The sequence below is a fragment of the Condylostylus longicornis genome, unplaced genomic scaffold (genome assembly GCF_029603195.1).
Source record: "Condylostylus longicornis isolate FDR11 unplaced genomic scaffold, ASM2960319v2 ptg000048l, whole genome shotgun sequence".
Taxonomy (NCBI): domain Eukaryota; kingdom Metazoa; phylum Arthropoda; class Insecta; order Diptera; family Dolichopodidae; genus Condylostylus; species Condylostylus longicornis.
This window is the reverse complement of record NW_026578017.1, coordinates 11,004,161-11,267,299: the sequence shown is the minus strand read 5'-3', so window position 1 is coordinate 11,267,299 and position 263,139 is coordinate 11,004,161. Positions and strand designations below refer to the sequence as shown.

The window sequence follows — 263,139 nt, the reverse complement described above, 5'->3', positions numbered from 1 at the left end:
AGATGCGAGAAAAATTTTTAAAACTAAAGAAAGTATCGAGAAATTTTCAAGAACTTAAACATTTTCATAAATACTAAAACACTCAAGATCAACTTAATGTTAAATAAAACCCAAAAATGCGTTATTATTTACTGTAACGCGACAATAGTACCAGGAGATATAATATGCTTCAAGTTGATATATGATGATTATTTTAGAATTTATTTCCGATCGGTGTAACATTATTTGCCGACTAGTTTTTGATTACCTTCTATAGCCCTATTTCTTATTTTTATTCAAAGATCGATTTTTTCATTCGATTTAAGGTTAATGAAAAAATTTCAAATCATCAAGATCTTTTACAATTCTTAAACATTTAAAACGATTTTTACACTCATTTCTAAATTAGACTCTTAGAGAAGGAGCGATTCAAATCTTTCCTCTTTGAAAATCAGACTCTGTTTCCGAAATCATTACAAACAAAACGACATTTACATAAATTACATAAATTAATTAAAAATTTGTCTTTAAATTGAACTCTTCCATCTCAATCAAATTTTACACCAATTTCTTTAAAATTTAAACGGTACACAAATTATTTTACACTATGCGTCTTTTTTTTTTGCAATAAAAAGATTTTAAAAGTCATGAAACTACTTAAAAGCTTTTTGTATATACATTGAACAACAATTAAAGTGTAAAATTGTACATTCAACATAAAGAAAACAAAAAAAAAAATAAAAACAACAAAACCAAAAAATACCAAAACCTAATAACACAACAAAAAACCATAAAATTTGAAAAGGAAATAAAAAATAAAATGTAATGGTCGAAAAGGAAACCAAACTCGGTAAAGCTGGAGCAATTTAAGAATGAATAGAAAATTTTATTAGAGTTCGTGCGCAAGGCAAATGCTAAGATAAAAAATAAGAAAAAAAATTTTGTTTTTTTTTTACTTCGCCCACACTTTATTGCAACTTTCTCTATTCATTTCGGTAAACTGAAAAACTGAAAAAAAAAACAAACATGAAATAAAAGCATAGCAGAGTCAAGCTCACAAATTTATAACAAAGCTATGCTAATAGCATCCTTAAAAAAGCACAAAAAATCTACCTACCTACATACAAAATATTTAACAAAAAAAGAAAGAGAAAATCAAATAAAAGAAAAACCAAAATGCAATCATAGTTCAAGTAAACATTCTTTCACATAACGGATACGAACGTAAGTATGAATGTAGTTTATGACGTCAGTCAGTTTTCGTTATTATAAAAGGATATTTTTCATTTTTTTATTTTCGACTTTTATAAATAGAAATTTTTAAGTTGCCAATATACAAACATAAAACTTAAGAGTTTTTTAAGCAACTTAATAATGATGCCCTGCGAGCAACATCAAAAATAAAAATTTAATAAGTATTTGAATTTTATTTTTTTTTTTCAAAAAGTCCTTATATAATATTAAGGAGTAATAATAAAATAACTGGATTAACGCCTTATTGAGTGCAATTAAAACTTTTTTAAGAATTTTTTTTTCCTGTTTTTGTCTTTTTATTCGCGTTTTTTTTGCAATTCTTTTTTTCTTCAAATTTTTTGTAACTGTTCTTTTTTTCCTCAACTTTGATTTTATTATTATGATTATTTTTTTTATTTATACCAACACTCAAATGATATAGCTTTGAACTCGTGACTCTTATGCCACCTGTTGATTACACGTACATATACAAAGGATTCATTTTTTTATTTAACATTTTTTTTTACATTCGTGTATAGTCAAATTGAAATCTTCAAACGGAAAAAAAGAAAGAGATCATGGGGTTGAAATTTAAATATGTGTGGTTCTTTTTTTTTAATATTAAATAAATATTTTTATTAAACGAATTTAAAAATAAAATTTAATTTCGTTCAATAGATTTATGAATTATAATTATGTAGTAAGAAAAAATAAAACTCGAATTCCGTCTTAAGAAACACATGCTTGAATGAATGCTGAACAATTTCTCAAAATAAAATTATTTATGGCACTTTCTTATATAACACGCATATTTTATCTTCACTTCTGTATATACATATATGTATATTCCTTATAATTAATTTTATAAATTTTTGTCAGTGCATTCCTCACCAAATCTATCAATTTTAGAATAGAGCCTTGTCAATATAATGTTTTTCTTAAATTTTAAATATTCACCTACTATAAATTGGCTTGATTGATTGAACGAAAATTATAAATTAAGCATTTCATGAATTATTTTTTAGCATGCCACAAAACCATATTGGTCCAATTTTTATAATGCCTTTCTCGAAATCTCTTATACTATCATATGAAAAAACATTATGACGTAATTTTATGGCAATTTTCTTATGTTTAATAACACATTTATTATAAATAAATTGAAACTATACAATAACGAGAAAAAATAGAGTTGACAATCAGTGATACCCGCACAAATTTGTTATCCTATGTGCGAATAAATATGCCATAACTGAATTTGGGACAAACTATGACTTTACGTTGCCGTATTACCATATTAATTTATGCAAAATTTCAGTACTATGTGTTTTTCAAAATACTGTGTGCGCGAAACTACTATTGAAGTTGTATGGCAGCGGCCAGAACGAGCCAAGCTATTTCAATGACTTTTATCAAACATATTGGCCCTACTAATATATTCGCTTGTGTGAAATTTCAATACCGTAGCTTTTATAGTTTCTGAGATATAGCAAAATAAAATTTGAAGTTGTATGGCAGCTACCCGAACCGGTACCCCGATCATGTCCAATTTAAATTGTGTTCTGGCACTAACTACAATAAATCATTTGTGAAAATTTGGTGAACTTAGCTCATTTAGTTTTTGAGTTATCGTTGGGACGGACGAACGGGCAGACGGATAGACGGACAGACAAAGCTAAATCAACTCAGAATTTGACGCTGATCAAAAACATACACTTGAGTCTATATCTAAGACCGTTATTTCTTAGCGTTACAAACGGTAAGGCAAATTTGGTATACCCTTCGAACATACATTCGTACGGGTATAAAAATATTATATTCTAATTAATTCTAACCAAATTTGCTTTAAAATCATCAACCTCTTCAAAGATTAATAAAATTATTGAAAAAATTCAATTTGTTGATCTTTAGAGCAGACATAAATCAAATATTTCCATACGCCAAAGAGGAAAAAGTACTCAAATCTTTATAGTGACCACAAAAATTGCCTTCCGTGCAAGTTATTAAAATTTCCTTAATTTTCAATATTACATTCAATATTACATTAAATTAATTACACTCAATATTACATTAAATTAATTTATAACACCCAAATTCAGTTCGTAGCAAAAGACATAATTTTTAATTTTGAACTCTTAGAAACAGTAAGTGTAAAATTGTTCTTAAATAACCATAAAATTCATTTATAATTTATTTTAGTAAAGTGCAATCCTTTCTTATTTTTAAAATTTAAAATTTGGCATTCCAGAAACTTGAAAATTTTCTTAATTTAACAAGCTTAAAAATATCTTAATCACTAGTTTAAGGATAGTATAATTTACCATAGTAGACCATAGTTTTAAAAAAACCAAAAATATATTTTGCCCCGAAATATACTCTTAAAACCACTCCATTTTTAATTTGGTTTTGAAAGGAAAATAAAAAAAATTTCATTTTAATTAAAAATCTTCTGCCACTTTATTTTCTCCGCTAAATATAGTTAATCAAAATTTAATAAAATTTGGAAAATATTAAGCAAAAGGAAAATTTGTGGTGGTGTAATGCGGGTGGTAAAAAAATGAACGGAAAAGAATATTCATTTCATTCACTTCACATCAATTACCAATTTTCATCTTTTAATACCATAATTTATTTTATATTTACAATTAACGGTACATTAGTCTATAATTTTAAGTACATAACGGTACATAATGAATATATGGAGAATAATTATTATAAAAACTGTATCTATTTTTCGTATATATAGTTTTAAAAGAGTCCCACTGTTCTTAGTAATTTTTTAATGATTCCATGGAGTTTTAAAATGATACTTTAGTTATAGAAACAAAAAAAGAAAATAAAAATACAAGAAAACAAAAGAAAATGAAATTTTTTTTCTTCTTCTTTTCAACTAAAATTCATCCTCATTATTTATAATTTTCTTATTTTATTATTATTTTGCCTTTTGAAATTATGTCTCCTCTTTGTATCCTTATATTGGCGACATTCATTTTTTGTCTCGGTTATGTCTTTTTTTTTCTCATTTTTTTGTTGTACATATTTTGTTTTCTATAGGGTTTTTTATTTTTGTTTATCATCATATTAATCCTTATCAAAACACAAATATTACACCCCTAACAGTATGCGACTGAAATTGTATAATTGAATTTTTTACGTCTCTATTTAAGATGACAAACCCGCTTGCGGAAATGCACACAATATTGGCTACCCTTCCCTTTTTTTCCATCTTTGTTTTCAAAACATCCAAAATACACCTGACAAAATTCACAATATTACTGGAACGAAAACAGAATTGAAAATTCTAATTAAAGGCAGGCAATACATCGTCTATACGCAGAACATTTTAAATGTACAAAACCAATTGAAAACCAAAATAAAAAACCAAACAAATTATATTATAATTTAAATTTAAAATATACTGAAACTGCTGTAAATATTCAAGGTAGCATCATGTGCATAGCCCGAGCATTTAGTGAACGTACACTAGCTGGAGCATAAAATATACCCTATATGTACTTAGAAATCCACATTAGCAATAATCATTGATAAAGTTGGTGATTTAAAAAATAATGCCTCATTTTAAGACCTTCATAATTCAAAAGTTTTAACTTTTTTTTTTAAATTTGTCGTTAAAAATTAATATTGAAAAAAAATAAAAGAAAAGGTATAATAACTTTTTAAATACCATAGTCAAATCTTTGCTGAATATAGAAAAAAAATATTAATATTTAAAGTGGTTTTTCAGGGAATTCTTTTGTATGGTCTTCCAGTATGGAGTTCAGCTGCGAAGACGAATTTAATGTTGCTTCAAAGGAAGCAAAATAAAATTTTGAAATTAATTCTAAATAAACCTTTTTATTTTTCGACTCGAAGATTGCACGAAATGGCCAAAACACATTCTGTGTTCGAGCAAATTGATAAATTGATAATTGTCTACCTTCCAGGAGTCGTGTTACAATTCTGGCAATCCTTTAATAAGAGAATTAGTAGAATAGTAATGTTAGACAAATATAGGGTTAATTAATAGATATAAGTAATTTAAAAATTTAGTTTTAAAATAATCTAGGTTTTATATATAGGAAAAAATGTAGGGTATAAGTCTTTATTTTTAAGTATTTTATCTTAAAATTTTCAAAAGGTTTTTTCTTGCTGTTTTCCTTTAAATTAAAATTAATAAAAAATCTTATAAATAAATAAATAAATAAATACCATAGTTTACTAGTGCGGGTGCAATATTAGTGCAAAAGTTACGAGAGAAATGTTATGACAAAAAAAAATGAAAAACAAAAAAATATTTAAAAAAAGTTCTCATCCTGTACTTTCTACGTATTAAGTTTTCTATGTATTAAGTTTTGTGTATAGGTAAGATGAGAATACATATATGTAAAGAATATGTATGTGTTTGTTTGTACATATTCGCTATATAGGGTGACCAAGCTTACACAATTCTAAAAAGAACAAAAAACTTGCAATGGTCGACATAGTAGCACATTTTGCTTCACCGAGAAGCGTTCTCATTTAATACCAAACCATACATTAAAGAAGTGTTACTACAAGAGTAAAATTTTATGGTGGTGATTTAAGGTAAGTTATTATATAATTTTTTATATTAATATTTTACTCATAATAAAATTATTTCTATACTTTGAAGGTAAATTTTCTTCCATAAAAATGAATTATTTATTAAAGTATTGAACCTGCTAAATAAACGACAATAATTTGGAATTTGCAGAGAAACCGGTTTAAGATAATGGTCAACTCTAATCACAATTTTGTCATTTTAAACTTTTGCCTGTAAGTATTTTCATACAGGGTTTTACAGGTATTTGCTGAAACTGTATTAATAAGGTTTTTCGATTGAAAGATCGATAAGGTGCGTCGATTGAAATTGAGGAAAATAACTAGTTACCAGCAATTTATGGCATAATATAAAAAACAAACAATTTCAAGAAGCTAGGATAAGAAGCTAGGATAAGAAACTTATCCTTTTAAACATAAACAATTTTTACATTTTAGGATAGAAAAGAAATAATGAAATATACAAAAACAAGTCCCTGACAAGTATTATGTAGACAAGTGGTTAAAACCAAAAGTATTTCCGGTAAATGCGGAACAAATGGTTACCCTTGTGTATACATAATAATAATATATATAATATAAAAATGATCATTTTTTCCTTTTATATTTCATAACTTTATATTTGATGCTTTTTTCTTTCTCTTCATTTTTGCTTATTATAAAACTCTTTTGATATAATATGAGCTCATTAAAATCCATAGTAACTATATTATATACTAGCTATATATAGGTTGCAATAGAATCTTTTACAATATTTCAAATATCAATTTTATGAATAGAAAATGTATGGATGGGCCACGATATGATATGATAAAAATTGTAGCAAAAATTCTTTTTTCATTTGTGCACCCGCATTCTGTCATCTATATAGTCACTCTGTTGAAATTCTAAAGTCATTTTAGAATGAGGAAAAATATATAAACTTTTTTTTTGTTGTTTTTGTTCTCTATTTTTTCCATTCATTTTTTTTCTCTTATTCATCAAATAAAAGTCTTTTTTTTTTTGCACTATTATGTTCTGTTACAAAATATATGTATGTATATGAGTATGTCATAGTAAAATCTATTCATAACTTTGAGTATCGCATATTTTCGGCTATTGTCATTGACGTTTGACTAAACGTAACATTATACACATACTTCTAAACATATTTAACTGTAATTATGATTTTTTTCATACACAAAGACGTAAATGAATAACGAAGAGAGAAAGAAATTATTTTTTAATCAAGTCCGAAACTTTATGAAAAACTAACTAGTTATTTAAATGGGAAAAAACTTAAAGTTTAAATTAAAAATTGGTTATTTTTATCTCTTTGATTTCATCATTTTTCAAAAATAACTTTTCTTTTCAACTTTCAATTGCATATTGAATGTTATTTCAATGTCAGTGTTTCCATAAAGATCAAAGATATTTTTTTTAAGAAAAAGTTTTTTAAATTACGTTTGTATAGAAATTTTTCTAAAATAAGTTTAAATTAAGTATTGAACGGAAGCAACTTTTTCATTTCTTATGGGATAAGAGCAAAACAGTCATTATCTTATGCCGTTTTAAAATATTCTAAAACCTCAATCAATTTTTTACCAAGTAAATTTTTTTAGTAGTTTCTGAAATTATCCGTAGCTATACCAATAGCATTTTCTATTTTATTTTAAATTAAGTGCATTTTAACAATATTTCCTTAACTAAGGTCTTTTAACATTTTAAATAAGAAGTTTTTGTATTGACAAGATTTTTATAACATAATTATACTGCAAAAAACATACTGGAAATATTTTGTACTAATATGAGCGTATATTTTACACATTATTTTATCGAAAATAAAAAATTTAACATGTAAATTAGTAAATCATGTGATTCTTACTTACATGTTACTTAGTTCACCTTTTCTAATGCATTAGATAAGATTAAACATAAATTATAATAAAATTTTAAGTTTATAATAAGTCCACAAGACATTATTTTCACAAGCATGTACAAGTAAACAAAAGTTAGACTTTCACAATTTTCTCAATCTCAAATCACAATCACAAATTGCTCAATCAATTTACATCAACTTTTTTCTTTAACATTTTGAACTAATGTGTGGGAAATTAAAATATTATTTAACAGAGTAATATTAACAAAAATTTCAAATCAATTTTTGTTTTTTTGTTGTTCACAGATAGGGGAACTCATCCTATATTAAATTTTTAAATATTAGTTGATATTAACTCGTTGATTACAAACAGCGTCTCAGATCTTTTATATTTATGCAGCAAATCGGCTACTTTTTAAAGAAAAAATTCTTTATTTATTACTCTATACCTCACTAAACTGATAGTTCCTAACAAATTTACTAAAATGATAAAACAATATCTTAAATGACTAAAATAATAAAATCACAATTAATGAAATTAATTATGGAACTTGATTTAGTATTGAACAACATTTGATAACATTTTAAAATATTTACAAATTAATAAGTTCATGCATTAAATATAAATTTCGTGTTAAGAAAATGTTTTCTTTTTCTTTTCGAATTTTACACGCCTATAATCAAATTCAATTTTTTTGCTTAAAAGTTTTATATTGTCGCGATCGTGTGTTGATCCTATAATATTTGATGCTTGATATTATTATTTATTTGTTTATTTTTCAGTGACAATTTTACTTTATTCTTCTAATGAAATCAATGTAGAACAGAATTTCGTTTCCCAAAAATATTAACGTAAACATAAACTTACAAAAATTTTTGCAATGCACATTACAACCCCAAAATATATGCAATTTTAACAACGAAAAATTCCATTATCAATTTACAGAAACTTTTTATATAGTTAGCAGCTAACTAGCTTATTATTTTTTGAAAATGTTAAAATATAAATTAGAAATTGAATCAAAATTAAATATTTTTTGTATTTACAATTCATCATGATGACATTATACTTATCTGAAGTCAAGCTTATGGCAACATTATTCGTGATGTACAGCCGAATAAAATACTATAATTCGAAATAGAGATGACCTCAAAAATACATTAATGGTTAAAAATTTAATTTTATAGTTTTGGCATGAGAATGAGGCATTTTCTAAAATGATTAATCAATTTTTAGGCAATTAAAAGTTTCTTTTTAAAGTAATTCTACATTGTGAATGATACATACATAATTATAGCTTGCAACAAAACAAAATTAAACTGCTTTACTAAATATTTAATGCTTTGGTTTAAATTTCGATATTTTTTTTTAAATTCTTGAATAGCACTGAATAATTTACTAAGATTCTATTGTTGACAATATAATATAATGGAATAGTAAATATAGTGGTTCCTCCGATGCAATAGAAATATACTTTCCCTAAACTTAATTGAAAAAATTTATTTTTAAATTAGATTCAAAAATTAATTTTCAAATATCTGAAAAATTAATTTCTTAAATTTATTTACGTTGTTTCCCTTACATTTTTCTTAATTATTTTATAGAATTTAATCAATTCAATTTAAAAATTAGAATTATTTTTTAAAAAAATACCACAATAATTTAAAAAGTTTTTATTAAATCTTATAAATTCTATCACACATATGTAGTGTACTCCCACTTATGATTGATTATTTTTTACACACAAACAATTTGTTTCTATATAAAAAGTTTGTTTTCGCAAACCTAACCTAATTCCGGTGGTGAAAAATATACGATAAAAAAATAATTATTAAAATATTTTTTAATCAAATTCTTATAAAATTCTTTTATATAACCATATAAATTTCATTTCTTAAAGATTCTTCTATATATATAGGTACGTATACATATATATATATATATATTTTCCCCGTGATATTAATTAAGTCATAATTAATTTCTACCTTCATTTTTATAAACTTCATAAAAAAGAACAACTTTTTTGTATATAAGACTTGTTTAGTTAATAAATATATAGCCAGTAGTATATTTTATGAAGTACATAAATCTTAAATAATTTTTTTTACATAATAATTTATATTTATTCTCTAGCTATACAAATAAATTGTTATTCTAGAAATCTTACTTGTTTTTTGTATTTAAGCAAAATGTTATAACTGCTACTATGTATACGTGTTCAATCCAAAACAACAAAATATGAATAAAAGTACAATAATGAAATGAGGCGGTAGACCTTGGTAAGCTCAAACTTATTTTTTCAATGGCAAAAACACCTGTTACATTTTTAATATGTATATAGTAGTAATAATTTTTCAAAAAAAAAAAACGCAAATAAAATGAAAATAAGAAAAGCAAAAAAAAAAATGTTCGTATACACATAAAAATAAAAATAATGTTAACATTTATAGGAAAATACCGAAGGATACGATAATAATAATAAAAAAGAAAAGAAAACAATGAATGCGCACTTATACTACAGCATTAAAAGAATATATAAAACAAATATAAATATAAGTGTTATATATATACGTATATGAAGAAACTTTGCACATATACATAAATAAGAATTTTAACAGTATATTCATATATCACATATTATACATCTGTTATACATATATATATATATATTGTGTAAAAAGCAAATTTAAAAACCATAATACAATATAAAAAGCTTTCTTTAATTATATTTTCAGATCTAATATAATTTTATAACTAATTTCCCAGGATATTTAATTGCTTTTATATATACTACGAGGGTCACTATTTATATTTCGGGTCTAGCAATAAAAAACAAACATTTATCATTGGAAATGGTTTTATTGTTTTTCAAAATATTCCCCATGAAGATCAATACACTTTTGCATGCGCTGAAACCAATTTTCGTAGCACTTTTTCCACTCCGATTGAGACACCTCCAAAACATGGTTTTTGAACGCATCGACTGCTTCTTCAGGTGTTGAAAATCGTTGTCCACGCATTTTTTTTTTGATGTGAGGGAATAAGAAGAAGTCATTGGGTGCTAAATCAGGACTGTACGGCGGATGACCCATCAATTCGACATTTTGAGTGCTCAAATAGTCCATTGTTTCAGCTGATTTGTGAGAGCTTGCATTGTCATGATGAAGAATGATTCGCAGGCGCTTGTTTGTTTTCCTTATTTCTTCGAAAACTTTCGGCAAACAGATGGTGGTGTACCATTCAGAATTGACCGTCCTACGTTCCACTAAAGGTACTGTGGCCACATGACCGGTTATACCAAAAAAAAACGCGATCATTTGCTTCGATGTGCTTCTTCCACGAACAACTTTTGTTGGATTTGGCTCGTCTTGGAACACCCATACGGTCGATTGCTGTTTCGTTTGGGCTCATATGCATAGATCCATGATTCATCACCTGTGACTATCTTATAAACGTCTTTTGACGCACCGCGATTGAATTTTTTCAACATTTCTTTGCTCCAATCGACACGAGCCTTCTTTTGTGCAATCGTCAAATTTTTTGGGATCCATCGACAACACACCTTTTTCACGGCAAGATGTTCATGCAATATCTTATGTACGCTGGTGGAACTAATGCCCAAGGATGTCTCAATCTCACAGTATGTCACATGCCGGTCCATCATTATCATTTCGAGCACAGCATCGATGGTTTCCGGCAAAACGACCGAAATTGGCCGACCTTCACGAAATTCATCCTGGAGCGAACGGCGTCCGAAACCAAACTCTTGGTACCAGCGATTTACAGTGGTTTTTGATGGTGCTTCATCACCAAAAGTCGAAACAAGTTGATCGAGACACTCTTGTCTCGATAATCCGCGCCGAAAATCGTAAAAAATCATCGCACGAAAATTTTCACGGGACAATTCCATTTTTTGACCGAGATGAATTTTTCAAGTCACTGTAAACAAAACAATTCGCGCTCGAATGACAAAACGTTCTGAGTGAAGTTGTCCTAAAAAATGTCAAACTTTCCAATGGAAGTGTCGGATTGCACCTGGCAGCACTAGTATTGCCAGGACCCGAAATATAAATAGTGACCCTCGTACCATATAGTTAATGTTATACCGGAAAAACCTCTTTGTATATAGTATCTATTATGTAAACATCGCATTTCAATGCATTTACATTACGTATTTGTATATGCCAACACATAATATGTATGTAATATAACAAATAAAATATTTAATACGGGTGAAGTATTTAATTATGGTAACTAATATATTTTTGATAGATTAAATCTCTAGTATTCAGAAAAAGGGGGATACCCTTAATACAACTTTTAATAAAATTATTTATTCGAATCTCAAACTCTACAAGTTATACCACACCAAAAACCAATTTCTCGTGGTGAAACTATGAGCATTTTTAAAATTTTGCAAACGTAAAAAGGCAGTGGTTTGCTTCCCTTGCGCGCCTAATATTTCCTTATATTTGCCTTATATTTGACGCCTTATATTTCCGGAACCACAAGCATTTCCAAATTTCTAAAAACGCACAAAGCTAACGGTAAATTCCATGACATTAAAAAATATAATTATTTTTCTTAATTCACACAATTAAACCTTAAAATCTAGCATTATGTGAACCACACTTTATATTAATTTTTGCTTTATTTCAAAGACTGCATATATATTCATCCTAAATATATGCAATCCTAGAAATATCTTTGTATATGAATGAAAATAATTTTAATAGTGTGATAGGTATACATAGACTGTATTTAAAAGCAGATTTTTCACTTGTTGAAAGAAAAAGTGCTACAATACAAACCATTGGTTGGACCAAACCTTACTAAAATTATTATTTTAATGTTGCAACTATACATTTATGCGCAATTATGTGGTAATTCAATTATAAAATCGTTTTAATTATTTAGACCGAAAGAAATCCACGATCCGGGTTTGATCAACTGTATTTGATATCGGAATTTTCATTTTCTTTATCAAATTTCTTATGTTTTCAAAATGTATTTCTCATTTGTTCTTAATAGATTTTATAAAAATCTTACTTGTATCAAACAAATGATGGTCATTTTCAAATTAATGCCAAATTTTTATAACAGTCCCAAATTTCTAATATAAATATAAAAGTAATTATTTTTTTGAATGAAGGTAAGAGCAATCAATACGATTGTCTTCTGCAAACTCTTTAGGTTACCTACGTATATATGTATAACATGTTCAAATAAAATTTTTTACCACTATGTGATTAAGAAATTTGTCCAACAATCGACTTAAAGCAAGTGTGTTTGCAATAGTCTAGTATAAACAATAGTTTTTTTTTATTAATAAGAGAAATTTTTTTGTAAATATCGATTTAATGAAATATTTTCTAATCAGAACAAGTAGGATTATGAAAATTTTAAGTCGCACATTGAACATAAAATTCAAATATTTTTTTAAGCAAATAAAAGAGAACTTGGTATCTCTTAAATTAAGGTATATAAAGAATTTAATTAGGAAATTTTTAAATTGTGCGTTTAATCATCAGAAGAAATTTCATGTCGTAAATGCTTTAATAATGTTTTCATTTTAAAAATTTCAAATTATTTTAATTGACATTTTACAAATCCAAGAACAAGGGATGAAAACATAAAATAAATTTTTAATAATTTCTACGGTAACAGGGAGGTAAACACATTTTCATCTGATGAAAATGAGACAATGGTAAGAGTAGATAGACATTTATTCATTTTAAACTAGTTTCAATGATTTTAAAGTATAGTCTCACAAGATTTTCAGGATGATTTTGCTATAAATTTTCTAAAAGTTTTTAATAATAAATAGTTACCTTTCCAAATATCCCGCAATTTTTTTAAAACTTTAATTAAATTGTAAACTATATGCAAAAACATATAATATAACATTAAATATAATTCGATAGTAAGTAATAAAGTTTTATAGTCACTTTCGTTGCCAAAAATCAAGAGCCCTTCAAATCCAAAAAAATATTTAAACTGTTCTGGAAAACATTAGTTACGTAAAGATATTCGGTTAATAAACTCAATGTATGTGTTATAATGCTTAAACTACTCATAAACCAATACAATAGAAATTATTATAAAAATACCTAAAATATTAAATTTATTTTAAAATTATACAAAATTTTAAGTTTATTTTTTTTAAACGTTTCCTTAAAGTCATTCTTTTCATACTTATGTATGCCATTGTCTGTCGAGGACAATTTTTGCAATGTTATTTTAAGCCCATTAATTTATCATTTCATACTATGTATACAACATACTTAATGACCTTGAAACATATTTCATATACAATCGGGTACATAAAAGACCCTTATATAATAAATTTTATTTTAATATTTTATTTGAACACGCATTGTGATTACAAGTTGAAAAAAAAATTATATTTTTTTTAAATCTTCAAAAATCCCCAGCCTTTTAAAATCTATTTACATACAATATAAAAATGACTTTAATAAATAACGTTATTTTCGAATAATACCGACAAATTAAAGTTAAAAAAAAAATAATAATAAATTTTTGGATTTGTTAAAAAACTTTATAATTTACCACAAAATTAAATAACAAAAAAACCATCTTTTATTATGTTTTTTTTTCATTTTTAGAAATTTCCCTTCAAATTTACTAATTCAATGCCTACAATATTACATACAAATGTACATATTTCAAATTATATGAATTTTCTATAAGAAAATAAAAAAAAACAGAGACCGAAGCATGAAAATGCTTTAATGTGGTTGTCATTTTTTCACTCAAAACACAAAAATAATAAATTTTTTTTTTTTTGTTTGTGTTCAATGTCTTCCCAGAGGCTTCCAAGAGAAAAGGAACAATATGATATTTCAGGATTAAAAATAAGAATAAAGAATTTTTGGTTTTGTTTTTCTGTTTTTTATTTTTAAGGAAAATTGTTGCCCTTATTTAACATTGCTTTATACCATAGACATAATAATATGTATGACAGCAAACAAATGTATATGTCAATAATAATAATATGCATTTAAAACTTTTATGTGTCTACGTATGTGTGCATGACAATTCAAATTTAAAAGTTTTCCATTTATTTTCAATACTAACTTTCAAAATATGCTTTGGCATAAATTTAATTTCTATTTCGTTTTTTTTTGTTGCGTCTATTCCATAATAACTTTATCAAACGATTAAAATTCTCATTTCCATATTCTCTTGCTCTTATATTTATCATACTTTGTTTGTACCTTTTGAATATCTTTAATCCGAAAATAGAAAATTCACCTCCGTTTTGAAAATTACAAAAGAATTTCAGATATATACAAACATTTATATATCTACGTCTTTATATGTGTGTTTCTTGTGTATTTATAAGATTCCATATACGTTCTGCAAAAGGACTCTATTTCTGTATATCACTTAAGTTAAAGAACACGATTTTATTACTTTTATTGGAATTCTTTAGTGAACAAAAAGAAAAAAGTTCATTGGTTCACCTTTTTTATTCTTTTTATTTATTTTACTCTTCTTTCATTCATTTCAAACAAATTTGCTTATTTGTTTTACTCTTGTCGTTCATCCGTTTGTTTAGAAATTTTGTACATTCTTTGAGGTAGAAAGTTGAAATTTAGTATGAAATGAATCTTTTAATAAACTATTTCTTCAAAAGAAATTGTTTACTACAATTTATTGTCAATTACCTTTTCGAAAAGTCACAAGCATTTTTGAAATCTTTCAAACGCAAAAAATGTTAATTATTTAAGTAAATTTTTTCTAGATATTAACAATTGTATGGAATAAGTTTTATTATAAAATTTGAAAATTATTTTTCTTTTAGACGTTAAATGGTTTATAAAAATTAACAAATTGTTTGTATTATCAGAAACAGAAATGTTTGCTACCACCTTGCCTTTCAATATCAACAACAAACTAAATGTCTTTCAAAATATTCAACATTAAAATTCGCGAATTTTCCTTACTTTACCAAAATTCATTAAGAAAATTAAATTATTTATACTCAATTAACTAATTAGTCGTCAGATTCGAACGTTATGTTAATACTTTTTTCTTACATAACTTAGTAAGAAAAAGCTACTTTAATACATCCTAAAACTATGCAATAATAATGACATATTTTAAAATAAAAAAAATAATTTAAACACAATTTATAATTTTTTTTATGAAGGTGTTTTCATTGTTCCAAGCAAATGTGCTACTTTAAAAACCACTGTTTTAATTCGAAATATATTTTATTCTCTTGCTTATTTTTCGGTTGACTTTAGGTATAACTATAAGAATTCCTTTACAATATTGCCTTTTACAGTTAGTTATATTCATCTGAAGATACATACATATTGCATGCAGATAAAATAAAAAAAAATTACAAAAGAATTTTCCAGATCGAAAAATACAAGAAGCAGCATATTTTGTAGTAAAAAATTAACAAAAAATAAAAAGAACAAAAATTATAACAATGAACAAAAAAAAATAAGAACAACAACAATAACAATGACAACGACGTGAAAATAAAGTGTAATTGCAAAAATATTTTTCTCATCAATAAAATTCCATCACATCTTATGAAGTAAGAACGTGTCATTTATCAAGTTTTCTTTTATATAACAATATTAAGAGTTCTTTAATTTTTAGTATATTATACAGCAAGATGGGGGGAATTTGTTCTCATAATATTTGTTCACCCGTATACAAACATATGTACTTTTAGATCCTTATTTTTGCCAAGAATAAGAAGTTTCCCTTCAACAATTTTTTTTGCATTAGGGAATTATTCTTTCATACGAACATTTTACTATAACACAATATTAAAATGTTCGTGTGAACTATATTTACTAAATTGCATATAATTTTTTTTAATTCAAGATCAACGGATCAACAACGTAAAAGGGCTACACAATGTGTTATTTTAGAATTTCATGTGGCATTCATTAAACTTGCTTCCAAGTAAAATTAACAACTTATACACAACATTGCATGTGCTATTTAGCTTAACAATATTATCTTTTGTGTTTAAAGTTGAAGGTAATGAACAATTTCAGATGTCAATAGTATAAACCTTGATTAAAATTTAAGGTTATAATTTCATTAATATCAGAATTTGTACTGATTATGTTTATTCAATTAAATTATTAAATTTCAAAAGATAAATGATAAAAATCTATCCGGCATGAATTTGAACCCAATGGTCAATATTTCTTGAAATTGAATTTGCTATAGCCGTATGCATAGTTTTCCACTCTTTATGCATTTTTACGTTTTTTTTTACAAAAATTAATTTTAAAATTATTTATGAAATGATTTTCTTCCTAACATTCTAACAAAAGTAAAAATTCTAATAAATAAAGTTTTTTTTTGAACTTTTATTTTATGCATTATTTAAAGATACAAAGTATCCTTAAAAACTTTCATACTTTCTTAATAATTTATATTTTATTATTAAAAAAACATTTTTTTTATATAAAATTCTTAAACATTTTTCTTTTTAAAACACTTAATTAAAAAAGTTTTAAATATTTATTTTTTTTTCACAAGTACGTTCGAAATTACTTTAAATTCGTACTAAATACATTAAAATGTTTTTTTTTCATTTTATACACTATTAAATTAATTGATTATTATTATTTAAATTATTTAAAATAGCTATTTAATTTTGAAAATACTTTTTTCTTTCGTTTCTTAATAAATAGTTAATATTCATTTTGTGTATTTTAATATAATATTTTAATAATTTTAATTGTATATAATAATATAATATGATTTGGATCAGAGTTTAAAAAAAAACAGCCCTACTATATATAGCCTATTACAATATACTGGATTTAATTTCTAAAAAAATTTTTTAGATAAAAAATTTACAATTAAACTTTTTATTTAATTTGAAAGATTATTTTCTTATTTTGTGGGGAATTTCATATGTTCATGAAATATTTGTTATTATATAATATATAAAATATGTTCATTCATTGTAAGTTTTTGTAAATATGTATACGAAATATTTTCAAAATTAGGTAGATAATATTATTTTAATTGTTACCTTATTTATATTTTGGCATATTAAAAAAAAATCCTTAAAGCTATTATTATTATTATTAAAATGTATGTATATATGTTTGTATAATTATTTATATGATATTATTTAAAACTGAAACAGAACATTATATTTACTTTAAGAACATTACGGATTAATGGCAATTTTCAAAATAATAGGTAAATTAATAATTACAGTAAAAATTGAGAATAATTTAATGAAAGTATTAAAAATTTGAAATTGACGTTCGTTGTATAAAAAATACATATACGTATACAATATAAAAATTGAGGGTCAAGTTAATAAAAAAGTGTTGTGAATTACAAAATTTTATGTTACTTTTCCTTTAAAAATTTTTAAAAACGTACTAAATCACCAAATAGAAACTACATGATTAAGGAATGATATTAAAACTTCTAAGTGGCTTTTAAGAGAGACTTTAATTTTTAAAGTTGAACTGTGCCGGAGAGTGCAATTGTACTCTTTAACTGATTTAAATATAATACAATCATAATCTTTTAATTTTTGAACACAAAACTCTCTAAACACATTCTTTCTGAAAAAAAAGGTTTAATTGAACTATTTAATTGGTAATAAACTATGCACTCTAGGAACCAATATTTTTTAATAAAAAGCTACATTTAAATTCGGTTCTTGCATGCAAATGTAAAATATTTTATACTTATATTTTATACTTAACTTTTATACTTATATTTTATAGATATTTTACTTTAATTCAGATTTTATTCCAAATTAAAACTTTATCAAAATAATTCACAATGTTTACAATATTTTTATTTAATTCGATTCATATGAAATTTTAAATTCACTTTATTTTCGTATAATTAATACTTTGTTGATTTTTTTTTAATTACACGAGCATTAAAAAATACTCCTTTGTCAACGAAACCCTCAAAATAGAAAAAAAACCTTACATTGATTTTTTTTTGTTTAAATTAAGCTAATTAGTGAAATAATTCGAGACTTTTCTTCCAAATTAAATCATATTTCCAGAAAAAAAAAGTTAAATCGTACATTAAAAATAATAATTATAAAATAAAATTTTTCACAATAATTAAAATATACCTTTTGTAACAATGAAAAGCATTCAATTTCAAAAGCAAAAAAAATAATATTAACAATTAAATTTTGACATGAAATAATTTTGAGTATAAAATACCCACGTAAAAAAATGGGATGTAGGTGTTACAAATGTTTTGTGTTTTGTGTTTTAAATTTTTTTGAGAATTTTTATTATTAAATATATATTTTTTTTGAAAATATTTACTTGTATGCCAAAAATGTTACAGATCAACCTTAATTATCGAGTTAATTTCATTTTAAATGAATAAATTTCAATCAAAGAAAAATAAAATATTTCCGAATAAAATGAATTTTACATTGAAATTTAAGATAATGAGCAATAAATTCATTTCTCTATAAATATTATATGTTAATCAATTATACATCCATTAATTAAGTTTTATATCAAAAATTTTAAAATAAACTGAATGTTAAATTAATTATTTTAGAGCAGAATTTTTATTTCAAACTACAACCCTAATATTTATTTTCATGTAGAAAATATTGTAATAGAATTATTAAACTTTATACGTTTAGGTTGACATACGCTCATTATATTCTATTTAAAATTAATCCCAAAAGTTTTAGAAAATCCTTTTCAGTGCAACTTTATATTTTAAGAAGAATTTAATAATGACTTATTTCAGGAAAATTTAATAAAATATTACTATAAATAGAACATCAGAAACCCACTTTAAATATCTGAAATAACTTTTTCAACACAGATTCAAGCATTATTTATTAGGACATAACATTGAAAACAATCTTCAATTAAATTAAAAATTTTAAAGAGTCAAACAAGATATTTCTAAATTTCATACGCAATTGCCATATTACAAAAATTTAATTTTCAATTGTAACTTCAAACTTAAATTATTCTCAATTATAATATTTTCTCGTTTTCATTTATTTTTTTAATTAATTGGTTCTTTTATTATAATTTCTTATAAAAATATTTTTTCAATAATACTTATGAAGTCTATTTAGAAGACTTTATGAATCTTTTATATTCTTAAAACTTTTACCATTAATATCTTAATATTACAAATTATAATTTTTAAAATATTTTAACACAGAAAATTTTATTCAAAGTACTCATTTTTTCAATACGTAATAGATGCACTCAAATGGAGTTTTTAATAAAATCCTTTTTTATGGTATTACTCATCCGAAAACTTTTTTTTTACGTTATCCTTTTTAGTTAAAAAAGTTTCATTTCCTTTCTTTTTCTTTCGTATGAAAAGAATTGATTATAAGGAAACGGACCCTTAAATGATTCCAAATTCTAACATTTCAATTAACATGTTGTGTTCCATTAAGTGTTAAAGTTACGCGGGTATAAAAAGATTAGAGAAATTGAAAAAAACCTTTAATAAATGGATTTTCTTTAGATAATTCACTATTCTAATAATGTAGATCTTAAGAACTAAAAACAGATATGAAAATATTGCCAAAGAAGTCATTCAATTCCTTATTAAAATAATATTTTAATTTTAAAAAATCAGTCATTTTTTTAACTTTCAAAATATATTAAAAAATAAGTCTCAGACAGAAAGATTTTGATCAAAAAATTAAATGAACATTCGGTCCTATTCCATTCCCTTAATCCTTTTCGAAGATTATAAAAGTGGAGAGAGGTAAATTAATTTTTCAACTTGGAAAAAAAGCGACAACATTCAGCTAAAAATTCGAAGTAGTTTTCTATATTTTTTGAATTTTTAGGAAATTGTTAACATTAGAATAGAAAAAACAACACTGTTTTGATTTTGTATTTTTTTAACATTCTGAAAATTTGATGACTTTGAACGAAACATTCTGTATATAGGTTATACGAGTACATATAAAAAACGGGTACTTAAAAATAAATTTAATATAATATATATATTATATAATTATGTATGTATAGTTATATTTAAATTTATAATTTATATAAAAATTTATCTTTTATTTTTTATATAATCATAAAAATTATCATTTTATCTATTATAATGATAATATTCAGCATCACCTAATCTAACTAAACCAAAGAAACTTTTCGATGTACCTAATATGGCACTATGATCCTTATACATATCTTTTAAATGTATTGTATCACCTTTAATTAAATAAATAACACCACTTGTATAACAAGTATTCGCCTTTTCTATATTATCATTTGGTATTGTTAAAGAGCATTGTATAAATGGTTTTCCATTATGATAAATCCAATAACCATTACGTTCCTTATTGTTATGATAGAATATTTGCGCATATATATAATATATTCCTGGTACTTGAACTGTTACAATACCATTTTGAACGGATGGTAATAATCCTTGTTGATGTTGTATATTTGATGTTGTTGATTCCATTTGTATATTTTCAGCATCAATTCTAGATGATAGATGTTGATGATGATGATGATGATGGTGTTTTTGATTATTTAAATTTATAAGTTGATTTTTTGATGACCATGGTGATATTGTTGGTAAATATATACTATTCTCAAAATCTCGTTGATGATTTAATAAAACTTCATCATCTGAAATATAAATTAAAATTAAATAAATATGTAAAGGCAAATTTTTCAATAATAAACACATTCACAATAATTTTATATCGAAACGTAAGAAATTCCCCAAATAATTTTGTAATTTAAAACTATTAAATTTTAAAGAAACTTTTAAGGAAAAATTAAGTCACAAATTATAGGTGTTTCTTAAATATTTGTTACTATATTAATACAATGCATCAAACTATGAACTTTCTATGGATCTATTTATGTTACATATTTTGTTAATCGTTGTTTCAACATTTTCAATTACAAATGAGATCATTGTAAATTTATCATCCAGCATTCTATGCTACTCACTAATTTTTCACTCAGTTCTTTTTTATTCAGGATATTTTATTATTCTCTAACTCCGTTTTATTTCATACTCATGAATTACAAATATTTTAACTTTTTGTAACAAACTTTAAAGATTCTAATACATTCGATATTGTGCTCCATTATAGGTTTAATGGTTCTACTAATTTCATATTTTATTTTAGCTGTGGGTTTTATTTCAAACAGATCCCTTTTTGAAATTTGTGCTTATATAAAATTTTATATTCTGAACATAACTAAAGAACGCTTACAATTTTGATGTTACAATAAATTTACTCAAACTACTTAAATTTACCTCGTTCAACTTCTGATTTTCAAAATTACGCAAAATTGTGAACTCAAGCTAGTCAAATAACAATAAATAATTTTTATTCTAAAATCGAAAAATAAAACAAAGTTCTGATCTAAATCCTTAATAGTATATAAATAAGGAGTGGCCGTTAAACAATAAAACATAATAAATAATATATACCTCACCTTAAATTATAAAAGTATTTTCAAAATACATAAATTTTTTTCTAAACCCATGTCTCAGGTATGAAAAGAAGGATGAAATGAACTAAAGGATAAGAATAAATGAATTTCAAATTAAGTTTTTTTTCTATATAACAAGTTGTTGATCTTTTGAAAGTATATATTCTACTGCATATTTTATATTATGTTTTCTAACCTACAAGATTATATAAAAAAGATAACATGTAGGTACTTAACAAAAATATACGTATAGCTATATAATTTATTTCTATGTACCTACTTCTTATATTATAATGCTTGTTTTTTATAATGAAAACTATGAGGCAGCATAATTTTTGTATAAGGAATATAAATAAATATAAACCATAACAAAGTAGGAAGAGGATTATTTATAAAGAGTCACCGTAACAAGGATAACCTCACTATTGTACCCAAATGTGAGTAATTTTTTTTTACATTTACATATAAAAGAGGAAGAATCATGCTAATGTTATTTACTATGTTGAATTTTTTGTAAACTATTTAATGATATGGGAGTAAATTAAATTTAATTATACTGATTTGCAAGAGCTAGCATTTGCATATGTCTCTTGAAACATGAAAAAAAACCATAGTACAAATTCATGCATTTTCGAATTAAAAATTTTTCTATTTTATATAAACGCACAATTTTTGAGCACAGAAGGCATGATCATCCTTACCAATATAAAAATGGCGATAAAATTTTAAAAAATTTTCTTTCAAAAGCAGAAATATTAAAAAAAAATAATAAGCTGAAAACTTTATGTATTTCTATAAGAGCATAAGTTAGTTAAAAATTATCAAATTATCATTTAAGTATCAATCTTGATTAGGATCATCACATACATAAGTAGCATGATAAAAATATCACATGAATCTTATCTACACTCACAACTCAGACAAATTTAAGAAGTCCTTGAAAAAATTGTGAATTCTATTAATAATGTTTCTACAAACCAGGGGAAATAAGCACAAATCTTTAATGTACCCCTTATTTTATGCAAAAATATGGAATCAGTGAACTTAATGCTTATTGCATTTTTATCAACTCATGCTCTCCTAAAGTTATGCAATATTTTCCAATTTCGGTTAGGATACAGAAAAATAAATTGATATTAGTACTTTTGCACTAAGAACTTAAAATATTTCTCACCAATAATTCATACAAAAGGAGTACCTAAATGTCTGTAGTTTTAAATTTTAAATAATTAAGGTGAAAATTTATGTCTTGTGTAACTAGCACCGGCAAAGATGAATTTAATGAAATTAATATACACTTATATTATGTAATGTTATTTTTCGAATTTTGAAGCTAAAACCATAGCCTTAAGAGAAATTTAAATCCTAAAAGAAATATTAATTATGTTAATTTAAAAATAATTCGTAAATCATTATGGGGTTCATTAAGAAATTGTTTTATAATAAAGGTTATTTTACCAATGAATTAATATCATTATATAAAAAATTGTTCTCATGTTCTTAATAAAATTCAAATAATAAGTATACTAAAAAAAATGAAAATTAGAATATTTCTTTGTTAAATCATAAAATTAATTAAGGAAATATTTTTTATAACATTATACAAAGTTGCGAATAAATTGTAAAATAATTGCAATTAAGCAAATTATCAAATGAATAGGAAAAGGTGTTAAGAGAGGACTATTTAGCCATATAAAATTACAACAAACTTAACTTTATTGAAAAAAATATCAGAAATATTAATGTTTTCTTGTATACTTCTTATTATGAGAAGGGAATCACTAAATCGGGCTTATGACTTGTATCAATCATTTTGTGTTAACAATAATAATACATAGTTAAATTTAAACGAAAAATATCACCATCATTCAATAAGTGATTCGTTTCTCAATTCTTTCATGCGTACTTACAATAGTTTTAAAAAAATAATCTCGTAAAAAACGATAATAGTATAGCTACAAAATTTCATTACTAAATTCTCATATTTTATTTAATAACTGCAACTTTCATAACACGTAAAATTTACTATATTAATATTAGTATTAAGATAGCTTATAATCTAAAATGACACGGTCGAAACGAACACTAAATTCCAGTACATTTCATGTATAATAATTTTTTTTTCAAGGATAATACATTTATTCCAATTTATACAATTCGGCCTAAAATTAAAAAAAATTCTGATGTTCATTAGTCCTTAAAAAACTAATTAAACAAACAACACTTTTTTCCCTTTTCTTTTTAAAATTATTGGAGTAATTAAAATAAAACAGTTTTTTTTTGTTATACTTAAAACTCACTTTTTGCGTAATATCCGTAATTTTACATTTGTAAAAAAGAATTTGTGCGTTTACATAAATTTCAAAAAATAAAAATTTTTTGTAATTTTATAATGCTAACGATTCCATAAAATATTTCGAAAACAAAATAAAATCAAGGAAAAAAAACTCATTAAGCACTTCTTAAATCATTGAACCTTGAATTATAATCAAAAATTAACAATTTCTAAGAAATTATTCAATAAGTCTAGGATCAAAAGAGAATAATTTCATACTTTTGTGAAAACACAAAAAAAATCCATTTTGAATAGAGATGAGCAAAATAAAAACAAAAAAAAAAGAGAAATGAGATTTTCAAAGAATCTTTTCTTATTGTATAGAAACATAATAAAATGCGAGGGATTCTGAAGAATCCTTGAACTTGTTTATATCTTTTAAATAAGGCATATGAAAAAACGCTGCCCGAGGGCCACATAGAACATCTAAATACTACATTTCCAGCCCACACACACTTTTCAACAAAATGTTTGCCAAAACAAAGTTAATAAATTTAAGAAAATTGATTTTTGCTCGCGTACAATATTACACAGTATTACAAAAAATTCTATATAATTATGACAAACACACAAAAACATAACAAATAATTTGCCAAATTTGGACGTATGTTTCCGATGGCAAATGATAATTTGAAAATTATAATAACCTTATGAATACATTTTTGCATATTTACAGAAAATACATTGATCTTGAATTATGCGTAACATCAAATATAAATGTTCAACCGCATTTTATAAATTTTTTGTATATTTAAAGACTTACCACCCACAATTCAATAGAAAATTTGGCCCGTAATATAACAAGAGTTTGAAATGCCTTTTTTAAATTTCCCTTATTTTCTGTTTCGATTTTTACAAAAATCATTTACTGACCACCACATACAAAAATATGAATTAACAAATAATATTTTTTTTTACCTTTGTTGGAAATTTCTCTGATGGGTAAACGATTCAAATTAAAATGAGCAGCAATTATATTTAGATTTTTCCTTTCCTGATGGTATGTATATAATTTTCCTAAAATAATAAAAAAAAATTACTTAAATTAAATGTGTAAAAAAAATTACAATCGAACTTGAAAAACATAAAAGATATTTAAACAAAATTTCAAATAGTTTCCGAAAAAGCACTTTGAAAAATATTCCAACTCCTCGATTAAAATATAAACACTTTTAAGGAGAAAATAAACCAATTTAAGTAGAGACTATTAAATTAAAATTAAACAAGAACATTTTTTGTCAAAGTATTTTTTCTAACTTCACATAATAAATGAGAACGTTTTAAATTATAAACAATATATTTTTGACGCACAATTTATTGGAAGCCTCGAATAGGAAAAAATAATCTCACATGTATCGGGGGAGTCACAAGTTTTGATTACAATAAGGTTAACTCTCTTTTACATCTAATTACAATTGGGAAAATAAATTTAATAGGGGTTTGATTCTGAATACTGAGTTCTGGGGGAACATGAGTATTCGGCATTTTTTCAAACAAATTTGTGTAACAACATTTATAATCAATTAAAATTTAAGAGTTGAATGCTTGTCACTCATAAGTCACTTTGTATAACATCTCCAATTTATTGTATGTAACATATATGTAATACATCTACTATTAAAGCATATACCATATAGTTTTAGTTATAGTAGTATACATACAATATTTTTTTTTAAATTTAGAAAAAGTCACGTCATTATCCTTTACTTACCTGTCCTATAACGATGATTCTGATTTAATATATTTTCTTCTCCATTTTTAATTTTTATATATTTTCTTTTATTTTTCTGTAATACGATATTATCTGTTCCTCCTGATGTTGTTGATGGTGTTGTTGCTTGTTTATTGATATCATCATTTTCAACAAGAGTATGCATTCTCTTTTTATGGGTATTGTAAGGATATAATACATAATCATGGTATTGATGATCCTGATGTTGTTGTTGATGATGATGTTGATTATGATTGTTGTGTTGTTTATTTTTTCCAGATATTGATAATATTTTTGATTTATGTTTTACTTGAGGGTCTTGTGCTTTAATATTTAATAAATTTAAATCATCCATTTTCTTATGATGATGTTTAATACTACTTTCAATATTTTCTTCGTTAATTGCTTTCAAATCTTTTAAATGGAATTTTGATAATGGACTGAAAATTATTTAAATAGAAAATAAATTAAATGTTACATATACGTACATATTTAATTATGTTTTCTGTAATTGTACCAAAGGTACAAAACTTACACTTCATCATCAGCATTATCATTTTTATCAAATTTCAATTCCAATTTCGCTCCAACTTTTTTAGTATCTTTATTGTGTTCTTTATTGTGTTCTTGAGAATCATTTCTGTTATTTACAATTCCCGAATGTTCATCTTTTTGCTCAGTTTTTAAACCATTGAGGTGAGAAACCGATCGCGTTCGTCTAAAAAAATATTATAAAATAGATTAAAAAGATTTTATGTTAGGTTGGTGAAAGGATTCAGTGAAATTAAACCAATTTCAAGTCATTTAAAGTCATTAAAATTTTGTTGCTTGGTTATTGTTTTACTATACATTTGTGTATTTTGAAAACATTGCCAATGTGTATTGCAATAATAAGAAAGCAAGGAATACGAAAATAACCCAAACCATTATATTTAAGGTTTTGCATTTAAGAGGAAGCTTTGTTAACAAAACCCATTGATGCAGATTTAAAGATTATGCGTCTTACGGTTGAATATTATTACAGTTACGCAGTCTCGCAGTTTTCACGATATGGGTTTTTCAATGGCACGACATTTTCTTTCAAAACATAAAAATTTTATTAAAGTACTATAGCCCACAAACCGTTTAGATTTGAGATCTATTTCGAAATATCTCCATTCGATCTTACCCTTTACAGAATCTTCATATATATGGAAATTCGTTATAAATTTTTTGTAAGTACAAATGTGCTATCTAACTAAAATTCTTTAATCATCTTTTACAATACTTTAGAATGATTAAAATTTTTATAAATTAAACAAAATTTTCAACTCATCTACAAAATATTACTTTATATAATAAATATTACTAACTTACCGCTTTTTAGCTACAATAAATTTTTCATAATCATCAAATAATTTATCACCATTATCTTCATCAAGATGTCCACTATCACTATCATCATCATCTTCTTCATCATCATCATAAGTTAAATCATCGTCATCATCATCATCATCGTCATCATCATAGTTACCACTTCCAGTTTCTAAATCATCATCTTCTTTTGAATGATTTTTATTTGTGCTGTGTTTTGCATCATCATAATCATGTGAATCGAATTCTAATTGACTTAATAATTGACCTTCATCTTCATCTGAATCATTATCGTCATCAGGGTCATCTATTAAATCATCATGATTTGCATACTGAAAAATAAAAAACAAAAAAAAAATACACTAATCATGTCAATTCACCTATAATTGTTCAGTTATGCTAAATGTGAATTTATAACTTAAAAATATCACTATCAAATTGGTTACTCAAAAAACAAAATGGCGTCAGATAGAAAATTGTATGAAATTTACAAATGGGATAATATTAAAAGAAATTGCTATATTTACTGATTCAAATTAAAATTGTTTTAATATTACTATTGACAATCCTTCAAAGGAAAACCTGATTTTCGAGTACAGAAAACATAAAGAGTATCGGATTTTTAAAGAAATTTTTTTCGCACAATAACACCTCATCATGTATATCAGTTGTTCCTTTTGTAACATTTACATATATTGTATCCCCGAAAAGTAGCAATACTAAGTCAACAATGGAATAAACATACCGACTCAAAAAAGTAATTACGTAAGTTTTAAATAAATTAGACGAATTAGAAAGCATTTTATTAAAAATATTTTCTACTCGCATATGGAGAAATTGAGGCAATAATTGAAGACTAAATTTTCATATATCGAAAATTTGGATTGATTGTAAAAATTACAATACAAATGTCATCGAAGTGCAAATAGTTATTAATATCATGAGAATAGTAATTTAATATTTTGTATAATACGAGGCTAACATAATATATTACATGTCAATCGTTTAAATACTAGATTATTTTTACTTGTTTTATTACAAGCTTCCAATAATAAGCGCATTACAACCCAAATTAAAGTCGAAAACTCGAATATAAAGAAAATTCATACTTTTAAATTTTATATTAACTCTGCCTCTGTTCTCCAGATTTTTTCTATCACAAAACCTCCGAAGTAACACCAATGAACAACAATATCTGCACTATGGTGATATATACCACTATGATATACAATATGCGAATATCTAATAAAAAATTCATCATTTTTATAAGAAAGCAAAATTCGCAAATCCAAAATTATTTATTCAAGGTCATATTAAGGTCGTAATTTAACAAAAAAATGAAATTATCCAAATTATTAATAATTTATAGCAATTTTTTTATAAATTAAATTTTTTTTTATTTAAAATTTTTAAAATATTTCAAAATATATTTCAATTAAATTTATAATATCGGAAAAACCAATAATTCCTATAAATCCATCTGTTGATCGTCTAATAAAAAGATGAAAAAAAAATATATAAATGAAATGTCGAATACATGTGTGAAGTTGCGCCAACGTAATTCAACTTTTTGTTTTTCCTCTTTAAATTAAAAAAAAATATATATTTTCAATTTCCATAAATACATACATAAATATGTGTTTCATTCATATACATGCATATATAAATTCCCAGTCTTAAAATTTTTGAAGAGAATAAGAAATATTCCGCCGTAAATGCTTTTTAATACGCACATCAAAGAGCGGCCACTTATTTGAAAAGAAAAAATCAAATATGATTTAAATGTTTGGCACACGACATAAAGGCATATTAAATTTTGTCAAATTAATCCTAAGGCGACGATATGTGATATAATAACATATAACATATATACGCGCATATGTACCTGAAAACAAAAAAATTTCATAAAAATAAAATAACATACAGAGGCCGCACGAAATTAGCAACAAAAACATCAATATAAGAAAAATTTTAATACATAAGAAGGCGTCAAAATGCCTTCTTTTAATGATTTTCTTACATATTTTGTTAACCTCCTGTATTCTTCTTTGGAGCCAGACAAAAAAAATTCAAAAAATTGCAACCATTTTGCAAATTAGCTAAAGAATGAAAGGCTATTGAGGTGTAGTTTTTGAAAATTTTTTATTGACGCATCTTTAATCAATTTTTATTTATTTTTCCTTCAAAATATTTTTAGGCTTTGTGGTGGTGGCAAAACAAAAATGCATTTTTCTTCAATCAGACAAAAAAAAAACTTAATTGATTAGACTACGAGTATATGCAATTATATACAAAAATTGAAATGCCGTCAAATATTCTGCCGCGTTTAAGACTATGTTTAGATGCTTCAAAATAAAATAATACATGTATGTATGTAGGTACGTTGGTATGTAAGAAATTACACAAATTGCAAAAATTTTGCGGCGAAAATTAAACAAAATTCTGAAAAACAAATTAAATAAAAAAAAAGAATTGGTAAATTAGTACGTTTTTTCACACATATGCACAAAGCAAACAAAAATACTCGTATATTTATATGTATGTACATATGATTTGCTAAAAACACCACTCTTTCAGAAATTTATGATTGAAAATAAAATATAAATATTTGAAAAATAAAAAACCAATTTTATTTTTAAAGAAAAATTTAAAATCGTCATTTTTCGTTAGTATAGGGTAGTTCGGGTTTATATCGCATTCAGTGGACGAATTATTTTTGAATTTTATAATCCAATTTGGCTAATTGGACAAATTATTCCTAGTATTTTCGTTAAAATAAAATCGCAACTAATATAAAGCTCGTTCCAGAGATTATAAGCTATTAAAGCTCATTCCAAAGATTAAACTATTAATTCAGCTCATAAGAATTCAGCTGTCGATACTGATAGATTGTATGTATACATACTTATACATACTTAGTTTTACTGCTGTAACAAGGTGGTAGATGTTTAAGCCAAATTAACACCAAATTAAAGTTGGGATTATCCGTATTTAGATAAACATTCAAAGTTTGATCCAGTTTGGACAAAAAAAACTGCTTTTAAAAGTAATTTAATATTGGAAAAGCATATACCGGATTCTGATTAAGTTGAAGTAAAAAAATTGACATGAACACTTGAACTCGATAAGTTCAAATTTATTTTTATTCTTTCGAATTTTTTAAAAAATCACTTAAAATATTTGAAATTAATAATTTTATTTAAATGCCCAAAAATTTAGAGCAAGAAGCGCTGTTTTTTTTTAAATCATTAAAAATTTTTACTCATATAATTAATTGACTTCATTGGAACCTTCAAAACAAAATACTATTCTTTCCACAGACTTCATGTTTAATAAGACATAATCAGATATTTTTCTTTAAAACCTTACCTAAATATTATAATACCATGTATATTTTGTATAAGAAAATTAAATGAAAAATTTTATAATAAAATAAACAAGCGAGAAAAAAATTGTTAGTTTTATTCTATATAGAAAACTAAAATTCAATTCGATTTATGTACCATTGTTGCATATCCACGTTACACATAATTTGTATAATATTGATTATCAATTATTATAGTTTAATGTTGCTTTAATAAAGTCATAACTCAAAAGTAAAGAGAAATTAGCTCTGGTTGTGAAAAGAAAGTTATAAGATATAAACCACGATTTACAACGTTTGTTTCTCAATTTATTTTTGAAAAATTTGTGTGAATTCAATTCAATGTTATTCATGGAAAACCTCTTTGACCACAGAGAACCATTTCGTAGAGGAACTCTCTTTCATTTCCAGTAATTAAAGTTATGGAGTACTAAATACTAACATTTAAAGCAAAGTATTCAAAATTCAATATAGTTGTAAAAAAATCTTAAAATTTTTTTCATCCAAAAATAAATTAACCAAAGATTAACACAGTATGAGAACATATAAATTTAATGCTAAACTATTTTGACTAACATTTACATTTTATACAAGTCATTAAGTACAATTCCGTATCATAATATAGAATACAGTTTAATAATTGCGTAGCGCGTTTTAATCATATTTGAGTTGCCTTAACCGCGCCATATAAAATTTGCTATTGTGATTGCAATTTTAAATTGTGACGTAATTTTTGTTTATTATGATAATATTCTTAATATGAATTAACAATGAAATTTTAAAAATTTTCTTTTTATAGCGTAATTAATTGAAATTTTCCAGTTGATGAATAAATTTTCGCTACCTATTACATACATACATACATGCATATTAAAAATTTACGAATTCATTATTTATAGATTTTTATTATTCTCTGTCATTAATATTATTTTGATGTATTGTTATTTATTTATTTTTTTTTCAGTATAAATTATTTATGTCTGCCCCATTAAAATTATAATCTGAATAAAGAATAATTTTTGTTATTAAGATTAAAAAAAATTATGTATAACTACATACATACATATGTGATTATAGTAAATTTTGCAAAACAATACATTCAGGCTCAAAAATTCACAATAGCAATCACAATGTATACATACTTAAATGTACATATGAACGTATAAGACTGCCTCATGTCCATTGTGAATTTTTGATATGCAATATCAAATATGTACTTAATAATATTGCTTTCTAAAACGATTTAATAATAACTGTCTTGAAAAGTATTTTCAAAAATTACCGAGTTTTAAAAGACACCACAATATGGACATGTTAAATCAATTTTCAAGTAAGTTCAAATAAAATAAGAAAAGCAAATATTTTGTATAAATCAACTTGATACTGCCGCCAATCATTAAGATATAAATATTAAGGAAGATCTATTGGGTTTTAGAATTGCTATGCATATTTGAAATTAAACTAAATCAGGTATTTGCGTAGGTCGCTAGTAAATTTAGTTGGGCAAAAATTTCTTTGTAGAAATAAGTTAATAGTAATCTAAACCTAATATCTACCTTCTATATACATATAATATTTAAGTATTCTCATTTTTTGCAAAATGCTGGCCATAACATACATTTATGCTATATATATTTGGTTTGTTTATGAAAAATGCCCACTGGCACGAAAGAAAAAATCAAATGAATTTTCTAAGCTAAAAATAAAATTATATGTATTTTTCTAATTCCATGTTTATTACCATTAAAGAATATTTCAGTCTAGCTATATATTAAAATATACAGCAAAATATATCCTTGAGAAATTAATACGATAATTCTTGTTCGGTTTTTATGTGTGTTGGAAAAAAAAATTTAAAAGCAAATTACCTGCAACTAAGAAACTTAAAATTCCTCTATTTTATCTTTATAACTTCTATTTTTATCTTTGTAAACAAGTTAAAACAATAGTCAAACTTAAGGATATTGTAACTGTTATACAAACAATCTAATAATACGGTTTTATCATGCACAGCAATTCTTTTAAAGGAATAGATTGATTATATTCTTAAAAAGTTTATGAGTAAAAAAATATTAAATTATATAATCTTTCTGAGCCCTTGAGTCAACATAGAGTAATTTCTCTCAATTAAAGTTCTTCTTGAAACGCCATTTGATAACCTAATTTTAGATATTGCAGCATAGCCATTATATACTAAATTTAGTTCGGGAAAATTATTTATCCGAAAATATTTAATACGAGCAGCACATGATTACCTTGGGTACATGATTGGGAGCCCGATTTCCCTTAAAACTCTTTCGGTTCTGCTTTATAGTAACTCAAACTGCTATATACCGGGAGATTCAGTAATCAATGCATGATGGAAAATGGATAAAATTTTTGTTCGAATTCTCTCACAAAATTTGTACCCTATCAAAGGAAAAATCAATGTGATTTCGTTAATTTTTTTTTAATAATTTTTAGATTAAAGCATTACCAGATCTGTATTATATACTTTTTTATTTAAAAATTCTGAGAAAAAATTAGTTATGAAATATAGTTTAAATATCCTTGCTAATATTCTCTCTGATTCAATCTTAATAACTGTTACATTAAAGGCAACAATTTTTCTACTTATTCTTATTTTTCCTATAAAAGTTTTAAACTCAACTCAGCCTTGAATTTATGTAATTACTATTTAAGTTAGGTACTCAATTACAATTACTGTAGAAAGCATCCCTAATATAGTTTTACTGAATAAATTGCTAATCCTTTTTTAATAACTTTTATTTATATATTTAATTATTTTTCTTCAATATAAAGAAAATAATTACTATTTGTTCTTTTAGAATAAATAAGTATGCGGCTGTCGATTTTTTAATAAGTAAAATGAATTCTTATGGAATAATTTTTATGATCGCTTTGGAATCTATAATGATTTACATCATTTGCAGTAGAACATATAGTACTTTTCTGGAATAAAAAAAATTAATCTATAAAATATTATTGAAATAATTCTAAATATTTTTATTATTCATAATCATGAAAACTCAATTTATTTTATTATTGATTGGTTTATTCAAATTATATACGCGTGTATGTTATTCCTACATATCTGTGTATATAGGCTAGCCACTATCCTTATATTGGAAAGAATGAAATTTAAGGAAATATTAAGGAAACTGCATTAAAGAACTGACTATGAAAATTTATTTTCAGTAAAATCATTTTTTGAATGTAATCTAATAAAATTTTTCTTTCGACTATATTATTTTTAAATACACAAATATATTTATGATGCATCATACAATTTTAGAGACAAATTGTTAAGCTTAAAATAAAAATTAAATTGGACAATATAATCATTTACAAAATTAGATTTTAAGAAATTGAACTGAGTCTAAAGTTAATTGAACATCCAAAAGGCTCAAAGAAAATTTAACCTTGTATTTCTTAAAAATAATAATTCGTATAAAAAGCTTTACATATATACATATGTATGTCACATATACTTTTCATTAAAATAATGTTAAATTTCAAAATATGATTATAGAAATTTCATTTTCCAAGAATATTGTGTAGGCAGAATATAATATATTTATTTATCCTTTAAATATGATTTTTATTTTCCTAATAATTGCAATATTTCAAAAGAAAATGTAACCATTTTTTTTATATATTTTTAAGAGATTTTCTCAGAAAGGTCAAATCTAAATCAACAAAATGAGCAAATACATAATATTATCAATTAAGACAGTCTTTGGTCAAGCGATTATCTTAATAATAAATGAAAAATTCCAGTAAAATTTTACAAATAACCTAAGGCAGGGTTATTTTAATAAATATGTTAAGTGATGCGAAATTGTTTTTCAAATTTTTTTTATATATTGGAGATGATTTTAATACTCAAGCAGCATAAAAAAAAATTTTAAATATTTTGCAAATAAAAGAAAAATTCTATCAAAATCATATTACTGATAAACTAGAACACTTTTGAAAATTGAGCATATTTGTTTTAATTTATTAAATCCCTTCAGCTGTAATGAATAAAAGAAAAATAGTATTTTCGAGGTTTTTCTAAATTATTTCGAAATATGTAGAATTTTCCTAATAAGCTATTTTGGAATTACTGAAAAAAATTATTGCGGGAACATGTTATATAAGGCCATTGATAACTTTAAAGAGAATATTTTGACACAATATTGTTTTTACTTGAAAAGCTCTTTGTAGCTGAATATCAAATTTATTACTTCTCAAATGTCATTTTGAATACATCATATAAAAACAGTTGGTTAGCCCAACCAACCAAAAACAAAAATCTAAATTCTATGCGATTTAAGCTTTGTACGATAAATATATATAAGCTTTATATATTATATTTACGTGTCAACACCCTTAAGTTTTCTGGGATCGCTCTTATTTAAACTGCAAATATTCTATACATATTATTCTTTCTTATTTTTTATTAATAGAAAATTATCTGTTTGAACTTTTTTCGCTTGTTTTAACATCATGACCTAATAATTTATCATAAATTTAGAGAAAAGTTTAAAAAATGTATACCATAATTAAAATAAACAATACAATAAATCAACTTTAAAATATTGTAATCAATTAAAACATATAATTATTTACAATTCTACAAAATATCGATTAATAAAAGAGAATAAGAGGCCAAAAGAAATTCATTTTCATTTAAAATCAATAAAAGTGCCAAAAATATTCGACAATTGTTTTTTGTTTCTTTTTTATTTTTCTTCCTTTTCCTGTGTTGAACAAAAAATATGTGTACATATTCGAATATGAAAAAAAAGTGAAAATATTACAAATTCTCCTCCATAAAATCTGAGGGAACTTTTCATCAATTCGATCAACCTACGCGTTCATTTGTAAAGCATCTGGGCAATTTATTTATGTTTTCACATCATTATATTTTTTCTGCTTTAATTTTTATAAAGAAGATTTTCATTTTTTAAAAATTGAAAGAAGAAACGAGAAGGCATTCAAATGAAATCAAATAAAAAAATATGATCAGAAACCAAATTAAAGAAAAGAAAATTTTGTTACAGTGAGTATAGGCCCACAACGACAAGTGAAAACTTATATACATAATATGTATATGTATACTTTTATACAAAAATATTGGAAGAAAGAAATTTAATTGGTTTCTCTCATATTACAAAAATGTTTTTACATTTTTAATTTGTTTTTCAAAAAAATAGAAAAATTTGAGTATTTAGACGATTGTTTTTTAAAAATCAGCTGGCATTAATGTCAAATTAAGGACCCTAATAGTTGAATCCCGAGATATTTTCAAAATTGATCATAATTATGCAAGATCTTATACATTTTTATTGTGTTCCTAAAAGTTTTAACTCTAGTCGTAATGCAAAGTTAATTTTAGATAAAGCAATGCTCGTATGTATGTAAAGAAAATATTTTATCGGTCTGTCACTTGTTCACTCGTTTATCACAATTTCGGCTGATTTCAACCGACTTCATAATGACCACAGAAAGGAACCGAAACTACCATTTTTCCTACATCTTTTTGAAAATTTTGTGTATAACTGATGAAAATTTTAAAATTTGAAAAATTTTTTAAAAACCGGCAACGAAAAAGAAATTAAAGTAAAATCTCAAACTTAACAAAAAATCTCAGAGAGTTTTGCAGCTTTTTTACTCAAAAATGTAATTTTTTGAGTAGCAAACTCAACCTATATTGTACAAGTAACATTATTTTTATCATTCATTCTCCGATTTACTTGCAAAGGCAACAATTTATTATAATTTATCTTATAGAATGGTGTTATAAATTTAATAAAATGGAAAAAATATAATATTTTATTAAAAATTAATTTAAACGAAATTGTCTCACAATTTTAATTAAATTAAATTAGAAATTTAATTTTCAATTTTGGTATACAAATATTTGTATGAAAACTAAATATAAGTACTTATACGAATACATACATTTATCTATACTATATAGACATTGTTTCTATATGCAAATAAATATGTAAGTATATATGTATAAATAGATGACATAAATAAGAAAAAATTAATATATGACATTTAATTTACTATTTGAAATGTAGGAAATATATGAATTTCTTTTTTGCTTAAATAAAATGTAGGTAAATAAATAATAATGTTCATATTTATAATAATAATATTTTTAGAGATCTTCATAAATATATGTATGTGTATATATGTATGTAATAGTAAAAGAAATGAATGATTTCAATTAAGTTGTCTTGATGAATCACTTCATAACTGTCAAAATGAATTATTAATCTAGATATCATATACCATCATGTATACATAAATATATATATACATACATTATAATAAATTTCTTCATATAAATTTTACAATCATACCATATACATATAGTACTTAATAAAGTACAAAGAAGTATCTTTAGTAAAAATTCCAAAATAACAAAAATAAATAAGTACCCGTTTTTTTTTTCCTTTCATATCCCATTAAAATAGCGCCACTATTTTTTTATAAATTTTATTGTTAGCAATAGATTCAAATAATTTTAAATTACTTTAACAAACTGAACAGTTCATTCGTTTAATTTAGTGTATAGATGCCATACGACGAGTTCATTTTAGTGATCATTTTTTATAAAATAATTTTAATTTTTTAACAAAATTTTATAATATAAAAGTATAAAGTAAAAGAAAATTTAAATATTCAAAACCCCAAAATAAATTTAAAAAAAATTATAAATGGCAAAATTTAGAGAAAACGCGCATGCAAACAGATTAGATTTGCAAATTTTTTAAAATTTTTAATTAATTAATACTAAATTCTCACGATAAACATTTGCGTGTATATGCAAGGAGGTCGATTAAAAAAAAAACAAAACTATCAAAATTTTTATTAGTTTATAATTTGAGAAAACCGATTAACCTCATTCGAGGGAAAAAAATCAAAATTTATATTGCAACATTGTAATCAAATTAACTAAAAATGCTCTTTTAAGTGTATATAAACTTTTGTTGCGTATTTAAGATCCAAAAATTTTTATACTATATTTCATTCCACTTCTTTATCAATTAAATCTTAAAATAGATTTTAATGCACTTTATGTAAATTTTTTCATGGGAACATGTGCACATTATATAAAAATATAATCAAAATATTGACTGCATACAATGTAGTAGGTACGTATAAGTACCAATAAATTAAAGAATTCAATCAAAACAAACACAGTAATCAAAAATATATTCAAAACCTAAAAAAAAAAATAAATTTGTTTATTGTGCATTGCAAGTCCAGTATGGTAAAAAATGCAATATTGAATTTATTTCCCAAAATTTTTGATTTTTAGAATTTTTTAAATCAAGTTCTTCTTAAAAACCATGATTTGGCCTAACTTTATTTATTAATCACTTTTAAAAATTTCTAATGTATATTAATGTAAGGCAGACCAATGTAAGGCAATCCTAAGCTCAAATTTAATCAAAATGAGAGCTCGCCTATTTTTGTCTTTAAACATGTTTTTAATTTTCAATCTCCTTGAAGCATTTTTTTTTAAATTTTCTTCTATGCAAATGTATTGCTAAAATCTATAATTTAAAATGATACACAAAATTACTAAGATTTTATAATAATTTTCGTATAGAGTCTCCATAATTCATAACACAAACTCACGAAATTTGAGCATAAATGCGTAAATACATAATATCAAAACATGTCCAAGAACTTTACAATTTTTTATGTAAAATTCAAAAATTCTTGATATGAAAAGAATAAATTCATAATTCAAAACTAAAACCGATTTATAATAGTCTTCCAAACCGTTCAGTACCCCAAAACAATATTCCGAATATAAAAAAAAATGTTTATCATGCTGTGTTTCCAATTTATTTTACTTATATTTATTTACTCTTTTGCATTCTAAATTAAATAGATTTTTCAATAGAATTCAGTCGGTATTTTTCCTGTAGCCGATTTAAATTAAAATTTTATTTTAAAACATTACAAAATCTAGATGAAATAAATTTCGAAATTAAATAAATATCGCTGTTTTATTTAAACTCTTTCTTTTCTCATATACGCTCTGTTATATTACTAAATCATCCTGTATGTTCACTTCCTTTGCACTCAAAACTTTGTACGCAGAAAAAAAAAGAAAACAATCATTAAATTTAATCAAAATGTTTTTATTGAAATTTTCACATCAGCCTAGTAATTTCGAAATTTTACTTTTCAATTTGTTGAAATTTCTTTTTATACTTTTAATTTTTTTTTTCTGTTTTCAGTCTTGAAATTCAATTGAAATTGAAAATGAAACTATGAAATCGTTGTTTAAATTAATAAAAAAAAGTGTAAATGAAGTGTGAAAAATTACATTTAATATCTTCATATACTCATTTTAGATTACTTTATTATTATCGCAATACCATCTTATACAGCTTTGTATGAATTTATGCCATTTATACAGACCTACCTATAAGAAATAAGAATATTTAATTTAATTTTTAAGATTCAATCTCCCCTTTTCATTTTTCTTTTTAATTTTGCGTCTTTACATGCCTTACACTGCTGCTTTTTTTTTAGTTTCTATAATAAGAATGTTAAATAATTTCTTTTGTACGTGGCCGATAATTTATAAAGCTGTAAATAAACAAGTACATGCATATGCATGTATGACCGCCGCTCAACTAACTTATGTCATCTTAATGTAAATGTTCATTTAATTCTATTACTTTTTTTTTCATATGTCAAATTGTTCACTTTGTATAGAAAAAAAAAACATTAAAAAAATTTTCAATAGTAATTTAAGGGCAATATATAAATTTATTTATTTAAAGTACAATACAGTCTCGATATTTTAAACGCAACAAATTAGAAATTCAAAAAAAAAATTCTGCTAAAGGTCTACCAAAAAGATTTTAAAATAAAGAACGATTAACCCACCGAAATATTGGACAGACCCACCATTTATTGTAGGTTGTCAAAATATAGACTCATATTTCATTCTAAACGGATCTCAAAATGAAAAAAAAAATTCACATAGCTTTGGATTATCCAAAATCGTGCCTTTGTTAATGCTTTAAATTGCAAAATCCAATTTTTTATGAAATTTATTTAGCTTTCTAACTGTTGAAGATATGGAGATCCAGCAAAATCACAACGAGCCTATGTGAATTTTATTGTAGCCACGTCAACCTAACCTTACTTCATAATAATAAATATTCCTATTCCGCTTCACATTTACTCTGAATTTCGTTCCCCTACAACAATAATTTATCCGAGAGTCTATTCCCATTTATGATTCAATTTTTCGATTAAAACTCTCTTTATTCGAGTAAAACTTATTTTACTGTGTTCTTACATGTTTTTTTCAAAAAATATTTTAAACATACACATTATACTTATATAAAAAAAAAGCAAATGGAACACAAAATAATATCCGACAATAAAAAGTGCAAGTTTCAAGTGAGTCTAAGTTTCCAAATCAAATAAAATTTTCTGATTCAGAAATACAAGTGTATGTAAATTTGTGCATCATGATTTACACATTGTTCCTCATTTGTAACAAAAAAAAAACTAATATTTTTTCATCTCAAAATGCCTATATGCTCCTATAATATATGAACAAATTTTGATTCAATATGATAATGTTCTATATAAAGTAAAATTACAGCTATCACCGCGCATTTTTTCATATAAAGGGAACACAAGACAAGAGAGATAAAATATAAAGTAAAAAAAAAATTTAAGTCAGTTGAGTTCACATTTTATTTAAAAGCGTTGGTGGTACTTCTTCTGACAAAATTATTAAAGAATTTAATTTTATTCAGACAATAAGAAATTGTGTCTTTTTAATAAAATAAAAACAAAGAAAAAACAACAATTTCAATGAGTACATAATGTGAGAGTATAAAGGAAATCATAAATCTGTTTCATTTTGCGACCACAGCGTTCCTGCACACTGATAACAAGTGGGTTTATTTAAAAACGTAAAAAAAAGACGATTGGACAAAAAACAGAAAACTAAATCAATTCAATAAAAAAAATTTAATAACACTCTATGAAAACAAAAGCAACAAAAAGTCAAAGTTTAAATAAAAAACAAAAAATATTAAAATAATTCACTTGAAAAATTGGCAGACGACCAGACGTCAACTTGAGTGTAAAAGAAATCCTTTTAATCTATAAAAGTAAAAAGACAAAAAAATACGAAAAAGAAATTGATAGAAAAGATAAACAAGATAAAAAAAGGCAAGAAGATATAATATGACAATTTTGAAAGATGAAAACAAATGAAGTGTGTAAAGTGTTAAATTATATTTTGACATAAATCAAAATGTCATTACTTTTACAGATATGGGTACATAGACTCGCACATCCAAATAAACATACCTACACAATTATATGGAAATGATGGTCAATAATATTTTGAATGAAATTCGATACCCCACTAACTATTAAAATTAACATTATTATTTTTACACTCGAATAAATATTTTGCTAAATGTTAATTTTAAATACTTTACTTGTAACATAATTTTATGTATGTACATACTTATACATGTAAGTCATATATGTATACATACATATGTATATAAAATGGATGAATGCATATTTGAATTGCTGTTTTGTGTTTTTTTTTTTTGTTTCTGCAGAAATGAAATATGATACTTTTTATGCTTCTTATTAAAATTAATTAAACCAAGACCTACCACATAAAACAATGTTATAATAAATTTTAGCATAGAAAACAACGTTTTAATAATTCAATTCAGTTAATAAACCGCGTTTTGTTCGGTATATGCAAAAATTATGTATAAACAAACAATGATTATGCAATCTAAGCGCATAATCGTTGAAATTAGAGTTAAAAAAAATGAATTAATTAAATAATTTGGTTTTAAATCAGTTTGCTTGTTTTTTTGGTGGTGATGACTAAATGATTTAGCTACTGCCTTTAAGATAATGTTGGTATTGAAAATTAAGTAATTAGAAATTTTTTCCAAATTAATTTTAAAGTAAATATTTGCCTATATTCTTATTAAATCTATGCTTTATCATTATCAGAACGTTGAACACCAATCTATTACTGATGAGCAAATCTAAAGGAACTATGAAGTTGTATTAGTAAAATTCATAATATAATTAGTGGAATAAAAAAAATACTTACGCTGAGTCCTAATACATTAAAACAGCGAACAGTTAATAATCGCCATTTTTTTTTTGTTGAAGCTTCATAACTAGGTATAACGAAAAAACAAATTTATAGCTAATTGCATAATTTCTTTCAATTTGGAAATAACAACTGAAATATATGAGGGAGTTAACGTAATTTTTATTTTATTCATTGGCTAGTATTTTAGATTTGTGCACCGGTGGAACTCCAGGTAAGCTTTTTTTCTATGTTTAACGGCCAGCATGGGTCTCACCCGTGAAAACAGAAAATATTCTGGGTTCATTAGTTCTGGTATTGTACGTTTTAATTGGAATATTAAGAATAATTTCCATAATTTAAACGATTCCTTTAAAAAAAATCATTCAACATAATTTCGTTGCCAAATTATTTAGAAAAGGATTTTTCCAGAATAAGGCTTACAATTAAATTCAACAATTTTGGAATTGAATAATGACAACAATTATTACAATTTATAATTATTTTATTTAGAACAGTACAACTGCCGAAAATATAAATAAAACAAAGCGAGAAAATACAAACAGACATACATACTTAAATAAAAGTCGCTATACAACAATGCAATTTTAACGAGTCGAAAAAAATCTGTTACTGACTCAAATTTATTATAAAATTCCGAAGACGTCAGGTAGACCTCACATGAGATTATTTTACTTGTTACCACAAAATTAAACATAAATTCTTTAATCATTTTCACATCATGGTCCTAAAATCTAAACAATTTATTTGATAAAATAAAAAGTGGTGTAAACTCATTATATAAATTATTATAAACAATTTTTTTTCAGACTTAGATAATTAGATAAACATTACATAATCTTAAAAATAATCGCGCCACCTTGAAAAGTTGAATGAACTTCTAAAACTAATCATAAATAACTTTTGAACGTAAATTTGTAAACAAAGACTTTTGAAGTTTTACCTAAACGCTATAATGTTATCAAAACATTATCAAAAGAAAAATATAAACAAAAAAAATAAATCCCGCCACAGAATTTATTTTTATTTAAAACTCATTATTACTTTACATTTTAGATCTAAAAGTGCATTATAAAATATTCATTCCATTTGTATTAGCTCTAAAGTTACAAAGTAATGTGAAAGTTTTATAATATTGGCATTCATTACTTTCAGTTAGGCCTTAACTGAATATCATAATAAATTTTTTTATTTTTTTTTTGTAGGTTATTGATAGTAAATTATACTTATAAATAACTAATACTTCCCGAAGTTGGAAAATCAATAAAATCGGATAAAATCAATTCTTTGTTTAGTAGCACGTTTTCCTTTAACAATTTGAAAGAAATAGGCAACACGCTTTTATTTAAAAAATAGTGTTTCATTGAAATTGCTTTTATAAGATACATATCATATATTATTGCATACTTTTAGGAAATTAAAAATTATAAAGTGCATTAATGTACTAATTAAAAACTATGCGGCTTATTAACGGTCAGACAGTATGTATTTCTTTTTTAATTGTGATGGAAATGTGCTCAAGTTAGTGAAAAAATTCTACAAAATGAAATAGCAAAATTTATATATTCTTTGAATATTTAAAATGGTGTATAATCAATAACGTACATTAATATTTTTAATAGTTACATTATTATGATAGTTACATTATTATAATAAATTCCAGAACCCTATCTGAATTGGATGTGATCAAAGCAGTGGTTCGGTTAACTAAAACTATTGAAATTATAGTTCTGAAATTTCACGCTAATAAATTTGTTAATATGGCCATTATTTTCAGTACAGTCTTTAAAATTGTATGGGTTCATACGGTAATTTTTTATTTATGTATAAAATAGCATTACCTACACATACTACATATAGCACGACCTATAAAAAAAACAAGAAGCCACATTGAACAGTGTGGCAAGTATCCACATTTAACACTATTCATTTGAACGGGTATTACAGAGTGTAATTATATATTTTAATTTTAATTTGAAAGGGTATCATTATAAAAATGTTTTCTACTAATAATTTCGTAGTTTTCAAATAATCGGAAAATGCTAATAATAAAAAGAAAATCTTACTATTATAAATATTTTAAAGGAATAAAATCTTTTATACCTAACAAAGCATACTTTTGAAAATTAACACTTGCTTAAGCATACACATACAATGTATAGTTACTTGTTTCTGCAGCATCCTATATTAGATTTATTTAATGTTTTATAGCATATAAAAACATAATATTCTTTAACTTTATAACTATAACGTATTTGATCTATATTTATATAACTGAACTTACATTATTTTCAAATTCATTCAATTCATCCAAATAATCAAGACCCAATCGCTTATGCATATTATCAACAAATTTATTTAATGAATCGATTCGCCTTTGGAGTTGTGTGACTCGTATTGAATTCCATATCTGTAAAAGAAAAAAAATAGAAATTAGAATAAACCTTAGGATGGTATAAGGTTACATTTATTAATTGTGTAGGTATATAAATATCAAAATACATATATACATATAGTAAATAAATAAATTTTAAGTAAATACATATACATAAATGTACACACATATTTGCATATAATGCTTAAGATTTACAAAGTTAAAATAAGAAAGAATCTAGTAAGAAATTAAAATTGTACGAAAAAAAAATTAAAAAATTTTAATTAGGAAACATCTTGTTAAAAACAAGACATAAGAAGGTGAAAAAAACATATGATAAGAAAATAGACATTGTATGTATACATATGTTTGTATACATATGTATGTATAGACACAAACAAGAAATTATTTAAGCAATCATTTTACCAGAAGCGGAACTAGATAGAACGAAGTGAAAGTAAACGCGCCCTTAGTTGTTGACAAAAAAAACACTTTAAATTCATTCATATAAGAGCAACCACATTTCATTGAAAAGGAAATTTATACTTTTGAATTACAAATCAATAGTTTTTCATTATTTTTCAATAAATTTTAGATTTTCAACATTTTTCAGTTGTCGAAATGGTTTTGACGCCGTAAGTACAATATGTATACAGCATATGTATGCATATGCTTTACTTTCGTTTAAATATAGCCTTTAACTTGCAACAAATAATAGCACTTTACTATAAAAGAATACCAGTAATTGTTACTTAACAAATTGATAAGCAGTCAGGGATTATTGCTTCTCGTTTTGAGAAAATTTAAATAGTGATACTTGTAAAAAAATTAAGGAAAGTATCAGTGAAAGAATTTTCTCAATGAGCAAGTATTGAAAAATTTCTTCAAATAAGAGTGTACTGCAATTATTTTAATAACACAAACTTTCGTTTTTAAAATTGTTCTGCTTTCCTTCGAAATTCACAAATGAACATTTAATGATCCGGAATATTAAATACGTTAAGCAAAATTCAAGTGTTTCGAATTTTAAATTTTCTTTATTTAAAGCCAAAATAAATATTTAAATACTTAATATTAAATAATAACGAAAACTTACAAAATCTAAGATTTATTCAAGTTTTTACAATCATACCTAAGTATATAAGTAGCTTAATTTTTATATACAAAGAAATACCATATTTTAGCGTAATTAAACCGAAATGAATCAAACACACAATACATACTTATGTACGTAACTACATTCACAAGCAAATATTAATGCAATTAATACAAAAATTTTGTATATACATACGAGTACGTTGTATGTACATAAACATATAATATAAACAAAAAAATAAATTAATGCTAGACGCTTGAATGTCGACGATTTGTAAAAAAAAAAATTTCTTTTGAAATCTTCAAATCAATGTTGGCACTCAATTGGCTCTTTCAATTGTAATTTTTTCTGACACTTTGCTAAATAATGTAAGTAATTTTTTTTGTTAAGTATGTATGTATGTATATAAGAATGTATGTAAATTTCGAAATATCTACAGAAGTGATGAAAATTTTTTTATTTTCTTTTCTTTTTTTACAATTCATTTAAAGGTCATTTAGTGCAAAATAGCAAAAAATCAAAAATTGAATCATAGAAATTTGTGGGTTACGTTCACTTCGCAAAAAAAATATAAAATGTTCATCAACATTCTGCAAAAATTAATGATATTGACACAGGTGCATAGAGTCCGAGATTAATTTGATGCTCTCACTCCCAAACTCAAAATAAGTTGATTTTCAGCCGTGAGTTTTGTTTTGCAAAAATCTTCTAACTAATTTACAATGATCTTTCTATATTAATATATATGTACATATATGTATAAACAGGAAAATGTATAGGAAATGATAATATCAAAGAATTTTTACAATACTTTAAAAGCAAAAAATTAAAACGTTACATGAAAAGACTAAACTAAATAAGATGAAGGTGTAAATTATAATAAAAAAAAGACAATATTTGCTCTTAACTATAACAATCTAGTTATCTAATTGTTAACATTAATAAACTTTAGCTGTTATGATCCACAGGTAAATGGATTACTATGCCTAATCTAGAGAAATTCTAATTTATATCTTAAATGTATAAAAATATTCTAGAAAAAAACAACTTATTACAAATTTTAAATAAATATTGTTTTAAAGTCCAACATTCCATTCTGTCATAAAAATAAACTTTAAGACTGAAATTTTTTTATCTTTATCTAAGATTTTAATATAAATAAAATTTTTCTGTACACTGATAAAATAAATTCAACCATTTTTATCAAATTATAAATTTAACTTGCATTAGCGCGATCATCTTAATTAAATTTATTCTTATTTTACAAACCCCGTCATGTAAAAAATATTTTGTAAAGAAATAAAGTTTACAGATTGCATATTTAAAATATAAAAATACCAAATTAAATGCCGGTCTACTATGAGAATCAATGAGAAGCAAAATTAAAAATTAAATATTTAGACAAGCGATGAACTCAGTAACGAGCCTATAAATTTACCGCAACTCTTCTACTAATATCGTAACAGAAATTCTCACATTTCAATTACATAAGTTATAATTACTTTAATTTAAAAAATAATTATTACATTTCTGATACTTCAATTTAATTTAAAAAATAATTTAAAATTTAAGAATTGAATAATGCAAAATAACTCCATAAGTTATTTTGCATTATCTCAGAAATTATTGGAGCTATAGTATATAAATTTCCTCAAAACAAGTGTATTATTAGGGCTGTTAAAATCGTTAAAATTTCTTGATTCCTTATGGTAGCTGCCATGAAACTTCAATAGTAGTCATATCTTAGAAAATATTGAAAACACTGTACTGAAATTTTGCATTAATTAAAATTGTAATACGGCAATTTAAAGTCATAATCTGTCCCATAGTCAGCTATAGCATATTTACTTGCACATAGGATAACAAATTCGTACGGATATCACAGAGTTGACACGGTCAACTATATTTTTTCTTGTTTTTTATTAGTTTTTACTCAAATTTTTGCTAATGCATTCAGCCGTTTATAAGAACCGTCAATTTTATTAAATTGTAATCTTTATAAATTCACAAATAAATTAATCCCACCAAAAATATTTTCATATGGAATGTTGCCAAGACGGAATCACATAACTTGCAATGTTTAAATTCAAATTTGATGTAGAGACAATATTCTAACTCTATCCGCCATAACTCTGCACATTACTACTAATACAATTTTGTTTTCTTGTACTTATAAAAAATTCAACTAATTATAAGAAACTCAATATTTAAAACAAAAGGTGTCGTTTTATTGTTTTAACCCTTACACATATTTAGGCAACAAATGATTTTAACTTTTAAATTAGAAATCATGCTTTATAATCTAAGTAATCTAAATAATGTACTACATAATTTTTTTTTGTTTTCTTTCATGCCTCATTTAAGTTCTTTGTTTTTATAGAATGGGTACCCTTTATTAAACAAATGGGTACTTATCTTCAAACAAATATGTAAGTATGCATATACCAATTTTATGATGCATTTAAACTTAATTATACTCAGTGATTCCAAAATTAAAATGTTGTACCTTAAAAATTTTTTTAGGATGAAAATACAAACACAAAATACATACAATAATATCAACATAATATTCATGTATTATACAATTTTATATTATGTAACACGATTATTTTCCCTGAATGTGGGATGTTAATGTTCTAGAATGTGGAATGAAAATAATTACTACTAATAACGAAAAAATAATATTATACGTTCTTTATAACATTTTTTTTTCCCATTGAGTTCCCTCATAAGGTTATAATAATGTACGTCATACCACCTATGTACATGTACGTTACATATGTATATTAAACATATCATATACAACAATGTACAGTGTATAGTATAAAATGCGTATGACATGCATGCATAATGATATGAAAATTTTTATATAAAAAATTTTTCAAATTATTTGTGCTGGAATATTTGGAATTTCTTTGAGTTAATTTTGAATTTAAATTTAATGTTGAATTTTTTGATATAAGTAATAAAGAAACTTAATAAAAGGTTTAAGATGTTAAATTTATATTAAAATGTTATAAGTATAACAATATATATACATACTTGAAACTTTGTATTTTGATAAACGTGTGATTATACGTTGTACGCTCATACAATATTTTGTACGTGGATAGTCATAAACTTTTACAATACCAACAAAAATAATTGTACTTGTCCTTTACGTTGGAGTTTTTTAAAATTTATAAAATCAAAGAAAATAAAGGTTATTAAATTATTATACTACATTTTCTAAACATATACATACAAAAAACAAGCGTAACACCCCGTGACAACATATAAAACTCCAAAACATTACAGATAATTTTCCAAATTTAACGGTTGGTATAATATTTTTGTTGTTTGGAGCCTGTAACGGATTTCCTCACACTTGTTGATCCTTGGTTGTAATATAGCATAATTTTAATTTCATCACAGAATATAACATCGTTGCAGTAACGTTCTGGTTCATCCTTATAAGTTTCGGCAAAACAAATATTATACCAACCGTTAAATTTGAAAATTATCTGTCACACTTGTTTTTTAAAGATGGTCATATAGACAAGCAACAATATCTAGACATTTTAAAAACGAACCTGGTAAACAAAGTCAAAAAATTTGGTCTTGTTGGTTATTATAAATTTTATCGGTATAACCGCCTCCAGCATAAATCTTATTTGGTAAGAAACTGTTTGCTTCATGACTGTCCAAAATTGTTCGAAACACTTCCCAAAAGTCCAGACCTCAATCCAATTGAGAATTTTTGGGCCCACTTGAAGTGACCTTATAAAACATATAATAGAAGAATTGTCCAAAATTTCGAATTAAATTGATATGGAAAAATTGACTACTTGTATGAAACGATGACTTTGGGCTGTTCCAAATCTACGGGCTATCACGTAAAGTATTAAATTTAACAATTGTAGCTGCATTTTATTTTTTTGCGTAATATTAGATTAAAAAAACTAATTTTGAAAAGACTTTATTTACATTTTGTATATACATACATATACATATACGAATGTAAGTATATTGTCCCTCTAGATTTTTGAATATTTCAAATTTTGAAACTGACATGAATAATTAAGAACCTTGGCCACATCCGCAATATACAATTAATAATATTTAATAATATAAAAAAAATGATCGGATACTCACAAACAAATTTTAGGCCAAATCCAAATTTTATTGACATATTTTTGCCCAACAATTTGAAATTACAAGAAAATGAAACCCATATGTTCCCAAAAATATATTTTTATCATAACCTACTTTATAAGAAAACAGAATATTTAATTTTTTTTTCTTTTTCTATAAATTTATTTTAGATATACATAGTATTAACCTAATACATTTGAGCAAACGATTTCCAAAAACTAATTTATAATTCCCTCAGAAATGGTGTTTTGATAATTTTTTCGAAATATTATAATTATTATATGACACTAATTACACTATTTTTTTAAGTTATTGCTTTTACCATAAAAAACTTTATATTTACTATCGAATTCGTGCTTTGTAAGATAAAACCATTTATAGAACAAAAACCGAAAAAAAATTTTGTTTGCGATTCATTTAAACTAAATTTTGTGCTAAATAAGAAAAGTACATTGTCTTAATTATCTCTTAAGGGAATTTAAGCAAGAAAAAATATTAAAATTACAAAATATCAAAACTATTTAAAGAAATTCAACTTGACACTACTTAACAATTGAATTATGAGGCTGAGCTAGTTAGCTAAATTTTTTATTTTGCTTTTAATATAAATAAAAATATTCAAAAACAAAAATTCTTTTAGTTTATTAAAAGCAATTGACCTGATGATAATTTTAATAAAAAAAAATTATTTTCTTTGATAATTCTCATCTATTTTGATGAGATAAAATAAAATAATTTTTTATGTCTTACAGCCCAATTTCAATTTGTCCTGCTGAGATTTTATTCTTAAAAATAATTTTCATAAGAAAAAAATTTTATGTGATCAACATATAATCGACTGCACAAAATTATAAAAAAAAATCTTTATTCCCTTATTTCAAATTTAAAGAAAAGCAGTAACCCTCCAAAATTTCTTAAATTCTCTGCAGTTCGATTTCTATTACCTTAGAATTAAGGTAATAGAAATTTAAATTAAGTCCCTTAAATTAAGTCCTATCCGATTTTCTGTTCATTAATTTTTTTTGAATGATTAAATATATAAAATTGGCTTGTCGTAAAACTGCAGCTTCTGGCATATACCAAAAGTTTATCAATTCTCCCATCTGTCAAATGAAAGAATATATAAAAATTTATGCAGCCTGTATATAAAATAGAGATACAGAAGTGTATGTTATGTCAGACAAATATATAGACCGATGTTAATTTAATAATAATTTTTTATATTCCTCTACAGCATGGGGCGAAATACATTTCCATTGAGAACATAACATGTGAAGTTTGTTACGAATACAATACCTCCTTCATTACTTATATGTAATGAGACCGAAAGAAGGAAATTTTGAATTCTATTATGGGAATCAGATCCGTTGAGAATATTTTCTTTTTTTTGTTTTTGAAACAATTATGTAAATTGAAATAAATTTAAATTATTTGAGTGAAATTAAAAATTAAGTAAAACTATTTCATCTTAAGTTTAGTTTTCGTATAATTACAAGTACAAGCAAATATGTACATACGTATGTATGTATAACGTAAGTAAATTTTAATTACTATTTGTGTGAGAGAAAATAAATTTTTTTTGGATTTCGAATGACTTTTTGATAGAAATCTTACAATACTTTCTAATCTAATAAGTACCCGTAAAATTAAGTGTATTCTTAAGAGAAAAGAAGTCAACTTCTTCCCACATATATAAAAACAAAAATTTTCTCTAAGTTGTTATAAATTTAATTCTCATTTGAAAAGAAATGTCTATTTAATTAAGTACAATCATAAATTTTACATTTTTAAAACAATATAAGTACTAAATAAGATTAAATTTTGAAGAAGTAAGCAACACCATACAAATATAAGTTAAGTAATGTTAATAACAACATTAATTACACTGACTTGAAAATTTACCTTTAGTGAAATTTTAATTTGTTCAAATTACAATGCAAAAATTTTATTTTTAGAATTTTTTTAATTTTATTTTGTTTTCATTCGTTTTAGAATGTGTGTTTTATCCTAAGTATTTATATTAAAAAAATTTCTGAATAGAAAAAGAGTAATTCAGATTAAAAGTTACACTCTTTTAATTTCTATATACACAAAATAAATAATATGGCGTGACTATACGACTTTGAATTAGTTCAATTGCAGGCTTATACCTCTAATTGAGACTCTTTAAACCTACAACCTATATAGTCATCTAAACATATTGTCTACATATGCTTAACAATATTTCACTTTAAAGACAAGATCTTAAATTCAACGCATTCGATGAAAGAAAACAACAAATAGTTACCATTAATTTGCAAACTTATATTCGAATACAAGCCAGTTTTAAGACTTTGTACCAAAAATATAAATACATAGGTATATACATGATTGTACATACAAGGTACCCAAAAATGCAAATTTGTGAGTAATTAATAGAATTTTTTTAAAATTTTATAAATTGATTTTATATGATAATTTTTGTATTTGACATTATTAAACGCATTTATCCACCAATCTTTTAAAATCTTGTTTTTATTATATTTTATAATTAATAACCATAGATTTAATTATATTTTAATAAAGACGAATTTTTTTTTTAATTTATCATTTCTTCTAAAATACCATAACCAAAAAAATAATATCTTATTTATATCAGTAATAAATTTCATTGAAATTATACGTTTGAGTTACAAATTCTCGACCTCAATTAATTTTTCAAGCAAATTTATTACTCTTTTATTAATCAAAAAACAAAAGCAAAACTTAAGAGCAGGCATAAAAAAATTTTTTTTAAACAAAACTGGACTTATTTGTACTTGATCTATAATAAATTTAGATCTTTCATTACTCTCTTCTATTTTTATTAAGTTAAAAATAAATAAAGCAAGTTTTTGTAATGATTTTTAGTCCTATTAAATTTCTTAGCATATAGTTTTAATAATAAAGTATACAAGGTGGCTGAATTAAATTTTTACAAAAATTATAGGTATACAGAAAATGTTAATTTTAAACGTAAAATTTAAAACAAAATTAATCTTGTATGTATACAGTGGATTCTCTTTACAACGAACTCTTCTATAACTACAGCGAAACTTTCTATTTATCGAATATAATGCAACATTTGTTCATCATAAATTTTCGCATTGTATACTTACTAAAGTATTTGGGTAAAATTATTTTTCGATCATAAAAATATCAGCTATCACCCTGTAGCTTTTGTAACAAGAGCTTTTTCTTTTTATTTTTCTTAAAATACCATTTAAATTCCTTCTCACTTAATAAATTTCCAAAAAAACTCAAATAAAATACAAATCCACTTGAAACATCAAAAAATAAACATTAATCAAAATAGGAAAAAGAAATCTAAAAAATTAAATTTTATTAATTTTGACCTCATAAAGTTTTTAAAATTACAATAAAAATTGTAAAAATTTAAAATTTCAATAAAAGTTTACTTAAGTATGGTATTGAAATAAATACACATACATTTATACACTTCTTATATTCAAGTGTAATTTTAATGTTTCAAACAACGTATACAAAAACCCTTTATTAGAAATAACAAAAAAAGCATATAATAGAGCAATAGAATAGAAACTAAATAACTTAGTTAAAGTTTTAGTAATTATTAAGAGAAAATTTATTCACACACAACATTCTCTGGTATAAAAATTAATTTTGTGAAAGATTGAACAATTTACTAACTTATAAGCTTGACCAATAACAAATTTCTTAAAGTGAATAATCAACTAAATTTCAAATCCAATCATAAAAATTCAAAGCTCGAATACTTAATTTATGTAGTTTCAATCTTTTATGATTCGTATTTAAATCATAATCATTTCAATCCAAATATTCACAATAGTTTTTGCAATAAAATCTTATGTAAATTTTAAATGTATACACAAACTCTTATTCTATAAACTAAATGTTAAATTTAACATATGAATTGTTAACAATATAACGTGTATGAACATGAATTAGTACAAATATGTAGTATATGATTTTAATAAAAATTATGCATTTTATGTTTACATGATTTACTGCAATCGCAAATTGGTATATTTATATTCTAGTTCGGTTCTGGAGCATTCATTTCTTAATCACCAAAATTTTATTGTAGTTGCAAATGTGAAATTGGTATGCTTGCTTAACATTTACTCATATTTCAAAAGCAAATATTCCAATAACACTTAGCTATCACTTTATAACGATGCTCAAAGACATTTGATTTCAAAAACTTGCAACCACAATCCATGGACAATGCATAAGTATATACAATGCAAACGCATAATGCATGAAATTTATAATTACATAATAAAGATTAATTTGACAACATTCCCCTCTATTATGAACATCGGTATCGGCCGATATTTTATCGGCAGTTCTAATCGGTTTTAAGTTTCTTCTGTATTATGAACCGATACCGATAAAAATATTTCAACCGATTAAAAGAAGCTTTTTCATACAAATTTTTGTTTTTGTAAATTGGAGAAAAAGTTTTTTTTTTCTAATGACATTTGTTTTCTTTCAAAAGTTATTTTCAAAAAATTTTTAAAACTATTTTGAATTTGGTTTTGATGTGCTAAAAAGTTGTTGTAAGCAAATTATTTTCTGTTAAATTTGTAAAATAAAAATATACATATATCGGGAAAATGTCGCGTGCATTATATTTTGAAAGTGAAGAAACGGTAGTAAGTGAAGAAACGCAAGCTATTCAAAGACGACATATAAGAGATTCAACTAATCCATTGGATTTAGACAACAAAATGTATGTTTATGTACCTATTTTATTTTATTATTTATATAATATGTACACATTTTTTAGGTTTATCCAGAATTTCAGATTATCATTCCTTGCCAGGTTTAAGTCCTCTTCCATTTTTTCTACTAACCGCGCAATTTGTTTTTTGTTGCTTACGATTTTACTCCTAAATAAAATATATGAATAACATTTTGAAAGAAAATAATTTAGAAAAAATGCTTACATTTTAAAAAAGCAATTAATTACACCAGTTTCCTTGATAAAATGAAGATTTTACAAAAAAAAAAATCTGTCGTCTAAAAATTTGTACCCGCTTTTAAATCGGTGAAAATCCGACAATTTATCGTTTTCATAATACCAGCTAATATGTTTCCTATACAGGAAAAAAAGCTTCCCCGACTCCGATAAAATTTACCGATAAACAATGTTGGTAATACAAACACAAAATTTTGCCGATAAATTATCGTTTATCGGCCGATACCGATATACATAATAGAGGGGATTTAAAACGTCTTTATAAGTTCTCTTTTATTTACAATAATAAAATATAGAATAGTTGACAAATAAATGTAGATATATTTTTTTATTTAACTTTCTTGTGATAAAATCTTAAATTTATTTAATACTCAAATTCTATAACTACATATACTTATTTATGTAAATAAAAATACAAGTAAAACATCTCTTATGGTAGTTGCCAGTAGTCATATTAAAAGCATTCAACTTTTATGAAATTACACGCATATATTTTTGTTTATGCTACACCATATAACGTCCATTATCACTTCATTCACACTTTCATAAAATAGATACAATAGAAACTCATTACTTACAAAATATTGTAATTTGAATACGAGTATTGCGACTAAATTGATTTATTTTTCCCTTAAAACGTAAATTATTTTTCATAAATTATTTTACATTCCTCATAATTTCCACTAAATGATAATATATAAATAACACCCTTCACGACATTACCATGCATAATGCAATAATATATTTAAAATGTTAGATATAATGTATAAGAACTTTTACTACTACACTTATACAGTGGATTCTCTGTGTAAAAAATTCGAAAAGGTCAATAAAATTTGTTAGAAATACACGGTTTTCGTAAAACAGAGACTCTACTTATATATTATGAATCCCCTCTATTATGAACATCGGTATCGGCCGATATATTATCGGCAGTTCTCATCGGTTTTGGGTTTCTTCTGTATTATGAACCGATACCGATAAAAATATTTCAACCGATTAAAAGAAGCTTTTTCATACAAATTTTTGTTTTTGTAAATTGGAGAAAATGTTTTTTTTTCTAATGACATTTGTTTTCTTTCAAAAGTTATTTTCAAAAAATTTTTAAAACTATTTTGAATTTGGTTTTGATGTGCTAAAAAGTTGTTGTAAGAAAATTATTTTCTGTTAAATTTGTAAAATAAAAGTATACATATATCGGGAAAATGTCACGTGCATTATATTTTGAAAGTGAAGAAACGCAAGCTATTCAAAGACGACATATAAGAGATTCAACTAATCCATTGGATTTAGACAACAAAATGTATGTTTATGTACCTATTTTATTTTATTATTTATATAATATGTACACATTTTTTAGGTTTATCCAGAATTTCAGATTATCATTCCTTGCCAGGTTTAAGTCCTCTTCCATTTTTTCTACTAACCGCGCAATTTGTTTTTTGTTGCTTACGATTTTACTCCTAAATAAAATTTATGAATAACATTTTGAAAGAAAATAATTTAGAAAAAATGCTTACATTTTAAAAAAGCAATTAATTACACCAGTTTCCTTGATAAAATGAAGATTTTACAAAAAAAAAATCTGTCGTCTAAAAATTTGTACCCGCTTTTAAATCGGTGAAAACCCGACAATTTATCGTTTTCATAATACCAGCTAATACGTTTCCTATACAGGGAAAAAAAGCTTTCCCGACTCCGATAAAATTTACCGATAAACAATGTTGGTAATACAAACACAAAATTTTGCCGATAAATTATCGTTTATCGGCCGATACAGATATACATAATAGAGGGGAATATTAATTTTCTAAGAAGTTTGCGTTCATAATGTACATATGTAGACAATAAAATATTCTTTTTATAACATATACCGATATTTGAACCAAAACACGCTTATTTTAGAAAAGCTTACAGCTCTTAATTTTTGGTAAAATTCTATTAGTTCATTGAAATAAATGTTAATTATACATAGATTCAACTGTATTTATTTTAGAAAAGGGTAAAAATGAGCACTTAGTAACTCATATTTCTGCAAATTATTACAAATATGGAGTATCTACTTACAAAGCTAAAACTGTCAAAGAATAATTTTTATAATTTCTTTGGTTCTTTTATGATCTGTTTTTTTCTCTCTTTTTTTTGTTTTAGAAGTCCTGCTGTGACTTTTCAATTTTAAAATTTCTATTAAAGTGTTATACATTGAGTACATTCACCATCTCCTTCCATAAGCATATTTCACTTTTTATACTATTCAACAGAAAAAAAAAACAATTGAAAATATGATTGACATCCGGGAGGGTTAAAAGTGAAATCATAAATTTTAAAGAAATTAAAAAAACGCAAAATGAAATGAAAAATAAAATTTAATTTTTAAAAACGCATATTATTTGATTTGTAATAATAATATTCGAAAAAAAAAGAATTGAAACGAATGACAGAATAAACGCGATTGCGCTACAATTATAGTGCATAGTCATCTTTTGGGAATTGGGTACATGTATAAATACTCCACACAGGGTTTTCCAAATAAATTTAATCTAGTGTTAGTAGAAGCGTTATCAAATCAAGAATGAAAACAATTTTTTTTTTTTTTTGAAAATTGTGTCTGAAAATATTTCAAAAATTTTTCGAACTTTTGAACGTTCCGAAATTTTATTTTCCCATAAAATTGCCGAAAATTAAATTAGTAATCATAAAAATATTTCAAACTCTCAATTAAACACTGCATCTAAAAGACATTCAAATGTTACTGAACGACCCTGCATTCAATGTACGAAATAGCATCATATTAATAATTTTAATTGTTAAACTTTATTGTGTGTAACTGATGGATTCGGAAAGCACAACGTGATGTTCTTACCCAACATTAATCAACATAATAAATCACATAAAAAGAGAAAACACAAATATAATGATATATTTTTTAATATACATGATTAATAGAAATATTTTATAAGTATTTAAAAATATTTAAAAAGTTAAACGAAACTGACATGCAAAAGAATAATACCAAAATTATTTAAATTGGTGACGCACTCTAATGGAGCACTGAACACATCCCATACATTTTCAAAAATAAAGAAAAATTTTTTATCTTCCCCTTTCTATCTTCTTTACATATAAATGCTCTTTTATACAAAAATGTTAAAAAATATCATAAAGGATATAATTATCCTTTAGAACTCCTTTCAATTTAATTCATTTGCATAAAAACTGAATTCCATTTAAGGTTAAAACATTACAGAAATTACAATAATAATAGCAAATAATTAAGTATCATATTTTAAGTTTAAGTAATAAAATGATAAAAGCGTTATTTATTACAATCGTGCGGTCCTTTTTCTTTGATTTTCATAATTAAGTAGTATTTAGGGTAAAAAACAAAGCATTTTGTTCGGAAATAATTACATTGTTAGATATTCAAATTAAGTACTCAAACCTATCCCACTAGAATACCATCTTAAATCTGATTAACTTGCCAATATTTTTGAAAAATTTCGTACAGGCATCGTTATGCAAATATTCAAATACAGAATTAGCCTAATGTATTAATTATTAAAATTCACTAATAAGTACAAAGTCTATAAAATCTGCAACTGACGAAAAATTCTAAAACATTCAGTCACTTTCATTTTTATTTCTTTTGAAATTTATAATACCCTTTCAAAAGTTAAAATTTAAGTATATGTAAAAAAGTAAAGTAAACACACATACATAAGTGATATGTAAAATATTTAGAAGAAAATTGATTTATTGCGAGTACATCTGCATAAGTAATTGCATTTACTTGTGATGCAAATTAAATAATGGAATAATATTAAAATATATATTCTTAATGCTAAAAGTAACTCATGTTTTGTCAAAATTAAATGCAACGGAAGTAACACACCCCCAAAATTATACAATAATTGCTATGAGCATGCTTTGTAATAACCGCCAAAGTACATAAAGAAAACCAGATAATAGGGGCATTATAATTTTACCCTTTCATTAATACACATATACATATATATATATATATATATATATATATATATATATATATACAGAATTTTATATGGACTTGCAAAAAGATTTTGTTACGTAAAATATGTTTTCTAAAGTATTCTTTAAATGTATTTTATATAGAGCACAGGTTTTACTACAATTTTTGTAATTTTTACGTTAACAAATTTTTATTTCTTTTTTATTGATTCATATGGTCGATTTTGTAATGCTAAATATTATCAATTAATATTAGTGCCGTTGAATTCTACAGCTTGTAATATGTTAACACAAAAACTACGAACAAAGTAATGACAAACCATTGTACATATTTAATTTTTATTCGGAATATCAAGAGAAAAACCTCACATAATCTTTATGAAAAACCTCACATAATCACAGAAAATTAAAAAGAAAATATATTCCAATATTTAAAAAAAAATTATCGATAGCACTGATTTTGTAATGGAAAGCGCAAGACATTGAACTTCTTAAATAAATATACAGTTGCTAAAAGTTACTCATCCTCCTAACTCTTAAGTATGCCGCTGCCTACTACAAGTTGTCAAAACATTTGGAAAACCTTGTATATTTTAATAGACAACATTTAGTCATATATATAAATCTAATTCCGAATTATTAAACCTTTTCATAAACGTATTATATCGCGGTATATGGTAATTTTTCGCTATATATAGCGATATTAAGATGAGAGAATCGTGTGTATTGTTTTAATTTTATAGAATACTTAAAAATATATTGCACATTCATCATATTGTATTTTTGCAATATTGCGTTTTGCAGTTATATGTTTATAAAAATCTCTATTATTATTATATAAGCACATCCTTTGAAAATCAAAACAAAAACTAATACTTTTATGTCGGCATAAATCTGAGAATATACGGAAATTTTCTTGAATTTAAAAAAAAATGTGCATATCACCATTATCCAATTTTATCACATTTGTAATGGAATTTTTTCCATTTAAGTATTTAACTACTTTTAATAGATCAATCGATCGATTATTTATACAGAAGAATAAACAAAATCTATTATTCTTCATTATAATTTTCTTATTATATAACAATAAAATAATGAAATCATAAAATTTTTGATTACTTTACGCAATAATTGTAAAATTATCTTTCAAAATCTTTAATAAATAAATGCCAGTTAAAGCTAAATAATAATACACAAAACTATCAATTAATCATCTAAAGCTCACAAAAAAAAACATTTTTTTCAAACAAAAAGATAAATCTAACAATTTATTATAGATTTAAAATTGAAAACATCCCATTAAAATAACAAAATAAAGCATCTATTTTTCTAGTCACGTGTCAGTTCATTTTGCTCTATTATTTAAATATTAATGAATTCACCTATTGTTAATATACACATGTATGTACATAATACATGTACATATGTACCTAATATATATATATTAAATAGTTATAACTTGAACAAAATATTGATGGCGCATTGAATGAATCATCTGAAATTTTTCAATAAAAGTTCTTATTCAGTAAAAAAAAAAACCAGGAAATGTAATTATAATCGCTGCACATTTTATCTTACACATACTTATGTATATGCATCAGCATATTAAATATGGTGTTACTTCTAATGACAATAATAATAATTTATAACAGCATAAAAGCATTAATTATCTTAAAATTTTAAATCAATCAATTCATTTATACCCTCAAAACATCAACCAAAATATGCCATTATAAAATCAATTTCTACTATAAATTTTGTGTATGCACATACATAACGTACGAGTACATATAATAGTTTCAAACGTTTACACAATAAATTTTTATTTTGTATGAAAATTCATCGAAAATTATAAATATTCTTATAAATCTAGTATACAGAGTGTATAAAAGTAAGCCGATATTGCTCATAAGCTCTAAGTCGGCTCTAAGTGTCATAAGAATGAACACGGTAAACAGAAATATTCAAGTTTTTCATTTTTGGTTCCTACTCGAGTATTTCGAGGACCTCTTAAATTGTTCATGAAAAGTGTCCCTTCAAGATTTCAATCCTATATACTGTTGAGGTATTTCTAGAAAAAAAGAATGATATGGAATTCATATGAATTCTAATATAAAAGCTATTAAGTAGTAGGGGAAATTAAAATCTGATGGTAAAATGATTTTGGGAACTGTATTTCTTAAAATTTGAAACATCCTTAGATGCTTTATACTGAAAATTTAAAAAAAGATGGTGACATACTCGTACGAAGAAGTAACTTAAAAAATAGCACATAATGTGCTTTTCGTGAAATGGTCGCGATGATCGTATCACCGAATAAATTTTCAAACGTTAATGTGTTGTTATTTTTAGCACATTTCCAAAAAAAATTCGTGGACCCGTTTGCAAAACTTCCAAACCCTTGAAGATAGAAAGCTTTTCATTCTGACAAATTCTGCAAATGTACAAAAGTAGTGGTGGTCTTCTTTTATCACGGCATACTATATTTGAATTTTTAAACAACAAAGTGCACTCTAAAACTCACCGTTATCACTAATAAGAAGTTCATTTTGTTAGAAAAAAATTCCCCCCCCCCCTCAAATTTTTGCTTCTCGAAATTTGTAAAATTTGAATTTTTGGCACCTTATATTTCCTGAAACAAAACTTTTTTTAAATTTCTATGAACGCAGAAAGCTAACGGAAAATTTCATGCCATTAAAAAATATAATGATTTTTCTTAACTCACGCAATTAATCGTTTAAATCGAGCATTATTTTAACACCTTTTTAAATTTATTTTTGCTTTATTTCAAAGACTGCATAAATCGTTCATTCTAAATGTATGCAATCCTTGAAAAGGTTTGGAATATGAATGAAAGTAGCTTTAATATTGTAGTGTAGTAGGTGCATGGATTGAAAGTATGCTTTTCAGCAAAGTAAGTTTTAAGACCCAAGAATCCGAGAAGAATCAAATTAAAATCAAAAGTTTTGAACACTCTGTATAATTAATTGAATTACAATACAATGGTAACAATATTAGCGTACGCTGCCACTACATACATTAATATTTTTATACATGTACATTTATAACAACGATCTTTATTATTAAATACACGATTGAAAAATTATAAACTAATACAAACTACATCAATTTATATAATATTTTAATTGACAATAAATTATTACATAAGAAAGTTATTGTATAACAAAAATAGACTTTTAAATAGGAAGAAAAAAATCAAATCAGTAAAATTAAAAAATCGACAAAATCATAATAGCAATGGAACTATAAACATATCTACATATATGAAATAATAGCTATACATAAATGACTTCAAATAATCGATTTTATAGAAACAAACGCAAAAAGTTTACTCATTGCTAGATTGATATCTAATTTTCTATGAAAATAAAGTTTTTCATCAATATTTTTACATACACGAATACAATCATGAGCTTTTAAAACATGCAAAATTAATTTTAAATAAATTATAAATTTTTTGTTCCTAGAACACCTTTTTCCGCCGCAAATATACTTTGATCATTTAAACTCAATAACTATCACAGTTGTTTGTATGAATTCTTAAACAATAAATACATACATATTTACATATAAAATGCACTTCATATATAAATTCAGTTCGAACCAATAGTTTGTAAAGTAACACTCTTCCTTTGAATAAGTAAAAATGTTTTAAGCGTGTAGAAAGGAACTTACTACCCATTTCAATTACTTCCATTGCAATTATTTCAAATTATTGCATACATTTAGGATGGAGAGAAAAAATGGTCGAATTGGACGGTGTGAGTTAACATAATTCAATACATTTTTTGGTGGAATGTCATTGACCTTTAGCTTTCTGCTCTTATGGAAATTTGAAAATAAAATAAAGGTAAGTATGCTCCTTGATACTTAATCTGGTAGTTACAAAAATTTTTCGAAAAAATTAAAACAAATTTCTGAATCCACATAAGTACACATAACATGTATATGTACGTATATAGATAAATATTTACTTAGAGTACTTTCAATTTTGAAGATAAATACCAACAAATTAATGAATTTTAATGATACAAATTAATGGATCAAAACATGGCGTGATGCTTTTGATCCAAAACATCGCTAATGAAAATAGATTGAATGTTCTTTGTAGAACAAAAAATATTAAACCATAAATACAACGTAAGTAATGAAATCAAACAAGTATAGTATGTGCCATACATATTTATCACACATAGAAAGTTTGATATCAAACTATTACAGACAAGGTTAAGTTTTCTACTTTTCTGAACTTTTTAAATAAATAATGTCTGTATGTATAATGTAATTTAATTTGGTTTAAATATCCTAAAACTTACACAGAGAATAATTTAATTTTATCGCTCACAATTCTTCAGATATGCACATCTACACATATGCACGTATGTATAAATTAAATACATAAATTTTATTTCCCATAGGAAAACATTAAATATAATCAATCAATAATACTTAAAAGAAAAAAAGAATTATTCAACCGTTTCTGTCCAATTGTATATTATGACGTCCATTTTCTAATTTTAAATTCTTCTTTAAAATAGAAATTAGAAAATATTTAAATAGACAATCAATTAAATTCTTTCAAAAATAATTTTCACTTTAAATTTTTATTTAAGAAATCGCTTTCAATTATAGAACATTACGCTCATACTGTTAACTACGATATAAGCAAGGTACGAGTAGATATAAAAATCTAAACATAGTTAGACTAGAGAGACATATAGAACATTTTGAATATCATGCTATAAGTATAGTCAGGGAAAAAATAATCTGTGTATAAGTGCAGAAAATATGCGAAGGAAAAATTTCAATGTTAACATTTTGCACAATTTTTTACTACATTTTCTAAAGAAATTTGATATTATATTCAATGCAATTTTCCTGTAATAGTAACATCGAGCTTTACATAAAATTTTTTATTTATTATTAAACTATAAAGACTAAGTTTAGTATTAAAAAATATCTTAAAATTCTACTCATAATTTTTCGAAAAAAGTAAAATACACGAATCATAGCTTCATATTATATAATTGTAATATGTAACAATAAAATATGGTAAAATTAAACCTCCTTCAATTAAAAAAAAAGTGTAAGTGTACGCAAAACGCTGAATGTGTAATTTGTCATTTTTTCGCTTCAGCATAAAAATAAATTATTCTGACCGATAATAAAATTATCATCGTGTTACAAAAAAGTTACAGTGAAATCTTATATCAGTAAACCACTGGAAAATTTTATTTTCTACTCTAGAGCATAAATTATTTGCAAAAGATTTTGATTTAGAGTTTTCTTTTAACATGTTACAAACAATTAGTTAGTCTGTTACGGTTATTTGCATTCAACTTAAGACATTAATTTTTGTAATTAAGAGAAATTGTTACACGCAAATTTCGTCCATCAAACGACTATTTATCTTTTTATATACTTTTATGAAGTACGTCAAATTCTTGATATTTAAACTTATAGAATGTTATTTGGTCCTACATATATAAAAGAATTAGAATAATGAAAATTTCTATTGTATACGCTAAAACTCTTAACTGCTATTGGGTATCATATAGTTACGTATAACTTGCGTTAGACTTGTTTTATTAATTCGGCATTTTCATGTCAAATTTTGCTTTAATTTTCATAGTACCCTGCTTTATTAGAACCAAATATCTTCTTGAAATCATTCCTACATGTTTAAATTAAAATGGATGATAAACTTTCAAGTTTTAAAAAAATGTATAATACTTATAAAAAAAGTTCTTTGGCGCCATTCAATTTCCAAAGAAAATACGAATTTCTATAACAAGTTTGCATACATCATTCATTTTCCTAACTTCTTAGCCATCATAAATAAATATTTATGTATATAAATATTGTTGAAACATGTGCAAGTTCCTTAAAACTAATTTATATCTGACTGCAATAAATAACCTCAATGTGTCAACAATTTATTAACAATGTCAAAAAAGAAAAGTTTTTGCACTTTAATATCGTAATTTGTTAAAGTAATTTGTTAAATCTTTCATTAAAATTTATAATATTACGATTTGGTATTCGTTCTTGCGGTATAGGTTGAAGGAAGTGTGTATATGATCAAAAACATTTAAACACGTGTCTTCAGCTACTTCTGTACTTTAATGTTAGTACGCATATTAAGTATACATTTTTGTAAAGACAAAAACCAATTTTTAATGATATAAGATGTATAAAATTTTAATAACAAAATTAAAGATTAATTTTTCAAATTCATGAATTTGGTTGTAAAAAATCCAGTGTCATTTACTTTTTTATGTATTTGCAACAAACAACTAATAATATACATATTATGTAAGTATAATGCAAGACAATTAAATGTGCAACATTGAAGTACCGTTAGCGAGAAAAATAACGTTACAAATTATTTTATCCATATTAAAATTTTTTCCCTAACATAACGAAAGTTGCGAAGAAAACTTTTTGTCTAATTTACTTCTCATTAGAATTTTTCTGAAGAAAACATATCCAATGTACTGATTTAAAAAAACTTAAGTAACATATACATACAAATGTATACATATAATCCAATAATTCGAAAAATATTCTTAAAGATCATATTATGTACCTACTTAGCTACGTGTGTTAGAGAAAATCAATTTTCCATATTATTGACATTTTTGTTTTCCGTCACTTTACTCTCCTACTACAAAAGCCAACAATATAACAGAGAAAATAATAATTATCTGAGATGTTTTAAGTTTAAAAAAACAAAAAAAAATAAAAGTATAACAATAATAACCGCAACCGCACTTTAAGTATAGATTGTGGTTCTACAAAATGTACAAATATTTCTGTAATTGAAGACAGTTTCAAAGAAAATAATTATATTGAATAATTTTCATTTCATCTCATTATGTTTTAACAATTTTTAATTATCTTTTCAAGAATTAAAACTAAACAAAGAAAATTGAAATACTTTAGAACTAGGATACTCTAATTTAAAGCACACAACAATATTGTATATTATAATTGCTTTTCAAGATTATAATGCAGAAGGAAGAGACAAATAAAGCAAAATAGAAAAGAAAAGAAAAGAAATTTCTAAAGAATTAATACACAATATAGTTGCATGACATACATACATAAATAACATATATATACCATATTTCTACATACATAATTTTTCTGCAAAATTATATACAAGAATTTTTAATTTTAGAAAAAAAAACAAATGGAAAACTCTTAAACTTTAAGAAAATGAGAAACAAAAACAACACGATAATAGAAGAATTTTCATTTTAACAGCTTAAAAGAGAAGAAAAATTAATATTTTTTTTATTTTACCTTTAAAACAAAAATAAAACAATTGCACTAAAACACAATCATCAGTGTTGAATTTAGAAAAGTGAAAAACAGAGAAGTTATATTTTCTTTAAGAGCAACTACCGAACAGTGTAAGCTACTCAAAACATTGCAAAAATTTTCTGTACAAACAAAATGCTTCCATTGTCGTGAAAATTTAAAAAAAAAACTTAATGAACTACAAATAAGGCGTTGAAGTATAAACAAAAATACTTAAAACACTTTGAATTACTATACACAACAGTTTATTATTCATTAAAAAAAATAAAAACTGAATTAAATATTAAATAAAAATAGTTCTTTAAATTTCTAAAAAAGTTACTTATATAAGACCTATGAATTTGTAGACGTGTCATGCATATACAAAAAATTTAACATTATTTAAAATAAGAAAAAGAAGAAACAAAAAAGTCAAATTAATCTAGACTTCTCAACGGGAACATTAATTTTAATTTATTTTGTCTAGATGGGTAGATACAGACAATTTAATGAAAGTAATACTGTTGACCAGATCAGACAGCCTTTAAGTCTTATTATTACATACTACCCAGAACTAGAGAAATTCTTTCAGACCAACAACATGCACGAGGCCATCAATCTGCCAAAACGATATGTTCCACAGGTTGTGGACTATAAGGAAAAATGGATCAAGAATATGCCAGAGCAATTAGAGCTCAAGTGGAACACGGATGGTTCCAAAACTTATAACGATGTAGGATCTGAAATTTTAGGTATCAAGCCGCATTTTAAAATATTCAGAAGCCTGACAGAGACGTCATTACGATAACACTATTCACATAAAGATTCCAGTTAATTATCTTTCTAGAATAATCCAAAGAAACTTCGCGTATCTAAAAAAATGGATCCTTCATTTAAAAAATGAAGAACAACCCAAATATTTCAACCACCTCCTTTGTAAAGTATAAAATATTGATTTAAACCAAAATTCTACCCTTTTCCTTTTTTTTTTCTAGCATCACCTTGTACGATGCCGCACACAATCTGCAACAAATCCACCAGAACATTTTTAATTTCAAACTACTAAAAACTCTTGAAATTAAAAATAAATAATTTTAATTATAATTTTTCTTGTTTTCTACACTAATATTAATTATTGCCTATTTTAAATAACGGTGATTTTAATTTATACTATTTCCAATTATAACATATTTGTCGAATAAAACAAGGTTCCAATAAAACAATAAACTTTTTTATTTTTTTTTTATTTGATTATCAAATATTGTAAAATAAAAATAATTTCTGTTGCATACTAAATGCAATACTAATGTATACATATGTAAATTAAATTTTTAACCTCATTTATTTAAAAATGAATTCCGTTCAATCTAATTAAATATACGCCTTACAAAAATTCATTTCGTCGCGCTTAATAGACGCGTGTAGTGTATATGTACACACATATTCTAAACATTTCATATTATTTATGTTACAGTGTTTAATAAAAAGAGGAAATCAATATAATATCAATATTATTAATTTTATTTGAAGCCTCCAAATTAATTTTATAATGATCAAAGAGATTGCCATATCACCAATCTATTTCCTTTTCCTTTTACCCACTTACATATTTTTTGTTGATAACATGATTTTCGTTGGCGCATTAAATATTTACTTTTTGTGTTGTGTACCGTTTACCCATTTGAATGTACACAAATATAAGTAGGTATGTCTATACATATGTGTGTATATAAAAAAATAAATAAAATATTTTTTTTCATTAGAACTTGTCATCTTATTAGCTTTTCGAATTTTCTTTTACAATACGTACTTATGTATATAAAAATCATAATTTTAAAAATTAAATAAAAAAACTGGTTTTAAAAAGAGTCATGATTAAAAGAGACAGACATTAACCCTTTTCGTTACCGAAATACGAATTAATTAAAATTAAATATTTTCCTCGTTATTAACTCAAAGGAAATTTAGAGTCAATAGCGAAAACTCATTGATGTTATCTATAAAGGACAAATTTGCTTTAAATCAAACCGACGAATGAATTGTAGGAAAAATTTTTTTCCAATTTAAGAAATTTTTACAATATCAAACATTTTATCTACATTAATTCAAAATTACAACATTCTCTAGAAGTAATAATAACCTTAACTTACAATATAAATAATTTCAAAAAATAAAAATCTAAAAGGGCTTTCTAACCCGAATGGGTTTAAAAAAATCTTTAAACCTTTCAAATAGCCCTAAAAAATTAATAATATTCTTAAAATTCTAATCCGGTTAATATGCAGGACCGGTTAATTTAAATTAAATAGATATACTTAACGATATTTTTATATAATGTATCGCATCGCATAAAAAATGTTTAAAGAAATATCGACATATAAAAAGCCGATTTTTATTGGACACCAATTAGAAGTCTTTGAATTTTTAATTGGGAATGACACTTGGTTAATCTTTGTTTTTATAAAATAAGAAAGAAGAACAATATTTCAAATAATCTACAAAATTGTATAAATTATTCCTATACATTTAATTTTCTAATCACTATAAAATGGGACTATTAAAGTATAAAATTCGCCCATTTGTTCAAAATAAGTCTAACATTAATATTAAAAGTATAAAAGTTTCCATAAAACTACTATAACTCTACAAGCGTAATACTTACCGTGAAACCAAATAAACTGGCGATTATTATAAACAGAAAAACTGATAATCCAATAACAATAACGTTTCGTTTCCGATTACCCACATATTCTGTAACCGATGGTGAGGTTATAAAAGGCTTAAGGGTTTCAGCCTTCATATTTCTTCTTTATTGTTTATTCTAAAAAAAAAAATTGATATTTTATTTATTTTTTACATACACTTTTTTTTCGATTATTTTCAATTTTTCATTTATAAATTCTTTTTTTATTTATATAAAATTTTTTTTATTCACTTATATTTTTTCACATGAATTTCGTGCTTTTTTTTCTCTTTTTTTTTCAATTAACTATTTTTTTTATTCATAATCGTTGGTTATAAAAATTTTTAATGTCTTATTCGATATTTGTCTGCTTTTATTCCATTAATTTTTTATAAAAATGTATGTATGTAAATAAATGTGTACATATAGTTATATTTGTTTATTAATTTTTTTTTGTTTGTGGTAATATCAATTTTGGAATTCATCAAAATACCAAAAAAAAAAGGAAAAATTAAACATCAAAAATGAGATTAAAATCTTCTTATTCACAAACAAACTTACAATTTAACGATAATAAAATATTTTTTTAACAACATTTACAAATAAAAAGAGAATCGAATGAAATAAATAAAATAATAAATTTTACTTATGTTAACATTAATTTAACATCGAATTCTTTAATCGATTATTTTAACATCAAATAAAAAAAAATATATAACACATAATTTCAATTTTAACAAATAAAAAGAGAAGATTTTCTCATCATAGCTCATTTCCCATGTAACATTTTATTTTTATGCAGATACGCTAAATAGGCGTTAACTGCTGTTGATTAAATATTACTAAATTTACAGTAGTCTATGCGAATTCTATGAGAATAAAATTGAAATAAGTGACTTATGATTAACGAACAACTTGTAATAACAACATGGATACAAGAATATAAAAATCTTTTTTCAAAACTATCTGCAGTAACTCTTTTTTCCGTTTTGTCACCGACTTTCAATTTAATATATGTAGTAAGAGAACACTTTGTTAAAAAGAAGAAAACTAGAGGAGAAAGCAATATTCTGAGCAATGACTTGCAAATAAATAAAACTAGCATATCATTTCTGAAGCTCTTCTACATTTTTTTCTGCTTTCATAATACTTTTATTATTTTTTTTCATTCAATATTTTGCAATTCATGTTATTCAACCTTTTGTGAAAAATCTTAAGTTAATTTGCATTTTTCTTACATAATTTACCGAATACTGAAGTAATATTTTAAAGCGACATTTTGTGACATAAACGATTTATTATAAAACAATTAAAATTTAATATTATTTAAAATAAATTACTTATATATAAATTATAATCGCAATTATTTATTAACTACAATAATAAATACTTAATTTAAATGCAATTATTCATTAAATTTTCTCAAAGATATTGTTGCTTATTAGAGCTTTCTCAATGAAAACGGACCAAAACATTTCAGAAAATTTAAAAATGAAGATATTCAAAGATAATGCTTTATTGACCCATAAAAAATTTAATTCTGTTTTAGTTTTTCCTTTTTTAAAAAGGTAATTAAAAATTTTGATCCAACCTTAACAAAAGTAAAAACCAAACTTTAACATTTACAAATCTTAATTATATTTTTAATAGCAAACTTTTGATTGAATAAAAAATAGTTCCTGAATAAAACAAAATATTAATTTTAGTATTAAGTCAACTAATTTCTAGTTCTATATCAAAATTGGAACACCATATAAAGTTGACATAATTAAATTTAATTAATAATCTTATCAACTGGCAACTAAATCGATTCAAATTAGGTGAAAATTAAAAATATAAAATCAATTAATTAATATTCAAAATGGCTTTTATCCATTATAAAATAATGATATACGTTATACTTAATATACAAATAAATGTAAACTATAAATGTATACATATGTAGTAGCTTTATAAGAAGAAATTAACATTTAATTAACAAACCTGTCTCATAAAATATTTTAAACAAAAAAAATAAAAAATAAAAATTGAAAGAAAGCATAAATTTGCAATATTATTGTTTTATCCAATTATTCAAATTATTATTATTTAATATTATATTGCATAAATATTTACGTAATTAATTTAATAATATATTATGATTAAATCTAACAAAACCCAAAATGCTGTGATAAAACTTATATATACATATATGTATGGGTCTATATAAACATTATGTTTTTTTTGAAATTTTAATTTCTTAAAACAAAATTAAATATTCAAATCATATAACTAAAAAAATAAGTTTTTGTTTTTAATTTATGACAATTAATCTTTCAAAAAGAATTGAAAACAGGATTAAATAATATAAACACATAATAATTTATGTCTGTATTGGTTCATAAATATTTATATATATATATGTATATATAAGTCTATACATGAATCTACTATACTGTACTGTACCTGTCCTATACACCAAGCCCTCTTTGAACGTGAGTTATTTTTATTTCAAATAATTCTAAAATATCAAAACACAAAAAAATCACAAAATATAAGCACCACAAATTCGAATAAAGAAAGAGTAATAAATCATTCAAAATTAATTAAGTAGATATTGAAGTTGCATACTGGTGTAAAGTTGCTTGAAAAATTAATACATACGAATTAAAGCGAATTGAAAGACAAAAAAAGTACAATTACAAATTAACAGAACTAAGTATAACGAATGAACAAAAATGTTACATGGGATAATTTTACTATTAAAACAAAATTTAATTTCTTGTTATAATTCAAATAATATGTTTACATTGTATGTTCGTGATTTCTTATCAAAATAATGTTGCAATGTTTAGAAATAGAAAATGCGGTAACAAAATACTGACAACAACAATAATAACAATTAAAACAATAAAAATTATTTCGTACAAAATATGAAGTATTTTTGGTATTATTGAATCGAATTAGGAAAAAATTAAAAAAAAAAATTACTGTGCTTTCAAAAATATAGCAGATCAAAAGATCAATTTTAATTAGATTATTTAAGACTCTTCCTTTTAATATTTGTACAAATTTTTAAATGGGACATCGGCCCATAAATTACACACGTTATGTATATTTTTAAAATTTTTGCTCTTATATACTATGTACATACGTTATGTAGGTATAGTTTGTAACTTAAGTATAGATTATGACTTAATGTTTTGAAAATGGGTACATTAATAATTTTCTTGTAGTGTTGAGAAGTATATATAAAATTATTTAATAAAAATCTTCTAAATATTAGAATTTACTAGAATTTCCGAAACATCACATTGATGTCTTGCAAATTAATCTGTATGAAAAGATATAAGTAGTCACAGATAGTCTTCTCATATCTATAAAAAAAATGTTATAAAATACAAACAAGAGATTTGAAGTTACATTAACAATGATCCTCAAATGGAAACTATTACAGTTATCGAGATAACCAAATTCTGAAAATATCTGAACCACCTGCTATAAAACTCTTCATGGAACCATATTGCACTCTCGTATATTTTGAAAGAAATTAACTTTTAACATTTTAAATTCACAAAAAACTCATAATTAAGTTTGAGCTCTAAACCACCTCAAGGTGCGAGGGTATTTTACAACTTTGACTGGGTGTATACAAAATTTTCAATTACAATCTTATTAAGATTAGACTGCAATATTATATTTTATTAATTTAATATTGTACTAGCAACATATATTTACAACATTATGATATTTCAAATATTTAGCATTCTAATATTTTGAAAACACAATTTTTAAATTTTATTATTAAAATTAATTTTTATAAATTATTTATATGTATTTAATCTTTTTTGTTTTTTGTTTTTTCTTAACAAAGATCAAAGAGATTTTCTGAATGTTAGAATTTAAATATTAAAAATTTAATTAATTAAACATTTAATGCATAATTTCAATTAGATACGATGCTGACACCTTGTTTATTTTAATTTTCAATTAGATTTTGATATGTATGTCAACTATATAACATTTATAAATAACATTAAAATATATTTTTATATTTTCAATGCATTTTTCAAAACCACACAAAATTCTAATATTATTCCTTCTTGAAATAAATTGTTCTATTTTCTATAAATTATATAAATATTTTTTGTACGTTATCGTATTCAAAATGAAATTACTTTTAATTAAATTTTCCTTTCAAACAAGTTTATTTATTTTTAAATTTTAATTTAAACGAACCGATAAAAAACTTTAAATGAAAATTTCATCCGAACGTTTTAATGATCCACGAACGACTGAAATAATTCAATTCAAATTTCAATAATTTTTCATAACAAAAACGAAAAAAAAAATACTGTTGTTTGTGGCTGTTGAAAAACGCGATTTAACGATTTCGCCGCAATTTGTACATCTGATCAGATCAAAACAACAATAAGAACAATAAGAAAAAAAAAATTACGATACAAAACACAATTTTACTAAAAAGTTGTGATTAGTGTGCTGTGTGACTATGAATCTCCTTTCATTTCTTTTCAACAAAATTTTAAAAGTAAACCAACATACGAACAACGTAATACAAACAACACAATTTATTTTTATCTAACTGATTCAAAGCGTATTAGTTTGTTTTGTAGTATCAGTTTTTTCCCTAACAAATTATAAGAATGTCCTATACAATACTGTATAATGTCGAACTAAATATTCATATTCAACAAAATTTGTATAACAAACAATACATAAGTTATGTTTATAATTTATTAGCGCATATTTTATGCTCTTTCATTCCTGTTTATGGTTTTTTATAAAAAAAAAAAAACTTTTTAGAGAATTTTAAAGAACAAAACAACATTAAATGAGGGAACATTTACAAAAATTAGTATAAAAGAATATTTATTTTTTACTCTGTATTATATGTACATAATATGATAATGTATAGCAGGGCTGTCGCTGGTTACAAAATTTAATACGTTTTTTAAATTTATATTGAATTTGGGGATTGTTGTCTATATAAACACATTGAACTCTTTCGTTTACCAAAATCTTATTTCCATGTTCTTGATTAATAAAACAATCAAATAAAAAATAGTCCTCTAATTTATTCGATTTTTTTTGTGCAAAGTTGATTGCAAGAAACAAAATTAAGAACTTTAATTATCTTACAAATTTTCCCCTAATACATATTACAATCGTGCATACTTCTATAACTAGGTTTTAAAGATATGAAAGAAGCAGAACCCATAATTGCCTTCTTTATATAGAACAACTAGTCTAGAGCTGAACTGCAATCTTTAGCAAACTAACCGAAATTAAGTTATTATTAAAACAATTTAAATTACAGAAAGAATATACCTCCGCACATTTATTGAAAGTTTACAACTAGTTTTTTTCTTTTGTTCGAATGGATCTCCAATCTGTTATACGTATATATTGTATAGCAATACTCTAAAATGTAATAATATTTACAGAAAACAATTTTTCATAAATTTTCTGAAAATTTCAGTTTCTTAGGCGTTAATGTTGTTCTCTATTTATTGATCATAAATTTTACAAATTAACGTACAGCCCTGCTTTAAAAGGTATTCCATTTATGTTCGTTTTAATTTATCAAAGTTTTTAAGAAAAGCAAAAAAAGACAACTAAAAGAAGAAAAAGAGAAAAATTCATTAAAAATGGTTAGAAGAAATTTGTTGACTCGAATTCGCTTCACAATGAATGAACACAAAAATTATTGTTTGTCGTTGTTGAAAAGTATCTTGCTGCGCGCGATTCTATTCAAAATTTCGCTTTGTTTAGAATCAAATTTTTTATGTTGTTTCCTTTTTTTTTTTATTTTTCACATTCTTTTCCTTCTTTACTTTGTCATTGTTTTTATAGCTTTCTTCTTCTTGAAAGTTATTCTTTTTAGTTTCTTATTCTTTTCTTTCAATTTTCTTTTCAATATTCCCCATCATCATTATTTTTTTTTCTAAACTATCATAGGTGTATGTTTTACTGCTATTATTATCAACTAGATTCTTTTTAAAATTTTTTTTTTTTTTTAAAAAAAAGAACTCTCAAGTAAACTGCAGCAACTCTAAAATACACCGACTTTAATCACTCAACAAAACACCAACTAATGTTATAGATTGCCTGACTTCCTTGTTTTGTTTTTTATTTTTATATTTGGTTTTTCTTTTTCCTTTAGAAGACCACCAAACAAATTCGTAAATAAAACTAGATTTTCATATTTTTACTTTTAAAAATGCCACATTATAATATACAATATACCAAACAACCAACATCTACCGACCGAATTTTATAACTGAAAATTATTACTAATGGATACATTTTAAAACATAATTTTCAGTTCAGATTTTTTTCTTATTTTTTTTGTTTTACTATTGTTTTTTTTTCCTTTTAGTTTTTCGGTGGTCAAATGAATATTGCGCTCTATATTATTGCAAACAACACTAGGTATGTTTATATAACTTCACTCAATGCTATTCTTGATTTTGATTTAGGAATAAAAATTATATGTACATACGTATGTATATGCAGATCAAGATAAACCTACGAAGATATTCTAACATAATATATGTATATATATCAAGTATATTATAGGTATGCTTTCACATAAATACATAATTTTGCCACATACTAAACGCTCTACATATATTATAAATAAATGGTGTATATTCATATACAACACGTACAGTGTAGTATAGTGTACTCGTTTTGTGCATGCACTTTACACAAATAATAATTATCATAATGGTACTATGTATGCACGTACTATATAAATGAAACAAAAATAAGAGAAGAGAAAAATGTTTTTATAAAAAATTCAAAGGCATACAAAACAACAACACAACACAACATAACATAAAAAAGATATACAGGACAGTATGATGTGTGGCGACGACAGACGCATTATCATAAAATCAGAATAAGAAAGAAAAAGATACCGAAAGAAAAAACAAAAATAAAACTAGCAAAAATCAAAAAAAAAATTAAAAGAAAAAAAAAACAAATTCTCTTTCAACATTATAAATAATAATAAAAATAAGAAAAAAAACGAAATTGCAACAAAACAACATCAACAACATAAGAGAGAGAAGCACAAGCATAAAAAGAATTACATTTCATCTTGAGATATTTAATTCCATCCAGCATAAAGTTGTCATATGTGCAGTTTAATTCTCATTGTGTTTGTTTGTTTGATTGTGATTAGGTACTTTTTCGTTCTTAATAATTTTAGGTTTCCCATTTTTTTTTGTTTTTTTTCGTGTTTTTAGTTGCTGCTGTCTATAGAAATCTGTAACGAAAAATTGAAAATGAAAAGAGAATGCATAAAAAAAATATTATAAATATGTAATAATAAAAATCAGCAACGGGAGCAGAAAACAAGCAAAGCAAAAAGAAAAACAAAAATAAATACAACAAGATTGCACTACAAAAGAAGCAAATTTGACATTATACTGACTGAATTAAAATGATATGATGAGGTTTTTTGTCTTGTCCACATTATTATTAAAATAAAGTTTTCAGAAAATGAATAACTTTAATGCTTCAGGTCGTCCTTTTTTTAAGCATGTAGTTAAATTATACAAGGTGATTCGGTCGACAAACACTTGTCAATAAATTTCTGTATTTTTTTTTTACAGCAAAGTTAATGTTGATTTGGTTTGCGTGACGATGATTTCGAAAAAAATTGAATTGAATTCGTAACTGTGTAAAAGTTTCGTGAAATTAACGAATTGTACATTTTGATTGCCTTGAGTTGATTACGCATTACTAAATGAATAAAATCAAATTAATAATTTTTACTTACGCGGTATAGCCATGCAAGAATCTTGTGAGCTTTTATTGTATAAATTCATATACATGCATACATACATATGTATTTTGTCTTAACGTATATCTTATGTTAACGTAAAATTCAACACTTTTTAATTTTAAAAAACAAAAACTAGATTTCGAGATTTAAACAAACTATTGGAATAAAGCTAATTTTATTATCATATTTTTTATTTCAAAATTAGAAATTATTTTATGATTTTCAAAAAAAATGAACGGCGAGAATCGCACAAAATATTGACGCACCTCTATATAATTCTTAACTTTTGAGAAATAGAAGATAACCTTGTTTGAAACATGTTGTAAAAAGTTATTAAATTGTATCTTAAATATGTACATAGTCATGTATAGTTTTGTACGTATGTGTGTATAATAAAGATTGATGCATTGATATAATACGGTTGAATCTTCTGATTTTGTTTTAGTTTGTTTTTTTCTTCATTATCATCGGTGCTACTGAAAATTGATAAAAATAAAACAATAGTAAAATCTAAAACTGAAATGAACCAAGTGGTTTTACAAAAATAAGAGAAAAAATAAAACATTTATTTTATACAGCGAATATACATACACATGCATGCGTATCCCTACAAAATTAACCACATGTATATAATAAATAATTATATATACAATAAAAGACTATCATTCTCGTATATTACGTAAATAAAAATTATTGAATCTTTTGAATATCGCAATAGTTACCCTTCAAGCCACGAACATAATATGAGTATCGCATGTTATAAATTTACCACTTCGTTGGCAACTGCATATTAATATAGATCTTTGTTTGTCAAAAATCTTAGGCTTATCAAATATTAATTTCCTACAGCACTTATTGATCGAATTCTTTTCGATTTGGATTCAATTGAAGCTGCAGTTCGATTGAATCTCTATACAACTCAACAAATAATATAAACACAGAAACATTCATATAAGGACGATCTTCCAAAAAAATTTGCTGCGATTGCATAGTTTGTACAAATTTGCTAATACCTCTGAAATTATAAAAACTACCTTGTTAACCTGTTAACTTTGCATATTGCTTAACTTTTCAGTATCGTCACTATTCTGATAAAAAATTGGTTTTGAACTTGTTCTGCAAAAAAGTTTAAGATTGTGTAATAGTTGTAATTGTCTTAAAAAAGAATTTTGTCTTCCTAAAACTCATTGAAAATACAGTGTTCAAATTTCACCCGAATAAATGTTGTAACAAAGAGCCACCATTTTAAAGAAAAAACAGTATAAGCAGTTATATACTTATGAACCCTTTTGTTAGCAGTTTTATAGCTCTTGAATACGGTCAACTTTATCCTTTCTTAATGTTTTAGTTTTAACCATATACCTAAATATATGAATACATATGTATGCGCGCATGTAAATGATAAATTACGATAATAATAATGAAGGTTTTGGTTTGGATGCTCCACAATTCTTATAATGAATCTCTATTTGAATTCCAATACAAAAGGAATCAAAATTATATACGAATAATGGCATCATTAACATTGGAATATGAATCGTAAAAACAAAATGTTATACAATTTCAATAAAAAAATAATTAGAAAATCACAACTTTAAATGTCAAAATTTGAGAGTTTTATAAAATGCTATGAAACACACATCAATTTATATATTTTTAAAATGGCTATTAATATTTATTGTTAGGATTAACAAGAGCCATTTCTATATTCTACTAGACGATAAATCTTCGCAAAGATATATTCTCGGCGAACATTGTTTTCGATTTTTTACAACCATTCAAATAAGCAATTTATACAAATTACAAGTACAAACGCTAAACTAAAGCAAAATATTTTCTCATTTCTGTAAAAATTATAAAATTTTATTTTTGAAAAATCATAAACTTGTAAATAGATATAGACACACATACATAGGAATACCTATTAGGTACGTAATTATAAAATTAACTTTGAAAGGATAAAGAGGCCATTCATCTCTATAAAGATCATATGAATATAAATCAAATGTATCCAAAATTATTATAGATATTATCTAAATATTAAACGAAAAAATATTCAAGATATTCAATTAATTAAATTAATTAATGAAAAAATTAAAAAGATGACCTAATTTTCTAATATAATCAGACTCATTTCTAGACTTACTAAATCAGTTGATGCTATAAACTCAAAGAGTTATTGGAATTGTTTTTTTAAGAATGTATTAAAATAGAAAATCATTACTCTTACTCCTATATAATATTGTCACAAGAATTATTAAATATTCGAACCTCAATAAATTTTTAAAGTAAATCAGCATTTGTATTTCTTACATTTATAGGTTTGTATCCAAAACAGCTGAAAAAATAAACATAATAACAAGTAAAATCGTTTCAAGTCAGTGTAAACCGACCCTGCACTTTGACAATCTGAGTTAAAAAATTTGTTTTTGAAATACCTAGAATTTACTTTTATTGCTAAATGGCAATTACTCGAACCTATCCACTTAATAGAAACTTCACGGATATTATGTCTGATCTATAACTGGACACAAAACTGCAAGTTTCATGAGTCTAGCTTTAATATTTTTCCTAATTTGTTTAAAATTAACTTCCGGAGTTGTATGGCAATTGTCTGAACCACTGCAACGATTCCATTAAAATTTTAGAATATAACAATTTTTAAAATATTTAGAATTGGAAACACCTTCACAAAATTTAATATTAATATCTCTATTAGTTTTTGAATTATTGGTCCAATTACAATAGCAGCCGTCGTAGGCACAAAAGAAAAAACTTGTGAAAGTTTGGTGTCAATTTCATTATTCGTTTTCGAATAAGCGATCTGACGGGCGGATGGTAAATGCGGCCTTAAAATATTTTGCAATTATAAAACTAAAATCCAAATCTTTAATATTGAAAAAAATTAAATTTAATAAAAATTTACAAAAAAAAATTCATCAATCTTTAAATTTACAAATATGTACGTATTATTAATAAAAATATTTTTGCAAAAAAAACAAGTAAAATAAAGAAAACCAACAAAATTTTAGCGTTCTTTGAAAATTCATTTGAAATTCGCTTTCATTTTGGGTCCAAAAATAAAAGATATTGCCATCATTAAAAACAAAATTATTTTTTTTTTTTTCCATTTTTTTTTAAGTTATCTTAATCAATTAAGAATTAACCGACTATTCCTAACCATTTGTTGGCAAATTTAAGTAAAAAAAAAAAAAAAATAATGATAAATTAATAAATTTTTATTTTCTTCGATAAAATTTTCCTAAATTAAGAAAGAATTTCGCGGGATCGAGATATTCTTTTAAGATAATGTTAAAAAAATATATATTGATTGCGAAAAATAAGCACAAGGACATAGAAGTCAAACAAAATATTTACGAATGGGCGTTCCTTCATAACATTCCTTTTAAGTGTATATATAACACTTTGAACGTATAACGCTCTATATGTGAGTTCTCTCAACTCAACCAGATAGCAGATAATAGATAGCATATTTTTGTATATAGACAACAAACTTCATTAATATTGAAGTTCAGACTCCTATATAATAGGATTTGTTTACAAAATATTTAGATAGGATTACATATACAAAAAAGAAACTATCGATTAAAGCAAAATCCGACTTGACCTTGGAGTGTTATATTTCATTTTTTTACTGAGAATATTTTACGTATATGAGTTTCATATACGCGCAATATCGCAAACTACTACTCTAAAATACGATCGAATAATGAAAAATTTCAATGGAGTTCCATGGAACGCGCTTTATAAATAAGCAAAGCATAGATAGCTCTGAAAAATTGCGAGAACACACACTCTCTTATACTCTTAGCCTTAATTTAAAAAAAAAAAAATTTTTTGTTAAAGAATCCAAGAAATTGATTTTGCAGTCGTAGGAAAATGCTACACATACGAGTATGTATGGTTATTTCTTGCAAAATATCAACTACACAAAAAATAGCGAACGAAATTGCATGAATGACCTAATTAATATACATACATATTAATATATCTATTCCCACATTTCCAGTTTAAAAATATAAATGAGATCCAATTGTTTTATGTTGAATTTTAACAGTGTTTATGGCAAATATTAATTTATTTAGTTTTTTTTAGCGTAACTCTTATCGCTGAAAAAAACCAAAATTTCGAATTTACATTTTCTTATTGAATATTTTTATCTGCTCATTAATAAAAAATAAAACTTTACTATCGCGAAATTTTTTATTTTGCAAATTTATACCCACATAAGTTCATATGCACAAAATCAATTTAATGATGATCATATAACAAAAATTTTCAAAGGAAAAAATGAAAAAAGCGAATAAAGTAACACAAAACAGAGATTCAATACAAATATACGTACTTTAAACAAAGCAAACGAAAAAAGTTAAAATTTCACAAAAATTGGCTTTTTCAATTTGCAAAAGTCTGTTTTTGGAAGCAAAAATAAAACGAAATAAAAACAAACAAGATCGAAGATAAAAAACATATTTTTCAAGAAAATCATCGTACACATATACCAATTAAATCAAGATTATTATAGACGGTTAACGTACGTATATAAAGAAATTGAAGACTGAAGATGATTGCCGGTTTCTTTTTAAAAACATAATAACATTTCCATTTCAATATTATGAAAAAATAATTTAAAATCGCTAGTCACAATGAAAAGTTTTCAAAAGCTCTCAATATTATTAATAAGGTATTCAGGTTGTAATATTCGGGCGATATTAATGAAATATTTCAGAACTTAAAATATTGAAATACCGCAGCTCTTATTATTACATAACAGCAATATTTTATTGCACCTGTATCAACATACGCATACATATGTGTATATATAAATACATTTTCCAATAACTCACTCACTTATGAGAATGAATGTTTTTTTTTACAAATGCTACATCATAAAGTAAATACTGCTAATTATTCCTATAGCTTTTGTAATATTTTGAGTAAATATTCTTCGTATACCCATATAACAATAAAAATTCAATTTTATATTTTCCTCGAAGCTACTACGCTACCAGGAAAAGCGTTATACCCTTTGATTTTTTATTTTAATTGCATTTAAAATTTTCTTTATATTCTTTATACACGAATTAATCATTCAACTGCAATAAATTAAAATCGTTTTAATGTGGGTAATTATAGAATTTTGATTTTAACTGCAACTAAACGAGGAGAAAATTAATTAAATAAATTAATTATATATAATAAAATTGAAATTTGTATTAAATATAATCCTTTAAAATGACATAAAACTATTAAAATTAGGGCAAGCGAAAATATTCTGCTATAATTCGGGACAATAAGAACAAGAAGAAAGATTAGAACAAGATTTTGTTATATTAGGCTTTTCATAGGATTAATCGAGAAGCCTGTATAGTACGGGAATAACTTCAGTTTTAGCACATATTGTAGATTTCTTGTTTAGATAGACTAATGTACTAGGTGCGTAGACATGCATTCAAATAAAAAACATAGCATACGTTAAGCTTATCATAATACGCAGATAAATTCCTACAACATTTGAAGCTCTAATGTGAGTTGCAATGTGGTTAAATTGAATGTTCGACACAAACAAAAATCAAATTTTTTTGTAATTTTTCAGAATCATTACTCATTAGCCACTTCCTTTAACATTGTCAGACCAAATTTTATATTTGACGTTTGTTTCTTGACCCTTTTAGAGTACAACGTCATATGTACACATATTTTCGTTAGAAATTTCGTTTCGTTAGAATCATATTTAACGACAACCCAAGTTTTATCCAAAAAAATTTTAATCAGGTTTTCAATTCTGTTTTACACTCGATTTTATTTAAAGAAAATTTATTGAATCAACTTTTTTTATAAATATGAATTTTTTACGAAAAAATAATGGTGACTTCAGTTCAATAAAATCTAAAGTCGAAGAAATTATTTAAAATAAAATAAACCATGTTTACAACGAAGTTTCAAAAAAATACAACGCCTAATATGGCTGTGAAAATATAAAAATCATAAAAAAATTAATTTTTATAGTGCAATTGTTACAAATCAATTATGTCTTAAAAAAATTATGGAAAAAGAAATTTATCTCGCCACAGGACATTAAAACATTAAAATACCCTAATCAAAAAATTGGACATCTCACAATAAACTAGACCAACTAGTATTGTTATATTGTTTCCTCTCTAATTTTGATCGGCAATTTGATTTTGAATAAAACTTGAAAGAGAGCATAAAAATAATAAAACCAGCCCGTTTAAAACATAAATGACAATAATACGTCTATAGTTTTATATATTATTTATATGTATGTATGTATGTATGCATATTAAATTAACATTTAAAACAGATATATGTAAGACTATCTTGTCTTAATGGACATGTTAACCTTTTCAGATTAACTTTGTGTTACATTTACACTTACATACGTTAAGTAAAAAGTTTGACTTATTATGGTAAGATTCATATGGATATGCACATACAATTTAGGTATGTAAATATGTATAAGGTAACATGAATTTATCATATCATAATAATAACTTCTTGTACTATAATATGTCGAGTACTTCGTACGTATACATACCCACATTCGGTCAAATAATTAACCAAGAGCTACATAATTGAAAACCCTCGTCAAAGACATTGTCCAAACTCTTCTTTTCTTTTTTCAGTGAAGTGATTTTATTAACGATCTCACCAAATTTTCAATAAATCTTTCGGTATTTTTCGTTTTTTCTTTCGAAATCTCGAATTGCTTATTTTAAATACACATTTACAATAACAATGTCGTATTAAGAAGACACAAATGGGAACTGCAGTAGATTCATAAAAACATAAGAAATATACACATCCTTATGTATTATGTAGGTATGTATGTACATATATGTATACATATGTATGCATGGATGCACTTTTAAAAAAATATTTTGATATTCCGATTAGATGTTCACTTAAGTTGATTATATATTTTGGGTCCCATTTTGGAGGTGATTTAATAAATTTCGACGAATAAATTCTCGATTCTTTTTGGTATAATGCGCTACATGTATGTTATATACTTATGCATATTATAGATATTATGTACGCATGCATGCACAATTATAATTTTGAAGATGTTGTACATATGTAGGTACATATGTTTACATATTGTATTATGTATGAATTACAAATATGGAAAAAAGACTATAAGCACTTACGCGAATTCAAAAGGCGTCAATATGAACATTTTTTTCTATTTATGTACATTCATACATATGTATTTATATATGAATAATCGAATACATGACATAAGTATCGTCTTTTTCTTCTCTTCTATTCATTCATTATTTATTTTAGAGTTCATTTTTTACAACTTTTATATTGTTATTGATCATGCGTGATCAAATTTTATTCTATAAAACCTGATTAATAATTTGGCTTTAAATTCATTGAATGAATGGCTAAAATGACAAAAATTTTGTTTTTTATAATAACATTATCAATTATCCCATATATATAAGTACATATTTATATATGTATGGGTTTATTTGTACATTTTTTATTTTGTTTTTGCGAGACATCCAAAAGTTCACTTTTTAATATGGTAAGAAATAATAATGAAGACGATCAAAAAAAAAATCGGAAAATAAAATATGAAACCATTTAACAATAATTGAACTTGAACTTTGGAAAATATTAAAATAATGATGGTAATATTGATGATGATAACTTTGTTTTTATAGTATTTGCTAACTGTTTACAAAATAATTTCATTCAATCCGTGCTACTCATACTTTTCTGTTTCCAAACTTTTAATATTGTACTTTGAAATTCAAACTAATGTCGTAACTAAATATGAAAATTCCGATTACAAATATTATTGGTATATTAAAGCCGAAATACATTGACATACTTAGTTACTTAGATACACCGATATACTTAATATACTAAGGAATCAAACAGACAATTTCGCAATCACTACTTGAATGCAAAATCGTTGCGCGCACATCTAACCAACGAAACTATTGCGTTAATTCAAATCGAATGTATTAAATAAAAATTGCAATCAGCTTTTAAAAAAATTACTGTTTGATTGCTTAATTGCATTAGCATACAGCTGGATGCAATGTTTGAATGTAAATGAATGTATGCAATACAAATAAGCAATCAAACAGTTGCAAAACTAAAAATTGCATATCTATCTGAGTCCTTGCATTTATATCAAAAAAATCTGATACACATCCAAGTTCAATAAATGCATAAATACGTAAAAATTAAATATTGTTGAGATTAAAAAAAAAGGCTACCTATATGTGTATTACGGCACATACCTACCTACAGTCGAAAGTCTTTATGTTTTATAATAAAAAATATGGTAACAATGTGCTATACGGGCTAACAATAAAAATAAATTTACAAAAAAAAAAATCAATGATATTATTTTGTACTCGTAATAATTATTTTTGAAAAAAAAAAAAATCTACAATGAGGCAGGCATAATGACGTTACAATCAATTTTTAGAAATATTGCGAATTTTAAATTTATTTGTTTATCTTCAAATTTCTCACATTTTACTTTTGCTTTTAATTTAAAGAAATATGTAGGTACATGTGTGTGTATGTATGTAATAAAGCGAATTTGAAAAATTTAAAAGTGAAAAAAAGATCATAAATATTTTTCACCCGCGTACTTACGTTTTAAAAAATTTAAAGTGATTAAATGGTTTTTTGAAGTGCACATTTAGTTTAAAATTTTTAATGCACACAATATGATTTTAAAAGAACAATAAGTAAATTAGAATAATAATAAAATATTAATTGAAATATTTGTGATTTGATTTGGAAATCAAGGCCGAAATTACTTTTTTTAATGTAAAAAATTTTAAATTGTATATTATTTCCCCCACCCCCCAAAAATTTATATAGTGATACCTAGATAATTCTTAAAAGCAAAAGAAGATTTAAATAGAATTCAAATTTTTGATTATAAGTCCAATGTAAGTTTATGTATGTATGTACTCTCATAATGTAAAATTTAAAATGCACTAACAGTATTTATAGTATGATATACTTTACAAATTCAATGATTTCAATTTTAAAACGAAAAAAGGCGACTAATAAAATGAAATATTGTCGGCTGTGTCTAATTTTCTCCATTCGCCACCAACACGAATTCGAGAAATTTGAAAATGAAACCTTAATTAAAGTGCGAACACAATATGTATTTGCAACAATTTTACAACCGTACGATAATATCACTGAATTAGTAGGTACCAAATTGATGCATTTAAAGAAATTTTGAATGAAAATCATTTAAGTTTAGAAGGAAAAAGTACGATTATGTACGAATTTTATTCCAGAAATTTTTTTAAAAATATTTACGCAAATTTTTGTAAATAAATAATGTTTCTTGTGACTTAATTTAATTTGAACTGTCGTGCAATTAGATTAACAATTATAGCTAAACGATTTAACAATTCACGCATTCGCTATTATCCTTTTCATGCCATTATTGAAATATGCCCAAAATTTACTTTATAATAAATCACGCAAAATGGAAAGTACATTTTCCAACAACCATTTTCACCTACTTGTATTGTAAAATTTTTGGCATTTAATAATTTTTTGCCGCTTGCGCACGTTTTTATAAGCATTTTTAGTTATTGAATTTTTTCCCTTTGCGTAAATTATATAAATTTAAACAAACTACATAGGAACCTATTTTGTAAAACAAACCTATTTTTTATTGTTTATTTAATTTACGAGAAGTTATGAAATTTTTATTATAAATTAAATGTGGAGCACTGCTAAAATATGTGCTTGTAATTATACCCGTACGAACGTATGTTCGAAGGGTATACTAAATTTGCCTTACCGTTTGTAACGCTAAGAAATAACGTTATTAGAGATAGACTCAAGTGTATGTTTTTGATGAGCGTCAAATTCTGAGTTGATTTAACTTTCTCTGTCCGTCCGTCCGAACGATAACTCAAAAACTAATTGAGCTAAGTTCACCAAATTTTCACAAATGATTTATTGTAGTAAGTGCCAGAACCCTATTTATACAACTTCAAAATTTATTTGGCTATATCTCAGAAACTATAAAAGCTGTGATATTGAGATTTCACACAAGTGAATATATTAGTAGGGCCGATGTGCTTGATAAAATTCGCTAAAATTTCTTGGCTCTTTCTGGTAGCTGCCATACAACTTCAATAGTAGTTTGGCACAACCAGTATTTTGAAAAACACATAGTACTGAAATTTTGCATAAATTAATATGGTAATACGGCAACTTAAAATCATAGTCTGCCCCATAGTTAGTTATGGCACATTAGTTATTCGCACATAGGATAACAAATTCGTACGGGTATCACAGAGTTGACAAGGTCAACTCTACTTTTTTTCTCGTATTTTACCTAAATTTGTTGTTTCAAAAATAATTTTATAATATACAGTTATTGTGCACGAAGAATAAATTTATGTGTTTGAAAATAATAAAATCATACATGAACTATACGGGGTGGTGTACAACAGGTGTTAAAGCTGTATAGTATAGTGATTTTCACGAGAGTTTTCTGAAATCTAGTAAATTTTGTAAGAAACTACAATTTTTGTCTTATTTTAGTAATTAATTTGTTATTTTAGTAATTACGCATTTCTAGTTGCATATATACATATGTATATAGGTACCTATAATTACTTTTATTTTCATAACAATTCTATATTTTTTTAAAATTCTATGTTATATCAATTCTATATTATAAAATATAAGACAACAGCATAATAATATATAAAGAAGAGTAAATAAGAAACAAATCCAAAAAAAAATCATCTTTTATAATTAAAAAATTTTGAAATGCAAACGGTGTACGTATCATCATCTAAACTCCCTCAGTAACATATGTATGTGAATTGAATGTCACTACATATTATATAATAACATATTATCAAATTGAAAAAAATAAACAGAATAAAATATTTTAAACATAAAACAATTATTACAGCATTGTATTACACACTAAACGCGCAAATACCCACTTTACGCATTTTTATTTCATTCTGCTTATTTTTTATTTCACTCGTCTACACTAAATACTGTTGAACGTGAAACAATTATTCAATATGGAAGAAAATAAAAAAAAAATAAAAGAGTAGAATGTCACGCATAAAAAAATTTTATTTTTCTTTCTTTATAGAAAAATTTAAAATTAACACTTTAAATTTGTTTGATATTTTATGTATTTTTAGGTATACATATTATGATATACGTATATGTAAGTACATGCACACTTACATGGAGTTTTGAAAAATTATGCATATATTTTATAATTTTTAAAGTCAAGCATATAATATTAGAGTTGTAAAAAAGTAACATGCAGCTAGAAGAACAAGCAATTTCTATCCCTTCCACGACAACCAGTATTACGCACTTGGGGTACCCTAACAATCAGTATCAACTAGAAATCATACTAAATATTGTCAATTCATTATGAAAATTGAAGACATAAATAAAATATGGATTACATCGGCCCAAAAACTGATAAGATGCCCATCTAGAGAGGTATTTTTAATTGTAACCTAGAGTAAAATAAAATACACATAACGTATTAGTGATCTTAACAACGCTTACTATAATTTATTGGACTATTTGCAGTATTTGAAATATATATATAAATTGTAGCTTACTACAGAAATGAGTGTTAATGTAAGAATACATATAACATTGTAAAACTTTAAAAGCATTTAGAAAAAAAAAATTTAAAACATTGAACTGTTCTATTACTATCGGTTAGTGGAATAGTTCCAAATAGACCACAAATTAGACATACATTTATATGTAAATAAATTTAAAAAAAAAATATGTAATTATAAATATGAAATTCCTAAATATTTTCAAATAATGTTGAATTTAGATTGAAAATTTTTCCTATAAGCCTAAATTTTTTTTTCTTAAAAGTTACTTTAAATTCATGGGAAAAAAATTAATTACAAATTGATTACGTAACAAAACTCATTAAATATAAAAGTCATATTACTCCCATATTTTTAAAAATTTTCAAAGTTTAATAAAATCTTTTAGTTAAAAAGAAGTAGATTTATTATGCATATATAAAATAAAAGTAAATAATTCAAAAATTATTCAAAATTTTCCATTCGCTGTATACGAGTATAATATACTTTCTATGATCATACATATTATGCGACCAGAAAAATTTCCATGAGTAATTAAATTAAAAGGTTCTCTGCTCCTTTTATAGTATGCAAATGATAAATTCCATGAAATTTTCCAGTATTTCATGAAATTAAATGCAAGCATATAAATATAACAATACAATATGATTTAAGAACCTATCGTTTCCTATATTGCATATAAAAACGTTTCTAGACAGTTCAATAGAATCAATAAAATACAGAAAATATGTTTCTCACAATTTTTAAATTATAAGTAATACACCTACAAATTCGTTATACAATAAGCTTCTATTATTATATTATACAAACAATTAATTACACCTCATACGTACCAAACATATGAATTAAAAATCAATTCACGTTTATTAAACCTTTTTATCGCCTAATAACTTACAAAAAAAAGGTTAAATATTATTTTTGTAATTTGGTAATAAAATATAGTAATGCTTAATTTTACAAGTTCTATTTGGTTATTTTACAATTAAAGCAACAAATACCTACCATAATTGTAACTTTAAAATTTAAGTCTATAAAAAAGAAACGTGAGTTATAAAACTTTAAGTGATCACATGGGCTTTACGATTGTATGCATTTTTGAATGTGTTCCTATCTCTAGTTGTAAATAATTCTTACACAAACACCTTATTAAACATACTTAACAGGAAACATTAAAAATTAAGGCTATTAAATTAAAAATGTTATAGGTGCTTTAAAATGTGAAAGAGAAACTAATTTTTCATTTAGTGAGTTTTATAGAAATAAGATTCTACATTAAAATAAAAATATTAAAATATTAATAAAATTCCAATTTATTGAAAACTGAAATTTTTTTGTGTAAAACTTACACTTTTTTATACCAGTACGAACATATGTTCAAAGGGTATACTAAACTTGCCCTACCGTTTGTTACGCTAAGCAATGGTGGTCTTAGATATATACTCAAGTGTATATTTTAGATCAGCGTCGAATTTTGAGTCGATTTAGCTTTATCTGTTCGTCCGTCCGTCCGTCCGTCGCAACGATAACTCAAAAACTAATTGAGCTAAGTTCACCAAATTTTCACAAATGATTAATTATGGTAAATGCCAGAACCCTATTTAATGGATGGTATGATCGGGGTACAGCCAGAACCCTATGGATATGATCGGGGTACTGGTTCGGGTAGCTGCCATACAACTTCAAAATTTATTTGACTATATCTCAGAAGCTATAAAAGTTGTGGTATTGAAATTTCACACAAGAGAATAAATGAGTTTCGCCAATGTGTTTGATAAAATTCGTTGAAATTGCTTGACTCTTTCTGATAGCTGCCATACGACTTCAATAGTAGTTTGGCCATATTTTAGAAAATATTGAAAGCACAGTACTGAAATTTTGCATAAATTAATATGGTAATACGGCAACTTAAAGTCATAGTCTGTCCCATAATCAGTTATGGCATATTTATTTGCATATAGGAAAGCAAATCCGTACGGGTATCACATAGTTGATACGGTCAACTCTACTTTTTCTCGTTTGAATATAATTTTGTATAATTTTTATGAATATGTGTCTATGTACACATGTGCAAGTATGTTATTTCTAATATTACTTTTTACTCATACGTTTATTTGTAGTCTCAATATTCACTTATAGGCGACCATAAACAAACTATTCATAGGACAATATAATATTAATAGGATCAAGGCAAATTGAAAAAAATTTTCATTACATATATAATTGCTCTCAAATCTTAATGTAGTATACGTATATTAAAAGCCCTCTACAAGACACTTCATAGCTAAATATTAATATGACTATATAAGCAAATATGTATGTACTAAGTATAACAAATTTTTAATTTGTTTACAATACAAAATGGCTCACATTTATGAAGAAAATTTTTTTTCAAAAATTTATTATATACTCTAAACAAACTGTATCTAGAGTGGTATGTATGAATAATACATTTCTCTAATACTTTTTAAGTATATTATATTCTTATTCTAGATAACAACTTTAACCTTCACCCAGAATTTCGGCTAATGTTGATCGCTTGAATGATAAATTTCCAATGATTTTTTAATAAATTTCTTAAAATATCTTTTAAAATGTAACCTTGATCGAGATATCGCGAAAAAAAATACATACCTACTCTATCTCAATATTAAATTAAATAATAAATGTTGAATAAAGAACTTAAGTCCTAAGCAGCCTTTAAAAACGAATTATTAAAATAAACACATAATAATTATTAACATTTTTTAATTCATCATATGGCAATGAATACTACACACCATCAGCTACATAATATCCAATTAATGAATAATAATAACCAGCAGCTACTATATAGATATTAAACAATAATAAATATGCGCGCCTCGTCATCCGATACTCATAATATACAATATAATCAAATGTCTTCAATTGATTTATTAGAAATTTTAATTAATTTAATTCGCATAATAATCGAATTTATATATTAGCGATATAAGCACAACCAAAATACAAATATTTTAGATTAAAATTATTGTGTGTGTTTATACTATGTACATATGTATTATATATGAGAATTATACACATACTTATGATTGAGATTGCCAATCCTACGAGAATTAAACCTTCATAAATAAAATTGTAGAATAAGAAAAATCAGTACCAAATAAAATTAATTAGGAATGTGATCTTTAAATGTTTCGTAACTAAATTAATTTTATGGGTATCATAAGAAAGATTTTTCTGAGAGCTACAAGATGGTAGTCAATTTTCTCGAAAAGTTTATTATATAAATGTTAAATATAATCAAAAATTAAAATTGGACAGCTAATTTTTAAATCCTGCAGTTAGACATTGCAAAAAAGATTATGATTCAGTTTACTTATCGAAATAATTTTAACAATGTTCATTAGTATTCGTGTTAAACGTGTTATCGAATTTAAAAATTCTACTTATACAATATTTTTATTTATTACCGTTCCTATTTATTTATAAAGTTCAATAACTAAAATTACATAACGCAAACGCATAAATACAATTTTGTTGACTTTTACTAAAAGCTCATTCATATAATTCACATTCATATTAAAATTTACTTTTTCATCAACTAATTCTTTTTTAAGCCACACTTTCGATCTTCTTCTATCATATGGCAAGCTTTCCTAATAATACAGTACAAATTTTTCAATTAAATTTAACGCCGGAAAATCATATGATGATATAATCCGGCCGGCGTAGCAAACAATTATTTTTTATTTTGTTTTGTAAATTTCTTTTAAAATTTTAATGGTCTTGTCTGTCTTACAATTCTCAACTAAACGTGTAATATAGCACAACTATACGCAAGTTACACTATAAATGGCTACATGTATCTAAAAGAATGATGTGTTGCGCAAAAGAAAAAAAAACGATCTGTAACTATGAAAGTCATGTACACATTCTATTTGGTTGTTGTTTCACTTATTTTTGCAGTTCCATCATATCAAATTAATCCGACTGAAGAGATAATTGGTATTAATTTCATTGCCTTGCGCTCGCTATACATAAGTAATTAATTATAGTTACGAGTATGTATAGTCTAATAGAATCTATATGTGTACAAATTTATATGATGTCGGAACTGCTAGTTGATGAACGTCTACATATTAGGCATACGTACTTATACATTAATTCTATATAAAATACTTAAAATTGCCTTAATTATGACATACTACTTGACTTTGACGTTGAATATAAGCCTATAGCTTAATATGTATAATAAACAGATGTGTATGCGAATACGCGTTTTTTATAAGAAAAACTCAAAAATAGTTTTGACTTGTGTGTGTAGTTGTGAAAATTTGATTTATATTATGTACTTGTACTTAATTTTAAATAACCTTAGGTACTTTTTATAATTAGACAGAGTATTGAAAATTTAGAGCATTTAATTTTACAAAAAATTAAAAATGGAATTCTCATAATGAAAGTTTCTAATCTAGATCTTTGTAAAAATTTTATTTCACTAGAACAAAATTTTCATGTATTGTGAAAATTTAAGTAATCAACCAATTACCACGATCAAAGTTTTGCAAAAAAAAAAACAGAAACAGGAAATTATTTGTCCCCTGGTAAATCTTCATAATTAAGTTTTAAATCGTCAGAATTCACTTATCAGCGCTGGTTCAAAACGATTCCTTCGCCGATTTTTGAAATAATTTTTCTAGGAAAAATTCTTATCCTATTTTTTTTTTGTACATATATGACAGTGACAATCCAAATCAACTTGCATAATAGCAATGCTCAACTTAAGAAAGTAAGACTTAACATAAATTACTATATATTCTATAATTAACTTTCAAGCTAAATATTTTGAAAGATGCTATAAACAAAGAGGTTAAAGGTTCCATACTCGTATAAACAATTTTTCAAGAAATTTTAGGAAAAAGAAAATTTTATAGTGATCAGATTGGGCCCTATGTTGAATTGAATAATTTTTATGGGAGTTGATACGAAATTGTTCATATTTATTGTCTTTGCTATTGTAAACTTGTATTGAAACACAAATGAGTTAACTGCAAAACATTTTTTTTCGGTAATTTAAAAAAAATCTACAGTATACGTAAGTACTGAATAGTATATGTGTGTGTGTATGTGTACAAGCATTTAGTGAAATAATTCCTCAATTCAAACTTGTACATAACTTTCTCTCATATTGCCTTATAAACAAAAGCTTAGATCATTATTGTATTTATTCGAATATTGTCTAATAATCAATTACAAATAATACGTTATGTATATATTCATATATGTACATATACATATTTAATACAATAAAATTAACAATAAGAGAAATAAAAATTTGAAATCATAATGATAGTAATTGTAACAATGGTATAATTAAAATTAATGAATTAACGATCGCACATTATGATTCTTCATACGATTATATAAAAATTAATTATATTATTATATTATTTATTATGACACTGACCATCATATAAATTTAGTAATATAATAGTGGCTCGATATATCTTTAGGCGTTTACGTGATTTTATATGAATTGATTTTGAAATGAAACAAAACAAAATAATTAAAGCTTAAGAAAAAAAATTCACCAAAATAGAAAATCGAAAATTCGTTATTCGCATTTAATCCAAATAATCCCAGTATACATACCAACATATCCATTTGTATACGACCAATAATATTATTGTATAAATCAATGAATGATGAATATTATCATTATATAAAAATAAAAAAAAAAGAGAAAACTTTATAAAAAATTAAAAAGAACAAATAAATTGTTCCGAAATAAAAACGCTTTTCTCTCTATTAATTTTAACATTATATACGTTACTGTCTTACTGTAATTAAACAAACTTCAATGTCAAGATCAATGTTATATAAACATGTATAACAATTATACTAGCACTGTAACTATAATTTAGAAATTAAAACTTTTATACATAGCAAAGTTTGTTGAAATAAAAAACTATCTAAAATAAATTTTGGTTTTTGGATTTATATACTTTTGTAGCGTGCAGAATACAGATGATGATTCGCATGAAAATCGAGTCTATAAGGAAGGGTTACATTTAAACCAAATTACTCTTAATGTTACGATCTTAAAATTACATATTATAATTCAAATCTTTAAATTTGTTTACCTTTTGGTATTTTGTATTTTGCAAATTCTATATTAGTATGCTAATTATACATGCTAAGATTTTATTCGAATTTTTAATTTGAATGAATTATGCGTAATAAATACTTAATTTAATATGTTACCGTAAAGAGGCCTACGTAATCATATTTCGGCTTATATTTATAAACATTATTTTTTTCTTTTTTTGATTATACAATGTATATTTGTAAATATTTTACTTACATAAAAGAAACATAATATTTTTTACATACAAATATACGAGTTCTAGCTTGTATGTGACGAATATCGTGAGTCAATTGCTAAAACAATTGCTAAACACACCATAAGCTCATTTGATTGTCTTGTTTATTTTCATTTTAATTCTAAAAATTTTGTTTTTTAAGTGTTTTCATGGATCATTAAATTTCTTTTTTAATATCGGTTATTGACACTACATAAACTTTAAAAAAAAATTATTTTTATTTTTTTAATTTCATTCATTAATTGTTGTTTATAAGAATTACATTTGTACGAAAAGTTTTGTAAACATTTTTTTGAAAAAATAAAATTTGTAGGCTTAAATATTATTTGAATGTACGTATATTAAGTAGGTATACTCATATGTATACACAAAAATTGTCTCATTATTATGACATACATATTTAACTTCTTTATAAAAGAACAATAATACTAAAGGAAACAAAAGATGAATGAAAAGAAAATTTATTGTAAACATGGCTAAGCAAAATAGATTTTCGACATAATAAAATTAATAGCAATTCATATCAACTTATTAAACTAAGGTTCCCAAATGCAACACATCATTATTATGAATTGAATGAAATTTAATTTTGTCGCATTAGAAAGAGTTTCATTTTTAGAACGACTTATCAATTCAGGAAAACTTATATACTATAATAAACTTACGCAATAAATATATAAAATAACAAGTAAAAACGTTTCAGTCGGTATAAACCCTGCACCTTTCGTTATTGTATAGCAATTACTCGAACCTGTGATTCTATAGAAATTTCACTAATATGTCTGACTTATAATTGGACACACAACTGCCAAGTTCCATAAATGTGACTTTATAATTTTTCCAAATATTTAAAATTAGCTTTCGGTGTTGTATGGCAAGTACCTGAACCTGTAAAGTAATTCCACTAAAACTTCACAAATATATTTGACCTATAATTGGACACATGACTGCCAAGTTTCATGAATCTGACTTTATTATTTTTCCAAATATTTAGAACAAGCTTTTGAAGTTGTATGGGAGCTACTCGAACATGTCAAGCAATTTCACCAAAACTTCAGAAATATATCTGACCTATAACTCGACACATAACTATCAAGTTTCATGAATCTGACTTTATTATTTTTCCGAATATAAAAAATTTGCTTTTGGAGTTGTATGGCAGCTACCCGAACCGGTTCAGCTATCCCATTAAAATTTTTAGAGCATGTGTAGAATATAATTGGACACATGTATGCAAAATTTTATATTTATACCTTAACAGTTTTTGAAATATTTAAAATAAACTCTTTGAGTTGTATGGCAGCTACCCGAACCCGTTGTCCGAATTAGTCTAATTACAATAGGGTTCGTCCTTGGCACAAAAAAAACTTGTGAAAGTTTGGTGTCGATTGCATTATTCGTTTTTGAGTTATCGTGTGATCGGACGGACGGACGGACATGTCTAAATCGACGCAGAATTTTACGCTAAGCAAGAATATACATATATATATGTCCATACCTCAGATGACTCCTTCAAGTAGTTACAAACTCCATACCAAAGTTAACAGACTTGCATTTATAGTAAGTTCCTTCACGAGACAAAAATTAAAAAATGAATCAGTTCAACTTAATTAAATATAATAAGCATGAGGCTGATTTTAAAATAATGCAATTTAATTAAAAAAATGTTCTTATTAAAAAAAGTTATTTTTAGTACAGCGTCAAAGTACATGTATATCTATTAAAAATAATAAAAATTGACAATCTACAAAAACTTGCTGTTTGAGACATTGAAATCTGCTTTTCAGTATAAATAATAAACATAATAACGTACACTACTTAATAAAATTTTGGGAAAATTTATATACATACATTATGTAAGTAAATGTAAGGGGCCCCAAACCGCACTGTCACCCCCTAGTGGTGGGCCCCGATAATGGCGGAGGATAAATGGGTGATTGAAACGATCAAAGTTACGTTCGTGTCGTGGTCATGTATCGCGGCGAGCCTCTGGCTTTGTGAGTTTCAGCCCTATATCTATACGTCAGCTGACGACAGGCGTCCCAAGTCAGGGTGGAACAGCATATGCCGATGACTGCGTGGCTAAGGGGGAGCTTAGTCGTTAGTATGCGGACTCTGGATACCAGGCGCCCTCTAGTTTAAACAAACCTTCCCATGGTATGCCGGGCCCTGCCATGGGTGACTATACTTTCCCGCGCTAATCGTGGGAACAAAATGGAGAACATAAACAATAACAACAACAACAAGAACAACAATAACAACAGTGACAATTACAACAACAACAACAATACTAAGGACAACATTAATACAAACACAGGTACTGCTCAAGTGTTTGCGGAACCAGAGCTTCTCTCGACTGACGCAGAGGAGGAACTCCTTCTCACGCCAGTAGTGGAAAAGGCGGCACATCTATTTCGTAAAATAAAACCAATTTTAAAGATGGTTTCCTTTTAAGTCGAGGATAATTTATTATCAATTTGAATGTTTAATATTCGCATTTATACTTGGGTTTATTTTTATAACCAATACGTATTAGCACATAGTATTTTTGATTAAGAATAAATGTTATCTGTATTATATATATCTGCTTTACTGAAATTATTTACCACACATTATGTTTTATTCAATATTTTATATTGTAATTTAATACCTACTTAAGTTATTGAATCTTCAAAAAATATTATAAAAATATTCTTAATAAAAAATAAAGATTATTTATCAATGATTTTATTCAACCAAAAAAAAATTATACTTTTATACACATATATTCACGTACATATATGTATAAGTACATATGCACATCCGCAGATTCTAAGATATTACAAAAAATACAAATAGAATGATAAATTAAGAAAAAATTATCAAAACTAATAATAAATAACAAGCAATAATATTGTGTAATAGAAATAAAAACTAAAAAAAAATCTACCTTAAAATTAAATCTAATAAATATCTTTTGAAAGACCCCAGTTTAATATTAAATAAAAAGTTAAACCGAAAAGGTAAACTATATCAAAATAAAAAAAATCTGATATGCTCAGCACATAACCGACCGCAATGTGTATTGTCTAGTTAAGCGAAAGTCTTACAGAATCTGTTAAATACTTCTTTCCAATTTTTAGAACATTAGTAAGCTTATAGTTAACATACCTAGAAAAAGTTAAATTCGGCTCTTAAAAGAGTTTCGCTTTGTGCTACCCGAATTTCCTGTTCCCGAGGCCTGATATATCCCAAAAGTTGATCTTGAAAACTTACATATAAAATTTCATAAAAATCGGTTCAGCCGAACTTGAGATACACGCGTAAACACACAGAACGAAAATTGTTCTTTCTGGTTGCTAAAAATAGTTTATTTACAGTAACCTACCATGCAAAATTTGTTGCCATCACATAATCTACCTATTGTATACACAATGCGGTCGGTAATAAGTTTTAAAATATAGTTGTTACAAACTACAAATATTAGTACAAATATATATATATATACATATTTATATATACCTTGATACATAAACCTACATACATATATGACAAATTTTACACCTCATTAGGATATGATCATCATTATATTATTTGTAGTTTGAATTTGAATATAAATACCTGATTGGAGCAAATGTGTGTATGTAAAATTATAGCCATACATACATACATGTAAACGTAACATACATAAATAAACAAGCAAATAAATAACAATATAAATATAAAAATCAGCTTCAATATGTACATATGTATAAATTTCAGATTACTAAATAAAAATGTAAATTAACACTTTCTTCCTTTGAGGAAACTTGTGTTTATTGGTATATGTATACATAGTATGTATTGTTTGAAGTTGAATGTATGGATGTACATGAATGCCTTAAGGTTTAGGTTATGAACATTTTGTAATACATAAATACATTTTCATTTAAGCATTTATTGTATATAAATATACATATATTACAACGCAGTTAGAAAAGACTCATACATTTATATATGTAATTACAAATCTATATTAAATATAAATATATACATATGTATACGAGTATAGATCTAAATAATGGAAAATATAATATAGGGATTCTAGAACCTAGGAGACATTTACAATTCATTTCATGAAATAGAAAAGCAATTCATTTCATTTTCTCGAATTTCACTTTTCCAGAAAGTTTGTTAATTACAAGCAGAAAGTATAGAAGTCAAATATTTAATTTCGAGAATGTAGACCTTAATTTTATTTTTTTTAAATTTTATAAAAATAATTAAAACGAATTGAAATTTTCTTAGAAATTGAGTTACGATAATTATTTAAAATCCAGCTCAATCATACTTCAATTCGAAGTAATCATTTTAGGTGCGACATTTTGACATTTTTATGCTTCAATAGATTAAAAGGGCTAATTTTTGTTTCAAAGATACCAACACCGGAAAATACGTTACCGAAAACTAAATTTTTGCCCCATCTCTAAAATAAATAAACGTGATTTTATCTTTTGATGGTAGCGATAATAATGAAACAATTTTAAGGTACCCAATGCCCTTCACCAATAAGCAGTTATGCACTTCTAATTAATTTGATTGAATATCACGTTATGATTTTTTACTTAAAATTTTATGTGAAAAAGTTCGAATTTTTTATTAGATTTTGAAATTTTTTTAATTTTTGTATTTGATGTATAACATTAGAAAGTACATCAATTAGCTTGGCAACATTTTAAGTTTTGTTCATAATTTATAGTCTCATTTTGCATCTCATTTTTTCACACACTGGCAAATCAGAATGCTCTTGTTAAAATTACACAATCCAAAATGAGCGGTATCAAAGCTCCCTTTTTCAACTGGTCAGAATAAAACAGAATAGCTTAATTGTGTTTGAATTTTGTATATCTTTAGAAAAAAAGCAACTTTCTTCTCACCGGGTAATTAAATTATGTGATATACAGAATGAGGGCTCAATTTTATTAATTTTTGAAACTACTTGTAACACATAACTGTCTGTAATGATAATTAAATATACCTACATATCCATTTTCATACTTAAGCTTGTTTAAAACATTGTTTTAAACAAGCAAAATTATTAATACTAAATACAAAAGAAAATAATTTGAAAATGGTCAAGTTTTCATTGTTAGTTTTTTACTAGAAAATCCTCACATACAATGTTTAATTTCATTCTCCTTGTTTTTTATATAGGATATTTATATTTATTTAGGGTTTTCTAGCTAATTAAAAAAGATAAAAATTCTAAAGAGAGAGAAACAAGACAGATAAAGGTAATGAATATATTAAGGTAAACCAAACAACTACCTACTTGTATTATTGTTACACAGTCTTTTACTATGAGAACCCAACAAACAAAAAGGTAAAAACAAGCAAAAAGATTTAATCGGGTCAACAATATGGTGCTGAAACTAACATTTCCCAAGAGTTAGAATTAAACTAAGAATAGTACCTTCTGACAGTTTCTTAGAAAGATGATCTTATTACTACACTTTTGAATTGTCCAGTTCCAATTGTTCAGATTATATAGAAACTACTCGTACCGCTGGTTAACATTAATAGGGTTTGTGCCTAACTGCTTTAAGCGATTTATGAATATTTGATTCCATTTTTATTTAAAACTGTTTTAAAATTGTCGCTGAGAGAGACGGACAGAAGGCTAAATCGAATTTCAATTTGACACTGATAACAAAAATGTTGACACTTTTATCTTAAAATTTATTAATACAAAGTAATCTATTTATTATCTGTAGAAACTGCTAAAATTTCAGACTCCTACAATTTACCATTTAAAAATAAACTGTATTACATACATAGGTATTTGAATAATTTTAGACACTAGTAACCGATTGATTTCAACCAAACTTTTATGTATATAAAAATTTCAGGTTTGGATGTAGAAATTTTGGAAAAAAACCGGAGCAACAGGAGACAGAATTAAACTAATAAGCTCAAGTTTGTGAAAAAATAATTAAAAGTACAAAATTATTCAATAATTTTGTACCCAAGTAGCAAAGTTCTTAAAAATTACTTTCTTAGAGTAAGTCGATCAAGCCCTCAGTATCTTATCAATGATAATCTAACTTACATATTATAATGTGTTGAACTTATATATGCTTATATGTTTTTAATGAAAAATACGTATAATTTTTAATTTAAAAAGATATAACATGATTTTTGCTTTCAAACAAACATAGCATCTAACTAAACCAACCATAGCATTATATTAACAAAGTTCAATAGCTTTTTACTCTACATAATTATCCTCACAAAAAATCAACACGTGCTTAAAAAAATACTTTTGTACATACCCATGTACTTGTAAATTTAAATAATTTACTTTCAATTTCAAAATGTATTTCATTTGGAATTTCAAGAATCCGTAGTTACTTTTACACCTAAAAGAATTTTTTAGTTTTCTCAGTTTAATAGGTATGTATGTGCATCCATTTCTGAATCCATGTCCTACCTACACGGTTATTTTGATAAAAAGGTTCATAATAATTATGTATAAGTATATGTTGTTCATTTTAAATTTGTACATTATATGCATACACAACTACCCGTACTTTAACTTATGTGATAAACGTAAATACATAATTATGTATATGTTTGTCTCGACTCTTGTTATCTTTAAAAATTTTTACTTTTTTGGGACAGTTTCATTATTCTTATGAATACAAACGCGTATAACTGAATTAGATACGCGTATGTATATACTTATATTCAAAAATATCTACATACATTCTATTTAGCCGCATAAAATATTTGTACATAGATGAAATAAATAATATCAATGAATTTGTTTCAAATGTTTGTTAGCCAGTTGCGTTGAAGCTGAGAAAAACAAAAATCTTGATTTTTATTTATCTGTGTTTTTACTTATATGTAGGTATATTCTTTCTAAAGAATTTCGATTTTTTAAAATTTTTATGTGGGCGCCAATTATATTATGGTCTGACTTATAATTTCTTTAGATAAGTTTGTAGTGCAATAACCTTCTTTTGAATGAAATTATGTATTTTACTTTAATAATAGTTATAACTATTTACATCTTAAATAGGTGAATAATATAGATCTACATAAATCCACGTTAATATCAAGTACATACCTACATACATGTGTATATTCCAATTTATCTTACATTATTTCAATTTAATTGGCATTTAAGAAGCAGTACAAATTATTTATATTCAAAACGAGATTTTATAGCCCTTACAAAAATTAGCCCATAAGTAGTTTGATATCAAAAATTGAGAATTTTATGATATGTACCTGAACTAGGTGTACCCGCATTGCTATAAGGTAAAACGCATCCATGGTGATATATTACGGGCATCAAGATTCTGGAACTTAACTAAAGGATTACAAAATCATAAGCATGCGGATGAAAGTATGTACATATGTACATATATGCAAATGTACATGTTCTCCTTAAATTAGGTTGATAACCACATTTGATTTTAAATATTTTAAACTCGGTCTGCGGAAGTGTTTCAAATATCATCAAAATTTGTGTGAATATTCATAAACCTATTCTATGTATAAAAGAAACAAAATTCGAATTTATTTTCCAGAATTATTGTTTCAAGTTCTTATTTATTATAAAATTAGGTTGTGCGCTAGGAAGTCTTCAAATATGTGATGAGTTCTCGTTATAATAAGTAAGCTTCCAAGTAAATTGAGAAATGTAATAAAAAAAGTACATACATACCTAGATAATATTCATTTCCATTTCTGATCTACAAAAATTTTAATGTTGAAAAATTTAATAGACTTTTTGACTTTACTTTCATTAAACAGATCCCTACTCCATAACGCTAATATTCATCCTATATAAGGTTGTAAATAAGATAAGCTTTTAAATTTTACCAAGCACAATTTTTTTTTTAATTTATTGTTTTCAATTTTATTACATATTAAATACACACTACCTAATTGTTATATTTTATTAATACTTACGTAAAAACAAAAATTATTATTAAACGCCTATGCATATTAAAATTTTCTATCAATAGAAAATAATTTTAAAAGTTGCATTTTATATCCACAATTTTAGATTTTCAATTGGAAAAAAAAAACTATGTTGCTTTTAGATTTTATAAATATTAAAATTAATAAGCCAACTTGAATTTAAAATGTACTACGATATATTATGATAAATTTTCTACCTAAAAATTTAAAAAGTTTTTTGATCTTGGTTATTTAATGAAAAATTCACCATTTCTTTTTTGTTTAAATTTTCATTCACAATGTTTATAAAATTGCATCAACTTGAATGGCGCGTCATAATTCGTAATTTGTATTAACCTGCTTCTTAATTAATTAGCAACATTAACTTGAAATAAAATATTTTCCTTTCGTAAAAGAGTCAACTTATAATGATATCAAATTGAAGACGCAAAAATTTTTATGTTTAAATAATTCCAAACATAGTTTACCTGCAATGGGAAACGTCATTTAAAAAGTATTCAAATAAAAATGTAATTCTTTAAGTTTACTTTAAATTAAATGTACAATTTTTTTATGAAATTGTTAAAGGGGAATTTTTTAAACAAAGGAAAATTATTTAGAAAAAGTGAAATAATTACGTCTCTGTAAAAGCATATGGATTATGGAGTATGTACACTGTACTTACTACTTTAAGTGTTTTACTACTGCCATTAAATATATCTACTACCACTCTTTTCATTCAAATGTCAATATTGGAAATGTCAAAGACGTAGCTATACTTCTTTAAAAATCATCTATCGTACAAGTCACAAGAAGTCTGTCAAAGAAATTGGCACTAGTTTTTTTATAGGTTTTCTTTTTTTTTTAATTTAAGTAAAATGATTAGAATAAATTCAAAAATCTATTTAATATTTTTAATTAAATTAATATCTTATTCAAATTTCGTGGTGTGTGATGAAATTCTGGGCTGTGGAGGATTTATTAAAAGCCATGCCGACATAGATTTTTCAAAAGTTGAAATAAAATTGTAAGTAAAAGAATGGCAAAAAAAAATGTAACGCAAAATTTTGCAATACGTGTCTATAACAAAACTCTCAAAATTTTCTATTTAAATTTACATATGTAAATCAGTAAAAAAATTTATTTAATTTATTTAATTTATTTAATTTTTAGGTTAACAAAACAAGGCAGCTTAAAAGACAAGACTGATTGTTCTCCATCAAATGGGTATTATTTTCTTCCAGTTTACGACAAGGGAGAATACTTGTTAGAAATTTCCCCGCCACCTGGCTGGAGCTTTGAACCGGAGCGAGTTGTTCTAAACTTTGATGGGAAAAACGATATATGCAGCCAAGGTATTACAACTACCGTTATTATATTCAACAGCTTCTAATTGTTTTTGTTTTAGGAAAAGACGTTAATTTTGTGTTTAAAGGCTTTGGAATTACAGGAAAAGTAGCAATTTATGGACAATCAATCGGAGGCGCAAGGGATGTAAATGTTGAACTTCGATCGGAAGATGGAAGTGATGTTCGAAAAACAAAAACTGACCTTAATGGTGTATTTTCATTTACACCCATAATCCCCGGAAAATATATCGTTAAGGCTTCCCATAATTCGTGGTACTTTTCAAAATCTGAACATACAGTAGTTGTAAAAAGCGGAAACACAGAGCTACCCGAAAACTCTTTGATAGTCAGTGGATTCAATGTTCAAGGCCGTTTTGATAATATAGGTCAAGCGAGCAAAAATATTAAAATGGTTTTAACTGAACAAAAGACCGGAAAAGTGAGTAAATTGCAACAAATTTTGCAAAGAAAACTTAATATTTCTTTTTTTATGTAGCAAATTGATAGAGTTGAGATAGAAAAAAACGGTGAATATGCTTTCAAAAATGTTAAACCGGGGTCATATAAAGTCGTGCCATTTGTGACCGATAAACAGTTAACAATAACATTTGCTCCGGAAAACTTAGAATTTAAAGTTGAAAAAGACGATTTGATTTTGAAAAAAAGTTTTGAAGTGAGTACAGGCATAAAAATGATATTATTTTTTTATAAATTAATTTTTTTATATTGATCGTAGATTTCTGGATTCCGAGTTTTCGGAAAAGTTTTATATTCTGCTAACGGTAAAGGGGTTCCTGCAGCTGCAATTAAATTGAAGGGTGAAACTATTGCTAACACTGATTCAAATGGAAATTTCGTGTTAAGCAAAATACCAGAAGGAAACTACAAATTAGAGATCCAAGCTGAAAACTTAGAATTTACTGAAAAAATATCTAAAATATCAATTGAAAACCCCAATTTAGGTGACTTTATAGTTTCTAGTTTCAAGGTCTGTGGGGAAGTCAAATCCGATAATTCCTATGCAGTTGAAATAAGTAAATCAGACTCGACTTATCGCACAACAACGGCTACAGAAAATAATAAATGGTGTGCATATTTAGCTCCAGGAAAATATTCTGTTGAAGTTATAACTTCTGAGGAAGATAAGGCAAATGGAATAAAGCAAGTTGTATTAAAAATATATCTTTGATTTATACTGACTTTAAGATTTCAGATTTTTCCCTGTGGAACACAAATTTGAAGTGAGCAATGCGCCTTTATTATCTGGTATAGTATTTTCGCAATTGAGAGCAACATTGATTGGAGAAATAAAGTGTTTAAAAGATAGTTCAGACACCTGTAGGAATATTGAAGTAACTTTGCATGCGTTGGACCCCATAGGAAAGCCTACAGGTCAAATTGCAAAAGCCATTAGCAAAGGTACATATTTTCAGTGTTCTATACCTTAATTAGTATTAAATTTTAATTGTACACTTCTAGAAGGGAAATACGAATTTCTAAAAGTTCTACCTGGACCGTATGAGGTTACTATTCCTCAAACGAATTTATGTTTTGAAAGTAATAAGGTTTTAGTTAATATAGCGTCTGCTATGGAAACTGCACCCCATTTTATTCACAAAGGCTATGAAATCTCGATTATATCTAGTCATAAAGCTACTGTAAGTAATTTATTGAATTTTTTTTACCGTATCGAAGTAATTTAATTGCAAAGTATATTAAATATTCTTGCAGTTGAAATATAAATGGAAGCCTCTGTCAGAAAAAGAAAAATCTTTTGCAGACTCCATTAAGATTATGTCTGGAGTAAACACGTTTTGCGTTCCTAGATCTGGAGAATATAGTTTCACGTTAGAAGGATGCCATACCTATCTCTCCGATATTCCGACCAGTTTTACAACAAATGACAAAAATCCAGTTGTATTAACTGCTGTAGCACATAAAATAGGGATAAGAGTGTTATCACCAGAGTCAAACATTGTTTCATTAAAACTTCAAATAGAAACGTCAACTGGAAAAGAAATTGTAACACCTATTTCAGAATCCCACAAAGTTGATGGTTACCATTCTTATCGCTACGATATGTTCTTGAAACCAGAAGAACAAATTATTATTACACCACAAAGTAATCTGATGCTGTTTAAACCCGAAATGAAGGAAATTGTGGGTGGCAATGACTGTATAGATGTGGCATTTAATTTTATTGCTGTAAAAGGTTTAATTATTGAGGGAAAAATTGATCCACCGATATCGGATGCCAAAATTACTTTAAATTTCCCGCAAAATCCTGAAATATATCCGCAAGAAACTATTTCATCTGCTAAAGGAACATTTAAGTTTAACCCAATTGATGAAACATTGGAATATGAATTGAGAGCAGAAAAAGAATCATATGTTTTTAAGGAATATAATAAACAACTAAATGTATTTAAAGCGCATAAGCTATGTGATGTTATAGTAAGTGTTAAAGATGACAGTGGAAATAAGTTGAATGGTGTTCTTTTATCATTATCTGGAGCTGAAAGCTATCGAAAGAATATGGTGACAAGTGACGACGGTACAATTAAATTTCACTCTTTGTCTCCATCTCAATATTTTTTAAGACCTATGATGAAAGAATATAAGTTCGAACCTAATTCAAAAATGATTGATATTAAGGATGGTGAAACTGTTAGAGTTGAATTGATGTATGTGAGCTGAATTATAAATAATATAAAAGTTTAATTTTTTAATAAATGCTTTCTTTTTTTCAGTGGTAAACGTGTTGCTTATTCAGTATTTGGAATTGTAACATCATTAAACGGAGAGCCGTTCCCTAATGTGCATTTAGAGGCTATATCTGATGAAAAATGTATGCACCATCAAGAAGAGTCCTCAACAGAACAAAGTGGGCAATACAGAATTCGGGGTCTTCAACCTGGTTGTACATATACAATTCGACCAAAAATTGGAGAAGCTAACAAGATTGTCGAAAGGTCTATACCCGAGAGTCGGACAGTGAAAATTGGATCTTTTGATTCTCATGATATTAATTTAATTGCGATTAGTCCAATTAACTTTGTTGATGTAACTGCCCGAATAATGGCTTCTTCTAATGATCTATATAAGTCTTTACGTATTCAATTATATCGAAAGGGAAATGCCGATAATCCAATTTATTCACAAAAAGTAGAAAGTCCTATAAACGTAAAAGCGCGATTCAATCCAGGTATTATGGTATTTTTTCCAAGAATTCCTTTGGATGGAAAAACTTACTTTGTTGAGTTAAAAACTACTTTATCAGAAAGAATTTATAAATTTACCTTACCTTCAGAACAATTTATTGCAAACAAAAGTTCTATTTACGTAGAATTAAATTTTGAACCTGAAATACGTACTACAGAAGGTGATTTAAATCAAAATTCAATTTCAGCTTTGCTTTTAGTTGGCCTTGTAGCAATTGCATTTTTCAAACAAGACTTAGCTATGGATCTTTTAAATTTTGTATGGGTACGAATAAATAATTTAGTACAAGACTTATTGCAAAAATCAAATAATAAAAAGAAGGAAACCAAAAGTACTGATAATACAATAAATTATAAAGAAATTGAACAAATTGCTGAAGGTATTAATTCGATTAAAAAGAAAAAAGTTAAAAAAATTTAAGTTTAGATTTTGCATTTAGTAAATTTTTTGTGGTTGAAGTTAATTTAATTATTGTTTAAAAATAAGTTGAAAGTAAATATTTTGTTGAGATTTTTCAATTACTAAAGTAGTCATGCAATTGTGTTTGTAAAAGTAAATTACAAAAAATAAGACATTTTAAATATTCAAGAAATAATAAATATTATATATTTATTTAAAATATTTTGGGGTATTGTTTATTATATTTCATTAAGAGTAATTACGTGTATGTGAAATAATTCTTTATTTAACCATTCTAAAATTTTTCACATCAGTGGAAATTTCAGTAATAAAAAAAAGAATTAATGTAAATCCATAATCTTAGATCCAGTAATTATTTTCTTTGGAAATAATCATTTTATTGTTTTAATAAAAAATAAAATAAATAACTTATTTTCTACTTAAATAAATATAAATATAACTTAAAAAAGTATAAACTAAACTATAAATAAGTGCTTTTCTTCTATAAATAAACACAATTCTTTTTTGAAATTTTAATTTTTAAAAATTTCCGATGACTTAGTTTTAAATGGTGAAAGTATTTGTAAATTTACATTCTCCCAAACTAGAAACGCATTATCACTTTCTATTAAGAAAGTGCAACATGATAAAAACAAAATATGCTTTTTTATCACTCAAATTGCAACATCAGCAATATAAATAAAATAAATAAATAAATAAATAAATAAAATCTAGGAGCAAGCAGCCAGGTATTTAATCACACAAAAGGCGTGAATAAAATTTAATTAGCACATTATATTTATTCATGTCTAGCAGGTATTACTCGTAGTTTTGATCTAGATCTATTGAATAACGTTTCTGCGATAATATTTTTGTTTTTCACACCTTTATTTGAAATTGAATACAATTTAACTTCCGGTTGGTTTTTCTTTACATGATCTATACTGTTTTTGGAAATATCTTTGTTTTGTTTATCGTTTTCATCACGTTTTTCATTACTACCATCTGATTCTAGTGTACTACTTTCGATTTCATTATTTTTATTTTCATTTTCATCTTCTGAATTTGACACCTCGTCATTCCTATCGGTATTATGAAGATCAAGAGTGTTAATATTTTCTTCATTAGAATCTTCGTATTCTTTTTCAGGTATATGCTGTTCAATAAATCTACATTCATTATGTACTCTTCCACAATCATCGAATGTTCGAATTTCATTTGAATTTTTTAAGTATTTTGTAAAGATTCCTCTACCAAATACTCTAAATACAAGATTTGTTATAGGTGTTCTTTTAGATTTAAATTCCCATTCACATACGAAACGTCTGCGACATGCATCTGAATCAACTCCCAAAAATGTGAAAAATATTGTCGATATTCTGATTAAAATAATTTTAAATTTTATTAAAAAAATTATTAATTGTAAATAAATATTTATCTTACTGCTCTTCAGATTCTAGCTGACGCGATTCACGTGACTGCCGTTTCCATTTTTTATCGGAAGCAAAATGTTCCGTACCTGATATCGATGATGGAGAAGTATCTAGAAATGATGACGAGGGAAAACTTTCTATTCCATGATCATGATGATGATCAAAAGAATAACTTGGTGAAAAGCTAGGTGAGTATGGAATATGATCATGACTGGACCATAACGGCCTGATATTTTTACAAAAAAAAAAAATATACAAATAAACATATTTTGGTAAATAACGTTCTAAACTTTTTGGTTCTAAACAAATAAATTTAATTCGTACAGCAAAAATAGTTCAACAAATTATGTACATACATACATGCTTATGCTACTTTGATTTATTAATTTATTTAACTTACCCATGACTAAATGGAATCACCGGTCCTTCATGAATTATTTCTTTTGGACAAGATTTATTAGCAAAAATATATCTGGCACCCCAAACTATAGCTGTTCCAACAATAAATGCAATTATCACCGCTTTAACTTTTAACCAATATAATATTGCGAGTGCATGGAAGCCAAATCCATACCCTAAAATTAAATCGAATATAAATTTAGAATTTTGTTTTTATAAGTTCATGTATAAAGTTTGATGCTAATTATTAATTTACTGATTTTTAATAATCTAACTTACAAATTATGTAAGGGATAAGATGCTTATATTTATAATAATATAACTTTTTTTTTCTAGCAATACTTGTGCTATCATTGTTCGCTTCAATAAAACAAATAACACAACAAAATATTAAAAGTATTTGAAATATAATTTTCATTATATCCAATTAAAATCAGTTGCTAGTAATCTTACTTAAAACAATTTCTAAATAAAACTATTGCAATTTTCATTTAGTGCATTATTTATATACCATTGAAATACTTGATAGGAAATTGTAAATTATAAAAAAAGTAAAAATGAAATTTTCTAACACTTTTGGCATATGTGATAATTACTAAATAAAAAGTATAAGAAAAGTATTACATGTGTAACATATTTATTTATAACTTTATGTTATTACAAAATTTTTAATGTATGTAGATACTTTTCAAAATTTGATGTGATTGCTAACGATGATATTAAAATTCCCATAACTAATTTTTGAAAATTTTCAAAAAACCATAGAAAATTTCAAATATTGTTAACTTTTTCTGTTAAATAGTATTTATAAACTTTTCTGGAATTAAAATATTCAAAATTTTCCAAAATCATGTTTCATCAATGAAGATAAACGTACCAAACGGACCCAACCAATTCCCAAAAGGTTTTTTTGCTTTTCGTTGCAATTGTTTAATTTCTTCAAATTCGTCTTGCGCATTAATGCAACTCATGTAAAAAATTATAATTAATACACTTAAAATATATTTTCTCATGATTCTTAATTAAAATTAAAATATTGTACGAAATTCTTTTTTAAAAACAAAATTCTAAATTTTTTAATTCTATATAAAAATTTTTATCAGTTAAATTTGAACACTTTCACTTTCTTCCAATTTTAATAACGTAAAAATTTATAAAAAGAAATGTCTAATTCTGTTGTCTGCCTTCTAATTCGATGAGGAATACATTACTAACAGTGTACAATTCTTATTCAATGGTATTTATAAGATTAAAAATATTCACTTAACTTACAAAAAAAAGTGTTAATTAAAATTAAATCGATTTTTTTTTGGTGATCAACGCATTGTGTGCCTTTTTTTTTGGAAATTTGTTACACTTTTATATTTTTATTTAAATATTCATTGTCAATGGACTGTAAATAAAAGAGTTTTTTTTTTTATTTTCTTATTCGTTCAGTTAAAAAAAATTGATTTTTCTAAAGTAAATTTGTAAAATTAAATAAAGTATCGAGGAAAAATTTACAATACAGTAATTACATTATAAAAGCAAAAAATAGAACTGTTATAGAGCTGTTCAAAAAAGTCTCTATTGTAAACGCTGCATCCTGTGTTGTTGCTCTAATTCTTATATGATAAGGTAATTTGCTTATCATATAAGGACTAGACCTCGGTTAGGCAAATTTTTGTATTATAGATTGTCGTGTCTTAGAAGTCAGGTTGCCCTAACAAGAAATTTTAGTTTCAGGCCAATTATTCGTCCATCAATCTATTTACTCTTATATGCTCCGTGCCCCATAATAGAAAGTTTTTTTCTTCAATTATTAACAAAATTTCCATTATTAACATAAACAAGCGTGGATCGTCGAATTAACTGTAATCGCTAACTAGAATTTTTTAAGTACTTTTCCTGTTGTTGGGGAACACAAATGAATTTCCAATTTCAACAGTTTGCCGATCGAGTTTATTTTACGAGAATATATGAATTTCAAGTTTCGTCATCGAATTTTTTCGATATTGGCAACTCCGTCGAGCTTTGTTTATTTGACCGATTACATTTCCAATATTACATGTACATGTATTCCATTTGCATATAGTCGATATAAGGTTTTTAGTCAATTTGAGTTATTTCTTATTAGTTACATTTCTGTTATTTTATTTGTAGATATGAAATATTTTAGTTTTTGAAAGTTAAAGTTTCAGTTATTAAGAATTGGATATATTATTTGTAAAGATCATATTAATTAAAATGGGTCCATGTCAAAAATTAACAAAATTAGTTTTATTACCTGATGAATTAGGTTAAAATCAAGCTCATCTCAATAGCAATATTAAATTAAAAAAGAAGTTTTAGAAGTTAGATTTTTTTCTCAATATTTAGATTAATAAGATCAGAATGTGTACTATTGAAAATTTTTATAAAACACAATAAATTTTTACTTATCTTAAAATTACATATAAATTAAAAATAAAAAATACCCATGAAAGGATGAAATAATCCACCTAAACGAGTTTTTAGACGTCTTCCAACCTCAACAACCATATCACTTATTTCATCACTTCCATTTTCTGTAGAACTTTTTGCTGTAGAAATTTTTGTTATGTTCGTGTTTCCTGTAACCGAAATAATTAAAATGCATAGACTAATTAAACACGTAATTGAAAAATTAAATTTCGCCATTTCGTAACAGAAATTTTTTTATATCCTTTGGCTTTATTTGTATTTCTTTTTATATTTTAATCAAGCACACACTCAAACTAATTTTTTTATTAAGTAAAATTTTGAATTTTTTAATTTAAATTCTTTTATATGGTTCACTGTTAAATTATCCACTATTAAATGATTTATATTTTCTAAATGTTTTTCTTTATATACAACTTTCAAATCAAAAGTTAATAAAGAAAATAACGACACGATAATTAAAATTTAAGAGTTTTTGTTTATTTAATTGATTAAAAGTTAATTTTTCAATTTCAAAATACCAAAAAATTTTACTCTACTATAGCTGCTATTATTATTAAAAACACCATCAAATAAATTTTTCGAGGAAAAAGAAAACTTATAAAATGAATAAAAAAAAATTATAACAACTTTACGACAAAAATTTCACTTTAAATTTTCATCAATTTACGCATGATATCTCGGGTCTAGGTATATATAGGATTTAATTAAACTATTCTTGTGTGACTGACTGTGTTATTACATAATTGATTAATACAATCAATATATGTATTTGGGCTTGTGTTAGGTGAAATATTTTTTATTTGAAATCAAAAGTGATTTAGAAACGATTGAATAAGCAATTACTCATTCTCCTGTTGAATCAAAACAAATCTCAGACATTTTCTTTAAAATACAATAATACATACATTTTATTGTACATTTTATTGTTAATATTACTGATTTGAGAATAATTTTCTTTTTTGTTTAAAAAGAAAGATAATTTCATATACGTATATGTATGTAGGAAAACAGTAAAGCACATTTGTGATCTAAACCAACAATTGATGAAATACTAAGACCATTTGTATCAAGGTTGTCTTTATTATACAGCATTACAGCAATTGTAAGTAAGTGAAAATTATTTGTCTTAATTTAAATTCGTTTAGTTATAAAAGGACTTATATGCTCTTTGGCATTCCATTATTTCTATAATAATTACATTATTTCTGTAACAAAACGAGAAAAAATAGAGTTGACTGTGTCAGACTGAGACAAACTGTGACTTTAAGTTGTTGTATTACCATATTAATTTATGCAAAATTTCAGTTCTGTGTTTTCAATATTTTCTAGGATATGGCCATACTACGATTCAAGTTGTGTGGCAGCTACTAATATATTCGCTTGTGTGAAATTTCAACACTACAGCTTTTATAGTTTCTGAGATATACTCAAATAAATTTTGAACTTAGTCCCCGATCATACTCTAATAGGGTTCTGGTATTTCCTATGGTAAATCATTTGTGTAAATTTGGTGAACTTAGTTCAATTAATTTTTGAGTTATCGTCGAGACGGATGTATGGACGGGCGGATGAACAGACGGACAGACAAAGCTAAATCGACTCAGAATTCGACGCTAATCAAAAACATATGCTTGAGTCTGTATCTCAGAGCATTATTTCTTGGCGTTGATTTCTCTCAGCCACTTCCCTCACAGACTTAGAAATATCATTTCTTGTTACACAAATCTTCTCCCGTTATAAAAAAATTTTCATTCCTCTTCTTCGTAATTTAAAATGTACATGCTTAGGCCAGTAAATGATTACCCTTTTTTTATTAGTCTTGTTATTTACACTTATTTATTATAGTATTGTTTTTTTACGTTCTACAGACAGGTCTACTTAAATATATATATACTTACTTATACAGAAAAACTGGGTAGAGAACTATTGAAAATTTATAAAAATTAATAACTGTCCTATAAATATTAGTTTTTTTATTGCATTATTCTGTCCTCAGTAGGTGTATTTTTATGTAAATTCAAATCCAGGAATAAATCCTAAAATTTATTTAATGAAGTAAAAAAATTAATTAATTTTATTAATTTAATGAAATTTTCATTTATATTTAATTTGTTTTCACATAAGATTTTCAAATTAGATTCTAATAAAATTATAAGAGACTATTACGGAGAATAGTAAGATTAAATATGGAACGCAAATAAAAGAAAATACTCTGTAAAAATAAAAATATCGCATGGGTTATAGTTTTCTACGAGTATTATTTAAATTTAAAAACAAAAATTTCGTGTTGCAAATACAATTAAAAATTTATCATTTCATGAAAATGGAACAAACTGAAAGACTTCTTGAATTGTGGACAAAATTACTTTTCATTACTCCCCGCACGTGGAGCAGATCAAAATTAATACTTTTCTAATTTCTATTATTATTTTTGCTATTTTTTTTTTTCATAACATACACATAAAAAAGAAAGGCACAAAAACAAATTTATGATTGTGAAAAATGCAATTACGTTTTAATTTTCGTTATACCGTTAAATACTTCAACATATTTGAACTTACACTACAACTACGCAATTAAAAGAGCGACAGTTCATATGCATATTGCTATACCAAAATTTTCAAATACAAAACTGCACCTATTTTTTTAGCCCTTTAATACAAACTAATGAAATACCAATTATAAGTAATTGCTGCAAGCCATTAGCTGTGGTTTGTATTGTGTGTACGTGTATTTGGAATTAAATACACTTGAAAATTGCGAAATAAATGACAAAACCTGAAAAACTTTCTTTGCTCTAATAGATTTTTTGTTTAACGTCAAAAAACAGTAAAATTAAAAGGAAGACAAAAATTTTGTAACTACAAAACCACAAATTTAGTTTGATAACGGAAGAACGATTAACAAAGCAGAAGTGAAAATGAAAAACAAAAAAATCAAAGGAGAATCAATGTGCAACAAAAATTTTCGAATTAAATTAAGTTTTGTAACCAAATATTAATTTTAACGTTGTAAACTCGCTTCTTTGAGACTATTGAAAAGGATTAATCTTACAGATTTGGAATAATTGTTAATTGAAGAGGTAAGTTGACAAAGGGATTAACTTACATTTGGATTCTGACACTTTTTTCATTAACAAATTGTAAAACTGTTAATTTTTTTGTTACTTGTCTTGTAGCGACGCGAATAAATAAAATAATAGATGCCGACGACACTGTCAATCTCATTTTCTATTAAGTTTCTAGCTATAAAAGTAACCACAGTTGAAAATATACGAAATTTAATGATGCTCTATCCGAAAAGATCGATTTTCGTCAAAATGTTAGTTAACCCCTTTGTCCACTTACCTCTTCAATTATCTTTCCAATTTAACGTTTTATATGTATTTATTGTGCAAAGTACAAAATTATTTTTTTCTAATTCAAAGGAAATTTTATGAACATCTGGTTTAAGATAAAGCACAAAAAAGAATTTCTAAATTCCTCTTTCATTGTGTTTCATATAAATTTGTGAAGTATTTTTCTGTTAAAAAAAAATTATGAAGTTCGCAGCATGTAAACCTGCATAATTTGATGTGTCATTTTTGTATTTTGTGACGGATTTATGACATTTAAATTTTGACGGCCGGTTCTATATAGTATATACAACATAAAGTAAAGCAAATTATAAATTAGAAAAAGTAAATAAAAGATTTTGAAATAAATATAACATTTATTATAAATTATATACATATTCAAATAGCATTAAGTTTCAAAAATGAGCAAGGGTAATAAACTTTATAAAATTTATTAGTTATATGAATAATATATTGCCCATACTTTTTTAGACAAGGAGAATAATTTACCCAAAGCAAATTCCGACCCCCATTGTCCAGTTACAAGGAAAGGTATTATTATTTGTTTTTAACAGATATAATATACAATAATATTCAAATGCTTTATATTAAATGTGTTAATAATTTTAGGTTATTTGACAAATTTGCTCACTGGTGAACCAATTGAAATCAAAGAAAGTGATGGGGTATATAAATATAAAACATCATACTTATATATTTCTATATAAAATATATTTTTCATGGCTCAAATGCTAACATGTAAATAATTTTTACTCTTTTTATTAGCTTGGAAGATGCAGAATTGTAACTGAGTTTGAGAAAATTAAAAGAATCGGTGAAGGCACTTATGGAGTAGTATGTAAGATTGATTTGGCTTTAAGTTTGAAATTTGTTTTAAACGTAGGTACATATTTTATTTTTAGATTACGCTCGTGATACCAAGACTAATGAATTTGTGGCTTTAAAAAAGGTAAGAATGAATCAAGAAAAAGATGGTATTCCGATCAGCAGTTTGAGAGAAATACAAATATTAATGAGTTGCGATCATATTAATGTAGTAAAATTAAGAGAAGTTGTAGTTGGAAAAAGTCTTGAAAGGTAACAAAAAATTAGAATTTATTGTATTCAAAATTAGAATTATATTGTATTCAAAAAATAATTTTTTAGTATATTTTTATCAATGGAATATTGTGAACAGGATTTGGCATCATTGCTAGATAACATGCCAAATCCATTTTCAGAATCTGAGGTCAAATGTATCGTAATTCAAGTACTAAAAGGGCTTAAATATTTACACTCCAGATTTATTATTCATCGTGATTTGAAAGTTTCAAATCTTTTATTGACTGACAAAGGATCTGTTAAAATTGGTTAGTTAACTAACTTCAAAATAACTAATTTTGCTAATAATGCTTGCAATTAAAATTTTAGCTGATTTTGGACTTGCAAGATTTTTCGGAATACCAACAAAGCCTATGACACCGCAGGTTGTAACCCTTTGGTATCGATCACCGGAACTACTTTTAGGTAGTCTTCATCAGACTACTGCCATCGATATGTGGGCTTTAGGTTGTATATTTGGGGAACTTTTGAGTCACAAGCCACTGTTACCAGGAAACACTGAAGTTGAACAATTGGAAATGATAATTGACCTGTTAGGAACCCCATCAGAAGCTATTTGGCCAGAATATCCTTCACTACCGGCTTTGAAAAGTTTCACTTTAAAAAATCAACCCTATAACAATTTAAAAACTAAATTTCCTTGGTTGTCGGCGGCAGGTTTAAGGCTTTTGAATTTTTTGTTTATGTATGATCCGAAAAAAAGGGCTACCGCAGATGAGTGCTTACAGAGTTCTTACTTTAAAGAAGCTCCTTTGCGTAAGACTACGATATATATTAAATGCAATTGAAAAAAATTTGTTTTTTGTTATAGCTTGTGACCCAAAATTGATGCCGTCGTTTCCACAACATCGAAACATGAAACAGGATAGTCCTCAACAAAATCAAAGTGCAAGTTCAAAAAATGTACCCTCAGGTGTTTCTGATAATTTATCAGATTTACTTGGTAGTTTAATAAAAAAGAGAAGAGTTGATTAGTATAATTTTACTTTTTAATTTTGTGTACCTATTTTATTTACAAAATAAAGATAACTTCAATTTACAAATACTTTCTATCCATTGGAGTTTTCTTTGCTTTCTTATCTCTTGCTCTAGGATACCATCTATGTTTTGTTGTGTATGTTAAATTCATTAACTCCTGTCTAGCTACTTTTGGTTGTTTGTTTTTAAATGCACTCATTGCGGTATTTAATGTATCTTCTTTAATCAATGAACCGGAATCTATAACCTCTTCCGGTGGAATTGGTTTTGTGAACTCATACGGAAAATCTTGATCTGGATGCCATGCTACAAACATTTTTCTGCTTTTTATGGCTGCCATTTGCTCTACAAGCCTTAATCCACCAACGGCATTGTACTTAATTGATAAATTAATTGCATTGGTTGAAAATTTTCTTAATAAAGTTAATTTTGCAGAGGAAAACATTTTAATATATAAAAATATTAAAAATAATTCTTCCTTCTGAATATAAAAATATGTAAGTAAATATATGAGAATGACATTGCTGTCAAAAAAAAAAAAATAAATAAAATAAGAAAAAATATGACATTAAAAGCGGGTCATTAGGGCTGCCCATTTTGAATAATTGCTACAATTATACTTTAAAATGCCAAAAAGTACTTTAATTTTATTTTATTTTACTTTAATTTTATTTAAAAAGTACTTTAATTTTGTGTTTTTAATATTATTTTTTTAATTTTGCATTAGAATACTTTGATGGAGTGGGTATGCAATATGAAAATTTATTCGCCTATAAGAAACATCGAAGACAATTTTTTTCCTATATCAGAACGGAGCATTCCTCAAAAGCATTGGAAAAAGTCTTAAGTTAAAAAAGGCGACCTCAGGCGACGATATGTATAATGTCAATTGCAAACGTGATACAATATATCAGTGGCAAGGCAAAGTTAATAAATTAGAATAAGATGAAAACGCAGTATGTACCAAATATTCTAGTAAAAATGTCTTTTGTGAAACAATTTTAGACTTTCATCTGTTTTTTTTTTTTTTATAATTTTAGTTTTGTTTTTTCATATGTATCTATATTATATTTTAATTCTAGAAAGCTTCATCATTCTTCAAATATTTTTCAATTGAGAAACTATTTATTGTAAATTATGTTACTATACACATTTGTTTAAACACGTAATTTATTTTAACGCGACATAACACAGCGTAACACAAAGCTAAATAACGTAAAAAAATTTAAAACAAATAACGTAACGCAAATTAACGTAACGTAAGATTAATACAATATAATAGATGCTTTTTTTTTGTATTGGGAACCACAGAGACTTTTTATCGTATTTTAAATTATGTAATTATATACAATGTCTCAACGAAATCAAAAACTTTAAATATTCTCTCATTTCACTTTAATATACGTATAATTTATATAAGAAATTCATTTTATTGCCCATAATGAATATCTCCCAAACCATTACGTTACATAATATTGTCTAATATAAGGATCATTGTTGATATCCATGAATCTATAAACTCAAATAGACGAAAATATTTACGCAATTATTGAACTTTATATATGGAAATAAAAATGAAATTTTCCCTATTTTATAAAAGATATTAAAACAATTTATAATATTATTCTTTTTCATTTATAATACCTTTATATAGACATACGAGTAGAATCTGTGGTAGAAAAATCATTAAATAAAACTCATATTTCTATAATATGGGCAAATATTTTAAATATTTAAAATATAAGAACCTACCATATATACAATAAAAATACACACACACATACAATATTTATAATAAGGTACACATTTATGTATATAATAATTGAAGCAATTACTCTTTATTTTTTTTTTAGTTTAGTTTACATTTTTATTTTATTATATTCTTAATAATAATTATACAATTGTAAGTACATTTTAAGGTAAAAATGAGCAGAAATAGTATAAAAGAAAAAATTTCATATACTTATATAATACACATAAAATTATTTATATATATATATACATAAACATATGTACATATTGTATAGAGTAAGTATAGTAGTACCACAAAAAAAAATAATAAAAACAAAGAATTAAAAAAAAAATAAAAACTTAAATATTATGTAAGTGTATAGTTTTTATTTTTAATTACAATTTTATTTTATTTTTTAACTATAAATGCAATACATACATATACATACAAACATATGTTATATATCTTATTTATTTTTTATTAAATGTAGAGTTTTGGTTATTTTTTTGCTTTTTTTGTTTTTTTTTTATTATCATTTATAGGTACAAGTACAATATGGTTGTAGGCATTTAAAATCCTATTTCCTTCCTTATAAAATCATTTTACATTTTAATCTTATATAAATAAAGAATAATTGATATATGTAGAAAACAAAATAAGATAAAAACATGCAATATATATATATACATATACATATTATTAAATATAATATAAAAAATGAATATAATAAAAAAAATTAATTTGTTATTTTATTTTTTTATTTTTTCATTCATTTTGATTTTCTTATGAATTTTTCTATATTAACAATATACTATAATAAAAACGAGAATTTTTTTTTTAAATATGAAAACAAAATCTCTCTATATACTTTTATAGCTGAATATGTATGTATGTACGTATGTAGACTTGATGTTCTTATTTTAATTTTTTAATTTTTGTGTAGTTTCTTTCTGTTTTTTATTCATTCTCCTTCTTTTTTTTTTTTGTATTTGAAACTTTTTTTTTTATATTATAAAATTTCAATTAAAATTTTATGGTTCTTAACTTTAATGTAATTTACTTTTTTGTAAAATCCATATTTCTTGTCATGAATAGAGATTCATCATAGGGATCCTTAACGGGAAAATCTCTTAAACGTATTGGATATGTTAACTGATTACCTCTATCCCATGAATAAAGTTCCTATAAAAAATAGAAATATTAAAAAAAATTAATTAACTAATATAATATTATTTTGTATATATATAGGGTGTTTCAGTAAAGATTACAATATTATATATCATTGTTTTTAGGGCATTAAAAATGTGTAAAATTTTTGTTTGGAACTAGTTGTCAAAGTTTGAGAAGGTGGCCCAAAATTTTGTAACAAGAAAAATTAAAGTTTCTAAAACTTGCGTATAAAATTGTGGGGATGAAAAAAATTGCTGGTTTTCCAAATGCTTGATATTCCGAAAATCCATAAAATACAAGATAAAATAATATGTTGCCTTCCACACCTTTACTATAGCCTTTTCAAAAACTGTTTATTTAAAGCCTTTATTTTTTCCAGAAGGGATTTTGCAAGCAAAAAATCTTGGGCAATTAAAAATTTCGTAAAATTTCATTAAAATCCCTGTATTTTGGAAATCGTTGACTTTTGACAATTAGTTCTAAACAAAAATTTTACCCATTTTCAATTCCCTTAACAACTATATATAATATTGTATTCCTTACTGAATCACCCTGTTTATAGAAAATAATAAGTAAGTATATCAATTTGTAAATATATATTTATATTATTTGTTCTCTATGTTAATAAAACAAGTGCTTATATATTAAACGATATTAAAAAAAACAAATTATTTATTATTTAAAATATTTTTAATAAAAATATAAGTAGAATATTGTCCTATAGAACATAAAATGTATAAGTATGCTAGAGATTTAGGTCGCTAATATATGTATATAATTAACTGAAGACTTGCATATAAAAACACGCGCATAATATAAAATTAATATTTAAAATGCACAATATGGAATAGTTTAAAAATAACATCAAATAAATTGTGAGTCTTACATATATACATACGTATAAAATATGTAATAAATTTGTAGTAAATTGCCAGTTTATTAAAAACTAAGTTATTGTTACATAAGTTAAATGTTTTGTTTTTGAATTTTAAAATTAAAATTTGTATTTTATTTAAAACTTTAGCGATAAGGATTTTGTGATTTTTGAAATAGAATTTTTTAAGTACCATTTTTACCGACCGCATTTTAGTATACAATAAGTGTGGTCATATGATGATACCAAATTTTCATAACGAGTTTTGGTTTGAAAAATCGATTCTCCGTTGTACGGAAAAGCAAATAAACTGTTTTTGTAGAGATGCCGATCTTTCAGTCTGCCGGTCTGTCGGTTAGTGTGTGCACTGATGAACTCAAGTTCGGCTAAACTGATTTTGATAAAGTTTTATACATGAGTTTTTTTCGTCTAAGTTGCAGATTAATCAACTTTTCGATTTTTCTGACCTCGGCAACTGGATATTTTTGCGGGCCGATTTTACATTTTTATGCATATATGAGAAATAAGCGTGTAAAATTTTTGGGAGTATCTGGACTATGAAATTGAACTAGGAGCCGATTTTTTTTATCATATCTACGGAACTTATTGGCGCAGTTGCTTGAACTTCGATATTTGTGTTCTTGTTGTTACTGAAATTAACTGGCGAACGTTTCAACAAATTTCGATAGCACAAAACGAAGCTCTACTAAGAGTCAAATTTACATTTTCCCAGGTACATATGTTAACTAAAAAGCCTATACTAACTTCCTTAAAATTGGAAAGAATTGTTTAAAATTCATTTTGATAATCTTCTAAAATAATACACATTGGTTATGTGCTGGTCACATCAGATTTTTTTCCTTTTGATAATAATTCGATAACATTATAGCGTTTAGATAAAGTCAAGCGTTCAAAAGTTATTTATGATTAATTTTAGAAATTCATTCAACTTTTCCAGGTGGCGAGATTATTCGAATTTCTAGAATTGATAGAATTTAAATTTTCGACCACTTATTTCTTTAGAAAGCATATATGAATAAGTCTTCTTATTAAAAAAAAAAATTATTAACTTAATCGTTTGATCTAGCTATCTGATTCGATCATCGATTAAGTTAATGATTCTTTCAATTCCTTTTCTCCTTCTAAACTTAGGCAATGATTGTTTTGAGTATTTTAAGTCTTATTGAAATGTCTTTGAATAAAAAAGAGCCGAATTTTTCATTTATTTTTCATGGTTTCACCAAAAAAGTATCTTGAATTCGGTGTGACATGGTAATTTAGCAAGTATTATAGGTTTATTAAAACCTGGTCATTATTAACTCCTTTTTTTTTTTTTTACAAAAATCCCAATGTAATGTATTTTAACAAAAGACCCATAGAATGTTTCTCACCAAAAATCGAAAAAGTTTGGTATGTGTTCCTCAATTCAGGAAAGGAAAATAGTTACTAAATGTTACGCTGTAACAAATAGAATTTATTTTCATTGAATTTTTTCATGAAATACCTGGCATGTTCAGAGTTTTCTTCTCCAATTTCATGAATCTATATGATTAAAAAAATTAATTTAGAGTCCTTTTTGAATTTAAAAATATTTCCAAACTTCTTATGCGAAATTTTTAAAGACAACAATTCTTTAATTTAAAAAAACTCTTTAATTTTTGTTTTTTAAAATTCAAAGACATCCGAAATTCATTTTTGTAAATTGAAATACGTTCCATTCCAAAAAAAACTCCTTTTTTTTAGATTTTTTTTTATGCATCAATAAAATTTATTTGAAGATTGCTAATTTTAAGTTAAAATTTTGTTACCATTTTTTTTATTCTTTAGGTGTCCTTATCTTAAGGACTAAATTTTTATGAAACAATTTCGAAAAGACCAGAAAATTTTTGTTATTTTTTCATTTTTTTTTTGTTTCAGTTTTCTTGTTTTATATTGTGAGAGAAAGCTCACTTTGTTTTTGAAGATGAAAATAAAAAAAAAGGATAAAGGCAAATAAACATTATAATAATCAACATTTTCATTTAGATATACACAAGCATCATAAAATTGCAAGAAACAAAACATCAAATCGTTAAAAATCCTTCAATAAAAAATATCCTTTTTTTTTCCATTTCTGGTTTATCTACATATGTGATGGTCATATGACAATTTCTGTTTTTATTTCATTTATGGTATTTTTTATTTTTATATTCGAAACCATTTTTATTTTTTTTTTACTATATTGATAAGAATCAATGAAAATTTTAAGATTATTGATAAAAATATTGTATACGATTATATATGGGATTATGAGCATGCAGTATAGGTATGTAAATTTGTAGAGTTAATATGGGTACCCAGTGTTCCATAATTGCTATTAAAGATTGTAACGTATATCGCCGGTATTATGAAAGAGTCATGAAACTGATTTTTTGACAGTTTTGAGTTATATATACAAAAAAATTCAGAATTTTCTACACTATCTTTATAAAAAAACCACATAACTCTAACGTTAGTATTTTCGGTAAAATAATGTCATAAATTTTACACGTAACTGCAAATTGACATTATTGTGTATATTTTCAAATGCGTTTTTCTCGAAACACAAAAAAAGCAGTTTCGTAACTCTTCCATAATACGGACTATGTGTAAAGGAAAGTCATTTAGATTAGAACGATTATACAAATAATTATTATAGATTCGAAAAGTTGTGGAGTTGAATAATGGCTATTAAGTCACTATATAATACGGCGTTAATACGTCAGTTGCATACAGTGTAACTGTATGCAACTGTGTAACTGTGACTGATATGGGACTAGCACGCTTATGATGCGGTTTTCGGTAGAAGCAATATTATATTAACTCGTATTGCATATAAATGCAGAGCTAAACAATTAAGACTATCCTCAAAGTTGAATAATAGATCGTCACTTTGCATCTGTGCCTTTTTTGGCAATTTAAATCATTAGCTTCCGTAGCAAAAAGTTAAATATATTTTTAATTAATTCTCTTCTAGAGTTAGTATAGAAATATTCTCAATTTCCAACGTAGAGTACTCATATGCACAAATTTTTTTTTCTTTTATTAAACACAAAATTTTTTTGATGCGTTGCACACTTAATTGCTGCGCACTTGAAATGGGTAAAAAATATATTATGATACTCAATCATTTGTAAAATGTTGCTATGTTGAAAATGTTGAGCAAATCGGCACAATGTAGCAAATATGCATATTTACTGCAAAATCGAGCTTAAGTTGTTTTATTTATTCACAAGCACAATTTTAATTTTTAATATTATTCATTGAAACGCAACAGCACGAAAAATTTATTTAAAGATTTACGAAAAAGAAAATTTTGTAAGACGAAATTTCGCATTCTCTAACGATTTAGAAAATCTTATACTGAACACCTAGTGCACAAATACAGTCTAATAGCATCAATCAAATCCATAAACTTTGAATGAGCAACTTGAAAAGAAAATCTTTATATTGAGTTGCCATACAGAGAGTGCGATATGAAAAAAAAATTCGGTCACTTTACAAATTGCAAATATGGTTCAGTTGTTGTCTTTTTTATTATTGTTTAAATTTTTTTTCTACTTTTATATTTTTTTCGTTATCTTCCACTTGTGTGTGAAAATAGTAATTGCGGCCATTTCAACAAAAAAAGGATAATGCTTTTTCTTATTTTGTTTTTGTTTTAAGGGTAAATATTTAAAGCGTATCATATAATTATTAAAACTAGATGACTCTTACAGATGACTCTAACAATAACTATAACAGAAATGAAAAACAAAAAAAAAGGATATTTTTTTTATCTCTACTTTAAGAATTAAGGATTTAAATATTAAATTTTGCGATATTTTCCTTTCTTGTATAGCAATTTTTTTTTTATTCATTTTTTTTGTGTCGAAAAATTTAAAGGTCTTGCGTTATCTAAGATGTTCTTTAAAAAATGTGTTATCATAAGAGAGTCATTAAGTTATCAGGACAATTCCACTAAAAAGAAATCTGAAATATGTCCCTGGAAACAAGGGTATTCTTACTTTTTAAAATTTATGAGATTTCTTGTTTAAAGAAAATGAAAACATTATTTTGCACGCTATCTTTACGTACAGATAAATAGAAGTTTATAAAGAAGTTTGAGTTTTGTATTAAATTGTCATACTGTTTTGTGTCACTATTTCTCCGAAAATTAATTTTAGTTATTTCTCAAAACATTTTAATCTTTAACTTTAATGTTATCCTCTTGTACTCCATTCCCTTAAATATAATTTAAATAGATAAAATATTTATAAATTCAATTGAAAATATTTTTTGCTGTCATTAGTGTTTAAGATTAAGATATTATGGGAATCATTTCAATATTAAAAATATTTTTTATATAAATTAAAGAATTTATAGGTTGGCTAGGTCGTGAGGGTACCGACGGATCTCTCCTACTGTAGAGACCTTAAACTACAATGCCCTTATCGCGGCCTGGCTGTCCGTAAAGATATTAATTACTTGAGGCTATACAGTTAATTTTCAATGTACACACTTCATACACAGATAAATCAAGAATTGAATTTGAAGAAAAAATTTAAGTTTAATACGAAACTATAGTGCGTATGCATAACATATATATATATATACAAAACTATGCGTACTATGCCATTAAAGTTTAAACTTATAATTTAATTTTCAATGTATCACCATTGCAAAAATGCTAATCCTGTTTGTATTTCTGTTTATAATTGAAACAGCTAAAAAATCTTTCGATTACGGTTTAATTATTGATATACACATTGCACACATATTCATATGCATACTGGGTGTCTTGTATCATAATGTAAAGGAAACTCGGTTGTTAAGTTGAAGATTTTCGTAACAGAAGAGAGACACCATTTTGAATGATTGTTCTAAATTTTTCCAAGTTACGGAAGGAAAGAATTTGGTATAAAATATAACATTTGCAGTGGTCTGCTTTTATTCATAACTCCTAAACCACATCAAGCACCATGATGATTTCATTATTAAATTGAAGCTCACTTTACAAGGTTGGCAGCTGTGCTAAAATTGGAGAAAGTTCTAATGTTACGTCATCTTGAAAATTAACGTTTTTTAAAAATGAAAAATTAAAATTTCTAGCTTTTCGAAATTTAAATTCATGTTACTCCGAAATCTGAACAGAATATAACTAATGTATATATTCATGAGAAAGCCCTTATTCTGAGATTTTTAAATCATACTTAATAACGCGTCTGTCTTTTACTGGCATGGAATTATGCTTAAAATTTTAAAAAGTAAAAAAATCATTCGAGAGCCTCTTGTAATTTATTTTAAGCCTCTTGTAAATCCGAACCTGTGGAGCTGTGAGCATCGTCTCTATACAAAAGTTTTGTCTACTTATGAAGGCCTATGCAGTGGTATATAGGAGTGCATCTTGATACGAAACACCCAGTATATACACGTATTTTATGCAAATCTTTCATTGCTTATTCAAAAATCTAAAAACTCCTTTGCATTTTCTGCTCATTTCAAATACAACTTTTAATTTTCCATCAAAGAGCATTGTTTATTTGTTCACATTTGTTATCATTAATTTAAATAATTTTGTTTTGATATTCAACTGAAAAATTAAAGCAATATTTTGGGAATACTATAATAGATACACAAATATAAACTTACCATTTGATTACGATTATATCCAACAGTTGTTGCAAAACGGAATGGTGTTGTAAAGGGTAAATTAACTCCTAAAAGTTTACCCGATATTAAATCAACGCCAATGCTAATACTTGTTTTTGTTTCGGTGACTGAATCAATTGCATATAGAACACTACAAATGATAAACATTTCACCAAATTTATGATGATCCAATGTTATATTCCAGCTATATTGTATTTGTAATGTTTCAGCATTCAACTAAATATTGCAATAATGATGATTAAGTAAAATAACCAATTTTAAATAGCAATTTTGTATATTAGAAGGATTTTACATTTTTTGTTTGTATTTTGCAAATTTCATATAAAATTAATTGATGTACACAAAATATTCATATTGTTCGTTTGTTCATATAGGCAGCAATTCCATCATGATTGAAAATGATTTTTGAAAATATAAAAAAATTAACAAAAAAAAAAAAAGAAAATTAAAATTAATTAAACCAGTTCAATATTGTTTTATAATTTAATTTTAATTTAACATTCATTTAAAATGGAAAATGAGATTTTAATTTAAATAAAATATAATTACAATTGGCATCGTTAATGTTTTATAGTGGGTACACACACACACATACAATATTTGATTTATTTGCATTTTAAATATAAATTAAATATAATTTCCATTAAATTTTAGAGTTGAATTGCTTACATGGAACACTTGCATTCAATAAATTCAACGCAATGTCATATTGTGATATAAAGTTGTACCGCAGTGAATAATTCTGCTTATAAGTCTAAATTTAAATATTTATTTTAAACAAAAAATGTTTAATGTTCGAAAATGTAGATAATTTTGTAGACATTCAAATTTCATTATAGAAAAGGATGCATTTGGGATTGATAATATACTATAAATACTGCAGGAGTCGAAAAACACTTTTAATAAAAATTTAAAAATTTTTGTAGTATAGAATTAAAATTTTTTACATTTCTTATAAAACTATAGAAATAGCCGTTTGAAAATGCTATATCTATGGGGTCATAAGCTCTAAGTCAGACACGTTGTATATAAACGGACTAAGTGAAAAGGGAAATCCTAGATTTCTTTTCGAAGTAACACATGAGTAATGTGGGTACTTCTAATTCGAAATCATGAGTCGATTTACTTCTTCGCCTTGTATTTAATTCATATGGCAATATTTAGGATTGTATAAATCGCCGATTTGCTTCAATAATCTTAATATTAAATATTATAGGTGTGGATTTCATTTTAAATGTTTAAAAAACAAGTTACAAGTCAGTTTTTTTTTTACATAAGTCTATTTTAAATCACAATAAATTCTAATCATGCTTAATCTTAATATTAACAGATTATGTTATATTGCGTTAATCTCAATCGCCATCATAATACGATTACTTCACTTAAAATAAAAAGAGGAGTATGCACATATGTACGATAAAATAATTTTTTAATAGATCAAACATATTGGTATTTCAAAATAAAATTACTCCTTAATTAAAATGTAATACATGATTATTATAACTAAATGCCCCTGAATTTATGCAATTTTTTCATGTTGTGCTTTGTAAAATTTGTTGCAATCTGTTGAAATCTATTGAAGAATTTATTAAAATTTGCATAGCTATAAGCAAAACAAATTCTTAAAACAGAAAATTTTAAATTCTTAAAATTATTTAAGAATTAATATTCAAATTAAATTAGAAAAATATTGATGGAAGCCCGTAACGAACTCTCTAGTTTTAATAATAATTAAAATCAGTTCCAAAAACTGTGTTTTTAGTATAGAGTCATTAATATTTTAGAAATTGAAATAAACACTTCAGAAAATACCTACATAATTGTTATTTCTAAATAATTGAAATTTTTAATTCTAATATAATTCTAATACAATATAATTTTATATCTTAAAAGGATATTCTGGAATCCAATAAAATATTTAGAATATTCAATTTATATATTAGTAATAATTGTTGATTGTTCACATATACAATTTATTAAGTTTTCATTATCTCGGAATTTAAATTGCATATTTACCATTTAACATATACAAATACACATAAATACATGTTTGTACAGTCAATATAAACGTAAATAACTTTGTTATAATTCTGTATTTGTATATATATTCTGAAACAATTATCTCTTTCAATATTATAAAAATTATTATGTAGTTTTATTTAAAAAAATAATAATAATAATTCTGTATGATGAAAGAAATATTTGTACATAATTAAAATGCATTCTTAATTCAAGTGAAAATTTCATATAAAAATTTTTTCAAAAGAATTTTCCAAAGGATTTCGAGATTTATAAATCCTTCCGTATCCGTTCCATATTTAAGTCAAAGGAATTATGATCGTCTATATTATATAAAATGTAATTATCGTATTAAATTTAAGTTTCTTTGTAAAAAATAATCTACATACATACTTTAAGGACAATAGAATTTTATTTTATTAAAAAGTAAATTATGAACGGATATCTGACTATTATAGTTGCCAATTATTACAAATAATTAAATTTATGATAATAATCATAAATGTTATTGGTCAAATTAACTTGATATACTCTTCCTAATTTGTTGTTAATTTTCAATAATTTTCAATAGTCGATGATAATCTATACGGTAATAATTTATTAAAGGACATAAGACAAACGTATATAAGAAAGCTTATCTATAAAATCCACATAGAGTATACAGTATGCAAATATAATAATTGAATTCTTGTAGGTATTGTGTGTATATTTACAGATTGTATATAATATCTATATAGTTTCCAATTGAAACTTACATAATATTATGTAAATAGAATTATGTTTTAAATTTAAGTTAATTTTAATTTTATTAGAAATTTTATTTACTATAAGGATTATAATTGTTTTCTTTTAAAATATAAGTAAATATTTGCGATAATTGATTTTAATCTGTTTATAGGTCTAGCATATTTGCATTGGATATTGTCAATAAATATTGATTATGATATTAAATTATTTTTACGATTAAATTTCATTACGATAAAGAGATAATAATATTATGTTTATTATGAATTAATAATAAATTATTCATATACCTGTGTAGAAAAATAAGATAATTAAATAATAAGGGGGCAACTAAATAAATGCGACTTTTGAATTAATTGGATGAATATGGAAGGGTTACCTTAAAGGACAACAAAGAGTGACTTTCATATTATAAAATCTGCGTTAATTTTGGCGCAATATCGCTCTCAATATTGATTAAGAAAACAATTTTGTCGAACTATTCCATCTCATATGTTTTACAAAACCGTATTCAATAAGTAACAAAAAGAGCCCTTCGAAAAAAAAATCGCAATACTTTTCGTAAACTTTTAGAAATCATAATGTAATATTGCGAAATTTTTATAGTCTAACTCATTAGTTTTACATTTTCCAGGGATAAACTTCTCGATTTTTCTATTTTCTGATAAAATTTTCCCAATTTAAATTTCAAGTTCGTTCCATTATGCCACAATCTTCTGCTTAGTTCTCACACTGCAGCCTTTAAGTAAAAATTATAAAGTTTGGAGGTTGTTTTGAGCCAACTTGAAAACCATTTGTCTTACAATATGAAAACTAATTATGTTTTAATTTGAAATTATTTTTTTGTTGTAGAATTGCATAATATGTATATTATAAATGCTGACCTTGAAACACTTAAAAGGCTAAATCATGAGCCGGTAAACTCTTTGATACCCGTACGAATAAATGACTTTAAATGTCGAAGATTATTGACATACGGTTTCATACAACCTCTGCTATTTTTTAAATCTAACCTAATAGAGTTTATATACAAAGTTTACATAGAATCTAAAAGAATCAACAAATACGTTTGTTCAAAATTTCAGCTTTGTAGTTTAAATAGTTTCTGAGCTAATAATATATATTGCTTGGGAAAATTTTCAAAACTATACTCTGAATAATCTCTTTTCAAGTTGTATGGCAGTTACCAGAAGGAGTCAAGAAAGACTTCAGTCTCAGACAAATATTTTTTAGTATTACCAACGGTAAGGATAATTCATTTTACCATTCGAGCATACGTTCGTACCAGTATAATAAAATGAAATACAAAATGTTCGATTTCGATTGAATTTTAAAAAACTTATTTTTGAATTTCTCCTTAGTAAATTTCTGTAATTTTATAATTGCGAAATGATTGTAAATATTGAGAGTGTAAAGCTTTAAAATCCTATGATTTATGAATTTTAATGGAAGTTAAGTTTTGTGACATGTTTGTCGTGTAATTTTTCAGTTAAATAATTGATAATTTCATAAAATATCTAAATGGCCTAAGTCATTGGTATATTGATTACCCAGTAATATGAATTATTAAGCAAATCTTTATGGATAAATTTTAGGTACTATCCTTACTAAGCTCAATTTATACCAAAATACATAATACAAAAGTACAACAACTAAATATTTATAAAAAGTCCATTATTTCTTATTTTGTCTTTAAAATAAAATTTTCTTTAACATGCACTTTTAACCAGACTATAAATAATTGAATCTTTACACTCTAGAAAATCTTTTGACCCATATGTACAAGTCTTTTATTTTTTTAAAAATCTTTTAACTTGAATTTATTTGCTTTTTTCTTTAATTTAGTAATGAAGAAAACTTCTGTAAGTGAATTTTGTTTTTTATTTATTGTATGTATAAATGTATGTATTTAAAATAATGTTTGAATGAAATTTATAAACACTTAAATAACACTTAAGTTATATTTCAAGATTTAGTTATGATTTTAAAAAATCGTTTATGAGAAGAACGTTTTGCCAGCATACCAGCAATTGCTATGTTACTCTAAATAGTTATTATACGCCTGAAAATTTTAATATCAAAAAATATACCAGAGTCCCATTCAACTTCGTACGGCTCATGTAAATTTAAAACACGTACTAATAAATGTATTTAATTTTCAACATAATTACTAAAAAAATTTTTCAATTTATTTATAGAAACAGAAAAATAATAACTCCACTTTATAATTACTCTAGTAGATAATAATTCTAGATATTGAAATTAGTGTACGTGGCAAATTCAAATCATAAAATTCGTGTGATGCACTTAAAATTAAGGTGCTATCGCCTTTCGACTTAATTACACATTGCATTCCTATTTGCATTGAATTATAGAGATCTTTGGAGTACTCAAGAATTATTTCACTCCACGTTTCTGGCAGCTTTAATATTAAGGCAGCATTTATTGGAAGACTATATCTGCTTTTTTTTTCTAATTTTTTTCATAAATTTTCGATCATGTCAAGATCTGGGGTGTTCGGTTTTTGTATAATTCTATGTGTTCCTTACCATAGGAACTGTCATAATATTGAGATAAATTTTTTCAACAGAAGAAAAGTAAAAATAAAAACATAGACAGCCTGTGACTTTTGTCTTTCAATCAGAATGTTATATTTTCTTTCACGCTGACAACTATCTGTAGATTCAACAAATTTTGACTTTTCACTGAGCAAAATAAAATTCCAATCGTTTTGTGTCTAATTTTAGTTGTGTATGCAGTTATGAATGAAAATTTAACAAATCTTTAAATGATTTTCAGCGAGGCTTCGCGATAAGGAATGAAAAGGAAATGTACGATCCTTGTTTTACCTACTTGCCTGGTCGTATAACAGCTTACTTCCCACAGATCTCTGGTGAAATTATTTGTAACTACTTATTCTTATTTTATTGCATAAATTATATACAACCAAATATTGTACTCAAACCATGACTGCATTTAGTCATTAATTTTAAAATTTATTTATCTTCATAGATCCTAGCATTAAAAATTTTATTCCCATTACAATTTTAACTAAAATAGCTTGAATTTTTTGAAATGAAAATTACAAAATTAACTAATAATTGTGGGAGCATAAAATCTAAATTGCATATTTTTCGGCGTAGTTCATTAAAATTTTACTACAAATATGCAAAAAAAATAAAAAGCTATGTAAATCATTCCAACGACAACAGAAATCATTTTATCTTATAATATTCAAAAAAAATTCAGGTCAGCTCATCCCACAGTATTAAGAGATTAATTTTTTTATTTTTATAATTAAAACTAATCTTTATTTTAATTCCTGCCAACATTCATTTACAAAACCATCATATTTCCATGTAGCTATTTAGATTTTAAATTTTTTTTTGTAATACAAAACTTTCATTATAATAATTTTCATGTATGTATATAGGCACATATGTATGTATTTATTTCCTCTAATGCAACACACACATATGAGTATGTAAACAGTGTCACTGAGAGACTTAAACATTTAATATAAGAAAGAAAAAATAAAAACAACAAAAAAAATTACTCTATTTAATTGTATTCAGACATTTTGAATGAATCTTCTTATTTAGCAAATTAAAATAAAAAAAACTGAAAATCATAATGAGTACAAAATATGAATGGAAGTAGAAATAAAATCTAGAAACAAACTATCTATGATGACACATGAAAACTATGAAAATTTCTAAGACTCAAATCCTTTCATGGACAATTTTCATATAAACATTTTCTTTTTATTTATTTTAACATTATTGTTGTTCATCTTGTATTTTCAAATCCCCTGTTATTTTACAATAAAATTTTAGTATAAAAGATGTGTTCGTATGTGTTCATATATAAAATATATTTGAAAAATTTTTCCTTCCCTTTTAGCACATTTGTAGTAAAATTGCACAAAAATGTAGTTATTAGTTTCTCTTCGTTCGTTCGTCTCTTTACGCATCTCTTTATCTAAGAACTTCTGTACATTCTATAAGATGAAGGGTTGAAATTTTAACAACCACAAGCATTTAGTTCAGAAAACGTAGAAAAATAGTGACTTTTTTACAAAAGAACAATATAGGTGGGAAAGGATGACCAAACAGCTTTTAAAGTTGATCATTTGACCCTTTTTTCAAATTTTTGAGTAGAAATTAACGAAAAGTTTATTTAATTGAAATAAAAATATTATTCTTTGCTTTCATTCTATTCATTGTCCCTCAAAATTTGTAAAATTCTAAAATTTTTTATTTTCGGCTTCTTAATTATAAAAAATTTAAGCTGCATCAAATTTCAATAAAAGCAAAAAGTAGACTACCAATCTTCCGATTAAAAAATATAATCACACATTTACCGTAATTACTCATTTAAGTTAATTAAATTTGAACATTAGTGCTACGTTTTATTTTTATTGTAACCCTAAAAGTACTCTTATACTCAGTTTTTTGGGAAGTCACAATGAAGACTTCCATTGTTCAGAAGAAATATGCTAATTTACAAATCATTGGTTTAATCCTCATTTATTTCATTTATACTATACGCTTAAAAAATAAAAAATTATCCTTAAGCTAATTTGAGATTTGATTTTTTCTTCTTCTTCTTATTTTATTATTATGTTTTTTTATTATTTTATAATACGGAACAAAATATTTTCTAGTTAAATGTTCTTGGATGTATGAGAGATGGGAAGATTCAAAAAACAAAAAAAGAACCTCTGACAGGATTTAATATAACTTTTTTTTAAATAATTTTCAAAAAGAATAAAAAGAAGGAAAAAAAAGTAGAAAAAGGATTTAGTATTATTTTTATTTTCATGTATTTAATGTTAATTTTCCTTTTTTTTTTAATTTTTTTGGTCTTTTGTACAAATTCATATAGCTACATATTTTTTATATAATAATGCTTATTACAATCATAATCTTGAAGAAAGATTATGTGAAATATAAAAAATATAAAAATAATAAAAAAAACTATAACACTATATAGAAATTGAAAAGAAGACAATAGTTCTACGAGTATATACATATTATGTAGATCACACAGCTGAGGACTTTCGAGTACATAACATTTATTCAAATACAAATATTATGCATGTCCTTTTATATACAATATTTAGATAAGAACATATTAAATAATATTAAGTTTAAAAAAAAAATGGAAAGAATTAAATGAAAGGAAATTTATAGTTAATCGTACTTGAACACTCTTAGACCTTTCAGGATATGCAATCATAAAAATTGGTATTATACACTGGAATATTAGAGTTGTTCAAAAATTAAAAAAATTGTTGTATATCTAAATGTTTGTGGTTTTTTTTGTGATAGAAAAAATTCAACGATAGTAAATTCAAAAAATCTAAGAGTTTTGTTTAGTGTCAAAACTATGACCTATGCATAACAGCCATGCTATGGTCGAAATATATTATGGTATTAGATCAGATTTTAGGGAGTGGGAGTCAATAAGAAATATAGTTCGGCTGTGATATAGTCGGACTACGATATAGCCCGCTCTTGTTTCTACAAAAAGAGAAAGAATTAAAATATAAATGCACAATATGAATTTCTAATTCTGTGCGAATTTTTTCTAAACTTTAAGATTTGATGGTAAAAAATGTCTATTTTTCAATTACCATAAAAATTCCCTACAAAATTGAAAACAAGTAAACTCGGCATTAGAAGATTTAAAACATTTGTAAAATCGCGTTACTAAATCTCGATGACAAATTCATTGAAATAAGATTTATTATTTTTAGAAAAAATTTGATTTTTCGAAAAAAAATCAGGAAATTCGCGATTGATAGTAATTCTATTACACAAATTATGCTTGTACAAATATATATGCATAATCGAAATTCTTCGGCTCTCTATATTACTACTGGAGAAATAAATTTACAATACCACTCAATTATTACAATATATATATATATTTATATAATGGATATAGAAACTACATGTTATTACCTAATACAAGGATAATGTTTAAGTACTCAAGTTAAATCAAACCAAGTAAGGAACATACACCGGTATAAAGCCATGGAAGCAAAATCACTTTAAAATCCAAAGAGAATAATGAATAAAAAAAACAAAATAAGCAAGAGTATAATATTTTTTTTTTTTTGTGCTGTTCGTTCGTATCTTTGTAATTTTATCCCTTAAGTGCAAATTCTCGGTTGCTGATGTGTGTAATCGACATAAAATGTCACAAAATGTTACATTAGATTACAAAAATGTGCAATATAAAATGCAAAGATTGACATTTTTTTCTTTCACTTGCTTTTATTTTCTATGGAATTTGTTAAAATAATAGAAAAATACCCGTTAACGAAGTGAATTGTAAATTATTAAAAAGCAGGAGAAAGAAAGAGACAGAAAGAAATAGAAAAATATTTTACACATATAAAATGGAATAAAAAATTTAAAATGGATAGGATGCAGTCATAGAATAAGATTTCTGTATTTAATGTTATCCTTTGTTTTCTTTTATATTTTTTAGTTTATACGCGTTTCAGGAAGAAAATGAAAAAAGGAAAAACAAAAGAAATGTGCATTCTGAGAACTAGATTAAGCGGTTTTTACTATTTATGTCACTAATTTAGGGTTTAATGTAAATTTATATGTTTTTTTTAACATAACATTTTGAGTACATACAAAAGAATGTTTATTTTTGTTGACATTTTTTTAACAAATAAGAAACAAGTAGAATTTATTTTGTTCTTGAACTCATAACAAATAATAAAGCTGAAATATTATATAATAAGATTATAGTTAGCATGAGTTTATATAGAAACTTCTACCTCCATATAGAGTCGGTTTATATCGAAAGAAGTTTGTTTCTATTAAAGCACAATTTAAAGTTCAAGAAATATTTATTGAGTTTTAAGAGCGCGGCATTTTAAATTTTCTTTTGTATTATGCTATATGCATGAAAGGCTTTGTAGTTATCGTAGTGTATAAAAATTTTAAAGAAAATTGCCGAAAATTTATAATTATTTTATTGGAAAATTGGAAATTTTCTTCGATTAATCTGATAAATTCCGGCAGTAACCATAAAATTTTAACAAAGACTAACAGTTTCTGTTGTATGTAGAAATTAAAAAATTTTGGTAATATATTTAAATCAAAGACCTTCTGCTTTTAAGAGTTGTGCCACACATGACTTCTCATTCTCTAGGGGAAAGTGCTATCAACTGCGTTAAAGATTTATGTAGAAAATATTAGCGATTCTTTATGTGTATATACAAATTTATAATCATGTTATTGGTGCCATAAGTGCCACCAATAAATTTATGAATCTAATTGAGCAAGATTAAATCAATGAATTTTTTAAATTTTCTTTGATTGTTTTGAGTTTATTTATTATTTAAATGTTTTTTTTTTTGACTAGTAAATTCACGATAACGTACACACATACTTTCTTCCAGGACATAAAAAATTTTTCTGTATTTGAGGTTATTGTTTTCAGATACAGTTAGATTTGTAATGCAATTAGAAGAACGGCAATGTGGGTAGTGTATTGTCATTAAAAGAACGGTAATGTGGTTTCCATATTGTAAAAAACAAAGTCTAAAAATCGTATTGAAATCCGAAATTAAATACAATGACGATGCCTTTCTTAATATGAGCAGCCTATTGCTAATTTTTAAAAGTCAGAAACTATCGTTATGCCTATTTGAATATTAACTTGGGTGTTTCGCAGAAAAAAGCAAGATAATGTCGAAAACGCATTCCATACAATTCGGTAGGCTTGATATTGTAAAATTTTTTTAAAACACAATATTTACACCACCATTTACGTATAAAACATATGTACAAGTTGCATAATTCTAAATAAATTTAGTGTTTGAATAATAATTACATAAAATAAATGCAATGAAACAGCTAATAAAAATGTTTGATTTAGGAGACAAAATATCATTTCAATTTTATTTTACTTCCAATTTACGTTTTGTAAAACGGAAGATAGAACTAAGCCAGTATGTGGAACATAGATAAAATAATGTTTGAGATTGTTAACAGTCAAAATATTCACAACCTTGTATTTTCTGTTTTGTGCTTTTTATTTGTTTTTTATTTGTCTGTTTGAATGTTACATGTACAAATGGCTTTCGTGCATTCTATTATACATTTTTTAAGTAAGTTCTAAATGAAAAAAATTATTAAAAAAATGTTCTATATTTTTATTAAAAAAATTTTTTTCTGTTGCAATTACCACTTCCGGCATTGAAAAATATAGAATTAAAAAATATTTCCCTAGATTAATAATCTCAAGATTTCTTGTTCTACATTTTTATCCCCCTATAGATTTTATTCGTTCTTCCAAAAAATTAATTTTATTTTTCGCTTATTTTATTCTGAATATGGAATTGAGTAAAACTGTGCTTAGCCCCCTTTCACAATTATTTAATTTTTATTCATTTAAATAAATAATATTTGTATAAAATATCAAAAATTAATTATGAAAAGAATTCCAAATATGTTAAGTACATATAAAAATATTTCGATAAATAAATTATTCAGTAGTTTAAGGTTATCCTTTTGTAATCTCATTTAAATAAAATTAATTTTATACAAAAAACAAAATATGTACATAAATACGAGTAACTTTTCATCATATGGGTTTATTTTGAATAAAGTAACTTGAATTATGTTTAATATTTAAAAAATACTTTTACCACACCATAATCTTACAAAGAATTTTTTGTGTACGGATGTTCTATGTATGGATTTTCAACATGCATAATAAATTTTTGTATAAAATTTTGTAGTAAAATATTTATTTTGCTGTTCTGTATAAGAGGCAAATAGAGTGGTTCTTTATGTTAGTTGGGCAGAATTTAAAGTTATATGCTAATACTGCGTAGATTGTAGATTATACAGAAGAGATAAGAGAACAGTGATAAGAGAAGAGAACAGTGTACTGCGAATAACGTTTAAGCATCTGTTGTTGGTGCTGTAAATGGTTGCATGATGTAAATTTAAAGAACTAACAATTAGCATGAAGAATTCAAATTATATCATGTTTTTGGCCAGCACATGAGACACAGACATCCCACACTTTTTGAGGGAAAAAACGTGTTTCTATACCCATAAGGATTTTCTAACTATGTAATAAAAGTATATAATTTAAATATTAATCATGCCAACAACAGGAGCATCGTATTGAAGGCAGTAACGCCACCATTGAGACAAATACATATTTATCTTGACCTTTTTTTCTAAAGTTTTAAAAACAAAAAATTGATTGGAAACCTCAGTACGTGATTAGTTTATAAAACAATATATTAAACTACTTCTTCTAATAACATAAAGGAAGTCATCACTTAATTTTTACTGGTTTGAGCTTTTGTATAAAATCTGAGAATCGCCGGTTTAGAAATTGAAAGTAAATTAATATTGCATTGTTGAAATTGGTCTAAAAGATATTTTCCCTAGTTCTATTTTCAAACCGGAAAAACAAAATTGTTATCCACCCTAATGTATGAACATACATAAAAAAAATTTCCCTTATTTATTTTTTTGTATTAATTAATTATGCAAATAAGTGAATATTTGAGTAGGAACGTATGTGTTCATAAATTGTTTATGTATTATGTACATAATGTATAAAAATATTCTTTATATGTATACAAGCATTCTAAATTCTATTAAAGCAATTAAAATTTATTAATTACCTTGGCAACAATTGTATTATTAGAATCATCTGCGCTATATATGACCCATAAACCGGAAGCATCAACATTAAAATCCATGAAATTTCTTTGTGTGGTATAAAGGGTATTATTAACCTTATATCCTAAATGTGGCATCTCTTGTGCTACACAAATGAAAGAGAAGAAAAATTTCAATATTTATAGGTTAAATATATTCAAATTTAATATTTATAATTTTATGTAAATGCATTACATATAGGTATACGAGTGTAATATAAAATATGTTCACATAAAAAACAAATTTTAGACCTAATAGTTGTAATACATATTTACAATTTTCAATTTGATTAGGTATGGTTATGTCAATATTATAAATATTGTGGAATTATATTAATTGATTAAGAAGGTCTTTGAATTTAATTTCTAAAATTTAAATGTTTCGTTGCAGGCACTTGTGCTAATAAATTTTATTCTGTCCGTCTGACTTTCTTTTCTTTCGTTTGTAAATTGAAGTATTTGTCTTTTTAAGAAGTCTAAGAAAAATTTAAAATCGAATGAATAGAAGACCTTTGTATATAAACACAAAAGGCACATAATATCATGAATAAAATTGAAATGCAAACGTCACGATATACATATATCAGGATCATACACATTGTACGATCACAAAAAGAATACTGAAATACTAGAGTTATGTGAAATTCAAAGTGTAATCAATTGGGCCGGCAGAAGAATAAAAGAATGGAACCAACACAATACAAAATATAATCAGATAACTAGATTTTTGAATAATTTGTATTGAATTCAAACGTTTCTGTTTCATTTGTCAGAAAAATGCGTTCAGGTCGCTTTCAAAATACAAGATTCATCTTGGAAATAAAACTAAGAAAATTTTAAAATTGTTCGACCATAATATTGCGAGTGCCTAAGAATATGGAAATTTCATAAAAACTTGTGAAACCACATCCTATATTTCTACCAAAAAGAATAAATTGCAAAGTATTTAAAATTTTTTTATCCTTTAGAAAATCGACACAAACTTTTTGGTGGTTCCAAAACTGGTGTCAAGTATTATGTAAAATAAATAAAACATGAAAGAAATTTTGATAATTAATCCTCTTACTTGCTACAATTTTTTGTTTTTCTAAATCATATCTTGCAACATAATTCGTATCCAATTGATGAAAGTAGAAACTTCGATTATATACAACATGAGCATTACCCTAAAACAAAGGAAAAAAAAAATAAAAAAACAATAAAAAAATTCATTTATAATTCCTTTTATAAATTTTATCTTTTTTGTATTTAAAAAAAAAAACCAACTTTTATGTGGTTTGTTTGCTTGCTTTTCCATACCATTTTATACTTACCACAAATCCTTCTCTGATTTCATAATGCTTGAAAGATGTGTTCAGTTTAAATTGATTTCTGTCATTGTATTGATACAGACGATTATTATAATTTTGTCTTGTTACATATATTAATTCTTGTTTCTTATTTACATTACTATCAACGCCATCTTTTAACCATGCACCATAAATTTCATCTGTGAATTTATTATAAACTGGTTTACCAACAGCAGTAAGTTGACATCCTGTATATGATAATAAAAAGAATACACAGATATGATTAATGAACTTTTATTTCCAATTTATAAAAGGATGATTGATTTTTAATAATTCTGGTGAATATTTGAGTATATAAAAAAATTTCAATGAAAATTTAAGAATTTATTTTAAACTGTACGAATAATTTTTTTTTCTCAAACTGTATACGAAAAAATCTGAGTTCAAGAAGAGTTAGGATTTTTCTCAACTACATCAGACAATTATTTTGAATTTAGAGTAAGTTCTAAAAATGATAGAAAATATTCTGAGAATAAATATAAAAGTAAACGAGTGGATCACTTATCAACTCTGCGATTTCCTTACGGGTGTTTCTAAAAGCTATATGAAAGCCGACAATTTCTCCTGCTAAAATTTTGGTATAGAATGTCAAAATATTAGCTATAAAATTTCCCATTTAAAAGAACTAATAGAACTATAACTAAATTACTGACACTGTTTCAAGACTCCCGTTTATAAAATTTATTAACTTTATGCTTTACAGGCTGTATGACGCGATTAAAATTTTCTTAAGTATTGCATGACACTCGGAACTCGGGCTTCTATTGCCATCAAAACCAAAATAAGTAGGACTTTTCCCGTAATTACTATGAACAATTTATGATAAAGAAAATTTGAAAAATGACTTTGAATACTCATTCCTACCGGTACAGAAACATATTCATTATTAGAACCCTTATAAGAGAAACAATCGTTTTTAGTCCAAATTCCAAAAAAGGCTTTAAATTCAAGTTAATAAAGATTCTTAAAACTTTATTAAGCCGAGTGTAGTTATTAGCAGTAATTTGTTAATTACAATAAATTTGCAATTTCTATAAGAAAACGGTAATTGCCGCTTGGTCATTTATGGTCTATTTTCAGGGTTTGAGCTGTTTAATAAATTACTTTATAAACAAGTAGTATGTTGCATAAAATAAAAAAATTCTTTTGACTATGAAGTTTTTAAATTTAAGGAAATAATGAAAATTAATGAATTTTATTTTAATCTTTATCTAAAATTAATTTAATTCAGAACACGTTTTTTTTATATTTACTCATAAAAATTATTATTACAATATTGGACAGGACCAATACACTTTTTAATTACAAAATATATTGATAGCATAGCATAGAGAAGACTACATATATTTGAAAATATAATTAATTATTAAATAACATAGACCTTCTATCAAGTCTTCATTACTGTCTTTGTAATATAAACAAGGCATTATAAAATCATTAATATTTTTTAAAGAAACTTTATCAAGCGTAGACAATATTTTCTTCATTATAATTACAAAATAATACTGAGAATTTCTTTTATAATTTAAGATTTTAATATGATTAAAATTACACTCAATCTATATATATACGAAAAAGAATCCTTTAAAACGTTTTTACACGCGTAGACACACAGACACACACACTTTAATACAAATATCCTTTATTATGAATCTTTGATAATAAACTTTTCATTTTATTGAAAATACTTAAGAAATTAATCTGAATATTGATCTCATTCTCTCTTTTTCTCTCTTTCTAAAAAAAAATATGCAAAGCATACAACTTTTAAGGACAAAAATCTTTTTTTTTTTAAATTTTAATTTATAACCCCATTTAAAATTAAAGAAGACAAGAAAAAAACAACACAGAAAAGAGAGATCATAAAACAAAAAAAACTTACCATGATCTGGTTTTGGCCATCCAGGATAACTGTAATTACCAGTCTGTTGTATATAGAAATTGGTTCTAATCTCATCTTTGCACTCAAATTCACTGTTAAATGTATAAGAGAATGATTAAAATAATAAAAAGAGCGAAGGAAAATATGAAATAAATTAATAAATTAAAAGAGTTTAAAGCAAAAAATAAAAAAAAAAAGCAGAGAAAATGTTGTAGAAGAAGAGAGGGACGAAAAAGAGAAATTCGTAATAATTAAATGCAAAAACAAAGTTTCATTTTGTTTCTCTTTTTTTTTTATTTTTAATTTGAATGAAGAATGGAGAGGAAAATATTTTTTTTTTATGTAAGGATTTATAGCTTTTTCACTATTTCCTTTCTATCCTTGTCCTCTTTTCTTCTTCTTTTCGTTTTTTTTTTTTGTTTTTTTAAGTTTTTCATTTATATTTTGTAATTTTTAAAAGTCATTAAAAGAATACTGAAAATTACCTTGGTTCAGCGCATTTTTCACATACAACTGCTGGCGGACAAAATACTTCTGGCGGACGACGCCCAAATACTTTTAAACTTGGCATTGTTGGTAGAGCGTTATTTGGGTTTTTCTCTGTAAATTGATATAGAAATAAAATAAAAAAGAAAATAATGTCAAATAAAGAAAAGGGAACATTTAAAAGGAAAATATAATTTTTCTTTTCTTAGAAAGTATACAAGAATAATAATAAATTTATATTTTGATATTTTGAGAAAATTAGAAGCAATTTCACACAGCTGATCAAAATATTTGCTTAATAAAAGTGAAGAAGAAACTAGTTTGGTTTATAAGATTGCTAAAGTTGTGTTTTCGAATCGATTTCTCTAAATTAAATAAAACATTTAATGTGAAAGCTTTAATTATTAAATTTAGATACAATAACATTTATTTGTATATATTTAATTTGGCCCCTGAACATAATCGACAAAATGAGCACGGTTATACCTTAAATATTTTGTAAATAAATTATTAACCAGAATTATAGAGAAATACACATAATTGGGCGAAGACTTTAATGACAGTATTATAAAATAAAACTTGGTTAATTATATTTTGTTAACCCTAGTAAAATCAATTACATTTTGCGAGCAGCCCAGTTGCATGCAAATTTGCCATTTGGCGTCTTAATTTCACAACTGATATCAGAACCAAAATATAATCTAATTTTGTTTAAAAAATACTAAGGAACAGTGCACCGCGACCACGCATAGGGATCTACTGTGCCCCACCCCCGCTGAGTGCAGGTGCATGACCCTATAGCACTCGATCCCTGATGTATTGGAGAACCGCACGGAGAACCGCAACTCCGCCGCCGTGAAAGCAAAATCCCCTAGTATTCCTTTTCTCCTGCCTGCGAGAGCAACCCACTCTCCCAGGGAATTGTACTGGAGCGTCTCCTTCTTCCCCATAAAATCTGCGAGTGTCTTGCCTTTCCAAACCCAGGCTGCTCAGGTACCTGCTAAGTTTTTTAATTGATATTCTCAGCCTCTTTATGTTTGGTAACTAAAGCGTTATATAGACTGGTTTTATATATATAAAGTATTAATGTTACTGCATCTCACGGACAAAATAGTTAAATGCTATATTTTAAGGAATAATACTGTAAATATAAAGCCTGAAGCGTTTTACTATAATCTTAATTAAAATCTGTTTAAAATTTATCAAAACCCAATAACCCATTTTTTTTGCCAATTTTAATTAGTGATAAAAATGAAATGCTAAAGGGTCAATCTTTACCTTACTAGCACACTAATTTAAAAAATATTAAAAGTTGTTGAAGCCATAACCAGAGAAACCCTACTAATCAATTTTACGAAGTTGCAAATCAGGATATTTGCCTCACTTACCAGGATCGGCAGACAATTTGACCAGTACTGTGTAATCTCTTTAATTTTTCTTTTTAATTTTAAATAAAAGGGGCAACTTTATTAAAAATGAAATAGAATACATTTAGACAATATATATACTTTTGTATATGTACGTTTGTACAGCTATTTTAAACAAAAAATTATAAGGTGAAAAATTTTAATAAAAAACAAAACAAAAAACTTACTTATAACTTCAAATGATGCAATTGTTGAATTAAGTTCATTCTTTGCAACACAAAAGTAACGACCAAAGTCATCTGAGTATAAATTATTTATGGACAATCGCATTGTAACTTTATATCTAGTTTGAATACACCCAGAAATAAAAGAATTTTCGTATATTTTATTTCATGTAATGTTAGAGTACTTAAAATTCAATTGTTGTAAAATTTAAAACTTGTAAGTTGTAATGTGATATCAATGTTAAATACATACATACATACATTTGCTTTTCAATAAACACTTACACTTGATTTAAAATTGTACAACATTTTCACTTATAAGCATTCTTGTATATGCCTGTGTATAAAAGAAGTATTTCATGTTCTGTTCTGTACTTACCCATCTGTATGAGTTGCTGTTTGATATTTTTCACCAGGTAAAAGAATTTTACCATCTGATACACGTTCCCAATAACGTACAGCTTCTGGAAAAGCTTCAACCTGAGAAACAAAAAAAAAACAATTGTGAAAACTAAGATAATAGAAGACTATAACAGTATACTGTTGCTATGAGCTACATAGTGTTGGTATGTTTTTATGAAAATCTTTTATCATGTTAGTAAAAATTTATATTGTATTATTTTTTTTTTTGTTTTCGTCTTTCAATGAACTGTAGATTTTCGAGTTCATTTTCCATTTTTGTATTTTTGATTTTGTTCTAAAGAAAAAAAACTAAGTGGAAGTTTAATTCGTATGTAAGCTTGTAAGGTAAGCTATTGTATACCTGGAGAATGCAAAAATAATTACAACGACGGATTGTATGAATTTTTTAATAGAGATAATTGAGTTTTTGGTGAGTATCTTATTACTTTTTTTCCCATATTTTGTAAAAAAAGTTACGAATAAAACAAAGTCTAAAATTTTCGACTGTAATCATTGGTGTAAATACTAAAGAAACTTAAATAATCACATTCGGATCAGTACCTAATTCGTTATCACTTAAATTGGTTTGTCACTTGAGAGATGGTAATTAAAGTATAATGATCGAATGTTGAGTGTGTCCGATTAATAAGGATCTAAATGACAAAAACTATAATGGTTAAGCTGTTGTTTTAAATCTAAAATTAAGTTGCTTACGAGTGAGAAATGCAATATTTTTTTGTAAAACACGAAGCGGTGTAGAATTTCGAAAACAACGTTTTAACACAAAAATAAGTTAGTTCAGAAATTTCATGTTAGTTCATGTCGTAGTTATTCTTCCCTTTAAATTTTAAAGTGTTTAGTATATAGCTACAGCATTTTCATACACCGCGTCATAATTATACAATTTTGGCGTTACAATTAATTACCAAGTGCTCATTGTTTTTTCAGTTAACATAATATTTTTTTATACGGACTTAGTAGGGGATGTATTAAATTTGGTATGTAGCTTGTAATCACTTGAAAGAATTGACTGCAATGTGAAAATGTATGTATATTCTTGCTCAGCGTCAAATTCTGTGTTGATTTAGACATACCTGATGTCCTTGTATACAATTGTTCGCACGATAACTTAAAAACGAATAGGCAAAGTACTACCAAACTTTCAGCAATTATTTCTTCTCTTCCATGGGCGTATGCTATTGCAATTGTAGAAATTCGAACAACGGTAACGGTAGTACAGGTAATGGACACATTTGGAAGCCATGTCTCCAATTACAATTCAGATATATCCTATAAATTTTAGTGGAATGGCATGACAGGTTCGGTTAGCTGCCACACAATCTTCAACACTAATATTCAAATATTTCTAAAACTGATTGAGATAACTCCATAAAATTTGGTAAGAAAGCACTAAATTATAGTTTTTACCTCCAAAAATTCTCTTTGACTGATTCACGAGACTTTGATTCAATAATTAAATTGCCATTGTAAACCAGCAATATGAAACTGAAGGCTTTTGAAAATTTATATAGAAAAACTAAAAACTCATGTCCAGAATTTTAATTATAATTATTTTTTGCAATAAAAAATTCGTAAATTCGAAATAGACTACCATTTTAATTTCGTTTTCTTTAATATTCTCGACTTATTGATTGACAAATTGTTCTGAAATCATATACGTTCCACGTACACAACTATACATATACATTTATTTGGTCTTGATACAAAATATTTTCCGTTATATCAAAAGCATCCTTTAATTCAAGTTGACATTTAAAATATTAGATTGACCTATAAACAAAAATAGTGTACAATTTTAGCATTTGAAAAGGAAAAACAAAAAAAGTCTAAGGATTCTCTATTGTTGGTTAAATTTCACTGAGAAACTTTTGGCAACATTTCTTACTAGTAGTGAACTCTCAAAAAGAAAACAAAGAAAAATTTCAATAAAATATTTTAAACTTTTAAAATATTTTTAAGTAAGACTAAGACGAAAGAAAAAATTTTGTTGGCAAAATTTTGAATTTCACATTTTGGTAACAAAGTTATTGAAAAGGTAAAAAAGTTGATGCTTTTTACAAGTTTCCATTTTATAAAAAGGAGAAGGTTTGTTATTCTTTAATAATATTAAACTTTTGTTTTGTTTTTTAATTGGAAAGTCAGAATATTGGAAGCGATAAATTTAACTTGTTCTCTTATCTTGTTTTGTTCTCTTAACTGTTCTGTATGGTGGGCAATTTGTGTAAAAGTTCTGTTTTATTAATGGGCTTTTGATGTGAATTTAGTAATCCAGTCAACTTGAGCTAAGACTGACCATTATTCGTACTACTATAGTTATTTTCGACGTAACTATTTTTTTTAATTCAATTTTATTAAAAACTTAAATTCCTTTAAGAAAATTTACAATTTGAATATATGAAAGGAATCTCACAGCCACAACATATTAGAATACCACAACCAACATCATATGTATAGTTGTTGGTTAAATAATCTGAACAAAACAAATAATTTATTTAATTTGCAAGAAAATTAATGTTCCATGATAAACAAAAAAAAAAATAAGTTGATTAAAATTGAAGGCATTCAAACTTTGTTTTTTTCAAATGCTTTATAAAACTCGTATATTTTGTGTAATACATCAAAATTACACAATTAATTAAAAATTTTGTATTCCATAAATTAAAAATTTTAATTTTAATCAAAAATTACTGAGGCCGAAATTGAATGAGTTTTCTTAATTGATGGTCATCAGAATAAAAATTTTTATAATTTTTCCAAAACAAATTAAAAGTTAAAAAATTACAAAGTATGAAAGTAGTATTTTTAAGGATAATATCTATATGGCAGATGGTTCAAAGTTTAAAGGAATTATCTTTTATTTTGAATAAGCAGAAATAAGAAACAAATAAAGTTGAATCAAACCAATGGTTTGTAAGGAAGCACTTTTCCCTTGAACAAGTGATAGCTGCTTTTAAAAATAGTCCACGATGTATACTTTTTGATGGCACGGAATTTACCGTTATCTTTCCGCTTTTATAGAAATTTGGAAAAGATTATTTATTATTTATTATTATTTGGAATTATTTAGTGTCTATAAGTGTCGGTCATTTCGTTTTTTTTTTTAACATTTAATTGTGTTGTGCAACGGTAGAAGCAGCATACTCGCTACCTGTGCTTTCAAAATTTGAAAAAGGATTGTAGTTTCGTTACAACAAATAATAAAAAAAATTTTATTTCTAGGAATTTAAGGGCTGAAACTTTTAGTAGAGTGGGGGGGGGGCGGTAAATAGTAAAAAATTTTTTTTCACGGAAACAAGTTTGTCTATAAAATGTCCGCTTTCCATTTCAAAGGGAGTAGAAGTTTTACAAGAAGACAAACGGACAAACTGACGGAAGGATAGACAGAGGGCCCGATTGAAAATAATAAACACTTTTGTTTATTTAGTGAAACCGCTATCACAAAATCAAAATTATGCTATAGCCAAATTAAATCAGACAAAAACTAGATTCAACTCTATTTGAATTCTGCGTTGTTTATTCTTGTTTCAAAGACAAACGTTCGGAAAATACCACAAAAATAAGAAGTTTTTTCCTTTAAATGGAATCGTTGTATAGAATTAATTTAAATATACTATGAAAAAAAATCTAAATATTTTGTTCTCATTCATGATATTATGAAAATTCATTCATTTAAAAAAAAAGAGGACGATGAACTTCAATCTTCCCTAGTTGCGATTATTTTTCTCTTAATGTTGGGCAATTTTGATAAATTGACGCATTACGTCAATCTAAATTTACATCAACAGAGTGGGGCAATAATTTTAATTATATTAGATTTTAAAGTATAAAATATAGAACAAAATTGTTTTCTTATTGTAAACGAATATTTTAAACTATAATATACATATGTATGTATATAAAATATTGAAGATTCTTATTAAAAATAAAGCGACAAATTTTCCATGAAAAAAAGTCTATAGGTGACTTTTATATCCCCTAAATAAAACTTAACATCTAATTGTACATTATCAGAACCATCTAAATAATATGAATTTGCAGTAAATAATATTGCATACATTGCGGCGACATGTTTTGTTTCTTAGTATTATTAAAAGAATTTCTCTAATATTGGAAAATTTAATTTAAATAGAGAATGATGGTAGAATGAGATTTATATGTAGTTGAACCGTTGTTGTTTTATAATTTTTAAAATGTGGTAAAAGAATTAAAGCTACATAAGATGACTGCATTTAGAGTTCTTGAAAAAATTTATAACTGATCTAAAATAAAAGATATTTGAAAATAAATTGTTAAATTTATATTAAAATATTAAAGATTACATTTAGTAATGGGCGATGGTCTTCATGTTTCTCTTGTAGAATTGAACTTGTCTTCGAAAAATTTAATTATTTCTCCATTGAAATGATGAAAAAATAATTCTTTTTTTTTAAATTCTTGTAATTTCTTAGTTTTTACATGATTTGAAAATTTTGTAGCCTGCGTAATACTTTCATCATTTCTATTCCTAAGTTTTATGGATTTTCGTAAAAATTTTTAAATTTCAATTCGTATACATATGTATGTAATTCTTTATTAAAGTTGAAAAATTGGAAGCTTTAAGTTTTTATTTTCTTGAACTTTTTGAAATTTATTTATTAGGAATTCAATAATTTTATTAAATTAGAAATTAGCAATTGTTTTCCTCATAATTTTCAGCTAGAATTCTTTCATAAATTTCTTGTTTAAAATTTCAATATAAAATGAAAAAAAAGGATCATAAAAATTTTCCACTAAAATTAAAATTTTGTAAAAAATAAAATGTCAAAATTTTAATTTTCAATTGAAATTTTTTTTTTAAAGGCCTACTACGTATGTATATTTAAGTACATAATATGCACAAGCTTTCAAAAAAATTGTGAAATCAAATAAAAACTTATTAGATTTGTAATTAATTTATTAAACATGTATGTATGTGCACTATGTGCCTATTGCATATTAAAATTATTTCCCATATTTTATTGAGAAAAATTATTTTTGACATAATTTGAAATGAGAAGAAAAATAAAAATTTGAGGTTCAAATTTCCAATTTTTTTGATTACAACATGAATCCACATTCTATAATTTCAACTCCATCCACATTCGCAATCATTTTATTGACAATATACGATGGTTAATACACGGTTAATTAATTGTTAAGTTTTCAAATGCGTCCTGTCTTTAATGGGAAGAAGTTACAATTGCCCTTTAAACAGAAGTAAGCACAAGAGAGAGCTTAGGCGAAAAGGGACGGTCTAGTGGAAAATTTCACTTACGGTCGACCTTAAGTAGTATCAAGAGCTTGAAAGACCGTAAAAGTGTTTTGGTGAAAGAAGATGGTCACATTTCTGCTTCTGATAGCTATCAAACCAAATCAGCTAGCGTGGAAACGAGCAGTTATACTGAGCCGTGAAAAAGAAAAAATATTGGAGTTTTAAGAGTTTTCCAGATGTTTCAACCATTGAAAACAATGCAGACTTGACAGAAAGCTGCTCTTCAGTAGCTGAAGATAGCGTAATAACTCCAGACCAAATTACTTACGTGAATGTTTACAATGCGCTGAGGATTTTGGATGGCCTAAAGCCAAAGCGGCTATCCTTTGCTATACCCCTATTTGAAATAACAATTTAGGAAGTTTCTTAATATTACTTAATTTTTCTTGAAAGAAAACTTGCAATATTGTCAACTAAACCTTTTATCTTCTAATTTTTAAGATGTCAAAATTCCTTAATTTTGAACATTAATAAAATTTTCAAAAGAAAGCAAAAGTGCTTTTCCAAGAAAGCAGAAGTGATTAAATTTTTTTTAAATCTTAAATTATTTGAGTGAAAATTTTCATTAATAATGAACACGTTTTTACATTGTGTGCCAAGTAAAATAAATTTTTAATTTACTTTTAAACTTTAACCTGAAACAAACTCTAAAAATACAATGCTAAATTTAATTTTCCTTTAAAACAATTTAACAACCTAAGGTCATTTTTACGAACATAATTAAGAAGAATTTGTTGTTTAAACTTCATTATAAGACTATTAATGGTAACTTGATAACCCTTAATGTTATTTTATTCTTTAAAATACTTTAATATAAGCGAATTGGACACTTAAATAGCACAATTTTTAGCACAAAATAGTGAAATTTTTTCATTGTTTAAGATTAAAGCTATGAAAAAAAATTTCAGAAAAGTTCTTTTATTCTTTAAGTTTTGTTGTTGATTATATCAACTTATTATACAATAAAGGATTAAGGATTAAAGAATAAAATAATTGTTGTTGCCTTTACAAAAAAAAACACATACAAAACTTTCTTTATTTGTTTTCTTCGTGATGGTACAGAAAATTTTTACAAATATGGGAAGCAACTGTCACATAACCACAATGAAATCAAATCATGATCATATAAATATGTTTCTCCATTTTTATGTTCTAGCTTTATTTTTGGTTAACATTTTTGGAAAAAAAAACGAAAGAAATACTCTAGACATATAAAGGATTTGTGTATAATGTAATTATATTTCGATTTTTCCAAAGAATTCTAAAATATATATGAACATATTCAAATAATTTCGTCGACAGGATGCTACTCATACGAGTACATTTGAAATGATTTGAAATTTGAGTAATGTACATTTGAATTACAATAGAATGAAAAGGACAATAAAGTAAATGAATTCAATTGACAAAATCGTACTTGGAATATCCTTGAAAATAGACGAAATAAGATTTTCAGACTATTGGCTATTAAAAAATTTTAATATTTGTTAAATAAATCGAGTGTATATGGTATAGACTGAAAAAGTTTTCAAACCCTTGGAAGCCATAAAGTAGGTATTCTTACTTTTAATTGTGATTGTAGAAAAATATCACACATATATTTGATCAATAAAAGAAGATCTTGTGAGGCGTGACAACCCAGGATTTTTGATCTTTCAACTTGTTTTATCATTACAATTTTATAAATTTCGTCTTTTTGGAGTGCAATAGACCATATAACATTTAGAATATATTGGAAATTATAAACGGATACACAGATTTTTCTCCACGTTACCGTTCATTACATGAAATTTTAATCTAGACCTATAAAAAAATTTTATAAGTTTTTGCTTAAAATATTTTTTACAGTATTAGTAGCCACCATAGTGGATTTCATGTACTAGAGTTGAAGATAAAACTTCATATATAAACCTTTTTGCTGATCATTCATGTGGCTTCGTGAATTTATAGAAAATATTACTTCTGTTTGTAATTTATGAAGGCAGCGAGAAGCTATAGGAAGATAACAGGAAGCGAAAATATAATTTTTTTTTCAACGTAATGTTTACATTACGATTTAATGAATGGTTGTTAGTATGGATTGAAGAGTGTTAGATAAAAAAAAATAGCAAAACACCTTGTATAACCTGAATTTTACATTTTTAGATTGTTTGTGTGTACATAAACATTTAAAATACAAAAGAATATGTTTTGCTATATTTTGCATTTAAAATATAAGTAGAATATTAAATTAAAAAAAAAAACTTGTTAAAAAAGATTTTAATTAAAATCTATGTTAATTTTTTTGTTAAGGGTTTCTTTTGTTTTCCATGTTCCATATACATGTGAAAAATTGTACACTTTGAAGGTCAACTCATTCAATTGAATTTTAAAACAGTTTATGAACTTTTTACTAATTATTATTTTCAAAATTAATTAGGTTGAGCTTATTATACAGAAAAAAATTGGCATAACAGAACTAACCATTCATTTTAAAATATAATTGAAATAAAATAACAAGTGACTTAGTATGCAATTACTTTTGCTAAGTACGTAAACAAGTGTGCTAGATTTTAGTAAACTTAGAGTTTTCTACTGTTATTGAAATTTATTACTTCACATAGAAATTTTTAAAATTTTTATAATCAATGAAAAGCCTTAGGAGGCTTGTTTTTTTTTTGAAAAAAAATTTTAATCTAATTTCCATTTTCATACTTCAAATTTCAATTTCTGTCATTATATCAAAAAATTTAATATTAAAAGAATTTTGTTTCAATTATAAAAAAGAAATGAAAAACTCACCAATTACCGGAGAATTTTCCGAAGCTGTTTGCATCAATAATGAATCTGAATTTCGTGGAAATTTCAAGTCGTACTCAAATATTTCTGAACAGTATAATAAAACTTATTCTTTGAATTTTGCAAATTATAAACGTAATACAAAATCAAATATTAAATTCTGTGACAAATACGAATCATTAAATGAATTAGAAAATATTAATCATTGTCATACTCAAAATGAGTGCATTGAATCTGAACCAGCATCTGAAGAAAATACCAATAAAAAATCTAAAGAAATGAGATCGATTAATGATGAAAGAAAAACTGGTTTATTAGAATTTTTAAAATGGAAAAATCGTGAATTACCAATTGATTGGAGTGAAACCAGAATTAATTTTAAACGTTATCCAAGAGAAGTATATTTAAATCGTTCGAAACCATTTTTACCCAAATAATTATGATATACAATATTGTAATCAGCAAATTTTAATTTTGATTTTCATAGAAGAATAACAGTTTATTTATTCAGCGAATTTTTAAATAAATTTCCAGAACTTGTTCCATTTATTAGAAAATGATATTCTATGAACCAACGCACTGAAAATGGTTGTTTACTAATGATTCAGTACGGTGCTTAGGAGCACAATAATTTCCTTTTTGTGTTCTTTTCAACAACTTTATTAATCCGTCGCATGAAGCGCTTACAATTTTATTTCTATTCGAAATTATCAAAATAATTTTTCGCGGTTTTTTTTTTCTTAAATAGCTCAAACAACTGTTCCAAGTAAACTTGAAAAATAAACAGCAACCTAAAAGTATGCAAATTTCTTTTTTTTTTAATAAAATTCCTATTCTTCCTCATATTCACACACACACACATAATAAATTTCAACATTTTTTATGTGTATGTAATGAAGTAATAAAAAAAACTTCAAAATCGAGATTTTATTTCATTATTATTTGTTTATCCATACTTATTTTATCATCACAGTTTCCTGAACTTTGAATTGGAATACATACATACATACATACGTTACGTATTACAATATAATGAAAAAAATTTAGGCATTTCTATAAAAGTTTTTATTAGGTAAGAATAAAATTTAACACGTATTTATTATTTTACATCTGATTCCATTAGAAAAATTAATTTCAAAATTTCGTGATAAAAATCTCACATATTATCCAAAAAAATTTGAATTACAAATTTGGAAACAAAAAAAAAATTGTTTTTATTTTTATTGGTTGTGCTCTCTCTTTAACCGTATACGAGTATTATACAAGTTTTTAAGGATCTCTTAAAGGTATTCTTATATCATTATATACATACATGGGAACTTAAACTAGATAAAATAAACCAAAAACCAACGTACACTGTAAAAAATTAAAGTTAAATTTTTGAAGTTTTGATTCAAACTTTTTAAATTTAAAATGGCGTTTTAAAACTATTTTGGCTTAAAAAATAAACCACAAAAGATTAAATTCTGCAATTATGAACGGTAGTGGTTTAAAATTCAAAACTTGTTGTGTTTTGAAAATTATTTACTTATTCGAAATGCAATTTCAAAACAAAATTCTTGGGTTTTAAAATTAAACTTTGTTTGTTTAAAAATTTCCACTTTGACCTACGCAGGTTTACTTTTAGCTGAAACTGTTAGGTTTATAATTTATATTTAAACAATACAATTAAAACTTTGCATACTAAACAGTTTAAATTTTAAATTTTTGAATTTACACTTTAAATTTCTGAATTTAGATTTTAAATTCTTCAGTAATAAGCTACTGGAATATAATTAAAACTACTTTGGTTAACATAAAATGCAGGAACTTTTTGGTTAAAATTTGGACTAAATTTTTTACAGTGTACACATATTATTTGTATATTCAAAAACTTTATAAGAGATAATTATAGAATTATTTTATACGGAGTAATAAATGTGAAAAATTAATTAAAGAATATTTGGAATTTAGAAATTTTGAAAACAAATTTTTTGGGATAATAAACACATTTACTAATTAGGTTCGACAAGATGGACTTATGACTTTAAAACTTTTCTGAAGTTTTGTTAATATTTTACTAATGGAGGAAAAAATTACTTGTGAAATAATAAACTGGTTTTATTTAAATATAGAATAATTAAAATTAGAATACTTTAGAAAAGTTTTATTTCTGTATGGTTAACAATTGGAAATGAATGGAACAATGGAAAAAATTATTAAGGCGGAGAATCGTATTTCGAGAAAATTAATTGCAAAATATTATTTATATATTTTTATTTCTAAATTTAGAACTATATTTGAAATTTGTTAATCAATTTTTAACACAACATTATAAGTAGGTTGTAGATTCTTAAGCGAACCAAGTGGGGCAAGAGGATATCCTACGAGCCATTGCAGCCATTCGCGAGTTATTGTAGCCTCCCCACACTCCCGCCTATAATATCACCGTTCTATGTGTAAACATTATGAATAAAGCTATATTAAAAGGTAATTCAAATGTTGACTAAAATTAACAAGTAGCAAATTCGACTAAGGGAATTTTTATTTGTATAAGCAATAGTGTAAAAATCGGCTGTAAAATTTCATATGAATATTAATTTTTCCAACTTCAACTAACAAGCTAGTTTAATAATACTAATTTTGTTGAAGCGCCGTTACGTTAGGTTTTGAGAGTAGATGACACATACTGCAACAAGAATATAAAAAATATTAAGGAATATTTACTATTACCAGAACCCTGTATTGGGGAGAGGTACTTGCTTCAATGACAGACGTTTCCCATTTGCAATTCTAATATGCGTGCAATAAAAAAAGCACTTTCATATCATTAGCGCTTTCTGTTCTTCTCACTCGCTTTAACAACAGGTGGATGGACATGGCTAGATCGACTTAGAATTCCATCCCGAGGAAGAACATTATATTGTTCTAACAAACGGAATATCATATACAGATGAATAGAAAGAAAAAAATTTCTGACATTGAGATAAATTTGTAATAAAAGTTAGATGAATCGTTCATATCAAAAATTTATTCAGAAAATAAAAGTTAAAACTCAACACTGAACGAATTCAAATTACTGTGCAAGAATTGGCATTATTAATAGTTTTCCACGGATACAAAGTGGATAAAGATTTAAAACAAATTTTGATTTTAAATCCTTTTCAATTTTAGGCAGGTATTGAGTATAGAAGTTTCAGGCGTTTTTAGTCCATAAAAACCTCCCAAAATTGTATTCTTTAAAATTATTATTTAAGGAACTTAAATTCGAATGGAATAGCAAAATTTGACATTTTCCAGTACGACATTAATAAAATTATTTACCCCAATTTCATATTAAGAATCCTTCATTATAATTAAACAATTTCGTTTAAATCTAATTACTTTCATGGCATTTTTTTTTTGTTATACATAATGAATTTCCTTATATTTTTTCGGAAAATATAAATAATCCCAAAAGTTATTCACTTATCACAAAAGTGCTATTCTCGACTTTTTAAATTGCCAATTAAAGAGATTATAGTATAATTACTACACGCTATAATTATTTTATAAGTAATGGAATAAAAACAAGCAAAAAAAACCAAAATAATAATAAAAAAAAAAAAAATTACCTCATTAAAGGATCTTGTTTTTTTTTGCTATAACGTATTTAATAACGTAGTGAACTTAATAAACTTAAGTAAGGAAAAAAAAATGGAAATGAAGAAACGATTTACCTAATAAGAAATTTTACCAGGATCTAAAATTCATATACCAGCTACAAACACACACCCATTATACGTTTATCTTCTAAACACATACAAAATAATGATTTTTTTTTGCACTTCTTAAGAAGGTATTAATTTATAATAAGATAGAATATGATAAGACGTCGTAGTAATAAGAGAGTAAAGGATATTTTTGTTTTTCTTTTGCATATTAGAATAGTCATATACATAATGTACATATGTATGTACGTAATGTACCATAGTAAGAAATTTGTGAGTCTGTATTTGCTTTCACATATTATAAGAAAAATGACATTTTTTTAATGAAAATTTTTTTTTCTCTTTTCTCATATTTAAGAAATCTGATTTAAAATTTAAAATATTGTAGAGAAGCATAGTACAATTAGGTATTTAAGTGTAAAAGAAAGGTTATAGGTACTTACAATATATACAGATGCACACATTATATAAAATATTTATTTAAAAAAAAATTTAAATTTAAAATGCTGCATGCTGATAACTGCTTCGTTCACACAAATAATAATACTATAATATTTTCTATACATTTGAAATTCTTTCAACGATTTTTTTTTATGAAAAAATTTATTAAAATTTAAATATTTTTTTAGCTCAGAAGAGTTATATAACATGGTATAGGGAAAATTACCAATTCCAGCTGTTTTTTCTTTTAATATTTTCAATAAAATTTAATATTCTATTTTACATTTTAAAATCTATGTGTATTCCACTCACAACATTTCACCGACACTTAAGAAAAACTGATGTTTTTGCAATTTCAGATTATAAATCTTAATTTCATACGAGCTTGTATTTATAGGAATTGATTTTGCAGTATTTAATCATGTGCCTGACTTTAAAAAATTAGGGAAAAATAAATTAAGAAAAAAATTATTGAAATTTCCAGCCCATTTTTAAACGGGATTTTGAGAACAAATAACCCAGGTTGTCACGGGAATAGTCTTTATGAGGTCTTTGTTTCCTGGAAGTTTTTTTATCCGTTCGATAAATCCGGTAATTATCGGTAAAATATATTTTATTGTATTGCTCTTGTTTGCATACACCATTTACTTTTGATACATTGAAACTCTAGATTCTTTTTATCATTAAAAGTAGAGTTCCTTTACTGTAATGTTGATTTCCCTTTCTTTTTACATTTTCCTTTATAAATTCCAATTAGTAAATTGATAATAATGGACGAGTTATAAATATAATTAGTTTGAGGAAAAGAAAAACGTATATTAAAAAAAAATATGTTCTCTAACAAATAATTCGGTTGGCAAGGGTTCTATTAAATTAGCATAATGGTAAAACAATAATTCTCGATAATAATTTGTGCTTTTTTAAACAAACAACTTTGTAAATTGATGCGTACATTTTAAATTGTATTGCATTTTTCAAGTTGTTCTTTCATCTAATTAAGCAATTTTCTTCTAAAATGCAACCACGAAATCATATTTTTTTTATAATTGTACAAGTTTGTAAATTGTAATTCTAAAGAAAATTTTAATTTTAAAGATCTATGAATTTTTATATTCTCCCCTTTATATTTTTGTTTTTTATAACTCACAAGTCTCCTTTGTAAATGAATTGCAAAATTTTGGAGCACAAAATCGAATTTATTGAAAAAAAAGGGGATACGAGAATGGGGCAATGGCAAAACGATATTTAAATTTAAGAGAACATTAATATACTTTTAATTTTCTTATAAAACATTTATTATTGTATGAGGCAGAATAAAGACGCTCAAATTAAATGAGTCTTTTAAAACAAAATGTCAAAGATAGATGAAAAGCATAAAATGTATAAAAATATTAAGGAATTGGAAAACCGTAATTTTCTTATCGCACGTTTTTTTAATTATTAAAATTGAAAATTTAAATTTTTAAAGTAATTTGTGCTCACATTAAATAAAAAAAATTAAAATAATTATGTACAATAATTTTAAGTCAATTAAAGAATTAAAAAATTCTGTGAAAATTTTCATATTGACACTCATACACACATATAACATACATTAACTAAGAATAATCCATAGTCCTAAAAAAAATTAAGAATTTTCTTGGTGTTCTACAATTTTTAGTCAAACATCTTTTCCATGTACGCTCAACTCACGGTCAAATTGATTTCGGAAGTTATGCCCTTTTCACATTTAGGATGAAATAACATTCCAACTTTTTCTAATTTTAGCATATTTAGATAGGTTGAAGACATCTTTCGAAAATGAGGAATTATATAAGGATAACACATTCTACAAAAAAAGCATAAAGAAGAGAAATCAAATTTCGCTTCTACGTATAATACAATTATAACTAATTTTTTTTGAATTTGAAGTAATTTCGAAAGTAAATAGCTTTCATTTTAAAAATCAAAATACGCAATTTAACTTTCAGAATTAGTAAAACTTTAATTTTCTTGATTTAATGGATAACAAGCATGCAACATAAGTAAAATAAACTCGAGTAATTGGCAAAAATCAGAATAATAAATTAACCTTTAGATAATTTTACGTTTAAATTTCAATGAGAGGAAAATTTTCGTCAAATTTCTTATTAAACAAGCAACTAGATCCAAACTCATTTAATCCACCATTAAAATATTCCACGATATATATACTTAATATGTGTTCCGCGCCAAAATTCTAAATTTTTCTAAATCCAAAACGTACCAATGGCAATTTCATTAGCAACAAATTCTAGTAATAATTAAAATATCAATAAAATTAAATTAAAATTTACAACAATAACGCCATTCAATGAAATATCAATTTCATTTTAATTTTACATCATTATCTTAAATTTTTTCCTTACAAGTAGAAAAGGATACAAAAGAAAAATATTTGGAAAAGGAATAAAACTTTTTATTATTTTTCTTCAATAAAATTTTCTTTTTTTTTTCCTCCCACCCCTTTATTTCCTTTAATCAATAATAAAAAATTACTCTAGAAATGAAAACTTTTAAGCCGCACAAACACACAACATTGAAAAAAGAAAAATATTTGTTTTTTTTTGCAAAATAACAATAACAATAATAAGAAGAACAACAGTAATAAAAAAAAAACAAGTTGAAAATTAAAATTGTTTCAAAGTTAAAAAAAAGGAAAAAAAACAAAACTTCTGACTTATTAGTCAGTCAACGCAATCAAATACTATAAGAGTCATTTACATACCTGACACTCCATTGAAGCAACCCCACCCTCTAAAGCGAATATTGTCTGTCTGTAAACAGAAATCATAGGTGAAACTGAAAGGAAAACAGAAAATAAAACGTTTTAAGAATTTGTTAACAACTTTTTCAAGTTTTCTTTTTTAAAATTTGTTAACGATTTGTAGAATAAATAATAACAATAAAAAAAAAAGTAAAAACTTTAGTTGTGAAAAGAAAATGGAAAAATCATTTAAAAAAAAAGCCAAATTAAAATTCTGATTTGTTCAATTCCACAAAAACAGAAAAAAAAAACCATAAACGAAGGTTGGCCGGAAAATTCTGAACATTTTGTATGAAATATTTAGAACTTTAAGAGTAACGTAGTAGGCCTAGTATAATTAATCTTCGAATTAGGCCAATAATTTACAAATAATTACTTATTTCAATCATAAAGAACTGAAATACGAGTACTGAAAAATTTTATGAACGTATTGATTGTAATGGTGACCATATTGAATTGAGGAGGACTGTACAAAAACTGTTTGCTCTATATTAAATCAATGAGCTGATTAGTATACAAAGCGAAAACTCTTTTTCAAGTAAGATTTAAATAAATGATTAAATTTCGTATTTGAAATATGAACATAATAAAAATTTTAGGCCTAATACTTACTTTAAACAAAGTATAAAGATACAGAAAGATATAAGCGAATGGGGAGAACTTATCCCATATCGTGTAAAACAAAATGAACTTCCATGTGGAATGAAATTAACAGTTGAAAATGCTAAACCCTATTGCTAAAGCATGATATTTTCCGCAGAATAACCGCGAATAGTCTTAAAAAGTTGATATTTTTAAAATGTAATATATGAGATTAATTGCTTGTATGTACCCTAACCACATGTTGAAGTTTCTTGTGACGACAGAACTTTTGTAATGTTTATGCTCACTCTTTAAAATTTCTTTATCACACTAGTGAGCTGTAACCGCTACACTAGAGAGCTGTAAATGAAATTTATAGCGCTATACCTGAAGTCACACCTTTTTGTTGGCATTCTATGCATTTTTGTTTAATTTTCAATAATTTATTGAATAAAATTTTTAAAATTTATTTAGAATTAAATAAAAATACCAATAATTTGTTCGAATTATAAAAGTTGTATACGAGGAATTGTAATATAACCGACACGTATGAAGTTTATCACCTACTTAAGCCTCGTTTGGAGATTAAAATATTTTATAAAAAATTGCACAAATTTTTCGATTTATCGACCCTATTCAAATTTACATACTTATTTTCATTCTTTCGTTTTTCAATTATAATACATTTTAAGCACATATGTAATTGTGTGCATACTTATACAATATGTGTTCTCAAAATGTACATTAAAATGCATGAAATAAAAAAAAAACGCAAAAATTCGAAAAAAGCGGGGAAAGAGAGAATATGGAAAACAGATCGAATTTCCTAATAAACCCATTTAATACCTGTGTATAAGTAAATATACATATGTATAAGATGTAGACATACAAGTTGGTACAATGTAACAATATTGTATACAATAACAATAATAAACGTTTTGACTCTGTTACATGGAAATGAAGAATAAAGAAATAAACTTTAATATTTCCCTTTGATACATTGAAAATTTCATATGGAAAAAAATAACAGGAAATTTTACAATCCGATTCTCTTCATTTTCGAAATCCTTTGTAGAGAAAACGATATAACGGGAGAAAATTTAGTTATAACATTATATATATATGTATATGAATGTACCCTTATACCATCATCAATATTCCTATAGACTACGATTTCTGAATAACGAAAATAAAATGAGTTGGTGTTGCGATTTAAATCGATGGGTTCTATAGCGCTAATATCATTCGTATTATTATCCGCAAATAAAATATAATGAAAAAAAATAAATGAGTGAATATTGCTACAAAATGCACATTGACGCGATATCATACTTCCGAAATAATTATACTAAAAATGTTAAAAAAAAATCAATACAACTATATTCATATATGGCCAAATGAAAAGTCAACGCGATTATAAAACACTGCAGGAATACAAAAGAAAATATCATTGTATTTATATGGGATTTAAATTTCAATTAATATACTTACAATGAACTTCAACAACATAAGTTGCAACTGCTACTGGTGGTATTCCATTATCAGCATAACAATTGTAAGCTCCCATATGGTTACGGGTGATGTTACTTATATTAAGGAATCTTCCATTGATTGATGAAACTATATGACAAACAAAGCAGAAAAACAATAAAAATTATAAAGAAAATTATTATGAAAAATTATGTTTTTTTTTATCTAGAATATTTTGCAAAAAAATGTATGTGTGTTGAAAATAATCATTTGTTGAAAGGAACAAGAAAGAAAACACTATAGGCTATTGACGACAATAAAAAAAATATTTTATGTGTTTTTTTGTTACATTAAAAATGTGCAGTCAACTACCTTCTTTCTCGAGCAAACACATCAAACACAATTTTCACGAGCGTATTGGTATTTAAGTAAACAACAACCGAAGTCATAATTTCAAGTTGTTCTTAGGTTTTTCATTATATCAAGTTTCAGACTAACTTTTCTATACACTGCTCCAACAAAATTCATAATTTATTGTTTCTTTTTAACATTATAAAATTAATTTAGGTCATAACAAAAATGGGTTGGTTGTCCTTATCAATAAATTTACGAATTGTTTCGGATAAAGCCAACAAAAATGGGTTGTACTCTTCACAAAACGCTATAAAATTTAGATGGTCAAAGTCACAGAGCGCTCAGCTTATATTGATAGAGAATTAGGCTGCCTTATTTTAGACTGTAAACTTAACTGAAAGTTTAGTATTTTCGATCGAGCCCGAAGAGCAACCGTTGTTTAAGATCTTCACCGCAATTACAACGTTAACTATACTGGTGCGCTGGTCTGGTGATCTGCCTAGGAGAAAAACAGTTATGCTTTTATTCTGGCAGTGCTTCTGTTAGCTTAAGCTACAAACTCTCTGTTGAGTGTTGCGTCTTTCAGGCAACGTTTTTAGCAATTTGGAAGATTTTGAAGATGGCTGGCACTTCAGGAACGGCAAATAGAAAAATTCAAGTTTACTTTGACATTTAGGCTGCATTGAAGTCGTTGTGGGATAGGTCAATTTTTATCCGAACTTGTTTTAATTACATATAACAATATAATTCTGCCTAGATCTTTTTAGAGGTTGTGATGGGAAGTAGTATCGATATGGACCTCACTATAGGACATCGCCGCCAAGCTATCTAAGTCTAAAAGCGTAACTAATAATCAATATACCTAACATTAAAAAATCGGGAACAACTTGATTGGTCGAAAGGAAATTGAAAATATTGTACTTAGGAAATGATCTATAATATCCCAAAGAAGTAGACCATTCTACATTGATTATTATTTTAATATTGTCATATGAAAAATGTCTCGAAAATTGTGGGGGAAAAATGCAAATAAATATAAGAACATCAATAATTTATACAATTGCTTTTTTTGTTATTATTGTTCTCGTCTTACACAAGTTTTATTCAGAATTGGTTCAATATTACTTACTGCACATATTTCAAATTTGTTTTAAACCACGAAATAAATATTGATCAATTGGTATAATATTGCGGGCATAAAATTAAAGTGTTAACAAATAGTGATTTTTATTAAAATTTTATTGCAAATTTTAATTACGTTCGAATCTATACTTTTGACATTATATGTATATATGTATATGTGTGTACATATAGGTAGATAAAACCGGCAGTTGGGTGTGTGTCTTCGTTCATTTTATTGATATATTGTGAGTTCAATTATTTATTTTCGATGCGAATATTTACATTTTAACTGCGATATTCCTTTACCATATATTTATTATATTTTATCGATTTCATTTTTATTTTCACTTAAAAAATAAATTTACATACAAGTTTAAATACAAATATTAAATAAAGTGCATAATATAATGAATAAAATAATTGATATTTGAACGGACATTTTTATCTTCAATGTTTTATAAATTTTAAAAGCATGGCAAATAAAAAGTGATACAATGATGTTTTCCGTTGTCTTTTTAAATAAATATTTTTTACATTTTAAATTTTTTTAGTGATATTTTTATATAAATTAGGGACCCGCATATAAGACACCCATGTGAAAATAATATCTTTTATGTTGGTAAAATTTTAAATAATTTTTAGTGTGTTGAATAAGTATTTCGTATTCTATAAGGAGATTTTTATTTTAAAACGAGAATAGGTAGAGGTGAATGTGTCAACTTTGTGATAACTGTACGAATAAATGATTTTAAGAGTTGTATTGGATGATAATTGCCACAGTGTTTCGCACGACCTCTTGTTTTTTTCTATAGTGCTACATTATAAATATATGTATATGCTAGTTACTACATGAGCTCATGCCATCTGAAAGATTTATACGATAAATTTTATTCGTTTATGCAAAATATCAACTCTTTAATTTTAATAGTTTTCATAATATACCACCAAATGACTTTCGAAGTTGTATAGCAGCTTCCACCACGAATTAAGAAATTTCAACTAGTTTTATAAGATATAGCCGTCCTAATTAAATACTTGCTTGTGCGAAATTTCAATGCTGTAGGTTCTATAATTTCTGAGATAATGCCAAATAATTTTGGGAGTTCTGTATGACAGCAGCTTTTACCGAAAATAGTGACTGTATCACCATTTTTGTTTATATAAAATTTGATAACAGTACCTTAAGTAGTTTCTTAGATATGACCAAATATCTATTGAAGATATGTGTGACAGTTAACACAGGGAGTCAAGAAGTTTCAATGAATTTAATAACACATAAAAGCCCCCGAAACATGTTTGTTTGTGCAAAATTTCAATATTACAGCTTCAGTATTTTCTGATCTATAGCCAAATAGCTTTTGAAGTTGTAGAGACATTTATTATTATAAACCATTTGGGAAAATTTGGTGAGCTTAGGTTAATTACTTTTTAAGTTGCTGTTGGGACGAACTGACAAACGACAGACGTGGCTAAATCGACTCAGAATTCTACGCTGATAAACATAATCTTGTGTTTATACTTCACACCATTATTTCTTAGTGTTACAGATAGTAAAACAAATTTGTAATTCCCTTCGAACATGTGTTGGTACCGGTATAAAAAGTAAAAGGACATTACAAGAAAATAGGTTAAAATATAAACATCCTATCTATAGACTGATCTTAGTAGAACAATAACTGACATTGAGAATTTTAATAAAACGCCAAATTATTATATAGAAAATATTGTTAAGTACCTATAGTAGTTACACAATTTCAAACCAAAATGAAATTCAACTTTAATTTCATACTCTTAATTCCTTAATAATTAAAATCTAGATTTTAAAATTTTAATCTGAAGGTAAAGTACTATTATAAATGCATGTGTTTTCATATTACATGCAAGGTGAACGATTACAACTAAAACTAGTTGAATGAAACAAACAAATCTAGCTTTGAAAACAAAAAAAAATTCTTATAAATTTCATTTGAAAACGAAGCCTATTCCAGTAAGTAGTTTAAAATTCAATTTTCACATACGTCAATTACACATATTTTCAATTGTTAGACAAAATTTTAAATGTAATTTTTTTATTCCAATTTTTTGAAAAGCGTGTATTATTCATATTATTATTATTATCCTAAATTACATACATATTACATAGATATACAAAAATATATTTATATACGGAATTAATGCAAACAATTGTTACATTCAAGAATAAATCTACATTTTTATTGTTGTTATCATTATTGTCATTGTTATAGAATTCAAAACAACCACAAACGAATAAAAAAAAATTAAACAAAATTCTTTAATAAGGAAAAAAAAAATCCTTTAGTAAGGTTTTGCTGTAAAGGATATTTTGCCAGGAAAACGAATTGAGATCTGGCCAGCATATAATCGACCAAAATCTTGTACTTCGAGTGGTAAACTCGAATTAGTCGGAAAATGAAATGCTAAAAATGCGGCAAATTTATGGAATTATCCAGGATGTCTTTAAATAAGTAATTTAAATTTCATTAACTCACTCAAAATATAAAATTTACGAAAAATTCTAAAACCTACCACAACTTAGGATCCAACTTGCAGGATCTAATTTCTACAAATTTCTTTTCTAATTATTTAAGATTTAGTGCCTGAATTTAAACTCCAAGGTGTTTACCAAATTTCCATATCCACAGATAATTTTGTATATAAATTTTCAAGTTAACCACTTCACCCGAATCTGAGATACAAGAGTACAAAGGTACCGCTTTAAAAATAGGTTCTTTAGATTTCTATAAGGAACTCTTCCATGTTCATATTTATTTCCACACATAAAATTCTATCTGATTGCAATACCTACCATATTATAAGAATAATGGTCGATAAATATACAAGATAAAGAATAGAAACCTCCATTTCTGTGCCGAATATGTGTTTTAGTATCTCTTTTTCGATGTCTTTACAAAAGTATATTTTTATTCATGTTTTATGCAATAAATTGAATTTTCTATTATTATATAATAGAGTCTAACATGAAATAGAATTTATTATGTCCTCGACAAGTTGCATGTTTAATACATAAAAAATAAGAACATGAAAAAGAGAAGAAAAAAAACAAATTGTTTCTCTTAGGTAATACGAAAATTTTCTTTTTTTTTCGTTCAAATAAGAGAAATAAATAAAAATTCTTTTTAAATTCTACAGAAAAAAAAAATGAAGACAAAAATTTATTTGCATACATGTAGGATGTACTTAAAATTTTATTTTAAATAAATGTTGAGTGTTATATTCGAATTTGCATTTTTTAGCTCTTTCGTTTTGTTTGGAATTTATTTCTTTTTTTTTTTTAAAAAATGTAGGTTATAAATGCCAAAAATTAAAGGTGAGTTGTGTTTTTCAATACAACAATTTAAATTTGTAATTTTAAATTTCAAACCTTAAAATATGTTACAAATTTATTTATACGAGTATTTCGGAGCAATTTAAATTTTTTAAAAAACTTTGTGAGTAAGGCCTTGCGTTGTTTAAATTATACTTCTTCATTACTTACTTTGCGAAAATTTCTTGATACAACTACAGAAGAAATGAATGTCATAGTTAAAGGAATTAAAAATTAAAAAAAAATTTTTGGAGAAGTGGACACGAACCAGCGACCTACCGCTTTCTTTGACAACTGTGTACAAATATAGGACGGTTAAATAATTCTTATAATAATTTCCATTTACAAATGTTTGCGATTTTAAGATTTATATTTAAATTTTTGTAAATTCGATCGTGTTCAGTATCATAGCTTCATGCAGAATTTTTGATTATAATAAATAACAGCATTTTTGACTTTTTTCTACTTTATTTAACTCTGAATTCAGTGGTATTTTATTGAAACACAGATCAACTTTTAATCTTCAACAATTTTAATTCTTTAATAATTTTTACAAAAAAACAGTGCGAAATTTAAACTTTAATCATACACACTGGATGAGTTTATTCAGTATTTTGCTACAACAGCAAGTAAAATATGTATTTTAAATAAACTCAGCCTTAAAATATGCAAAATATTTTATGTAATTTTTATAATTAATTTAAATGACTGCTAGCTATTTAAAATTAAAATTTGAAAAATTTAATTGAAACTAATTCTAGCATAAATTAAATTTGAATTGAATTAAATCGATTTTTTCTTGCATTTTATTCGAGAATAATAATTCAAGAGAGTAAGTATCTAGTAAATATTTGACATGAAATTTTAATAATTTCTTGCCTTGCACAATTCCCAATATACTAAATTTTCTATATTTATACTAAATAGATTGTTGGTCTACTAAGCAAAAATAAATTCAAATAACCAATAAATTCAATATTTTTAACATTGAAGGAAAGCTTAATTTTCTAAAGTAAAACCAAAAATATTATTGAATTTTTTATATTTGGTACAAGACCGCACAATAAGAAAAAAAATTTGGTAATAAATTTCAGAGAATTTAAAAATATAGAAACTTTTTTTTTCAAAAATTAATATCTTTTCAAATGGAATTCAATAAAATATGAAAGGACGTGAGAGAGGGTGATAAGAATATTGTTATTAGTTTTATTTTTGCACTACATTTGAAAATCTTCAATTATTATTGAACAACAAAGAAAATCTGTTCCTTTTTCTTTTCATTAAAAATTTCAACTTCACTCCGTTTGATTAAATTTATTGCACACTATTGTAAATTCAAGAATTAAGGATCTTTTTAAAAATTAAAGTTTAAAATTTAAAAATTAAACTTACATTCTTCAAATTGAACAGATATTGTTCGGCCATCATTACGTCTCCATTCAATATTTGGTTCTGGTGTACCATTTGCACCACATGATAAACGTAAATCTTTTCCTTCTTCAACAATAATTGTTCGACTTGTATTATATAAATCTGAAAAGAAAATTGCATTTAAAATTCATATAAATGTGCAGTGGAATTTTTGTTATTTCAAATTATTAAGAAAATTAGAAATAATTTCGTATTGAGAGAAATTTGGAATATTAAACATACAAGACCAATATAAAAACATATACAAAAATAAGTTCAATTTAAAAATTTCAAATAAATGGGGGGTTGAAGTACAGGACGAACTCAATTTTTGGAAAAAAAATTCAATTTTTCGCTTAGACCGTCTTCATTTTACATGATTACTGGCAGTAAATATGCATATGATTTTAATGTCAACTAATATGTTACTTTAATTACCTATAGAATTACGTTTAAAAATCAGAACTCAATCCAATTTAATTAAAGATTAGTTCCTTTATAACTCAATAGGTTTTAAGTATCGAGAGATTGCCAGAGAGTATCGAAAATAATTCTCAAATTTATATTCAGTGTTTTGCAAATCTACAAACTTAAGTTCAATTTATTTTTTAGAATAAAAGTGTAATTTCAACTGAATTAAAGGTCACCCAATTAAATTCGTAAGAGATTTTTACACTAGCATAATAGTGTTTTGATGTTATGATAAGAATTGAATTCATTTATTGTTTCATTAACATAAAGTTCAGGTTAAAGAAGACATAACAAGGTTTTTTTATTATTTTAGTGACTTTTAACACTTGAAACTATAATTCACTGAAAATGACGACATCCTTAATAATTCAAAGATCAATTCAAAAAATAATTAATCTCTAAAATGATTATAAAAACTATAGTTTTTTGTAATGTAAAAATGTTACGTGAAATATTCTAAAAAAAATATAATTTACATATTTCTAAACAAGTCATTGTGAATAAAATTTTCATATTCAAAATTATTATAATTAAAACTTGAAGGTTCACCACAATTTTATTTCTTTCACAATAATTATTTTATGAATAAAAAATAAAAATTTCACGAGTTCTAAAAAAACATAGTGAGCATATATAGCTGAATTTAAGATTTAATTTAATTAATGAGAAATCATTATTACAAGTGTACAAGTACATTACGCAACTCGAATTTCAAAATAATTTTAATGAGCTTACATAATAATTTCAATTCATAAAAAATTTATATAAGAATTTTTAAATTTTTAAAAAAATTTTAATATTAATATTGCGGTATATAGAAAAATAGTTACCTGCAATTGATGGTGGTATGAGTAAATCACTTGTATCACTGGTATTATTTAAGTTGATTTTCCATGCTTTTATACCGGGAATTCCATTTATACCGTTAATACCAGGTTTTCCTTGTCTACCACGTGGTCCAGTTGCACCTATAAATATGCAATTTTATTTAAATTATAATATGAATTAAGATTTATTTTTAAGAAAATTTTAAAAGGATCTGCCTGTGTATGTATGCACTTATTTAAGTAAATTCTGATGATGCATGTAAGAGGGAGCTTTCTATCTGCTTGTAACTAAATACTATTTAACTATTTAAAGAATTCATTCAAATAAGAATTAACTAATGTTGTGTTAATGTAAAGAAGAAATGAGTTTATAGCTAATAGTTAACCTTGCTTAGCTAATTATTAGATTTAGATTAGAGAATTATTTGTTACACAATTATATTAGGCTTTATTGGAAATATTAATATTGGAAATACTTAAGTAGTGGTTGTAGAATAGCAAACAGTTGTCAAAATTTTATCCAGACTTCAAACCGAGATTGAAAATATATTTATAGAAATGCAATATTAAATTAAAATTTTCCTGATTATTCGAAAAATGTAATAATGAATGTTATATCCTTTTCATTTAATGTTTAATGTTTAAATTTCATTTTTAAATTTTATTAAAGTAAAACTATTTTTATAATATTCAGAAAACAAGTTGTACAAATACTTGAAATCCGCGTAATATTATTAAATTTAATGCATGACTTTAACTTATATGTATATTGTGTTAATGTAACCGTATAGTAAGTGTTATGCCATTGCTATGGTTAATGAACACAGCAGCCCCTATTTAGTTCTTTTTTCTTTTTTGTTTTAATATAGTAAATAATGTTATATATATAATATGACAAAAAAAAAACAAAAATTACATCATACAAAAAAACTTTTTATGAAATGATCTTAAAGTTCATAATTAGTGATTATATGTTAAGTTTCCGTAAAATTCTTCCACGTACATGAGTTGTATACACAACTTGTGTATATAATGTAATTGTATATGTACAAGTTATACATATTCACATGTTATACATAATATGCTACAATCATATGCAAAATAAAATTTAACCTAAAAACTATAAATTTTCAAAACTTTAAGTTTTTCAGTTTATTTTCTCTCTCACGTAACATTTAAGCACGACAAAACCTAGAAATCAAAAAAAAAAAAAAAACAAAAACAAGGAACAACATTTAATTGTGGTAAAAATTGAATGAAATTTTTAAAAATAAAATAACAAAAATTTGAACAATAAAAGCCTATTACATAATATAGCAATAAAATAGTAAGTACATAATATTTTTAAAAAATTATGATCCACGAAATTATAACATCATTTCATAAAATGGCAGAATTAATTTTAAAAAAAAATTCTTATAAAAATAAAGAGTTCTAAAAATACTATAAAAATTCCACCTTGATATAGGGTAGAAGATGGCGGGTTTGATTTTTAAAGAATTGAAGTGAATTTATTTTATAAGATTCGAATTTTAGACATTTTAAATAATGAAGCAGAATCAGTCACAATCATAATATTTTTAGTCCTATATTTAACCCTAATTTCAAATTCAATGATAAGAAAACTGCGTATGATTACCAAAAAGGATGTTCTGGGAGATAATTCTGTTAATTGCTTCAGGACGTGCTATAGGAACAGAAATATAAACCATTTTGCTTAAACGTTTTTGCAATAATCGTCCTTTACTCATGCAGATTTAAAATCTTTTTATCAAAATTTAATATTTTGTTCATCATCATATGTTCAATTTGATCTAAAATTAAGCAAGATTTTTATGCTAGTCCAAATCAAATTTATTTTTCAAAATAAATAAACCATTGAATTCTGACTGTCTTGCTTATAGTAATTGTATTGAGAAAATGTACTAAGCATAAATGAATCCCACACAAATTTGATGAATTTCGCAGCGTTAGAAGCCTGAAAAATATTTTTTAAATTCGAAATTGGCATTCGATTCATATTGATGATTCAAATACGCCCCTTTATTGTCGAATTCATATTTATTTTCCGACTGCTATAGGCTTCAAACCTTTATATGTTGCCCATCCTAGACATAAATTTCATTTTGTTTTTCCATATATATTTCACATTATTTTGATTAAATTTACAATAGCACTTAAAATATAAATGAATTAATTAAATCGTTCATCACCCGTATTTTATCAAAATTTTACAGCAAATATTTATTGTACACGTAAAAAAGAAAAGTAGTAAGATGTGTGGCACATATGTTTTTAAATGAATAAGGAATGCGTGTAAGGATATAAGAAATTCTCTTGTTTTTTTTTTATTCTGCTAAAATATAAAATCTGTTTTTTAATACTCAATGCGGATACCAAATCCACACAAAAAACAAAAATGCAAGCTTTCAAAATTTTATTTTTACAATAATATGCGTACGTAGACAACGTATGTATGTTCGAAAGCTAAATGAATTTTAAAAATATTAAATTTTTAATAAAACCAAAGCACGATTTTTACATATGTAACGTAAGCATTTTAAAAAGAAAATTTTTCCGACCTTGGTAATGATTTTTCTCCGTATAAATATGTATGTAGGCCGTACGTGCGTGTGTTTATACTCGTAAATATTAGTTTATATGAATGTTCTTTTTATAAAATTTATGAATAAAATATTTTATACAAAAATCTTTTTAAATTTTTATTTATCCTTCCTATGCATATACTCAATCTCCTCCTTCTCCGTCTCCTCCTATTTTCTCATATTCTACTTTTCTGTTTTGAATTTAACGAAGCGAATTACACCTTTAATTTTATATCATTTTTCATTAGGTCCTTTTTTTCATCTTTTTCTTTAAGAACATTTTCATTTTCATTATTTTTGTGGAAAGGAAAGGCAACAAGAAATAAACAAATTTCAACTCTTTAAGATTTTTCATTTTAATTTTCCAATTTGAAATTCAAACACACTTTATAAAATATGAAAAACTTTAACAAAGCAAAATGAAAATGTAAAAGGAATTCCACGTTTAACAAAAAAAAAACTTGTAGGAAATACATAGAAGGGTCTTATACGTATATCCTCAGAATTTGTTCTGAATTTTTTTTCTTGCCTGAATTACATAGGAAGAAAAAAGAAACCGTCATAAATTATTCAATTGATGCAACATGTCAAACTCAAAAATGGAAATAGTAAGGAAAAAATTAAATTTTTCTATTTCTATTTATTTTTCTTCTCTATATTTTTCTATTCTAACTTTAACTTGCAAATTATACAAATGTATAGTGGTCTGAAATGAAGAGAAAAGTTGAATATTGCATTATAATTTTAAAAGTGTGAGATTTTGTTTACTTTTCTACGCGGTTTGCCATTTTTTAGTTTACAAAAAGACGTTTTGGAAAAGATTATTCAACTTTTGCGCCTATAAACATGCAAATCATTTTTATATTATGTAAATTGCAATAGTGTTGAAAATATATTTTTACGAAATTTTACTATTTAAAATTAGTAGAAGGAATTTTTAAACTTTTATTTCTCAAGCGGAGATATGCAAATTTTATAATTGTGACAATCAGCAAAGTCCCACTGTACTAGTCTTACAAAGCCCCTTTAGCTTTTTAAATCAAAATTTAAAGACTTAACTTTCTATAACAGCAGAGTGAAATATTCCTTTGGCAGATTATTGAATCTGCATCCATAATGAACTAAGAAATAACATACCTATGCCCTATAAATTAATTTTTTTGTTTAAGAAAAGTTTCACTTATGTTCGATTAATACAGTCAAACTTAAATAGAATTTTATTTTGCGGCAAAATACAAAGCCATTTTGTTTGCATTTTTAATCTTATTTACGGTAGCAACGGAAATCTTATAGTCATGACAGAAAAATACAAGTTACATTTATGAAAGACAAGTATTTGAAGTTGCTGTTAGCAAAATTGTAAAAATAATGTATTTGGTTTATTTCTTTGACACATTTGTAAAATACTACGAACTTTCTTAGCTGTTTTCTCTATGGTTTTCTCTCTAAAGTAATTACTAAATTTATGCATTTTAGAACAGGTTGAAAAAAAAAACAGGTTTTACAAAAAAAGTATGTATAGTAGTAATTTTCAGTATTACGAGTAAATTTTAGGTATTTTGGATAACGCATATTGAGAACAAGGTGATATATCCTCGATCCCAATATGCGGTATGTGGTATAGGGTAGCAATGTAATTTGGATGTCAAGGATTTTTTTTAAAAAAATCCTACAAGAAAATCACTGGAAGCCAACAAAAGAATAAATCATAATATTATTATCACTTAAGTTCCTTTTTGTCCTGCAAAATAATTATTTTTCTGTAAAAAGTGAGTGTATAAAACAATATTGATCTAAGATTGTTTCCATCAATTCTTAATCTAATTTTTCTTATTTTTCTCTATAAATAGCACATATTGTGACCCCCATAAATAAAACACACAACTTTATATATGAATATAAATATTTTTATGAATTCCAAGTACATATATAATAATTTTTTCCAATAATAAATAATTTGATCTACTTCTTTATACACGAGTAGTGTTCTTTGAAGTTTTATTGAGAAAATTTTCTTTCATATTGCAAAATTTCATTGCTCTAAAATTAAAGTTTTCAAAATCAAAAATATTTTTTAAAACTTTATTATACAAAATAAAAGAAAAATGAAATATAAATAAATATGTACGTAAACTTTATAAAGTAAAAAACCAAAAGAAAACCAAAAAAAAAAAATTTAGGACGAGAAAATTTTATTTTATGACGGTTTGATAAGGACACTTCAACTTTTTCATTCTGTTCTCACTTCAAAACTTCTTATGATTTTGAAAAAGAGAAAGTTTTCTTAAATTTTTTTTTCTATCGAACTGTGTAGTTCCAATTTATTCCAATTTTCATTCACTTTATTAAAAATATAACAGAGAAAATTAAAGAAAACCAAAACGAAATGAAAAATAAAATTTTCATTAACATGAGATTTGAAGAAGTAGATATTACATAATTATGATGAAAATTTAAAGATGTATGTTTGTATTTGTATATTAAGTTCACTGCAGATATTATTGATTTAATTTCAAATAATAAAACCAATTAGTAATAGACCTTAAACTAAGAATTGTTTTGACTCAATTAAGTTTAATGAAGTCTAAGAATGCTTTCAAATTAAACATGAACTTTTAAACTCCAAACACTCAGTTAACTAAACGTGTACTCCATAGTAGACGTATATCTAAAGAAAAGATTGAATTCGTTCGTAGTTATGGTAGGTTCAGTGACGATTTACAAAAGTAAAGCATTCACTTATTGCTTTTCCATTTTGTTCTTATATTTTTTTCTTTGCAATTTCATTCCAAAATGATATGTTGATCTTATTTAATGAGATAGACTGATCACATAGAGAGCCTTGTTAGTATTCATTGGCGAAGATCATTTTAAAAAATAGCAAAATTACTCATAAAAAAAAATTAAAACTGATTCAAATTTTAAGTTCTTAAAAGTACATTAGAGGGTCTAAGCTGCATTGCTTTCACGTTCTAGATTACGATCCAAATAAAGACAAGGATATTTTGTAATAACTAAAGTATTTTACTGTATATAAGTAAAAGTTTGAGTATTTGATTTTTTTCTTGTGGGAAACTATTTACATATTTTACCGTTTTCTCTGCGAAACGGCACTCGTTTCATGAAAATTATGCACAGAAAATTTGTAGAGGATGATTCGATTTTCAATTGAATTTTTTTTAACACTCCAAAACTACCATTACAAGCCAGAGCTCCCCCTCTACAACCTATACGATTTTTTTCCTAAAATACCCCTAGAAATCACTCCCCGAGTGCGTTTACACTAGACTTAGATCGCCCGGTATAATTATTTGGGGCCCTTGCTCATTCTTTTACATTAAGAACTCAAAATATTACAATAATCCCAGATAGCTTCAACTGATCAATTTAAAGCCCTTGCCTTTTACTATTAAATTGGAATTATCAAGGCTATATAGTTTGAAGTTTCCCATATTATTATTATACAAAATAGTAATTTTAATTCAAGTTGCGTTCTTTACTTTTTTTTGAGTGGTTTCACTACCCAAGTCGAAACGATATTAGGCAATATTTATATGATTTTTTTATGATTATACGTTACTTGTGTCTGATTATTTTAATTTTATTGAATCATATGAGGATTATCAGTCTAAATTATTATTTCTGTCATGAAATATAATATGACAGTTCCCATATAATTTGATAATTTAGCAACAAAACTTACTTTTATATGTTGGAATATTAACGAAAATAGCAATTTCCCACAGGTCATCTAATTTTAATTATTTTTAGGTTATTATAGAATTATTTTGGTACATTGCGTGTATACATAATTTTTATATAAATAGAAAACTTGAGAGTATTTTATGAGAAATTATTAATATTTTTAAAATTTTTATTATTTTTTATAGCTGGAAGTTGTATTTTATTATTGTAATAAGCTCTTAAGAAGATTGATGAAAACTACATAAGATTAAAATGAAAATTTAAAAAAAAAACTTGTAATTTAAAATTGGAATATGTAATAGAAATCTCTAATGTGGTCATCATAAAACCGACTGAATTTTCTACCACCTGACCAATTTAGTCAGTTCATGATGGGTAAATTTTGGGCAATAGTTGCAGAATGTTATTAGAATATAAATAATATGTACACTTATTTCAGTAAAATTAGTAATATTTATCTCAATACGGCTCTAAAACTGTTAATTTGATTCTTAGTAGAATTTCCGTTTTCTAGAGCATGATTTTCCTTAAAAATTTTTTAGTTGAATCCTTTGACGAACAAAACTAAAATACTACATTTAATACAATTCTGTTCGGAATTGGCCAGTTTAATATTCTATTAAAATCGGCCAGTATAACAATCGGCCTTGATTTTTTGTAAAGATTTTCGGTTTGTTTTTTTTAGAAAAAAATATGTATTTAAGGGCGGCTAATTTTCAAAGGAAAAGTTGTTGTATTATTGTACTGTCAGATGTAAGACCTATAAAATTTCAGCATAAATTTTCATTAAAATCGTTGCATCCGAAATTGAAATATGAGAACGTTCAAACAGAGAGATAAATCAGCTTCTCTCTAAAATTACTTAATTTACGTTTTTTTTAGCATGGAGAAGTGAATTTTCCTTGAAAAAATGATATAAAAAATTTTGTTTCGATTACAATACCTTCTTGTATCTTATATGTAATTTTACATTTCCAAAATAATAAGAAAAAAAAGAATAATAATATTAAGTCCATCAAATAGCGTCCATTAAGAGACCATAAAGTTAGTGAAATTTTTAAGATAAGAAAGAAAAAATCTTAATTTGTAATAAAATGTTCATGTATGCATGAATGTGCACATTTTTTAAAATGTTATCCTTTTATTTTTATCCTTTGGCTAATGATAAGAAACTCTTCTTTTTTTTATTTTCTCTACATATTCAAGTTTTTTATTTCTCATATTTTGATGAAGAATTTTGCAAAGTTTTCCTTTGATCTGATAGCCATGTAAATCTCACATATACGCAAGTTTTAATACTGACGTAAGCTTAATATAACAAAAAAAAATACAATAATTTTCTAAAGAAAAGTTTTAAATTGGCACATGATCGTTTCGAAAATTGATAAGGATTTTTCTCTTATATTTTTTTCACATGTTATGTTCGAATTAAATTTGTTGTTTGTCTTTATTCTTGTTTTTTCTCTTCATATCCGCAATAAAAGAAATGTTTAAATTTTATTTTTAAAAATAGCCTTAAGGATGCGATGATATCAAAATATATTTCATGTAGGAAACTCTCTAGGATTTGATTTATTTTCTTTGTTTGCTTTCTCTCTTAAAAAATCATTTAATTGGAATATTTAACTTTGATAAGTTTTAGCTATCTTGACTCTATTTTATCTAATTTGTATTTTTCATGTTCTAATAAAGGATCACATTATATTTTTTAAGGTTTTACACAATTTAGTTTTTTTTTATTTACTTATAGTTGTGGATTTTCTATACAAGGATTTAGTCGAAAAAGAGTGGTTTTAAAAAAGTTAAAACCAACCTATAAATTCGAATATTGAAAATATGGCACATTTAAGGCTGTATACTATATGGAATAAGCTCTTACCTAGTGCGTTATATGCTCTCGAATAGAGTAGTATAAATTCTTTCATTTTTTCGATTGCGTTATATTTTCTTAATAGTTGTGTTCCTTCGGTTTGTGGCATAGCCCATTTACATGAACAATAAATTTTCCTGCCGCTATTCAAATGTTGGGCTATGTATATAATATTTAAAAAGCAAGTGTTAGATGTATTCGGTTTTTTTATTTCAATATTTCCGTCTTAACTGAAATTTCTTTTAAATCTGGTTACTAATTTATAAAAAAAGTACGTAAGGAGAATATAAGCGGACTCTGGACAGCAGCAATGTAGTTACAGATTTTTAACAAAATTGATAAGAGTTATATGTTAATTTTTATATCCCAACGTAAGTACCTCATAGTTATCAAGATTATTGCTATTTTTATTTTTACATTATGGTTACAAAATTATTTTATTTTTATAAGCTACTCAGTTTTTGTAACGTTACATGCATACACATGTATTATATATGTGTCTATAAAATTAAAGTCGCACTTTTCTAATATATCTAATAAAAAATCTATTCCAATTAAACCAAATTTATATTCTCACCACAATTCCACTTAAAAAACAAAGCAATTCTTCTTTTTTTTCTTCTTCGGCTTTATTTTTATTACATTTTTTGTTCTGAAGCTTCTTTTGTTTTAATATTATTATTTTATTATAATTTATGTGAATATGTTTAAAATATACAATAATATAGGTAGATATAGATCTACATGTATATTTTATGAAAATATTTTCACACATAAATAAAATGAAAACCCCATTTAAATATTGTACTTATTTATAAGTATACAAGTTTTTGTATGAAGAAATACAAAATGCCTACATATAAATATTTCCAGTTACACTTTAAAGGTTTTTCTATTTTGTTACATCTCTCCTCATATTTTACATTACATTATTATTATGCCTTACAGTGTTAAAACTTTTGTTGTTTTTTCCTCCCCCTCTACTTCAATATACTTATAATTTCTTCCTTCACCTTAAGCACGCAATCATAAACAAATCGATTGTAATTTGACTCCTAACATTGACAGATATTAACATTTTTACATATGTATGCATACTTACACACATGCATGTAGTTGAATATGATATACATGCGTATGTATATGTATATAAATATATTGAAGTACGGTATAATAATGATCATATGTAAATTTTATTCTATTACAATTTTATATACATATTTTGTGAAGGTAAAGGGTACTCCGTTTAATATTTGAAGTACATGCTATAAATATTAAAAGGGATTTGAAAAAAGAAATAAAATCAAAATTCAAATTTATTCTAAACCTTCTGCTGTACAATATAAAAATCATAAGAAATGCGACAAACAATTTAATGATTCTTTTATGCAGCCTCACTTCTCATTGCACTACGACGTTTTATTAACAAATTTTCATGGAAGTTATAAGCAATAAATGTTTTAATATGTGTCGTCATTCGAGTCATATCACAAGTTCCATATTGCATTTAATGATAATTTAATACGAATTGCGATATTTATTTTTTCAATTGTATAATACTGCATTATTACATGCGCCGAAAACACTTTTAGAACCTTCAATATTAATTTGGTTTTAGGAAATGTGAAAGTTACTGTTTGGCAACTGTATCTGACGGTAACTGACTGTAATATTAATAATTTGTTGACTGTAATATTATTAATCATTTTTGATGCAAGCAAAATATTTGTAAATAAAATTAGATTCACAGTCTTCACTTTTACTTAACTTCCGTTTCTTAGCAATATCTATATGTGAGTCTTAACATAACAAACAAGAATTCGATTAACAATAATTAATTAAATTCCTGGTCGAGTGTTCAAAACCGGCTTTCGTCAAATCTTTTATTGTATCAATGATTTAGTATAATCAAATACTATTAAAGTTGTTGCGTTACGAACGAGACACCCTCTGTATGTGAATAGATAAATGATAATATATGATTATTTTGCCAATATGAAACGTGAAAGAAATGTGACAGCAGACATCAATCTTTTCCTTTACAAAAATAAATTTTTCTCCCTCTGCTAATTTTTTTTTTTGGTTTAGCTTGTATATGAATAGTCGTCGTCCTTATGTAAAAATGTAATATCCTTTATTAAAAAATAAAAAAAAAAGTCGATTTTCCTTTCTGTTTCGATGATTGTTTTTAATTTTCCTTTTTCTTTCCTTTGGATTTTTTAAGTATGTATATAAAAACTTTGTTTTGTCTGTGTTATAATCTATTTGTTTATTTCAAGAAAAAATTTTTTTCTTAATTTCTTGTATTTAACTTTTTTTTCATATGCTTTCTTCTCTTATTCGAATTTATTGGTCTATTCATATTAAGCATATATAGGGGAAGAATTTTAGGAATTCGCCTTAAAAAAAGTTTTTTGCAAAGGTTTTTGCATTTTTTTTATTTCAGTTTTTATTTTTATCAAACTTTTCATTTATTAAAAAACTGATAAAGACAAAGTTGGCTTGACCAATTCTTATGTACATACATACACAAGTATATACCTATTGGCGTTGAAAAATTTATAAGATTCCTAAAATCCTAACGAAATACTGAAACCAATATATACAACAATAGACTAGAGTATAAATAATAACTTACAGGTGACTGAAAGAATTGTGTGACAAACTTCGCCATAAATGTTTCCACAATGTTCTTTAAATTGATTATAAAATTTGAATGTGATAAGTATATTGTTTTATTTGAAAAAGAGGAGTCTTGAAAGTTTCTGAGAAATGTGAATGTGATCTATTTTAGGAAATTAGTCACTTTATGTGTTAATTTATAATTCTAATTAAACTTATTTTCAAAAGATTCCTGAGACTAGTATAAATTAGTTTAATTTTAAACAATGAATATGTAGATCTCGGCAATTTTTAATAGAATTGAGCAGTAAGAATAGAAATATTATAATTTTATGTACTTCTGATACTCCCAACATTACAAAAGAATCCAGTTTTTTATAATACCTTATTTTTATAAGTATACACGAATAAAATCGTACCAGTTTACGAATAAAAAAGATAAAGGGCTTAAGTTCTGTGATCCTTTAAAAAAAGTATAAGAATGAAACTTTTGTAATTCAAAAATTTTGATTTTAATTTTAATTTATGGAATTTATGGATTTATTGTAAAAGAAAAATCATTCATATATAAAGATTTATCGTTTATCATTCATTTCTTTTAATTTCTTCGATCCTTTTGAACATCAGAACAAAAAAAGAGGAAGAAAAGATCCTTGAGTGTCAAACAAAAAAAAAAATGAAATGTTTTCCAGTTATATGAAAGTTCCAAAATCGAAAACTTTGCTAACCATTTAATGTGCCAGTATGTAAAAAAAAATCTGTATTTCATCCTAACACAAATTCCAGTAAGAATTAAAAATAAAATCAGATCAAATTGATAACTTATGCTTGATTAATCGTTAAAAAGGCACAAAAAAAAATTTTTTTTTTTTATAAAAAAATATCAAAAGTTAAATCAAGTGGATTCTTTTAGAAAATCCAAAATTTTACAAAAAAAAAATTGTGTATGAATGCGCAAATATTTGAACGAGGGATGATCAAAAAACGAAAAATGAAAATTGTATATGAATCCGTTTTTAAGTTGTACTAGCAAAATACAGCCAAGTAGCAACAAATTTCGGCAAAACATAGAAATATGATACGAGTATTTATAATTTGAATTTTTCATTATAAATTTTTCTATCAGGTACAGTAGACAGACCCTGCGTCATTAAATGAATTCAATTTCATTAGAATTTGCATATTAGGCTAGACTGAATATTTGGAATTGTAACAAGGTAATAACAACTGAAACAAGGTAAAATATATATTTTAGAAATCAAAATAATGAAAAATTTTAATTTTGGGAAAATTGAGTTATGGCAACTTTCAACCCATATTATTTGATTTCCGCCCATATAGATGACTTATTCATACCTTATTTAATTCTGAATAGTGTGACTCTGGTTTTTGTAAAGAGTTGTATACTAAGGGAATTCCGGAAATAAATAAAATTACAAAATATAAATTACAAAGCTTTTGAGAAAAATTTATACATACGAACTGTGCTTAAAACGTATCGGTACTTTTCACTTAATATTTTCATTTCTAGCAGTATACACTTATTCCCCATAAGTTCTTTCACAAATTTAATCAAATTGCCAAAAAAGTAATCAAAAATTTTGAATCATGGCCATTTTATTAATACATTAAGCTACTTTTACTCTACAATCTACAATCGTTTGACATGCTATACAAATTAGTACATCAAGGCCAAATTTGCTAATCTATCACTCGTACAAAAAAAGAAATTCGCAATATTATCTTGACCTTAAAAAAAACTTCATAAATAAATGGCAATTTACTTTCAATATTCTTATGAAGTTTGCTTATACAATCAAGTTCTTTTTACTTATACGATAATATTTGAAAAGGCTACTTTTTAATCCGCTATAAAAAAAAAATTTAATACATTAAGTAAAGATTTTCCATTGTGTTCCCAAATAAATTTAAAGTGGCAATTTTTTTTTGTACTCAACTTCGGTCCCCATTTAATTTTACTCTTCTACATACAAAATTTTTTTTTTACTTTAAACACTCAATTTCTTAATGTCATGTCAATATTATTTCCATTTTGATGAATTTTTGGCATTTAAATAAAAGAGACAACAAAAAAAAAATAATAAACAAAAAATGTAAGAGAGAAAATTTAATATTATGTAAATAAATTTTCGGTAAGGTGAATGTTGTGTGTTATGACAGAAAAAACACCTTTTTCTGATAGTAGAGAATTTTAAGCAACAATAATAATAATAAGAGAGTTGAATAATCAAATTAATATGAAGTTTTCCTCTTCATCTCTTTTTTCCTCTCATTTTCGTTGTATTAGCGAATGTTAAAATTTTATCCTTGAAATATTCGTCTGATGTCTGACGACGATAGATATAGAAAGAAAAGAGTAAATACAATTATCGTGTAACAACTTTACTCCTCCTGTATGTGTACAACAAATATTTAACTTTTTAAAGAAGGTTACATGTACATGTTATACGTATATTTTCTGAATGATAAAATAAAAGTAAACTTTGAAGCTTCATACACATAATTTGTCTTTTTCATTTTATAAGTTTTCCTGATCTTTTTTTGACAAACTTTTTCTGATGAGCAAATTTACCTTTTTGCAAAAGGTAAAAACAAAAAAAAAACAGGATAATAATAAAATAAATATTTGGCACATAAATACTTTGTTATAAAAATTGAGGATTGTCTAAAAACTTAAATTTAGACTTTAGTTAATATGACAAATTATTTAAAAAAATTATTTACCCCTCTCTCTTAATATTAGAAGCTCCTTTTTGGAAGTTCACAATGCCAGTATGTCTTAAAGGAATCGATATATTGCTCCGCACAAATCTAGTTGCATGTAGTTCTCATTGTTAACATTCGTTTCAAATCTCAATTACTTAAGTTTAAGCTTCAAGTCTCAATTATTAAAGTTGAGCTAATTAGAATATAAAATAAAACAAATTCGGGTGAAACCAATGGTTTTAAAAGAAGCACTTTTAATTTTTTTAATTGACCCTTGAATTTATTTTTTTAATAAACAATTTACATACTAGTTATTAAGTTACACTTAAATTGTTGCATATATTTAGGATGAAAGAGAAAAGATTGAATGAAGCGTTAACACAATAGTCGAATGGATAAGTCGAATGGATTAAATGCATAAATTAATGTAATTATTTTTATTAATATGGAAATTTTGAAAGGCTTGCATTTTTGGAAATATAAAGCGTCAAAAATTCAAATTTTACAATTTCGAGGTTTCGTTACAATAATTAACCAAAAAATAGCACTTTTAAGACTTTGAATGTCTGCAACTTTTGAAGAAAAACATGAAAAAGGCCTGTAACCTTTGAAGTCTGAATATAGAAAAAAGTTTTGTTTACAAAAATAAGTACGATCAATTTGTATGTATAATAAAATATCTTTCTATTTCAGGCTGCGTTTAAAAGCTTTGTAAATAGACTAAAAGACAAAAGAACAGACAGATTTTAAAAACAAGCTTGCGAAATTAATACTGCATATTTTGGCAAGGAAATTTAAATGAACACTCGTTTTTCTACTTTCTCAGCAATACATTTGAAGAAATGTGCTTTCTTTTATACACAATTAATTATGTTTAACTTGTTTCATTCTCACACACTCAAATTATTACTTCGATAGTGAACTCTGTTTTTTCTATATTTTTCTTCAAAATTGATTTTTTTTTCCTTGGTCATTTATAATACATTAAGTCAACATAATTCTATTTTGAATATGCTTTCACATACATACACAGGCACTAATATAATATATAATGTAAATAGTATAATTTGTTTAACTTTTATGTATATTTAATATAAATTACCTTTTGGTCCGGGTTCACCAGGCGGTCCCATAGCACCTTTTTTAAACAAACAAAAAAAAAGTACAAAAAATAGGAATATTACAAAAGAGGAATATTTTTGTAAATAATTTGATGATACCTTTTGGTCCTTGTGCTCCAGGTAAACCATTAATTCCAGGCATTCCATTTGTACCATTTATTCCCGGAACACCATTTTTGCCTGGTATACCATCAGCACCAGCTCTGCCAGGAACTCTTAAATAAGCAAAGGATTAAAAAATATATTAATATTATAATTATTAAGCAGGCATTGTTTTTAAAAGATACAAATAGTGGGGCCACACAAAAAAATATTATGCTCTGCTAAGCAAGTTTTTCATAATTTAAATTTTAGTGGGGCAAAATTAATTAAATGAACTTCCGCTTGATTACGAAAACAATCTGAAGCATGTTTAAGGCTTCTTCAGCCTGAGTTTCATTTTCTTTTAGTGAAATCTGGAAAGTCAAAGATCGAAAGATTCTTCAACATTGTATTTGGAGAAATAAATTTACAGTATCTAGGACAATCTAACATAGCTTTAAAATTGTCAAATATTTAACAAACAAATGGCAAGAGAACAATTGAAATCTCTGAATTTTATGAACTTACTTTCACACCCTCTTTTCTACAAGGAGGTCGTAGAACATTTTAGAGAATTTTGGGGAATATTTGACACGAGTGAAAATAAAAATTGTGACCAAAATTTGTAAATCAATAGGATATGAATTTTTCATCCACTTTTCAATATAAACCAAAATCACATACCCATCTAAACCTGGTTCACCGGGTACACCATCTCTACCATCCAAACCCGGATTTCCTGGAAGTCCTTGATCACCTTTTGGACCTAATTTTTCGTTTTAAATAGAATCGTTATTAAATTAAAAGCTTAATTAATTGAATAAATAATACCTCTCGGTCCATTTGGACCTTCTCTTCCATCAAATCCTGGTGGTCCTGGTATTCCAACATCTCCTCGATTACCTTTGTGACCTGGTACTCCTGGCAATCCAGGTGGACCTAATCGGAAGATTTAAACAATTAAATTTATATTTGATTCAAAAGTTAAATGAAAAAATTTTGAAGAATTACCTTTGGGGCCTGGTGGCCCTACTGGTCCAATAGGACCCGGTGCACAATATTCTTTAACTTTTTTACAATGATCTGTTACTTGTTGTTGCTTTAAGGTAAATAAAAATAAAAGTTTCTCTTTTAATTTTCCATAACTTAAACTAGTTTTATTAAAAAAATTATGAAAACTACGAATTTTAAGAACAAGTCCTTTAGTAAGTCAAAACAAAAAAAGTTTTGCTTCGATAAGAATAACCGATGTTCCTTTAGTTCTCAAATACAAAAATTTTCAAAATCCAATTTATTTACAGGTAGTACATACATACATCAAATTTCTATACTCGTATTAAAAGTTTTTCTAAAAATCATAAAGTTTTTGTGTGTTCTAAAACTATAACTCATCTCTTCAAGTTATTCAAATAAAGATTTTCTTCATGCTTCTGTATGTAACAAGTTTCACATATACCATCAAAGTCAGCATTTGTTGAACAGGAAGAATTACATTCATTAACTATATGTAATTAACCTTTTTTTTTTCAAGGTTATTTAAAAGTTATCTCATATTTCTTTGAGAAATTCCAATCCAGATAGCATATAGTTATGTATGTACATGTATATACTAATCTCACCCCATATCAACGACATTGTGTATTCCGTATTCCAAGGAAAAAGAAACTAATATAATATTTTGTAAAACTTTCAACATAATTTTCATTTTAGAGAGGATTATTTTGCATCAATAAAGTTTTTGTCTAACCTAGAAATTTTTCAACCCTGATTTTCCGCTGAATTCCTTTCACAAAAATATAAATTATTTCTGCTAAAAAGAGCATAATTATGTATAATAGAAGACTGTAACGAGTTCTCATTAAAAAAAAGCAATAGCAATAGTAAACAATAAATACGGTTTTTACAACTCTTGCACAGTGAATTTATTTCATATATTTTTGAAATCCTGATGAAAATGTTGCGAAAAACATAATAATTCAACAAATTTATAGCAAATCAATGGTATGTTACACAGCACATTCGTGTTAACAATCTCAGATGCTAATAACTTAAAAATATTATGTACAATTTAAATAGATTTATGGAGTCTCTTGATAAGAAATGAAGTAGCTTTGGTTTTGTCTACCATTCCGAACTTCGCCTTAGAAACAAAAATTTTATTGCAAGATTGTCGAAATCTAAGATTTGGCTGACTATGTATTTTAAGGACTTACACAATTTATTGCACCAAAATTGTGTTGACAAGCTCGTTACAAGCAAATATTTTACATTCACGCGACGCGTTGTACATATTCTACTTTTTTCTGACATTTAAAAAGGATGCAATATTTTAATGCAAAATGTTCTTTAGGTAAGAAAGCATTTGCTATTTAAAATGTTATTACAGAAATTTTTTGAATACAAAGGTTGAAAATGTTAAATTGAAAAGCAAATTTTCTATACCCTGCGATCCTTAGCTATATAACCTTTTGAAGGAGTCATCTGCTGAATAAATATGTAATTCTTGTTTAGAGTGAAATTCTGCCTTATATTATAAATGTCCGTCCGTTAGTGTAAAAACACGATATATTAATAAACGAAAACAATAAACACTACCAAAATTTTCACATATTCTACACAGTCAATTAAGATTATTTGACTTTACTTATGGTTTTTACTTATGGTTTTTAATAATTTTAAGAATATGCTAAAAATAAATTTTTTTAATTTAATTAATGTTACATTACATATGTATATCACATTAGAATACAATTTATATTTGTTGTGCATATTATATTTAACATAATTAAAAAATATTTTTTATTGAAAACCACAATATTTTCATCATTACATAAAATTCCAAAAACGAAAAATATGAAAAAGAAGAGCGGAAATGAAATATTTTTAGAAACTACTTTCATGTGTCGCTCATTTTTTACTCAAATATCCCAATGACATTTATTAATATCCCCCACATTTGCTATAATGCTGTATTTTACATCTACTATATGCTAATAAAATTGAAAATGAAAGTACACCTCTTATTTACATAAATTTTCTTATGTATAAGTAAGTTGGCTGTATTCAATGTGCGTAATATTAGAAATATTTCAAAAATAAGGTCACAGTCAAATACTCGTATTTCTCTCAAAACAACAATGGAAGTATTGTGGCACAAATATTTAAAAAAAATATTTTCATTTTTATTTTAATGACTTCTGTAATAGTTGATAACAAATTACTGTGATTGTTAATTTTATTGAGATAATATTGAGTGCAAGCGTTGTATATGTATATATACATATATATATACATATATATATTGAATTTTTATTCAATATAGACGATTAGATAATATTGGTTTTGTGTCTAGTTCGAGCGAATATTTTGTACAATTGAAAATTAACAATACCTAAAGTACTTCTTGAAATTTCAAAATAAAAGTGACTTGGATTTCTATTGTTTTATAAAGTGAAAACTCTTTTAAAGAACGCTTGCATTCTATAAGAATATAATTTTAGTTTTCTGAAATACTAAGAAAGTAAGTCGAAAAAACGTGTAAGTGAATTAATTTAAAAATTTTGGTTACTGTTAAAATTTTTGAATCTATTATTTGGTAATAAGTAAAGTTTAAGACCTATTATTGTTGGCTAAAACAGTCTTTGTTTCTAGTAGGTAAAGGTACCATTAAACTGATGAAATGTATTTGGTCTAAAGTTATCATATGACGCAGACCAAAATCATTCATTTAATTTTCTTTGAAAATTAAATGAATAATTGCCCTTTGTTCCAGTTTCATTTCAGTTTGAAGAAAAATTTACAGGTGATTGCCCACAACCACTTTGTACAAGAACACCAAAATACCATATAATTACAATAATAAAATTTAATCTCAAATAAATCATAAAGTTATTTAAACTATGATAAAGTTTCAGACGTATCATTAAAAACAAAACTTGTACTTATATAATATTTATGTATGTGGAATGGAAACTATCCAATTAATTTGAAAATAAATACTAGTACAAATGACAAAATATATATACATCAACTTTAATACAAAAGTTAAAAGAAATTTTCATTTTCCACTTACCGGCACTCTACTAAATGTTGTTAAATAAACCCAATCGTCACCATTTGGTGCAGTACCTTTACCAGTTCGTTTTTTCTCTTCAATATCCTGTTCTTCTAATTCTTTTCTATAGCTTGGATGAAAGAATTCCGTAACCTGTCCATGTTGTACTATGAATTTTTTTAAATAAAATTAATTGAAATGTAAAATAATATTGTTTAATGTAAAAATTTTTTGAGTAAAATTCGTTAAAATTGAAAAGAAAATTTTATTTTCTGTAAAAAAAAAACAAGTATATAAGTGAGACAGGTAAAATGCAACTGAAGAATAAAACCTCATTCTACGTAATGGAATCGATTGACTTAAAAAAAAAACCGAAAAGAAATATAATCAAACCACAGGTTTGTAAACAAGCACATTCCCTACTAAATATTTAAATTAGCAATTAATATTCTTGAGAATAAGCAAAAAATTCTTGAGAAAAAGCAAAATCTTATAAGTGCATTCAATTAAAATTAAAACTTTTTAATATGTGAACATTTTATTGCACATTATATTCAGGACGAACACAAAAATTACACAAATGATTCAGTGGAAAGTGCTTGATAAATTAGGTAAATGAGTACTTTTCAATAAGGAGGAGGTTATTGGTATGGTTAAACATTGATATTTTTTAATTTGAGTGGAAAATAGGGAAATTTTCCATTTGTCTCGAAAAAAAAAGTGATAAACAAATTTCTAACTGCAAAATGATATTAAAACTTTAAACGATTAAGTCGGAAAATTGCCTTAAAATTTTTGAGGCAGCAAATCGGCAATGAATTGAAACTAGGTGAAAATTTTGTTTTAGGAAATAATTTTTTCATACAATTCCCTACAAAGCTCCATATTTCCATTCTACTTGTATGAATATTAGATCTTTGAAAGATACTCATAGATGAAACAACGGACAAACAAAGTTGAACTAATAAACACACTTCTTTCTTATTTTGTTCAAAATGTACTACAAATAAAATGTAATGTACTTAAGAATATTTAACAGATAATTTGTATTTTTTTTTATTATTTGCAAAATGAAAAAAAAAATTACAATTGTATTTTTATTCAAAAGTGAATTATTCATTAAACAGGTGGATAAGAAATTAATTTAGAAAATAACTTGGGTATAATTTTTGTTGTTACTGTTTTTGTTATTATTTTTTATTACTTGTAATCCCCTTTTACTTTTCAATTTAAGAATATGTCTTTTTAGTAGATTGCAAAGACGAACTAATCAATTTCAAATGTAAGTGGAAAATTCTTAATTGAAAAGGATATCGTATATGGTATGGCATTATGTAAACGTTTTTGGTATTCGGAATTTGTAAAAAATGAGGACATTATTATAAACATAGATTTACTGAAGAAGAAAAAAAATTATTCTATTTTAAGTAATATTTATCTGAAATGGAATAAAATCTATTTTCAATTACAATATTGTAAAAGGTTTTTAAAAGTATACAAATAGTATTTAAGAATTCTTATTTAAACATGGTGTTGAAACAACTATTTATTTAGAACAACTTTTTAACATGATCGAATTTTCATATATCAAGATCATGTCGCTTGTATCATAAACAGATACTTTGTCATTAAAACTACGCGTTCATTAAAATTGATATGTGCGTCATCGTAATCGTTTTATACAGGATGATTCAGAAAGATATACAACAACATTATACCATTGATTACAGGATCGAAGATGGGTAAAACTTTTGTTCCACAATGTGTGCCAAATCTCAAGGATTTCCGAGTTCCAGGGATTTTAACGAATTTTCAAAAAAATTTTACTTGGATTTTTTGGATTACAACTTTCATTCTGAAAAAGATAGGAACTTCAGAAAAACAGTTTCTGAAGGGCCTAGTAAAGGACCCTAAAATATGTTTTTGCATTTTATGTGCCTTCGGAATACCATGCATTCGAATTTTAGGGAAAATCAAATTTTTTCTCAGGTTTATTTTTTCAGTTTTTTCTAATAGAAAGATAATTTCGTAAGAAATTTTTCGAAACCTTGAAATTTTTTCTATAGAATTTAACCCATACACTCAAAAAAATTTCACTATTTTTTTAATAAATCGATTGTTAAAAAGTTTATTAAAAACCTTAATAATCATTTTTATTAAAATAATATCATTTATTATGAAAGTAATGTCATTTGTTATTATTTGAACTGTAAAAGATTATCTTTTTTATAATCGCCCATTCAAACTTACTTTTAAACAACAAAATTTTTAAAATAATCACGGGAGTTTTTGAAATAATAAACGTTATTATTAAAACTATGTAAAAAATTATCAAATGTACAACCTTCTCTGAAATAGTCTCTGAAAATATTACTTTTAATATAATAACAAAAATTGTTAAAATTTGTTATTAAAAAAAAAATATTTATTATTATTTTGATCACAAAAATTGTTATTTCGATCGCAAGTCATAGAATTAATAATAAGAATTATCAGTATAACGTTACTTCTTGTTAAAATTAGAATCGATTTTTAAAATAATAGTCAATTTGTTCGTTTAATAATTTTTGCAATAAAATTTTCGAAATTTTTGAGAGTGAGAGAATAATGTAAATTATTAACAAGAGATCTTTCGAGTTTTTTGAGCAATGTAGGTTTCAAGTCATTAATATAATAGCATTGCTTATTACTCGAATAACAAGTTTATTATTTTTGTTGAAATGTTATAATTTTAATAAAAACATTTATCAAAATAAAAATAAAAGGAAAGAGTTTTGCAAATTTCTCATTTAATATTTTAGTAGTCATCTAGAAGCAAAACAAACAACATATTCTCTATTGTTGCAGTAACAATTGTGAAACTTTAAATAAAATTCAGTTCTATTTGTCAAAAAAAAAATTAGTGAGAATTTTAAAGTATTTATAATATCAAATAAAGAATAAAAAAATAAAATAAGTTATAAAATAGAATAAAATAAGGAAAATGTAAAATTAAGGAAATTTTTCAAGGTAAGTTAATAAACGAAAATTTTCGTAAAGATTAAATTAAATTTTTTGCTTTTTTTTCTTGTTGAATATGTGTATACCTAGAAGCAAACATAGATGTGCAAACATTTTTACACTTGCAACCACACCATATTCAATTTTTATTTGAGACATACAAGTATATACCATTAGGAGCTAAAGTGCTTTTAGAAGAACGCATTTTTGTTTGGCAAAAAATTGAAAGTAAGTTTAAACAATTTTTTCTATCAAAAAGAAATTAATTGGGAAAGTTAATTGTCATTGTAATACTTAAATTTAAATTTCAGATTATTCAATTCAACATTTTAATACAAGGGCTATTGATATATGCTTCAAATTATTTCATGTTTTTCATCTTAAATATACTCAGCCAGCATCATTATTCTGGACTTTTCTTCAAGAGTTTTTTTTAAGAATTAAAAGAAAATAACGGAATCCAACAATAAAAAATTTAAAAAATGACCTACAACTCAATAAAAATTTATCGCGAACTTAAAACAATAAATATATGTAATCAATTTATTAATTAATTTAGATGTAAAAAATAAATATTACAGAGCTTAATATTTTTGTATGTAATGAATAATATGAAAAATGAAATAGTGTCATGAATTAGTTCATCAAAATGATGAAAAATAAAATTTGGTTAAATTCAGTTTCAAAGCATAACTATAATGTTTTATTTTCCAACTTAGAAAGTTATTGTAAAATTATTTATTTAATAAGAGAAATTGTTACTGTAAAGATAGTAATTCGATGGTTATATTAACGATACTTATTACTTTCAAAATGAATTGTTGTTGATCCTGGTAAATAAAAAAAATGTTAAATTTTTTTATGATAAAAAAGATTTTAACAAGATAATAATTTGAATGTGGTAATAAAATTATTATCTCTTGATAAAAATTTTTTTAGCATAGAATAAATTTGTTAATTTTTTTGTTCACTAGGCAATTTAATTTCATAATAATAAATATTGTTAATAAAATCAATGAATTATTAAATTAACAGTCACAATTCCTTTTATTAAATCAATAGTTTTTACTATTAATATCACCCTAACTTGCAATTAATTTAATAGAGAGTATTGTTAAATTAACAATTGCTACTGTTAAAAAAATAATCTTTTTTTATTAAATTGACATTTTGGCCGATCAATTTAATAAATTTCTTTGTTAAAATTAGTAATTTTATTATTAAATCCATAGTAGGTGCTATTAAACAGATAGCATCAATTTTTAAAAAAATAGTATTTATTATTAAATCAATAGTCTTAAAAAATTAAAATAAAGTTTTTATGCATTAAACTAATAATCATTGTAATTAATTTACAACAACAACACTTAAATTAAGTTCTCTCTCATTTTTCATTCTCTCTCTTCTAAAGTGTTATTATTTTAATAATTCGCTATTAATTTGATAGTTATTCATTATTGGATGTATTTTAATGACATTTTTATTAATTTGATATCAATTTTATTAAAATAATAGTGAAAATTTTTTCAGTGTAGGTATTTAAGCTTTAATTTGAGTCCTCAAACATTAAAAAAGTTGTTGTAGTACAGAAGATGTAGCGCCAAAACCATTTTTATGTAAAGATTTTAAAGACCCTTAAAGACAAGGATTTTAAGCGTTGTAATTATTAAGTATCATTAATTTCTGGTGAAAAGAGTCACTCGAAAAAACAGTTGACATTTTGAAGAGCCGTGATTTTGGTAAAAAATCTGCATTTTAATGTTTTTATTGAAATGTAAATAAATAATAACAAAATTGAAACGAAATTTTATACAAACTTTTAATTTGAAAAACAAAAATTGAATTTAAAAAATTTAAAATTTTTGAAATGAAAAACTAGAATTTTGTATTAGGAAAAATAAAAAAAAAATCTAGTAATCAAAATTTTTTTTCGAAAATTTTCTTGGTAAAAAAAATTGATAGGTTTTTTATTTTTGCCAATTTTCATAAGAAATGGTACCTATATGGTTTGAAATTTTTAAATGCATTCTTCTCAGATTGGGTGCAACTTAAAAATTTGCAAAAAATATTTTCAAAATCTAGAGACCATTTGGCATCTGAAGTTACTAAAATTATCCAGCTGGAGCGAATTTTTAGAGACATGCCATATAAATTTTGACATTTATTTTAATTGAAAAAAATTTTTTTTAATATTAAAATTTAATTTTTTTGAACAAAATGGAGTATGTAAATGATATGGTATTAACATTATGAAGTTAATAAATAATTAATAAATAATTTAAGGGAATTAATAATTTTTAAATTTATTTCTAGAAAAACTAAAATTGATGTACCGCAGATGTAACTAAAGAGATGTTCCAGTAAAGCAATTAATTTAAAATATGCGATTGAATAGAAATAGATTCAAAAGAAGAAAAACAGAAATTTTTTTCCGAATTAAGTGAACTTCATAAGAAAAGTTGCTGTTTGTTTTGAGAAAATTGTAAATTTTTTGGATAAAGGAATATTAAATTGAATTTAATTTTAGTTTTATCAACATGTGGTTTGATTTCAATTAAATTTTTGGCCCACAATATTTGTGGTTTTTGTGCTATATCTTCTGTACCATGAAAATTTTTTTAATGTTTGAGGATTCAAATTAAAGCTTAAGTAGCTAAGCTAAATTCTATAAAAAAAATTTCAAGGTTTCGAAAAATTTCTTGCGAAATTATCTATCTATTAGAAAATACTGAAAAAATAAAACAGAAAAAAAAATTGATTGATTGGCCCTTTACTAGGCCTTTCAGAAACTGTTTGTTTGAAGTTCCTATCTTTTTAAGAATCGAAGTTATAATCCAAAAAATCCAAGTAAGAATTTCATAAAAATTCGTTAAAATCCCTGAAACTCGGGAACCCTTGATACCTTTCAGAATCATCCTGTTTACTATGGCTTTGACATCACCTAGCCTTTGTTATTGAATAGCGGTTACCAATATTGACAGACCATTGTACGCAATCGTATAATATTGAATACTGACTTCTCTCAGAAAATAATTAGATTAATACTTTAAAATCGCTAATTGATTTTAATTAGTGAATTAAAATTTCAATTAAGTCTTTACATCAATACCTAAATCAATGATATTTGGTTAACCTTTACGTTTTATTTGAAGAGGCTTATATGTCCTTATATTTATTCCGAATGATTGACCATTATAAATTAAATGAAATAAAAAGTCAATAATTTATACAAGATATTTCTGCTGAAAACTCAATATTATTCAACCTGCCTGATTGAAAAATAAATTCTGAGAAAAGAATCATAAATTATTTAACATAATCTGAGGATATTTTCGACAAATTTCTTTTACAACGAAATGAACAAATTCATATATTGGTCAACAATACAAATTTATGTTCCATTGTAATATTTTTTACAATTGAAAAATTTTGCAAACTAGGATGCAATAAACTCATACATATGTAATTCAACATAAAAGAGAGAAATTGAAATGAAGTTCAATTTCTCTGTTCAATGATTTTATAAATTTCTCTATACATGTACCTTGAAAAAATCCAATTTTACAAGCGAAAACTTTAAAACTTTAAATACAACTGTTATGGTCGGAATTTTTCTTTTGCATTTAATCCGATACCATGTACATAATTACAAGCCCTTCAGCTCCCCCCTCGAATTAGAATTTGAGTTCAAATAAATTTTTTTTTTTAATTTTGTCCTTTTTCTTTTCAATTTCTTTGCCCCTTTATTATGTATGAAACTTCTACCATATTAGAATTTAGTTTATTGCAAAAATGAAAAAAAAAACAAAATGGTTATGAATAGAATACAAAGCGAATAATAGACTGAAAATGCGGCTTTAAACAAAATGGACTTTTTTTCATCTTACTTTTTTTCTTTGACAACTGATGAAAAACTGTATAATTAATATAAAAAAAGTTGACGTGTAATAATTACAGGATGACCTGTATATAGTGTGTGTGTACATACACTTTTTGCTGTATTAAAATTTATTATTAAAAATTCAAACAATGCTGAGGTTCAAAATATCACATTGAATGTTAAGTTACGAGATAATGGTAAAGAAAGAGTAATAAATGAAATTTATGGTAATTTTTAGAATCGTAAATTCTGAAAGATTGACTGAAAGAAAGACTTTTACATTGCACAAAACTGTTATTAGGTTATTCGCTTACGTTCAAAGCAAAATTTAACTATTAAATTCAATCGTAAATCAAAATTTTTTATTTAAAATTGTAAGATTTACAGCAAAAAACGCTTTATTAAATGGAAGCTTATAGTTTTAACAAATGGTAGAGATGAAAAATTCGGGTTACGTTTTACGGGTACAAAGTTATTGTGAAAAATGTTCTAGATCTATAATTCCATACAGATCCGTATAATTTAATAAAACTTAAAAAGAAAATTAGTGTATAATCTGAAATTTTATATTTCGTTGCACATTAAGTATTCAAAAATTTATTCCACAATATAAACTTGACTGAAATATGAATTGAAAATTTTAGTTATCAATTTCTGAACTTCAACTTCATGATATACATATGTCATATGAGAACCAAATTCCTCTTTGATTCAACTGCATATAAAACAAAATCCTTTTAACGCCACAACCAAAATGAAATGTTTAAACATGGATTTTCAAAATTCTTTTTATTTGTTTACCATAGCAACATTCTTAAGACTATAGAAGCATAGTATACAATGCACTGTAGTGATATGCAACATACATACGAGTACGAAGAAAAGAACAAGAAACTGAAAAGATGATGTGCATAAAATGAAAATCTTAAAGATTTCTCTCTTTTCAATAGTTTGCAACATTCACATAATAATCTTATTCTTGTATATACATATATATTTAAAATATACTTACAATTATGTGCCGAAGAAACATCCCTTTTTCTTAGTTTACTATTTAGATGGCTTTTGCTTAATAATATAGGATTATTACTTTTAATGGCAAACCTACTTCTGATATTAGCATTAGTAGAACGTTTCCTTTCATTCTTAACGATTTCTCTATCATTATTATTCTTTGAATCGTTGTCACCATTATCAACAACACCACCACCACTGTCATCATCATCATCATCATCGTAAGGCATCTTTGTGCTATTCAAAATAAAACAAAAATAATAATAAATATAAAAGAAAAGGAGATTATTTTTTTTTTTTTTTAGTTTTTCATTTTGGGTTTTTCTTTTAATTTTTGTTTTATTTAGAAATGACATTGAATGAAACTAAATTAACATAATCTACATATTTTTTTTTGTTTGGGGAAAGCAACGGGTAAGGTGAAATAAATGTTGTGAACAATTTTAATGTACCATAAGAGTTGAATATTTTTCACTTTAATTTGGAGAAAACGAGAATGTGAAATCAAAATTTAAATCTAAGCAGATTTGATTTGTTAAATGTTGATGGTTTACTCAAAATAACAATTGCCTCGAAAATTTTCTCAAAAAATAGAGAAGCTTATGTTATAGAAACAACTTCGGGCTAATTGCAACTCATACGAGCAGAAACTCGTACAAAACTTTCAAATTCTCAACATTATTTTGTAATTCTTTTAAATTACGTTGGTTTGATCACTCTTTTCGAGAGATTGCTAAGTATATTTGTTTGCATAAATGTTGTGTTCAAATTTAATTAGCATAGTTTTTAGCACTTTTCGAAAAAATGTTTTTAAAAAAAGTGCTTATTAGTTTCACTCTGTCCGTCTGTCTGTTTACAAAACTTCTACACCCATGAAGATAGAAAGCTGAAATTTTATACGTACGTAGATCTTTACTAGAAACCCTTTCCCCTCTAAAACCCTAAAAACACCATATTTTAAACTATTTATTGCAAGCAAGCCATAAACATTTTTCAAATTTTGCAAAAGCAAAAAAATAGTACCTGGATTCTTCTATCGCGGCATACCATTTCTGAACTTTAAAAAAACAAAATGGCAGTTAAAATTTACCGTTATCTAAAATGCGTTTTTTCCAAATTTTTGATGCCGTTTTTCTTCTACACCGTACGTTACACGTGTCTGAAATTTTAGCAGCTTAAATATTCATAAATAGTTTATTTCATTAGAAGAAAATTTTTTCCCATCTCCACCGCCTCTCAAGTTATCACCTCTCGAAATTTGCAAAATTTGAATATTTGGCACCTTATATTTTACCAACTTTATTCATTATTCTATATTAAATTATAATTTTGAAAAGAACTTTAAAATGGCATTTCTAAGTAAACATTCTGCAATTAACGGAGGATTAATTAACACGTTGACAACATTCTACAGTCGGATTGAAAATCAAAATATATTCGAATTTTAATATATTATGTATGTAATATAGAAATCTAAGCGACGTAATTTTTGTCTAGGACAATACACAGATGAAAGCCTAAAAATATTTGCCAATAACTTTTTGATTAATAGAAAATGCAATTATGGCTGATGATTTATTGAATTAGAAAATTGATTTATTCACAATACTCAGTTGAAATTTAAAGATTGAAATAAGTAGGTATGTCCAGAAATGGCATTATTTATTAAACATATTTCATAATATTAAGTAATATATTCAATTACCGTTACTCCCAATCATTTTTCCGTGAGAGCATTACAAATTCGCTAAAAATTATTAATTTAAAAACATCATGGATTACCCCAATAGAAGTTGTTCAGTAAAATAAAAAAAAAACTTAATGCAAAAACGCCCAAAAACCATATTGCTTCCAGTTAAAAATTCACAAAATAATAGCTATAGAAAATCCTGCATTATGCTACCTAGAAACTTTTGTATTCATATTTTAACCTTCAACCTTATACACTCTAATTACAATTTTTATTAATGTGTGAGCGATAAATTATGTCAAATTTCTAATATTCTTACTTCGTTCATATTCAAATTTACAATACAAATTCTTCCTTTAGAAATAAAATGTGAATTATTCAAAGAAAAAATTTTATAAGAATTTAAAAAAAAAAATGTCTTCCAAGAAAATAAAGAAAATTAATATTTTCATCACTTTGTAATTATGTTACCCCTTTTTTATAATCTGAAAGAGGAAACTGAAACTGAAAATTAAAGAGACATTAGGGAAAAGTCATTATTCATTTATTCCATCCTGTAATAAAAATTTGTGTGTACGCTTATTCATTAAAAATAAATTTTTTTTTGGTAATAAATTTGGAAATTTCAAATGATCAAAAAACATTTAAAATATAAAAGAAATTTACACACACACATACGTGTATATACAAAAGAAATTTTATAAGGATTATATTGCAAAAACAAAAGTTGTTTCTATAATTCTAGTTGTAAAATGTCTTAAAAAAAGGTTAATAAAAAGAAAGTCAAGGATTTTTCCATTTAAATATAATATTCCTTTGAGATATTAACTCAAGAATTATAATTATAATGGTTTAGGCTTGTAACATTGATGTCTCACAAGACATTAATCATTATCGATTAAGTCCAATTTAAGATCACACACATAAGTATATGAATTTTTAATAATTTCAATAATGTCCTTGTAATATTTATAAGGCTTAGTGTGCATATACTTATACATTTATGAAGAAAATACCATTGAGAATATTTGATAAAATAAACATACACAGTTGTAATATTAAAATGTATGTATATAGTAAATATAAAATCTTTGAAATTTGGTTTTAGATGTAAAAATAATTTGAATTTGTGGTGTATACCATATAGTTTATGGTTTATAATTTTGTGGTATTTCAAGAGTAATTTTAATAAATTTTGCCATAATTGTAATTATTGAATATTAAAAATAAATACAATAAGTTACGAAAACAAAACGTGCCACATGCAATTATACAAAAATTTTTAGAGATTTGAAAAAGTTTTACGAATTACAAATTATGCTTTGTTAACAATAAAAATAAATATTTAAACAGGGCCATATTGCACCAACCAGCTCTAGGTTTTGTTTTTAATCAATTAGTCAAAAAAGTTGCAATATTTCTGTTGTACCAAGAGTCCAAACCCTAAAGAAGTAAGAATTATTCTACAAAAAGGATTGCTAAAAAGTGGAAGTGTTTGGTGTAATCGCCTCCCAGATACCAAAGTTTGAAAGCAGGCATATATTTATTGAAATAGAGTGCCTTGGCATCATGCATAATTTTTATGATGCCCAAGTAGGGTCTCCTTTGACTTTGTGTACAAATATTTAGTATGAAATTAGCTAGCTCTTTTAAGAGTAGAAGTATGAATTGAACACTACAACGTGTTATAAGTAAATGGATATGATGCTTAAAGAAACATTCTCAATTTTTAAGAACTTGAATAAATTTCACTACATTCTTTATATCTCTATATTAAAATAGCTTAGCAGGTTATAAAAACTTTTAATCTGCTTTTCTGTTTCTGATCTAATTCAAGTATATTTCATCATTTCTAGAAACTAAATTTGCCTTAAGAAATTGCACGAAACAAGATCTACCACACTTTTAGTGCAAACCATTAAAGCAGTCTTTTTTTTTGTTATATAAAATCTATCTTTAGGTTAAATTGAAATATTCATCGTCGGATGTAATAAAATTTTATACATATAAACAATCTACCCGATAACAAAAAAATAATGAAAGACAAAACGAATAAAATTTCTTTTATTAACAATAAAAAAGAAAGCAAAAACTTTTTATCGAGACAAATCTAATTAGGAGCTGAAAAAAGGAAAATAATACGAAAGACACCAACGCAAAATTGATTAAAAAGTCGGATGAAAGAAATGAATTTAATGTGAACAACGTATTTATGCCCGACCTCAATGTATAATTTTCCAATGAAAACATTAGTATTGGTTTAGCGAAACATTGGAAGAAGAGGAAAATTTTCAATGGAAATTTTTTATAAGTTTCAAAGAAATTGTTAATTTTGGTAATTAAAACATTGCGAATCAAAAATACTTCCCAATGTTAAACTGTCTCATATGGGGAAAATATGGACCACCCATGAACCGTAAATAGATAAAAAAAAAATCAGTCAATTTTCGCAAACCGATTTCCTTACAAAATGCATTAATATTTCACCCAAGAAGCTAAAATAAAATGGATATAATAAAATTTCTTTATTTATTTTTTAGATGTGGTATAAAAGAGCGGGAATCATACCAAGAACTCAGTTTCTAATAAAGATTTACTTATTTGTATACTTGACAATCGAACCTGAGCAATAATATATAATAGATTTAATGAAAATTTTAAAAAAGTTTTTTTATAATCAATTTCAAGAAATTCCATCAATTCGTTCCGTAGATATGATAAAAACTGTAAAATTAGTTTCCAACCAAATCAGTTTCTGAACCCTGAACTTTTCAAAACATTTATAGATTCATTTTTTTAATACCTCGAATTTAAATATTAAATTTTAATGAAATCGTTTGATTATTTCTCTTTATATACGTAAAAATGTATATTTGGCCCGTAATAAACGTACAGCTGCTGACAACTGATTTCTTCCAAAAGTTAGGAATCCAACAAACCGACACCTCTCTATAAAAATAGTCTATTTACGCTTCCCAATTATGGAGAAGTGAGTTCCCATCGAAAATTCGATATACAAAATTTGGTGTCATCACATAACCTACTTTATTGTATAAACAATGCGGTCGGTAAAAATCACTTGTTCTATGGTTTCTCTCAGATTTAAGACAAAAAATTATAATTATTCTTCTTAATATTTAAAATATTTTAGCACATAATAATCTGATACAATGCTTCATAATAATGTGCTATAAATCAATGTCCTCGTACCATTTAATTTCACAAAGTTTTGTACAGTTTAAAAATTTTAAAATCAGTTCATCTTTTAATGCTAACTAGAGTGTAAGAAGATCTCACACTTTCTTTTATATAAATTTTGGATAATCAGGCCAAGCTTTAGTATTTCACTTTTTGATTACTTCACTGATGTTGATCTACATAAAGAAACCAAGTTTTTTTTTAAATTTTCATTAAAATTAAAGATTAAGAAATGGAGTGGCACTTTAGTATTATGTGAGTTTTATAGAAATTTTATTATAAACACTTATGATTGCAACACTAAAATCATATGCAAGTCAATTCTATTCAAAATATTTAAAGGAATTAAGAAGGAAAAGAGCAAATAGAGCGAGAAATGCAATAGGAGAAGAAATTAATTAAATAATAACCTAATAAATTAATGCGAAAGAATGTGAAAGCACGTTTAAAAGAATGATAATATTGTCAAGAGCAATGTCATAATAATTGCTGGTTAAATTTTAAAAGTCTAAACTATTGACATAATCACGAGCTACCATTTTGAGAGCTTTCCTTTCTTATTCATTAAAAGCCTTCTTACAATCTTACAAATTCAAGCATTATGAACACGTTTAAACGTGAATTGGTAACAACTTCCATTGGTTTAAAGTGTGAGTCTGATTTGAGGTTTAGTTTGTTTATTTAGCAACGAAGTCCCTTTATAACCAGAGGAATATTCATAGCTAGAGAAACATTCATAACTACCCGTTTTTTTGGTAACAAATATCGTATAAAAAGCTAAATATCGTTTTACTCCTCTTCAAAAAGAATTTTCCTCTTCTTATTTTAGGTTTAATAAATATTCGCATAATTGCGATTTGCACTTTGATAAACCATTCCTATTCCATATAGAATCCTTCTTCTTTCCTAATCAAAAAAATTTACCATAAATCTTTCTTTGTTTTTTTTTTAAGGAATTCAAAAATGTTCAAATACAAAAATTTTCATTAATCAATTTCTGCAGAAATGTCAAAACCAAAAGAAAAGAAAAATATTCATCTTTTTACCTGCTTTCAACATAGCAGTCAAAAACAAGGTTACAAATTAGTTTTCACCTGACTTTAGTTACCCTTAAGAAGAAGAAAACAAACAAAAAAATTGAATTATAGTTTATTTCTTGTCTTTCTGACACACAAAAAAAAAGGTGAATAATTTCTGTGAATGTTAAACTACTGACATTTTGACATTTCGCATAATTCGTTAACAGATGCATAAGCGTTTTAAGTTATGGAAAAATGATGATTTCCTGTTCCTTAAAAAAAATTTAGCATGCATTACTTTTCTTCTGCATTACATGATGTTGAATTCTTTTCTTTTTATCGTAATCAAAATATAAATTTGAAAATATTTAAAAAAAATTAAAATTTAAATCGTAGTTTAGGTTGAAGTTAGCCTTTCATTATACCCTGCACTTCGTGAAGGGTATATTAACTTTGGTATGGAGTTTGTAACTACTTGAAGGAGTCATCTGCGGTATGGACATATATATACATTCTTGCTCAGCGTAAAATTCTGTGTCGATTTAGACATGTCCGTCTGTCCGTCCGTCCGATCGCACGATAACTCAAAAACGAATAATGCAATCGACACCAAACTTTCACAAGTTTTTTCTTTTGTGCCAAGGACAAGCCCTATTGTTATTGGACCAATTCGGACAACGGGTTCGGGTAGCTGCCATACAACTCAAAGAGTTTATTTTAAATATTTGAAAAACTAATAAAGCTAATAATTACTAATAATTACTAAATATAAAATTTTGTATACACGTGTCCAATTATACTCTACACATGCTCTAAAAATCATAATGGAATAGCTGTACCGGCTCGAGTGGCTGCCATACAACTCCAACAGCAAATTTTTTATATTTGGAAAAATAATAAAGTCATATTCATGAAACTTGGCAGTCATGTGTCCAATTATAGGTCAAATATATTTCTGAAGTTTTAGAGGAATTGCTTGACAGGTTCGGGTATCTGCCGTACAACTACAAAAGCTTATTTTAAATATTTGGAAAAATAATTAAGTCAGATTCATGAAACTTGGCAGTTGTGTGTCGAGTTATAGATCAGATATATTTCTGAAGTTTTGGTTGAATTGCTCTACAGCTACGAGTAGCTCCCATAAAAGTCCAAAAGTTTAAATATTTGGGAAAATAAAGTCAGATTCATGAAACTTGGCAGTTGTGTGTCCAGTTATAAATCAGACATATCCGTGAAATTTCTATAAAATTGTTTCACTGGTTTGAGTAATTGCTATACAACAACGAAAAGTGCAGGGTATAATTCAATCGGTTTATACCGACTGAAACGTTTTTACTTGTTTTAAAATAATTTAATTATGATTGTTAATGAAAATTTATTTCAACTCACCTTTCCAAATTTTTATTGTAATTATCGTATTTAAAATAATTTTTATCAGTCTGATGTAATTGTTGCGCACTATTATAATCATTAATATAATTATAATAATCATTATTATTATTATTATTATTATTATTATTTAATTTCATTAAATCACTATTATCTTTAATAATATCAATCACAATTGTTTCTAAAAAATTTTTATTTAATAATAATTCATTTCGTAAATTTTCTCTAAATTTTAAATCTGTTGATTCTGTTGATGATTTCAATGACGACGACAACAACGATGACGACGACGACGACGGCAACGATGATGGTAAAGACGATGTAATTACTATAGAATTATTAGGATTCTTTATATATATTGTATATAACCATATACCTTGTGTTAATACACACATAAATAATGCTGCCATTAATATATAAATAATAGTAAATGATTTTGAAAATGTTTTTAATTTTTTTTCTAAAATTATTGAATTTTCTTCAGATGATGATGATGAAGGATCACCATCATCATCGTCATCATTATTATCATTATTATTATAATAATAAGGACTATCTGTTTTTGTCGTTGATAAACTTCCATTTTTTAATGACCGTGATTTTGATGGTTTTGTAAGTAATGATGGTGGTAATGTTAAAATACCTAATGATGATTTTATTTGTTCAGAATTTTCTCCATTTGCATATAGAAGTTTTGTTTTTGTTCGACATTTAATATTACATTGACATTTACATTGGCATACCAAACGTTGTTCAATTTTTGATGCATTAGGTGTATCCATTGAAGCTATTAATAAAGTATTATTATCATTGGTTAAACTTAAGATTTTTTTTTGGCTTCCCATTTCATTGAAATTTTTTATATGAATTTTTGATGATTTTTTCTTTATTTCTAATGATGGTTTTTCTTCTAATGAATTTTCTTCCGGTGATGTTGTTAATGATGTTCTATTAGTTTTTATAGAAATTTGTGATGGTGAATTTGTTTTGCTATCATCAGGTGATGTTGCGGATGACGATGACATTGCCGAAAGTAATTCATTGTTTTTTTCTTTTGATTTTACATTCTTCCACATTTGGCTAAATATTGCTAAAAACATTCCAACTTTTCTCTATATATATATGTATAATATAATACTAGTATTATATTTTAATCGTCTATGAAATGAAGATCAAATTTTATACATAACTATGTCTTCATTGTATTTACAAAAAAAAAGAATCTTATTCCAAAGTCAAAAGCAGCAAATTGTAGGCTTACATTTTCGGTTGATAAGTTGACAAAAACCTGAAAATAAATATAAAGATTTTTTATTAATAAAAATGTGAAGAAATTTTAAATATTCTTTTTACTAAAAGAGGATTTACTCAACTCTAAGGAGAGAAGCAAAAGGATGTGATTAAATATTTATAATATTTTTAATTACAATTTAGAAAAATAAAATCACAAATAACATATTTCAACAAATATACAAGAGAATCCAGATTTTTCTTACAGGAAATTTTTGGCAAAACTCACCCGGAAAATTCACCCGTATTTCACCCGCAAAATTCACCCCTAAAGTGAAAATACTTAGCAATAAATAAATTTGAAGCATCGAATTCCTCATTTTAAAGTAAAAGAATATTTAATGTTTTACGCATTGAGTCACGCCTCTAAATTCAATTTAACAATTTTACTTTTAGGTGAGTTGAAAATTGTTTTCTGCCAGTATAGGGAATATAGGGACTACTCACGCAAACTTCAATATTTGTAAAACATATTTAGAATCCTAAACTTAATATTTAAGTTTGATTAATTGTAGAATAAATGAGGAAAAAATCTATAATTCATACGATTCCGAACATTGTTGCAAGTTCACAAATCAATTGGCATAATACATACGTACATACCTACATATTTAATTATTAATAAAATCTTCATTTCACGTTTTTTTTTGTTTTAAGCGAACTTTTCTCTTTACTAAAAAAAAACGAGTGAATAATTAATGAAAATTTTATTATGCATTTTTATCTATATAAGCACGTAAAAAGATAAAACTGTACAAAACTGGCTTTAAACCAAATACAACTAGTTAATATTGGATATGCTTAATTTAAAATCAAAATGATTTAATTATATCCATAAATAGAATTAGTCATACATTAGTCGTATGTAGGTAATTGAGAATTAATCATAGTAATTTATTACTACTTACTAATATATATAATCATATATTAGTAAGCAGGAAATTTTTGTGAGACCATATAAAGCGCAGCATGTTATCTGTTATAATAATAATTACTTATACTGAATTTCATTTCATTTTGGTATATTTGATGTCTATGTCAAGTTCAAGGCTCATACAAATGCATGCAAACTAAAATGATGAAGTGTTTATAAATCAAATAAATTTTCTAACAAGTATGTAGTTTATATTAGAGTGTATAAACACATGAACATATAGTGAATATTTCCTATTAAAAAAGAAAATACTATGGAATTTATTGCATAATTCTTGATTTTGATTTTCTCTAACGCAATTACGTTCATTTTAATAAAACAAGATAAATTTATTTTTTTGAATACATTTGTTTACAATATACTTCTGAAAATTTTAATACATTTGAAGTTTCCAATTTTAAATTTTAAAACTATCAGAAGAGTTGCAACAAAAAGTTTTCACATTCGCTTGAAACGCAAGAGCAATTTTACAAGGCACTTCCGAGTAAGACCATGGTTATATATTTTCAGTTAAATGTGTCTGGGTAGTCTGGTAGTTAAAACGGTTTACTTTGGTGCTAGATTATTAAGTTACTTAATAAGGCGTCTAAATTGCCTGAAACCTCAAAATCTAATCCGCACATTATTAAATTTTATACAAATTTTATTTTAAAAATTATATTGGTATATGAAAAGTACCAACATAAATTTTTCCTCCTTTACTCTATTTGGGAATATTAGAGCCTTCCACTTGGCTTCTAAGAATCATGCATCACTTAACTAAGTCATTGAGTTAACTAGGCAAATCCCTACATTTCCGTAGGTTTTCCTTTATTTTATATTATTGTTTTATTGTTGTTGGTTTTAAATATGGAATATTATGGATATTACGGGTAATAACTTTTATAATAGCATTTTATTTTAGAACCAGTTATTTAGCTATATAATATCAAATATAATTTTAATAGTGACCTGACCAGAATTTCCACAATTTGGTGTGTTGATTTTGCGAAATATAACATTTAAAATTTCCCTGGATTAGTTGATGGTAATTTATATGAAAATCCTCTGCTGTGTGGAATCCTGTGTTATGAATCCTGTGTTATAATAGATGAAAAAATGACTTTATAAATTTAATATTAAAAACTCGAATTTAATTTTCTTTAATTTTACCAGGAACTGAACCCAAGATCCTTCAGTTAAAGGAGCGGTGCCACAACCAGTGATTAACCTACCAAAAGGGCTTTCCAAAATCAAATTGACAGTTCGGTTTACGATTACATAATATTTGATACAACCAAAAATTTTATCGATGTGGTAATCAATTACACATTTTGTATTTACCATCTAGATTATATTTGGAATTAATTTGAATGCTTGCTTTCCAAATTCTACATCAATTTTCTGTTAATTTTACATTTGTACATACGTATAAGTACATATACATGTGGACATGTGAAGATATAGAATTTTATTACAAATTTATATTGACAGTACACTGTGTAAATAAAACTTTTAATTGATTTCATTTAATGATATATGTAAGTAAATGCGTATGTAAATCAACGTGTACCCGTTATTGAATTACATATTATGTATATTTGCTATAACCTACATATATTATTATAAATAAAGTTGGGTCAAACCAATGGTTTGTATTGTAGCACTTTTCCCTTCAACAAGTGAAAATTCTGCTTTTAAATACAGTCTATGCATACCCATCACACTATTAAAACTATTTTCATTCATATATAAAACTATTTCTAGGATTGCCTATATTTAGGATGACGCATATATGCAGTCTTTGAAATAAAGCAAAAATTAATATAAAAAGGGGTTAACATAATGCTCGATTTTAAGGGTTAATTGTGTGAGTTAAGAAAAATAATTATATTTTTTAGTTTCATGGAATTTACCGTTAGGTTTTTGCGTTTATAAAAATTTGAAAAAACTTGCGGTTTCGGAAATATAAGGTGTCAAAAATTCAAATTTTACAAATTTCAAGAGGCGATAACTAGAGAGGGGGTGGAGATGGAAAAAAATTTTCTTCTAACGAAATGAACTATTTGTTAATGTCTAAAAGCCCCTAAAATTTCAAAGCTCTACATTATGGGGTCTAGAAGAAAAACGAGATCAAAAATTTGGAAAAAAAGAACTTTAGATAACAGTAAATTTGAACGGCCATTTTGTTTTTCTAAAGTTTAACTATAGTATACCGCACTAGGGGAAGCAAGTCGCTGCCTTTCTGCGTTTGAAAAATTTCAAAAATGCTTATGGTTTCATTGCAACAAATATTTAAAAAAGGCCATTTTTAGGGTTTTGGAGGGGTATAACTTCTAGAGGGGGGGAGATAGGTAAAAATTTTGTTCTACGGAAATAAGTTTCTAGTGAAGATCTATGTACGTATGAAATTTCAGCTTTCTATCTTCAAGGGTGTAGAAGTTTTGTAAACAAAAAAAGTGTTCACGGACGGACGGACGGACGGACGGACAGAGTGAAACTAATAAGCACTTTTTTCAAAAAATTTTTTGGAAAAGTGCTAAAAATGAGTTTCAGATGACGTATATATAATATTTATGTACATACATGAGTACATATTATGTTGCTATTACTTTAAAATTTAATGTCAACTCAAATTATTTTAACTATTTCAACCTTGGAAATTTTATAAACTGAGACTAACATAAATATACATATTGCGTATGTATGTATGAATAAAAATAGACAACAATTTTTAAGTTTTATGCTCATATTTTATGATTTCGCGTATAATTTTTTTTTTCATTTACATTAATTTTAAAATATAAATATTGTGTGTGCTACTTTATTTATGACATATTTAAAATAAAAAAAAATTTTTAATAACTCTTGTCTTCTTTGTTTTTATGAATATCTCTATAGTAGTATAACAGAAATTACATCACAATTTATTATTTGATTTATTAGCAAGTCTTAAGAATATTTCAAAATTCTAAATATTTTTAATTAGCATTTGGTTAAAAATTAAAAAAGCAGAACGAATAATAAGAAAATCAAATTTTATTTGATAGTATTTTGAAACAATAAACACACATGTACGATAATATAGGTTTGTAGTAGATATTACAATGTGTACATATATAATTAAAATACGAGACAAGAATATATTATTGGAGACGTGGCCATTAAAAATAAATTCTGTATACATACACGAATTGCAACAGTGATGAGGCTTTTTTGTTTTACTATTTCGAATCTTAAATAACTTTCATATTATAAACGCTCACAGAAATAAGATTTTATTTACTCTGACTAACTTTATGTCGTTAATTGGAGCATGGCAATACCATTACTAAAATATTAATATTTAACGAACTTGAGCGTTATTTACTGATCATTGTATGAAAATTTCAGAATTCAAAGCTTCTGTGATTGAACTCTTAAATAATAACATTAAAGTTCACAGCGCCTACGAAAAATTATGTATGTAAAATTGCTATTTAAAAATCGATCTAAAAGCTGTCTAAAATCGATACAAGTACTCAAACACGATGTGTTTAATTTCGGACAATATTATTCAGGCACGATATTATTATTCTTACTTATCTTAATAGGTAACATATTTTTAGTGTTTTTAGAATCACCATGGTGTATGGTATTTCAACAATCAATATTTTATATGAAAGAGTTACAGGAGTGTATAAGAGTTACTGGATTTACAGATCAACCCATTTTTATTAAGTTAAAATAAATTTCTTTACATTAAGATTTTTCTTAGAATATCAAAGAAAATAAATTTATACAAAATAATGTCTACTTAGGAGTATATAAGTTAATATACATAATGTCATTATATTCGAAGAATTTTGCTTTATTCGTCTACTATTATGCAACAGACTTACAATTGACACGTTGATTAGTTAGTTTTTCATAGAAATTTAAGAATATTATCAAGGGCCTTCATTTGTAAAACTGAAAATTTTTTGTACCGCTTGTACAAAAAAGTACGTAATCAGTTAAGCTCACACACATAAATTTAATATTGATGATTTATCTAAGATTTTGATTGATTAACATTTTGATATACAATACAATTTTTAATATATTCAATTTAAAAAGAACAACAATTAGATTTTGAAACTTGAAAATTCGGTTTTCCTTTCCACTATTTATAAATAAAAAGATTTCTATAAATTAAATTTGTATTTCGGGACACAATTTAATAAAAAATATTTATCAACTAATGTCATAGAGAACTAGAGAAGATTATTGATTCAATATCTGGATCTAGAAAATAGATTTATTGTCTACTGTTATATTGAAATCTTTTCCATATGACGCAGCACATCAGTACCCAAATCGTATACAAGAAAATCTTTCACTGCAATTCAAAATGGAAATTTTTATTTTATACTAAATTTTTGCCTAAAAACTTTTCCTAATTCTACTTTCTCGTCACATATCAAAATTATTTTATATCACGCCAAGAATAAAAGATTAAATTTAGAACTTTACAACTGCAACGCAATATCTCCGCCTTATTTACTATTACTTTTATTAAAAAGTTTTAAAATACGAAGTTTAAAAGTATAATCAAATAAGCAACCCCATAGAAGAGAATATTATTAAAACTTTAACTATGTGCATTAGATACTTTAGATAAGATAAATAACATGTTTTGAAAAAAGGTAAAATTTTTGAGATTTCCGTTAGGGATGCGGAACTTTAAAGTGTATTATAGTAATTATTATGCGTCATTTAATGAAATAATCTTACTTCAAAATTTTAAGTTTTCCACTATTTGATACGTTAGTTTTACGGAATATAATAATCTAATCTAATTTATCGCGGAGTAGTTGGCAATAGTTTGTACATATAAAAATCCTGTACTGTATGGCAATTCTCTTACATAGGAGGAAAAATTATCTTATAAATTTAATTTTAAAAAATTTTGCTTTTATTTTTCATGTATGAAAATGCGAAACCTTTTGCTGGAATTTGTATTTCTACATTACTTTTTTGAATTGGAGAAATGAAGAACTATTTATTTAAAATTACATTTATTTATAAGTGTACTCAACTTACTCGTATTCATATCTATAGAAGTATAGTGCTACATGTAGACATAGCTGCATAACTTCTTCTAATTTGACAAAGTTCAATGAAGAAGTTAGTTGCATACCAAGTCTCATTATACGCAACCAGTAATTTATGAAAAAATATTTGCAAATAATCAAACACAGCTTTGTGCAGATTTGTTATTAAGTTCAAAGTAATAATTAAATGCTACATACTTTTTACAAAATGGATCCAATCACGAATTCTGAGAAGCAGTGTTTCTGATTCAACCCTTTATATCCGATAATGCTTTTTCTTAAAATTATGTTTCTTAAAAATTCACAATCTATTTATAAATTGAGGATAATTTAAGTCCTTATTTAACAAGAAATTCTTAAAAAATGACTTAAATCAAAAACATTAGGTCAAAGTAGCAAAAAAAAATTATTTATGTAGAAGATTACATTATTTAAGTTTATTGGAAGTTTTTTAATGAAGATTAAAATTAAATACATAAAAATTTTGCCGATTCGGTTTAAATTTTCTTCTTCAAAAAATAAAATGATTAAATTACAAAAAGATTACAAAAAGAGAACTGTCGAAATAATTTTTAAGTTTTCACGAGAAAATTGAATTTAAACTTAAAATCCATTCAAGAAGATATTTTTTACTTCTAATGGAATATTTAATCAAAAATATTAAACAAAAATATTTTTTGACGTAGAAATGGTCCCAAAATCACTGAATATTCGAAACGGATTCAATTAATATACATCTTAAAAAATGTGCCTATTAATTTCGACCAGGCTATCTGTCATTCTCTCAACTCTTTCTGTTTACCAAACTTCTGCATCTTTCAAGAAAAGAAATTCAAATTTTGGAGATAAAATAATCGCAGCAAAAACATTTTTTTTCTAGAATAAAATTTTTACACGTATTCTATATCAACTCTTGGGGTAACGAGAAAAAAAATAGATTTGACCTTGTCAACTCTGTGATACTCGTACGAATTTCTTATCCTATGTGCGAATAAATATGTCATAGCTGACTATGGAACAGACTATAACTTTAAGTTACCGTATTGCCATATGTATTAATTTATGCAAAATTTCAGTACTGTGCTTTTCAAAATACTGTGTGTGCCAAACTACTACTGAAGTTGTATGGGAGCTACCAGAAGGAGCCAAGAGATTTCAACGACTTTTATCAAACTCATTGGCCCTACTAATATATTCGCTGGCGTGAAATTTCAATACCACAACTTCTATAGTTTCTGAGATATAGCCAAATAAATTTTGAAGTTGTATGGCAGCTACCCGAACCGGTACTCCGATTATGTCCAATTTAAATAATTTAATCTCTCTTATAAAAGAAAATATTGTGAATTATATAAGAAATCAAAGAGGAGGCGGTCGGAACGCTTCGGAAGCCTTCTGGGAGGCTTCTGAAGCGTTCTGCAATAGGCCAAGGATCTTCTGGGAGATTATGACTAGAACCAATTCAAGAAGATTGGGCTGGGAGAATTTAAGAATCAGGTGAAAATCCTCACCGGAGCTTGTCTGGGCACTGCAGACTTGGAGGACATTTTAGTAGGTTGGGCCTAGAAAATGAAGATTATGGAGAAGATGAAGACGTTTGTTAACCTTTTAGGGGAATGTGGTATTCTAACTCATAGGAGAAACTGGGATTTAGCTTTAACGACGTCAGAGTTGCAGAGCTCGTATTCATCAGAAGGGTGGTTCTCGAGCGGATGCTGTAAGACATACCACAATAGACGGACGCTCAACAGATACTTATTTGTGGTCGCAGTGGATGTATAGCTTGAAATAAAAATTCATAAAATTAAAATTTGCATTATAACCACAAACCTCAATTAGTCTTTGTTTTAACAATGAATTCAATTTACTATAGCAATAATTTAAATTATTTCAAAATTTATTAATCATTTGATAAAAAAATCCTATAATTTTTAAAATAACCAATTATTCTTTTTGAAAAATTTTTAAGCGAAATTAGACTTCTTGTTACCACAAACTGCACTTATGTATTATTAAAAGCTACACATGCATACATACATATGTAATGTATTATATACATACGAACGTACTACGTACTTAATATAGAACAATATTCAAAAGGATTAAATTTACATTTGCATATTATTTAGAAGTGAAAACAAACTATTTTTTTTTTATAAGGAAAACAATGATTTTGTCTAAGTACACTCATTGTTTCAAATTTATAAAATTTTATTATCTATGAAATTTTATTTAACATTTTCAACATATGTTTTTATTTCATTTAAATGTTTATACATATGTATATGTGTAGTTTATATTTAATTGCAAAATATGGTCCATAAACAAAATGGTAAGTCAATAAACTCAAATTTTAAATATTATTAAGGAATTTAATATACATATTTGTTTTGTATAATGAATTATTTTGATGCCAACAAAGGAATCATAAAATCATAAGCCTTTACAATATGTTCCATATTAAAATAATTAATACATATAATATGTATGCATGTGTGTATGTTAATGCAAAAATACATACTGAATTTCATACAAATTAAAATTTATTTGGTAAATTTTTAAATTTCATAATTGATTTCAATTGTACTTATGAGTACATCTTATGCAATCATATATAAGTATCCTATATACCTATATCATACAAATATATGTACATATGTACATTTTAAAATATATAGTATCATTATTCAGTTATAGGACCCTATGTATAACAAAATGTGGAAACAACTTTATTGCAATATAATTCTGGCAATTTATATAGACAATTGAATATTACAAATATTTTATACAATATATCAATCATTTGAATGTATAAATATAGAGCATATATTAAAATATATATATATAATGTTGAAAATATATACATCTTGTTGAAATATTCTTTATGTATCACAAATGTATTGAACACAATAATTGTCAATCATAATTACAAGACTAAAGTTTTGAAGTTTAATGAAAAAATTTTACTTTTTTACAGACTCTTCATCACACCAACATTGTTCCATATATTTATGGGAACATGTTTCCTAAGCGTTCGAGAACTCTTGTCCAACTCGCTTGGAAATATACCCAACAATTACTTTGGAAATAATCTTGGGATGCTAAAGGCGAGAGGCTATAAAAAGACGCGGATAGCTGCGGTGGCCTTACAATCTACGAATCTATAAATCTAGGACCAAAAACCTTCACATTATACCGCTACTAAAAGTTCAAATTTTAACTAAATAAAGTTCAAATTTTAACTAAATTTAGCCTCTTATGTCATTGCAACTTCGAGCGTATATTTTAGCCTTTTACATTTTTGTTACTTCATTTGATTCCCTGTTATGTCCAATTTAAGAACCAATACTATATAATTTTACGTATACTAAACATTATTTGTTTTACTGCAAAAACAATGTGTCATCTTCAAGAAAATGTTATTTCTTACGTAGCTCACAAAATGACAATTTTAATTTGCAAGTTTATCCTGTGACTGAAGTTTCTTTTTCAAAAAATTTCTTTCACAAATTTCTATTGAAGTTTGTAAGACAAAATTGAAGTAGAAATTTGTCAAATCTCGATAGAAAGGAAATCTTAATTAAATAGAGTGAAATTTTAAAATTCATAATTTTGTTAATAAAATGATTCGTTCTTATCGATTTTAGCTAAGAAGTAAAAAGAAATTTAATAGCTTGAAATTGAATAAAACCATTAATTAAAATATAGTCGAGAATAATTTTGATATTACCGGGCAAGAAGTAAAAACTAATTGTGTGAAACTAATTTTAAAATTACAAAATAATAGCCAGGCTTAGGTGGTTACACTGCCTGTGGCTTACTTAAACTATTCTCTCAAGTCTCAATATAAATTGGAAAATTCCAGATATTAAGCATGCATTTTAATGATTTGTCTAAGCAATTATCTATGCACTTTTAATAATTACTGTAAAGTTTACATTGTTTATTAATTGCACATAAATATTTCTGAAGTAAGTTCTAATTGAATTATTCAGCTATTTTGATTTTCTAAAATTAAAATATTTTCTATTTCAAATAATTCATTCATATAACAATAAAGTTATAATGAACTAAATAAACAAAAAAAACGTTAAAATTAAATCATGTCGCGATTTAGATTAGATAATTTGTATGCATTTGATAACTATGTACAAAACAATATTTTTTATAGTTTTTTTTAAAACTTTACCCCTTGTTATAGACGTCAGACGTTATGGAATGAAGTTTATAATTTTTACAAAAATAGATTTTAATTTTATGAGTTATTCTTTTTACAATTATTGTTTTCATTTGAAATTTAGATAAATAAAGTAGGGTCAAACCAATGGTTTGTAAAATAGCACTTTTCCACTCCATTGCTTTCAAAAATATTCTAACTACCTGATACATTATGAAAGTTACATACTTTCATTCATATACGAAATAATATTAAAAATTGCCTATATTCAGGATGTGCAAAAAAAAATTGAAAGAGCCGTTAACATAATGCTCCAATTTAAGAGTTGATTGAGTGAATTAAGAAAAATAATTACGTTTTTTATCGACATTGGGCTTACCATTGGCTTTCTGCATTCATAGAAATTTGAAAATGCTTGAAGTTTCAGAAATATAAAAGAAATTTTGCAAATTTCCAGAGGCAATAACTTGAGAAAAACAGAGGTAAAAAAAATATTATTCTAACGAAATGAACTATTTATTAATTTCCAAAAGTTGATAAAATTTTAGACTTCTATAACTTGAAGTCTAGAAGAAAATTGATATCAAAAATTTGAAAAAAAAGAGATTATAAATAACATATACTCTTAACACCGACAGACGGACAGGCGAACGTACGGATGGATGGATGGACGGAAGGACAGAGTGAAGCTTGTAATTACTTTTTTCAAAAAAGTACTTTGAAAAGTGCTAAAAAGTAGCTTTTATTACTTTTTAAATTAAATATTCTAATATTTTTTTATTAAGCAAGAACTAATAAATTAATTCTTGTTTGATAACAGCAAGGTTATTTAGGTTTTGGGAAAACTTAACTCGGAAACTTATACAACTGTATATAATGATATGATTAAATTTTTAGTGCTTTAAGAGTACAACTGGGTATTTCCGCTAGTATGTAGAAGCTGACTTCAAAACAGTTATCATTACATTTTACAACTTCTTTTATTGTACAATAATAATAAAGTTTCTATTGTTGACCTTTAAAAGTTCGTACACAAGAAATTATTCTTTCAGGAAAAGATTTTTTAAAAGTCATTGTGGAAAAACAAATTAGAATTGCTTAAAAAATTTTATTTTAAAGCTTCTTTTTACTCAATTCAGAGCCTTTACTTCAGAGACACAAGAATTTACGAGGGAAGTAATGAAATTTCTGCAAGTGGCGATACAAGAGCAAATCTAGTATTAATGATGCAACATAAACGATGCAATTCTAATGAGAATTGAAAAAGTTGCAAACATTAATATTATTGGTTACTTTTGGAAAAATAAAGGAAAAGGAACATTTTGAATAGTTTACGGCTTTCATATTAAAAATTGTAATATGTTTCATTTAACATAAAGCTAAAATATGAGAATAGAGACAACAAATGATGAGAATGCTGCCCCTTTCACGTAATTTGTGACTAATTTCCATTTGAAAGTCATTGGGGCTATCCACTTTCAGTAAGTAAATTTAATGTTACCTTTCTTATTATGGTACAGCGAATTTTCATATTATAACATGATTTTCTTAAGAAATTTAAATGATTTAAAGGTCAAGATCTCAATAAAATAAAGCAAATTAACTAAATATTTTAAAATACGGAACAGGATTTTACTTTTACTTTTGAGTGTAGGATTTCAGTACAAACTTTTAGAGGAAATAAAAAAGTGTGTGTATATTTGGAACTTTATAATACTTTTATAACTTAAGGACCCAGAAATCGAAATAAAATGTTTTGATACCAAAAAACAGTAAAAATTTTATGTCTTGTTGCAAACTTTAGTTTTATGTACAACAAAATCTCTACTGAAAATTCAAGACAATTCCTTATTCCCTTTTACAAATATGGAAAAAAAAATTTTAAAACGATTTAGTATAAAAACATATAAAAACTTTTAAAATATACAAGAAAGGTCAATATAATAAAGTCAGAACCTAATAAAAAAAAAAAAAACAAATAACAAATACAAAAAACCGAAAACGAAAAAATTTTTAACACCAAAAACATGAAAATATCAGAGAAAAACTAACTGAACATGGTTTACAAAACAAAACCATATTCTCTTCCTTTTATATTTCTTTTTTTTGCAATAAGGATAATACAATTTAAAAATCATTTTGCTGAAATTTACCCTAATTGAGGTCAACAATTTTCCTTTTTCTCATTTCTTTCCTTCTTTTCTTCAAAATCCAACTAACTGCCTTAAATAACCATTTTTACAATTGTTATGTCAAAACCTTAAATGACAACGAACGATGAAATAAAAATCGTCAATGACGACAATTCAACTACATTGGTGTTATCCTTTTCCTGTTGCTGCTACCAATGTATTATCATTTCCTTTCTTTATATATATTACAATTTTTTATTCAAATATAAAAATGTGTGTATTTATAAGTTTATCTATAAGAGTATAAAAGTACTTTGAGAAGCAACTTCTGTTTTTAATATGAATAAAAGTACGTACACATTCATATATACATACATATATAAAAAGTACCAAATATGAGTATTTAAAGAATGAAATCCTTTTAGTTAATTCGCATTTCGTTGACATTATTAAGTCGAACGTTAATACACTCGTCAAGTAATTTATGAAAAAATATTTAAATTTGCATTATAAAACAACAAAAAGAAAAAATTTTTTTTCTAAAAAAAACGAAATATTTTAAAAACATTTAGATCTTTTTGTTTTTGTTCTTGTTCCTTTTATTCTAAATTTATTTAAGAATTTAGAATAGAAGGATTTTCCAAAAACTAAAATAAAATAAAAAATTTCTACTAAATGAATACTTGGGTATCTTCATAAATTCTGACACTACTGTGAATGAAAATTTGAACAACTTTTCTTTATTAAATCTCCACTTTCAATGGATGCATTCATTGCATATGGTTATTGGGGATGCACTTATGAAATATGCATAAACAGTTTTACTTTATTTTGGTTATTTTTATCAGAAATTTGGATATAATCAAATAGATTATATTCATATTAATGAATACAGTGCAATCTCCTTATAATTACCACCGTTTATATAGTCATATACGTAATTTGGTAGTAGTTAAAAATTTGGCTGCCGATAATCCTTTTATTGCTCTTTTTTAAATACTCATTTGTTTCTAGTCGCAAAAATTTTAAGCATATTGCCGATTATAAGCTCGTATTTATTTTGAATAATGTTAATGTTTAATTTCATATTTTTGACGGCGTTTATAACCATTTGCTGGAAAAGCCATTTTCTTTAGAGCTTCAAATAGTTCAATTGCAATATACTTTTGGGCAAATATTGTAAAATTCGAATTTTTGTGGCAAATGCATTCTTTATTTTTTATTTTGAATTCTTAAGAATATTGCATTTAGAGTCGTAAATTTTTATTCGAATTTAGTTTTTGTGCGGCTATTAGTTGATTCTTACGGTGTAGCAGTCATACTATAAAACACGTTAATATTTTGGTAAAAACCAGCAATAGAGTAATTTTTTTGTGAAAAAAAAATTGCATTTTCACTTTATGGTAATTAAATATTTTTACACTTTTATCAACGGAAATAGAGGAAAGATTAAAAATAATAAAAATGAATGAAAAAGAGAAAGTTGTTCCTTTGAAAACGGAACTAAAAATGTCACCTTGGAAATGTTTTTTAATTCTATCAGAGAAGGATAAACTTAAAACCTTGATTAGACAATAAAATAAAAAAAAAAATATTGAAATAAAAATGCTATGAAAATGTGCTTTTAATAGTCCAATTTTTTTTCAACACCATTGTATATATGTGTGTATGTATGCATGTAAGTGTATTTTATCATTTTAATATTCTGGAAATATAAAATATGATGGGCTTAATAAACCGTATTTTACGTTGGTTTTTGCAATTTTTAATATTAAAGTTTTTCTTTTTTTTTTTTTTTTCCTCTTTTTTTATTTTTTGACAGAGTTAATAAAAGATTAAATAAAAAAAAACAGAATCTAAATTGAAAAGGACTCTTTTGTATCAAAATGAATTGGGTGGCAGAAGGGATGTGTATAGTTGGTTTAGTTTATTTTAGTTTAGTGTGTATGATTATACTAAATACTTAAAATGAAATTATTTTTGAATTTTTGAAAAGAAAAAAAAGAAAAACACAAAAATAGATGAGGAAATGCAGCATTACAGTTTTGTTTATGTCAACTTTTGGGGCATTTGTGGAATGTGGAATTTGTAAAATATGAGGTTTTTAAAATATTCTAAATAATGAAATAGAAATTTTGAAATAATTATTTATTGCGCTCTACCTGACCAACTGACTACATTGTACTGGTACTTTAATTGAAGAGTCTCGGGTTCAAAGCCCAGTCAGGTCACTATAATCAATATAGCAATTGACTACTTGCAATATTTTAATAATATCGAATATTAAAAATACCATCAAAATAAAATAGTAAATATCAACAACCTTAAATATTTAATATAAAAACTGCGGTAAGCTTGTCTGCCGTACCTAGACTCAATGACTTAAAAAACCGGTTCATGGTTATCTACAATATCGTGCACCAGCCCTATGGCTTGTTGTATGTAGTTACAATTAATTAATTAAATAATATATAAAAATTTACAAAATTATGTAAGAGACATGTTTGCTTGGAGCAATAAACATTAGAAACTAGTAACGTCTGTTTAAGATTGACTTATACATTGTCTTGAAAACAACTTGTATCACCCGAATTTTCATTTCATGTACCTCATTTGTTTTAGGTATGTATGTAATTATTAAGTTCAATGTGTAAGTTGCATAGCAGTGTCTCGGGAAATGAGATTTTCATTTTAGCATTTCACAGTGTCTTAGCTTTTTTTACAATATCGATGACCCATTTTTGTCAAAATTAACCGAATGAATACTACTACAAACTAGCTTAGCTAAACAATTAGACTGGAAACGCAAATGAACATTTAAATCTAAAAAAAATTTACATACTCCTGAAATTTTTTAATATTTTATGATTTAGCTTTGAATTTAGTAATTTCAGTGGCATAAACTTATTTTATAGCACTTACAATTCCATTCTTACTAAAACGTTTTAATTCAGTATAAAAGATTAGTACATAAATTCAATATAATTTTCATATAATGTTGGGTATTATAAAACCAGCATGAAATTTATGACAATTTCTCCAGCATATGGACTTATTTTATGTATCTATATTTAGAAATTTTCTATACTTTTGTTATTAAATTTATTACATTTCAAGTTTTATCATTGGTGAGAATTTTATTCTATTAAATTTTTTTCTAAGTAATTTTTAATATTGTTTTGTTTCACGTTTTTAATTTTTAATCTGAAAAGCTTTTATATTTCTGTAAAAGAATAAAAAAAAAAAATATGGCATTTATTTAAAAAATTTTTTGAGCATAAACTGGAACCTCATTTTTTTGGAATTTCTTAGTAATTTTTGTTTTCAAAATAATTTGAAAAATATTGGATACATTCCGTACAAGACTCAATCAACATAGTCATATTCACAGGACTGCAATTAAAAATGAGGAATTAAGAAGGCATTAAACACGATCTAAATTTTCACTCTAAAAGGTAAAGGTGCCATTTGTTTTATAAGATAAGCCAATACAATATTGAATTAATTCGGTTGGTGTAAAACAAGGATTTAGAAAAAATTCGAAAGCAATTTGAAAAGATAATTTTCAATATTTACCTCACTGTAAAAAAAAATTTCATACTTCCGTTCTCATTATACTTTAAAAAACTCTTATTTTTAATATACTAGATGATTTCTTCTCAGTGCACTACAAAAGAAAAAAACAAATTCCGCCTCTAAGTATGTTAATATTAGAATTTAAAATTCTTTTCATTTCACAATAATTATTTTTAAAGTGGTTTTAAGTCATGATAATTTACAATTTTGTTGTCCTTCACATTTTTATTATTATTTTTTTTGTTTAAATTCCATTATTACAATCTTTATGGGCCATTTTCAAAGTTTTTTCTTCATTACTCGCCATAATAATCCTTTTGTTTAAATTTTTTTTTACTGTATTATTAAAATGGAAGTAGTAAATATTTTAAGAGAAAAATAAATACCCTTAAGTTAAAAAATAAAATTTTTATATTTTAATTAGGTAATAGTTTCAAAATATAAAAATGGCAAAATTTTGGCCGGAAAAATTTCTTTGCTCTCATTACTATTATTTTTAAAAAAAAAATTGCATATTGAAAGGCGCAACTAAATCCGCAATTCCAATGTTAATGTCCTTGTACTTTTATTTAAAATTTACTGAAAATTAAAAAAAATGAGCATAGCTATCTAATGAATTTACTGGCAGCAAATCAAATCAATTTTATCCTGGAGTTTTTGTAAAATAATTTTAAAAATATTACTTGAGGAATTTTTTAAATTTTAAATAATTTAAGTGATTCTTTTGATATTTTGAATCTAAATAAAAGTCCTATTGTTTTAAACACTTTTAGTTTTTCATTTTCATATTAAAAAGTTTTCCATTCCTTTTGTTGTGGTCTTGTGAAATAATCAAAAAAAATTTTATTCGTTAGAAATTTCCATAGTTGTTGCAAAAACAGATTATTAAAAAAATTTTTTGTTTTTTCATAAATTTTAATTTTTTGAAATTTTTATTAAGCACTTAGAAGATAGAAACGTCATATTAATTATATAACTGCGACATTATAAAGATATTTTATTTTATTTGCCTCCACGGGGACTAAAATAAATAGAAACTTTACATTATTTTCACTCTCTCAAGCAGTAAAGTATTAGATGTGTAAAAATTTTGGCTTCCTCATTTGTAATACATATAAAGAATATCGGGATTTCAGTAAATTTGAAATTGCTATGATTTAAAATATTATGGACATAGATGTAAATTGTGCGCGCCAATGTATTGTAGAGCAGTTTGAACTCAGCTCGCAAATATGACTGGATGTAAATCCTGTTTACCAATGTTTCGAAAAACAATCTGAATTCAGCTCGCAAATATGACTGCTACAAATAATTTACAATTGAATAATTTTTAATACGGGTGCCTGAATTTATTTTTGAAACGAAATAATTTTCATTTGTTTTTGAAATGAGGAAGTGGAAACGGAGGAAGTACATAATTTCCAATGAAATTATTCATGTGTGAAAGAGAATATAATTTATATGAGCTCTTCGGTCGAGTTTTAGTATTACGATAACAATTTTCCTTGCTAGTTATTTTCTTATTACTGCATCTGAATACAATTCGATCTGTCATTTCACTTATGACCATTTCAATTCTATGAAATTGTTTTAAACCCCAATCCCAATGAGAAACTTTTACATCATTTTTTTCTCATATAAATTTGTTCATATAAATTTTTTGCGAGCCCGCACAATTCTCAAATTTAAATTGTCTGATTATTTACCAAAATTTTTTCTTATTTTCTTCAAAAGCATCTTAAAAATAAAAATACTTAAAATAAAATAAAAATGGCAACAAAAAAACTTGTATAACAATAAAACGAATTGCAAGAATTTTATTCCCTTTTTCTCTTTAAATCTCGATGTTTTTTTTTCAACTTTAATAGCTAGTCTGTTTCTCAGACGGCAACTTAAAATATTATTGTTGTATTGTACATACCAAGGCTACCTATTTATATAAAAGAAGTAATTTTTGTTCCTTGTAATTTAGTTTTATTTCATATCCTTTTTAATAAATCACTGAAAATTTACAGCCAGTATACAATTGCAAAGAGGTAAAGTGAAGAAAAAGTGATTCTAAATGTGCTGATCTTAGATTTTAATAGTAATTCCCCTTTTATTTTTCCTTTTGTTTTCTTTTTGTTCTTATTTGAGTTGTATTCATTCTTCATATTTATTTTTCAACTGTAAATGCTTTAAGGATGCAAAAGAGGATATTTATATTAAATCTAAATGTAAATGAAAGTTTATTTACGAGTATACTTATATAATATTTGTTCATGCACAGGATGATCCTTTGCAATTGATTTAAGTAATAAAATTTTATAAATGAAGTTGCAAAAGGACGGAAAAGAAACAGTTTTAGTTTAAAACCAGAAATTTAACCTTCAATAAAAAGTTTATCCATTGCCGACGTTTTTGGAAAATAAAAGCTACAAATTTAGATGAGGTAGAGTCATATTAATCGAGAGCACTATTTTCCGCATAGTTATATTTTCAAAGATTCTTGCAACCAGTAACTTTGTACTGCCCCGTTTTATCATTATATTCTGGTTTCCATAAACGCCTTTAATATTGTTTCACTCAAATGTAATTTTGTAAAATTCAAAATTGTAATCTCCCTGCATAGATCAGTGAAAGTGCATCACACTGTAAATAATATTATCTTTCTTATGTAGGTTATGGTATTTTGATTTCTGATGGCCTAAAAATTTTTATGATTCTTTCTTTCTTTTCTTATAATAGGTATACAGTCATATACGTACATACATTTAGTTATTTTATTTTTTGTATTTTGAGGGCAAGAAACAAAGGCAAAAATATTAAGATTTCATGTGTAAACCATATAAGCCTAAAAGATGTAGGATTTGGCATAATTTTCAATGTAGCGATTTATTATGTTAATTTTATTTAAAGGTAAAGAGTATACAAAGAAAAAAGGACTGCAGAGATTGGTTTTTTAAGAATGATAAACAAAAATAAATAAGAAAAAAAAAAGTGAATTTCTTAGAAATTTTATGATCTCTCATATGCGATAAATTTCCACTCAAAATATTAAAGATATAAGAATTTTATTTATATCTCTTAATTTCAAATTTTATTATTGTAATTTAAGAGTACTTTTAGATTTATGACAGAATTATAAAATTTTCTAAAAGATGATTAAAAATTCTATTTGACAAACTAATAAAAATCTTCATAATTTAGGCCTGTAACTCATCAACTCATCGTAACTGAAATGTGCGGCAAGTGTTTATAAAAAGTGCAAAATGTTTAAAATACTCAAAAGGTATTGGAATTTAAAGTCCGATACGTATAAAAATTGTGAATGAAATTATTGAAATTGCACGAATATCCGGAATGTTAATGATTTTAAGTCCATTTCTACATAACTATCTCATTACTAATATATCAAAATTATTGCATACTTTTGGGACAAAGACAAAAATTAAAAGTATCATTTACTTTTTAGCCAAATTCGCTTTTCATTAGGTAATAAAAAATTGTATTTCTTCGATGAATAGACATGTGCTGTTAATTTTATGCCTTTGTGCAATACAAATTTGAAAAACATTCAAATTTCGAAAAAATACAGGGCTGTAAAGAAAAATTTTACTAATTTTGATAGAAGATAACTTTTAAGAAGTGATAGGTTACAAAAATTTTGTTCCGAGCACATAAAAATACGAAAAGTGACTACTTGCCAAAAATTTGGAGAAAACACAGGTTTAAAATTACGATTAATTTCCAGGACTAATTGTCTGTAATAAATTGTTATTTTATAATGTTCACATATACTGCTTCACAAAAAGAAAACATTCTAATTGAGAATTTTTAAATCTTTTTGTGGTTTTGATACAACAAATTGTCGTAAAATGAGATTTGTTGTACTTTGGAGGGTTATAACCTGTTGTGAGTTAATTAAAAATTTCCTTCAAAAGGCATAAGCTTTCCTCAGAGAATAATTCAGACAGCGACACATAAAGGAAAGGATAAAATGAAATTTGGTTGAAAATATGCTACAAATTAAACGTACAAAGATCTAATATCTTGCATCAAGCGATTATCAGCTGTATTCCAATTGCACAACAATTAACAGTCAACAAATTAACCCACACAAAAATTTGCTTATCCACCCATAATTTAAATAATCTTTAAAATCTTTAAAAATTAATCCAAAACAAATTATTAAATCACTAAACAATGCACTTCTATGTTACAAAAAAATTCAATTACTTAAATAATAATTTTTAATATAATTAATTTATTTACTCAAATATTATACATAATGTTATGTACTTATATATATGCAATTTACAATACAGTACTCTAGCATGCGTTAACATCAAGGTTAAAAGTTCATATTTATTAGTGTTAGTGCTATTTAAGTACTTACATAAGCAACTCATATATTAATTTGTTACCCTAAATCTCTTACACATAAAACAATAAATTACAATTTAATACTTAAAACATATTTAAACACAATCAACCAAATTCTATATATTTTTACTTATACTTATTATTTATATAACAGTATACTTTTTAAATTTTTCATTTTGAAAATAATTGCAAGCAATATTTTTAAGCATTTGCGGGTAGCATTTTGATAGAACCATTATTTCATAGTATTACAGAATTTCGTTTCACCTGTACGATTAAAATACATGAGTTTTATTACATTGCTTCCTCTATTGGTATTCTATACATTGTATACATTCAGTAATGAGATAGATTTAAAGACGTGTAATAAGTGGATGTTTATTCCCTAATTACAGCATTCTCTTAACCGGGGATTTCTTATAGATATCGAAATACAAAACATTTGGTCAAAATATTCAATAAATTCTCTTTATAATTTAGCTTGAGTATATTGTAAGGTTAACAACATCATTAGATCGAACATATTTTTACAGAGCGACGTTGGAATTTGTTATAAATTTTTGAAATGCTTGTTAAGTGACTGTAAAAAGCTGATTGCCTGCTAAGCTAACACTTAGTTCAAGTTATAAAACTGAATAGCATAACTATGAATCGAGAAATTAAAATCATTAAAAATTCATATGAAATATTTAATTGGAGGACTTCACTCACTTTTTACGACGTTTCACCTTTTCGCTAATTTGATTTAAAAGTTCGCTTGCTTTCGTTTTTACTCGAAGAAGGTAGGCGAATAAAGCAAAAATTTCAAAAAAGAATAAATAGAAAACTTGCATAGATTTTTTTTCGAAGGGCCAAAAATTTTAAAACGAAGGTATAACTTTCAGTGTTCCCACTCAATAAAAACAAAATGTATCCAATTTCGAGAAAAAAGTGTATCCAAAATGTATCCAGCCACCTAAAGTAGAATTATTATACTAAGTCGTCTTATTTTATACCAATAAACTCATAAATAATATTAATTTGCTTTATTCAACAATGTGAGTTTCGTTATTTATAGTAAATTCTTTTAGAAATCACACGCAATTTCTATTACATTTTAAAATTTAAGGTCAGAAAATAGATACAGTTACAGAACAACTGTTGAACTTTACGGTAAAAACGATTCAGCATGAAAATGTTATTTGCTGACAAATTTTATTTAGTCAGCAAATAACATTTTTTGGAAGATAAAGCAATTTCACGATTTAATATTGGTAGCACTTTAAAAGTTTTGTAACATTTATTCAGTGTTCGAGACAGAAATGTATCCATATTTCAGCAAAATTTTAAAATGTAGCCAATTTCGACATTTTAGCAGATTTGAGTATCTTTGTATCCAAGCTAAATGTTAAAGCAAAAATGTATCCAAATGGATACAATTGTATTCAAGTGGGAACGCTGATAACTTTACAAATATGATAAAATTCTGATGATTTAAGTATTCCAAATATTAAAAGAATTCATAATAATTCCACCGCTGTTTTTATGAAAAAGAACAAATTTACTGTCAAAGTTTTCAGGAATTAAGAAAATAGATTCCAAGGATGAAGATGTAAAAAATTTTAGAACTTTTTTTTGCTGACTCAGAATTATAAGTAAAATTTTTGTTAATTGAAAGGATCATTTTTCTTTTTCTTTACAAACATATGTACGCATGTATGCATTCGTACATATTGTACAAAATGATATGGGTCAAGGATTGAAATTGTTACACATATGTACTTATTCCACATTTATATATTGTAAAAAAATTAAGATTACTTACAACATATTTGATTCAAGTCGAAAACACAGGTATAAAATAAGATTTATTTCCTGAAATCGTTAACTTTTTCCAATTTTATTTCGAAAAAAAAAGGAAAAATGTTTTAAAATAGAAAGTTAATCCATTTTGATGGTTTTTTCTTTTCTAAGAAAAATTTTATTTCTATTTTATTGTTCAAATGAACAAATTGAAACTGTTAGATTAGAGATTCCAATTTAAACGCAAAATATTATTTACTAATTATTAAAAATTGAAAGTAAAGAAAGTAATTGTATAGGCTATTATCATTTTTGATTGAAAAAATACTAAATCCATCAAGTTATCAAACAATAAACAAATATCTTGCTTAGAGATATTTGTGGAAAATATAGCGTAAAAACTATATTAGAATTACGCAAAAGAATTATATAACAGTAAAAAACTGTGCATTTCAAAATATTTTCCAATTATTTATAGAGAATCTGAAATTAATAAAAGCAATTTTTCATAATTTATTTAGTGAAAAAACATAAAATAAAGTTAAATCAAACAAATGTTTTGTAAAGAAGCACTTTTCCCTTGAACAAGTTAAAATACTGTTTTTAATATTAGTCTACATACTACATTCTGTAAATTACTTTTATTCGTATAACAAAATATATCAATTTATTACATACATTCAGGATGAACTAAAAATTAGATTTTGTCAGAGTACATACATTCAGTATAAATCAGGATTCGGTTTCCAATTTCGTGAGGCGGTAGCTTAGGGGGGGGGGGGGGCGTAGGTAGAAAAAAATATTCCTTTTAACGAAATTAATTATTGGAGATAAAATTCACCCTTACACTGAAACCACTTTTACCTTATAATATTCGATTGTGCTGTGCCGCGATATAAGAAGCGTGTCACTATTTCTCTGCACCTGCCGAATTTAAATAATGCCTCTGGTTTCGTTATAATAAACAGTGTAAAATTCTAAACTTTTTGATAGGGGCGGGTAGGTAGTGCGGTGTATCTATTTTTGTATTTCAGTTTAAACTTTACTTAAAGGCTGAAGTAGTTTTAAAAAGAGACACACGAATAGGCGGACGGGCCGGCGGATGGTCGAACAGATGGATGGACAGTGTGAAATTAATGAGCACCTTTTTCCATTTTTTTTGGAAAATAGCTAAAAAGAAACTAAAGTAATTATCATTTAAATTTATTATTTACCTACCACTTTTGAAATATTAATACGAGTATTTAGTACTTTGTAAAATACTACAAGTATATTATATAATATATTTATACATACATAAATTATGTATATGAATTTTCATATGGAATATAGACCAATATATTTCAAATTCATATGATGCTCATTACATCAAATATTTACTAATAGTTAAAATTAATTTCCATGGGTAGAGCTTAATGTGCAAATAAAATGATTTTCATTTTTTACTGAAATGCAAAAATTTAAATTATTTAATGCGATTTATTAACAATTAAAATGTTTTTTTTTTCAACGCAATCAATGAGAACTACGTAATTATTAATAAGTCGTCGTTTTAATTTTTTTTTAAAAACTTTTTGACGCTTATATAGCAATTATAGCATAACGACTGCAAAATTGAATGGTTACTTGCATAAAATTTAATTAGTTTTTACTAAAAACAAGGATAATTTTACTAATTTTGAACAAAAATTAAAGATTATTAATTATAATAAGGCAATTCGCTATTATTATTGAAAATAATTATTTATTTTACATGATTGTAGTGAGTACAAGATCATATATGAAAAGATTTTGCAAAAAAGGTTACCACTCTGAGTCTAATCAAATATTCTATTAAAATATTGTCTGTAGTAAGTAATATCTTTCTCTAACCTTTACTATTTAATATATTTAAATCCGAAAACTTTAAAAAGAGTTTATTTCAAAATTTATTGGGGCCAATTACTTTAAATTATATTACAACTAGTATTACTTATGAAAAAATTAATATAATTTTAATAAAACTTTTTTTAATATTCAATTACTTGGAATATCCTGTAATAAATTAATATGCATAATATACCTACGAAACAAAGTAATTTTGATAGGCTTGCCAACTTGAAACGAAATCATTACTTTGCAATTCGGCGCAAAACACAATGTCAATGTGAAAGTATTATACAGAGAAATTGCTAATTTTCCAAACTAAGTTTTCTATTATATTTGAAGAATTTGTTAGGGTATACGAGGATGTTTTCCAATAATATTAACTGAAAATATAATTTTATCAGTGCTTAAAAGAAGAAAAGCTTTTAAATACTTTAAACTGTACACAAAAGAACAAATTTCATATAAAACGGCTCAATATGCTTAGGACTGACAATAATCCATTTTCACGTAATATTCACGCGTATTTTGTAAATTATACTTTAATATCTTGAAAGACTAATTTCTTTGTAGCTAATTAACATCACGCAAAAGATTGCAATAAACGGTTTTCAAATTTTTAGAAAATTATCATAATTTGATAAAATTTGGCCACCCCAACCATAGAAATAAAATCAGAAACAAGTGTTACATTTCCAATGACTAATAATCGCTGAAAATCAAAATTTCAAGCTTTAGATGTGGGAATATTTTTGTTATTCAGAAGATCCCTGATATCAATATGAAATTCATTAATATTATTGATTTTTGATAAAATTCGCTAGATTTAGAAACATTAAATGAACAATTTTGTAGAAATTAGAAATTTATTAAATAGAAAAACCGAATTCTTACATATTAGAAAGAAAATTCCGAAAAATATGGCTCATTTCCTATTTTGCCGAAGCTTGTTGAACGTATTTACGTACTCTACTCATATATTTGATTTTTACAGAAATTTAAATTCATCCACAATTTCTGATTGCTCATTTGTTAGCTATGTACAACCAAAATCATATTCAATTGCCAACTTTAGCAAAAAATATTGGGCATTTAAAATTTAATTAAAATTTGTTTTATAATTTTCAACTATATTAAATAACGTTATTATACTTAACATAAAATATTATTAATTAAATCATTTCGATAAAATATTGATTTCAAAATGCACACTTTTACATATATATATGTGCTCACATACACTTACATACGCAATATACTTACTTATTATAAATATTTTATTTTATATTCACAATAATTCAGCTTTAATTTTTACTCTACATAATTGGAAAAATTTAATTGAAATAAAATTTAATGGAAAAATCTGTTCATAATCATAATAATTACTTCTGTATATACATATATAAATATTTATTATAAATTTTAAATACATATTTACCTATTTAATTATAATTATATATGTATGTATTTTTTAAGTAAATACTCCAGCAAATGTTTTGAAAATGAGAATTGTTCCTGTTTCTTTCTTGATATAAGATGTTAAGAATTTGGGTCAATAATTTATAAAATTTTTCGTTCTTCTTTTAATTTTATTATTTTATAAGTTTTTTTTTTTTTGCACAATTTAAGTAAATATAATATGTTTAATAAATACGCACACACACACACTAAATCACAAAATTACAAAAATAAAAAAGTTTCTTATAATTTTTTTCTTTATTAAAATAACATTTTGATTTTTTAAAATAAACAATAATTTTCTTTTTCTTTTTTAAATGAGTTTCTTAAATATATATATTCATATATACATATTATATATGTATGTATGTACTAGTATGAATGTAAAATTAACTAATCAAATTTAATTTTTTTTTAAATAGCTTAATTGTAGCGCACAAACACAAATTCTATAAATTATTTTGTACATTCATATAATTTATATGTGTATACATGTATGTATATGCGTTTGTATAAATAAATTTAAAATACACTTTTCTTAAATTATTCTTTTCATATCACTAAAAATTAAGAAAAAACAAAAAAATATAAGTAAAGAAAATTTTTCATTTTAGTTTTCCAAATTAAAATAATTTTTCTTTTTCCATAAATTTCTTTTTGTTTTCTTAAAATTTTCTTCTTTGGTTTTTAATTTTTCTTTTAAATATTATTTTAATTTTTTTATTTTTCTTACAATATTAAGTAAATTCAATTTTATTTTTAAGAATTAATTTTCTATATAGAATATCAAAGCTACAATAAACCGCACATGAAATAAAAATTACGTACAAGTTGTGCATATTTTATAAAATAAAAATAAAATTAAAAAAAAACTTAAATTTTGAGATTAAAAAGATTTTTCATATTTATTTTTAGTTTATTTATTAGTTTTAGATATAAAATTGAAAAAGATAAAATAAAATGAAACTAAAAATTTATATTGGCAATGCGTTTAGAATTTTCAAGAAAAATAAATTATTTTTAATAATGTTTTTATGGAAATCTATTGTATGTATGTATGTATGTATATAATTAAATTTATTGAATATTTATTTTTTTTCTAAGGTAACTATGCTCATATCGAAATACATACTATACGTCATGACAGCATCGGTTTGGAATTTGTAGTTCGTATCCATTCATCTTGAGTATCTGCTTATTTTCTTAGTATTTACTCAAATATACTTAGTATTTCTATTATAGTCAAGTGTCAGTACAGGTTGTGAGTTCAAATACTTAAAAGACGTTTATAAAAGTAACTGATAATTAAACCAAAAGGAGTGAAGAACAAGAATATGTCAAAAAGAAAAAACTACATTCATTCCGTTTTTTACATATTATACAAATTTATATTTTAGCCGAAACCGGTAACAAAAACTGTTTCCATTTCTAATAAAAGTGTGCTCCAGCACACGCATATATAGACGGTCACAAACATTTACTTATTTACTCGCTTCTTTACTTGAAATACGTTCCAAACTAATGTCGCTCATGGAGAAATTTCGAAGTTTTCAGTAAATTTATACTCGTAGATAGTTGAATAAAATAGAGATTGTATAAACACTTAAAATGTTATAAAGGTGGAAATTAAGTACTTAAATATTCTGAATTTTGCATGTTCATAAAAATATTACATTTATTGGATTTTCGGATTTTTTCTTGTGATTATCTAGACTTCTTAAATTATTGCAAAATTTTTGAAATTATTCCAAACAGAATCTAAATGCATATATTACTAAACTATTTTTAGAACATTATTGTAATAACACTAAAATAGTAAACCAAAAATAAAATCTCAAAAATTTTCTTTCAATTGCAATTTTGATACACAAAATTTTAATTTTTGAAATTTATTTATATTTAAATGTAAATTTAAAGTGTGAATCTCAAAGTGTTCTATACTATGCATGCACATACTATGAAATTCTATATTGTGTTCTATACTATGCATGCACATAATTTACATAATTATTTTACATGAATTTTATATTTATATTCAACTAATATTAAACAGAGAAAATAAATCCAAAAAATGTGCTTAATATCAAAAAAGCAGAAAAAAATTTATAAAAATTTAAATTTGATTATAACAATACCAAAACTATCTAAATTCATTTATAAAATTTTTGCAATTATCATGAATTAAATGTTGTCATTATTTAAACGGGGATGAGATAAATGTTTGAGCCTAAAATTATGGTATATATTTAATAGCGTACTTATAAATATACTAAGGCTTGAAATTAGATATTTTTATAGAGACAATTATTCACTATATTTCCCAATTTTTGACACAATTCACAATTATATTCACAATTATTAAAATTTCTATTACATACTTTATTTCATATTTCTTGTTAGGAGTTATTTGCCAATATCCTAAAAAACACAAATGTTTAGTAATTTGAAAAACTATATACTACAAACTCTTAAATTTTTCCAATCGAAAATACAATGTATTATCTTTAATAACGTGTTTGTTTGTAAGGATCATTTACCAAATTAACTATAAATCGAATAACAATAACGAATTAACAATAGAATCGAATTCAAAAAATTCAATTAATTCATTTTCGAACTACAGTATTTAAATCTATTATTGTAAATTTTCGTTTATAGAATTCTCAATATAGGTTTTGCTCTTTTCATATTACGTTAGAAAAACTTCTACTTCCTTTTAGTTTATAATATCAACCTACTTGTGGAATATTCTAGTTGGAACTTTTTATTATTCTTACCATTTATATTTTCACTTGCGATATTATTACAGAAAACACTTCTTAATTAAATTCTCTCGTTTTAATTTAAATAAATTATTTTGAAAAAATACTTCCTTATTTTAATAAAATTAAATTGCACATTCTTTCATTCGTTACCCATTCAAAATTGTATTATACTTTAAACAATAAAAAAAAAGAAGAGGAGAGTTTGATTTTTAAAGTATACTCGTATGGGAACTCTGGTATATTGTAATGTTTTTTTTCATATTATGCTTTCAGAGTTCAGACAAACACAATCCATACCAAATAATAAAACTATATTATGCAGTGTGTGTATGTAAATGTGTGAATTCAATTTTTACTTTATGGTCTTTAATTTTTTATGCTTTTATTTTTAATTGAAAAGAAATATTTCCCAAAAAAGAAACCAAGAAAAAACAAAAACGAATTGGAAAATCAAATAAAGAACTGAAAATTGTTTCCTTACCGAAAGTTTTTAATTGAAAATAAACACACTGCACAAAGAAAATTAAATATTCACTTTACAATTTTTAAAAAGAAAACTGAATGGAAAATCAAGTATATATGGGAGAATGAAGGAAAAATGAAAAATAAAAAATTTTTGTTTTGTATTATTTCAGTTCTCTTTCTCTTTTTGAAGGAATAATAAACCGCAATAAAAATATTGAAATATCTTTCTCCTAAGAAAAAAAAATATAAGAAAACCCAAACGATTATAGTTCAGACGATTTATTTTAATAATTATTTTATTTATATTTTATTTGAAAAATCATAAATAAAAAGCGAAAACCAATAAAAATCCTTGAAATATTTTCCTTTAATAAGTTTTCTATTTTGAAACAAAACAAAAAATAAGAAATAAAACAATAAATTTTAAAATATTGGAAAATATTTGAAATTTTTAATAAAAAAAAAAGAAAAAAAATGCTACTCTGAATTGATGTAATAAAAGTTTTCCACATCGTTATTTCGATACATGCTTTGTATATGCTATGCGGCACTATATAATATACAGATTTATTTGCAATGCAACATTAATCTTGACGAGCAATATTTGTTCTAAAACGAATGAATGTTTAACAAAATAAAAAAAATACTCGCAATATTTATTAAAGTAGCTTAAGTGTGCTAGATTGCTTATCTGAAAGAATTTACTAACGGCCAAAATTAACAAAATGTTAACATAAGTATGAGTAATGCATGTTATTGGAAGCCATCGTCTGACGAAATTTTTATGAGTATACCTCTATTTTGTTTGCGATAAAAGTTGAAATTAAAAGTAAAGTAGCAGAAGAAAAGATTGTTGATTTGTAGATTTGTAAAACCGGAGTAATAGTGTACCGCGCCCACATATAAGAATCTATTGTCTCCCCGTCCAGGGTCGTAGCACGGACCTATAGCACCCGCCCGAGATTCTTCGCCCTGACATACTCGAGCAACTTGTGCGGCAGCGCGGAGGACCACAAGTCCTCTGCCGTTAGAATAAAGCTCCCCAATATTTCCCTTCTCATGCGAGCGACGTGACAGAAAAGAAACAAAAGATTATGTTATATATAAAAGTTGTATAGTTTTCCATTATGCATAAACATGTATGAAACCGCAAACGTACTTCAACTGTTTTTAGAAAGCAAATTATTCAAAAATTCGAAACTTTCTTTGTATGCTTAGCTTTGTATGCTCTTTGTATGCCTTGTATGCTTTAGAGTTTTACACATATCTATAGTCATTCAAATTATAAATGAAATTGTAAAACGCTACAGGTTTTTTAAAAACCAAAATCAAAACTTGTAGTAAATGACAAAACCAATTATAAACAGTAAATTCATATTTTGTAAACAAATTCATAGACGAAAGCTTCATTTCTAATTATTTCAGGTTTCGAATTTAAGCAACAAAACATTCGTTTCTACTTATTAAACCACATTTCACGCATTCAAAAATCACTAAAATCAACTATAGAAACTGTTCTCACTCTGAATGGGTGCATAAATATCAAGCAGTGAAAAATCTTTCTCATTTCTTATAAAATTTACACACTGTTACTTAGTGCAATTTCGGTATTATAGCACAAATGTTAAAATAAACTTTTAAATTTATAGTGCATGTATGAAAATATATTGCAAGGAGCAGCGATACCCAATATTTTAAAAGAATAAATTTCTAAGTATTAAAATTTATGTTCCTTGAAGTATTAAATTATCACATTGTTAAATATTTTGTATTCAAGGACAACCCCCATATACTGTTAAAAAAATATAATAATTTTTTAGATTATTTTATTTATAAGCAACTTTGGAAAATTCTTTATACAGGGTGATTCTAAAAGTTCTGCAACAACATCTACCATTGGTTATAAGTTCTTTAACGAATTTTCACGAAATTTTTACTTATCCAGGTTTTTTTGATCATAACTTCGGTGCTGAAAAAGAGAGGAACTTCAAACAACCAATTTCAGAAAGGCTTAGTAAAACACTTTAAATAGAAATGCTGCTTGATTCTATACATTTTATGTACCTTCAGAATACCAAGCATTGGAACTTTAAAGAAAATAAAATCTTTCCTTTGATTTTTTCAGTTTTTTCCAGCTAGATAATTTCGGAAGAAATTTTTTAAATTTTGCCCAGGTGTTTAAGCTTTAATTTAAGTCCTCAAACATTAAAAAATCTGTTATGTTACAGAAGATGTAGCACAAAAACCATTTCTATGTAAAGATTTTAAAGACCCTTAAAGACAAGGATTTTAAGCGTTGTAATTATTAACTATCATTAATTTTTGGTGGCAAGAGTCACTCGAAAAAACAGTTGACATTTTTAAGAGACGTTATTTTGATAAAAAATCCAAATTTTAATGTTTTTATTGAAATGTAAACAAATAATAACAAAATTAAAACGAAATTTTATACAAACTTTTTAAATGAAATACAAAAATTGAATTTAAAAAATTTGAAATTTTTGAAAAGAAAAACTAGAATTTTGTATTAGGAAAAATAAAAAAAAAAATCTAGTAATCAAAAAATTTTTTTCGAAACTTTTCTTGGTAAAAAAAATGATAGGTTTTTAATTTTTGCCAATTTTTATAAGAAATGGTACCTATATGGTTTGAGATTTTTAAATGCATTTTTCTCAGATTGGGTGCAACTTAAAAATTTGCAAAAAATATTTTCAAAATCTAGAGACCATTTGGCATCTGAAGTTACTAAAATTATCCAGATGGAGCGAATTTTTAAAGACATGCCATACAAATTTTGACATTTATTCTAATAGAAAAAAAATTTTTTTCAATAGAAAAATTTAATTTTTTTGAACAAAATGGAGATTGAAAATAATGGAGTTTGGTATTAACATTATGAAGTGAATAAATAATTAATAAATAATTTAATGGAATTAATACATTTTAAACATATTTCTAGAAAAACTAAAATTGATGTACCGCTGGTGCAACTAAAGAGAATTAGGTGAACTTCATAGGAAAAGTTGGTGTTTGTTTTGAGAAATTTGTAAATTTTTTGGATAAAGGAATATTAAATTGAATTTAATTTTAGTTTTATCAACATCTGGCTTGATTTTAATTGAATTTATAGCTCAAATATCGTGGTTTTTGTACTATATCTTCTGTAACATAAAAATTTTTTTAATGTTTGAGGACTTAAATTAATGTTTAAACAGGTGTGAAAAATTCTCTAAAAAAATTTCTCACGAAATTATCTAGTTAAAAAAAACTTAAAAAATAAAACAAGGGAAAAATTAAATTTTCGCTAAAGTTCGAATGCTTAGTATTGCGAAGGTACATAAAATACAGAATCAAGCAGCATATCTATTTTAAGCCTTTTACTAGGCCTTTCAGGAACTGTTTGTTTGAAGTTCCTATCTTTTTCAAAATGTAAGTTACAATCCAAAAACCTTGAATAAGTAAAAATTTCGTGAAAATTCGTTAAAATTCCTGGAACTCGGAAACCCTTGAGATCGGAACAAAAGTTTTACCCATTTTCGATCTTCTAACCAATGGTAGATGTTGTTGTAGAACTTTCTGAATCACCCTGTATATTGACGAATTTAGGCACGAGAGAACAGGTGAGCAGGAAATCGACACGCATGAAAATTAATTTTTATATAAAAATAATTAAGATATGCAATTAGAATAAATATAATTTATATTAAATATGTTTATATGAAAACATAATTGTTAATTAAGTAAAAGCATATATTAAAATATATGCACAAATTCACGAAGGTAGAGTAAACATATTTTGAGAAAATCTGTATCAGTTTGAGGTGTATCAATCTGAAATCTGCGAATTTTCGATTCGTAAAAGGTTGTAATAGTAAACAAAGCAAAAAAATACTTAAAAAATCACGATAAATTTCACTAAATCTAAAAATTTTCTAACCTAGTTAGAAAATAAGTTTTTTTATTTATTTAATAAATTAACTTTTAATGCCACTAGATAAATGACGATGTTATTGGAAATTCCTAAAATAAATTACAATAGTCATGGTACACGTGTTTCTTATCATTTTATTGTAATAAGGAAAAATATTGTATAAATTTCGCATTCTTCATGCCATTTATATATAAAATTGAAGATATTTATTGCCATTAATAATTTTGAAAGATTGTTATATTTTATGAGGGGCAAAATTACAGATAAGTGTAAATTTACAGTATTAACCATGGTAAAACAGTGCAAGTTAATGCACGGTTTTTCAAAAAAAATAATGTGTAAAAATTTTTCCTAGAATTGAATTGGATTTTTTGTTGGAATTATAATTACTATGCAAATTTTTTGATACACATGCATATGATGCCATACAAAATGTTGATGCTATACAATCGAAATAAAGAAAAACAAAGAGGTAAATGTGATGAATTTTCTATGAATTTTAATTTTCCATTTCTCATTGAACATTTCTTCTATTTGGCAGATTTCTGCAAATTTTTAATAATTTTCGCATTTATGTATAGAGTTTCTAAGAGCGCGTTCGATCTAATTAAGTACAAGTAAATTTCCAAAATTCCAAATTTTCGTATTCAAAATTTTCGAGGTCCTTAACGAGTTTTTGTCGATAAATTTTTATAAAATACTTAAAACTAGCATTTATAAAAAACTCAAAGGAATTTTACTAAAACTAAAAGTAAATTCGAAAATTTTTAAGAAGGCATTAAATTTACTCATTTCAACAATTATAAGAAACTAGAAAATATTATTTAAACAAAAATGTTCCAATTATTAAATCTCAACTCCTTATTTTAAACCAAAACATTTAAAACGAACTTATAATACTTTCAGATATTTTATAAACCTTATTTGAAAAAAAATTAAAATTTTAATGACCTTGTTCTAGAATTTATTTTTAGGGCTTGTTATCAGTATTGACGAAAGGTTATATGATTCATAATTTCCTTCATTTAAGTAGATGTTATTAATCCAATTTAAGAGCAAAACTTCCCTCCATAATTATACACGTTTTTACTATTTTCTTATCATATTATAAATATGTATATTATAACGGTACGTAACAAAATCTTTTAAATTAATGTAGAGCAAATACAAAGTTTAAATTTATATTAACTAGCTACATATATTTCAAAATAATATTGATAATTCATATAAAATAGATGATAATTTCGCACAATGACGGCAATAATAAATTATAAAATAAATTCGGAGTGTGCAAAATGGGACATTTCGTTTTGAGAAGTACATAAAATTCTTTAACGTTCATTATTTTGTTAATAGCAATAGGTGATGTCTTCTCATTGCATATGCATAGGGGGGAAGAATAACTTAGTTGCATACACATAGCGGAGGAATGTTCTCTCATTAACATGCATACAACGAAGGAGCAAAAATTTAAACAAACATTGACAAGATGATTGAAATAGTTGATGAGATTTTAACAATTAGTATAACAATTGAAATATTAAAATATGATTAAAAAGATTTTAATAAATATATTACTACTTATGCTTTCTAATAAAAAGACCGATACTTCTTTCCTTCTATGAAAATTGGATATATACGACATAACATTATCCATTACCTTGATTTTTAAAAATTACCTTAAATGAAATTTTTGTTATTCTTATATTTGCCATTTATATTATGTCGGAAGAACAAGTAAATTCGAGGAATTCAAAACAAATTTGTAGTTTTAGCGCAATAATATCGTAAAAAAACGACAATTTTCAAGGATTTTCGTGGTGGTACAGTTTTAAAGCAAAGGAGAAATATTATGCAAAAAAAAGACAATTTTCGCGGTTTTAAAGGGATATTTTAAAGAAAAGGGAAATATTTCTCTCAAACATTAAATTTGTTTCCAATATAAAATTTCTGTTTCCAATTAAAAGAATTTTAAAGTTTGGTAAAAAAAAAACGCACAAACAGACAGATCGGAATTAATTAGCCCTTTTTTTTTTCAAATCTTGGAAATTTTTTTTTTTTTAATGAAAGACAATGTTTTACGTAATTGCAATATATACATGCATAGTTTAGTGTGTATTAGTATGATGTTAATCCACTGTTAACCGTCAAATAATTTTAATCTTTACTTGCTATATAATTTTTTTTATGAATAAACCTGCTATTTTAAATTGATAATATTTAGTTTACATTAAAAGAAAAAATTTTTTGTTAGGAATTTTAAAAAAATTCGACATTAAACACTTTCTAATCACGCATCCACTCTTAAAAGCACATATTTAGAATTACAATATTTTGTGTAAAACATTTTTGTAAATTTACGCATAAAGCTATACTGCACAATTTCTAATTCAGCAATTTTAATTATTTTTTCAAAAGACGTAAAAGATGCCGATATCTGTACTACATAAACAAAGCAAGAAATTTTCGAACAATCACCTTTTCAAAATTTTAAGCGTCAAATTGCAAAAAAAAATTTAAAATTTCTCTATCGACAACTTGATTTTAAATTTTTTGTAAAAAAATAAATAAAACTTTCCAATATTTTAATGTGAAATATGAAATATTTTTATGTGATGGAAATATTCATTATCACCTTCATGTTAACTCACAATACCAATTGTATGTATAATATATTGCTCCCATATTCATTCATTTTCTATATAAATACAATTATTTATATTTATAATGCGCATAAATCAAATTTAATATAACAATATTACATATAACATTAATAATAATAATAATCCATATAATAGTTATATTTCTAATATTTATAACAAGAAACTTTTACCGCGATAATAAATTTATTCCATATACAAATGAGAAAAAAAAAATTTTTCGAACATTATTTTAATGTGACTAATTAAATTGTACATATAAAACTAAGTACATACATATTATATTCGTATACATACACATAATATTAAATATTTCAAGGTTACCTGTGTTTAGTCAAATTGCAATCAATATAAAGAATCAAGTTTACTAAAATACATACAGCATGTATATTGTATGTAATATATGTAGATATATTTCGTTATTAAGATTTTTGTGTCCCTACATGTACAAATAATGAAAATGATGATATTTCATGTTCCATGCGAACTATAATTTGTTTTCCCACTTTGTTACAAGCTCACTGTTACAAAATGAAACTAATCAAACTCGTGTTTTATGTTCAAATTAAAAGTGAATAGGAAAATGTCCAATTATTTCGAATTATTTAAATTTGAGACATTTATAAATTAAGTATAATTACATAATACAATTATTTCAAGAAGTATAAGTTTCCGGGAAAATTGAATTAAGTGTCATATATAGAAATTTAATCAAGGAAATTGAATTCTATATTAATTATTTCAAATCGTCCAAACCCTTAAATAAATAATTATATTTTAAAGATGCTCTTTTAAATTGTGATTCCACTTAATCGCGAAAGAATTTAAAGTCAATAGTTATGCATTACTTCACATCATTGTTTGAATTTGTATGGAGCACTTTTGAAAAATTGTCATTTTTGAAAATAAATTAAATATAAAAAGTAACACTTTAGCGAGGAAGGACGATATATCGAATATATTTAGATATATTCCACAAGAGAACCGGGTTGTTTAGGCCACCAGTAATTGTAGGCTCAATGATGGCCTGGTGAACTCAGAATGGTGGTAGCAAAATGGTGCATTTATGCTAGAGGTGTGGTCGATCTGTTGCATACAAATACTTGAAAAATTGTTTATTTTATTTTCTTCTTATTATAATAAAATCTGTTCATAATATCAAGAGGTTTTAAGAAATAATCAATCCAAAATCTCTTTATATTTTTAAAATGAATATATTTCGGGATTCTATAATGACAAGTTAAAAAATATATGACAAAATCACTAATGAGTTATTGGAATCATTCCTTGAAATAATGCTACTCTCTTACATAAATATTATGTATAATAAATATTGTATATAATAATTTCTTATTTTTATTATATTTATCATATACAGTTAATATACTTAAACAACATTTTTTTTTAATAAACGGCAATCCTATTGAAATTAATGTACTATATACATATATACCTATTTAATACATATAACTATTATACATTAAGGTAATTTTGATAAGATTGTTATGAAGTCGTATGATTATACAAAAAAAAATTAATCGCGAAATTTTATTTTAATTTTTTTCTTTATTCAAATTCAATCAACACAATGCCTACATACATATTTGAAATACAATTGCCAATATATTCTATTAATAATTCTATAAATTTTGTTTTTATAATAAGAACCCGAAAAGGGTTGAAAATTTTAGAATTAATTTTTCTAACCTTTTATACAAAAATTACACAAAAAACAGAATATTTTCAATTACATTTTCAGTAATAAAATAATAATTTGTAAATAAACTGTGCAATCAATGGCACCGCTTAATATTTTCTATTCAAATTAAGTATATTAAACATACATACATACATACGTTATACATATATAAATCCATTTATCAATATTATTATGGGTGCATGTTATGTAAATTATAATTTACTTTTATAATTTTTTTTATTATATTACATATTATTTTTTTTCTGTTATACTTATGATACCTATGTGTATATCAATATTATTTAAAACATTATAGAATTTTTCTTATATTTATAAGTATGTATTTATTTTTCTTTAATATATTGACCGGCATGCAAACACATTTTATTATATTATACTCGTATTTTATTGATATTTTATGTTAAGTAACTACACTTATTTATGTTTTACTAAACATTTGCACACATTGAAGCACAAACTAATAATTCACATTTAAAAACGCGCTAAATTTTTGTTTGTATGTAAATACATACATACATAAAATATTAAATTCTTTGATAACGGTTCGGTTTCATTCATTAAAACAAACAAGAGAAAATTGAATAACCGTAAAACACAATTTTTTTTTATATTTTACAATTTTAAGCGAAAGCGGTTAACTTGTTTTTTGTCTACGCGAATAAAATATAACAAAAAAGAAAAAATAAAGAGTAAGAAATTTTTAAAGATTCGCCTTTTTTATTTTATTCTATATTATTTTATATTTATAATATTAAATTGATTACATTATTTTTCTGAAAACAACAAAAAACAAATAATAACAAAACAATTAAAATTACATTGCACTAACAAAATTCAAGACAACAATCCGTAAAACACATCTAAACGTGACCGAATTTAATGTAAGACTGAAAAAATTTTTTAATTTTTCAGAAATAGTTAACGGCACAACTCCAATAGCAAAACTGATATTCTGTAATAAAAGAAAATGAAATTCACTTTCAGTCGAAGGCATTTCAACAAATTTTTATAACAATAAAATGAAAAATATAAAATAAATTTCGAAATTTTAAGTAAGTATAACAGTTTTCTTATCATTAAAAGCTTTTTAAGAAGCTTTTGCAGATAAAATTAAATAATAAATACAATGAAAAAGCTTTTATTCTTATGTTTGTATGCTTGGATGTATGCATTTAAATGTTGATTTATATGTACACTTAGCATGTAAATTAACGGATTTTTAGTATATTTAGCATGTTACTGAAAAAGTGTTAATTATTTAGCAAAGTGTAATATCTTTTATAAATTAAATGCCAATATTAACATCTTATTATGAAATATACTATTTGTGTAATGTACGAACAAAAGCCTATACTTATATTCAATCTTTTACAAATTTTATGTACCTAGGTATATTCAATTTGCAAATAATAAATCGACTTGGGTCTAATTAATATGATAGACTAATTTTCCCACTTAATTTAGTCCTACTTCTAATTATTTACTATTAAAAATTCAAAGATATTAAAATTTAATTGATGTTAGTTATAAAGCCCAAGATAAGATGATTTGTTTTTCGAACAAAGATTCTACCAAAATCTTGTGTATAAACATTATAACACTTAAAACCTGAAAATTGCGAGAGTTAAAATTTTGTATTAGGAAAGATAAAAGACAAACGAATCTCAACAACATAATATTGTTATAGAAGGATTTTTAGTACTAATGTCCTGTGTCTAAGATAAGTTGCTCATTTAAATGCACTATAATGAAAAGCATTTGAAGTGGCTGGTTAAAAGTGCTGGGTTGGTATAAAAGCATATAAATAACATATTAATTATATAAATATGTTTCTAGCCAAATATATGGTTTCAGTTCAAACAGCTATTGTGTTACTCTCCTCCAGTAGTCTAAGATCTTTAAAGTAATAAGCTCTTTGATATACTGTCGTTGTTTAATATACTGGGGTCTACTGGTGTAATAGGCAAACTCAAGGATTCTCTCTCTTCACCCTTTCTCCCAATATTGTTATAGAAAATCTCTCTCTTCACCCTTTTAACGCCATATTGTTCTTCATCAAGATTTTTCCTTTTTAATATTAACCCTTATCCATTTTACACAAGTTACAACAAAATAATTTCCTAAGAAATCTCACCCAAATCTTTGAGTTAGATAACTAACGCGAAATGAATATTAAAAAATTTAAATTTACGAAAGGTTATGAACTTCTGCACATTTCTTACATTCTGTGGAAAGTATTTGTGTAGTGAAAATTAATTTAAAATATATTCCGAGATGCAATTTTTTTCAACAAGATGTATATTGGGATAGTTTTAAAATTAGTAAGAACTGGTGGCATACCATCCAGCCTCGTCTTGCCTCACTTCGACCACTGTATAAACTTTATTGTTTACTGTCGTTTCTTTTGATTTATAATTTTTGTAACACAATCCTGTTCAAAAAAAATAATGTAAATGAGTATTTTCAATTGTTTTTTCTCAATTTTTTCATATTATCAAAAAATCTCCGTTATAATTTTTTTACTGGAAAATTTTATTCCCGACAGTAACGCATGCAAATAATTTTAGCTTTATCTCTCTAACGCAAGAGCAACATTTTCATCGCTACAACTACAATTGATTTGAAAATAAAATATGATGATTATTTTACTAAAAAAATATAAAGAACTTAAGAAATTTAAGTGTTATTTAGTTGTAATTATAACAAAAAGTAATGATTAAAAACAAACATACATACTTACAAATACAACTATTTATAATTTAAAATTATAATCCAAATTTTGTAATATCCAAGATAATTTACCGGTTAAATCCGATATTTTAAACAAAACCTCCTTGAACTTTAACAAATTTACGACATCAAACCAGTTTTATTTTTATATTTTAAAAGAAAATTACGCAAATACAATAATTTTATCTTTAAGTAAATGAGCCAAGAATTGGGAATCATTAATGAAATCTTCATTTAAAGCTCAAATAAAAAATTAAATAACTTTTTTTTCTTTTTTAGAATAAGTATGTAATTTTAACGTTAATTTTTATTTGCAGATTTTATTTTATGTTTTTTTTTAAGTTTATAGTTCTGTAGCAAACAATCAGACACAACAAAACAACATAAAAGTGTTATTGAAGACTCTCTTGAAAAAAAGCACAGTTTGCTTCAAAACAATAACAAAACTAACATATGTTTTACCACGTGGTTTTTATAACAGCTGTTTTCGAAAATTTTCAGAGAAAAAAATATACAAAATAAAAACACTTTTATGAGTAGTTTTAACTGTTATACAAAATTTGTTTTTAGAAACAATGATTTCTTATACTTTGAGTTTATATCAAAATTACATTCATCCATGTATATACATACATACACAAGTACACTCATAAGAATAAAGCGTTTAATATTATTTACTCTATATAGGTTTAAAATATTTAGGGCAAAATAATTATTTTAGAAAACGGACATTTCAAGGCCATAAATTTCAGAAATCGTGTACAATCATGTAAGTAATTGAGTATTATGTGCATATAAACATACATAATTGTGTAAGTAATTGAGCAAAGTGATATCGGAAGTCTAAAATAGCCTCTCTCGCCCCAAATATATTGAAAAGTGATTTGGATAATTAACTTTTTTATTTTGGTTCAAATATTTTTTTTTCACTTTGAGTATGAAAACATGTGAGTTGTAATTATTAATGAATCAAATCTTACAATTACTTCAGTTTTGTTTACACAACTTGAGTAATTCATTTAATTTTTTTATAGTTCTAAAAATATGAACATTTGTAAAAGTGAAATTTTTGTTTAATATGTTAAAATCGTAGGTTACATCATAAAAAAATTAATGATTATTAATTACATTTTCAGCCCACAACAATTAGAAGAATTTTTATTTGGAAAACACGGTAAGTTGAAATTCATATTTATTCACTAGATGGGATTTAAAGCGTTTTAGCAGAAAATATATTCATAATGGACAATTTATTGTAAAAGAAATACTGAAAACGTTGTTTAATCTCATAAATCTTAATATGGGAAGGCATTCGTTAATTAATGGAACTGTCGTTAATTGTGGAACTTCCATAGTTTAAGTCAATAATCTTTATTGCCATAGCTTATTTGTGGAAAATATTCTGTTGGGCCCAATCATTTAATAGCCATTTTTCAAACTAATGGAATTTAGAAATTTAAAAAATAAAATCTTCTGAGTCAAGTACAATAGTACTTGAATATTCAAAATCGAATGCATTCATGATTACAATTCAATTTATGAAAAATAGTTTAAACTGATTAATTTATTAATTGAAATGGTGTTTTGCTATATCTCCTGTATTATAAAAGATATTTTAGCAATTAATATTTGTTTGAAACTTCTATCTTTTGTGGAACGGGAGTTATAGATAATTTTTTTTAAAAGCTCGGAAACGTTTCCAATTTTACACTATGTTCCGAACAAAAATTTTATTCATTTTACCGGTGGTATACGGCTCCTAAATTGTTAGTTAATCACCCTGTATATACCAAAACTTTCCTGAAATTTTGACAATTTCAAGAAATCTCTACAGTTTTACTTATATTAATTTTTACAAAAACTTACACTTTCTTCCATCTTACAGGAAAAAAGCGTTGATCACGTTTTAAAAAAACGATTTTCCAATATAATATTTGAATTATTAATTCCCATAATTTTTCTTACGTATGTTCACATAAACAAAAATGGAAGGAAAGAAAACCATTAAAAAAGCTAATAGACATTATTATTAATTCCAATTTACGATAATTCCAAAAACTTTATATTGTAATTATTTTAACATAGATAATTTTAATGTCATCGTTAATCTCATTCAAAAGACATAAATAGAACACAGTGTATTACATGCCATTTAATTCCAAAAAAAAATTTGATATAGAGCATAAAACTTGGAAATTAATGATTTTAAATACGGTTTGTTTGTACAATTACACTTAACATACATTGTGTATTTGTAAAAATGCAAGTATAACATATTTTATGTTAGCAATGTGTAGCAATTACAATGTAAATTGAGAAAAAAAAGTTATGAAGAGCAAATATAATTGAATCAATTGAAATTATTGTGTAGGGGTTTTTGATGACTTCTCTCCTTATTTGTTTTTATATTTTTATTAGTTAAACAAAATAAATATGGTGAAGCTTGTAATTATTATTGTTCAACCAAGTACATAAGAATATGATTTATTATATATAAATTGTATAATCTCTACTATTTTTCAATTATAGTTTGCAACTATATTTCGTTTTAGAACGATAAGCACATTTTTTATAAAAAAAGTGTAAAAAATATGCATATTGTTCTCATTCTTTCTTTCTATTTACCAAAAATCTACACACGTCATAAGAATTATTCTCTCTGAGAATCCCATTATTCTAGAATTTTTGATTACATAGTTTCAAGACCATGAACATTGCAATACAAAAAAATGACATTTGTAAACTTTGTGAGGTAATAGCTCGGAGGTGAGCAAAGGTACCAAGAAATTTCGTATTAGTAAAACAAAGTGTTGATTAATGCCAATAAACTATTCTGGCTGATATAAATTTCCGTGAAAGGAGAACCTTATTTCGAAAATAATCGAAAATACAGCTTGAAATAACGGTTAATTTCGAAACCAGATCAATTGGAAAACCTGATATTTGTTTCTCGTTTTATTGTTAATGGTTAATAAATAATTCTTAATTTTTTGCGCTTTTAGGATTTGCAAACTTGTACGAAATTGAAGAACTGAAGCAAATTGAATGAGATGGGGGGATTATATGAAAATATTATTTTCCAGGACAAAGTCTTAATTTCATTCTAAATTTCATATCTGTTCATTCAAATGAAAAAGATTATTATTAAAAGGAACTCCTTTAAAAACGTGGGGGAAGTATTCAAACCTAATATTATATTGAACTTTTTAAACTTGATCACCAAATTAATGCGTATTGACTGGTAAAATGTGAGTTTTTTTTAAACATCAAGTTCAAATATTTTTAAAAAACTTGTTTATTATTAAAAATCTTTTGGGCATTTCGTTTCTGAAAGCTATACATTCTGAATTCCAAAACAATAATAATAAAAATGCTTTGTATTTTGTTAAAAAATCGTTCAAGCAAAACTAAAAAAGCCTCTAAATTTATGCGAGCAAAACACAAAAAAGAGGTATAGCCAGACCTGATATGATTACAAATGAGGGCGTTCAATCTAATACTGTCTACCGTCAATTTACACTTTTATTATTTGCTTTAATGTCTACGTAGAGTCCACAAAAATTAAAATTAAAATTCATGTAAGAAAGTCTCATTATTTAATAGTTTATGATTTTCAATAATGTTTAAAACTTGCCTTTTATTTGTTTACTTATTTTTCATTTCAATTCTCAAAAAAGTTACTAACCGAATAATTATATAATCGGCACACTTACCAATTTATTTCAAAAATTAATTGAATATTTTTAGTGTACAGATATGAAAACTTCATTTGAATAAAGATATGTGAATAAAATATTAAAGTCTGCTATATAAGCTGCTTTCAATATCGCATAAGTTATTCACTGAACGTTTTAACATAATAATATGTAAGTATCTATAATTTTATATGTAATTCTAATTTATATATGTATATACATACAAATTGTAGAAAACATATAGAAAATTAAAGAATTCTTAATGATTGTGTTTGTTTTTATAAATTTAAAAATTCGGAATACGCAATATTCATTAATATTTACACCCAACTTGTTATTAGAATTCTAAGAGAATAACGTACCAAACCTATATAATAGAAAAAGATCGCGAGAAGTAGTTCACTATTTTTATTCTGCCTTTATATGTATTTTATTCTGTAAAATGATTGTTTAAAGAGTAACTAACTCCTTTGAGCAGCTTTTTCTTGCTAATTCAAACATTTATTTCTTCCAACTACTTTGTGAGATCTAAGCTATAATATATTGATTACTTTGTAATTAATTTGGGATCGATTTATTAATTAAACCTGAACTTCATCCTTGCCAATTTTATTGTACAATGATGATATTCTAATTCTTTCACAGTTTCATTTTCCACATCACTGAATTTCATATTTTCTTACAAAAAATTTGATGTTTTCCAAAATAAAAAAATCCTACTTCATTCGTATTTACTAAATAAATTACTTTAACATCGATCGCCAACATAATTTTTAACGCAGGATAAAAATTTAAAGAGGTTTAACAGAAAATCAGTCACTTATAACAGAAAAAAAATTTCAAAGCCAGTAAGTAATCGATTTTTTATTCCCCAATAAATAGCCACAAATAATCAAATGATAACCGCAATATAATCAAACATACCAAAAGCCATCTTCCCTCTCTATAGCTTAACAATGTTTTATGGACCTAGTAGATTAATTTGTAACCACACGATTATCATTCTGCCAGATATACATACACATTTACACACGTAAGCAATATGTAGCAGAGTTACTCTCGTTTATTCTAGAAACAATTTATTTTTATATATTATCAAAAATATTATGTAAGCACCATAATCTAAATGACATATAAATTTCCCATTTGGAGATTTTTTCTTAGACAACACTGTGTATACTATATATATGTATACCTACATAGGATTCATTTTTACAAATAAAATAAGTTAAGATTTTGATTCATATCTCTTACTTTCATATTTACTCCATTATATACGAAATTCGTGCAACAATTCTAAATTTATGTGACTTTGTTTTTTTTTTCAAAACTCATTGAAATAAGATTATGGTTATGGTCATGCTATTCACATAATAGATTTGGTCCAAATTTATTTTCGAAAGGAATAAGGTTAAAAAGAAATATTTCTAAAAATGTAATTTCAGTCAATAAAGGTAGTAATTTGTTAGTATTTCTTATCAGATGAAAAAATAAAGCAACTATTTAGGTGCGTGATAGCCGCGAATTTGTATACTATAAGTTCACTTCGCCTTTTCGGTGAGAACAACATTTCCAGGCGAATATGCTTAGCATTCTATGAATACGCCTATGGATAGTACTTGAAGCGTCAATGTTTTTAATTATTCCGTCATCATACCTGATTCTTTTTAATAATAAAATCCCATATTTCTAGATTTCCAATTCATGCAGGACTTCGTTTAGGTTTGTAACATTACATCTAATAGAAAATCCAGATCTATTAATTTTGTGCCAACTTTCATATGTGATTTTATCCAAATATCTTTTATACAATATAACATTCTTAAACATAATGTGTATTATCATTGAGCATAAGTTTTGTATACCACCAATGTGGTGAAAAAAAAATAATTCCGATAATTTATTAGTTTACAAGATTTTCTCAATTCCCATCATGGATTTCATAATATAATAATGAAATAAAAATAAGATTTTCTTCTTATATTCATCCACTGGTGTCGAAGTAATAAAATTCTATGAATTTAAGCGAATTCTATCATATAATAAAATTGTAATCAAGGAAAACTATAGGCCCAGTGGTATCTATTTTAACAACATAGCACACTTTATATATTGTTAGGATATTCTATTGACGTTTCTTTGCCAATATATACGAATAGAATGGTGGAGGCATTTGCGCTTCAATTTCTTGTTTTTTGTTTTATTAAACTGAAGAATTAACAAAGAATTTACGATCTAAATAAATATTAATAATTGGAAAAGAAATAAAAGATTGCAAATTTTAAATAATTTTACGTGATCCTATTTTTAGCATAGGGAGGTTACAATAACCTTAAGCTAAAGTTTTTGTAGTTTTTATCTATAATTAGTTTATGTGTAATAATTAAGAATTTTAGGAAATTCTCGATACTTGTCAAAATCATAAATAAAGTTTCATCTTTAAATAGTGAAATTTAATAAGTAAAATTTTCTTATTGCATCGTTAATGATACTGTCATCACACAAGATTGTATGTACTTGCATGTAATTGCACACAATCAGTGTCGTTTAATGCAATATACATACATACTAGCATAAAAATTGATTTGTATTGCCTTTAAACTTTGCGTATAGCAATGAACAATTTTCTTTGCTAGTTATAGCAAAGAAAATTGCATTTAAATACAAGGTAATGAAGCTTATGTTGTAGTTTATGAAGCTTGTAGTACTCATGCAATTGGAAAATTATAATTTACAAATTTTAAAAGGTGTATGTAATTCGTAGTATGAAAAGGTGGTACAAATTTAACAAATTGTTTACAACTTAGAATTAACCAAGTTGCCGTGTTAAAAAAATCCCCGGGGTATTACAAAACTACGGATTGCAATAATGGTGTACATATGGAATATCAATTTTATTAAATTAATAACATTTGTTTGTAAATTTGTATCTTAGGGAAATAATTTGTTAGATTCCTGTAATTAGAGACCTTTCCGCATTGCTTTTGGTTTGGCACAAGTAGCTCACCGAAAATTTATATTTTTACGCATTTGAAAAGTTGGCAGGAAACGTAAAATAATTACAATTCAAGATAAATCATGAATTTTCAATAAGATTTGTGCACGAAATTTTATTATCCCATCTTGAATAATTCAAGTAAGTCAAGAATTGATTTTACTAAACAGACAGATAGACAGAGAAAAGCTAGTATCCACATTTTTTCCAAAATTTTATAGAAATATTCGAAAACCGAATTTTTATTCTGCAAAATGTTGTAATCGCGTGGCAATCGTTCTTTCGTTTTACCACCCAATTACTTTCATAAAAATCAACCAAAATAATAACCTCACCTCAAAGTTTAATTTAGAAATAATTTTAAATATCAAAAAAATAAAATTGTCTGGTTATTTTTAATATTACTTCATTAAAATCTACGCGCCAAAATAATAAAAATCACAATAATAAATTCTTGTAAGCACAAGAGAGTAAAAATACGTAACTATATAAATATTACTACATTACCGTAATAAAAGTCATTACAAATCCATTATCAATGGATGCCTAACACAAATAATTCTTTTACACACAAATACAGTTAAAACGCGACAAGGAAATGAAAATTAATTTAATGATTTAACAACAAAGTATTATCAGTTTTCACATCATTAAGTTCGCTATTTATATTCTAAGCAATTTACCAGAAGGATCAATTATTTTTACGTTTCCTTTAAAAATTAGGAATTACAATAAAATTGCATGTTTCTGAGTAATATTTTTATTCCAAAATTATATATGTAGAAATATACAACGAATAAAGCTGATAATAACAAGGGTTTGTCATTTTAAAATTGATGTCCTTATAGAATTTTCTAAAATTATTTGGATATATCTAAATGTAGATAGATAAACGATAACTCTATGTTGGAACGGATTAATCATTAGAATGAGTGAAACAATTTGTAGAAGAACGTCAGAGATGAACAGAATATTATAAGAAATAAATAGAGTTTGGAAATTTCATTAATTAATATATCGAAATTTAAAATTATTATGGGCAAGATTATGTTCTTACTGCTGAAATAAGGATTGTCAAATAATGCTTATTATAAGAAAAAATTTTCATATTGTAAAAGCTTGATTATCAATAATTGCAATATAGCTTACAAATATAGATAATCAGGTTGATGCAATAGAGGCCCATTCAACATTTTAGATTTTGGACATGTTTCGGTCTAGCATTTAAAATTATACTTAGTTTAATATTTTATAAATACTTACATCTTTAAAATAAGCATCCTGTGATGAAAACTCTTTGTATTTGTAAGACTTTAAATTTCCAGAATTCTGTAAATTTTCTTTTTTTATGTACATTCAATCAAATAATTTGCATGGTCGCACCTCTAGTTTTGTAAAGTGCTCGATTCTATTATTTGAGACTCATTTCGATCCATCAGTAAAATATATTCTTGCAGAGTACAGTGAACGTATTTCCTCATTCTCATATAACAATTTCTCTATAAATTCTTCTTTTAAAGCATAGAAAATTTTCACCCCCACAAATTATCAGTCAGATGTTTTCAATTCTGCATTTTCAAAATGTTAATATACTTTTATTAATTTCCAATTGATTTTGAAAGAAAAAATTCTGGAAATAGTTCTGGAAGAAGCAAAAATCAATTAATTTTGTTATCTAGTTTAACTTTCTTAAGTTAATCATTCTCTTTAATAAAGTAATAATTCTATTAAATAGAATCTGTCCTGTTTATATAGGATTATTTTAGAAAAGTTGAACAGATTATCCTATTTTCTTGCAAAGAGTTCTTGCTACAGTCAGATTTGTTTTTCAAAAATCAGTTTTACAAGAGCGAAATAGAACTCAAATTACCATTTAAAATGCTAAAAGTGCTGAGACGCAAAATATTTGATTGAATTTCAAAATCTAAAAATGTCTGAACAGTTTCCTCTTCCCATGTACACTCTACAATTTTTGAAAAACATTTTAATGAAGCAATTGTATACTATGTCACATTTTTTTCATGTATCTAGTATGTAATTTGCAAAATTTTTGTTATTTGTGATAAAAATTCCTCTTATTTAATTATTTTCATTTTCAAATTATAATTTTTTTATAGTACAATTTTCACAATTAAATTAAAATTATTCCGACTCTACATATAATAAAATATCGAAAATATAATAAATTTTTCTTTAATAGCACATAACTACGTTCATTTTATAATGAAATTAAATTTTTCCCTGAGAAAAAAAAATTTTTATTTAATATTAAAATTAAATCTTTATAAACAGCAGAAAACATTGATTGTATTTGTATAAGGAAATAAAGTAATTTTACTTTTAGCTTTAAAATGGTATGGGTGTAGATGTATGTGTATGTTTTATATGGGCACATAAAATTTTTACATAAATAGCGAATAAATTTTTTGAATAACCTAGAATATTACTCTTTAAAAATTTTGCATAAAATTTTTTCCACTTCATCAAAAAAATAAAAAATGTAAAAATTGTAAGCACACATGAGTGTATAGTTGACCAAGTCAATTATAAGATAAGAATAATAATTGATCAAAAGTTGAAAAAAGACGAAACTCAACAAAACAATAGTTCTATCAGTTCGCTGCTAACATGTTTACCAACAAATTTCTAAAAATTAGAGATCGTGAATACCATAGCTTTCATAATTAAATTTAAAAGCTTAAAATATTGTATTGGTTTTGTCGTGTCATTGGTTTTGGACTAAAAATTTTGAGACCACTCTTTGTTCGGATAAAGACAATAATCCAAAATTACCTTTGTTATCCGTTTCTCGATTCTGTCCGCATTTTAGTTTTTCTTTGATTTTGTTTTGTGAGATTGCTTGCGCCTTCTTCATTCTATTTGAAACGCTATTCTCCTTTGTTTCCGGATTCCTCATCTGTAACATTACTTTCTTCAGATGTTTTCAAATAAATTTGCAAGTGACTTGGGATGATATTCGCTAGGCATATTTTCTATGGCTTCTACAAATCCAGCAATTATCAATATTTTATTCCTGAAAAATTAAAAACTAAATTAATACTTCAATGGCAAAGGTGTCACGTTTTGGCAGTTCTTTTAAGAAAATTCATGACGCTATACTAATTGTCTGATGATATTACTTATTTTGGACAATTAAGGATTAGAAAAACTTTTGAAACTTCTCGCAATCTTATGAACACAATTTAAGGTAAAAATCATATAGTGACATGTGAAGAAAGTCACATAAATTTGAGAGCATTTGAGATGTTTTTGACATGAGTCTTTAAAACTCTTCTTTCATCAAAGGACAAACCATGACAGAATAAATGAAGAATTTGCTTTACATTCTTACCAATTCATTCTTATACCAATTTGTGCATGATTCAATGTTGTGTATTACAAACCGCCGTTAACATTTTGCATACTTTCAAATGTAATCAAAAATAATATGTAATGAGATTTTGTTTTAAGAAATTTCATTTAATGACAAATTCAAAAAACAGAAAAAAATATCTCGTAAAATCCTTTTTACAGGATTCACTAAAATAAGAGAGAAAATGAGAAAAAAGAATATTGTATATCGTATAAAACGCTTGAAAATCAATAAAAGAACAAAATCACATCAAGTTTATAAGAAAATAATGTTATCTCACCTCCTTTATTGCTGACTTTAATATGAATAAAGTGGATTACGCTTTCAAAATAGGGAAACAAATTTCTAGGAATAAAATTAGATACATACGAAAGTTGTTTGATAAGTCCATGGGCTTAAATGAAAAACTTATCGTATGCTGAAGTGGAGTTTATTTAGCTATCATGTCAGTTTCGCGTAATGATTAATTTACCCCCTTTATGTTTAATTTCAATTAACTTTCCAATTACCTTATTAATTTTTCCCAATTACCTTATTAACCTTTCAGATATTAAAAAAAGATTTTCTTTCAATAACGTTTCTTAAATATTTTACACGAAAAAAGTACACTGCAGGCCAAGTAAGAGGAATGTAATTGATACGCAAGCAGTTTATAACCCGCCTGAACCACTTTAACTATAGCGATTAACACAAAATTATTTTAATCAAAATAAACAGCCTAATTGTTTTCAAACCCAATGAATCGGAAATCATTTCAAATATTTTAAGTAAACTTGTGGTTGAATTCGATAATAATGCCACCTCTTTTTAAGACGAGGGAATATCAAACTGCCCTCTTACATTAAACACACAGTACAATGAAGACAAAAAATTTGTCTTTGCTAGTAATAGTTATTTTGCAAATTAAATAAAGAATCTTTACAATGTTCGATATTATGTAATTATAATAATTTTCGTCACTTAACTCAGGGCTCTGGATTTTTACGTTACAATGGCAATGCCCATAAAAATTCCAACGCTTTGAATCAATTGGAAAAATTTTGATCTATACTTTTACGAACTAAAAATTAGTGAGAAATTCTTGAGAGAAAGACTTGCAAACTACATTTTTACTACTATACTGTACTGTTTGTCACCTATAAGGTTCGTTATTTTTTTTCCCTCTTTATTAAATTTTTAACTCCTTCCACTATATTATCAATATAATTTTATATGTATATAAAAGTTTACCTGTCTTTTTACCTATTTTTCGAAATATAATTTTTATATTTTAGTATTACATAAAGTTATACACACTCTTGCATACGTGTGTGATGTCTAAATCTGGAATAATCATAATAAATACAACGAGTAAAGGATTTTTTTTTATAGATGCAAATTTTATTTTTATCCTTTTTATCCTTATACCATGGATTCCAATCACGTTAATTCAAGAAAAACGTGTACTTTTACATATACGTACAAACATCATATCCTATAATATGTGTTGTCGTGATTGTATGTATGTATGCAGAAGGAAAAATTTGATGAAAAGAGCACCCTAATGTAGACAATATGATGGAGTCAGCTATATTAAATTCAACGATTGTGCATTTAATCGTATATTTAAAGTTATCGATTACGAAAATATGTGAATTTGTATGTATGAATATAAAAAAAACTTTATTGTCTAACTGAAATTAAAATTAACATATTCTTTAAACTTGTAAATACGAAAATATTTTACAAATACTTCTGTTTTTATTAATAAAAGTATTTGTTTTTTCTTTAAGCTCTTGTTTTAAGGACATTGTATGAGATGACATTTTAAAAACAATTTGAATTTATGAATTTTTTTATGGGGGGAAACGACTTGAATTTTTATTGCGGATAACATTTAATAAAATTTTTACAAATAACTGATAGAATATTAGAAAATAGTAAAGAATTAATTTTATTGACAAACAATTTGAATTCTCTAAGTGCATAGTATGATGATGTCATTCAGAAAATTAAAAAATTATTTGGAATTTAATGTTGTGGAAGAAAATATTATGGCAAATATTTTAAATTGATCTAATAAAAATGAAGGTTAATGTGAAATCATCATACATAATAGGATTTATTTGGCATTGCTTTCTTTATATAACAGATTCATTCATTTTATGGCCCTATTTATTTTATAGAGAAATTGCTATTGTTATTAAAAAAAATTACGATTTTCTTAAAGTTCTGCGATATTTATTATTTTTATTGTTATCGATTGAGTAAAATTTTTTTCCCAATTGAAATATTAATAAAGTTTTTCTGCACTCAAAAAATCACAGTAATTATATTTAAAATTAAGTTAAATTCCGCAAAATATTGAGAAACTTTTAGAGCGATATTAAAGGATAAAGGCACACACTTTTTTCAAAACGTTTTCGAATCAAAATTTTGACGATTACGTTAATCAAAATCAATCTACTTTGATTTGCAAACGATAGTCATGTGTAATTAAAACACCAACTTTTAAAAATGCTTTTATAAGCGGTTGCATACAGGAGAATACCAAAAATCCCTAATTTTATAATTATATGCGATGGTGTTTAGTACTGAAATTCAAACCAAATGAGTGTGAAAAAGTTGTATGGAATTATTTGCAAATGACTTATTCGAAAGTACCAAGTAAAATAAATGTTGGGGTACATTTTTAAAAGCTGACTCGGAGTTAGTTAACATTTCTTCCGAAATTTTTGTAAAACATGACAAAATTTTGTAAACCATCAATGTCTACGAAAGTAAACAATCTGTCTTATAAAATTTTGATTTTGGTAACTTTAACAAACTACGTAAATTTTATAACGAAAAATTAAACCCGATTTTTCTGTTCACACCACTCCTCTCTATTTTCATTGTGTATAATACATTAAAACCTTCTTACCTTTGAAGTACAACTCAGTAAAATCTTTAAGTCATAAATCACTAATAAATTGTCAACAAGTAAAGGTTACGTTACAATTTGTCAACAATAAATAATATACAAAATGAAAAAAAGAAAATTTTCCAACTCCAACAATAATTTTTTATATTCAAAACAAATTCATTTCATACATAATGTTTTATATTGGTGGAGAGAGGGTGAAAGAGACCAAAACACTGGACATGAAGCACAAAATACGAAACTTTTCTATAATAAAAAAGAATAATTGAATGTTTTCTAAAGAAGGATAATAAATAGTTTAAGTCTTATACATTATTACAATACACAAAAAATAGTATATAGAAATTTAAGTTAAAACTGATATTGAATACAAATTAATCACTATTATTATACTCATGCATTATTAATGTCACGTAAGGACATCATGTGGAGAAGAATTTTATTAGGCATAGATTGGTGTTTTGCAAAATATTATGATGCGTAGGCGTGTAACCACGTTTTAAAAGAACTTTTATATTGTTTTAATACCCTATTGAATTATTAACTTTTAAATAAATCTCCTGTAACAGTCAATTTAACAAATCTAATTTTAATAAATCGATTTGTATATACTTAATAAGCATGTCCCACAATTTGTACAAAGTTTTATGCAATGACTATTTTTCATAACAAGTAGAAAATGATATGAAAAATTTAAATTTTTTAACTAAAATTTATTTTTAAACGTTTTGTTTCATTTTATGATATTTAAATTTTGTAACGCAAAATTCTTTAAAATAACTCCTACTGTGTTCTTCTATCCACGACACCATATTTAAATTTTTTCTGCTTAAATAAGGCAGTCTTAAGAATATGTTATTTTTGGACCTGTCTCAATCCCCTCTAAAAGTTGTACACCCCAAGAACCGTAAAAATGTCGTTTTTGACTATTTATTGTAGTGAAACCATAAGCACCTTTCAAATTTTGCAAACGCAGAAATGTAGTGGTTCGCTTCTGCTTCTACCGCATCATACCATACATGAACTTAGAAAACAAAATCACAGAAAGTTTTTTTCAAATTTTTGATACCGTTTTTCTTGTAGACCGCTAGCTGTAGAAACCTAAAACTTGAAGAGCTTTCAGATATTAATAAATAGTTTATTTAATTTGAAGAAAAGTTTTTTCCATTTTCCCCTTCTCCCGAGTTATCGCCTGTCAAAATTTGTAAAATTTTTATTTTTAACACCTTATATTTCTGAAACTGCATATTTTTTTTAAATTTTTATAAATTCAGAAACCTAATGGTCAATGCCAAGCTATTGAAAAATATAATTATTTTTCTTAATTTACGCAATTCACCCTTGAATTCGACTTTATATTGACACCTCTTTCAATTTTTTTTTTCTCATCCTAAATGTATGCAATCCTTGAAATAGTTTCGTGAATCAAATTAATTTTGCTTTTAAAGCAGTATTCCCACTTGCTAATGGGATAAGTACAGCATTTCAAACCATTGGTTTGACCCAAATTTATTTTTTTTAAAAGCCCAAATGAAGCTATGCCAACCACAACACTTGTACATCCAGATGAATTGTAATTCTTCTTGAATTGTAATAATTAAAACTTATAAACTTGCGTAGTATATTCTATAAAATTACTAAAAAATTTAAAACTCATCTTGGACCATCTTTTTCCCTCTACCAGGGTAATTCATAGACACTTAAGTTTCCGATTTTACTCTTATTATTTCCATACATTGTACTTTTAATTAAACTAGTGATTGGGCTTTTAAATCTGAGTTAATTTTTCACCAAAGAGCACAGCATTATTGAAATTTTGAAATCAAAGATTAAGATAAGACAATGCATATACAAGCATTGCATGCACGTTACATACGAAATATAATCCAAAATGTAATAAAAAGACTAATGAACTTCTGCAAATATGCTATCATTCAATCAAATGAAAAATTGCAAGATGACGAACATTAAAATAAAAATCAATTTTAACCCTATAAGTAAAATATTAAAATAACACATTTGTCATTCTATGCCATTAGTGATATACACAAATATTGCCAATTTAGATTAATTTTTGATGATAATTAGATTGTCTATACTTAAATAAAATCAAAATGTGATTATCATAATTAACATATAATGTATATATATATGTTATATATATAAATATATATGTGTGTACTCATAAAATTAAAAGTGTTAATTATATTTTAACCATTGCTATGCAAATATTTTTTAAATCAATTTAAATTTGTCCACGAGTTCGCACACAAAAGTGTAACTGCTAAAATTTAATTTAATTTACAGAATTTTAATTTTAGAGTTTTTTTATGTACAACTTTAAATAATGAAGTTTTTTAATGTATTAATTTTAATTGTTCTTGTAATTTTTAAAATGAGAACTTGTGAAAGTAACATTCAACAAAATTTACGCCATCCTGTTTCTGATTATAAAAATTTTAATAATATTTTCAATAAATATATTAAAATTCAAATTGATCATTATAAAATACAAAATATTATTATTATTTTTAATAAATCAAATATTAAAAATAGAAATGAACTTGATAATTTTTTCAGAAATATGAATTGTGAGTTAAAAATCCCGGCTATTATAATAACCAACGAAATTAATTATGTGATTAAATCATTTTTTAAAAATAATTTTTTAATAATATTATTTGAAACAAATGAAAATCTAATTGCCGTATTTGAAATATTAAAAACATTAAATTTTAAAGAATTAAATTTTAATAAAGTTTTGATGGTAACAAGAGAAAATCAGATTTTATCTAGTATTGAAATTGAAAATTATCTTAAATTAGCATGGAACGGAAACTATTTGAATACTATTTTATTGAATAATAATTCAATTTATGGATTTGCAATATTTCCAAAATTTGAAATTAAAATTTTGACAAATTTAAAAAATTATAATGAAACTATCACTGAATTATATCCTGATAAATTGAGAAAATTCATGGGTTATAAATTTTATTGCACTTACAGTCGTACATTTGATATTCCACGAACATATTATATAACAAATCGGGAAAATAATTCAAAATCACTTAGTGGTTTAGGTATAAAAATAATTCGAAATTATGCATATTATAAAAATTTAACTTTTATATTCATTGATAAAAGGCAACTTGCAAATAGCTCTTCATCGACTCCAATACAATTTTATATGAACTTATCATTGATAGACATTTGTTTCAATTATCTGAGTATACCATATAAATTAAATTATAATAATAATAGCTCGAGTATAATATGGTTATATCCATTATTTTATAACCAGTGGGGTTTTATGGTACCACATAATAGAGAAATAAATAAATCATTTTATATAATATTACCATTTACAATTGATATTTGGTTATCAATAATTTTATATATATTTTATTCGGCAATTATAAAATCAATAACATTCAAATTAATTGATTATCAAAATGGAATAAATTTCGGATTGAATTTATTAAATGCATTCACAAATGTTTTATTTATTGCAAATGCAAGTGAATTTAATTTAAGCAAAATAACAAATAATCATAAATATTCAATATTAAAAATATTTAAATTTTTAATTTTTGTATTTGAAACAATTTTCGGTTTCATTCTAACAAATATTTATCTTGCATTATTATCAAGTTTCTTGGCAACAATTGTTTATAAAACCCAAAATTTTAATTTTATAGAAGATTTTTTTCGAGCACAACAAAAAATAATGTTTGCTAGAAATGAATTCGAGATGACACCTTATATTAGAGAAGCCTTCAAAAATCATTTAAATTTAATTGTATCTACTAATGGTTCAGAATTTATAAAAAATCGAAGAGAAATGAATACTAATTATGCTTATACTGGTAATATGGATAGATTCTCATTTATTTTATCACAACAAAGAAAATCTAAAAGGCCACTGTTTACAATTCCGAAAGTTTATCTGAATACAAGATTATCGGCATTTTATATTAAACATAATTCAATATTTTTAAAATCATTGAATTTATATATTTTGGAAGCACATTCATTTGGTTTAATTGAAAAATGGAAAGATGAAACTGGTGTTGAATTGTTTAAGGAAAATTATTTAACAAATTATAATTATTATGATGGAAGTGATGAAACCGAAAGAATGGTTACTATTCGTCATCTATTATTGATTGGTGTTTGGTTGGTTTTTGGTTGGTTTTTAAGTTTTTTAGTATTTATAATTGAATTGTATTTCTAAATAAAATGTTTTCATTGTAAATATTGCATTAATAAAAATTTTAAATGTCTACTGCACATAAAAGTGATTTTTAATTAAATTTTTAGCTCTCTCTAAATATTTGATGTAACGCTGACTCTCAATGTCCGGACGTTCGTACAATTGTTTAAAAAACCAATGTATGTCTCATTTTACTAACACATGTAAAATATGCAAAACTGAAATGGTGTGACGTTCGTTCATTCGGACGTTGTTTGGATTTGCGAGTAGTGAGAGTAGGTTTCCTCTCACATAATGTTTTATTATTCCAAATTTTAAATTTCTCAATTTTGTTTTACAATCAGTTCACAATCATAATCATAAAAATCTATTCTGTCCGGAAACTGACGATTTCTTAATTTGCTTTATGTTTATATGCAATGTGACTGTACAAAAATTTTCTTTAATCTTAAAATTTCAAGAAATATTAGATATAAAAAAAGTCTATAGACTAAAATTTCGGGAGTATGTATACTGTTGTCGCCTAACCGTATGCAATTTTTATACTAGAAAATATAATATACCAACAGTTCGGTAGTTCTGATCATACAATCAACAATATAAAAGTCAGGCAATAACTATTGTATGTTGGTGTTATAAATTTAATTTTTAATTCTGAGAAGTAATTGTTTGAAATATAGCGATATACATTTTAGTGCATAAATTATGCCCAATAAAATGCAGATTTTACTCAATTGAACCAATTTCAAAAATGATTGAATCACATATATTCAAGAGCCAAGATTTACAATGAAACATTTTATAAAGAAAGAAAGTCTAAAATTTTACTGGGTGCCGCCGTGTATTGTCGTCTTGCGTTTCTTTTAAAACAAAAGTGTACGCTCACTTATATACGGGTTTTAACAGTATAATTCAGTTGAATAATAAATCAACTGTTTTGATGTGCGATTCGCTTGAATTTAATCAAAAAAATCGTATTATTAAAATTATTTTGAATGACCAGTCTAAATGTTATAAATCTATATAACAATTCCAAGTCAACTCGAAACAAAAAATACGTTCATTCAGGTATTACAAAAATGTCAACTGTACTCCTTCTCGATTTTTGCTTACTTGCTTTTATAAAATTTTAAAATAGAGTTTAAAAACTCGTATGGAAAAAGAAAATATTTTATATAATCAGGATACGCAATAGGATAAATGCACTAGAATTGTAGAATAGAAGACATTTTGCTAAACTTTTTTGCGAACTGAATTAATTAAAGTCAAGCGATCTTTAAACAAAATTTAATAAAAAACATATTTTGTTTGGAAATGTGCTAAAAATTGAAAAAAAATTATTGTCTTTACACAGAGAATGCTTTTGTAAATAATGAAGAATGCTCTTCATATAATTTCGTGTGTTTTAATTATTAAGAAACATTTCTCTATATATAAAGACACAAAATATTCTTGACTCTTGAAAAGTTAATGAAATAGAATTAATTTCCACTAATACAACTATACTATTGCTGTATCCTTCCAGAACCCATATAATTAATATACTAAAATATGGTTAAAATATTAAATAGAAATCCTTAGAATGTCATAATAGAAGCGTATCAAAAAAACAAAGAACAAAATTTTAATTAATAGCATTCCATATAAACATTTCGGCATTTATGTAAATGCGAATATTATACACATATTAATATATGTGTATATATATACATATATAAATGTTCTTAATAAATTAACATCCTTATTATAATCATCATTAATGTCGAATCAAATAATAATTTTACCATAAAAATATG

General features: G+C 25.2%; 6 protein-coding genes and 1 long non-coding RNA gene across 8 annotated transcripts; 2 read left to right on the top strand and 5 right to left on the bottom strand.

Moving 5' to 3' along the window:
- Positions 1-18,915: 18,915 nt before the first annotated feature.
- On the bottom strand, positions 18,916-73,013 carry LOC129611087 (protein eiger). Of its 2 annotated transcripts, none has more exons than XM_055524030.1 (8): positions 72,780-73,013; positions 68,602-68,760; positions 44,302-44,427; positions 27,514-27,842; positions 26,693-26,875; positions 26,158-26,597; positions 25,365-25,463; positions 18,916-21,289 (listed from the first exon to the last, which is right to left on the bottom strand). In XM_055524030.1, exons 2-8 carry the CDS (start codon positions 68,737-68,739, stop codon positions 20,745-20,747), a joined length of 1,860 nt encoding a protein of 619 aa, XP_055380005.1. In that variant the 5' UTR covers positions 68,740-68,760; positions 72,780-73,013; the 3' UTR covers positions 18,916-20,744. The 2 variants fall into 2 exon arrangements, with proteins under 2 accessions (XP_055380005.1, XP_055380004.1); XM_055524029.1 differs by having other exon boundaries at positions 18,917-21,289; positions 68,602-68,989.
- On the bottom strand, positions 55,522-56,387 carry LOC129611088 (uncharacterized). Its single transcript, XR_008697120.1, has 3 exons — positions 56,144-56,387; positions 55,816-56,086; positions 55,522-55,758 (listed from the first exon to the last, which is right to left on the bottom strand). It is a non-coding gene; the product is annotated as an uncharacterized LOC129611088 (long non-coding RNA).
- A 30,181-nt stretch (positions 73,014-103,194) lies between the features above and the next one.
- On the top strand, positions 103,195-107,632 carry LOC129610799 (BOS complex subunit NOMO1). The gene is made up of 9 exons (XM_055523522.1): positions 103,195-103,410; positions 103,557-103,738; positions 103,792-104,171; positions 104,229-104,405; positions 104,469-104,893; positions 104,946-105,151; positions 105,212-105,390; positions 105,464-106,416; positions 106,483-107,632. Exons 1-9 carry the CDS (start codon positions 103,262-103,264, stop codon positions 107,372-107,374), a joined length of 3,543 nt encoding a protein of 1,180 aa, XP_055379497.1. The 5' UTR covers positions 103,195-103,261; the 3' UTR covers positions 107,375-107,632.
- Positions 107,633-107,970: 338 nt separating this feature from the next.
- On the bottom strand, positions 107,971-109,612 carry LOC129611213 (uncharacterized). The gene is made up of 4 exons (XM_055524216.1): positions 109,465-109,612; positions 109,187-109,361; positions 108,797-109,012; positions 107,971-108,732 (listed from the first exon to the last, which is right to left on the bottom strand). The coding sequence occupies exons 1-4, from the start codon at positions 109,601-109,603 to the stop codon at positions 108,153-108,155; spliced, it is 1,110 nt and encodes a 369-aa protein (XP_055380191.1). The 5' UTR covers positions 109,604-109,612; the 3' UTR covers positions 107,971-108,152.
- A 5,643-nt stretch (positions 109,613-115,255) lies between these two features.
- On the top strand, positions 115,256-117,135 carry LOC129610961 (cyclin-dependent kinase 10). The gene is made up of 8 exons (XM_055523814.1): positions 115,256-115,393; positions 115,454-115,513; positions 115,592-115,647; positions 115,748-115,820; positions 115,885-116,059; positions 116,129-116,331; positions 116,393-116,839; positions 116,895-117,135. Exons 1-8 carry the CDS (start codon positions 115,384-115,386, stop codon positions 117,056-117,058), a joined length of 1,188 nt encoding a protein of 395 aa, XP_055379789.1. The 5' UTR covers positions 115,256-115,383; the 3' UTR covers positions 117,059-117,135.
- Positions 117,051-117,576, bottom strand: LOC129610962 (39S ribosomal protein L42, mitochondrial). The gene has a single exon (XM_055523815.1). The coding sequence runs from the start codon at positions 117,504-117,506 to the stop codon at positions 117,120-117,122; it is 387 nt and encodes a 128-aa protein (XP_055379790.1). The 5' UTR covers positions 117,507-117,576; the 3' UTR covers positions 117,051-117,119.
- Positions 117,577-119,789: 2,213 nt separating this feature from the next.
- Positions 119,790-242,333, bottom strand: LOC129611065 (uncharacterized). Its single transcript, XM_055523991.1, has 23 exons — positions 242,251-242,333; positions 229,872-230,100; positions 203,258-204,545; positions 195,960-196,198; positions 188,086-188,234; positions 185,025-185,112; positions 184,845-184,952; positions 184,698-184,779; positions 184,032-184,147; positions 183,914-183,949; positions 169,285-169,422; positions 167,966-168,106; positions 161,773-161,901; positions 159,661-159,734; positions 144,673-144,773; positions 144,297-144,412; positions 142,702-142,816; positions 142,217-142,308; positions 140,299-140,522; positions 140,052-140,151; positions 138,950-139,092; positions 126,487-126,723; positions 119,790-119,975 (listed from the first exon to the last, which is right to left on the bottom strand). Exons 3-23 carry the CDS (start codon positions 204,355-204,357, stop codon positions 119,850-119,852), a joined length of 3,654 nt encoding a protein of 1,217 aa, XP_055379966.1. The 5' UTR covers positions 204,358-204,545; positions 229,872-230,100; positions 242,251-242,333; the 3' UTR covers positions 119,790-119,849.
- Between the last annotated feature and the right edge of the window lie 20,806 nt (positions 242,334-263,139).

Bases quoted from the DNA above. Each gene is read 5' to 3' on its own strand.
- LOC129611087 (XM_055524030.1), bottom strand. From the start codon at position 68,739: ATGAAGGCTGAAACCCTTAAGCCTTTTATAACCTCACCATCGGTTACA. The intron at 27,843-44,301 runs GTAAGTTCAGTT...TTTATTTTTCAG, and splicing joins TGAATGAATTTGAAAATAAT to TATGCAAATCATGATGATTT. The intron at 21,290-25,364 runs GTAAAAAAAAAT...TTTATATTTCAG, and splicing joins CAGAGAAATTTCCAACAAAG to ATGATGAAGTTTTATTAAAT.
- LOC129610799 (XM_055523522.1), top strand. From the start codon at position 103,262: ATGATTAGAATAAATTCAAAAATCTATTTAATATTTTTAATTAAATTA. The intron at 103,411-103,556 runs GTAAGTAAAAGA...TTTAATTTTTAG, and splicing joins TCAAAAGTTGAAATAAAATT to GTTAACAAAACAAGGCAGCT. The intron at 105,391-105,463 runs GTAAGTAATTTA...ATATTCTTGCAG, and splicing joins TATCTAGTCATAAAGCTACT to TTGAAATATAAATGGAAGCC.
- LOC129611213 (XM_055524216.1), bottom strand. From the start codon at position 109,603: ATGAAAATTATATTTCAAATACTTTTAATATTTTGTTGTGTTATTTGT. The intron at 109,362-109,464 runs GTAAGTTAGATT...ATTTAATTTTAG, and splicing joins TCTTATCCCTTACATAATTT to GGTATGGATTTGGCTTCCAT. The intron at 108,733-108,796 runs GTAAGATAAATA...TATTTTAATCAG, and splicing joins CAGCTAGAATCTGAAGAGCA to AATATCGACAATATTTTTCA.
- LOC129610961 (XM_055523814.1), top strand. The intron at 115,821-115,884 runs GTAAGATTGATT...TTTTATTTTTAG, and splicing joins AGGCACTTATGGAGTAGTAT to ATTACGCTCGTGATACCAAG. The intron at 116,840-116,894 runs GTAAGACTACGA...TTTTTGTTATAG, and splicing joins CTTTAAAGAAGCTCCTTTGC to CTTGTGACCCAAAATTGATG.
- LOC129610962 (XM_055523815.1), bottom strand. From the start codon at position 117,506: ATGTTTTCCTCTGCAAAATTAACTTTATTAAGAAAATTTTCAACCAAT.
- LOC129611065 (XM_055523991.1), bottom strand. From the start codon at position 204,357: ATGTTTTTAGCAATATTTAGCCAAATGTGGAAGAATGTAAAATCAAAA. The intron at 140,523-142,216 runs GTAAGTTTTTTT...TATCATATACAG, and splicing joins ATGGCCAAAACCAGATCATG to GATGTCAACTTACTGCTGTT. The intron at 140,152-140,298 runs GTAAGTATAAAA...CCTTTGTTTTAG, and splicing joins AAATCAGAGAAGGATTTGTG to GGTAATGCTCATGTTGTATA.